Below are 219,314 nucleotides of genomic sequence, written 5' to 3' on the forward strand. Positions count from 1 at the left end.
AACCTTGGGAGAAACCAGACTCAGTCGGGGGGCCAGATCTCCTCTGGCCAACGAAGGAACAGTGCATGATTCGGGCAGCATTACAAGTCAGATTGGATCGGAACATTTAGAGTATTTTTTGGAAGTCCAAGTAATCACGCCGGTCTTAAGACGAGTTGTTGAGGATCAGTGCCGTCCACCATAGAGAGTCCATATCGTCCGCGTTGAGTCGTCAATTCATATTAGAATCAATTAATCAGTTCGTCCAACGAAATCTTTTGATTATTAATTTATTCTAAGAAAAGGGTATCTTCCATGGCCACAGAAGAATAATTATTTCTTAGCATGTACAGCACTTTGAGCAAGTAGCAAATACCGCGATCATAAAAGTGACTTTGTATTGCAAACAAAACAGAACCAAATACATATTATGTACAAGTTTTATTAACTAAACATAGATATTTATATGAATATAAATAAACTAAACAACATACACACATGAATACATAAATAGGTGAGTGATAGAACGAAACCGAAAACGGAACTATTGAGAAGTTCCATGTAACTATATGAGAAGAACATCAGCATTTCATTTTCAAAGCATCAAATCAAAAGTATGCTTGCATGCCTGGGTAGCGTACACTATTATCAAAGTTGTTGAAAACTGAAGTTGTTGATGATTCTGCGAGTGTCAGATGTTGAAGTCTCAGTCATTTTCTTCTTTGTTGGATGAAGATATGATGAACTTGCATGGTGGGTTAGAGTCCTTGTTACAAACTCCTGAGATTGTCCTTGGTTCTTTGTGAGAGAGTGTCCTCTCTCTTCCATGAGGCCGGATCTGGTTGGGATCCAGGCCTGCTGGGAGGCCTCTGGGCCCCCATGGAGGGGGTTTCCCCCGTATCACCCGGCAGGATGAAAACTACCAAGAGTAGGCGGTCACTGTTGCCTGCCTCTGATATAGCCTGAGAAAGAACAAACCCCTAAGGTTTGAATGGACCAATGAGTAAGGTGACATGTCCGAGAGGGGAAGCGGCTCTTAGTTGATTTATGGTCTTTGTCCCCAGCGTGCTTAGACTGTTTATTCAAGCTCAAATAGACATAACAAATTCACATTGCATTCTAAGAGATGGTGATGTACATCAAAGTCTGTGTCATTAAATGAGGATTAATTAGGTAGGAAGCATGATACAGGTGAGGTTATATTGACCGTTGGGTGGTTGTGCAACCACATACACCCCAATCAAACATACCATGTTGTTATAATAGTACACGAGACAGTAAATCATCACAGTTTCTGTGAGGCATGTTCCTTCATAGATCAGAGTAATACCGCAAAGTTTATTTAATTAGTCCACACGGACACGGGTATTTTTATAACCGTGACTTTTTTTACGCGGTTCGACCGTTCGTCCACATGAAAACGCACTGAAACCGAACATTTTTGAAAACCCCTGCCAGGGTGAGGATTTTCAGAAACGCCGGTTACAGTGTTGTCGTGTAGACAGTGAAACCGGGGTTTTTGCCTTGCGACGTCAGAGTGTGCGCCGTTATCCGCTGTGTTTGACGTCAGATTTGCGCTTCTGATTGGCCAACGTGGCTTTACGGTTAAGGTTTATATCGCCGCCTGCTGGCGTGGCATGCTCTTGACCGCGCTTGATACGTGTTTTTGCGTTTTTATGTAGACGTAAATAACGTTATTTATGTAACACAATGTAGACATTGCATGTGTGGACGTTTTTTTTTAAAACGCTGTAGGAAAAACTCCGGTTATAAAAATACCCGTGTCCGTGTGGACAAGGCCAAAGATTGTCTCTCTCTCTTAAACATGTGGCGCATGTGGCCACATTCCTTTGAGGTCGTAAAAGTCTGTTATCAGTCTTAAAGTGTTCTGTAACCGGACACCCGGCTGACAAAGTAACTTCATTTGTGAGGTTAGTTTTGGGGGAGAGTTTCATAGACCTTTATATTCATTAAATATAATGAATATGAATAATTAGTGTGTCTCTGATTGGTCCATACCCTACAACATGAATGAAGCCATTGCCTTATTCGTTTTTAATGCATGTTTTAGTACAGTATTGTACAGTAGATATTTTTGTCGTCCTTGCTTTTTTCTGTTAATGTCTTTAGGTTTTACATCAGAATTGTGTGTGTGTGTGTGTGTGTGTCAAATGAAGCTAACAAATAACATATAATTATAATATAATAAAGTGTTCATGGCTAAAAGCTACATTCTTTTTTTCTTTTCTTTTTTTATGCAAATGTATATGTCACGTGTATGATCTGTTTTGATTCAGTTTTCATTGTGTTCTGTTTCTGTTTGCAGTTAGTTTGTTAATTAGTTCATGTTAACCTCTTTAGTTTTTTGTGTATATAAGTCCTCTGTTTCAGTTCGTTGCATTGTTTGATGTTAATGTGTTCGTGGTTGTGGTTGTGTTTACTCCAAGTTATTCCCCCTGTTTATTGTTTTGATTAAAGACTATTTGAGTTCCCTTTCGTTGTCACTCCGAGTTCCGTCGGATGACGACGAATGGGGTTTCGCTTAGAAAGCCAATCGACTTCGAGTACTACAAAACGAGCCAATGGCAAAGAAATGCCATGGGTCTGCGGAATTTGCATTGCGTAACTCCGCCTCACCTCGTGGGTATTTAAGGAGAACGCTGGCAGCAAATAGGCATGTTTTCGCTTCGGAGCCAAGTTGATCCTTCGTTCCACAAGCCATTCCTGTACTGTCAGTTCTTCAAGACGAGCGAGATTCTCTGGTGTTGGTGTGACGGCGATCTCCGGCGAGCGCGCACTTCCTGCTTATCTGTCTGTGGTTTGACAGCGAGTGTGTTTCTCCCCGGGCGCTTCAACACAGTCAGAGTTTCTTTCCTCTCACAAAAGAGCTTGCACGCGGCACGTCTTTTTAAAGATGCCTCACCCGTGCACTTCTGGTTGCGGTAGACTCGTTGCCGACTCTGATGGGTACGAGCGTTGCATAGTGTGTTTGGGCATTGATCACGCTAGAGCAGCGCTCGTGGATGACTCATGTTCTCTCTGCGGGAACATGACCATCGCAACACTACGATCGAGACTCAGTGATCTCGCAAGAGTGAGAGTCCCCTCATCCACACCCCGATCTACTGACTCTAGAAATAGAGCTAGTACTTCGGCTGGTGGCCAGGGTGATCTGAGGGTGACGGTTTGGAACAAAGCGCCGACTATCAGTCCGTGCCCAGCCGCACCCTCTCCAGTGTTGCAACCCGTGAGTGCTCAGGGGATTTCTGCGGGATCATCTTCGGGTGTCCCGCGGGTTTCCTTTGGCGCTCCAGAGGAGGACGCGATGTCTATTGCAGCATCACAAGGTGGGTCTGAATCTTCTGGAAGTGAAGACTCATCACAGCTGCCACCTTCGGGTGTGAGTACAGTTGTGCCAGAGTCTGATCCGGAGATGACGGCCATGCTTTCCCGGGCCGCCGCGAGCATCGGGTTAGAGTGGACCCCTCCGCCCTGTCCCGAGTGCTCGCGGCTGGATGACTGGTACTTGGGTAAGGCCGCGGACCCCCGTCCGCGTCAAACCCCAATACCTTTCTTCCCGGACGTGCATGATGAGATCTCGAAGTCCTGGAAGACCCCCATGTCTTCCCGTGACCGCTCCTGATTTCATCCGCCTTTCCTCCCCTCGATGAGGTGGCTGCCTGTGGGTACACTGGGCTCCCCCCGGTTGAACGCTCTGTTGCGATGCAACTGTGTCCTCAGAGCGCTTCTTCTCGTGGTGAGCCTAAGCACCCATCCAAAGCCTGTAGGTATTCGTCTACGTTAGTGGCGAAGTCTTACAGAGCGGCGGGACAGGCGGCCACCTCTTTGCATGCCATGGCCATTCTGCAGGTCTACCAGGCCCAGATGCTCAGGGACATGCACGAGGGTAGGACAGACCCAGGGCTCTTCGATGAGCTGCGCGCCGCCACAGACCTTGCTCTCCGAGCGACGAAGGTGACCGCACGCTCCCTGGGTTTGGTGATGTCCACAGCCGTGGTCCAGGAGAGACACCTCTGGCTGAACCTTGCTGATATGCGGGATGCCGAGCGGTCTCGGCTGCTCGACACCCCCATATCACAAGACGGCCTTTCCGGCGGGGCAGTCGAGGATTTTGCCCAACAGTTCTCGACTGCTCAGAAACAGACTGAGGCTATCAAGCACATTCTGCCCCGACGGCCCGCTGCTGCCTCCACCCAGCCGACCGGGCAGAATACTCAGTCTGTTCGCTGCCGAGGGCGCCCTCCTACGGCTCCCGCCCCTCCCGCCCGGCCCAAGCAGCAGCCTCCACCCGGGCCCGGTCGCGGAGGAAGCCGTGGGAGGCCGGGGGAGAATCTTTTGTTCTCCACTCCCCGCTGCTCACCCTCGGGTGGGCAGCACCCTTATGTGGTTAAAGAAAGAAGTGACACATTCATCCCTGAGCACACAGAGTTCTCGGACGACACGGTGAGCCGCCCCCGGGCCGTGCACCCCTCGTCCTCCTCTGTCCCAGAGCCGGATGACAGTGCGCGCCGTCCCCGGACCGTGCCACTCTCATCCTCCTCTGTCGCCAGACCCCTGGCAGAGCAGACCCCCGTGGAACATTCGTCCTTCCCTGGTCTCCTCTGTCAGGACACGGTCTATGACTGTACCCCCACACCGGGCCGCTATGCCGTCCACGTCTGGGTCAGCCATACCGCCTCGCTGCTCCACCGACGGGAAGTCAGTGGTTCGCATGACCCCGCTGGTACAGTCCTTGGGAGCCTGGCTAGAGCTTCCCAACCTGTCCCGCTGGGTCGCGCGAACGGTCAGGCTCGGCTACGCGATTCAGTTCGCGCGGTCTCCTCCCCGCTTCAGGGGAGTCCGCTCCACTATGGTCGGTGGCAATGCCCCTATCATGAGAGCGGAGGTTGCCGCCCTGCTTGCGAAGGGTGCGATCGAGACTGTCCCTCCAGCCGAAATGAGGACCGGCTTCTACAGCCCGTACTTCATTGTCCCGAAGAAAACCGGTGGGTTACGGCCAATCCTGGACCTGCGCGTTCTGAACCGCTCCCTTCACAGGCTGCCGTTCAAGATGCTCACCGCCAAACGCGTTTTCGAATGTGTGCGGCACCAGGATTGGCTTGCAGCGATCGACCTGAAGGACGCCTACTTTCATGTCTCCATCCTCCCTCGACACAGACCGTTCCTGCGGTTCACTGCTGACTTGCCTGAGACAGTTCGAGGGCAAGAGTGCGGTTCCACTGAAACTTTTTCAGAGGCTCCTGGGGCATATGGCATCTGCAGCCGCGGCAACGCCGCTCGGATTGCTTCATATGAGACCGCTTCAGCTTTGGCTTCGCGACCGAGTCCCGAGGTGGGCATGGCAACACGGCACTCTCCGAGTACCAGTTACTTCGACTTGCCGTCAGACCTTCACCCCGTGGTCGAACCTCAGTTTTCTACGGGCCGGTGTGCCCCTGGAACGAGCTTCCCGGCATGTTGTTGTAACGACAGATGCCTCTGCCACGGGCTGGGGTGCCATGTGCAATGGACGTGTTGCCGCGGGCTCCTGGACAGGACCCCACCACCTATGGCACGTCAATTGCCTCGAGTTGCTGGCTGTACAGCTCGCCCTGCGCCGCTTCCGAGCCGTGCTCAGGGGCCAGCATGTACTAGTCCGTTCAGACAATACCGCGACCGTAGCGTACATCAACCGTCAAGGTGGTCTGCGCTCCCGCCGTATGTCGCAACTCGCCCGCCACCTCCTCTTATGGAGTCAGAAGCATCTGAGGTCGCTTCGTGCCATTTATATCCCCGGAGCCCTGAACTGTGCAGCCGACGAGCTCTCACGGCTTCAGCCCCTCCCGGGAGATTGGCGACTCCATCCCCAGTCGGTTCAGCTGATTTGGGATCAGTTCGAGGACGCACAGATAGATCTGTTTACCTCTTACGACTCGACCCATTGCACCCTGTATTATTCCCTGACTGAGGGCACGCTCGGCACGGATGCACTGGCGCACAGCTGGCCGCGGGGCCACAAATATGCGTTCCCCCCAGTGAGCCTTCTTGCGCAGACCCTGCCCAAGGTCAGGGAGGACGAGGAGCAGGTCATTCTGGTCGCGCCGTACTGGCCCACCCGGACCTGGTTCTCCGAACTCATACTCCTCGCGACAGCACCTCCTTGGCCGATTCCCCTGAGGAAGGACCTCCTCTCTCAGGGACGGGGCACCCTATGGCACCCTCGTCCCGATCTTTGGAACCTCCACGTGTGGCTCCTGGACGAGACGAGGCAGGTTTGAGTACCCTACCACCAGCGGTGGTGGCTACCATCACTTCCGCTAGAGCGTCGTCCACGAGACACATCTACGCGTTGAAGTGGAACCTCTTCGTCAACTGGTGCTCTTCTCACCGAGAATACCCCCGGAGATGTTCGATCAGTGTCGTGCTTTCCTTTCTTCAAGAAGGGTTGGAGCGAAGGCTGTCTCCCTCCACCCTCAAGGTCTATGTCGCCGCCATTGCCGCACATCATGACCCAATAGAAGGTAAGTCTGTGGGGAAGCACGACCTGATCGTCAGGTTCCTGAAAGGAGCGAGGAGACTGAATCCTCCTCGCCCTCCTCTCGTACCCTCTTGGGACCTCGTAGTGGTCTTAACTGCCCTGCACAGCGCTCCCTTTGAGCCTTTGCAGTTGGTCGAGCTTAACTTCCTGTCAATGAAGACAGCGCTTCTGACTGCTGTAGCCACATTGAGATGTGCCTTAATTAGCTCAAATTATGCATAGGGAATTTTAATAATTAATCATGAATATGATTAATATATTGCATATTACAGTTAAATTATCGAAATTGAAAATAGATCGATTGTATATATGAATGGTAAATCATAACGAATTATAATTCCTCATTCATATATCAATGGTCTCATTACAGATCGATTATATGAGACAACGTTAAGGGAATCAATTTAGTTTATCAAACAATCGGTTTGTCCAGCAAACAGCCGTAAGGTTAACTAACCAACTTCTCAACAGGGTTGTCCCTTTTTATAAACTCCGAGAAAGCTCAATGTTCCGGCCGTGAACATTAATTTTCTCGTGTTTATAAAATTTACGTTACTGATATAGTAACAACTTGTAAAGCTTTTATAGCTAAGGATCGCATTTCATTGACTTGTAAAAATATGAGCATTCAAAACAATCAAGAATATAATGGTTTTAATAAAATGAAACTACGGATACAGAATTCTACATTTACACACGGGATACATGTATGTACAGTAAACAGTAAAACTAATGAGACAGACGAACAACAAACAGGAGTGAGAGAGAGAGATTGCGAGAGCGCAAGATTGAGTGAGAGGGAGAGAGAGAGAGAGAGAAAGATGAGAGATCTTCTTGGCACAATTCATCACAGACACAGAACCTTTTGAATTAGAACAAGACTCAACAGATCTTAAATAAGCATAGTGAGACGAATACTTGCACAGGTAAAGCTCTTTTGGTGGGGCTGATCTGAAAAAGGCGTGTGGGTGTATCTCTGTCATGTGGATGCCGAGCGTTCGAGTTCGTCCAGCGAGCGCGGCGTGTTTGAATGTCCTTGTAGGTGAAGCTTGCCAGTCTGGTTGTGTTCATTTTCTTCGCGAGAAGACGTGAACAGAGGAGACTTCGAAAAAGATAAAATAAACTTGAAGAAAACAAAAGAGAAACGATGGATCATCACACAAAGGCGATGTCCAGACGCACGAGGGGTCACATGATGAAGCCACGAAGAGCAGGAAGAGCCAGGGAGTTTAGGCAGAGAGTTTTCAGGAAACTTTCCGAAGGGTTTCAGCAGACAGCCAAGGGAGGCTCGGCGCGTCTCTTTAAGGACACTTAGGTTCACGCCCCTTCTGGCATGAAGGCACCAATCAGCTGGGAGAAAAGTGCCGCGGAAGATTCCTCTTTGTCTTGTCAGGATCATTTATGATGGTATAACATTTTGTCATTCCTACCCAGAAAGATTGTACAGACCGGACAATAGATTTTACAGTAATATCCTATCTATGACTGGTTCAGTCACGACAAGGCGGTCAAACAGCCACCAGACATGGCAGGTAAAAGTAGAAGAACATAGGGTTACATTCATATGCAGAATTACAAGCATTTTAAGTTGGTTAACACACAATAAAATTGTCAGTACTTCCAGTACGGCATGTGACGACATCAAAGCACAAAATGAATACATTTAAAGCATTTAGAGGTACTTTCCTCTGAAAAGTTCCATGGCTGGTGTTTGTGTGTGTGTGGAATGCGTAATTGTCTGTCAGCACTCAGGCAGCATTGTGAATTGGCTTACTCATTGCATAATGCTCTATTGTTCGGTGGTCAGACCCAGGAAGCCCCTAAGGGGTCGCGTGGTCTTGGCCGGACTCGAGATGGACTCGTGACCTCATCTCGAGTCACATATCCAGGGCTGATTCAACTCGTAAGCAAAGCATTCCGTTGTTCATTCATTAGAGAAAAATGCTGCATGTGCGAGTCATAGTCGATGATTTAATCAATTCAGAACACTACCCCCTTTGTTTCACGAATGGAAGTTAAGGGGAACTTAACTAAATTAGAATCTAGTTAATTCACTCCCCATACCAGAGCTGGCTCGATTACCTATCTGATTATCACTACACTGCATTGGCCTCCATCAAGAGGGTAGGGGACCTGCACGCATTCTCCGTTGACGAAGCGTGCTTGGAATTCGGGCCGGCTTACTCTCACGTGATCCTGAGACCCCGGCCTGGATATGTGCCCAAGGTTCCTACCACTCCCTTCCGGGACCAGGTGGTGAACCTGCAAGCGCTGCCCCCGGAGGAGGCAGACCCAGCCTTGGCACTGCTCTGTCCAGTACGTGCTCTTCGCATCTATGTTGACAGAACGCAGTGTTTCAGGACCTCAGACCAGCTCTTTGTCTGTTATGGTGGGAAGCTGAAGGGAAAGGCTCTCTCCAAGCAAAGGTTGTCTCACTGGATAGTGGACGCCATTGCTTTGGCATACCAGCAGCAAGGTCGACCGTGGCCCCTTGGTGTGACCGCCCACTCCACCCGGAGTGTGGCATCCTCTTGGGCTCTAGCGCATGGCGCCTCGCTAACAGACATCTGCAGAGCTGCAGGCTGGGCGACACCTAACATATTCGCCAGATTTTACAATCTCCGAGTGGAGCCAGTGTCCTCTCATGTACTCGCTTCAACCAGCTAGTGCTGGACCCGCTCAGGTGTCTTCGCTTGCTCGCCATTCTACTCCCCGGACTGGATACGTGCGATATTCTCCTCAGGTGAGCTTCCCCGAAAGCCCTGAGTTCCTCCAGCACTGCTGACGCTGGCGCCAGTGTCTATTGCCTGCGCGTCGGCTAGGTGCCTTCCGTGTGCATGGTACCTCCTCTGAGCTACCCCCACATGTGTATTTCCACTGTAAGCCTCTCTGAGCATGTGTCTTTCCCTTGGCAAGCCACCTTGCCACCCCTGGGGTTGAAAGCCATGCTTCTCAAGTAACCCACAAGAAGGAAACCACTGGAAACCTAACTGGACATCCAAAGGCCATCAACCAAGGCATCCAAAAGCACTCCATGTGGGTACTCAACAACGAAACCCACCTTGGCACCACTCAGTTAAACACAGCACTGAGTATGCCCAAGAACCAGACAGTTTACCCTCAGAAGACATGGAGCAACTAATGAGGCAACTGAAAGTGTTCATCGGAAATGAGGTAGACATGGATGACGAACAGGATGGCGGCGATGGAACGGAAGACCACCGTTTCATCTGATACACCTTCATAACGAACTTGACGACCACTTGTTCTACAACAACACAGAACAAAGTGGCCTCTCACAGTCAACCACTGACAAACATCCAGAGGTACCAGAAAACACCATCCTGGCTACCCATCACTCATAAAGTAACCACCAAACGAGCTCCAAACTCAAGAACCACGTGTGTGCTACAGCAACAACAGTAAGCACAGAAGGTCAGAAAGTCTGTCACAACCAGAAGGCACCATCGGAGGAATGCAACAACGGAGACTGGAGTAACGGAGAAAAGTTTCGCACTACATCTTCACACATCCGTGCCAAACTACCTCCCAATGTCTGCCAGAGAACTTCCTGCCTTACTGGATTGACCCCCAGCAGATCACAGAAGATCCCTTTTCCAAGGCAAAGATGCAACAAGCTCATCAAAGCTAAGCCATCAAGCAAAAGGGGGGAGCAAAACAGACTGAGACAGATCTGACCATACATACATACATACATGCACTACACGACACCCCTAACATACCCACTTACATACAGAAGTTAACCACCTCTACCGTTCAAAACATTCAACAAATATGTTTTCCCCCACAGGTAGAAACTAACTTCAGAAACTAGCTTAACAACTTAGCTACACTTACCATAGGAAACATGGTAACTACCCATCCAACAAGTACAGCTGAGAACACCTCTCACTACATCATGATATCCGACACCTTAGCTGCGCAACCGTAGTTATAAATCATATCAGGAACATTCAACTGCTTTGTTTTGTTTTACTTCTTCCTTCCTTCCTTTCCTTCTTCTTTTATTAGGTAAAATGCCTGTCCACCCCACAAGGGTCAAGGTCACAATAATAGGATTGACACACCACTCCTATATTTGTAAGTCACCTTAAAACGAATGTGAGCCAGAGAACTCCCTGCATCATTCGTATCACAAATTGAAAGGTAAATTGGTCTAAACCTAGAACAATTTAGAAGAGAATAAAACAAACAAATCAAATTTAGTCACAAAGTTGATCAATCACCGTACCAAAACAAAATAGAATAACGGTCCTAAAATTGAACTAAACTTTATTCAACGTGATTGACTATATTGAGAGAGTGAACCTGTTTAGGCCTAGGTAATCTAATGCCCTGCACCAGTAAAGTGACCAGTCATGGAGGTGTTGTCTTGTTGTTTGCTGTGTGTGTTTGCTTCCTCTACCCGTTTCTCCAGCGTTCACTGATGTCTTCTCCTCAACCCATCATCGAACGAAGGGGGGATATGTAGCGACAACGAGAATGCAACCCACACGAGTGAAGCGTTCGTACATAATCAAACACAAGGGGCTGCATATTCCAATCACCCGAGGCTATGAGCCAAGAAGACCTTTTGTTGTTTAACTAAAGGAAGGACGTTGTCAATGTTTTATAATTTGGCAAGAACAGATCTGTTCAGAAATGGTGAAACAAGAGGCCCTAACAAGAAGTCACCTGACCCCTGCGACTAAACAGACTAGCCTTTCTTTAAGAACCAAGGTCTCATGATATGTTGAACAAGAACAGACTTCAGCAGGAACTATCATTACCTCAGACTGGAATGTCTTTCTTAAACCCCAGAAACTTTACACACACACATAAGGACTTTCCTCCAATTCTCCAATACCAATAAAACTCATCCCAGAACAATTCTTGACTGACCCAGAATCAAAATCATGTAACATAACAATTATATATTGTGTTTACAACCCCTGTATGTGTCTATTCTGCTTAGATCACATCTAAGTCATGTAATTGTTTTGAATATTAGAGATACTGGAATGAAAGTGTCGTGTTTCCTATCATTATGCTCGTATGTTTTTAATTCAAAAGATGGCTCGATTGAAATCTGTGTAAAAATGTTTATGTTCTTAAAATGGAAATTATGTCTAAACTGAATCCTCTGTTTCGAGCTGATGAGTAAGCAGACCACAGAGAACACATGATTCGTGATGAGAGAAGGGGGGGGGGGGGGGGGGGGGGGGGGGGGGGTAGAAAAGACCCCCCTCTCAAATAACCATATAGTATCTTATTGTCCGAATTCCAAATTCCTCCAGGAGGCGGGACAAACATTTTGAGTTTAAAATCTTAGACCCGAACACAGAATCTCTCTTGCCCTCTGCTCTCTTGTGATGCGCTCTTGTGATGCTCTCTTGCCCTCTGCTCTCTTGTGATGCTCTCTTTCGGCAGAACAAGCCGGGTGGAGCCGACGATGGTTATAGTAACCATGTAGACGCAGACACAAATGACCCAAATCAAGATATGGGTTAAAACAGATTTAATCCAAGCCATCTCGTCACACTTTTCTTTCTTTTCTTAGTTTGTTTCTTTTCCGTTAAAAGTCTCGGTTCTAAGTTAAGTTTTGCTGCAAAGTTTCGTTTTAACGTTTCAACTGCAAAACCAGCTTTCAACTTCAAAGACTTTCATTCATCTGCGCCAACACACCACGTGACTGGCTGTCCAAGATCTATCCAGGCACACGAGAAGATCAGCCAAGCAACGGACCGGGGAACCCCCTTTACGACAAAAGGGAACCCCAAAGCAAGGACAAGCAAGTACCTCCAGACTTTTAACTGAACTGGTGATTTTAATATCAAATTGAATTACCCGCCTAAGAAACGATAAAAGGATGAAATTAATTATTGATGGTTCGTTCAGGTCATGTCTTTTAAGTGAATATAGAAACTTGGGATCTCACCATCTAACTCCTAAAACTCATTCTTCCTCACTCTCTGTCTTTCTTCAACTTGTATGAATGCGTGTGCGTGTGTTTGTGTTATATTAGTTTTATGTGTGTTAGTCATAGGCTTATAATCAATAAAGTATTGTTTGTATTTGAAAAGAGAAGCATTACTTGTGTTATGTGCTTACAGATTTATTGTCTTGAACTTCGATCTAAGTTACCTATGCTTTGACCCTTGATTTATTTCTTAATTTAGCTGTTAGCTGGGAATTAGTCTTTCTTGGCCAAGAAGATATTATATTTCCTAGAATTAATGATTGTTTATGCTTTCTGTTCATTGGATGAACTGATAAACTGATCATACTATTGATTTTGCTACAGTAAATTCTGAAAATAATTCAATTATTAATTATTGATCATAATCCGTTATGAATAATAATTAATTATATTTATACGTGCGTATAATCGCTACAACATGTAGACTGGATGGGCATACTCCCAAGCCCACTCCAGGATCCTTGTGAGAGTAAAGAGCTGGTCCGTTGTTCCACGGCCGGGACGAAAACCGCATTGTTCCTCTTCAATCCGAGGTTCGACTATCGGCCGAACCCTCCTTTCCAGCACCTTGGAGTAGACTTAACCAGGGAGGCTGAGAAGTGTGATACCCCTTTAATTGGCACACACTCTCTGGTCCCCCTTTTTGAACAGGGGAACCACCACCCCAGTCTGCCACTCCTTGGGCACTGTACCCGACTTCCACGCAATGTTAAAGAGACGTGTCATCCAAGACAGCCCCTCCACATCCAAAACTTTTAGCATTTCTGGGCGGATCTCATCAATCCCTGGGGCTTTGCCACTGTGTAGTTGTTTGACTACCACAGTGACCTCCACCAGGGAAATTGATGAGAATCCCCCATCCGCTTCCAGCTCTGCCTCTACTAGAGAGGGCGTGTCAGTCGGATTTAGGAGTTCCTCAAAGTGTTCTTTCCACCGCCCAATTACCTCCTCAGTTGAGGTCAACAGAGTCCCATCCTTACTGTACACAGCTTGGATGGTTCCCCGCTTCCCCCTCTTGAGGTGGCGGACAGTTCTCCAGAAGCACTTTGGTGCCGACCGAAAGTCCTTCTCCATGTCTTCTCCGAACTTCTCCCACACCCGCTGCTTTGCTTCTGCCACAGCAGAGGCTGCAGCCCTTCGGGCCTGTCGGTACCTTGCAACCGCCTCCGGAGTCTTCCGGGACAACAAATCCCAGAAGGCCTCCTTCTTCAGTCGGACGGCTTCCCTGACCACCGGTGTCCACCACGGTGTTCGAGGGTTACCACCCCTTGAGGCACCTAAGACCTTGAGACCACAAGCTCCCGCTGCAGCTTCCACAATAGAAGCTTTGAACATTGCCCACTCAGGTTCAATGTCCCCAACCTCCACAGGGATGCCAGAAAAGCTCTGCCGGAGGTGTGAGTTGAAAATCTCGCGGACAGGGGTCTCCTCCAGACGTTCCCAGTTCACCCGCACTGCCCGTTTGGGCTTACCGGGTCTGTCTAGATTCTTCCCCCACCCCCTGACCCAACTCACTACCAGGTGGTGATCAGTTGACAGCTCCGCCCCTCTCTTCACCCGAGTGTCCGACACATGCGGCCTCAAATCAGATGAAACGATTACAAAATCGATCATCGATCTTCGGCCTAGGGTACTTTGGTACCACGTACACTTATGAGCATCCTTATGTTCGAACATGGTGTTCGTTATAGACAATCCATGACTAGCACAGAAGTCTAACAACAAACACCCACTCGAGTTCAGATCAGGGGGGCCGTTCCTCCCAATCACGCCTCTCCAGGTATCTCCATCATTGCCCACGTGCGCATTGAAGTCTCCCAGTAGAACTATGGAGTCCCCTACTGGAGCCCCATACAGAACTCCATTCAGGGTCTCCAAGAAGGCCGAATACTCTGAACTGCTATTTGGTGCATATGCACAAACAACAGTCAGAGTTTCCCCCCCCACAATCCGAAGGCGTAGGGAGGCGACCCTCTCGTTCACCGGGGTAAACTCCAATGTAGTGGCGCTCAGCCGGGGGCTTGTGAGTATCCCCACACCCGCCCGGCGCCTCACACCCTGGGCAACTCCAGAGAAGAATAGGGTCCATCCATTATCCAGGAGTACGGTTCCAGAACCGAGACTGTGCGTGGAGGTCAGCCCCACCAGATCTAACTGGTAGCGCTCCATCTCCCGCATAAGTTCCGGCTCCTTCCCCCACAGAGAGGTGACGTTCCACGTCCCCAGAGCCAGCCTCTGCTGCCCGGGTCTGGTCCGTCGAGGCCCCTGACCTTCACCGCCACCCATGTGGCAGCGCACCCGACCCCTATGGATCTTCCCATGGATGGTGGGTCCAAAGGATGGAGTGGGGGGTGTCACGTTACTGTTTCGGGCTGTGCCCGGCCGGGCTCCGTGGCAAACCCGGCCACCAGGCGCTCGCCGGCGAGCCCTCCCTCTGGGCCTGGCTCCAGACGGGGGCCCCGGGCTTCCTCCGGGCAGGGTCTCTTCTCCTCTTCCTCGTTTCTTCATAAGGGTCTTTGTGAACCATTCTAAGTCTGGCCCCTCACCTGGAACCACTTTGCCTTGGGAGACCCTACCAGGAGCACTAGGCTCCAGACAACACAGCCTCCAGGCTCACAGGGGCACCCAAACCTCTCCACCACGGTAAGGTGATGGTTCCCGGAGAGGGAAAAGAATTGTCTTCTATTTTAATATATTTTAAAATAATATTAGTAATTTATTCCTGTGATGGCAAATCTACATTTTCAGCATTATTTATCCAGTCTTTAGTGTCACATGATCCTTCAGAAATCTTTCTAATATCCCAACACGATCTCATGAAACTGCGTATATATACCACGAATTAAATTTCTCGTGCTATTCACATGTCAGAAATGTTTTTTGCGTGCATATGCTACGCACTGTAAATCTCTTGGGTAGGATTAGGGGTGTTGAGTGCGTGCATATTACACGCCAAAAAGTGCGTATCATATACACGCAGCATATTTTTGGCGTATAAATGGCTGATTTGGTGCTCAGGTAACATTTTTTATTATCATTATAAAAAACAGTTGTGCTGCTTAACATTTTTGTGGAAATGGTGATACTTTTCCAGGATTCTATGATAATTAGAAAGTTAAACGAACAACATTTATTTGCATTATATATATATATGTATATATATATATATAATTACATTGATTAAATGATTGTTTCTAAACAAGTATTGCCATGACATTCCCATATCAGTTCCTCCTCCGTAGGCCTGCATAACGTAATGCCTTTTATTGTACATCACAATTTCCCTGAGATCAGCAAAGGTCACTGATTTTGCTGATCATAAGCTGATACACATCAAACACATCCTCCATTAATGTGCATGAAGAATAACTCCACAGATGAAGGAAGATGAAAGTCAAGAGACTAATAAAAGGAGCACATGTGTCAGTTTGTTGCACATATCCCAATAAATGCTGACACCTTCTAACAGAAAAGTGCTGATTTTATGGTAATAACATTCAGTGCATGTTTAAACTGTTAACAGAGTGAGAGATTTGAGAAGGTTTTTATAGGTGGCACATTACACATTTTGTTCCGGTTCTGAAGATATATATTGATGAATGAGAACAGATCTAGAACCTCAATGGAAGAGATGTTTATTTTGTGCTACTTTTTTGCATAGCGTCAGAATATACATCAGTCTCATTTTAGGGGGCTTTCAATCTGTTAATGAAGCCCCCACAGCCCTGGATATTTTGGATGTTTCCCTTATTTACCATCTCTGATCAGGTTCACCATAAATGATAATCATTATTTTCACCATACCTCAAACTGTAATGTGTATGCTTTTGGTTAATTTAGTTTTGGTTCTGTTCTCCCTGTTCCTGTTTGCACATCAGTAATCGTAAGTCGACCAAGTGTGTCCCATTTTGTTTCCTTAGTTACTGTCATGAATTTCAGGGAATGAACCCAAACGCAGACAATTTGCTGACACTAAACGTTTATTCTGACACAAACAGAAAACAAAAACCCACGAGGGGGCAAAACAGGACTGGAGCAGAGTACAACTTAACTAGGACACAATGACAAACAAGATACTGACTTGACAAGAAGCAAACTCACAATTAATTGAACAGGCTTTCAGGTTATATACTCACAGTTAGTATGAGTATGTATATATGTATATGTACATATATACTATGTTAGTATGTATATATGAGTATGTACTAGTATGTATATGAAGAGTTCAGATGCAAAAGCCTCTAAATGCCATCTGAAATTTTCTTCTAAAATGATCATTTTTATCAAGCTCGTATATTTAAATTCAGTAATTTCACTTAAATGACAATAAATGGGTAATTTTTCTTGCCATTTAAGTGAAATTATTTAACTTAAATATACGAGCTTGATAAAAATGATCATTTTAGAAGAAAATTTCAGATGGCATTTAGAGGGCATTTAGAGGCTTTTGCATCTGAACTCTTCATATATCCATACACGCAAAGTTAGACAATGTACCGACACAGGACAGCAAACACAAGGGGATTAAATAGGGAGACACTAATGACAAAGACAGGTGAAGCTGACTAGACAAGGACAGGTGAAACTGACTAGACAATAATGACGAGACGAGGATAACAAGGGGGCGGGGTAACGTAACGAGACAACACAAGCACATGGCCAAACAATTGGCCATGCGCTTGTACACAAAACATTGGTTCTGTCATGATCCTGCCACAAGACTAGGAATAATCAATAACATGATGGCAGAATCATGACAGAACCCCCACTTTAAGGAGCGGCTACCAGACGCTCCTCAAAGGGACACTAAGCACAAGACAAGACTGAACGAGACATGGACAAGAACCAACAAAACATGGTGAACATCAACAAAGGGATATATGAATAAACAATAACAGGGTTCGGGTGAAACATCAAGAACAACATGCAAGGCAGAGGGGGTGGAGGAAACACAAAGTTCATGGGGGGAGGTCCAGGGTGGATGGGAGGACTGGGGGTCTTGGGTCCACGGGATGAGGGCTGAGGACGAGGACTCTGGGCAGGTTTAGACGGAGACACACGAGGAGAGGTCTTAGGGGAAACAGTCCGGGGCTTAGTGGAGACAGGGAAAACAGTCCGGGAACTATTGGTGACAGGGACAAACGGGGAAACAGTCCGGGGACTAGTGGTAACAGGGACAAACGGGGAAACAGTCCGGGGGCTGGTGGAGACAGGGACGAACGGAGAAACAGTCCGGGAATTAGTGGAGACAGGGGAGACCGGGAGAACAGACTGGGATACTGCTTCAGTGGTAGCAGCAACAGATTCAGAGACAGAGGGTGAGGAAACGGGACTCCTGACGGGGGACATAGCAGCTGAAGGGGCAGGACTGGGTGCAGCGCTCACAGCGGCAGGCTCGGGGGCTGGGGACAAGACAGGACAGACAGGGACTTCGAGGATCTTAGCTAGACAAGACAAATAATCAGAGAGGGTCTTGGCAGCAAGGAAGATGGGCATCTCCTGACGAGCAGAAACCGATTTCAGAACCTCTTTTGCGGCTAGATCGGCCGCAAGTCTCTCAGTAGATTCTGGGACGGCGCTTGCTGGAGCGGGCTCATGGACGGCGCTTGCTGGAGCGGGCTCATGGACGGCGCTTGAAGTTGCGGGCTCATGGACGGCGCTTGAAGTTGCGGGCTCATTGACTGCAGCGGGCTCTGTGACTGCAGCGGGCGAAGAACGGGAGGCTCCCCTCTTCCTCCTCTTTCTCCTAGGTCGCGAAGCAGAGACCATCGCCGGAGCTGAGACGGGATGGGGAAGCTCAGCGGAAACCACCGCAGGTACAGCAGACTCAGCGGAGGAGGACTCTGACGCCGACTCCCACGACAGCCGTCTTCCTCGTTTTCCACGAAGACTGAAGGGGGTAGATGAAGTGCCAGGAGTCGTGAGGGAGCCAGCCTGGTCCCCAAGCGTCGCGACGCCTATAACACGACCCTCCGGGATCACCGGCAGACTAGCAGAGGGTGGAGAGCCCGTGGAAGAGGCCTGCAGATCCTCCCGGGAAAAGAGATCCCATAGACCGGCATAATCCCTCATGATCTGCTCACTCTGGGACGGGATAGGGCAAATGACCCGTTCACCGTTGGTTGGTGCGGACGACCAGCATCGCTTCCGGAACTCCGATTGGAAGGACATACTGTCTACTGGGTTTTGTTTTGGTCGGTACATTCTGTCATGAATTTCAGGGAACGAACCCAAACGCAGACAATTTGCTGACACTAAACGTTTATTCTGACACAAACAGAAAACAAAAACCCACGAGGGGGCAAAACAGGACTGGAGCCGAGTACAACTAAACTAGGACACAATGACAAACAAGATACTGACAAGATACTACACGCAAAGTTAGACAATGTACCAACACAGGACAGCAAACACAAGGGGATTAAATAGGGAGACACTAATGACAAAGACAGGTGAAGCTGACTAGACAAGGACAGGTGAAACTGACTAGACAATAATGACGAGACGAGGATAACAAGGGGGCGGGGTAACGTAGCGAGACAACACAAGCACATGGCCAAACAATTGGCCATGCACTTGTACACAAAACATTGGTTCTGTCATGATCCTGCCACAAGACTAGGAATAATCAATAACATGATGGCAGAATCATGACAGTTACTGATTATGTTCACCTATTGTTCATTTAGCTACCTTGTTTACCTTTTTGTATTTAAGTCCTCAGTTTCCGTTGTTCAGTTGTCCGTTGTCCGTTCTCTGTTGCGTTATGTTGAGTTGTTCTGTTTTTGTGTTTCTTGAGTTCTATGTTAAATAAATCTTTAATGCTGCTTATAGATCCTGCTTTCAACTTTATTTGCAACCCATCAGTGACACAAACAGCTTAAACTCAAAATATGAGGCACACTAATCAGGCAGTAGTTGGATCCAGTGAAATCTGCTTGCTTCTCTTTAAGTAAAGATTTGTTCCGAAGCCTTGGCCAAGCCTCACTACAGGACATCTAAAATACATTTAATTAAAATATAACACAGGTGTTGTTAACACATAACACATAGCATGCCTATCTGCTATTTAAAACTTAATTTAACAATAAACTCTGAGATGTTTGTCATCTTGTATGGGAAACAACATTTTCACTGTGTCCTGGTCCACTAAATCTCATGTAAAACACATTATTTGTCCCTCGTAGAATCACCAAAAGGATTATTAGGAACACCTGTTCAATTTCTCATTAATGCAATTATCTAATCAACCAATCACAAGGCAGTTGCTTCAATGCATTTAGGGGTGAGGTCCTGGTCAAGACAATCTCCTGAACTCCAAACTGAATGTCAGAATGGGAAAGAAAGGTGATTTAAGCAATTTTGAGCGTGGCATGGTTGTTGGTGCCAGACGGGCCGGTCTGAGTATTTCACAACCATTTCTAGGGTTTACAAAGAATGGTGTAAAAAAGGGAAAAACATCCAGCATGCGGCAGTCCTGTGGGCGAAAATGCCTTGTTGATGCTAGAGGTCAGAGGAGAATGGGCCGACTGATTCAAGCTGATAGAAGAGCAACTTTGACTGAAATAACCACTCGTTACAACCGAGGTATGCAGCAAAGCATTTGTGAAGCCACAACACACACAACCTTGAGGCGGATGGGCTACAACAGCAGAAGACCCCACCGGGTACCACTCATCTCCACTACAAATAGGAAAAAGAGGCTACAATTTGCAAGAGCTCACCAAAATTGGACAGTTGAAGACTGGAAAAATGTTGCCTGGTCTGATGAGTCTCGATTTCTGTTGAGACATTCAGATGGTAGAGTCAGAATTTGGCGTAAACAGAATGAGAACATGGATCCATCATGCCTTGTTACCACTGTGCAGGCTGGTGGTGGTGGTGGTGTAATGGTGTGGGGGATGTTTTCTTGGCACACTTTAGGCCCCTTAGTGCCAATTGGACATCGTTTAAATGCCACGGCCTACCTGAGCATTGTTTCTGACCATGTCCATCCCTTTATGGCCACCATGTACCCATCCTCTGATGGCTACTTCCAGCAGGATAATTAACCATGTCACAAAGCTCGAATCATTTCAAATTGGTTTCTTGAACATGACAATGAGTTCACTGTACTAAAATGGCCCCCAGAGTCACCAGATCTCAACCCAATAGAGCATCTTTGGGATGTGGTGGAACGGGAGGTTCGTGCCCTGGATGTGCATCCCACAAATCTCTCCATCAACTGCAAGATGCTATCCTATCAATATGGGCCAACATTTCTGAAGAATGCTTTCAGCACCTGTGTGTGTGTGTGTGTGTGTGTGTGTCTCTCTCTGTGTGTGTGTGTGTGTGTGTGTGTGTGTGTGTGTAAACATTCCCTTTCTTTCATGTAATTTAACTTTCATTATATTTTTTCTCAATTAAATCATTCAAATTTGCACCACTTGTGAGCCCAGCAGTATCTGATCAATACAATGACGTACTGACACCTGTTATTAAAGTTAATGGGTTAACTTCAGTATTAACTAATTATTATTCAAATCACCATGTAAAATACTTCCTTATTTTCAAAATACAATATATAAGTTCAAATCTTTAATTCCTATAATCTTTTTTTTTAAATGAAAACTGAATGGGAATTTTTGCCTATCAATCAATCAATCAATCAATCAATCAATCAATCAATAAATCAATCTGTCTATTGAAATTTAGAAATGTCATTTTCCTAAAAAATATATATTTTCCTATAGTTTATTATTATATTTTATGCATATTAACAAATTCAGCATTCACAAAAATCACAGAGGGTGCTTCTCATTTCTTATTTGGGCATCCTCGTTTCCTTTCCTTGTTTCCTTTCCTCGCGTCTCAGCTCCACCCCCTGTAGGATGCGAGGGAAGGCTGCAAGGAAAGAAAATGAGGACGGAGGAATCGAATGGAAGCTTTTTTATACATTGAAATACTTGCACTCGAGCATCACTTCATCACTTGTTGAAGTTTGGTCATTTAAGAAATTCATAACAAATAATAATAAAGCAAGATACCCTGTTGAAATATGTGAGATGTGTGGTTTAATTAAACTGCAAGGGTAAAGTATAAATTTAAATTATTGTGACAGATGTGAAGGGGGAGGAGAATTTGAACTTGCGTCACGTTTAGTCGATAAAACACTTCTGCAAAGGATACACATGGGGTGCTTCTCAATATCCCTCCTCGTCTCCTCGATCCTCCGTCCTCCATCCTATGACCCGGAAACCGATCGAGCTCAGCCATCTTGAAGGACATCTCAATTCTCGAATTGCACCGCGAGGAGGCGATGATCGAGGAGTGAGGAGGCTTCCAGAGGAGCAATGAGCGAGGATGCACAGTTGTATGCTTTGCGGAAGTGTTTTTTTTCGACTAAATGTGACGCATGTATAAGTTCTCCTCCCCCTTCACATCGGTCACTATCATTTTATTTTATACTTTACCTTTGCAGTTTATATAAACCACACATCTCACATATTTCAACAGGGTATCTTGCTTTATTATTATTTATTACTAATTTCTTAAATAACCAAACTTCAACAACATAAGGGCAGATCCTTTGAGCGCTGCTGATGACGCAGTGAAGTGACGTTCGAGTGATCAAGTATTCCAAAGTATAAAAAAACTTTCATTTGATTCCTCTGTCCCAAGCGGCAACCTCCCTGTCTCTCTCTTGAAACCAACACGGAAGTGAATTAAACTGTAATTCATCTACTGGCCGCTTGAGGCAGGCTGCAGAAGTGAGTCAAATCTGCATCTCCCCCATGTTAAAATGCCCAACTTTACAGCAGAAAAAAACATGTTTACAGCCTGGAGAAAAAAGTGGTTTTGGTCTTTATAGCTTATTTTGCCCTTCATGACAACTGTGAGGGGGGTGAATTTTTTTGGAACTCATCCGTTTAAATTATATTAAGCCTGCATAATTAAGGGCGTGGCCACTTGAGTGACAGGTGGATTGCAGCCGTTTGTCTGCTGTCTGTTAACGTCACTCTCAGCTAATCCCAACAGCTGTAGCCAACTTGCCATCTCTGCCGTGTAGGGTTGCCAACTTCCGAAAAGAAAAATGCGGGACATATTACTATATTTTGGCGATTTCGGGTTTGTTGGGGGGGATCTTGCCGGCAAGGTCTCTAGCTCTCTCCCTCTCTCTCCGCGCTACACTGTTTGGCGCTGACGCACATACAGTAGGCTGTAGGCCCTTGTTCTGTCTCGCATGCGCAGCTCTAGATTCTAGGAGATTTGAACTAATTTACGTGTCGTGTTGCTGTTGTATCAGTCAGATCAGCGCAGCACTCAATAATCGGGACAAGAGAGGTCCCGATCGGGACAAATAAATTAGGCCCAAAAATCGGTACGTCCCGGCTAATTCGGGACAGTTGGCAACCCTACTGCCGTGTTTGTGCTTTTTTCGGGATTATTTTTGTGCAGAGTATGGAGAGAACAACCAGCGCATTTCCAGTTGTTTTCCTCACATGCACTAACGTTAATGGATGTCTGCCAATTTCCTTGCTAAAAAAGTCTATAAATATAGAGACCACACTCGTTATGCGGTAGCTACTGTTTCTCTCACGGAACAGATATACTTATTTAACTTTTTAGTGTTAAAGGTCCCGTTCATCATGATCCCATGTTTCAAACTTTAGTTAGTGTGTGTTGTTGTTAGAGTATAAATAATATCTGTAAAATTATAAAGCTCAAAGTTCAATGCCAAGCGAGATATTTTATTTAGCAGAATGTCGCCTACATCGAACGGCCCGTTTGGACTATATCCCTCTACTTCCTTCTTTAATGACGTCAGTAGAACAGTTTTTTGACTAACATACGCCCACAGGAATGCTCCCTCAACTCCCTCAACTTGCGCACTTCTTATAACTTACTGTGTTTACTCAGCTCTTACGGTGATTTTCTGAAGTAGGCTAAAACTGACGCTTCATCTTTTGTGTGATGTACAATAAACTTTATTAAACTCATCAGTATATGTTTGATCATCATTCGGACCTGGTCCGAAACAGCAGACTTGTAGGCTATTAATAGCCTAAATAATGGATACATACACTCACCGGCCACTTTATTAGGTACACCTGTCCAACTGCTCGTTAACACTTAATTTCTAAGCAGCCAATCACATGGCGGCAACTCAGTGCATTTAGGCATGTAGACATGGTCAAGACAATCTCCTGCAGTTCAAACCGAGCATCAGTATGGGGAAGAAAGTTGATTTGAGTGACTTTGAACGTGGCATGATTGTTGGTGCCAGAAGGGCTGGTCTGAGTATTTCAGAAACTGCTAATCTACTGGGATTTTCACGCACAACCATCTCTAGGGTTTACAGAGAATGGTCCGAAAAAGAAAAAACATCCAGTGAGCGGCAGTTCTGTGGGCGAAATGCCTTGTTGATGCCAGAGGTCAGAGGAGAATGGCCAGACTGGTTCGAGCTGATAGAAGGGCAACAGTGACTGAAATAACCACTCGTTACAACCGAGGTATGCAGCAAAGCATTTGTGAAGCCACAACACGCACAACCTTGAGGCGGATGGGCTACAACAGCAGAAGACTCCACCGGGTACCACTCATCTCCACTACAAATAGGAAAAAGAGGCTACAATTTGCAAGAGCTCACCAAAATTGAACAGTTGAAGACTGGAAAAATGTTGCCTGGTCTGATGAGTCTCGATTTCTGTTGAGACATTCAGATGTTAGAGTCAGAATTTGGCGTAAACAGAATGAGAACATGGAACCATCATGCCTTGTTACCACTGTGCAGGCTGGTGGTGGTGGTGTAATGGTGTGGGGGATGTTTTCCTGGCACACTTTAGGCCCCTTAGTGCCAATTGGGCATCGTTTAAATGCCACGGCCTACCTGAGCATTGTTTCTGACCATGTCCATCCCTTTATGGCCACCATGTACCCATCCTCTGATGGCTACTTCCACCATGTCACAAAGCTCTAATCATTTCAAATTGGTTTCTTGAACATAACAATGAGTTCACTGTACTAAAATGGCCTCCACAGTCACCAGATCTCAACCCAATAGAGCATCTTTGGGATGTGGTGGAACGGGAGATTCGCATCATGGATGTGCAGCCGACAAATCTGCGGCAACTGTGTGATGCCATCATGTCAATATGGACCAAACTCCCTGAGGAATGCTTCCAGCACCTTGTTGAATCTATGCCACGAAGAATTGAGGCAGTTCTGAAGGCAAAAGGGGGTCCAACCCGTTACTAGCATGGGGTACCTAATAAAGTGGCCGGTGAGTGTACAAGCAGATGACAAATAGGTCTACGTTATAATAACCGTAATTAAACTACTAAACTATACCATCTCTATACAGCACTCTGACTCTGTAGGCATTATTGTCCGACTCGAAATGAACACCGTAATGCCGAGTTCAGACTGCACGATTTTCAAAATAATCGGGTCACAGTTGTTTTCACACTGCATGACTATCTGGGGTAACATTCAGTTGCTGCTGTGTTCACAGTGCACGATGGATCGGCGACAGGAGGTTTCACACTGCATGACTTTACAAAAGAAAGAATCGCCGACAACTTCTGCCTGGTCCGCAAACTACGTTTCACAACCAAACAAACGTGAGAAGTGATAGGAAATAACGGAAGACCACGCGTGCCGTGCGTGGGGAGTTCTCGCACCACTGAATTTGTTATTAAAAATGATAGCCTACAAATTGTCTGTGCACTGATTTGTTGCGAAAATGAAAAAAAATAATAAACAGTTTATGCAGGAAATGGTTGGGAAGACGAGGGGAGCAAGGACTGTGTTTTGCAAAGAGAGGTGGGGTAAATAAATAATTTTGCAAATGTCCTGCTGTTGCTGCTGGTCATGCAAATGTTTGTGCTTTTGTTTCTGTTTGATATAATTGTAAATATAGGCCTATCTATTAAAATACTGATATTCTGGTCTATAACTCCTCCTCCTCCTCCTCCTCCTCCTCCCTGTATCTTGCTCTCTCATTGGCTGTCGGTCATCGCCGATGTAGTTTTCAGTCAGAACACATTCACACAGCATGATTGTGAATCGCCGACAGGTCCAGATATTTAGCATGCCAAATATCTCACGGGCGTCGGCGACTCGTCGGCGATTCTCTCAGATCGCGTCTTTGCTCATTCACACTGCGTGATTGTCACTCGCGTGAACGAGCACCGATTTGCCTGTGATTTCGGGCATTTGTCGGCGATTTCTCAAAACCTGTCGGCGAGCCAAAATCGGGGCTAAAATCGTGCAGTCTGAACTCGGCATTACTGAGAGTTTCTGATATTATCATCATTCCGTGAGATGAAATTAGGCTTGTTTGAGATGAGCAAAATCTGCGCAGAACCGATCACCGGTGATCAGCGCGAGATGCATGCCTGTTAGAAATGTGTCCGAGTGCGGTCCGAAACTCTCGCGACCGCAAGGCGCACATGTCGGATTCACTTAAATTATACATCCAGTTTATTATCAACACCTGCACGGGCGTGAATCCCGTGAATCCCGCGATATCAGTCTTTGATCTCACAGGTGTCAGATCCACTGCAAGAAGAGAGATCTGTCCGGCTTGCCTGCGCTTTTTTCACTCCTCCTCTCACTGCAGCCGCCTACTCTCGACTACATTTCAGGCGAGGCAAGGCGCGTCTCAAACAAGCCTATTGTGTCCGAGTGCGGTCAGCCTTGCTCTGATGTCATGCCGACGTATGTCAAAAAACTCTCGCGACCGCAAGGCGCACGTGTCGGATTCTGCAGTCGCGCGCAGTTGCTCTCCACCGACTGCGCTGATCAAAAGCATGATGGGAAACGACTTTGCTGACGACACAGCTTAATGCTCATTGGTTTTTACAGTCTACGGTTTAAACAACATTGATGTATTGTTCTCTTTTAAAATGTTTGATTTTAAAACTCTGATATCATGTTTTATGTGTATAAATTTTGGAAATATCCACACATAATTTAATAAATTATGTGTGGATATTCCCAAACTCTCTGACAGTGCGATCTCTATGGGTTATGTGATGCATTTTTTGTTTTATTTTTTTATAAAAACACATGTCTGTATTAAAGAAAAAAATATTGATAAACACTTAGGCCTATTTAAAATGGAGTTAAATAAGTAATTTGGGTGTCTTGTTCATTACATTTATTTTCACATAAAAGCAACAGAACTTTTTATTAGCAGTTTATTAGCAACACCATGCACAAGCATTAATCCCGCGAATCCCACGATATCCGCCTTTGATCTCGCAGGTGTCAGATCCACTTCGAGAAGAGAGATCTGAAGAGAGATCCACTTTGTAGAGATCTGAGAAGAGAGATCTTGTCTGCGCTTTTTTCACTCCTCCCCTCACTGCAGCCGCCTACTCAGACATCCCAAGTCTCCCGGAAGTTCCGGGAGTCTCCCGCATATTGCTAGCGTCTCCCTGATGCCCGCAAATTAGTTCAAATCTCCCGGAATCTAGAGCGAGATAGAACATACTGCGCACAGAGCGTTGAAAAACTCATATTTAACGGCTCTGACTGCGCGCATAACATACATAGCGCGCGGCACGTGCAAGGCAGAGAGGGAGAGAGCGAGAGACCTTGCGAGTGTGCCTCACGAAAGCTAGTCAACCCCAGCTAGTCATTTTTTTACAGTCTATGCTCTGTCCTCATTTTCTTTCCTTGCAGCCTTCCCTCGCATCCTGCAGGGGGTGGAGCTGAGACGCGAGGAAAGGAAACGAGGATGCACAAATAAGAATTGAGAAGCACCCATGGGGTGCTTCTCAATATCCCATCTCAATTCTCTAATTGCACCGCGACGAGGCGAGGATCGAGGAGTGAGGAGGCTTCCAGAGGAGCTATGAGCGAGGATGCACAGTTGTATGCTTTGCGGAAGTGTTTTATCGACTAAACGCGAGGCACGTATAAATTCTCCTACCCCTTCACATCAGTCACAATCATTTTAATTTATAGGCTACTTTACCTATGCAGTTTAAATAAACCACACATCTCACATATTTCAACAGGGTATCTTGCTTTATTATTATTTATTACTAATATCTTAAATAACCAAACTTCAACAACATAAAGGCAGATCCTTTGAGCGCTGCTGATGACGCTGTGAAGTGACGCTCGAGTGATCAAGTATTTCAAAGTATAAAAAACTTTCATTCGATTCCTCCGTCCTCATTTTCTTTCCTTGCAGCATTCCCTCGCATCCTACAGGGGTGCAGCTAAGACGCGAGGAAAGGAAACGAGGATGCACAAATAAGAATTGAGAAGCACCCCCGTATCCTCGCTCATAACTCCTCAGGAAGCCTCCTCACTCCTCGATCCTCGCCTTCTTGCGGTGCAATTAGAGAATTGAGATGTCCTTCAAGATGGCTGAGCTCGATCAGTTTCCGGGTCATAGGATGGAGGACGGAGGAGCGGGGAAACAAGGAGGGACATTGAGGAGCACCCAGAGTGTCTTCATTTTAGGGGAAAATCGGGTTCATCGGAGATGTCCGATAGATTTTTTAGGCGCGCCGAAAGAACACCACAGACACAGTGATCACCATAGGTAGTGATGGCAAAATGAGGGTTCCTGAACCACTGAGACCTCGCAGTCCATTGCTTCACCCAAAGGTTCATTACTCGAAGCTTCATTCAGCGTTGCTCACTAGTGACACCTAGCTACTGTACAAAGAAGTAACAGACAAATTAATTAATTCTGAACCAATGACCTGAGCAGACTTATGATGTCCGTATACCCCCCAACCATTCTGTTGTATTTATTTATTTATGTTCTTCTCATTGTTAATGTCTGTTACCTTTCATTTGCAATAATAAAAAGACCTGAGCAAACATTTGTCCATTGCCTGGGTATAAAATAAAATATGTCATTTCCTCTGTCTGAATTTTCTTGTGCAGAGACAACTGTCACATACACAGTTCATTAATTATTCATAAATTGTTTGGATAGTGACAGTATGACACTGTGTTGAGTGCAGTGCTTGGAGGGAGTTTAATAAAGCAAACTGCACAGAATAGTCTGGGGTGGGAAAAGTTAAGAATTGTTTCTGGTGTGTTTTGTGCAGTGAACTGTTACTAGTTTGAGTGCAGTGTTGTGCTTATGGGACTGGGGATATAGAGGAGCAAACTGCAACACTGCAGTTTGGGGTGGGAGAAGGATTTTTACAATAGATTTTTATTGAGAAACAAAAAAATTTTCAAGTGTGTTGGGGTTTAGACGAATCCTCTTTTTGTACAAAACCTCTCCAGCCTTGGAAAAGATCCTTTCACAAGGAACAGAGGATGCAGGGAAATATAAAAATGCCAGTGCCAGTTGGTATAAACGAAGATAGCCTACTGATGCTTCTGTTGAGGCCAGACGGGGGAGGATCTCCTCTGTCTTGCTGGCTCCATTACCAGGAAAAAGGAAGAGTCGCAAAAAGCAAACAAATCCAAAAGAGCAATCTAAAACAAAAAGCAGTCCAGTCCAGATCCAAAAATCCAAAGCAATCCAAATAATGTTATCTAATTAATATAACAATTAGATACTATAATTATTAATATCAATATAGGCCTACTATAAGTATTCTAACCTGACATTATAATATACAGCCCTAACACATGACACAATAACGACAATGCCAATGAGAGTTCTCTAACTCTCTGACTCAGACACTACTACAAGTTAACTGCTTCTACTACTCCTGCAACACCCAGAAGGTGGCGCGAGTTTCGAATCCCCTTTATCCGGAAGCGACACTCAGGCTATGTTTACACGGAAACGATCTGAAGAGAAAACGCAAAAGTGGCGTTGCGTTATCACTTTTTATTCTGCGTTTAGACGAGCGTTATGGTTGGGAAATCTGCGTGCACATGGTGACGCAAACGTGTGTGAAATTCGATGTAGTATGCACTCCAGGTGGCTAGGTGGCAATGTGAAGCACTGCCACACAACAACACCAATATCTTAGAATATTTTGTACAACTGCTGAAAAGACTCTTGGATGTTTTTCAGAGCTGCTAGGGCAACTTGAAGGTCCGACGTATGGAAATAATCTGACATGTTGGTTGTTATTTTCCTGTACTGGCGCATGCATGTGATGTAAACGCGTACGCGACGAGAGCCACCGTGAGCAGATTTGCATTTTTACCATTTAGACGGGAACGCGACGATGGAGCGTTTTTAAGATTTCCAATCTGGAGGGTGGTTTCACTTTTTTGCGTTTTTAAGCCCCCAAAACGCCGTTGCCGTGTAAACGAAAGGCACATCCGATAAAATTTTTTACGTTTTCACCCGGAATCATTCTCGTGTAAACGGGGCCTCAGACTGAACGGATGACGATCTGTTTCGAACCTCACTCTGACCGTCACTACGGTCTAATAGGATGATAACCTTCGTTCCGCCTTCTCTCGAGACCTTATGTAAACAAAGTCATGCCCATGACCCGGGAAGCGGAACGTCCCGCACTTTAAAAGGCGAGTTAAACTTCCGGCTCGTTCTCTTTACCTTTTTCGCCTATAGAGACCCGGTACAGGTAGGAAACCAAATTAATATTTTTATTCACCATTCAATTCATCACCCAAATGGTGCAGGTGCCTTGTGCCCCTGTGAATTGTGGTGTTTTATTTTTGTATTATCTGCAATCACTTATTTCTTGCTGTATGTGCTTGAATTGTGATTTGTTTATTATTGATATTTGAGGCTAGTTTCTACATACTAGCCATTCAATGTTTCAATGCAAGCACTCAATTCATGCTATACCCTATGTGCTAATGAATTGAGAATTATTTTATTGTACCATTCAGATATTCTGACTGAGACTAGTTTCTAAACATACTAGCCATTCAATATTATGGGTTATTTCTGTGTTTTTTTTCAGAGTATCCATCAATAACCTAAGTGAATATACTTCATTACAAAAGTTTGGTGAGTATTATTGCCTTTGGAGCCCTATAACACTGTTCGCAGCTGTTGGGGTTTGATATAGGCCTGCTAAATACGTTTGCATACTAGTGCAGGCCTTTTTTGCTTTGAGTGGGCTTGATATATCCTTCACTACTGTGCGCAGTCAGTGGGATTGTGTGTGGCATGGCCTCTCATTGCTGCCGATATTGCCAATCACAATTGGACCCTCGTGATGGGCATAGGGAATGCCCTTCATGCCTGGGGATGGCTCATTTAAGAGAGGATGTGGATAATCCCTGCAGTGCGGCTTGTGACCTGCCCAGAGGGGAGCAACTTCACCGCGCTAATAGAGTACGCAGTTCTGTACCTGAGCGTGGTAGGGAGAGGGAACGCTCATCGGACAGGCATAGTCATAAGCGTTCTCGCAAGCACTCACGGGATGGCCATGAACCACACGGATCAAGCCATGAGAAGGTGGTGGAAGTGGCTAAACCCCCAACTCCTGCTCCACCAGCGGAGGGTGGCAACACAGACACTCAACTACAGATCCTGGCTGGTATTCAAAGTTTAGCACAGAGGATAGACAGAGTTGAAGCCCGTCACTCATTTTCACCATCACTACCTCCTGGTCAGGAAGGCGTTCCTCCACCTGCACAGCAGGGTAATCCTGACACTGGCACAGAAGATGCTGATGTATTATCTCTTCGTGCTCCCCACATGCTAGTTGATAATGCGCAGCAAGCAGAAGGAGGGGGCCAAGGAGAGGAACCCCATTCAGATTCTGCCGAAGTGGATGGCGAATCAACAGAGAGGGATGATTTTCCAGCAAATTCTCTTGTTGCTAGAGTATTCAGTGCAGCAAAAATTATTTGTTTGCAGCCTTCTGTGCCTGACCCAGCTCCTGTCTGGGGTGTCTGGGAAGGCATACCTCAGACTAATTCTCCATCTTGCATTCCAGTGGCAGATGATTATACCTCAATGTTGAGGACAACATGGAAGAAACCATCTCAGAAGCCTCAATTCAATGCAGGCTGCAGACGGTTGGCCAATGCCCGTTACCCAAAAGAAACTGGACTGGGGGACATGCCACCAGTAGAACAAGAAATAGCATCATGGACAACTCTGGGACCAGCTTATGCATCTGCTAACCCTCGCTGTCCCAAGAAGGAGTGTGCAAAAACTGACCGTCTGATCTCAAGATCCTTTAATGCCACTGCACGTGCAGCTCGTACAGGCAATGCTTTGGCTATCCTTACGGAAAACAGTAAGTGCAGATGACCAGGATTCTAGGAACCTTGTTGATTCTGCTCTGGCAGCCCACTCACAATTGACCCGTGATGTGGGGGACGCTATGTCTTCAGCTGTTTTATGTCGTAGACAGATATGGCTGGCACAAACCTCTTTGCCAGAGACCATACGAAGCGAACTAATGAATTTGCCAGTAATTCCCGGTCAAGTTTTTAATTCAAATACTCAGGAGGTGCTGGATAAGGCGGAGCGCTCCATTGCAACGAGAGAAGCTGTTCAGCGGGCTTGTCATAAACCAGCTCCAGTCTTCAGACCAAGGGCTCGAAAAACACAAAGGCCGCAGCAACCTGCCTGGTCTAGACACATGAGTGGCAATCTTGTTAGTGTTCAAGGGCAGAGCTTTCGTGCCCAAAGACTAAATCCTGCCACTTATCCCCAGAGGAGATTTCAGTCCCGTGGGGAGCCCAACAGAGAGGTTCACGAAAGGGTACAGGACGTGATGGCGGACCTGCATAGGGGTCAGGGGCTGGCCGTCGACTGTTCCTCTCAACTTTCACGGGCCAGTTGGGAGAGAGTGATCTCAGACCAGTGGGTTTTATCCACAATAACTCACGGGTATCGGCTACAGTTTCGACGGTTCACGTCCCTGGATTTAAAGGACGCATATTTCCATGTTCCAATTTGTCCAGAGCACAGGCCTTTTCTCCGCTTTGCTTTTCAAGGCCAGGCCTTTCAGTTCCAGGTTCTACCGTTCGGCCTGTCTTTGGCACCGAGAGTTTTTACTCGGGTGATCTCAGCCGCCCATACCTCCCCTTCAGCTGCGCGGTATCAAAATCCTGCCATATCTGGACGATTGGTTAATTTGTGCTACCTCTCAAGAGCAGGTACCTCTCAAGAGCCGATGCCCATCTTTATGCAAATGAATCCGTCAAACGCGACGCGTCTATCCAATAGAAGTAGAGCATATGGAGACGGGGGGAAGTCTCTCGCAGGTCCTCTGTTCTAGACTGGCTGCTGGCTCAAAACCACGCCCATAGCGGTAAACTTGAGGAACGCCCATCAATGTACAAATGTGGGGAGGCGTCGCGACAACACGCGACTGTCGTGTCGCAAAAGTGGATCTCTACCGATAGCGAGGGCGAATCAGGGACTCTTTTCCGGTTCCTCACGCGGTCAGATTCTCTTTTCCTTTTCCTAATCTCTTCTGACCGCGTTTTCTTTCCTTTTTTCATCGTCGAGTATCACGTCTGAAATGCGCGCAAGTGTCTTCGTGCTTCATATGTTGTTGTTGATGTGTGTGACGTTGTTGCCGTAAAGCATGTCGTGATTCTCGCGAGATTTGTCGGGGGCGCTCCTCTCAAACTTGCATTGCTGGTTTTTCCAGCAGCGTCCCCCCCAAGCTTTACTACCAGGATGATTCGCCCTACTATGAGTTTGTTTACCACCGAAATGACTTTGAAGCTGTTATATTAAGGTACAATTCTTGCATAGTGTGACTTTAATGAGCTTTTATTTTGCAGAAATGAATACATAATGTTAGCTAACTACTCAATTCTTATAGAATGCTACATTTCTGACATTTGGAAATTACTTGGATACAGCCATAACACATTAGCCTACTCTAAATTGTAGAAACATGCAATTTTTTTTGTAAATCTGCTTTGAAACTATATGTATTGTGAAAAGCACTGTACAAATAAATGAACGTTGAATTGAATTGACTGAGATGTGTTTACTGTTTGCAAAATAGAGAACAAGTGAGTGAGAGTGGAGAGAGATTTTTATATGAATTAGTCTGAAAATTGCATCTGGCCATTATAGTCACAAGAACTGAGTATTTATCACACGGCACAATGAGTGTTTACCATGCACAGACTATTGGTTTAAATCAGGTTTACTTTGAGGACAGCTAGTGGAAATGTTTATGACAATCTGTCCTTAAAACAAATTCAATTCCTCATTCTTTCTCTCAGCATGACAAGGCAGCTGGAAACAATGGGGGTCTGCTGTCCAGCTAAGAAAATGTTTTCCCTAGCTGGATAAAAATATCAAATACATATGCAAATTGTTATTTCCCTTAGGGGAAGCCAAAGAAACACTGATGCTCACTCGTGACCATAGTTTGACTTTTGGTAGTCCTTGCAGTTCAGTCAAACAAGACAATCACAGTTTCACAATGAAATTTAAAAAGGCCAAATGAGGCAATGAAAAGACCTGGGAACCAAAAAGAAATATAATTTGGGCATGCATGGGGAAAAAACAATAAGGACTATCATTAGGAATAAAACTGAGAGGCATGCATTATTTATCACAATTTAATATTATATAATTAACCCACTAATTACTGAGATGAGGTGAAGGAATAGTTAATCTTTCTTGTTCCACCTAAAAAAAAAAAAAAAAGGCTTACTCCCACCAGAACTTTATAAATTTGTGGTCTCATTGGGTTACTCCTCATATCGTTCATGAATTTGATCCAGACCAGTGCATCAAATTGAATACAAACAAAGACTTGTGATTTAAAACTGTCATTTCAAACAAACAAAAAACATTTGACTCTTTTCTGCTGAATTTGCACGGCCACACTGCTCAAATCTGTTTTGTACTTTTAACATATACTGGCATCCACCATAATAATAACAACAACACTATTGATAAAGAAAAAAGCCACTTGATGAATCAAAGTTCATCACAAGTTACTTTTCCACAAGCTGAGGAATAGCATGAAGCTGCACAGTGTCATGCACACAAATACAAAACGGCATCATGATAACACACACGACTCTAAAATAATGCAATAAACATTAATTTAATAACATAAGATGTAGGCCTAACACAAAACCCTAATGTACTTAACTGATAAGAAATGCTAATAATTACGCTATTGAAATAAAAATAAGTTTTTAGTTAGTGAGTTAAAGTTTTAATTATTATATATTATATGTATTATTTTAGTGTCACTGTAAAATGACAAATAAGATCTATTACAATTTTTCTCCGTATGTTTTACGATGACTTATACCAATGAACAGGTTTTTACTGTCGCATTTTTACAGTCTTTTACAGATAAAATTACTTTTTTTTTACAGTGTAAAGTTTTTTTTATCTTTTACACTGCATGAAGGAAATTTCCAGTAGTAACAATAAATATGATATTTTGTTTTATGATAATATGATTAAGCATATAAATTTGAAATATGATAGTTTCATTATAAATATGGTGATTATCTCTATAAGGTGGATTCCCAACTTAATAAATTATATCTATTACTCATATACCAACAAATGAAAATGTCAGCCAACTATTTTAATCACATAAATTGCTGTGAAAAGTAATGGTTCTTTTTACCCAAAATATCATACTTTTATACTTTACTGAAAAACTGTTGATTTTTAATTACATTTACAAGACCCTTGCCTTGTCTCAAAACATATTCTCAAAACCTGTATCGATTTGATAGATAAGTCTACTATAGCATTAAACATTTAGAATAGTCTATTATAATTAGCGCACAGCTGTGCGCTAATTATAATAGACTATTCTAAATACTATAGACCTTATGTAGCCCCGCCCCTTTTCAGCGCTGCGCTCGTTGTCTTTTGACTTCCGGTCTGTATTTTCACAGCGATCTTGCATAGGTGTGAATGAACGGCTTGTAAAAGAATTCCCGGTCGACATATGTTAAGACATCTGCTTCAATGATTATGATAAACATTACAATGCTCATGATAACTTTTGTTAACTCTACAATAAGTAAATCCACTTCACCAGCTAATTACTCCTCGACAGCGATGCCATAGAAATATACAGAGTGACCGCCAAAACGGAAGTTCAAAGACAATATTCTAAAGATGACGCCGCGCTTGTTTCTCTGGTGTATAGGCTAAGGTCTATATATGGGTGATTCTTTAACTATGGTACTTTTCTTGTCCCTGGATGAAATAATAAAATCTAAAAAACATTTCTTCTTTTTTGTTTTTGGCACATTTACTTCACCCTAAGGGGAACTTATAAAAAATGTATCATGGCTCAATCATTCTTTTTATTATATATTATGAGGCCTTTTATGCATGATTTTTACTGTTTTGCCTCTGTCCCTAAGCCAGACTTTGTACCTTCAACCTTGCTTAATTCTAAATTAAATATTTAAATGATGTAGATTTTAAGTACAAATGATAAAATAATATCTATTTCAATTATACATATTATATATTGCAATATTTATTAACATTTTCCTATATTTTTCATAAGTAGAACCCCTGTCCCTTGGGTTCACTGTCATTTCCACCACACAGTACAAAATAGAATCCTGGGATCATTGTTTTAGGTTTGTTTACTTAGTAACCATAGCAACAGAAACTCCACAGTGGAACACATGGCTGGGTGAAAGGGTGACCTCTTTAGGGGGTAATGTAAAGAAGAAAAATCAAGGTAAATATGAGTAAAACTGAGAGTATGTTTATTGGTCGTCATTTCCAAACGGCTCATATTTCACATGGACGTAAAAATAACTGGATAAATTTAATTTAATGATGTGTAATTTGTGTATATTTAATGCTAACTCTAAAATGAATATTAGCAGGCTAACATAGCATGATATTTTAGAGGGAAAGGGAGGAAATGTCATTTCCACCACAGTCATTTCCACCACGGTGTTCATTGTGATGGTAAAAGACAGGTTGTGGTGGAAATGACATTGTTCATGCTAAACAGCAAATTATTTTGGGCTATAATACTAAAATTTAAATGCAAAAAAACATTTAATTAAGTTAAGGTAGTAAGGAAATATTTTATTATTTTTTATAAAAATATATTGGTATTAAATGCATTTTCTGAGAATTTATATTTCAAGTTTTGACTGCAAATGTCACGTCCATAACGCTGAAATTGCCCAATTTTAATTGATCCTCAATAGTTTTGTGGTGTAGGTCTACATATTTTATAATGTTAAGTTCAAATAATACTAATAGTAATTTAAAGATGTGGTAGCATTGGATCTACTGACAAGACCCACACAATTTGCCGTAAGTGTTTTAAGAAGCTTCCTCAAATGACCGGCAACACGTCCAACATGCAGATGCATATCTTACGGCACCATCCCGAAATCAATTTAGTTGAAGCACAGAAAGCAAACCCAAAATCAGCAGCCTACACTGCTTAGTTTAGTATAATAATTTGCATAGTTAATATTGTTCTTTGGTGTTAAGTTTACACAGGGTTTTCAGATGTTATTTAATAAAAATATATTTTCTTTCTCTCAAAATCTTTTTTTTTCACCCCTAAGCCCCGCCCCCGTTATAGAATCGTGATACTAACCAAATCGTGGGTCAAAAATCGTGATACGAACCGAATCGTGGGTTTGGTGTATCGTTATAGCCCTAACAAATAGTCACTGTCATCTAATCCTGTTTTCTTTCAGTTTTTCTTTTCCAATAGCAAATGTATTTAAAAAACACTGTTACCACTGCCAAAGAAAAACTAATGTTCAAAAGTGAAGGGTCAAGAGCCCAACTAAACCAAACACTGATCACCATCATGGTAACATCAAATGAAAATAAAATTACATCTAAACCTCTGTCACCTTTTAATAAGAACTTCTGTAGACGTCAGACATAAAGTCAAACTGGATAGTAATAAGTAAAGCTGGTAATGCTGTTTGTGGAGTTGTTTAATCCTCCTCTGCTGAGATCTTCACAGATTTAATGTCTTTTATCTTCAGTTGATTTAATCTTTTTTCTGTTCTTCTTGTTCCTCTTTCCTTCAGTGATTTTGCTTGTTAACAGCAGGTGTTCATCAGTGTCTGAATTAACTCACTTGTTTTAATCACTCAGTCAAATGACTATATTAGTGAACTAATGTAGGGAATAGTGAATAAGGGTATAGGGTGTGATTTGGAACACAGTCTCTGAGTATTGACTTTGAGCGCTCGTGAGCTTAGAATTATAAGGTTCTATCTCCACTTTTGGTCGAAATTGAGTTTTTGACATAATCTTATCCATTAGGTGTTTATTAATGCCTGTGTGGTGTTATTTTTGTAAAAAAATATATTTTGTTAGTAGTTATTAATAAAATAAAAAGGTTCCATCTCACAAACCAGCAGGGATGTAAAAACTTTGATGCTCAATATCTCAGAACTTCCCTAAACGGAGAAAGAACCTTATAATTCTAAGCACACGCTCTGTTAATTCACAGTATATTCCTGTAGGCTACTTTCTCGAAAACTACATATATCACCCAGAATGCATTTTTTCTACAGTATATTGCTGTTTTAATGGAAACTAGCATGTTACTGTCAAAGTTTTGCCCTTTTATTACAGCAATTTTTGACAGTGTGAGGGACTGATTGGAAGTTGGTGTGTGGTACGGTATGATAGGGATCCTTACCCTGGCATTATACAGGATGTGGACCCTGAGGGTTGTGTATTGTGTCTTGTGTATATTAAGGTTATATTAAGGTAATGATGTCATAAAGGGTTTGCTCTAATTTGAACTAGTTTGTCCAAGTTCAGCATGTAGAAAGCAGTGAATAAATGATTTGCTGATTTTTAACACATATTCATGTTTTTTTTTTTCATTTTTGGATTGTTTTTCATTTAAAAATATTGATATGTTTTTGTTTACTAATGCTGTTGCTTATTGGTTTGCTCTGGTTCACCACATAGAGCAGTAGAAAAAGAGTTTTTAATTGGAAGTTGCCTATCTATGTCATTTCCGCCACACACTGTCTCTTCCGCCACGCCATGTCATTTCCACCACAACACATATTTTAAAGTAAAACATATAAAAAACATACAATCAAACCAACTATATTCAGTGGTGTTGATAATTGTGCAGTTAGGGGTAAGATATGTGTATACACTTTAAGAAATACATGATTTTGAGCTATATTAAGTAAATGAAATGTTCCAGGCATCTAGTTTTAGGTGTTTTTAGTGTAAACATTGTAAAATCTTTACAGTTACATTTCTGAAAAATAAATCAATTACAAATTTGATCAGAGATGTGTGTGCTATTTAATCAAATATATTTATTACAGAAGATATTTAATTATTTTCTCTTCAAAACACAAGTTTTGCTATGTGATGGAAATGACCGTTTTCTTGGACTGTCAGATAAAAATGGCAAAATATATATATTATTCAATACAAATCAGCACAGCCAACTTAAGGGAAGGTTTCTAGACAGATTGAGAAACCAAATGATACTAAAAAACTGTTTGTAGAAATGTTTTTATTTTCTGAAACTGTCTAGCTCAAAGAGTACCATAGTTGAAGAATCACCCATATAGGCTATAGCTATGGCTGCACGGGACAGCATCAAGAATCGCCCAAATTTCAACGTTCAAATTGACGTTCAAACGCAAATGTTTAGGAAAGTGCTGCGATGACTTTTTGTGCCACCCAGTGGTTAATAGGAGAATAATCAAATGTGCATTTTACGTCGGTGTGCATTTACCCCGTTTTACCGGGTATAATAATATACTATAGGCCTGCTATAGGCCTAGGCCTACTACCGTTAACTTACCCAGCTTATCTGACACGTCTCTCAGGTTGTCAGAATGTCAGTGTAAACGTTTGTAAACTTTTATTTTTAATATAATTATGTAAGAGAGTAACATGACATCAACACCAGTTTACTTTTATAATGTACTTACTAAATTATACTTGTATAATGCACTTACCAATTAGCAAAGACGGTGCAGCCTGCAGTCTTCCACTCTTGTCAGCGGTTTTATGCGGGGTGGGGCCCGCGCCCGGTCTGCGCAGCTTGCGTGGATCCGGGTTGGGTTGCACCAGCCGTTCGTAACTTCTTTCTTAAATTGTAACGTAAAGTCCACACTAGAGGCTTAGTAACTACTAGCTAGTTTGTAACTAACTCTGTACTTTATTCCGTTGCACCATTTGTTCGTGAGGTAGAACTTAGCTAGTAGGTCGTAAACTCTCCGTAAAGTAATGCGTAGTCGCATAATATGACGTTTAGCCTCGATGAACCAATAGCAGCCTTCAAATACGTGAGCAGAAGTTGTGTTGAAATGCCGTGAATTTCAGTTTATCCTTCATTCTAACTTCTTTTGCCTCACGTTACTAACGGTAAAAATAAGTTTCCATTTAATACGATACTTGATCATAAATAACATAAGTGTTTTTATATATAAATAACATTCAGAAACTGTATTTGAAATGAAATTAATAAGGATCAATAAATAAATATTCATACAAAAAAACAAGAAATTACGTTTATTGATTATGACTGATATTTGACATGCACAACATGGACCGATGCACACAGCGGCGCTGTTTACCTATTTTTTACAGTCTATGTTTAGGACGGGTTCGTGTTAAAGAGCTGCTAACAAAGTAATCTTTTCACATAATGTTCTCTCTCTTAAAATGTATGCGAGTGTAAATGTCAGCATTATCATATATGTCTAAAGAATTGAAGTCTGTCAGGTAAAAGAAGAGCTTATTGATGCAGTTCAGTCTGTCTGATATTTTATTCCAACCGTTACTCCTGATCGGAGCTGCCGTAAATATTTAGTTGGAACGTAGAGTTACGTTTAAACTAAGTTTAATGGTGCAACGGAAAAATATTTAGTAGTGCGTAAGTTGTAACTTAGTGCCCATTTACGTCAAAACTAGGCTAAGTTGTAACTTACGCACAGCTGGTGCAACCGGCCCCCGGTCCACACCCGCCGGGCGGACTCAATTTAGTTGTGGCGCGTATGGTCTGCGCAGCTGTCCCGGATCGGCGACGCACCCGCCGGACGGGCTGTCACAGTCCAAGCTACAGACAAGTCTGGCGCAGAGTTGGTGCAGATCTGCATATTGAGTGCGACTGCTGCGCGAATCTACTGATTCGAAAACGGACCTGGCACAGATGTAAATGCTGTCTGGGTATTGTAGTATTTTTAGTAGCTAGTAATAAAATACCTGTAGAACATCGATAAATTGCATAATTGTCTAGGTAGGTAATACATTTAACAATATAATTAATAATAGTTTACTCCATTTTATTGTAGCCTATTTGAGGAAGAATAATTTTAATTGGATGACGGGATGAATACCTGCTAAGGTAACGTTAACCATTGGTCTACGCTTGGTGTCTTTTTCTCTCGCGACTAGTTTGGCTAGTTTATGGTTGAAAACCTTTTGTTTTATGTCAAACAGTTTTTAAAATAACCACTGGAAATCATAATGTAGCCTATCTAATGGGTGAAGTCAGGCACACCATGCCTTCATTTCGCCACGCGCGCCACTCTCCAGCTCAGTTTGTGCTGGGAACTCACAGCGACAGGTTGTTTACGGGCTGTTATGAGGAAGACACATGGTTCAATTACAAATATTGCGAGCTTTATAAGACATAGGACTGAGCGTTTGAGCTGAACGACAACGCACAGTATGGTTGAAGACATCGAGAGTTCTGTAAAACATCCAGAGATTTAACAGAGGCTTCTGCGTAATCTGGTTAGACAGTAACAAACTTCATTCTTTTCCATTATACCGGAGTCCTAATCATGTTTCTCTTCAGAACTTGGTCAACCGTAAGACTGGTCGCCGTTTTACTGAGTTTGGGGATTCACCAGAGCATCTGGGAAACAGTGAGTTATCTCCGTGGATCATTTGCTTTGTATATCAAATATTGTAATGTTTTATTAATATTCTATATTGTTACTGTGCACATTATATACATTGTGCTTTTTAAATTGAGATTCCAGAGTTCCAAAATCTTGGTATTCTGTGAATTGTCGTGATTAGACTGGGTGCTTTTGAAATCAAGAAGTCATTGCAATTTGATTAACAATACGTGGCCAGTGGATTGTTGTTGGGCTATATAGCATAAAAAAAAAGAATATTTGCAAATATCAGAAATCATTTCATTTCTGATATTTGGAAATATTCTTTTTTATGCTGTAGATGTTTAAAATGTGTTATATGTCCTGGACATTGAAATGTATATTGCTAGTTGCATAACATGTCCATGGACCTTTTGTTTAATCAACCTTATTGTTGATTAACATATATATAGGGCATAATGTTATACGTTTTTCACCATCTTTAATCACCTTTTGTGTGACAAATTAATTTAAATTAATATGAGGTAATTAATGCTCCATGCATAGCTATAAAATAATTAACACATGTTTAATAGTATGACAAACCCAATCATGTTGAATTTCCTAAAGTATTTCATTGCAAATTTTAGCATTTGCCTCCAGATTCAGGTGAGATTTTCTTGAGAGATATTTGCATATTTATTTTCCACTGATGTAGACAAAGTATAGTCTATGCTGTTTGAATGATACGTCATACAAGTTAAAAGTGTTTTATACTGTCCCTGATATCAAAGTTTATTAACATTTGCCTCCAGATTCATGTGAGATTTTCTTTTGAGAGAGATTTTCATATTTATATTAAAAGGCATGACACTGCACCACTGAATTAGAGAAAGTATGTTGAATGTATGTTTGAGTTGCACGTTATAAAAGGTAAATGTGTTTATAGTACCCCTGCTTCCAGATTTATGTGAGATTTTTTTGAGAAATATAAATAGATATACACAAATATACATTTATTTTAAAAAGGCATCATACTGAGCTAATGATGCAGATGAAGTGTAATCCATGCCGTTTGATTTTCACTATTTTCTCTAGGGATCAGTCCAGTCAGTGCTATATTTAATGTGCTGATGTGTCACAGATGTTGATTTGATTAGCTGTACTGACCTGAGATCCCGGTCTCCTTTTAATGATGTTTTGATGACCATTTCCAGTACAGGAACACTGACATATTTTAACTCGAGTGGCCAATTTAGGTTCCTGTCATGAAAATTAAGCATGCAATTTATGTGACTTACTGGCCTTAAAACAACAACAACAAAAAAAAAAAGAAAAAAAAAAAAAGAATGATGTTCTGCTAATTCAAAGGTAGATTACCATTCCAGTTTCTGTCAGAGGAGCACAGGCCACAAAGAAGAGCGCAAATCAGTGTTGTAATTAAATGTAGTTGTTGTTTGGTACTCCCTCTAATGATATGGCTTTCCTTCCCTGAATGGATGTTCATTTCCTATAATAATGATTCCATGTGTTCAAGAGCCTCTTCCTCGGGGCCGCTGGATGCTATTTGACTGATAACAGGATCCTTATCGGTCAGTTATTTTTCTTCTTTATTTGTCCTCTCAACATGTTTAACATTTCTGATCAGGTCACCAGAGCATTTTAGTGCAGAGGTTAAAGGTGATTGAAGACAACAGGTGTCTATTTACTTAAGATATTTAGATATGCAGCCATAAAGACAGTGAGAACAAAAAGGGGTTTTTAGCTCCTTGTTGCATGATATACATTTGATCAGTACATTGTAATGTCAATTTGTGGGGAGACATGGAGGCGGCCTTGAACACCCTTTATCAGCAGATGTGTCATAATTGTTTTTTGGCAAGATAGGAGACTTTACTTTTTGGAGACCTTTAGAGCCACATGGATGTAGTCAAAAGTCCTGTGAATAGTAGTTTCATTGAAATAAAGTGCCTTACTGCCCAGGTGTGTCACCAGTGCTTCTCTCTCACCCATCCTGACAAACAAATTAAATTTGTTGTAGTGATGCATATAGGTCTTTCATTGTTATTATTTCCCTCACAGTTTCTGCATGTCCAAGATGAGCCTTGGCCTTAGCTTTAGAAAATGCCAGGGAGATTTGTAGTGTCTGCTTGGGTTTAATGTAGATTACATGCAATTCTTATACAAGTATAAGAAAAAAGGTTATTATGCATTCAGTGGCGTAACAATGTCACTAACTGCAGCAGTTTATCTTGCTAAATTTTCCCACGCAAATCTCCATCAGTCTTTTGAATATTCACTCTCTTTTTATAGATATTATATGACACTATATTAATCTTTTTTTTCCCTAACCATTGCTTTTAGATGTTTTCTTTTTAACAAAAACATATACAGTGCTGGTCAGAATTATTTGCCCCCTTGGTAAATATGATCAACGATGGCTGTAAAAAATAAATCTGCATTGTTAATCCTTTTGATATTTTATAAAAAAAAAAAGCAAAAATCTAACCTTTCATTGGATTGAAAGTGGGGGGAAAATCACATTATGAAATAAATGTTTTTCTCCAAAACACGTTGGGAACAATTATTTGCCCCCTTTTATTAAATACTTTTTGCCAAGATAACAGCTCTGAGTCTTCTCCTATAATGCCTGATAATTTTGGAGAACACCTGACAATAGATCAGAAACCATTCCTCTATACAGAATCTCTCCAGATCCTTCAGATTCCCAGATCCATGTTGGCGCTTTTTCTCTTCAGTTCAGCCCACTCATTTTCTATAGGGTTCAGGTCTGGGGACTGGGATGGCCATTGCAGATGCTTGGTTTCCTTTCAAGGGAACTCGAGCTGCGTCAAGACACTGTAGGAATGCCCCTGCGTGATTGCGTCGTGAAGCACGTGTATAATCAGTCCAATGGAGAGACGAGACGTCATAGGCGGGTGACGTCATCGACCAGGAAACTATAAAGCACACCTGAAAACAGACCGCACTAGCCTCTGTGCCTTCAGCAAGCGTTCTCTGTATTCTGTCCCTGTTTATTTATTGTTGTCTGTCATTGCAGGCACAATATTTCACAGAAAGATATATATATATATATATATATATATATATATATATATATATATATATATATATATATATATATATATATCAGTGCTGTCAAACGATTAAAATATTTAATCGCGATTAATCACATTAATGCCATAGTTAACTTGCGATTAATCGCACATTTTTATCTATTCTAAATGTCTCTTGATTTCTTTTTGTCCCATTCTTTTTTCTCATTTTAATGCTCTTATCAACATGGAAAAGTGGATCGGCTTGCTTTGTGCAAATGTTTTTTATTGAAAACAACATTGACAATGCTGTGTTCAATTTCACACTAACATTCTCACTTGGAGCAAATAATCTCTCATACAATGTAACACTGTCCATCAATAAAAGGGTGAAAGAAATACTGACGAGGTCCTGATATTGACGAGGGGGTGGAGAATTCGCATCAGCTGTGTGTGTGCTTGGTCATCATCAAGTGGTTTTTCAGACTGGACGTGCTGCGATGATGATAGTTCAGTTCACAAAGACAAAACACACATATCACTTTGGTCTTGTCAATGGAACCATTTGGCAACTTTTTAAAAGTAAACTTTCTATTCAGAATCTTATTGGCATCCATTTTGGCGTCTCGAGCTCATCATCCACTCAAAACGTAATGTTAACCTACTATTTGGCCGGCTCGGCTCGCAAGCCTAAACAAGTGTGTGCGGCGTGCCTGTTGTTCTGTTTCCGGTCTAGCTAGATCCGCTTGCGCTTTCAAAACGTCCTCGTGCGGCGCAAGCCATTGAAATTAATGGGTTTCATAGCGCAGCGCCGCGCATGCCGCGTCCTTTTGCAAAAGCATGTGAAAAAAACGACAAAGTTTGCTAGGTCAAAAAGACCGTTAAATTAACGCCGTTAAAATGGGTTTGCGTTAACGTCGTTAATAACGCGTTTAACTGACAGCCCTAATATATATATATAATGGCTAGCAAGCAAGATTTTAAGCGGTGTGTTGTTCCCTGCCCTCGCTTTATCACGGGTGGGGACACAGATCAGCTTTGTGTTGCTTGTTTGGAGTGGAGTATGCCCAGTCAGTTTTCGAGGGGGCTGACTGTGAACATTGTGAAAAGCTGTCCGTGAGGATGCTCCACTCCCGCCGGGCGTTCTTCGAGGAGGACGGTTCGGTGCGCGCTCCCCAGGGTGCAGGTGGCGATGCACATCTTGTGGTTTGCAAATCGATCTGACAGCGGGGTTAGAGATGGGCCCAGCCCTATCTCAGCCTTCACCTGCCAGATCCAGTGCCTTATCTCAGGGAGAAGCACGCGCTGCGGTTTCTTCTCCCCGGGATGAGGCACCAATGCTGCGATTATCCAGTTCTGAGGAATTGGACGTCTAGATGAAAGATACCTACCATCTAGATCACAGGATTCTCGTCGGGGTTTGCCATTTTTCCCGACCACCACATTGAGGTGTCGAGGTCGTGGAATAAACCAGTCTCATATCGTGTTTTTAATCCGAATTATGGCAATGTTATTGGTATTAAAGATGTAGGTTATGTGACGATGCCTCAGGCTGAAGAGATGCTCACGAGCTATCTCTCTCCCGAGTCAGCATCGTCAATAAAAGCCCCGACGTTACCCACCAAGCCACTAAAATCTACTTCAGCACTGGTGAGCAGCGGGTCAGGCTGTGGCATGTCAATTTTGCAGGCATACCAGGCTTATCTGCTTAGGGACATAGATTTCAGCAGGTGAAGAAGCAATCAGCGGCGTTACAGAAGTTTCTTCCTCGCTGATCTAATGTTCCCGAGACTGCTGGGCGGGAGCAGTCTCGGCCGTCTGCAAGCTCCTTGCAGCTCGGAGTGCAGCAAAAACAAAGCGTCGGCACTCGGGCTCCTTCATAATCAGGGGGGCCTGGGTGGTGGTTGCAGTCGAAGCCAGTTAGAGGCAAGTAAGATCTGAGGACTGTCATCGTCTCAAAAAAGGCTTCGACAAAGAAGTCCTGATGCCGAGGTTATCAGACTTCTGAGGGTGGTCCCCTCCGGGTAGAGACGGGTTCCCGTTTCTCCTCGGTGCCCTCTGGGGGGCAACTCTCTGAGGAGGGTCGCATCGCTGCCAGCTATGTTGTTCCCTGCCGGTTCGCCGCTTCAGGGCACCGAGATGTCAGCGTCCCCAAGCGATCCTCCGAGGAGGGTCGTAGAACAGTCAGTTCGGTTGTTCCTTGCCAGTTCGCCGCTTCAGGGCACCGAAGTGACTGTTCGACCAAATCCAGAGGCCAGTCTCGAGATACTGGTTCCCTTAGTAGATTTTCTGGCAGCGTGGAAGCTACTGCCAAACATATCTCATTGGGTCCTGTATAAAATAGAAAAGGGTTACAGAATTAAGTTCGTCCGCCCAGATTTTGAGGGGGCCCTCCCTACGGTGGTGGACCCTGAGCAGGCTCTGGTTATGGAGCAGGAAGAACAGACTCTTCTACGAAAGGGGGCTATAGAAAGGGTTCCTCCTCCCAGCAGGGAGTCAGGGTTTTACAACCGGTACTTTATTGTTCCAAAAAAAGATGGGGGGTTGCGTCCTATTCTAGATCTGCGCCAACTAAACCGCAAGGTTCAGAAACTCAAGTTCAAGATGCTTACACTCAAACAGATCGTGTCACAGATTCAGTCCGAGGACTGGTTTGTCACGATAGACTTGAAGGAGGCTTACTTTCATTGCCATGATAGATCGACGGAAGCAAGTGCAGATAAACTCTTTTTTTGAAGTAGTAACAATGAGGAAGTCCAACACAGACAAACAGGTAAGTGGCGCAGGGACTCCGATGGTCAGATGATAAGAGTGCAGAAACAGTGGTGCGGTGATGAGAGTCCAATGACGAATTGATATCCAGAGAATCCAGGACTGAATCCGGGACTGGCGGATTAATGCAAGCAAAAAATATGGGCTTCATTTTGGAAACATGAAATACGGGATGAATCCTCCTGTGCACTGGAGGAAGGTTGAGGCGGACTGTCACCGGACTAATGATTTTAGTGACAGAGAACGGGCCAATGAATTTTGGTGCGAGCTTATTCGAAACGGAGTGGAGAGGAATGTCCTTGGTAGAAAGCCACACTTTGGAACCGACGACGTATACGGTTGGGTTCCGCCGGTGGCGATCGGCTTTGGCCTTGGTGCGCACCCCCACTTGGAGTAAAGTCTCACGGGCTCTAGTCCAAGTGCGGTGACACCTCTGGATGAAGGCGTGGGCGGAGGGGACCGCAACTTCGGACTCCAGGCTAGGAAAAATAGGTGGCTGGTAACCTACACTACACTCAAACGGTGATAGGCCCGTAGATGACACTGGCAACGTGTTATGGGCGTACTCCACCATAGACAGTTGCTGACTCCAAGAGGAAGGATTCTTGGACACTAAACATCGCAACGTTCGCTCCAAATCCTGGTTGGCTCGCTCAGTTTGTCCATTGCTCTGGGGATGAAACCCAGAGGACAGACTGACAGTCGCACCCAGAAATTTACAAAACTCTCGCCAACATTTGGACACAAATTGGGGTCCTCTGTCAGAAACCACGTCTGTCGGGAGGGCATGAAGCCGAAAGACGTGGTTAACGACAATCAATGCTGTCTCCTTGGCTGAAGGTAATTTGGGCAAGGGAATGAAATGGGCCGCCTTCGAGAACCGGTCCACCATGGTCAAAACTACCGTGTGACCCTGGGCGGGTGGGAGGGTGGTGATAAAATCTAGCGCGATATGGGACCAGGGTCTCAAAGGCACCGGCAGCGGTTGAAGTAACCCATCTGGAGGTTGATTGGAAGTCTTACCCGTGGCGCAAACTGAGCAGGCCAATACAAAATTGTGAACATCACGAGCCATGAGAGGCCACCAGAATCGTTGTTTAGCTAAAAATTTAGTTCGATTGACTCCAGGATGACAAGCCACATTGGAACAGTGTCTCCACTGAATAACGCTGGACCGTAAACCCTCCGGCACAAATAAACGATTCGGTGGACAACGAGTCGGAGGCGTTACCCCTTCTAAGGCCTTCTTGACCTTCGATTGGACCTCCCATGTGAGTGTAGAGTTGAATAGGGTCTCTGGTAAAATGCACTCGGGAGTAGACGGGCGTTCGGAACGGTCAAAAATGCGTGATAAAGAGTCGGGTTTGATATTCTTGGAACCCGGGCAGTACGAGAGAGTAAAGTCAAAACGACCAAAAAAAAGAGCCCACGAGCCTGCCTGGAGTTAAGTCTTTTAGCAGCACGAATGTATTCCAAATTCTTGTGATCGGTCCAGACGATAAAGGGTACCCCCGACCCCTCTAACCAGTGGCGCCACTCCTCCAATGCTAATTTGACCGCCAACAACTCTCTGTTCCCAATGTCATAATTGCGTTCGGCAGGGGATAAACGATGAGAAAAGTCGTCTGTCGTCTGAAGGAGAGCGCTGGGATAACACTGCCCCTACCCCCACCACAAACTGACGTGATGAATCAGGGGTTATCAGGATGGGGGCTGAAACAAAGCAACCCTTAAGTTTGGCAAACGCAGCTTCGGCTGCATCTGACCACCTGAACGTCGTTCTGGGGGAGGTCAAAGCGGTCAGAGGCGCGGCTAGTCGGCTGAAATTGCGAATAAAACGCCGGTAAAAATTGGCGAACCCCAGAGACCTCAGTAGGGCCTTACGGGAATCTGGACTTGGCCAATTCACCACAGCCTTAACTTTCTCATGATCCATGCGCATTCCCTCAACCGAGATGATGTGTCCTAGGAAAGGAACAGACTGCGCATGAAAAGCGCATTTCTCCGCCTTGACAAAAAGCCCATTCTCTAGCAACCTCTGAAGCACTTGTCGGACGTGTTGCACGTGTTCCTGGAGAGACGATGAAAAAATCAATATATCATCCAGGTAGACATATATGAACCGATCGACCATGTCTCGCAAAACGTCATTGACAAGTGCTTGGAAGACCGCTGGGGAGTTGGAAAGGCCGAACGGCATGACCAAATATTCAAAGTGCCCCCTTGTGGTGTTAAATGCGGTCTTCCACTCATCCCCCTCCCTGATGCGGACCAAATGATAAGCATTCCGTAAATCCAATTTCGTGAAGATGGATGCTCGCAACCTCTTGAAAGCTGAAGACATCAACGGCAAAGGATAAGTTTTCTTTACCGTGATGTTGTTCAACCCCCGGTAATCAATACAAGGTCGCAACGATCCATCCTTCTTCCCCACAAAAAAGAACCCCGCCCCCGCTGGAGAAGAGGAAGGACGGATGAACCCCGTTGCTAGAGAATCAGAAATGTATTTCTCCATGACCTCTCTCTCTGGGACAGAGAGTGAATATAATTTGCCTTTAGGCGGAGACGTACCTGGCAGTAACTCTATGGCACAGTCATAGGGATGATGCGGAGGAAGAGAATCAGCCCGAGACTTACTGAACACCTCTTTCTGGTCCTGATACTCCGTGGGCACGTTTGATAAATCCACTGTCTCCTCCTGAAACATAGGAACAGAAACAGACGGACAGGCAGACACAAGACAGGACTTATGACAAAAACTGCTCCACGCTGCCACCGACTTGAGCTGCCAGTCTATTTTGGGGTTGTGACGGTTGAGCCATGGGTGACCAAGAACGATGGGTGCCAGTGGAGTGTCCAGAATGTAAAAGGAGGTGGTTTCAGTATGATTGCCAGACGTGATGAGAGTGATGTCTTCAGTGATCAGTGAAATGGTGGGGAGTCATTGACCATTGAGTGCGTGTACCTCAATCTGGTGTGACAGGTGTCAGAGGGGAACTTAAAATCTTAGTGCAAATGAGTGATCCATGAAATTACCTTCCGCCCCTGAATCCAGTAGTGCCCGACAGTCGTGGAGGTGAGTTGACCATCGGAGTCTTACCGGGAGGAAGGTAGATGTAGATGAGGACTTCTCGGCAGAGATCCCACCCGACAGTAGCCTCATACTTACTGTCGGGCTGGGCCTTTTAACGGACAATTGTACGCGAAATGTCCAGCTCCACCGCAGTACAGGCAAAGGCCCAGGGATCTCCGCCTCTCCTTCTCCTCCCGGGAAAGCCGGGCTCGACCCACCTGCATGGGCTCGTGATCTTAGACGGGGCTGACCCCGCCTCCCGAACGCTGTCCCTCGATCCCTCTAGAAAGACGGTCCGGTTGAAATCGCCTGCTGCCTCGTGATAGACGTGCGTCCACTCTCAGAGCCAGCGCGATCAGATCATTAAGTCTGGTGGGCAGGTCCATGGCGTAGATCTCTTTTTGGACGCGGTCAGCCAGCCCATGCAGGAACATGTTCCACTGCGCCTCCTCGTTCCATTGGCTCTCAGCTGCAAGGGTGCGAAATTCGATCGAAAAGTCTGATACGGACCTCTCTCCTTGTCGTAATTCAGCCAGCATCCTGGCAGCTTCTCTTCCCGTCGCGGTCCGGTCAAAGACCCGCCGCATCTCGTCAGAGAGCCGCCGGAACGAGGAACAGCATTCGTCTTGGTTTTCCCACACCGCCGTTCCCCATAGCGCCGCTTTCCCCGTCAGAAGTGTCAGTACAAACGCGACCTTGGTCTGCTCCTCTTGAAACGTTCTGGGTTGGAGAGAGAAATGCATATCACATCTGGTTAAGAACGCACGACAGTAGTTAGGTTCATCTGAGTACGATTCAGGGACCGGTAGACGAGGCTCTGACGGGGATGGATCCGCTGGTGGAGGTAGGGAAATCGGCGGTGCGGGTGGCGCAGTGGGAACACGAAGCTGTTGAATCTGTTGGGTGAGCCCGGACACCTGCGCCACTAAAGCCTGAACAGCACAAGCCGTATCATTGAGATTCTTTTCTTGAGTGTCCATTCTCTTTATGCTGTTACTCACGAATGCCTCCAATGAGGTTGAAGAGTCTCCCGCTGCTTCCATGCTTTGAAGGTCAGATCGTTCTGTCGTGATAGATCGACAGAAGCAAGTGCAGATTAACTCTTTATTTGAAGTAGTAACAATGAGGAAGTCCAACACAGACAAACAGGTAAGTGGCGCAAGGACTCCGATGGTCAGATGATAAGAGTGCAGAAACAGTTGTGCGTTGATGAGAGTCCAATGACGAATTGATATCCAGAGAATCCACAGAAACAAGAACCGGAACAGGATGGGCATGAGACTCGAACGCTACTGGAACACAGACACACCGGGGAAACCACATACAACGATCTGACAAGGAAGATGAGAAGGTGATGAGTAGAAATACACATAATCAGATAAGCTGCAGCTGGTGATGGGATAATGAGTGGATGGCTGATGAGCGCTGATGAGCGGCCACGCCCATCTAATCAGCGCACCCACATACAGCAACAGAAACACGAGACAAGAAGAAGCCATAGGATTTACCAACCGTGACATTCATACACTCACCTAAAGGATTATTAGGAACACCTGTTCAATTTCTCATTAATGCAATTATTTAATCAACCAATCACATGGCAGTTGCTTCAATGCATTTAGGGGTGTGGTCCTGGTCAAGACAATCTCCTGAACTCCAAACTGAATGTCAGAATGGGAAAGAAAGGTGATTTAACCAATTTTGAGCGTGGCATGGTTGTTGGTGCCAGACGGGCCGGTCTGAGTTTTTCACAATCTGCTCAGTTACTGGGATTTTCACGCACAACCATTTCTCGGGTTTACAAAGAATGGTGTGAAAAGGGAAAAACATCCAGTATGCGGCGGTCCTGTGGGCGAAAATGCCTTGTTGATGCTAGAGGTCAGAGGAGAATGGGCCGACTGATTCAAGCTGATAGAAGAGCAACTTTGACTGAAATAACCACTCATTACAACTGAGGTATGCAGCAAAGCATTTGTGAAGCCACAACACGCACAACCTTGAGGCGGATGGGCTACAACAGCAGAAGACCCCACCGGGTACCACTCATCTCCACTACAAATGGGAAAAAGAGGCTACAATTTGCAAGACCTCACCAAAATTGGACAGTTGAAGACTGGAAAAATGTTGCCTGGTCTGATGAGTCTCGATTTTTGTTGAGACATTCAGATGGTAGAGTCAGAATTTGGCGTAAACAGAATGAGAACATGGATCCATCATGTCTTGTTACCACTGTGCAGGCTGGTGGTAGTGGTGGAATGGTGTGGGGGATGTTTTCTTGGCACACTTTAGGCCCCTTAGTGTCAATTGGGCATCGTTTAAATGCCACGGCCTACCTGAGCATTGTTTCTGACCATGTCCATCCCTTTATGACCACCATGTACCCATCCTCTGATGGCTACTTCCAGCAGGATAATGCACCATGTCACAAAGCTCGAATCATTTCAAATTGGTTTCTTGAACATGACAATGAGTTCACTGTACTAAAATGGCCCCCACAGTCACCAGATCTCAAACCAATAGAGCATCTTTGGGATGTGGTGGAACGGGAGCTTCGTGCCCTGGATGTGCATCCCACAAATCTCCATCAACTGCAAGATGCTATCCTATCAATATGGGCCAACATTTCTAAAGAATACTTTCAGCACCTTGTTGAATCAATGCCACGTAGAATTAAGGCAGTTCTGAAGGCGAAAGGGGGGTCAAACACAGTATTAGTATGGTGTTCCTAATAATCCTTTAGGTGAGTGTATATCCATCCATCCTCATCACAGGAAGTTCCTGAGGTTCGCTTTCGGGGGCGACGCGTACCAATATCGGGTTCTTCTGTTCGGCCTAGGTTTATCACCCCGCACCTTCACAAAATGCGTGGATGCAGCTCTGGCTCCCCTGAGACTCCAGGGCATCCGCGTGTTGAGTTACATCGATTAGTTGATTTTTAGCTCAGTCCGAGCAGATGGCGGTTCGACATCGAGATGACGTTCTGTCCCACATAAAGATGCTGGGGTTGAGGCTCAACACCAAGAAGAGTGTTCTCCTCCCGTCTCAGAGGACCACTTTTCTAGGTGTGGTATAGTATTCGACAACAATGCGGGCACAATTGTCACCTGCACGTATTACGTTGATTCTCTCAGCCGTAAATGGGGCAAAACTAAGCCAGTCACTCACTGTGAAACAGTTTCAGAGATTGTTGGGTCTCATGGCAGCTGCTTCCAACGTAATAACTTTTGGCCTCCTGTACATGAGACCCCTGCAGTGGTGGCTCAGGACAAAGGGGTTTTCTCCAAGAGGAAATCCGTTTCGCATGATCAAGGTCAAGCGGCGATGCCTATGTGCCTTAGTCATGTGGAACAAACCTTGGCTCCTCGCCCAAGGCCCAGTGCTGGGGGCTTCTTGTCGACGCATAATGCTATCGACGGATGCTTGCCTCACAAGTTGGGGGGCGGTCATGAGTGGTCGCTCGGCGAAATCTCTATGGCAGGACTATCTACTTTCTCGGCACATAAATCGGCTAGAAATGGTGTTTTGAGCTCTCAAGCACCTGTCTCTCAGGGCAGTATATATTCTGGAGCATCTAAATCAGGTAGCGGATATCCTGTCAAGGCAGGGGCTGAGGCCTGGGGAATTGAGCCTTCACCCCGAGGTGGATTAAGCTCCTTTGGGAGAATTTTGGTCAAGCTCAAGTCGACCTTTTCGCATCGTCATATACAACGCATTGTCCCATGTGGTTCTCTCTCACCCACCCAGCTCCTCTCGGGCTGGATGCGATGGTTCAGGTGTGGCCGAGGCTACACTTGTACGCTTTTCCTCCAATATCCAGGCTTCCGGGAGTTCTGGAGAGGGTTCGCCGGGAAGGGGCCCGTCTGGTATTAGTAGCCCCGTACTGGCCGGCCCGAGTTTGGTTCTCGGACCTGATGTCCCTTCTAGATGGCTTTCCGATGGAGATTCTGATCAGGATGGACCTACTGTCCCAAGCAGGGGGCACGATTTATCACCCTCGCCCGGAGTTTTGGAAACTGTGGGCTTGGCCCCTGAGGGGGCCCAGCTCACAGAATCAGGTCTCTCGACCGAGGTCGTGGAGACCATACTCCAATCTAGAGCTTCCTCCACGAGAAGACTGTATGCACTGAAAGGGAAACTGTTCTCTGCTTGGTGCGGAGAACACCAACTGAATCCTGTTTACTGCCCTGTTGGTACAGTGCTTGATTATCTGCAAGAACGTTTCCCTGCGGGGTTATCTTCTTCCACCTTGAAGGATTATATGGCGGCTATATCTGCTTACTTCACTCCTCTGGGTGGTGCATCATTGTTGAGAGATCCTCTCATTACTCGTTTTCTTTGTGGCACCCTGAGGCTGAGGCCTACACTGCGCACTAGAGCACCGGCTTGGGATTTGGCCGTTGTCCTGGAAGGCCTGGCTTTGGCTCCCTTCGAGCCCATTGAAGAGGTTTCAGAAAAGTTCCTTACACTAAAAACTTTATTTCTTATTGCTATTTCTTCTATCAAGAGAATTGGAGATATCGCAAACATGGTCAGTTGCTCCTTCATGGCTAGAATTTGCACCTGGTATGGTGAAAGCCTTTCTTCACCCTAGGCCGGGTTATATTCCTAAGGTCCTTACTAATGTTGCGGGCCCAATTGTGCTGCAGGCCTTCTCTCCTCCACCCTTAAATACACCAGATCAGGAAAAACTTAACCTGCTGTGCCCTGTGCGGGCTTTGGATGCTTACGTACACAGAGCTGCCCTGTGGCGTAAATCGGATAAAATATTCGTCTATTTCGGGTCACCCAGAAAAGGTTACCCTGCATCCAAGCAGAGGATGAGCAAGTGGGTAGTCGAGGCTATCTCACTTGCTTATGAAGCGACTGGTCATCCTTCATCTTTGGCTGTCCGGGCCCATTCTACCAGGAGTATGGCTGCCTCAAAGGCTTTATTATCGGGGGTTTCCCTTCATGACATCTGTGATGCGGCATGCTGGTCCTCACCGCATACATTTGTTAGATTTTATTACTTGGATCTAGGCTCCACTCCGGGGTCTAGGGTGCTTGCTTCTTAGTGTGCCCAACTACACACAGAACAGGCATTTGCTAGGATGGCGTCATGGGTATAGTGTTCCCACAGCGTCTCTCTTTTTTATCTGTTGGTATTTGATTGAGAATCTATGATGCCATGTATCCGAAAAAGATGTCCAGGACCTCTGGCAGAAAATTAGGCCCACAGCATTAAAGATACAGCAGAGCATTTAATTTTACACATGGGGTACTTTTTTATCCCCGTGTGCACCAAATCCATTTTAAGTGTTTGCTGCCTTTTTTTAAATTATTTTTTTATCTGACCTTAGAACCCATCCCATTTGAAGTTCCAGTAGTGTCAGTTACTTTTCAAACGTTCTATGGACAGATGAAACAAACAAAAAAAAGGAGCTTTTTGGCAGCCAACACTTATAAGATGGGATCTAGGAATCTGAAGGATCTGGAGAGATTCTGTATGGAGGAATGGTCTCTGATCTATTGTCAGGTGTTTTCCAAACTTATCAGGCATTATAGGAGAAGACTCAGAGCTGTTATCTTGGAAAAAGGAGATTGCAAAAAGTATTTAACGAAAGGGGGCAAATTATGTGACCCCCCCCACCCCCCCCCCCCCCCCCCCACACACACACTTTTTGAATTATTTTACTTCAATAAACTGTACAGACAACCAGTCTCATTTTAAAATAAAATACAAATTTTGTAGAGATTTGAGAATTGATCAATATTAATGTGTAACTTTACTGTGTGGTGTTTCAATGCAAAAACTTGCATTCTATTTCCATTCTAACAGCCAAAAGTCCAACTTTACCAAGTACTCCTTTATTTTAATTTATACAAATTATATTTTTATAGAATGCAAATGTAAAAAACAAAGATAAATTGTATACATTTAAAATGAAAATTTTCTGTTTTATATCTGAGCAGCAAATCTCAATCTAGCTTTTTTTATCCTAAAAAAACATCCCATACCAAAATGTTACTCCAGTGCCGTATGCTAATTTCAGAGTAATCGATTTGTTTACTCACGGATACACTTTTTGGGGGTTTATCATTAGCCAAGAAAAACTTTTAGGGTTTATCATTTACTCACCCTCCTGTTGGTTTAAACCCTGTCCTCCATGATACACAAAAGGATCTAAAATGACAAAGCAGTCCATTCTAATATGCACTACATTTCAAGAATTCCGAAGTCATATGATAGGTTTGTGAGGAACAAGATGTTAATTCTTGAAAATGTTTTTTTCTGACACAGCATATAAATCTCATTCACGTTTAAAAACTGTTGCTAGGTTTGATGTTAATGACATCAAATTTCTTTGACACTCATGTCATGTATCTTGTGACCAACAGCGACACTCTTGAATTGTCTTCAAATGATTGAAATAGGGAGTGGAATGGACTACTTTTACTTTGCTTTTTTAATCATTTTGTTGTTTTAAATGATTGACTTTATACTGTACAATAATCTGCATAGACAATTCATTCAGAAGTTGAGTTCTTTTAAAGTGTCAGCCAATAATATTCTTGAAATTATGGTGTGTACACAGCACTAAAATGCATCATGTTATTATTATTTAAATAATTGTTCTGCCTTATAAGATGGGTATTTTAGGCTAGTCAGTTTTCTGTCCTGAAGATTCAGATTGACCTTGAGATATGTGAGACTTGTCTGTGAGAGTCTTTTCTTTTGTTTTACAAATGCACTGTAACTAAACCAGTGAAAACTTCCCGAACTCATCCACAATCCCTTCTCTCTTATCTCGCCTACCAGCAGGCGACAGAGGTCAATGAAACCAACAGCGCAACCATCTGCTCTGGTTTTGAATTCGGAGAGAACATAAGCACTAACAAGCACTCGCAGACAAATAGACAAGCAAACATGCAGACTTTTCTAAAGACAAACAGCAATAAACACACTCACACTAGCGCTCTCACTCAATGCATCAACTTGTGTCCTGAAAACATCCATTTCTGCCTATTAGCCCAGTGAAAGGGACATGCCCAATGTCAACCACTGGATAAATAATAGTCAACATAGCTGGGACATTTACTTTGATTTCCATACTGACGTCATACTATTGATTTGATTCACACGTAGAGGATGACTGCTATGACACACAGACCCCTGAGGCGTCCCTCTAGAATAAATACAACCATTCACTTTTTCTGGTATTGTTATGATTCACCATCTCTATTTTCCTTTGGAGATATGTAGGTCTGTTTCAGGAACTTCTGAATCTGTTTCTACTGCTCATTCCACTGTAACCTCAGGCTTAATCGGATCATTAGCATTCACCCACCTCTGACTCTCTCTCATTCCTCTCAGGAATAAGTGGGTGGCCATTACAGGTCTTTTTATGCAGCAAAGAGGTGAAACAGAAACAACTTTTCCTTTTTATGTTGTCGAAAATAACATCCCACACATCTTGTTATATAGTCATTCCCTCTTTATTTCTCTGCATCTCTAATGCATTTAATTGTAGTAAATGATGGCAAGAGATTGATGAAATGGGTTCAATGGCTGCTTCAGAGATAATGAGATTTTACAGACTAATATTGGTGTGTGGCTGGGGCTTATTGATGAGATATTTCAGTCTGAAGTCTCAGTCTGATAAATACTTAGATCCCATAAATAGATATGCAATGTATTTTCAATCTGTTCAACGCAAAAAATAACTATTCTCCTTTTGTCAAACGATGGGGATCTTTCTTCTGTGGAACACAAATGGAGTTAAACATATGTCCAAGCTGTTAGCAATTAATGTTTTAAATTGAATGATTTTCCCTGATTTTATTGTCAATTTGACTTAATGGCAAGTGACTACAATTCTGAAATTGCTCACCATCTTTCTGTAATGGGCTCAGCATGTTTATGCGGTTTCTTAATATGTGCTGCATTTTGTAAATTGATTTGCCTCACACAATTTTTGTTTTTCATCATCATTCACAGGTGGAAACGATTCATCCAGCATGTGCTCTGGTGGCTGAGCATATGAAGGCTCAAGAGCAATGCATTCACACACAAAGACAAGAGGCCCACAACAGCAACAATATCACTGGTGAGCTCTCCCATCTGAACTACTTCAATCCTTACTACTTTGCATCTCCTTTATGTCCTTAATGTCTACCCATTTGCTGATTGGTAATAAGACACTTTTCGAGGTGAACATGATTTAAAAGATTGAAAACTAGGTTTACAATTTTAAGCATTACACTTTCCTATATAGGTCAGGTCAGGCAAGGTAATTATAGGATGCAATCAAGTGTTGAGATTTAGGAGATTAAAGGCAGTTTCTCAAACAGCAGCTGTTCGATTCTGGCTGCTGATGAAGAGTGCGGATCATCAGATGGGATCAATACAACTCATTTCATTGTACTTTCATTGTCAGTGATCAAAGGCTAATCAATCATATTTTAAGCATGATTCCGTTTACTAAGGTTTTGAGATCATATGTAATATTTGTAGACAGAAGCTTACTTTTTTTTCCAGGGGTGTTTTTGTCTTTTCCTAACAGCCTAGTCAAGTTGGTGATTTGTAAGGCACTTCATGGATAAGCATCCTCTTTTGTTTTGTCATTTTAATAAAGAGTTTATCAGATTAACATAGAAGTTTTGTTTCTGATTTAGCCTATTTTATTATTATTGTAGTAATAAAAAAAAAAAAGTTATATTCTAAATGTATTATACATTGAATAATCAAATGTAAAATAACACTATTTACTGTAAAAAATTTAATATAATGAATTAATACAATTTATCTTTGTTAAAACCACAAAGGTGATTTTGTCTTTCTCTTTTGTTGTTTGATTAGCATTGCTGCTGGTATATTAGGCTGCTGTCAAGACTAATGCACAGATCCAATATAATGATATGCAATAACGCAACCATTTTCTTTCTCTGTTTACAACACATAGCCGACTGCGTTTCCCTGAGAAGGGCATTTTGTTTTCCGTGCATATGTCCGGTCAGGCACAAATAGACGAGAAAGAGAAAATAATTCGGTGCTGTCAGAGTGGCTCTGTGTGCGCACACAGAAAACCAGCGTGTGAGTTCCAGTCTTGCGCATGATGTTTAAACTGACAGATCTTAAAAACATATGAAACTGATAATCTTTCACTCTATGATGTGACTCTAACATGCGTTCCGAACCGGGGTGTAGCTGGCCCGTACGATTCACGGATCAACTACGATTCCTATACTTGAAATCGCACATCCTGCGATGTGACTATCGTGGATGCATATATATTGTGCAGCGGCCCATACCTCCCATTGTTGGACAAAACTGAATATTTATTTTATTAGAAGACATTTTCACCACTTAGTTTATATTTAAGTTATTCGATATAGACTTCCATGAGACTTCCCCAGAGAAGCATATTGTTCCCTTTCGAGGGAAGTCGCGATGTGTCGATGAAGCTTTGGGAATGCCCCTGCGTGAATGCGTCTGAAGCACTTCAACTACTCCAAAGGAGAGAGTGAGCGTCACGGGCGGGTGACGTCACGACCAGGAAAGGATAAAAGCACATCCGGGTTAGAACCGCGCTAGCTTCTGTGCCTCAGCAAGCGCTCTGTGTTACATACTGTCTGTCTTATTTATTGTTATACAGTCACAAGCATATATATTATGGCGAACAAACAACCTTAGATCGTGTGTTCCTCCCTGCCCTCTTTCTTTACGGGTGGGGATACACACGATGGATGTGTTGTTTGTTTAGAACAGAGCATGATCTGTCAGCGCTCGAGGGTGCTGACTACGAGCATTGCGAGTTACTATCGCTTTACTCGCTCCATTCCCGCCTGTCACTCTTTGAGGAGGGTGTTCGGGCTCCGCCTTTTCTCCGCCTTTACCCGGGGGATCCAGCGCTCTATCTCTGGGATCGGAAGCCTGCGCCGCGGCTTCTTCCGCCCTGGTAGAGAGCCCGGTGTTTCAGTCTATCTCTGAGGAGGTAGAGTTGCGGAGCATAGATGCAGGGGAATACAAACTCACCACCCTCATCTATGAAGAGCATGTTCGAAGAAAAATTATGTAGCTCTATATAAAAATTAAAATTAGTGGGCGGGCTATGTTTATTTAAAAAAGACTGCAATAAGAATTGAGTGGTTATGCAAATGCAATGCATAGATTAAAGAGATACATAGTGTATTGCAAGGTATGAATTTATGATTCTTTTTTTTTTGTATGTTGAAACTATTTTTTATATATAAGCCTACATATATTCAGCCTTTCATCCAGACTATGTTGTCCTGTCTGGTTGATCTTTTGCTGTTTGATTCTGAGGAATTAAATAAGTGGGCTGCATTTAATTTTGAGGAATTAAATGATGAATGCTTATCTGACTTTCATTAGTTAGATTCATGTATAAGTTCAGCCTTTCATCCAGACCGTTTTTTTTACTTGTCTGGTTGATCTTTTACTGCATTTAATTGAGTAATTAAATGAGTTGGCTACATTTAATTTTGAGGAATTAAATGGTATAATACGGTGCTGCAGCTGTCCACCTCCGAGGAGATGGATGTGCTGAGCATCGAGTTAAGGGAATTGAAGATTCTCCATCTCAATCCCATGTGTACAATGAGTTTTGGAGTTTATAACCTCCGTGTCAGGGCCTTCCAGTTTTTCTGGAAGCCACTGGTGTCAGACCTCTGAGGGCAGCCCCGACCGGGGTGGAGCGGTGTACACCTCAGTATACTGTGCCTGACCCACCTCGGTGCCCTCGGGAGGTTTTGCGAACCTCGGGGCGCAGCGGTCTCCAGCGAGCACATGGCTTAGTGTCACCACAACGCTGTGTCAAACTCGCACCCTCTGAGGGGGGTTCAAAAACAGTCAGTTCAGTTGTTTCCTGCCAGTATACTTCAGGTCACCGAAGTGACTGTTTCAATTACACCAGAGGCCAGTCTCGAGAGACTGGTACCCTTAGTAGATTATCTGACAGAATGGAAGAATCTGCCAAATATATCTCAGTGTGTCCTCCACATAGTGTAAGGCTACAGAATCCAGTTTGGTTCTCGTCAGCCACACTACAACGGGGTGTTGCTCACATTAGTGCACCCCGATCAGGCTCTGGTAATGGAGCAAGAAGTAAAAACTCTGTTAGCTGAGGAAGCTATAGAGCAGGTGTATTCACTCGACAGAGAATCGGGTTTTTACAGCCGTTACTTCATTGTTCCGAAAAAGGATGGGGGGTTGCATCCTGTACAGTATTAGATCTCAGTTGAATCTTGCAGTCAAGAAGTTCAAGTTTAAAATGCTGACATTCAAACAGATTGTGACTCAAATCAGATCCGAGGACTGGTTTGTCACAACAGATCTAAACGACGCATACTTCCATGTATCCATCCTCCCACAGCCCAGGAAGTTCCTGAGGTTTTCTTTCAGGTGCAAAGAATACCAATATCGGGTGCTTCCATTCGGTCTAGCTCTTATCACCCCGCATGTTCACCAAATGCGTAGATGCAGCTCTGGCCCCGCTCAGGCTGCAGGGCATACGCATTTTGAACTACATAGACCAATGGCTTATTCTAGTGGAGTCAGAGCAGTTGGCGGTTCGGCATCGAGATGTCGTCCTCGCACACATGCAGAATTTGGGGTTGAGACTCAATGCCAAGAATGGTGTGCTTTCTCCAATACAGTGAACCATTTTCCTTGGTGTGGTTTGGGATTCAGTCACGATGCGAGTCGTTCTTCGCCCACTCGTGTAGCTGCTATCCTCAGCCATGAAAGAGTTAAAGCTAGGCCAGTCATGCACTGTGAAACAGTTTCAGAGACTGTTAGGCCTCATGGCAGTGCCGTCCAATGTGATACCCTTTGGCCTGCTGCACATGAGACCTTTGCAGTCGTGGCTCAGGACCAAAGGGTTCTCTTTGAGGGGAAACCCACTTCGTATGATCAAGATCACGCGGCGGTGTCTCCACGCCTTAGTTATATGGAGGAAACCTTGGTTCCTATCCCAGGGTCCAGTGTTAGGAGCTCTTTGCCATCGAGTTGTGCTCTCAACAGATGCTTCCTTCACTGGCTGGGGAGCGGTAATGGAAGGCCGCTCAGCTCAGGGTCTCTGGAGGAGTCATCATCTTTCGTGGCACATAAATTGCCTGGAGATGATAGCAGTCTTCAATGCGTTGAGACATTTCCTCCCAAACCTGTGGGGCCATCATGTGCTTGTCCGGTCAGACAACACATCGGTGGTCATCAAGGGGATCTGCGTTCACGTCCACTATGCAAACTGGCGCACCAAATTCTCTTGTGGTCCCTAGGGAAGCTGCTCTCCCTGGGAGCAGTTTATTTTCCAGGGCATCAGAATGTAGGAGCAGACATCCTGTTGAGGCAGGGGCTGAGGCCCGGGGAATGGAGGCCCGGGACATTTGGGGGGTTTATGGCCAGGCACAATTAGATTGGTTCTCGTCTCAGGTTACAACACACTGTCCACTTTGGTTCTCCCTCACACACCCAGCTCCCTAGGGGCTGGACGTTTTGGTATAGACGTGGCCGAGGCTACCTTCGGTCGTTTCCTCCATGGTGCTTTTAGACCAGGACAGGAGTATGGCGGCTTAAAAGCCTTATTATATAAGTAGATATCCCTGTAGGATGTGGTATGCGGCAGGCTGGTCCTCTCCGCTCACATTCGTAAGGTTTTACAAATTCCACCTGGGCACTACCTCAGGTTCACATGTGCTTTTGTCTTAGTTGTGCTTTCAGTATTCACACAGACAGGCTCTGGTTCGTATGGCGTATTGGGCATTCTCGTTCCCAAAGCGTCATCGACGCATCGCGAGTTCCCTCGAAAGGGAACATCTCAGGTTATGACTGTAACCCTATTTCCCTGAGTAGGGAACGAGACAATGCATTACTTTGCCATACTTCCTACATCCCTGTGATCGACTTGCTTCGGCCTTTTTCGAAGCTAGCGCGGTTCTAAACCGGATGTGCTTTTATCCTTTCCTGGTCGTGATGTCACCCGCCCGTGACGCTCACTCTCGCCATTGGACTAGTTGACACAAGTGCTTCAGACGCAATCATGCAGGGGCGTTCCCAAAGCGTCATCGACACATCGTCTCGTTCCCTACTCAGGGAACTAGGGTTACAGTCGTAACCTGAGACGTTTTCAATGAAGACCTGTCATCTGTACCACCCTTAGTAAACTAATGAAATTATTTCTGTAGACTAGTGTGGACGCTCAAATTCTCTTAAGGCGAGACACGGCAGGCAAAAACATCGTTTTTTTTTCACTGGTCAATTTTGAGATTTTGGGCTATTTGTCTTCAATAACATGTCTTCTTTCAGACTTGTGGTGAAAAAATGTCCAAAATACACATTTAGGTCTTTATTTAACTACACTTTGTCTGTTTGCGTCTGTAGATTTCTCCTAAATTCAACAAAAAGTTGTCGTTCTAAATCAACATGCTGATCGCGATCTGCACCCTGTCATCACATACACCGTTGGAAAGCTCTCTCTCTCTTGCACATTGTTGTCGGATCCAAATATGGTCATTTCCTTTTTATCAGCCACCAATCGTGAAAGTACAATGGGCATTTAACTCTAAAACCGAAATCTCATTGGCTGATGTCAATTTCTGACAACGTGATTCGTTCAGATGCATCACGTGACGTGCTCTGACATTTAGATGTGTGTTTTTGACACTTTTTCTGTTCAGTTGAAGGCCATAAATGCTGTGTTATAAGTTGTAATGTGATTTAGGTGGTTTGTACTGTTGTTGCTAATGATTTGATAAGATATTGTGTCTGTAAATAGTTGTTTCCACTAAAAAAAGTGTGAATTTTTACATTACAAATCTTTAAATGCTGTTTTCTCAAAATGAGTTTTTTGTCATTCTCCAGTAGAAACATCTCAGCCTGTGTAGCACCTATGTACACCAAACTTTCCAGTTATACACTTAGCAGTATTCTGAAGATATTTTCAGAGGGATTTGTTTATAAATCATTCCTGGCCTGATTTATGTGACATTTTAATAAAAAAAATATGGCGAGAATTGATTTTTTAAGGCTATGGACAGTATATTTTGATTTCCTAGGTAATGAAAGCATATATCCTGAAATCCCTCTGAAATTATTTTTTCATCTTGTGTGTAAACAAAATGAAAAAATAATTTTGCACCTGGCTTTATCATATGTTCAGATCTATCTACCGAAAATATATACAACATTATGCATATTTAATGAGATAATGCATAATTTGCATAATTAAACATACAAATTTCAAAAACTTGTAATACATTTTTTTTATATACTTGTGTAAATAATCAACTAAGAAAGTTTCATGGTGATATCTATTATTTAAAATTTTTACCCTATTCACCTGTAGTGTCTCGCCTTAACTACTAAACATAACACAACCGCGGGAAAGCTCAAGCACATAAATATTCTATGGCGCTATATATTTACATTTGTTTATTTAATATATACACTGTAAACCCATTGGACACAGCCTTCTATTGTATGTAAATAAAACTCTTTCCAGCTGAGTGGCTCCAAAGTCTGAAAGTATTTGAGACCAGTACTGCTGCTGGCCATTTTGGTGCCCTAAGCATAATTCCTTTATGATATATATATATATATATATATATGATATATATATTTTTGCCAGTTTAACTTTAATTTTTTAACGCGCAATCCAACGGACCACTGAGGCAGCGGCGGCACCATCGTTACTTTCTAGAGCAATTAAATTATCTTGTTCCGCCTGTTTTGTTATTTACATCCCTAAAAAGTGCCTAATAATATTTCTATACTGAAAAAATATCGGCATTATAATTATTATAACTATGATATGATGATTGATTTTTCATTAGGCTATTTTTGGTGCCCCCTCAGCACTTGGTGCCCTTCGCACAGCGCGTGATGTGCATGGTGGGAGCGGCGGCGCTGTTTGAGACTATCATTAACGTATTGTGCTAAACAATTATAAATCCTAATATTAGCTGCATGCTGCATTTGTATGCTCTGAGTAATTGTGTAGACTTCAAGTAGAATTTCATTATCATTTGTCTCTGTTGGCATTTAAACCATATTTAGCATAGATAGTCTCATATAAGAGATTCTGATTTGCTCTGAAAACTGATGGGCCTGCATAGGGAATGTCTTTCCAGTAATTTTTATTGCCACAAACTGTCTATAAAGACATTTTAATTCCATTTTAATGCAACAAAATGATTTTTCCAAATATTAAACTGTGTATCTTCCAGTTTCTCAAGAGACTCAATTTGGCAGAGTATGCCTGCAAATAAAAGTGAACAAATGAGAATGCAGCCTCTGTAGAAATGACAAATGTCGATGAGACAAATTCCTTTCTTAATTTAAATATAAACAATTAAAATGGAAATCATTATGAGTTTCCTAGATAATACCCTGTCAAGAAAAAAAAAATGAATATTTGAAGTTGAAGTTGAACTACATTTTTACCTAAAAACTCTTTAAACTACATTCTGTGACACAACAACAGTAGTATTTCTAAAATTATTGTGTGTTTTTCTCCTCGCCATGACACTTGCCGTGAGAAATTCTGCAAGCAGAGTGATACAAATGGTGAAACGGTTCCTGTGTTGATACTGGTAGAATATTGCATGGCTGGAAAGACCTCTGAGTCGATCATTGAAGTCAATCATTGAAGACCAGAAGTAACTGTTGTAAGTGTGTGTGTGTGTGTGTTTGTATTCTAAAGAAATAAACATTTATATAACATTTCATTTTATACATTTTATATAATATTAATATTACTTTTTATATTGTTTTATAAGTACCAATTTATATTTGCAGGACTCTTAAAAGTGTAAAATGGACTTATATTTTCCCTGTCTCCTGCCAGACTGTGCACTTTCTTGTGGTAGTATCAGCCAATTAGCGTTGTGATTACATAATTTTCTGCAGTGGAGTAATTAATCAAATATATCTCTCAGGCGATTGGCTCAAAACATGCTGGGGGATGAGAAAACATCAGGATGAGATGAATGTGAATACTAATGGATAGCTTTCTCCAGGTATTATGCCTCCCTGGGCTGATATGCCAGTATGGGCGACTTGTTTCCATCTTGACGGAGTTTGTAGAGCATTGGCGAGTGTGGTTCAGACATATTAAGAGGTTTTTAAGTCAGTGCCGGAATCAGTGCAGGTGAAAGTGCTGTCCTTGAGTTCTTAATAGGAACCCACGTTGCTCTGCTTCCTGCCCCACATAGACTTTAATTAACATTGAGCTTATAGAGGGGAGGAGGGCAGGCGCCATGTCCCTCTTATGATGTATTACAGAGTGGACTGGGCTTGACACTAAGTTAGAGAAGAAAGAGACCGGTCAGGACTCAATGACGACTTCTTAAAGGTCAGGTGGGTGTTCAGTACAATCTGTTCCCCTGTATGAAATTACTGTCTATAGAAAATAAGACAGAAGAAAATAATAGAAAAAAAATATATACCAAGAAAATGTTTGAGAAACTGATTTAGCACTGTAAAAAAATTCAGACCTGTCTAACTAATTTTTCTACACTCTAAGAAGAAAAGGTTCTATAAAGAACCTTAAAGGGTTCTGTCAGGTGCTTCAAGGAGAACTCCGGTCAATTTTAACATTGAGCTCATTTTTTTGTACATCTGGAGTGCTGTAGATGTATAGATGTGTAATAGATGTGCAAGATATTAATAAAAATGATGTTAATTCAGCCAGCTCACATACCTGTATTTACTTCCTGTTTTCGTTCGAAGTCCACAGTAGTCGATTGTCGAGTTCGCGCGCGCGATCATTAGTTATATTAGTTACCAATGATCGCGCGCGCGACCTCAACAATCGACTACTGTGGACTTCGAACGAAAACAGGAAGTAAATACAGGTAAGTTATGTGAGCTGGCTGAATTAACATTTTTATTAATATCTTTCACATCTATTGCAGTCAGATTGACCGTGGTCACTCTTAATAACACCACTCACATGGCTGTGCACTTGTAATGACACATTAAGGTTGTTAAGAGGCTAAAAGCAGGTTTAGAACCTGCCCCATTGAAGTCAACAGGGTGCGAATTTTAAAAAGAGGATAACACGGTGTAGGCAACACCGATTTTTGTCGTTTTTGTCTGTACTGACAGCACTCCAGATGTACAAAAAAATGAGCTCAATGTTAAAATTGACCGGAGTTCTCCTTTCAGTTCAGATAGAACCTTTTAGGGGTTCCCATCATGGGATAATTTTATGGATTTAGTTCCCTTTCAAAGTAGAATTTTAATGCTGAGTCATGGAGTTGATGCTATGGGGAACAGCATCAGCAAGACCGGTGTCTGAAGCACGTGTAACCTCACGGCAGGCTTGTGCAAAATTCAGAATTTCAGAATTGGCCTCCATTCAATTCATGAATTTGAATTTGAATTGGAATGACAGGAAGTGGAATTAAATTCATGGCAATTCAAAGAAATTCCACACAGTCACACAACAGAAAGAATGTGTTGAATCTCACATACATTCAGTGTTAGGAAGGTTACTTTGGAAATGTAATTGCTTACTGTTATACAGTATTCTGTAAAGCTTCATTGTTAAACACTTAACACTTAAACATGTATATGAATTTCTTTGATTTTTTATTGAATTGCAATTCTGCTTCCTTTAATTCAAATTCAAACTGTAATTCTAGATCCTGTTTTTGACATCAATTCAAATTCAATTCAAATTCAAGAATTGAATTGGAATTCAGGAGTCATTCTGAATTCAATTCTTAATTGTGCACAAGCCTGCTTTTCAAACATGAGAAGCATTTAAGAACTTTTTGTCCAACAAAAGACAAAAATCAATCAAAGCATTTCAATCTTCAGCTACATTGATAGTATGATACCCATTGGGATTTCCTGGAATGACGTGTGTTGTCTACTTTGCGGCAGGGAATATTTGTAGTTTCTGCACAAAAGCACCCTCTGGCTTTCAGATGGAGCAGCATTTAATACAGATCACCGAGCCGTACTTAACTGACTAGCTGCGCATAAAATAATCGCATCCTTTGCCAAATCGTGTGCTGTTTCAATACAATTAATCGTGCAGCCCTAGTGCAGTTACATGTGCTTCATACATGGGTTAAGCTAATGGCGTTCCCCATAGCACCAACTCCCCCTTTCTCAGGGAACCGGGTTGCATACGCAACATGAGACGTACATTTTATGAATTAAACATACTTTATCACTAGAACATTTTTAAATAAACCGTTAAACATGACAGTATTATGCAATCGTTTAAGACATTTATCTTATATATAACCCTTTTGTTATGAAGGATTCTTTAAATTTGAGTCAAGAACCAAGGACGTCTAAATACATTAGAACCCCATTGAACCTTTTTCTTAGAGTTTTGTGAGTTTTTGACCTAATTGAATTTCTGAACTGACTTATATCAATTGTGGCAACAGCCTGTTGATGTTGGCTCAATCAGAAATTATATTTTGAGCCAATGGAAAAAAACTGTTGGTGCAATTGAATATTTTGAATTGTAGTAGCAATAATTTATTTTTCACTGTCACAATGTCATGAATTGCGTGGAAGCAAAGGCGGTAGTCGGATCTAAATGCAGCAGCAGACTTTAATAATTCAGACTAAACTCAGAACAGACAAGACACTCGTGGTACGTAAATACATTCATACAATAACTGACAAAGACAGGGCAGAAACACAGGGCTTAAATAATCAGAGACAAACGAGCAGACAGGATAACAAGGGGGCGTGGATAACAAGAAAACACCTGGGACAACTAATGACAAGACACTAATGACACTAAACATGACAGGACACAAGACCCACATTATGACACACAAAAGATAAAATGTAATAAACAGAAATACATTACACAAAATACAGACCACGTTGAGTTGCCATTTTATTAACACAGCAACTCCAACACTGGATATTTGGTGAAAATATCTTATTTAAATAAAGAAAAACACTGAATACATTCGAGAAGTTTTCTGAATCTAGAGAGAACTCATTCAGAGAGACGTAAAATTTTTGTACTTGGCATGTAGAATGTTCATTGCAAATATCATTCTTTCAAGCTCTTAAAGACAATTGAGAATACTTGTTGGTTTGAGTGATTATTTTGTGTATACTAATTTCAAAATGATCATATCAAAATACAGGTCCTTCTCAAAAAATTAGCATATTGTGATAAAGTTAATTATTTTCCTTAATGTAATGATAAAAATTAAACTTTCATATATTTTAGATTCATTGCACACCAACTGAAATATTTCAGGTCTTTTATTGTTTTAATACTGATGATTTTGGCATACAGCTCATGAAAACCCAAAATTCCTGTCTCAAAAAATTAGCATATTTCATCCGACCAATAAAATAAGTGTTTTTAATACAAAAAAAAAAAGTCAACCTTCAAATAATTATGTTCAGTTATGCACTCAATAGTCAATACTTGGTCGGGAATCCTTTTGCAGAAATGACTGCTTCAATGCGGCGTGGCATGGAGGCAATCAGCCTGTGGCACTGCTGAGGTGTTATGGAGGCCCAGGATGCCTCGATAGCGGCCTTAAGCTCATCCAGAGTGTTGGGTCTTGCGTCTCTCAACTTTCTCTTCACAATATCCCACAGATTCTCTATGGGGTTCAGGTCAGGAGAGTTGGCAGGCCAATTGAGCACAGTAATACCATGGTCAGTAAACCATTTACCAGTGGTTTTGGCACTGTGAGCAGGTGCCAGGTCGTGCTGAAAAATGAAATCTTCATCTCCATAAAGCTTTTCAGCAGATGGAAGCATAAAGTGCTCCAAAATCTCCTGATAGCTAGCTGCATTGACCCTGCCCTTGATAAAACACAGTGCACCAACACCAGCAGCTGACATGGCACCCCAGACCATCACTGACTGTGGGTACTTGACACTGGACTTCAGGCATTTTGGCATTTCCTTCTCCCCAGTCTTCCTCCAGACTCTGGCACCTTGATTTCCGAATGACATGCAAAACTGAGCAACATTCCAGTGCTGCTTCTCTGTAGCCCAGGTCAGGCGCTTCTGCCGCTGTTTCTGGTTCAAAAGTGGCTTGACCTGGGGAATGCGGCACCTGTAGCCCATTTCCTGCACACGCCTGTGCACGGTGGCTCTGGATGTTTCTACTCCAGACTCAGTCCACTGCTTCCGCAGGTCCCCCAAGGTCTGGAATCGGTCCTTCTCCACAATCTTCCTCAGGGTCCGGTCACCTCTTCTCATTGTGCAGCGTTTTCTGACACACTTTTTCCTTCCCACAGACTTCCCACTGAGGTGCCTTGATACAGCACTCTGGGAACAGCCTATTTGTTCAGAAATTTCTTTGTGTCTTACCCACTTGCTTGAGGGTGTCAATGATGGCCTTCTGGACAGCAGTCAGGTCGGCAGTCTTACCCATGATTGCGGTTTTGAGTAATGAAACAGGCTGGGAGTTTTTAAAAGCCTCAGGAATCTTTTGCAGGTGTTTAGAGTTAATTAGTTGATTCAGATGATTAGGTAAATAGCTTGTTTAGAGACCCTTTTCATGATATGCTAATTTTTTGAGACAGGAATTTTGGGTTTTCATGAGCTGTATGCCAAAATCATCCGTATTAAAACAATAAAAGACCTGAAATATTTCATTTGGTGTGCAATGAATCTAAAATATATGAAAGTTTAATTTTTAACATTACATTATGGAAAACAATGAACTTTATCACAATATGCTAATTTTTTGAGAAGGACCTGTATATCTGCAACTGGCAGTGAACCAGAATTATTAAAGCATACCAGAATTATTAGAATACTTTTAATGTCCTTTTGTTCAATCTGTTAAAGACATACTGTAAAAAAAAAAATATGGAAAGATTTCTGGTAAATTGCTAATGAATTACGTTAAAGGTAATATGAGATTTCAGCGAAAATGGCATATTACATATAAGGATCAATGCAATGCAGATTTAAAGTCTATGCCAGTGAACTGAATGAATACACACATTTATCCCTCAGATTATGCTGATTTGTAATTCTGCTACACAGCTACGTTCGATTGAGTTCCAATAATGACAGCTGACATTAATGATATTAATGTATCCAATATGTACCATGTTGGAGCTTCAGATATACAGTATATATACCCAGAACCTTCTGTAACATCAGAATCTATTTTAAAGAATGTACTTTTTATACTTCTATAAAGAAGGTCTTCATAATTAATCATCTTACAACTAATACTCAAAAAGTCTATGTAAAATTGTCATATTTCATGAGTCATATTTGATAAATCTCTACTGTCGTGTCATAGACAACACAGGCAGTCAGATGGACTGCCCATAAAAAATAAATGTGTAGCTTTTTTCCAGTGGTGCATTGATAGTACTTACATTTAATGAGGTGGCATCAGGCCTTCAAAGTCTTTCTCATTTCTGTGGGGACCAGCCCAAGATTCCATAAATGTCTGAGTTTGCCAGAGAGTTTCACACTCATTCACCTATACTTTCCCAGCTCTCACTAAGATGTTCAGACTCTCTTTCTCAAATATTTCTCCATTACTGCAAAGGCAGTTGTTGGCTGATTGATGTCAGTGCCAGGTGTTGTTGTGGACTGATTGCAATCCTTCTTCTTAAAGGTGATCAATAAATAAATTCATAAATAATTTTTAATAATATTCTTCAGAATTTTTTACTCTGTATCAGTTTTCCAGATTAATTTAGATTTTCAATGAGCTTGACTCTGCTCTCCAATTAAATGCATTAAATGTTTGTCAGCGGGTGTACAGTAGGTCAGTGTTATTTTAGTATTATTTATATACTATTATAGAATTTATTAATATTTAAATTACCTTTTATTTGTATATCTTCAGTTTAAGTTTTAATAATTTTATGTGATTTTGTCTTTTATTATTCTTTTTTTAATATCTCTATTTTAGATTTATTTTATTTTTTTCAGTTTTGGTGATTTTAATGTTTGTTTCATTCCTATTCACGATTTTTATTGATTTTTATTTCCAGTTTTGGTTTTAGTTAACAATAACAACACTGGTGTATGTGTATACTGAGTATATAGCAGTAGTAGAAATAGAAATTTCTACCGAGCAGTAGAAATTAGATCCAAGGCTTAGATGTGGCAGCCATATTTATGACCAAATATGATCCCTGTGGCTCTCATTATGCTCAAAGTCTTCGTCATTCATTCAGCTTCGGTTTCCACTGTTCTCTTGGATTCCTCAGACAGATGCTTACCCATTAACAGTGGAGATGCTTATCTAACCCTTTTTATTCTATGCGAGAGAGTGTTGCCCTGTCTGTCCGACTGTCTAACAGAGAATATTCTCAGAATTCTGGAAAGGTTATTTATACATTATTCATGGGACTTTTTTCTTAAAACATTTGAGTTGGACCATTCATTTAACGTTTTAAAAAATGAGATTTTAAGTGTTACTTACTGCTTGTTTCAGAATGTTCAGAGAACATTTAAATGTAACGGTCCCAATGTCATGTTTAGTTTATAGACTTTTGTTTCAAGGACTCGATGTACTAAAAAGAGAAAAATGTTTTCTTTGCATCCCTGTTCACACAGATCCACGGAAATTATTAATAAACGCTGTATTTACCTGAATACTTGGCAAGATGGGCATTTTGACCTAATTTTGTATGTATTTGACCGTTTAAGTGCAATTTGGTACTTGCGAGCTGTTTGAGCAACTGTCTTATGAGAGCGCCACTGATCTATATCTGATCTCTCAAAAGACCGCCTCTCAAACAGCTCGCGATCAGCATAATTGTCAAAATTAGTTATTAAAGTGACAGCAGCCTAATAAACTGGCTGCTCCCTGTCTAATTAATCAAAGAACAAAATACAAAGAGGAAATCACTCGCTTATCTTGTTTTGTAACTTTAGTTGTGGTGTAGCAACTTAGAAGCATATTGAAGCTGAAACCATAAGTCTGCTCATGCTTCATTTTAAATCTGAGGATGTTATCTCTAAAAATATGAATTTTATGAAATATTTTCTACGATTATTTCATGTGTGTTTTTAGAGAAGGCTAATAAATTAAGTTTTATGAAACAAAGTTCAGGAGGAGCACGTTCAGGTAATCAGCCAATCAGCACATGAGGAAGCCAGTGTAAATATAGCCTTCCCTGACCTCTGTCCCATGACAGTTTCACAGCATCCTTCCACCACCCCATCACCTCATTCTCGGCTGGTTTCTATCCCAGTAAAGGAGGGAGTACTCTGGATTCGGGCCAAATTTCGAGCTCGGAGCCCTCTCCCGGACAGCATGCCAAATACGCATAAATTACTATATCTGATTTCATGTTCGTGTGAACTCGTGAAAAGGCTTATACAAATATTTATTGCAGTCCATTGTCTATGTCTGGTGTGATGAACTCAACTACCCCATTCATGTTTTTATTGTTCTCACTCGATAACCCTTTCACACCTCTGCTGGGTATAAGACCTATAGGCTAATCTTCATTATTCTTTTGTTTTTATTTAGAAGCTATTAGCCTTTATTTTGGGATTATGGTTTTCCCATTCACATCACTTTGATCCCATATACATGTATCCACCTTTATAGAAAAACAAAACAAAACTTACTATGAACTTACATGAAATTCTTTTGACAAAATATAAACATTTCTCTGGGTTTCTTATGTACGGAAGTAATGGAACTGACCATGGAAGTGTAATGGAAGTTCATTATCAGAAGAGACAGGGCGGGTTATGAATGCGTAATATGAGTGTCATATGTGTAGCGAATGATCTTCCTCTGAGTCATAACAGCGATCGCAGAAGTGAAAACAGGAAGACAGTGCTGGAAGCCGCAAATGCTCATCAGATCGTGTAAATCAGTGGAAAATTATTAGAAAGGATGATTCTGTCTATAAAAAACAATGCAGTAACCATGTGTAATTATATAAATATTTCCAGATATGAGCACCCTTGGTGTCATGATTATTGTCTGTGTTCCCCTAATCCCCTGTCTTGTCCCATGTTTAGCAGTTCCCCTTTATGTTTAATGTCTAGGCCTATTAGTCTCCCCAGGTGTCTCTGATTAACCACGGCCCATTGTTATCTTGTTTAGCTTGTTTCCCTCTGTGTCTAGTTCAGTCTTTGTGAATTCTTGATGTTGTATGTTGGTTGTTCTGTTCCCGAGTCTGCGTCTGTATTTGGCAAGTTTTGAGTTTATTAATTAAAAGACTACTGCTGCACGTGGATCCTGCTTTCTCCTATGTTTCAACTGCAGCGTTATACTTGGACTAAAAGCCCTAATAAACACTGTTCAGCGAAGCTATAGTGAACACAAATAAACTGGAAGAGACGTGACTGAATATGAATATGTGTTGTTCAAAATAATTACAGATACATTTTTTGCAGTCCTGACATAAATTAAGAAATGAATGTCACTGAAACCAAGTTTTATCATAAATAGTGGTCAATTATCGAAGCTGGAGTCTTAAATCTTTCTAATAATACTCAGTTTGTCCATATCAAGTAAGAGTGTGATGTTTTAAAGTCCCCGTGAACCGGAAGTTGCGGTTAGTGGGCGTGGCTTTTTTTCCAACTAGCACCTGATTGGATCTAGAAAAGTAGGTGTTTTCATTCAGCCTGTCTACTGTCAGTTGGAGGGGCATGATTGCGGATGTTAAGCAGACACCCAAACCGTCATCAGGGAAGGTCCTCCAATGCAGAGGGGAGGGGAAATTTCATATTTTGATTAAAGATTACGAAGCCAAACATTTTTTTTGTGTGGATTGACTTGCATGGATGAATTGTTCACCACAAAACGATCAATTTAGGCAAACAAAGTAAGTATGGTCAATTTTGAATTCATGGGGACTTTAACGTGCAGTGAATGTTCAAAGGAGTGTTTGCGTTTAAATGAGTTATATAGATCAATGGTGTGCACGCTTTTAGTGCAAGCATGAAACCTGCGGGAATGAGCAAAAATTATGGAGAGGCTGCTCACTGCAGAGTCATGGATGGAGCGTGAAGTCTAGCTCCCCCTCTCTAATGCACAACTAACAACAACTAATGCGCATGATGTCATCGTTTTCACAAATTCGCGTTTTTGTGGTTTACACAGAGACGATAACGGGATCATTTTCAAAAACTTGCACTTTTGAAACCCATTTTCAGACATTTTCAGTCCCCCAAAATAGGTCTGCACGATTAATCGCAATTTCCATGTAATCGCACTTTAAACCAATTTGGCTTATCGCGATTTTGAAATCGCAAAGGCTGCGATTGTTTTTTATGCGCATATTGTCATTGATGCAGGGCTCGAATTTCGGCGTGGGTCTTGCGCATAATTCGAATAATTCCCGCAGGTGTCCCATTTATAATGCGTGAAATTCCCGCAATCATAATCCACACAGATAATATAATCAAATCATTCTTTTAACAACTATCTTCCAGACGCAATTTCACAAACAGCGTGAGTGTTCAGCGGTTCTTCTATCTCTTCTCTCATAATGTGTTGTGCAAGGCAGGCATCAAGCGCTGCGGCGATAATACACACTCGCGTTTTGGAGTCGGGACCATAGACTGTAAGGTCGGGACATGACGGAATATTCACTTGCACAATCGGGCCAGCAGTGCATCATGACTGAAGTCTTTTTTAAGTCTTACCAGTTTAAACATTCAAGCGATTTTAAACTAATCAGTGCTCGCGCGCTCTCTGAGAGATTATTTTCTAAGCGCACATTCATAGAAAATCCGCCCCAAAAACAGCTGGCCAGTAACTATTTTTCGCGGATTATATTGCTTTAACACCCAAAATTCTCAAATTCGGTCTTTGCGAGTAGGCTATACTCTAAACATAGTCGGTTTTGTCTTTAATAGGCCTAAGCATAAAATGCATGCCAGTATAATGAACACAGGATCTGTGCACTAGCTCTTAAAGTGACGGCAGCCATATGTGTCTGTCATTAATTTTGTTGTCAAAACAAAAGATAGCTAAGTTAAAGGAATCAGGATTAATAGCCTATGTATTTAATTTATTCAGGACTAAAATACTACCCAGTGTTATTTTCCATTTCATTACTTTATTCAGTTTCTGTATATGAATACTAGTGTTAGACCTACTCAAAACTTTTCTCTTTAATTGTCTTTATTTGTATCTTTATTCTATTGTATTTATTTGTGCTACTTTTTTCAATTTAATTAAACAATTTAAATCAAGCTTCCTTGTGATGTGTAAATTCTTAACAACAATATTACCCCATTGTAAAAATGCAATGAGCGCAAACATTTAGGCAAGATAAATGTAATAATTTTGTTTGGAAAAAATGCACACAGCGTTTACACAGTTGATTTCAACGGAGAGAGTTGAAGCCCAACATGGGCACTCACTTCCTGATAGCCAAGCGTTCTGCGCAGGCTCAAACTGAGCTTGACGACGTAGTTGTCACGTGAGCAACCGTTCTGACCTTCTAGTAGCTGTGCCGGGACAAATCTGAATTGGAATCTGAAACAAATCTGTTGTTGAAATATTTTGTCCCGTTGCTTTTATGAACTCTCTATCTTTGGGCTTCTCCCTTGACTTTATGCCTCCATGTCCCCCCGATTGCCTCATAGACAGTAAACGATTGCCTACGAGCTTCTCCTTCTGTCTATACGGTAATTTCTCTACTGTGCGACAGAGCGTCCCGTGGTTATGACGCAATCGTTAGCCTATTTTTACAAGAATGGCTTCTACGGGGCCATAACGTAAGATACAAAGTAATGGAGCCTTTTATCCATTGTCCCGTTTCTTGAGAAATAAATAATGGACAAATGGAGTCTTTGGACGCCTCAGATGTAAAGTTATTCGCTGTCAAAGTGACGCCAAAATGAATGGGAGTCAATGGGATGCTAACAGCAGGTGATAGCCAGCTACAATGGCGGCCCCCGGAGGCAGCTTCAACTTCCGGCTGATGGATTACCCCCTTGTGGTGCCCGATAGGGATTTCCTGGAATGATGCGTGTTATTGTACTTCTGTAGCGGGGCATATTTGGCGTGTCTGCGTGAGAGCGCCCTCTGGCGTTCAGATGAAGCAGCATTTACTACCGATCAGCCCTACTGCACTGACAAGCTGCGCATAAAAAAAAACGCAAATCGCGTTGCGGTTTTGTTGCAATTAATTGTGCAGCCCTACCCCAAAACACCGTTTTCGTGTAAATGAACAGCCAAAATGCATAAAAAGTTTTCAGTTTAAGTTGAAAATTGTGTCGTATAAATGCCCCTGAGTTTCTGTTTTGAGATTTACGTGGTCATTTGTTGCTATAGTTACCGTTTAGTTCACCTGTGTCTTGTTTAGTTGCTTGTTTTTACCTGTGTATATGTGCCCTCTTTTTGTTCTTGGAGTTGTCAATTGTTGTCTATGCGCTATAGCTGTTTCATTTACTTTGACCTTTTGGATTATCTTCTTCTGCAAATTGCATCCACTTCTTCATCTTCCTTTTACTGCAACATGACACCCTTATTGTTAGTAAAATGATCAAATGGGATGTTCTCTTAATGTTTGTGTAACCATTAACCAAGAAAAAACTAGACATTTTGAATATTCAGAGAATATTCAGACATAACTGTTTCTACATATGGCAAAAATATCTCCCAGAACACAATTTTGAGATTACTCTTTTGACAAATATGTTATGTGTCTGCTTATTACTTATCTATTTTTGTGTATCTCAGGGTGTCATACCAACTGGGATGATATTTGGTGCTGGTACAGAGCAGAAGTTGGACAGGTAGTCAATGTCTCTTGTTCCGAAGTGTCTCAGCTGTTTGCAACCAATCATGGTAAGCTACTCTTATCCCAGGCAGCCTTTTTATTATTATTTTTTATTATGGCTGTTATCAAATATCAATGAGAAAGACATTTTAGATGAACAAAGCTCATTTTTAAGACTGAATGTATTGGTTGAATCAAATGTCGAGGATTAGGTGAATTGCAGGAGCTTTTTATCTGTGCATTATTATGAGTACCTTACGAAGTCTGACTAATACATAGACAGCTATGTCATTTCATACCACTGCCAAGAAGCTTGCACGGTTCATGCCAGATCATATCCTTTGGTTGGTCTCTTGCATGCACTCAAGCACGACAAACAGTCTTTACTGACACACCAACCCAGGGCAATAAAAGTGACAAGGCAAACATACACAGCGAAACATCATGAGTGTTCTATAAATTCATAGCTAGAGCTCTGAATATCCGGATATCATAAACTTTGTTAATAGTTGCTTAGGGACACTGAGTGTATTTGTTTTCACGGGTTGAGTAGATTACAGTTATTTCTCAATGTGTCTTAGCAACATGTGAGCAAGCAAATTGTACTCATGATGGACTTTAAGTGTTGTCTACAGGAAATTGGTACCAATTTTTTACACATTACAATTCAAAACTTATGATTCATGCCAGAGGTCCTAATCAGTAACAAGATTACTTTTTTTTTTTTTTTCATCCTGAACATAAAATGTTACACAATCACCACCTTGATGGTTAATGTAAGTTATGAGAAGAGGGATTTTAGGTCAATAAGATTTCATGGTGGGCAGGGCTACCCAGAGGAAAATAAAGTTAACTTTTTTAACCCTCTGGGGTCCTTCGGCCCAAATGGACCCGAAGCATTTAAATATTTTTTTTTTTTAAATCATTGCTTTATCGGAATGGTCCGAAATTTGGTGACTTTGTTGGTACTTGGCATATGAACACCCCAAAAAATTGGGGACAGGATTTGAATAGTCTAAGTGGTTGTAAAAAAAATAGTCACACTCAGGACCTTCGGGTCCAAATGGACCCGCATAGGAAATGAATGGGAAATTGGCAAAAATGTGAAAATACAGAGTTATTTTGTGCGTACAAACTACAAATCAGCCACGATCCAGAAAAAAAGCACACAACAGTGAAGGGGTGAATCTATAAAACATCAAGAGTGCAAAACAGACACATCCACACACACACAAACACACACACACACACACACACACACACACAAACACACTTTTATACACATACACACTAATAAATTCAGATTACATATGGGTTTTGAATTTTTAAAATGCTCAGTTTGTCCACCAGATGGCATCCATCTCATTTCAAAAATTGCTTTCATGAGGCCTAGGCTTGACTCTAAAATGAAATACAGCTTTAAAAAAAAAGAAAAGAAAAAAAAAAAGAAAAAAAAAAAAGATATATTTTTTAAATTTCTATTATATTCAATGGGGAAAAAATGGGTCATAATTATTGCATTAATATTAATTATAAATCATTTTTATTTTTGAAATGATCTCAAAACACCAAAAAAGAAAAGAAAAAATATTATAAAAAACAAGTAAAAAAAAAAAAAGATGATTTTTTTTTAATAAATATTAATCCCACCCTTCCGGCCCATTTGGACCCGAAGGTCCTGAGTGTGACTCTGAAATGAAGGACCCCAGAGGGTTAATCTTAATGTTGTTGCGTCTGTAATGACACATTTATTATGATCTAATTGAAAATCAGGGTTACTTGTTTAAAATTGTTTTGTTCAGTTTGACTAAAAGCAAATGACACTCCCAATTGAAAATAAAAATAAAAGAAACAAAGAAACTTCACAATACTTTTAAGGTTGTCTTTATAGTAAACTAAATTAAACATTCATATTACAGTTAATTTAGCTTTTGTTTATGGTGAAATTAAGTTGTAAAAAGCAGAAATATATATATATATATATTTAGTAACGGTTTGGCTTATGTCTAAAGACAATATATTTAAAATGACCACCACTGAACTGTTTTGTTGTGTTTTTGAGGAAGATGAGAAAAGTGGGAGAATTGATAGTCTTCAGTGTTCAGTTATGCTGGGATTTAGAACACCGCTTCAACTACACTGGATACATAAAGTATATGTCTTTGATGCTTTCCTTAAGGACTTAGCATTTAGCATTCTAATATGTGCCATTGCTCGCTAACAGTTTATACCACCTTACATTTAAATTTTGTGCATGCATTGTGCGGATGCATTGCATGCATTGCTTTGGTTGTGCTTCAGTTATGCACGACTTTGCGGAAGCATATGGTTATCCTACTGTTTAGGATATAAAAATTTAGATGTATCATCCAGTTTAGATTTAAAAGAACCTCAAGCTGACCTGAAGGCGTTACTGTAGCTATAGTAACGTATTCAGCTAGTCAGCTTGATATATATATATATATATATATATATATATATATATATATATATTATATATATACACAGTGTATACCCATTAGACATTGTACTTTCTTGAAAATAAATTATAGCACAGAGCTACAACAACCATAATGAAATGACCCCTTACAATAGCTAATGCTTTACCATGAACTCTGTTAGAGAGCTACATATGTCTTTTATTTATCTGTTCAATAAAATACCTTACTCACCTGTGGAGTTAAAAAAAACGCCATCTCTGTGTCACTTTTACAACATTTCAAATCCCTCAGTTCTCGTCATCTAAGAAAAGCCAAGCCAATGTTGATTCTTATTTTATTACGAGCTCTGTCACGTTCTCTTTTTGCAAGCAGATCTCTCCTCTGTTCTGCATTTTTCAAAGTAGCTGAAACAACTTTTCTCTATTTACGTTTAATATGATGAGACACACACGGGCGAGTGATGCATGTACGCAATTTCCTGTGAAAACCTATTCTGACAGGTCTAAAATATAAACACTTATAATAGGGTATCAACACATTTTGTTTTGTTAATTTTTAACTAAAAAAACATTGCATAGTCTACCTATAAAAAAAATTAAGGTTTAAACTAGGGATGCACCGAAATTTCAGCCGCCGAAAATTATCGTCCGAAAATGGTATTTTCTGTTTTTGGCTGAAAGAGAAAAAAAGGCCAAAATAAATGATGCCCCACCTCTCTGTGTTCAGTTTTTAGCTGTCTTTTTTTCTTTTCTTTTTTTGTTACTTTGCGAGTGGCTCTGCTTCCGTTCAGTCAGCCCAAGCAAACGCTCCACTCATGTACTGCTACGCTCCCCGGAAAAGCAAAGTCTGCACAAATAACGTGCCAACATGAAATTTCTCTGTAATAGACTTGTTTCTGTTTGCAATAGCCACACTGTGCTAACATGGTGTGGTATAGCCGTGCAGGGTAATGCTGGTAAAATGACGCTACATTCTCGTTCACTGCTCTGCTTCCCTGTCTGCTCGCATGCACTGGTTATAGCTTTGTAGGACTCAACATTATTTTGATAATTGGTCAAAAGATAAATCTGATAAATCTGATTATTTTGCACACTGTAAAAAATGAATCATGGGTCTTGTAATTTTCATTTAAAAATTAAGGTGATAATTAAAAATATTGTGTATATTTTATTAAGAAAATTGTGGTTCAGTGTTGTATAGAAAATATTGAGAACATTCACTAATAAAACCAAGAGATACATTTTCCCATTTTTTTAAGGAAACATACACAATTTTGAGGCTTGAATTGAGGAACCGATTAAGCTGATAAAATGAAGGAAAAGGGGCTACCAATTTATTTTAAGAGAATTAGCTCAATTATGCGGTTTTATTTAGAGACACCATTGTTAGTTCCCTGCATGCTTTGCACATGGCTAGTCATGAAGTTTTGATCGATACCATTGTGCAGAAGAGTAGGGCTTGTATAGTAAGGTTGTGAATAACTGCATGTATTGATACTTTGAAGCATTTTGCTTTGATCGTTGAGCAAAAACTTTGTTATAATGCTAGTGCAGTAACAAGTTTGATTATGTGCTGTGCTAGCAGCATACAGTCTTTTAATAATGCAATATAACTCAGTCAAATATAAAGTCAAATATAGTCAAATAAAAGGTTATTTCCATTTACTCTAATTCACACACTTTTGAGCGTCAACTTAAAATAAAAAAAGCATATTTCACTAAAAATATTAAATTCATTGTATCATAAGCCCCTTTCACACAGCGCTTTGAACCCGGCAAATTGCCAGAGTGCCTTCTGTGTGAACGCAAACACGACCCGGGATTGATGCCGGGATCGATGCCGGGTTGGGGACCTAGTAACATTGCCGTGTTCAGACCCGGAACGCGCGCTGTGTGAACAAAAGCCAGAACCAATGCCGTATAAGGGGTGTGTCGTAGTGATGATTCACGAGCCTTTGCAATGACGTAGTTATCGTGCGGCTCAGTTACTCTAGAAGAAAGTTTGTGTTTGTCATCGATACAAGAAAGAACGAAAAATTGTCTGCAAACTGGACTGAAGTAGAGACCCGTCACATCCAATGTCACGCGTCTTTCCGGAACATACACGGGTTGTGTGTGAACGCGCTCTCTGATTCCGGCAAATCACTGGCAGTGTGAATGAAGCAAAATCAAACGAACCCGGGTCAAATCCCGGGTCACTTTATCCGTGTATTTTCCGGAATCTCTGTGTGAAAGGGGCTATAGACTAAATAATTACGGGGATTTTACATGATTTATTCAGGTAGATTCCATGAAAGAAATCAAGCCTATTATCAATATCAAATATTTTTTTTCATTAAATAGCAGTAACATTTTTTACAGTGCATAGAACTAAACGAAGAATATTGATATTTAATATTGTTTTTATATTTTTTTCTGTCCAGTTTTGGTCTTACTTTAAATACAAGTGTGGTTATTTTATTGTATTGGCTTGTATTTTGTCCTTTCAGATTCAACAAAGTGATTGATTTTAATGAAAAACTCTAATATCAATTCAGTTATACAAAAAAAAAAATTTAAAAATAAGAAATTCAAATTTATTTTTTATCGTTTTCGGTTTTCGGCCAAGTGCATCAAGAATTTTAGGTTTTCGACACAGAATTTTCATTTCTGTGCACCTCTTGTTTAAACCAAACCATACGGAAAAACTAATACATTTGTTTTAAAAAAAAATGTGTATCTCCTATTTCCTATGGTGGACTGAAAAATAAAGTTACACACATTGGCATTGAAAAACATTTAAAAATCACGAACCTAGCAAAACTACTCCAGGGCTTTTGAGAAATCAATGTGGAGGCTAAGAAAAATCAACACACTCATGACACAACGGCTATCTGCATCATGCTGTTTTTCCATCCCCCCACACACCTCTATGAATACATAAGTACACAATGGACCTGAAGATATCTACATTGATCTGCTCCAAATCTTGCTGAAAATGTGCCAAGGAAATAATAAAAATATTAAAAATCAAAGAGGGTTAAAGCAGGCATAATAGCAGGGGCTGTTAGCGCTGGTTGTTCAATCTCTTCAGTCCCCCTAGGCCAGTGCCTGACATCTCCACCACAGAAAACAGCAGCGGTCAGGTCCTCAGTACTCTCGTCTTCCCCCACTGTGGCTTCTGGGAGATATACTTGCAGCACATGATGAACTCTGTTTTATGGTAATGCTAGAAACAGCGGGTGAAAAGAAATCCCATTGGCAAGCTAGCACTGAACCACCCACTTAGCAGGCCTTCAGAATGGCCGAGACAAGTGTAGGTGAGGAGACAGAAGGTCATAGGTTAGCTGTAATGTCAAGTCTTACAGAGTTAACTGAGGCTTAGTCTAAATGAAGTACATCATGTAAATGCATACAGATATATGAGCTTATTTGTAGGCTATTTTATTCATTTTCTATCTTCAATCCTCTTGAAACCTTGTTTTTAATTCTTGCAAACATTTTTAAAGGGACAGTTCACCCAAAAAAAAAAAAAATTCTCTCATCTTTTACTCACCCTCATCCCATCTGTGGTGTATATGATTTTCTTTCTTCAGATAAATACAAACAAAGGTTTTATCTGTGAGTCTATATAATGCCTTTGAATGTTAAATGGTTTAATGTCGGTTGATGTTTGAAAAACCACAGACAGCGATTGTGACAGTAATCCATACAAACCCAGTGGATGAATCAATGTCTTCTGAAGCGTTACGATAGCTGTGTGTAAGAAAGCGTTCATGAGAGGGATGTTGCAAGCTCTCTTGAGAAGTGGTGGTCCTCTGCGTTTCTTCTTGCACAAACTTTTTAACGCGCTTACGTCATGTGTCACAACGTCCTTCTCATGAATGCTTACCGGTATATGACAGACAGTTTAGAAGTGTTTATTTCTTCAAAATGAGAGAAATCTCTTACAGGGCAGGTGGTCCATTTCATATTAGTGTCATATCCTTAATTTAGGATATTTGAAAGCATAGTTCACAAAACAAATAAATGCAAATATATAATGCAAAACAACTAATTAAATTACTTGCAGGCAAGTTTTAGGTCAAATGTTTCCTGAAAAATGTGTTTCGATTATTCCTGCTCTCTTCTACTATGTAAAATAACAATGTGTCAATACAAATAACAATTATTTTCAAATGTACCCTGAGTCCAAATTTGATGTGCACTGTTTGATTTAACCTTTTGGGCAACAGCTAATCAATATTGCATGCAATGCATTTGTTTGACATTTTTCTTACCTACTGTAGGCATGATACATGGAGATGATTAAATTATAACAGAATATTCATTTTTAGGTTATTTAAAGGTGCACTCAGTAATTTCTTACTCATTAAAAAGTCTTGTTTTCAAATAAATAAATAGCAATTTTGAAAAATATGTTGAAAATCCTTTATGCTCATAAGTTATTAATCACCTCGTGTTTGCTGGTGAGTTGAGATTGCATGACCAGCCTAATACTTTATTTCACTTCTCTCATTAACCTCTCTGTAATTGGACACTGCGCTCACTGAAGAAATGAATCATGGATGACTGGCATTTCTACAACTTAAACAATGACATAACCTCGTTGTTCACACAGACTCAATGGAATCAGATTTATATGGTTGACCAGCTTTTTACAGTATGTGTCTCCTAGTGGCAGGTTGCCTCACTACTAAGTTCTGTTTTAATACTGGGAACACTGGTTGACAATCCAATCAAAAGTCCAAAAGAACTCCTCATGCTAGTTTATTTTCCAACCAGAGAGGGAACATCTGATTCTCAGTAATGCTCAATGCTCAAATGGACCATTTTGCTGAAATTGACCATCTTCTACCGAAAAATGATATAACAAAAGAGAGCATTTGTCTTTAGAGCACATGATTAACTCCCTCAGCACACAGTGTATTAGGGTTTGAGTGGGCTTTAGAACCCAGAAGCTGTAATGTGCTATCACAAGGTTCTCAAGAGAAAGAGGTCTTTGATGAACTGCTTGCATTGAACCATTGAACCCTTTTTTTTTTGTGAGCAAATAAATTCTAGTGCTCCCTAACCAATTCGGGTTTAAGCGCTTTGGTCAAAGAGAGTGCTGTTTTTCAGAGATGATATTCAGTCAGACATTATTATATGATATTATATGACATACAGTAAACCCCATGCAATTAAGCTGTTATAATCAAACCAGTCAGGTTTATACAAAATTATTTTATCTTTCTGAGCTCTCAATCCACACATCTACATATCATGAAATACAACAAAAGGTATAAGCAGACTAATAAAAACATAATCGCTTTATTGTCAAATGCTACAGAGAGGAAGGACATGTGGATTACTGTAGCAGAGACAGTGTCATCCTGGTATTTAATGTTATTTGAGTTGAGTTTATACAGTAGCTTCATCGAACATTTCATAATGAGGGAAAAATCTAGGACAAATAAAACATCTGTTTTGTTTTTGTGGATAATTCCACAGAAAAGTACTAGGTGTATCTGTCTAACACAGGCAATGTAATGAGCAGCTGTTGGTGTTTGGAGTTTTATAAGTTTCTTTTTGCCAAATGATGTATCAAGATGTTGCCTGTACAATGTTGCAAGCTGATAATTATGTTTAACATTATTTTAATGCAGGTTTCATACTTAGGAATTGCACCAAGAATGGCTGGACGAAAATCTACCCATCCTATGAGAATGCTTGTGAGATTGTGGAGGACGTGGAATCGGAAACTGAGGTGAAAACTACTATCAATTTCTGAGTGAAAATTATTTCTATACCAACTTTAATTTTTAAGTGTTAGACATCCTCAAAGAATCTTCCCCATAACCATTCTGTATTTGTATTTGTACTTTTCTCTTTCTTTCTTTTTTTTTGTAGAAATAAAACACAAATGCTGTGATCTTTTTCCAAAACGTTCAAAATTAGATGAAGCCTCATGGGTTTTGGTTTGCTTAAGGTCTCCATCAAATATAGTTATATACAGTATGTAGTTATTTTTACCCTAATTTCAGTTTGTGTTCACTGGCACAGAAGCAAGCAGGGGCGTTGTTACGTTTCCAAGATTCTGACCTGGATTTTTTGCCTCGTTTTTGCATAATGTTGAGAGTTTCTTAGCTTTTAAAACATTGTCTAAAGGGACTTTGTACTGTCACGGCTTCCTCTGCTCTGCTGTCAGGCCCACATTCTGTTACTCGAGCATTTATGCAGATGTAATAGAGAATGAATTGAAAACGCCCGCTCACCTCGATCGTGCCACACATGTTAAGCTCTTTACCACTTTTTCGAAAACATCTCACTTTACTCTCTGGGTTAAGAACTTGAAAGATCACTTTGGTTTTGTTAATAGTTGATGGGAGCGAATTAAAAATTATTTACTCACCTCAAAGCATAAATATCTTCTCTTCTGCCTGACAATTTCTTTATATTTATCTTTTTTTTGTGCCAGAAGACCACAGTGAAATGGTAATGAGAATAGAGACAATACTTTGAATAAAATAGATGAGAGTGTTCCTGTTGTGAACTAACCAATTAACAGTAGTTGAATCAGACAGACAAGAACATAATACTCATCTCTCTCTCTCTCTCTCTCTCTCTCTCTCTCTCTCTCTCTCTCTCTCTCTCTCTCTCTCTCTCTCTCTCTCTCTCTCTCTCTCTCTCTCTCTCTCTCTCTCTCTCTCTCTCTCTCTCTGTGTGATGCATTTTTATAATAACTCATAATGACTTTCAGCTGTGTCTGCATCAGGGGAAGTAGCAATGTGGTTATAGATGCACATGAAGTATAGTTAGTTGCATATGCTGTAATCCCAGAACAAGCTGACCTGCTTTTAATGTTGGCTTTGTCTCAAGACTTAAAAATGCAGGATGCAGAGGTAGGAATGTTTGCATCTCATCGGTTCGGTTAAGATGCCTTTATCTGTTTTAGAATTTTGAAGACAGCATTGTTAGCATTCCCACAGCTGACAAAATTATGTTCTAAGAACATTTAGCTGTATTACTGTATTTATGAATGCTCTTAACATTTAAAAACATCCAGTTTTTTAAATGTAAAATTTGCAAACATTATAGGAATGTAACTATTGAATGTTCTCTGAATGTTCTGAAACAAGTAGTAACATTTAAAAAACTTTAGATGAACATCAAACTAAAACGTTTTTTTTTTTTTTTTTTTTTTGCTAATGTTTTGAGAACATTAGGCTATATAAGACCAGATAACTCTGAACGAAGGTTCTATTAATGTTCCTGGAAGAATGTTTGCTCATAACTTTGAGAGAACCTTGCCAGAACGTTAGCCAAAGTTATATTTTTTGTTAGCTGGGCGTTTTCTGCCTACGATATCCCTCAATCCTCTGTGTGCAGTTCACAGGTTGGTAGCAAGAATAAAAATGGCCTCTGATAGAGCATTACATTTATTCATACGTTTCCATTTTTCCATGAACATGTTTAAATAATTGAAAATAATAACGAATTTGACTTTTTTATATACTTTTTTTAACATGACTTTATATTTGCTTGGCAGCTGCATTGAGGTTGTGGCATAAATAACAAACGACTGAATGAAGAAATGTTATTATTTTATCATTCATTTTTAATGCATTTTGCTGCACTCTATCATTGGTTGAATATAACATATATTTTAACATCCATTTTTCAGACCTTATAGTGAGACTCTTTTGTTCTTTTCTCCATCCAGCCTCATACCCTCCATGATTCATGACATGTTTAGAATTATTCAAATTGAATCTACAATCTACACAGAAATTTGTTCTACATCTGTGTCAAGAATAAGGCCCAATAACAACAGAAATGTGAAACATAAAGGTTGAAGTGCACCAATCGAATTGAAAAGACATTATTTTCTAAAAATAATTGTCTTTTTATGTTTTATTTTTCCCCTCTATTCCAGACCACATATTACTCCACTTTCAGGCAGGTGTACACTGCGGGCTACGCTACCTCTCTGATTTCCCTCATCTCTGCCATCTTTGTGTTTACAGCCTTCAGGTACTGCAAGAATCCTCACTAAGCTCATGTAACCTCACAAAGATCAGTAGAAATTTTAATCTGTGAGAGTTGTGTGACAATTTGTTGAATAATCTGCGAATCAATTTTACTCTGCTCAAAACAGGAAGTTCCACTGCACCAGAAACTACATTCACATCAATCTGTTCGCATCCTTCATCCTGAGAGCCAGTGCAATCTTCATCAAAGATGCAGTTCTCTTTGCCGACGAGAATCTGGACCACTGTTTCATGTCAACAGTGAGACTCGCCAACTGTCACACGCTCATGCAGAATTTTTTTTGTTTGTTTTATAAACGTCATTCAAAATAATGAGCTACATAACATATTAGGTCACAATGCATGATGCTGCAGCATTCATCTGGAACAGTAGAGCACTTTCAAAGCTTTACACCAGTTTCTGTCTGCATAGTGACACTAACTTCACATGTTTGCATCCATTTCTTTGCCCCTGTCAGTATCAGCCAACTCATCTGTGCCTTTAAGGCACACTTTTCAAGATCTGCCTCCGCTAGAACTGAAACACCTTCTTTGAAGTATAAAAAACACTTCTTCATAGCTAACACTCCCCCCCCCCTCTCCATCCCCCCTCCTCTGCGATGGTATGTGTGCTGTTTCTTATTAGCACTACTTAATTCTCATCTCTAACATTATGCTGTGCTAATGTCTGAGCACTGCAATAATTTCATACTTTAATTTGCAATGCAGAAGTCTTGAAATTTGCTACAGGCTGTGGCAAATTTCTATGGTCTTGTATCTTCAGTGGAAAGATATGTATTCTAAGAATACATACATCTTGATGGAACACTTACAATCTCTAATACTGTCTTCCTCTTCAGACCTCTTGCAAGGCAGCGGTGGCTTTCTTCCAGTTCAGTATCCTGGCAAACTATTTTTGGCTGCTGGTAGAGGGGATGTATCTACAGACTCTTCTAGCTCTAACCTTTGTCTCACAGAAGAAGTATTTCTGGTGGTACATTCTTATTGGCTGGGGTAAGTGGGTACTATAGCAGACTTGAGAACATATTGTTATATGATATGATTAAATATTACTACACTACTGGTCAAAAGTCTGGAAAAATTAAAAAAAATTCTGTATTTGAAAGAGGTTTTGGGTAAGTAAGATTTAAAAAATAATAATAATACTTGTATTAATAGTAGTGTGATGCATCTATTCAAAATAATGCACGTGAGACAGCATTTCTGTCTTTTAGCCACAGCTTTACTCTGTATTTCTGCAATCTACGTAAACGTGCACCCCTGAACATTTCCCAACACTATAGTTACGCAATCTCAATTGTCTCAAATGCAAAACTTTTAAGCATTCAATTCATCACAGGTAGGTTAGGCAATTTTTGGAGAGGCTAGCAATATCAAGCTAGTTTTTAGAAGCATAAGATCCCACCCTTCCTTCAGAGCATCTCCAAAGACTCGCCTCTTTCAAAACACATGAACGCACACAGCAGGGAGCAAATAAGTTTCATGACAATTCAAAATAGAAAAGTTATTTTAAATTGTAATATTTCACGAACCACTGTTTTTACTGTATTCTAATTAAATACAGCCTTGGTCTGTCACACTTACATGTCACTGTCACAGCTTGTTAAAAAATAAAGATGAATGAAAAGGATCTAAATGCAGCAGCTAGACTTTATTTACACAAGAACTAAAAGAAACACTACGCAGGAACAGAATCAACTAAGGTAAAATTAATGAAAACAGACCAAGATATAGCCCCTAAAGGGACCTTTGCAAAAATAAAATATACAGACTTTCACTTGCTCATGAGAAACGCATCTCGTGCGCACGAGAAAACTATTGAGAGATACGTTACTCGTGAGCACGCGAAAGCCTGTATATTTTTATTTTTACAAAGGTTTAAATGAACACAGAGCTTAAATGCGGTGAAACAAACCAATGAACTAAATGAACATCAGGTGAAAACGAATCGATTACCTAACGTAACCTCGGTTCCCTTTCGAGGGAACTCGCGATGCGTCATCGACGCTTTGGGAACACCCCCAGCGTGAATGCGTCTGAGCATCAATGTCAACTAGTCCAATGGAAAGAATGAGCGTCACGGGCGGGTGACGTCATGACCAGGAAGGCATAAGAGCACATCCGGTGAAACGCGGCATTAGCTTCTGTGTCTCAGCAAGAGATCTGTGTCATTTTGTCTCTGTCTATTTACTGTTGTCTGTTGCGGAAAAGCTATGGAAACGAAACAAGTGTACAAACAGTGTGCTTCTCCCTGCCCGCGTTATTTAACGGGTGGGGACACACACGAGCTTTGTGTCATTTGTTTGGGAATGGAGCATGCGGTCTCTGCCTTTGAGGGGGCTGAGTGTCAACACTGTGAAATGTTACCGCTTCGCATGCTCCGCTCTCGCCTGTCACTCTTTGATACTGAGAGTGGGCAGGCTCGCGATCCTCAGGGATCAGTACCCGCGTCTGCCGAGGCAGCGCAGAGAATGCATTCCTGGGGATCGCAAAAGGATCTTTCGGAGGGGTTGGAGACGGGTCCGAGGGCCTTTTCTCCTTCCTTACCCGAGAGATCCAGCGCTCCCCCCCCCCCCCCCCCGGTGTCGGAAGCACACTCTGCGGTTTCTTCCGCCCGGGGAGAGAGCCCTCCATTACTTCATTGCTCTTCCTCTGAGGAGGTCGATGCTATGAGTTTGGAGAGTGAAAGCACACACATGGGGGAAAGAGATTCACTATTTATTTCCCCAGCATATGATGAGCTGGTGGATGTTATGTCGCGGGCTGTAGAAAAATTAAAGATTGAATGGCCATCTGATAAGAGGGGCGCTCGTCCTAAAAGTAAATTAGATGAGCGCTTTTTATCTTCTACTGCTTCATCTCCACCACGAGGGCTTCCATTTTTTCCTGATCTTCACAATGAGATTTCTAAATCATGGAATAAACCATACTCGTCACGACTTTTCAGCCCTCAAGTTAATATTTATTCGAGAATTAGAGGGCTGAAAGAGTATGGTTATGAGGCGATGCCCCAGGCGGAACAGAATTTAGCCAGCTATCTTTCCCCTGGTCCCGCATCATCTCTGAAAGCCTCGGCTTTGCCCACTAGACCGCTCAAAGCCACTTCGGTGTTAGTGGGTAAAGCTTATACGGCAGCAGGTCAAGCTGGAGCATGTCTGCATACTATGGCAGTGCTTCAGGCTTATCGAGCTGACCTGCTGGGGGATCTGGATAGTAGTGAGGGAGTCAGTCATGACGATATTCGAGAACTTCGTCGGGCTATCGATCTTTCTCTCAGGGCTACTAAGGAGACCGCCAGAGCAATTGGGCGGTCTATGGCAGCTTTGGTAGCTACTGAGAGACATTTATGGTTAAATCTTTCTGAGATTAAAGAAAAAGATCGTGCTTTTTTGTTAGATGCTCCGCTTGAACCTTCTGGTCTCTTTGGTGACGCAGTCCACGTGGTCGTCGAGAGATTTCAGGAGTCAAAAAAGCAAGCTGACGCTTTCAAAAAGTTTATCCCTCGCCGTGTCCAGCCCCCTGGGGCTGCTGGGCGTGAGCAGCCCCAGCCATCAAGCTCATCATATTGCGTGCATCAGAAAGAGAGTGTTGCGTTCTCGTGCACCTCCACGTGGAAACTGGAGACAGACGCAACCCTCTCAACCAAAGTCTTCTAAGTCGAAGCCGGATCTGAGGACCGTTCTTCAGGCGAAGAAGACTTCGGCTCAAAAAAAAAAAGGTCCTGATGTTCATGCATCAGGCCTGTGAGGACAGCCCCGACCGAAATAGAGTGGTGTACACCTCATTATACGGTGCCCGTTCCATTTCGGGGTCCTCACGAGACCGTTCTGCCAACCCTGCCACCCTCGGTGCTTCAGGGCGCAGCGGTCTCCAGCGAGTCGCTGACACTATGCTGCGGCACAGCATCGGTTTCGCGCCCTCTGAGGGGGGCTTTAGAGCAGCCAGTTCAGGTAGTTCCTGCCATTATGTTTCAGGCTCCGGAATTAGCTGTCTCGATAACACCAGAGACCTGCCTCGAGAGGGTGGTTCCCTTAGTAAATTTTCTGGCAGCGTGGAAGCTTCTGCCGAATATTTCTCGTTGGGTCCTGCAGATTGTAGAGGAAGGATACAGAATCCAGTTTGGTTCTCGTCCTCCTCGTTACAACGGGGTGCTGCCCACAGTGGTGCATCCCGAGCAGGCTCTGGTAATGGAGCAAGAGGTAAAGGCCCTGTTAGCAAAGGAAGCTATAGAACAGGTGTACTCACCCGACAGAGAGTCGGGTTTTTACAGCCGTTATTTCATTGTTCCAAAAAAGGATGGGGGGTTGCGTCCCATTTTAGATCTTCGTCTGTTAAATCGTTCAGTACAGAAACTCAAGTTCAAGATGCTGACACTCAAACAGATCGTGACTCAAATCAGATCCGAGGACTGGTTTGTCACGATAGATCTGAAGGACGCTTACTTCCATATCTCCATCCTCCCTCAGCACAAGAAGTTCCTAAGGTTTTCTTTCGGGGGCAAAGAATACCAATATCGGGTTCTTCCTTTCGGTCTAGCTTTATCACCCCGCACGTTCACGAAAAGCGTGGATGCAGCTCTAGCCCCTCTCAGGCTTCAGGGCATACGTATTCTGAACTACATCGACGACTGGCTGATTCTAGCGGAATCAGAGCAGTTGGCGGTTCGGCACCGAGGTGTCGTTCTCGCTCATATGCAGATGTTGGGGTTAAGGCTCAATGCCAAGAAGAGTGTGCTTTCTCCAGTACAGAGAACCACTTTCCTTGGTGTGGTATGGGATTCAGTGACGATGCGGGCCACTCTATCGCCCGTTCGTGTAGCTGCTATCCTGACAGCCACCAAAGAGCTAAAGCTAGGCCAGTCACGCACTGTAAAACAGTTCGAGAGACTGTTGGGTCTTTTGGCAGCAGCGTCCAACGTGATACCTTTTGGCCTGCTGTACATGAGACCTTTACAGTGGTGGCTAAGGACCAGAGGGTTCTCCCCGAGGGGAAACCCACTTCGTATGATCAAGGTCACACGGCGGTGCCTTAATTATATGGAGGAAACATTGGTTCTTAACCCAGGGTCCAGTATTGGGAGCTCTTTGCCATCGTGTTACTATTTCGACAGATGCTTCCCTGACCGGCTGGGGAGCGGTAATGGAAGGCCGCTCGGTTCAGGGTCTGTGGAAAAGTCATCATCTTTCGTGGCACATCAATTGCCTGGAGATGATGGCTGTCTTCAATGCGTTGAGACAGTTCCTCCCAGACCTGAGGGGCCATCATGTGCTTGTACGAATAGACAACACATCAGTGGTCTCTTATCTGAACCGTCAGGGGGGTCTGCGGTCGCGTCCGCTTTGCAAACTGGCGCACCAGATCCTCCTGTGGTCTCTGGGGAAGGTACTCTCCCTGAGGGCAGTGTATATTCCTGGGGACCAGAATATTGGGGCAGACATCCTGTCGAGGCAGGAGCTGAGGCCAGGGGACTGGAGACTCCACCCCGAGGCGGTGGAGAAAATTTGGGAGTTTTACGGCCAATCAGAGGTGGATCTGTTTGCGTCTCAGCATACGACGCACTGTCCACTTTGGTTCTCCCTTACTCACCCAGCCCCCCTGGGGCTGGATGCTATGGTGCAGACGTGGCCGAGGCTACGTCTGTACGCATTTCCCCCTGTTGCTCTGCTCCCAGGAGTTCTGGAACGAGTCCGCCAGTACGGAATAAGCCTACTGCTTGTAGCACCACGCTGGCCGAGTCGGATCTGGTTTGCGGACCTGATCCATCTCTTAGACGGTCCTCCCTTGGAGATCCCGATCAGGAGAGACCTTCTGTCTCAGGCCGGGGGCACAATATTTCACCCTCGACCAGAGATTTGGAACCTGTGGGTTTGGCCTCTGAGGGGGCCCAACTCATAGAGAGTGGTCTCTCAGCTGAGGCTGCTGAGACCATCCTAAGCTCCAGAGCTCCAGCTACTAGGAAACTTTATACGCTTAAATGGATAATTTTTTCTGTATGGGGTCACCGACATCAGTGGGATCCAGTTAACTGTTCTGTGAACACAGTTCTAGAGTTCCTGCAGGAGCGCTTTACGTCAGGTCTATGTCCTTCCACGCTCAAGGTCTACGTGGCGGCCATTGCGGCTTACCACCCCCTGGTGGGGGGTACATCGTTGGGTCGAGACCCCCTGATTACACGTTTCCTTCGTGGCACATTGAGGCTGAGGCCTGCAACTCGCATTAAGGTGCCAGCTTGGGATCTTGCTATAGTACTAGAAGGCCTGTCTAGTAGAGGCCTGCATTTCAGCCCGAGCCCGACGGGCCCCGACTTATTTACGCTTCTAGGGCCGGGCTTCGGGCCAATTTTCACGTCATAGTTCACACGCGGGCCGGGCCTCGGGCCTGTTTTAGGCTTATCTTTTTTTATAGCCTATTTTAGACATTAATTAAAATAAAATATGAGAAGATGACGATTGAAAAGCAAACATAGAAAGACGTTTTATAACCTATCACACTGACATGACTGACACATGACAGTCTGCTCACGCACACGCACAGGTTTCCCGGCGGCGCGATCTGAGATTCGTGCGACCGGCTCGTTCTGTGTTTAGTGTCCCGGTGGCGAGCGTGACTTCAGCGCAGCTGGAAAAAGTACGACTGGATTAAAACCTTCCACTGTGGATGCTGTGCTTTTTCTTCACGATGCTCTGAGACTGTTCTTAGCCATGTTAGGAGGTTGTTTTTTGTTTGATTGGACTTTATTTTCATGAGTCTGTTGAAAACTATTGGAAATAAGAATGGCCATGTTCTGTAGTGAAGACTTGATTTTTGAGGTAAGATAACCTGCATGTTTGTTTTTAATGTAATTTATTTGATTTGTTTAGATTGCATTCTCTGTATTGTATTGTAAACTCATTTAGTTTGCGAGCGCTGTTGCGACTGAGCAGCAGAGCAGTTTGCCTCAGCTTTTCAAAAATGACAATAAACGTTTAAACAAACGTTAACTGTCTGTGTGATATGCTTAAGTTGTTTTATATATATGGATTGTATTGTACCCAAGTAAAGTGTTGATTTGAGAGGCTATAAATGGATCAAGCATGTTTAACTCACTGTCGGCTGCTTGGTCGTCTTAAAAAAAAAAAAACCATTTTTCTAAATTAACTTTATAAAGAAATGAAAATAAACTTACTGGTAAATACTTTGCCATTGAGAACAAAAAATATCTGTTTTACTGACTGCAACATAGGGCAGGCTGTGAATATTTTTTTTTTTTTTATTTTTTTTTTTTTTTTTACGGGCTCGGGTCGGACTCGGGCTGATCATTCTAATGAGCTGTCGGACACGGGCCGGGCTAGGGCCTGAGCGTCTCGGGCCAGGGCCGGGCTAGGGCCTAGATTTGAGGCCCGTGCAGGGCTCTACTGTCTAGGGCTCCGTTCGAGCCCTTAGATTCGGTTTCAGAGAAATTTCTTACCCTCAAGACTATCTTTCTGCTAGCTATTTCTTCCCTTAAGAGAGTTGGAGACCTGCAGGCCCTTTCGGTTTCCCCCACCTGCCTTGAGTTTGCACCGGGGATGGTCAAGGCATTCTTATATCTGAAACAGGGATACGTCCCTAAGGTGCCGACCTTGATTCCGAGGCCTATTGTGCTGCAGGCTTTCTGTCCTCCTCCTTTTACATCTGCGGACCAGGAAAGGCTGAACCTCTTGTGTCCAGTGCGAGCACTGGATACTTATGTTCATCGGACATCTTCAATGAGGAAGTCCGACCAGTTATTTATTTGCTTTGGATCACCTAAGAAGGGTCTTCCTGCTTCTAAACAGACGGTTAGTAAGTGGATAGTCGAGGCTATTTCACTTGCATACGAGTACTCTGACCATCCGTGTCCCTTGGTGGTCAGAGCTCACTCTACGAGGGGTATGGCGGCCTCTAAAGCCTTGTTATTTGGGGTTTCTCTCCAAGACGTTTGTGATGCGGCAGGCTGGTCCTCACCGCTCACATTCGTCAGGTTTTACAGTTTGGACCTGGATGCTGCCCCAGGTTCTCAGGTGCTTAGTGTTTAGCTACGACAGTCTGACACTCAGGTACTTGGAATTCTGGCGTTTTGGGTATTCTCGTTCCCAAAGCGTCGATGACGCATCGCGAGTTCCCTCGAAAGGGAACGTCTCAGGTTACGACTGTAACCATAGTTCCCTGAGATAGGGAACGAGACGATGCGTCACCCTGCCATACTTCCTGCATCCCTGTGATCGGCTTGCTTCGACTTTTTGAAGCTAATGCCACGTTTCACCGGATGTGCTCTTATGCCTTCCTGGTCATGACGTCACCCGCCCGTGACGCTCATTCTTTCCATTGGACTAGTTGACATTGATGCTCAGACGCATTCACGCTGGGGGCGTTCCCAAAGCGTCGATGACGCATCGTCTCGTTCCCTATCTCAGGGAACTATGGTTACAGTCGTAACCTGAGACGTTCTCTCTAGATGAGGGAACGAGTATTGCGTAAGCTAGCTTACGCTACGGGAAAGATTCATCTTTTCTGAGAAATTGAAGCCAAAAAATTATCCTATAATTTTGTATCCATTGTCAACGCAGTTCAGCTGCAGCAGACCATGAGCGGGCTAGCTAGCAGCTCATTGGTTCGCTCACAGAGAACTGCTTAAGCCTATGAGGAGACGCGAATGAACTCTCGGCCAATGAAAATCTGACATGCTCTCATTGCGTCAGAGCCGCTGAAATGGGCGTGGTCAGAGAGTATAAATATTGGCGTCCTAGGCTGTAAACTCTGGTTTTCATAGAATGAAGCGAGAACGCTAGCAGCATAAGCACGGCCAGGAACGCAATACTCGTTCCCTCATCTAGAGAGAACCGAGGTTACGTTAGGTAACCGATTCGTTCTCTTACGAGAGGTTCTCTCGTATTGCGTAAGCTAGCTTACGCTACGGGAACACCTGGTCAATGCCGTGCCTGCTAAGCATCCACTATGAGTCCCAGGGGAGACCCCAGGGAACCCTTATGAGTGGGAATAAATATATGTACATGTGACAAAGGCCAGCAGAGCGGGCCGGAGATTGTGTAGTACATAAGCACATGATAGAGAGGGACAGAGCGAAACCGGTATGTGTGAAAAACTCCCTATAGTGCAGCTCAACCAGAAGAGCTGTAACATACTAGACTGCTAGTAGTTTAGCCTGCAAGGCGGGAACTTCCAGATTGTAAAATCTGACAAAGGTGGAGGGGGAAGCCCATCCCGCTGCCACACAAATGTCATGAATGGAAATTCCGCTGGACCATGCCCACGATGAGGCCATGCCTCTATGCCCAGAGGGTATGGCAGGTCTTTTGATGCGTATGCGGCTACAATGGCATCAACTATCCATCTGGATAGAGTCTGTTTCGAGGCGGCCAACCCTTTGGTGCGCCCACCGAACGAAACAAAAAGCTGCTCGGATCGTCTGACCGGAGCAGTGCGAGTAATGTATAATCTCAGGGCCCTGACAGGACACAGGAGATTAGAGTCAGACTCGCTATCGGATGCAGGCAGAGCCGATAGGGAAATAACTTGTGCCCTGAACGGGGTACCAATCGCTTTTGGGACATAACCATGTCTAGGTTTGAGAACGACTGAGGAGTCATTGGGCCCAAACTCGAGACAGGAAGCGCTAATGGACAGCGCGTGAAGGTCTCCCACACGTTTTACTGACACGAGCGCGAGCAGAAAAACGGTTTTGAGCGAAAGGTATTTGTGGTCCACGGTGTTTAGCGGTTCGAATGGGGGGGCTTTCATAGCTTCGAGAACTATGGAAAGGTCCCAAATCGGCACCGAAGGGGGGCGTGGGGGGTTCATCCTTCTAGCTCCCCTGAGGAAGCGGATGACCAAGCCATCTTTGCCCAGTGACTGGCCGCGCCGGGGTTCAACGAACGCTGCGACGGCTGCCACATACACCTTGAGAGTGGACGGGGACCTGCCCTTGTCCAACATCTCTTGGAGAAAAACTAGCAAGGAAGAAACCTCGCATGACCGTGGGTCCAAATTTCTGTCGGTGCACCATTTAGAGAACACAGACCATTTAGACGCATAGAGCCTTCTAGTAGAAGCCGCTCTAGCCTGCATGATCGTGTTTAACACTCCCTCTGGCAAAGCAACGGGTAGTTGTTGATCACCCACGCATGTAGCGCCCAGCGCTCTGGGTGGGGATGCCAGATCGTGCCGCGAGCTTGGGAGAGGAGATCTGCTCTGACTGGAATGGGCCCGGGGCTGTCTGTGACAGCTGAGTGAGCTCCGGAAACCAAGTCTGACCCTCCCAACACCGAGTGGCGTGTTTCCCTGATTCTCTGAAGCACCTGTGGTAGCAGAGAAACCGGAGGGAATGCATAAAGCGGGCGGCTGGGCCAGGTCTGGGCTAGCGCGTCCTCGCTCTTTGAGAAAAATATTGGGCAGTGGGTGTTCTCTTCTGAGGCGAAGAGGTCCACCTCTGCTCTGCCGAATATTCGCCACAGCTTTTGGACTGTAAGAGTGTGCAGGGACCATTCCCCGGGGGGAATGGGGTTCCTGGACAGACTGTCTGGACCGTCGTTCAGATGGCCCGGCACGTGCGTCGCTCTGAGCGAGAGCAGGTGACACTGAGACCAAACTAAGATGCGTTCTGTCAGCCGGAAGAGATTCCTGGATCTGACTCCACCCTGACGGTTTAGATAGGAGACCACGGCTATATTGTCCGAACGGATCAGCACTCGACCGCCAGCATCTCCAAACAGTTTATGTGGAGGAGGCTCTCCTGAGCTGACCAGGGGCCGAAGGCCGGTGAGCCCTCGCAGACCGCACCCCAACCCGTGTTGGATGCGTCTGTCGAGATGACTTTTCGGCGAGAAAGGGTCCCCATGGAAACGCCCCGCTGAAACCATTCTGCCACAGTCCATGGCTGCAGAGCTGTGATACAGGTCTGCGCTACTTTTATCAGCTGGCGGCCCGTGGTCCACGCACGGTGAGACACACGGCTCTTCAACCAGAGCTGAAGCGGGCGCATGCGCAGTAACCCCAGCTGGAGCACCGCGGAGGCTGAGGCCATGTAACCCAACGCCTTCTGAAAAGTTTTCAGAGGTGTGAGTCTGTTCATCTGAAAAGTTGCGGCGAGATGCTGAACACGGCGCGCGCGCTGTGTTGACAGACGAGCCGTCATCGTGACCGAGTCTAGCTCTATACCCAAGAAGGAGATAGTCTGACTGGGTTGTAGTGCGCTCTTTGTCCAGTTGACAGAGAGGCCCAAAGCTTTCAGATGGTCGAGGAGAACTGTACGATGAGACAGTAGCTCTCTCTGTGATTGTGCCAAAATCAGCCAGTCGTCCAAAAAGTTCAGTATTCGCAGCCCCTGACTCCGCAGGGGGGCGAGCGCCGCATCCATGCACTTCGTGAACGTACGGGGTGCTAAGGATAGGCCGAACGGAAGGACGGTGTATTGATAAACCTGGCCTTCGAAGGCGAAACGTAAGAATGGCCTGTGAAGGGGATTTATCTGAATCTGAAAGTAAGCATCTTTCAGATCTAGTGAAATGAACCAGTCCCCCTGGCGCACATGCGCGAGGAGTTTTCTGATAGTGAGCATTTTGAACGGTCTCTTTATGAGAACTTTGTTCAGAAATCTGAGGTCTAAGATTGGTCTGAGGCCGCCGTCTTTCTTGGGAACCAGAAAATAACGGCTGTAAAACCCCGACTCGCTCATAGACAGAGGAACTCTCTCTATAGCCCTTTTGCACAATAGCTTTGCTATCTCTGAACGGAGCAGCGTCACTGCTTCTGGGTTCACAATAGTTTCTAGCCGCGCTCGAAAACGTGGAGGGCGGCGGTGAAACTGTAAGCGATAGCCTAGCCTTATTGTGTTTAGCACCCACTGGGAAATTCCCGGAATAGCTTCCCACGCTTTGAAGCGTAACGCTAGAGGGTGAATGGCTACATGGTCCCCGTCGCTGCACATAGCGGGCTGCGTGAGCGCGCTCATAGTGTTTATGACAGCGGGACTTACACTCAGAGAGGAGTTTATGGGCCGTGTAACAGAGTGAGCAGAGGTGGAACGCGCACACGGGCTCGTGGGGGCGCTTATGCACTCTGAAACTCGAGCGGGTTGGAACCGCTTTATGAGAGTGGACTCTGTGTGAAACACGGGAACTGAAGTGCTTTTGTGTATGAGTGAACACAGTGTTGTGGGCACATTTTCTGCACAGGAGGCTTTTATGCTCTTTATGAGATTTCTCTGGGTCGCCGTGAAAACGGCATTTGCGCTCATGCAAGCGGGAAGGGAGACCGGCTTGGTAATGGCGGAGTACACCGCTGTAGTAGCCGCGTGAGCGGGGACTAACAGAGGGCGAAACTTTGACGGCGGTCCGGCTGTCAGAGCGAGAACGAGGGCGGCCGCCCTGGCGTCGCTGAGAAGTCTGACTGTGCTGAGCTGGGCGCTGGAGTGGGGCTCGTGCAGGAGGCAGGTCACGTGAGCGGCCTGCAGAGGAGCTAGCGCGACGAGGCAGAAAGAGATTCATGGCCTGGGAGGCTTTCTGCACTTCGGAAAATCGGTCGACGATACCCGTGACAGCAGATCCGAAGAGGCCGGATGGAGAGAGCGGGGCGTTGAGAAAGGCGGCGCGCTTAGAATCTCCCATGTCGGCGAGTGTGAGCCACAAATGTCTCTCAGACACACAAATGGCGGCCATGCATTTCCCCAGGGCTTGAGCAGCAGATTTTGTAGCGCGAAGGGCAATGTCCGTGGCGCTCCTCAAATCCGCGACTGGAGGGGGATTTTTCCGCTCTCGTCCCATTCACGAAGTATGTCACCCTGTAGTATCTGAAGGACGGACATGGAGTGAAGTGCAGAGGCTGCTTGGCCGGCGGCTGAGTTAGCGCGGGCGTGAAATCTTGAAGTCGCTCTGCAGGCTTTAGAGGGAAGCACAGGTGATGAGCGCCATCTCGCGGAGGGCGGGCATAGATGTGCGGCGACCAGGTCCTCTACAGGGGGAATGGAGAGATAGCCCTTCTCTGCGGCTCCGTCCACAACGCGAAGCGGGGTGGAAGAGTCAGAGCGAGTTCTAGCAGAGAGCGGGGCATTCCAGGACTTCGTGAGTTCCGTGTGCAGTTCAGGCAGGAAGGGCACGGCCCGTTTAGTGGCGGGAGTCGAGCGCTGGCGGAAGTAGCTGCCGTCCATACGGTTGATTGTCTGCTGGGGGGGAGGGGACCAATCGAGCCCGAGGCGTTCGATGGCCTGTGAGAGGAGGCGCACTAATTCCTCCTCGATTCCAGCACGGGTCCCGGTGGATTCTCGGGCCGAGGAGGGGTGAGAACCAGACCATTCCTCACTGTCTGAGGCGAGAAGTGAACATGTCTCCTTGATGTCCGTGGCGTCATCGGAGGCGACAGAGCGGCCACTCGGCAGCATCTGTATGTCCGGAAGCGGCGGAGAAGGAGAGCGGGAGGCGACAGGCTCCGGCGGGATGAACGCTCCTGGCTGGGGTTCCGGTGGCCTCTGAGAGCGGCGTTTCTTCTTCCGCGGTGAAGTCAGAGGCGGCGCGGAAGCAACTTTAGTGGCCTGAAGTCGACAACGGCACGTCTTCGCAGAGATCGCAGCCGCCATCGGCGAGGGCGAGCTCGGCGTGCTCCAATCTGAGGCAGAGAGCGCAGATGACGTGGCGGTCTCCATCCTCGAGGGGAGCGCGGCAAGAACCGCAGGAAGGTTTACGAGACATCTTGAAAAAGACGCTCGGCTCTTTTAGATACAAAATGTACAGGAAGCTTTTTGTAAAAAGGATACAAATCCGTCGGATGGCGCTAGCTCGCAGGACGGCTGAAGGTGGCGAAGACGGCCGGCTTCCTCAGTCTCCCAGATGCTCGCTAGAGTTGCCTTTTCGACGACGACGGCTTCTCTCAGGATCAGCAGATGCGTGTAGCCTCGCTGAAGAGATGAAAATCAGAGTTTACAGTCTAGGACGCCAATATTTATACTCTCTGACTAGAGGTCTGCACGGGCTTTAAACTGAAGCCCGAACCCGGCCCGTACCCGCGATCATTTAACCCGACCCGACCCGACAATTACATTTACATATTAAGCCCGAACCCGACCCGAACCCGAGGTCCATTCTGTTTCTCACAGCAAATACCATTTTTGCAATATGCTATGTTTTATTTAATGATTGCTTGACACATTAAACAAATACATGTAGGCGCAGCGGCCCTATCAGCAGGCAGCACAGCAGTAAGAGAAAAAAACTTACCAATTACGTAACTTTGCTGTGGTCGAACAGGTGTAACAGTCACAAATTTCTCTGGAACTCAAACTTTAAACTTTAAAAAGTTCACGCACTGTTGCAAAACTATTTACACAAACATCCTTCTCAGTATGAGTTATGAAGGAAGAGAACGGCATCGACAGTTGATGGTTTCAGCGCCGTCCTCCTCTGATTGAAAGTTAGTCCAGCTGCACTGAAGTTCCTCTCGCTGCTGCTGCTACTTGCAGGGATGCTGAGGATACTACGGGCCAGTTTTGACAGTAAGGGGAAAACACCGCTGTTGTTTTTCCACCAACCCAAGAGATCCCGCTCTTCTTCCATGTCGTGGTTGCGGCTGGAGTATTGCGTAACTTCATCTGCGGTTTCACCGAGGGGCACGTTCACCCACTCCTCAAACTCTGCCACTATCTTGCTTCTTTTAGTGACCGGTTCAGCCACGCGTTCAGCTGGCTCGTTGCCTGTGGTAAAGCTGGCTATCCGAAGCCTGGCTTCTTGCTGGATATCCTCTCTGTCAGGGAGAGACAGCATGCGGAGCTGACAGAACTTTGGCCAAAGGAATATGGCAAGCTTATGTAGTGTCTGGATTTTGATTTTACGGTTCAGCCATTCAAGATGCCGCTCACGAATGATGGCCTGATGAGGACTGTCTGATGCCACAGGTCTGCAGTGGCGCTTAAGCCTCTCGTGCCACAAAACAACCAGGTTAAGTGTGGGGTACTGGTCACCCTCTAGTTCCCTCTGAGCCTCGTAAAATGGGCGAAGAAATTCCAGCAGGAACTCCAAGACATCTGGAGATATTTCGTCGATTTTTCGGCTTTCCCCTCGGCTTTCAAGTTTTTCTCGAAGCTCAGCGTACACCTGCTTAATTGAATCCAAGGTAAGGAACACCGTGCTAAACCTGGTTTCTGACATTTGCCTGACAGTTGTTGATAACTGACTTATTATACCCGTTTGCTTGACATATCGCACAAGCGCCTTTGCTGCCAGTAAAGTCTGTGTGACCTCTGGTGCGCGGTCTCGTAGTTCGGCAGAATCAAGCGCGTGTTTGAGAACTGTGTTATAAACATGGTCCTGACAATCCAGTCGATGATACGGCGCGAGTGCAGCAATCATGTTTGATCCCTGGTCAGTGACCCAGACGACTTTGTTCATAACACAAGCATCAAATCCTAGTAGAGATACGAGCAGTCTCTGTAATTCTCTCCGTATGTTGTCACCAGTTTTCGCTTCTTCAGGAGGGAACATCGCTGTTGTAAGGACTCTGCTTCGAAGCAAAAAATCAGGTGTGATGTAGTGGCAAGTGATAGCTAAGAAACTGATCTTGCGATAGTCGTCAGTCCACATGTCAGTGGTCATCCCAACACTAATATCAGACATGATCTCCGATATTTCTTTGACCAGCGCCTGTCTTTTGGAGGCCGTGGTTTCCTTGCATCTCCGAGAGATGGTTGTGGGATCAGGTAACACACTGTCCACTGAGACACGGCCATATGTAGCCCCCACATTTATTAGGTCTTGCACTAGGTTAATAAAACCTCGTCCAGCAACCGTATGAAACGATCTAATATCCCGACAGCAAAACTCCACACATTTTTCTGTTACATTAGATTTTACAGAAGCTGGTACTGACTTGGCTGTTGGAGATAGATAGTCCGAAAGAGATGACTGTCTGTTGTTACTAGCGGCTAGGCCTGCTGTTGGACGAGTGCATCCACGGTCAGTGTGTCGCTGTAAAGAAGATGTACCTGTCTTTTTGCTGTCATACGCCAAGACAGCTTTGCAAGCTCTACACTGCACGTAACCACTGGGCTCTTTACTGGTTGAAACGACAAGATCATAATGCTTCCAGATTGCAGCTTTTCCTGCATCATTTGGAACTGTCATAAGTTTTCCCTCAGTAATTTTTTGCTTTATCAGACTCATGGTTTGCTTGTTGTCGTCTGCTGTCTGTCTGTATTGTGACTGAAATAGCGCGCGAGAGCGGTAGCACATGCGCAAAACAGCTTGTGATATAAATAAAACAAATAATTAAAAAAATGTATTTATATAAAATTATTTATATATATATATATATATATTTATATATTTATATATCATTATCATTATATTTGAGAGAGAGCCTGTGTGTCTGACTGTGTGTATGCACATATTGCACATCTGCGGCTGCGCACGTATGTACTTTCTCTCTCTCGCGTGCCGGTCACCACAACACAGCAAGCAGGCAAAGCACACGGCACGCAAACTATATATAGCATATTTAGTTTTTCTTAGTTAAACCCGAACCCGACCCGAACCCGAGGCTGTTCATTAAACATTAACCCGAACCCGACCCGAAACCCGCACATTTTTCGGGACCCGTCGGGCTCGGGTCGGGTAGCAGACCTCTATCTCTGACCACGCCCGTTTCGGCGGGCTCTGACGCAATGAGAGCATGTCAGACTCTCGTTGGCCGAGAGTTCATTCGCGTCTCCTCATAGGCTTAAGCAGTTCTCTGTGAGCGAACCAATGAGCTGCTAGCTAGCCCGCTCATGGTCTGCTGCAGCTGAACTGCGTTGACAATGGATACAAAATTATAGGATAATTTTTTGGCTTCAATTTCTCAGAAAAGATGAATCTTTCCCGTAGCGTAAGCTAGCTTACGCAATACGAGAGAACCTCTCGTAAGAGAACACTAATTAACCCATCAGTAACTAATGACTAACTAGTAACTAATGAACACAAAGGAAACTGATCTAGAAAACGTGAAAACTACAAGTCAAGCAAACACAAACACATATAACGAGACATAATCCTGACATGGTTGAGCATAAGCTTCTTCTTTCAAAAACATAAAAAAATCGTAATGATTCTAAACTTTTGACTGGAAGTGTATATTATTATATAATATTTATTTCTCAAGGATTTGTAGTGTAGTTGCATGATAGTGTGGCCTTGTGTATTATGTTCCATTGGTGACACCTGTAGGCATCAGATGGAAAAAAGACCTCTACATTTCGATATTATGAATATACACAAAATTATTGCACTTACAGAAGATATCAAACCTATTCTCGATAACGTTTTAGCAGAGTAACAAACATGTTTTACAATTTGATGACATTTTTTTGTTTATTGAATTCTTCTGTCTGTATCCTCCTGTAGGTCTACCAACACTAATACTGATCATCTGGGTTCTAGCAAGGAATTTTTTTGATAACAGAGGGTAAGTCCAGATTGATCTAAGCTCGTATAGATAAACTTTACGTTTCTCATCTGATTTGATTTGATTTGCTTCTACATTTGATTTGTAATATTTTTGCGCTGCATACATTTCTGCGCTTATTGCGAAAGTGCAGATTCTATGCAGGTGTACTCATATAATCATTGCAGGTGCTGGGATGACACAGATGTTGCTTACTTTTGGTGGATTATCAAAGGACCAATCACAATATCTCTCCTGGTATGATTCACAGAAAAACACAGCTGATTTGATTTTATATATATAAAGGCCACATCTGGAATACAGTGGAAGCTGTTGGTTGCAATAGTATTTTTCAAAATATATATTATTAATGTATTTTTCATGTGCCATTATTGGGCACTACAATACAATTACGTATATATTTGAACACACAGTCTGTTGATGTGTACAGTATATGAGCTTTTTCCTTTATCTTTTATACAGAGATGCATTCTTTTTTTTTTTTTTTATCTAGATCAATTTCTTCATCTTCATAAATGTGATCCGGATTCTTGTGCAGAAGCTGAAGTCTCGAGGAATGGGTGGCAATGATACCAACCACTTCATGTAGGCCTGAAATGCACACTCAAAGCAAAGATGTGTCAATGTTTGATTCACAGACAATTTAACATACTTGTGTATCAGCTGCACACATGCTACTGAAGTAGTGCGTTATTGTCTTGTTGAAATTCACAAGATGCAAGTATCACAGTAGCCTGTTTTCAGTCTGCTTTTATTTACAGCCATCACAGTTGCTCATTACTCTCTCATGATAAATTCCCCTCCAAAACGTAATTTGTTGTTTGTTATTAATCTGAAATAATGCTGATCTTTATGTATACTTGTAGGAGACTGGCCAAGTCTACTCTTTTCCTGATTCCTCTGTTTGGCATGCACTACATGGTATTTGCCTTCCTGCCAGAGAACACTGGAGAAAATGCTCGCCACTTTCTTGAGCTTGGCCTGGGCCCGTTTCAGGTGTGTACAATCAACCATATGTGAAATTCACAGAATACTAATGCTAGGGTGACCAGATTTATCATGGAGAAATACAGGACGGCATGGTCAGCAAAAAAGAACTGATTTCGGGATTGCGCGCTGTCTGAGAGAGAGTGCTTCTGGTCCGTGTCATTCAGCGTGATACCACAATGAGTTATTTTTTCACAACTTACTGCACATAATAACTTGATAAAGTCTTTTTGAAGATCCTCATTAAATGTACACACACACACACTTCTTTGACATCTTCGCATCTGACTTGATCTTCTAACTTCAGGTTAATCGATAACGAATTGTGATTGGATGGATGGTAATTTTGTTCTCCAAAATATACTATGACGACATTGTCTGCCTTTCCAATCTCGTCATAGTATATTTATGAGAACAAATTTACCATCCCTCAAATCACATTAGGCTATTCTCGCGTGACAGAAAACTACTACTCGCTTTTATGATCACCTAGCAAAGACAATTAAGGAAAGAAATATGAAAGAAAACATGATTTTTTTCATAATAAGTCAGGAAAGGACCTAAATACAGGATTGTACCAAGGAAAAAAGGACTTCTGGCCACCCTAACTAGTGCTCATCAATTTTGGAATTGTCTGATGTACAATATGATGTGGTTACATTATATACGTTATTTGTATATAAAAAGTGCACCTATAATGCTATTTTTAAAGATTCCTAATTTTGTTTTGGAGGTCTCCTACAATAGGTTTACATGCACCCAAGGTAAAAAAACACTTACATTTTCTCACAGTGTCTGAAACGGTTCAATAAAGCAGAGGTTTCCAACCCTAGTCCTGGAGGACCCCCAACACTGCACATTGTGGATGTCTCTCTTGTTTGACACATCCATCTGAGGTCTTTACCAACAAGCTGATAAGTTGAATCAGGTGTGTTTGATTATGGAGACATTTAAATTGTGCAGTGCTGGGGGTTCCCCGGACTTGGGTTGAGAACCAGTGTGATGTAGGATTTAGTCTTTAGCTGGGACTCACTCGAAGGCTGCGTCTTTTCAAGAGGTTGCATTTGTCGGCCGCTTACCTCATTGAGGCTGCCTCATTTCAGAAAAGTAACCGTTATAAATTTGACCATTATTCCTTCTGAAGTATATAAACAGTTGTAATTTCTTTATGACTTTGAAATATAATGGTTACTTTACTGAAATGAGGCAGCCTCAATAGCCGCGTTTCCACTGCCGGGCTAGGGCCGGGCCAGGGCTAACAGCGAGCCGAGCTGAGCCAGTGGCCTCGGGCCTCAAGCACCGGGCTTGCGTTTCCACTGCCGGGCCAGTAGCCCCGCAGCGCTGCCCTAAACCCCGCCCCTAACACGCCTTTCTGGATCAAACGTCATACAACCCAACCCATTTCAGCGGGTATTATAAATTTATTTATTTTTTAAGTCAGGAAGATAGCGTGTATATTAACTCACCGACCAGGCTGCAATAGTGTCCCGATTGTCTCGCGAGTCGCCTCTAACAGAGGGACGCAGCACACAGTTAAATCCCTTCTCTGAGCTCTGCTTTGTTCATTGTGCGTTTGAATCGCCTTGTACAATACTGCGCCCGCAATTTTTTTTCTTTTTTTCCTGAACTTGAAGCGTTGCTCGCTGAATGCTTAGCTTAGAAAGTTCAGCATCAATGTATTTTATAACTTCCTCGTTTCTTCACACGCCGTCAAATTGACGTTGTACCCTTTCTTCTGCCCAAATGCTCAGAAGAGCTTTGGTTTCTTCGACAGACCAGTACAGGCGATTCTCCATTTCCAGCAGCGATTATTTTGCGCGATATAAAAAAGTGAAATGTGCATCTTGCTTCAGATCATAACGTTCCATAACACTGATAAACTCCGCCTTTTACCTTGAGCACGCCTCTAGCCCGAGCTGGCCCGCTTTGGCCCAAGGTATTCGACGGGCCAGAAATCCTGGCCGTTGGCCCCGAGTAAGCCCCGATCAAGCCCCGGAAGTGACAGTGAAAACGCGACTGGCCCTGGCACGCACTAGCACGGCTCGGCCCTGGCCCGGCAGTGGAAATGCGGCTAATGAGATATGAGGCCGGAATGAGACACAGCTTCTCTTTCCAAAAGCCTAATCTGCTCTGATTGGTCAGATGGTCCAGTCTGTTGTGATTGGTCTACTGCTTTCATTGTGTGTTGGAAACGAAATGTCCATTACCGTATCTTAATTTCAGCTCTGGAAGCTTCCTCAGCACTTGTAGACGCAGTGATAAAGAACACTAATGATGGCGATGGTTTTACTGTATCAATTTCGAGCCTTAATCCTCATTCTTTGGAAGTGCATGCAAAGTGGATTTGCTTTGGCAGCAAACAGAAAACAGTGTCTTCTTAAAGTATCACAGTGCGATTTTTGCTGTTCTATGAGCTCGCTGATGATCGCATGGAAATCGGTGATGCTCGCGGTCGCGGCTCGCAGCGTGTGAGAGGAAATACGAGCCGAGCATGCTACGAGCACCTCCCGACCTCCCGATCATTTTTAAACATGTTTTAAAAATTCGGGGAGTCGGCCCGATTTTCACCAGCGTATAGGCTGTCCCCTATTGCCAAATCACACACAACCATGTCACAGGCTAGATCGATGGGACTAGAGCTCAATGGCAGCAACCATACAGCGTGCGCATACACTGTCACACACACACACACACCTCTCTCTCTCTCTCTCTCTATTTATGTTGTTTATGTTGAAAGGAATGGCTACTGTTCTCTGCTTTTCAACAAATCATTTGCACACACATTTCTGTCATTTTTCTATCTGAAGCTATAGTTGCTTGCAACATTGAAAGCTGTATCTGTGTTTAGCGCGAAAGCTCACTTGATTGCCGCCGGCTCGGGATAAAATTCGGACAGTCGTGCCGTGCACCAGCTGCTTTGACGCGATTATCAAGTTAACTGACTCGTAACGTGTGCAATATCTCACGACCTCCCGAGTGTCCGAACTCGCACCGTGTGCACCCGCCTTAACATGTCGACAACACGACCCAAACACTTCTAGGCCTCAGCTACAACTACAGTGTTCGACGGCGGGTCAAAGTAGACGTTGTTCGCTTACAGCCAGTGAAGACAATAGACGAGCATTACGCAAAGTTGTTAAAGACCTACAGTACGTAGATTTGAACTGAAAGTAAGGCTGGAATTACTGATGACTTGTTTCAGGCAGTTCAGAATCAGTTCTTTCTTTTGGGAGACAATAACTCATGATATAATCAATAACTCACGATAACATTTATCGTGCACTTTGTTCTTTGAAATTGCTGACTTTTTTACTTTTTATATGCATGGTAATATCCGAAAAAGCATAATAGGGTCACTTTAACATAATATTATATCATAAATTATATATGGTAAATAATAAAAAAATGGGATAAATAAATATATATATATATATATAAATTACTTACTGACTGACTGTAATATTGTGTTTCTGTACATCTCAGGGTTTTGTTGTGGCTCTGTTATACTGTTTTCTCAACGGAGAGGTAAGCCACAATTTTTCCCTAATTGTAAATGTGTAAAACAGGAAACACATACTGCTTTCAAAAATACACATTCATATTTTTGCATTTCAGGTACAAGCAGAACTAAAGAAGAGAATGTGGAAGTGGCAGACACAAAATTATTTGAGATACAGTAAGAGAAGACGAACCCTCTTTACTGAGAGCAGCACAGTCACACAAATCTCAGTTTTAGAGAAGTCCAGCCCTAAGGAGCAGCCCTTAACGGAGTCCCACAACAGTGTGTCGACTGTCTGAAACCAATTCTTTACAGTTCATCTCATTCCCTTTTTCTCTTTCATGAAACCTCTTAACCAGGGTTCTTCTACCCTGGTCTTTGAGGTTAACTGTCCGGCCAGGTTTAGTTTTCAAACCTGATCAAACTCACCTGCCTGTAATTTTCCATTAATCCTGAATATCTTTATTAGCATGTTCAGGTGTGTTTGATTAGGGTTGGAGCTAAAGGACAGGAGGGCCAGATTTGAAGAATCCTGCACTATGCCATAAGACACAAGGCACAATTGAAAAACTTTCAAATTCATGCAAATTCAAGCATTGTGTTAAGGATATAAAATGGTTGCTAAAACAATCCAAAGATATACTTCTGTTTTCTACACATCACATCACTGAAACAATTCAACTCTTTACTGATAAAAATACTATTTATTCATAACCCAAAAGCCCAAATCATATTGTTCAGTTTCCCCTACTGCTGGTTTAAATTAGATGGTTGGCACTGACTATTTACAGAACAAATTCCAATACAGGACAGTTCACAGAAAAACTGTCATTTACTCATTTTGTAATCCCCATCAACTTTTATATATGGAAAAGAGCAGCTTAAATGATGATCGTGATTTAACTTTGTTAAACGTGTTGCTCTGTAAATTGTATTTATCACTCCGTTGTTTGTCACTTGAGACTTATGGTCTGCCTGCCTTGAAAGTTGAGAGTGCATAATGTATAGATGTTGAATACAGCTAATTGCCTTACAGTAAACAGACCTTATTTTGGATCATTCACAAAATAATAGCTATCAATTAAAAAAAGAAAGAAAGAAGGTATTTTTATATTCACAAAGGCATTCTTATTCTTAATCTTAAATTTTGTAAATTGCATTTCAAGGCACTATATTGCACAGTGCACTGGCCCTGTATGTGTAAAGAATTATAACATTTCTACAGGGCTTACAAAGTATTTTTTCTTAAATAGCAGGTATTTTCAAAATATTGTATTCATTTTGAATCAAATTGATTTGCTTTAATTAAATCATTAGGAGTTATTGAAAATAAAAAATAATAAAACACTAATCCGTCTCTGTACAAAGAGACCTTACAAAGTAGATACAAATTTTAAAGATGATTAATAGTCATGATATGAGTATTTATAAGTATTATAATGAATAATACTGTTTTGAAAATGGCCTATTTAAGAAACCTTTGCAGTGCACACATCTGGAGCACTAGACTGTAAAGTTTCTTGTTTGGTAGAAATGTTATCTGGTTTCAACAGGTTTTGAAGTTGCTAAATGTATTTGTAAATATCCTTGCTGTATGTACAGTAGTAGATTTTATGTGATGTGTACTATGTTTTACTGACATTTGCGCTCAGTTATTTGGTGGTTTGATTATAAACAGTTTCATTAATATTAGTGTTCATTTTCATTAATAATAATGGTAACACATCACTAGTTCTATTCATTTCAATCACACACATTTATTTTGCAATATGAGTTTATGTGAAAGTCAATGTTCATTTTCAGTCTTTTGTGAACCTGGATACTTGTCATAATTGAACATACTGTATGTCGGATACTGTATAAGCTGTATAAAGTTTGAATATATAGTTATGTCAGTGCCATAGAAATGTGCAATAGTGTTAACTCAGAACAACCCAAATGCGTTTTTCTTTTCTATCACAGCATTTATTGTTGCTCAAACAATGATTTCAGACAAGAACACATTACAGGGATCATGAATTCAAAACCATTCAATTACAAAAAGGACTGTGAATCAGGAATAAGCCTGTCACTTTCTGACATTATGGTTATATGCTATGCTAAAATGTATTTATTCTCTGATTGTTTTTTTAATATTGTGTTGTATATTGTCTTTTTCTGGTTGTCAAAATGTTGCAGATTCCCATTCCGATGACTTCTGTTGTCTTAAATGTAAGCGTTGTTGCTACATTCACCAACCTGCCTTAACATATTCAGTTATCAGATGTGTATTGTTAAATGTGTGGAGTAAATATCTTTATTTTGTGCTTTGTGACATTGTATTGTTATATGTAAATGGACTCCAATTACCATAGGCAATGGTCATGGAACTTTGATTTGAAAATAAGGGTACGTTCACGCAACAACGATGTACTAAAAACGGAAAAGTTTTTCCTCTTCGAGGACAATGTTGTCAAAAAATGTTGTTGCATTTTTGTAGTTTACACAGAGACAATAACGATCTTGTTTTTATCTCGCACCTGTTTTTTTTAATAGTTTGTATTTTCAGCCCCCCAAAACGTTGTTGTAAATGAATGGCCAAAATGCATTAAAAAAAATCTGCTTTAGTTGAAAAGATTATTGTGTAAAAACGCCTCCTTAAAGTCCCCGTGAACCGGAAGTTGCAAACGACTTTTCTCCAGTGTTGTGACGTATTTCCGAGTGAAACGGAATACTAAATGAGGCAAAATAGTGGGCGTGGCTTTTTTTCCAACTAGCACCTGATTGGATCTAGAAAAGTAGGTGTTTTATTCAGCCTGTCTACTGTCAGTTGGAGGGGCGTGGTTACGGATGTTAAGCAGACACCCAAACCATCAAACCTACGTCATCAGGGAAGGTCCTCCAATGCAGAGGGGAGGGGAAATTTCAGATTTTGATTAAAGATTACGAAGCCAAAAATTTTTTTTTGTGTGGATTGACTTGCATGGATGAATTGTTCACCACAAAACGATCAATTTAGGCAAACAAAGTATGGTCAATTTTGAATTCATGGGGACTTTAAAGCTGCTGTCGGCAACATTTTTTTTATCATATTCAGTGAAATCAACACTATAATCCGACAGAACAACATAAATAAAGTGGTTTTAGAAAAAAAAACGGAGCTTTTAACCCCACCTGGAGCGTGTTATTTGATTTGCAAAAATCCACAGCTCCCGGATCATCGGGTCCAATCAGCGCAGGGGGGTGTGAGATCTGACTGTCAATCACAGATCGGGCACACGCCACCCCTCGCGCACGTTACAATCACATGCACACGCCTGAAGTTCGCGGAATTTCGCGCAGGAAAATCAAGTAAACTCATTTAGACTAGAGTATATATGACGTTAGCAATTACAATCTATCGGTAGATTAGCCAGGACAGCATACCTCCAAATAATCCATGGTGTTGATGGATGCTGATGAGACGGGCGCGTTCACTGAAAATCTGGTGCACACGCACTGACGAGCATGAACTCGGTGGGAGGGTATTCGTTGATAGTGGGGGAGGGCCATGAGAGTAAACATTCAAAATTTTGCCTAAATCCACTCAATCTGCCAGACTTGCCGACTCCAGCTTTAAATTGCAACATTTTTGCAGCTTTTCTACTATAATTGATCAAAGCAGACCTGTGCACTTGTTACTGTATTTTTCCACATTGGTGACAAAGACACATTAATACATTTTTAACATCTACATTTACTGCCTTCAAGATATTTACTGGTGTCTTTATGGTTCGGGATTATTAATTGCAACGGGACCTTTACTTGTCAAAAACATTTAATGATGTTTCAAAATCAATAGTCTATAATATACCAAAAATTTACCAAACATACATCCAATAACATACATCCAATATGACATAAAATATGCACAATGAAAAAGGAAAAACATAAAAAGCCAGCAACTCTCAATAAAAAAAAAGTTTAGCTGCATTTAACATAATCTAGAACATTCAAATGAATCTACTGTCATTACAAGTCTCCCAAAACACTTTAATATTAGTATTCTAAATACTCTATTCTTTTATACTGTGTGAAGTGACATTATATATCCATCCATTAAAAATCAAATATCTTAAAACATTTTATATATTACATCTAAATCCATAGCTTATTCTACGTAGAGTATTAGTTATCATACATTTTCACACAATTTAAATTTACAAGAAAGAAAAAAGTAAAATGTCATTTCTGTGTAAAACCCCACACACTTTTATCTCTATACCCGTGTAACGCTGACAGTTTACTTAATTTCTCATCAGCCCGTTTTTATGTATATTCTGGTAGTGGAGATCAGGAGTGGTAATTGCAGGCACGTATGCTGAAAGGTCAATATATTCTGTTGAATGTTGTAAAGAGGTATAAATTGTGCTGATTTTCTAGTTCTGGGTAAGTTAGAATCTGTGCCAGCACTGCAATCCCACTACTTTGAACGAGAGGTATTAGAGAGCTCTTAGAGTAAAGTATGTCATTTAAAATGGTCTTAATTTATAATACAAAAATCACTGTAATAATTAACAGGATATATTAAAAATAGTCATGATGTGTTTTCAAGAAAGTGCACATGCTTGTTGGCCCTAGGTACAAAAGACTCACTTATTTTTTGTCATTGTGGTATTTTTTCTTGAAACAACAATATTGCGGTACATCATACTTTGTATGCTTTAGCAGCCACTAGATCACAGGAAATGCATGCATCGTTTAAGAGGAATACGCAGCGATGCTGGGAACTACACATTTAAACAACATGATCAGCTCTTCACAATTCAACTGAAAAAATCTAAATGCAAAATTATCAATTTTTAAATAAAACTTCTGCATATGTTCTGTGAAATGACAGGTACGCGCTGTTTAGTTTTTGTTATTTCGACATTTACACTAAAAAGTATTGCAAATTATTTCTCTGCTTTAAAGTGTCCACAATGTACAGTATTGCTAAAGCTTGTTTACTCAGTGTGACACAGAACAGAGTGTAATGTTAGCACACACTGATCACGTCACTGAATGAAAGGTACACTATGTAACTTTTTAGTAAACATAATCAATCCTTCTTCGAAAACGTGTTTCGTCTGACCCTGATTCACTATGGTAAACCTATTATAAGTGCTTATATTTTATCATCGCTGACAGGCTGTCGGGGATGGATCTCACTGGAAATTGCGTACATACATCACTCGCTCGTGCGAGTCTCGTCACATCCGTAAATTGAGAAAAGTTGCTCCAGCTGCTTTGATGCATTTATGGTGAGGGAGTGGCATAGGTTAGTTGTCACAACGAGTCTAGAAAGGTTGATGTGGAGCACGCTAACCTTGAAACATCCGGGGAATAACCCAACGCTGAACAGAGGAGAGTCTGTCGGCTAAAAGAGAATGCGACAGAGCTCTAATAAAACAAGAATCAACACTGGCTTGGCTGTTCAGAGATAGTACAAAACTGGGGGATTTGAAAGGTTGTAAAACTGACTGGTAATTTGTAAAGCATTATCTGTTATGAAGGGTCATATTCATCCGCACAGTCACGCAGAGCCAGAGCACAACCAAAACAATGTTCTTCCGCAAAATGCATGCAGTTTTGTTCAAAGTTACATAGTGTACATTTAAAGAGACAGTGTTTAAACATTATACAGTGTTTAAAGTGAATATAAAGAATATTCATAATATTTAGAATTATTAGTAGGCTAAGCCGTTTATTATTGGCTACTCTCAATACTTTGTCAAATGCTAAAATTACATTTATTGGAATCAATCCATCTTGGAAAAAGTTGGATACATGATCTCAATAACTGATCCTAGATCTAAATTACGTCAGTTTAAATTTCAACCTATCACATTTAAAAAATAATAATAATTGTAAACACTGAAATTTCCACTTAAAGTCAAATTCAAATGCTCAATTATATAATTAGGCTATATATATAAATACATATTGATCATATAAAATATGACATTATTTTTGACCTTGTGTGCATTTTTTTGTTTTGTTGTTATCATTTGAAAAACAGGGCATTTGTTTTGTGATAGATCTGTTTAAACGCTAATATAAATGCTTCACAAAGGGAGAATATATAAATGTAAACCGTTTCTTAAATTGGGGAGAAAAACTGTAATGTATCATGATCATGTATGCAAGATGTTTGTTGCTTTCCCTAAATCAGCTTTTCTCAGTTTTTGGAATTGGTTTTTCATATCAAATTACTTTTATTTTTTAGCATTACAAAAAGAAAATTGAAGGCCCATAGAAAGTTATGCCAAAGGGGGGGAAAGAAACTATAGCTTAAAATCTCTAAAGGCCTCTTGGTTTGCTGAAGCATAATAAACACACTTTCACATGATGCAGTTATGTGTTGCAGTTTGTTGTTGCAAAACCAAACAATTGTCTCTTTTGTGCAAAAAAGGCACTTTGAAGAAAAAAATATCTTCATATGCAGTGACATCAGTTGCAAAGAATTGCAAACTAGTACGGCAAATGACGTCTTAAGGGGTCAAATATCCCAAAATTAATCTTTGGAATCTTAAAAGTGCTCTATTTGTAAATGTGTTAATGACATTAAATTACAATTACAAAATGAGCAAAATATAAAAAATTATGAGTAAGAAAAGCTATAAGACAGTTATCAACTTTCAAACAGTGAAGTAATTTAGCGTAGTTCAAATTAATTCATTCAATGAAATGAGCATAAAGGTTCATAATTCTTTGCTGCTCATGCCAAACATTGTGGCACGAGCTTTTTTGCACTGTTATATTCCAATTGACATTTTCTGTATAGCGGCTGTTTAAAAAAAAATAGAAGCACATTAAGTACTAGAGGAATATACTCATGAAAACAAGTTACTGTTTTAAGACAGTTTTGAATGCTAGTTCTGCTTTGCGAACGTTAGTTTAGGAAATGTGTCACATGACTGTAAAAAATATATCAACACTGGCATCCACAATGCATGTCCACCAAATAATGCGTGTCATTGTTTGTCTTTAAACTTGATTTTCCTGCAGTCCTTCATTCTACAATTACAACTTATGAAAATATTTACATATTAAATTAATCATTTATTGATTAAGCTCCCGTGGGAAATATGTGGTTTCTTCCCCTTCCAAAATGACTTTTTTCATGTCGCACATCCCGATGATGACGCCGGGCCGGACACTGTCGTCATCCTGTTCAACTGCTTTATTTTTTGATGATGAAATATTGAGAATCTCAAACTGTCACGAATCTTCACAGACAGAGAAAAGAAAGCATGAGAGACTCCTGTAACGTTGATATGTACAAATATATCCACCTTGTTCAAGACCTTCAGCTTGCTGGATGGAAACACTCCTAAACACTGGATTGCTAGGGATTCTTTACCTCCTCTTGGCCTGCAACTCCTTTCAGTTCAGATCAAATCCAATACGTCCACATCAAAAGTATCCATGTTTGCTTGGCTCACAATAGATCATTGGTTAGAGTACCATAGCAAAAGCCTGTCATCTATGGACGGTTGGCAGATATTACAGCTTCAACCGACACAACACAGACTTTAAAGAAGATGAAACGGGACTTGGATGTTGACAGATTATTGATAGCTCTAGTTTTGAGGAGTTTGGTCTTCAGTCTGTTCCTCTGAGCGCTCATGTGGCTGGTGTTTCCGCCTGCAGGCTGGACATGCGTATCTGTGAGCTGCTCTTGCTGAGGATTGAGAGCTGCGTGCCTCCATTCACACCACTGCTGGCCAGGGACGGGTGCCTGTGCTTCATATCCACGGCGAAATACCGGTTCACCGTCCAGCTGCGCCATTTTCGCTTGATTTCTGACTGCACCTTTGGGGAGAAACTTCACTGGGTTATTAAACTGATTGGATCCTACAGGAGGACATCAGCAGATCTCTTTCCATGCTGGTCATGGACAAGCCTGAATTTTAAATCATCTGGTTAATAATTTACACGTAATGCTGGTATAATGAGCACTCCAATGTGCAAGGGCCTTTAGAGACATTTCTTTATGCAAACAGAATCTTTATTAAAAGTTACAACAAAATCTAATTTTATAAAAAAAAAAAAAAAATGTATGTGTGTGTACTGTGTATAATTATTTTGTATATATAAATACACACACATGCATGTATATATTTCAGAAAAATGTGTTATTTATATATAAAATATTTATATATAGTATAAATTATGTATAAATATATATGCAGTATACATGCAAATATTTCTTAAATATATATGCTACATGCATAAGTGTGTATTTATACAAAATAATTATACACGGTACACACACATATATTATGTAAACACAAACTTTTATTTTGGATGCGATTCATCGTGATTAATCATTGCATAGCCCCAAATAAAATATTTTAATTCACTCTAAAAACGCTGCGTTGTTTCAACCGATGTTTGGGTCAAATATGGACAAACCCAACCTTTGGGTTTAAATATGTAAGTGAAAAAAATTACAACCCAGCATTTTTTAAGAGTATGCTATTAAAATATACATTTCACAGATGCTTTTATGCAAAGAAGCTTACAACAGAGGACAATATTGTACTTATTTTTGTAATCTGTTTATTTTACATTTCTCACTTACCATACTTAAACATTTTGGAGTGTTTTCTAATCTATTGGAAATATATCAATTTTTTTTCAATAGGAATCCATTAGTAATTGTGGTAACTGGAATTTCCCCCCATGCTAAATCAGAATGAAATGTTGCTAACAGTATCAGTTCATACTTAGTGTGTGAATAACAAGTATTTATTTTTCAGTATAGCATTTGTAAAGGACTTACCTCTCCATTGAGAAAGCAGTAAAGAACAGCTACAACAAAGCCCTGAAAAGAAAAGTTGTTTATCCTAAGTAAGGAATAATTGCTGACGTGCCGTTTAATTATCAGAAAAATAAAGTACTATTAAAAAAGCAACTTAAAACATAGTAAAATTTTAGTTGGGCAAAAGTTGCAATTATTATAATCTTGTTTAATCTAATAATATATCATCAGATAAAATAAAGTGGACAAATTAATACTTTTTTTAGTTCATACTTACTGTTAACCAACACTACACTACAGTGCAGACTGTAGTGTACAACACTACAGTGTGCAGAATATACATGAAATCAAAAAATAAAATGTTTTCGGTCACTGCAAGTATTTAAAATGTCATATCTGAGAGAGCAAAAGGGGAGGGGGCGTATACCTGAAAAGAACCAAGACCAAGTTCAAACACGAGTCTTTCTTTCTTGCTGACATCTTCTGGTGTGAGCGCAAATATGGTATAGTGGATTCCAAATAGAGGAATGAGGAGAAGAGTGGAGCGGGCCAGACGCCTGTCAATCACACAACACACTAATCATGAGACTCCACAACTCAATAGAATGGTGCTAAACTTAGGGATGTAAATATATAAAAACAATATGTATATTACTAACAGATAAATGCTGGACTCATTCCCTCCAATATCTGGAGACTGAAGCTTCTGCACCAGGATTATAATGATGCCAATAAAGAGTATAAAGTTGATCTGAGGGTAAAAAAAAAAAGACAAGAGATATAGTGTATATTTAGTTCTGTCCTGCTGAATCAATACAATAATGCAGTAGCTTAATATTATAGTAAAAATTCTTTTGAGAGGGAATATTTTAGCCGTACCATGATGGAGGCGAGAACAGGACCCTTGATCACCCACCAGATGGCAGCATTGTCATTAATATCCCAGCAACTGCAGGCAACGTCAGATATTTAGCCAATTTGATCAGTTTCCCCTCATTGATGTATTTATTAAATAACATTATTATAGATATGATAAATAAATCCTTCATCTTACCCAATGTTATCAAAATGAGCTCTTAAGACAGCCCAGACAGCCACACATATTGTTGGAGTACCTGAGAAAACATGGGCAAACGGAAAAAAAAATTATTTCACTTACAAACACTTGTTTGTATGTGTTAAAATGTGTAATTTTGGGTCGTACCCCATCCAATAATGGTGTACCAGTAGAAGTATCTTTTCTCTGGAAAGAATGTCTCAACGAGCAGAGTAAAGAGATACAATCCCTCGATGAACAGCCAGAAGTAGTTTGACAAAACACAATAATGAAAAAATACCATCACCGCCTTACACTCCACCTACAGAAAGAAAAACTTGGAGTGAATACCGCATCATGAAAATGAATTTATATTTATTACATACTCTCACTGGATATCCACGCCATTGACGAAATTTCCGTCATTTGTGAGAAAACGCTTCCTTGCCATTGGCGGGATCTTCCGGCTTTCCATGTTTTCACTGTTATACGGTAGAGGGCGCTATTACACATCTTCTGTTCTGATGAGTACCAGAGCCCGTCTAACGGAGAGCCTTGGCACTTCCTATTAGCCCCATTGTGTATCATATTGGTTGCAGTTCCATTAGAATTCCACTGGAGGTGATCGCGGGCGAGTGCAGAATGAATGAGAGTCTATGGAGCTAAACGGCTAAATGTATCTCTTTCTCCTGCTTGTCGTTGAATCAACATAGATTTTATTGTTGATTCCGCAAGTTCAATATAGATTATAGCAGGGGCGTAGAATTTAGCAGGGACGCTAGGGACGTGTCCCTACCAATATCCAGTGACACTGATATATCCCTAGCAATATTTTCGATCAAAACTTTAAATATATTAAATATTGATGTCCCCGTCCCCACTAGTCTCGCGTAGCCAGACCTTCAGACTGACGGCTGAAGGTCTGGAATTCATAGCAGCTTTCTTTGGCCAAGGCCCGCCCATAAGAACGTTTGACCGACATGTAAAACAACCAATTACATATCGTTTCGTTCAGCGTCACGTTTCGGGGCGTGGAAATGTCCCCACAACAACAGACCGGCGTGCCACAAGTCAGTCAGCATAGAAAATCAAAGAAGGAGAAGAAAACAAGCAGTAAGTCATTGATCTGTTCGTGCACGTATAACAACAATGGCGTGCACTTCATCAACAGCCATACCGATGAGACGCTCGCGGTAAACATCTGTTTGAAGCATATCTCTCCACTTTTTAACACCCACAAGCAATTCTGGAGAACCGAACACAATACTGAATCGGCCAGCTGCGATGTCAGCGTCTGTTGTTTCATGTTTGCCCGCAAACACGGCTGATATCCCCTTCGCAGTTAGGTACTTCACTTTATCTTCCATAATAGATAGGAGGGGACACACTCACAACTTGTAAAATTGGATCTGCTGGGAATCCTTCTAAATGCTGACAAAGGGTCGGCCAGGCTTGGAAAATAATACTCTTCCCAAATCCTGCAAACAGGCTAAAATATCTCTTATTGTCTCCACTAAGTGCCTCAAAACAAAACCTTCTGGACATCTCTTAAAGAGTCTATGCCGTGAACCTCGCATACTTTTGAGAATCCTACGTTTAGCTGATCTTGATAAATGCTCATTGTCACTCATGTAAACACAACAGTTTTTCTTCCGCAATCACACGTCTGCGCTTTGTTTCCCGGCGGACCGAAAATAAACGCGACACTCGCGCTCCCCGGAAATCCGATAAAATTCAACCAATCAGATGACGACTTCGACATTCCTGAAGTGTTTCCAGTTAAGTGTACCATATGCATCAGACGTTTAGCCAACGTTCCGTGGGCGTGACGTCTGAGGCTGAGACTACGTCCCCACCAATTTCAAAATCAAACCTACGCCACTGGATTATAGGCCAAAAGTCGAATGAACGAGTACTTATGTCCTTTCGATTTCTTACAGGTTAGGCCGTTGTTGGCCGGAACACGCTAGCATTCTGCTATTACGTGACGTCATCACATTTTTGAACGGATTTTTAGAACAGATATGTGAACTTAAAAATGCAATTTTCAGCTGAGTGTATTATCTTAGCCCTCCCTTTTGAATGCAACTTTCAAATTACTTGACAAAAAAATACATCCTGAGAAAAGTGGATTTCTGGGGGTGAAACCCCATAGACTCCCATTCATTCTGCACTCGCCTGCGAGCGCCCCCGCATGGACAGAGACGTGTTACTGCAGCCAGTCCAGAAACCGGAAGTAACCAGACAGTGCCAATTCTCTTCAATTAGACTTTCTCTGTGAGTACTGAATTTCCTGAAGATGCAGAAACGAGCGATATCACGTGTAATCAAATGAAAAATAACTCAATCACCTACATTAAAGGTGCTCTAAGCGATGTCACGCGTTTTTTAGGCCAAAACATTTTTTGTCAGCAAACATCTCCTCACTATCCGCTAGCTGCCTGTCCCCTGAACACACTGCAACAAACGCGGTCTCTGTAGACAGCCCAGGCGCCACAAACTGCAACAAAAACCAACTGGGGCAACCCGCTTCATGAAACAAAACAGTGTGCAGCCAATAACCGAGAAGAAGGGTGTGGGGGTGGGGTTAGTGTGCGTACACATGAGGGGGGGTGTGGAGGAGAGAGAAGCGTGAAGAGGGAAGCTAGAATTATATTCTCTTTAAGTTTGATATGGCCGACACACGACCAAAGAGACAACGTTCCGATGAACAGATTGCAAAAATACAAAGAAGAGGGAAAAGGAGAAGGAACGCGCGAAGTCCGAATTGGAAAAGCATTTGAAAGGTGGCAAGATCTCCGCTGGCAGAAGGGCTTCCAGTCCGACATTCAGGTAGCTCTGTTTTTAATGGACAGGTGGGTAAATCCAGTTCGGTTTTTCTAAATGGACTTTCATGTTCGCCTAACAAACATAAGGATATATTTAGCTAGAACAATGCAGTCAGCGCTAACTTTGGTGAATTAGACTTGTAGTCGAGACCGCCTAAACCGAGACCAAGACACTACCAAGACCAGATGGTATCGAGACCAAGACAAGACCAAGACCAAGACCAAGACAGACCAAGTCGAGACCAAGACCAAGTCGAGACTAAGACCGAGACCAAGTCGAGACCGGAGGGGAAAAAAACATTAGTGTTGAAGCTAAGCAATAACTTGTCAAATGTTGTTTTGCATTTGCCTGCCTATCTCTGCTGATTTCGAAGTCTCCAAATGAATCCATTCTGCAACTTTTAAATACATAATTATATTTTTAAAAATGAAATTATAGGCTTAAAGTAACAACAGGTAACTTTTCAACCTTCATAATATATTTCCAAGTCTCTTGTGATGGTACATCGACTTACAATAGGTTGAATGACACGTCTGCCATAGCCTGACGGGGTCTGTAGCGTTTTTAATCGTACTTTTAAACTTCGGGTTTCGGGTAGTAACCGGCGAACAAAGAGAACTACAAAATTCGACTGCTTTACGGCATATACGTCACTTCCACCACCACCCCCACTTCCTTAAAATCGGACTTGCGAGCCAAATGTTATAGTCACGGCCGAAGCAGCACAGAAAAACAAGAAAGCAAAGGTTTTATCGGAGCAAAGCAAAAAGAGAAAAAGAGAAAGTGATCGCGTTAAAGGCAGAACGAGGATCAACATTGCAGAGCTGCCAACTCTCACGCATTGGCCGTGAGACACCCGCATTTGATTGGTTTCACACGCTCACACGTACGCCACACCCCCGGTTTCTCACGCTAAATTGTCAACCCGGTCGGTCAAATCCCTGAAAGATGAGTTCATCTATAGATCTACCTGTTGAGCCACTCGTGATCGACAAGTTATACCGCAAATTAGTTCAAATCTCCCGGAATCTAGAGCGAGCGCGCACGCGAGACAGAGACTGTGCTCCAACGCGCGCGGACGGCAGAGAGAGAAAGCGAGCGAGAGACCTTGCGTGTGCAGGGAGCATCAAACCCCCCATCGACAAAAGAATGCCTCTCTCTAACCTCTCTAATTCGCTAGAGTAGTAGCGAATTATCAATCTGGTAGCTAGTAAACGATATTCTAGTTTTTGATGGTTAGCTATCGCTAGTATTCTCGTTCTGATTTGAACTTTGCAATCGATGAAATGCAAATAGCAAATGTTTGACCTAAAAAGTGTAGTCTACTCAACATGTACAAAGAAAGGAGGAAGATTATTAATAAAATCATATTTTAGGATACCTAACATGTCTGTGATATTTGTTTATTTGTCTTGCCTCAAGCTATAATGCAAATCGATTTGTAAAATTTGCAGATTCATTTATGGTAGCTTGATATTATAATATTGACGATATATGGTTATTATCAACCACTCAAACATTGCATTGAAGTATCATATAGATCCAGTAAAACGGTAACCAATAGACTAGGCTACTATAATGACGCTGGCTTGTAAACGCGATCATTTGTCGTTAGAAAAAAAATAAAACCCATGAAATTATATTCATATGACATGCTGAAATATATGCCACTGTACCTGGGATGAAAACATTTCACACGCGACGCAAGCAGAACACCTGCATGTGACCTCCTCCTACAGTGTTCAGGGCTATCCTGGTTGTCAACAATTGCACGTGCATGTAGGATGACAGAGTTTACGACAGTAGTAGAGGACAATACTGTTTCCCAACTGTAGGGGGAGCCCGAGAGCAAAAAACTACCTGTTGTTACTTTAAGTGCAGGATCCGAAAGTTGGTCGTTTTTGTCGCTATGGTTACACACACACACACACACACCGTTGGCGGTGCGCTCAAAGTCATCTGTCAGTTGTGCAGTTACCCAAAATCTCCTGAATGAAGGTAAAACCCATCATGTCACTGATATGTGTTTTACTAAATATTAATATATCAAAAACTGTACATGATATGTGTTTTTTAAATCAAGTGATCAAAGTGCTCGTTGCCGCTGCGATCAGTGGCGCGGATACAGTGTTTTCTCGCGTGGCTCGCGCGCACCGCACTGTCTTCACTCGGACGCGCGCTTCAATCCGTTGCGGATATCGTCGTGGATATTGTAGTATTGTATTGCTCAATCCCCTGACCACTATGTCGGTCTGAGACAGCGAGACCTAGACAAGACCGAGAAGTCCGAGACCAAGACAAGACCGAGACCAAAGACCGTCAAGGCCGTGACAAGACCGAGACCTCGAGACCGGTCTCGAGACATACATCACTATGGTGAATACAACATATGTTTCTAGCAGCTAGCTATCGATCTCTATTGTAAATGATCAAGCAAACTCACAATAGGGCGACAGTTTGTGTGAATGATTGTTTTCAACAACTGTTTGTTATGAATTTGAATGTTCATTCATAGCCTATTGACAACTTTGACTAAATTTGTTTACGACGGAGCCGTTGTTTATTATGTTCACTGGGAAACGTGAAGCTAACGTTATCTTGCTATTATTGTGTCCTTGTGGGAGCTAAAGATATAACCTCAGGTGGCGAAACGTTTTATCGTGTTTTTCTGGTAATGTTTCTCTTTTTCTGCATTCTGTTCTGCATTATATGAAAGCATTTATCTAAATTGGCGACATTACACCTTGAATGAAGTATCAGTAAAACTAGGGGGAGGGGACGGGATGAGGAGGAGGAGGAGGGAGGGTCTAGCTAGCCTCCGTTTTGTTTGACAATACTTCGAGCATCAACAAGAAGTGACGTCATCCGACATCGCTTAAACAGCATATAAATCAAAACTGTCTAATGAATGAATGAAAGTGAATGAAATGTTGACCCAGGACAAGATAGGACTGTGCAAGCAGTATGGGTGTTGATGAACTCAATCTACTCCATCTGTGTTTTGATCATCGTTCTGAATCCGATCTGGATAGTCTTTGACAAAAACGTGATTTTTTCATGAATATGAGAAATGTTGCTTTTTTATGAAACCTACCCACATTCAAGTGTTGATTAAAAAAAGAATGCAGGAAGCTATAATATATATTAAAGCAGATCTTTGTTCTTTCTTTTGATATATTGCATATTCAGATATTCAACAAAGTAGCCTATTCTGGGGGCAAAACACAAAAGTATTTTTGTGAAAATGGTAAAAAATCCTGGCGGGGAAAGAGTTAAAGAATTGGGGTGCGTAAATTAATTTTGACAATTAATGACAACGCAGCACGGTGAATAGCTGTTATTACGACAGAAATGTCTTATTATTGCTGTTAACATAACTGTTGCAAATAAATATACATTTTATACAAAAACAGTTTTTAAAATATGCATCTCTGTGTGAGTGTCTCAACTTTAAAACTTGCCATCTCATCTGCATTACCTAACATTTCTTATGAAACGTATTTAAACATAACATAACATGACAAAATGTGTGTAACTGATGTAAAGATTAATATCTTACCCTCATGTTCTTTTTCTCTATCTTTTTTAGTTTTTGTTTATTTTTAGTTTTCAGCTCATTGTTAACTCTTCTTTTCTCATTTGTATTCTGATGACATTGAACATATTGTAGGCTATACAAAGTTAAATGTCATCTCTGTATGTTTTGCAAAAAAAAAAAAAGAAAAGTATGCTGCGTCCCAATTCGCATACTATCCGTCCTAAATAGTATTAGAAAATAGAACTAGTACGTCCCAAAAAGTAGTATGTTGAAATGAGTGTTCCAAAGAGACCCGGATGGTCTACTATTTCCGGTCAGAATCCGAAGTGCAGATCGATGCGCACTTTAACGGCTAATATTGCCCACAACCCATCGCGCGTTGGACGAGGATTCGGTTAGAACTACAAACACGAGTGAAAAGTGTTAAACTACAGACATGGAGGACGCGCGAGTCTGGCGGTTATGTAGAGAGGTTTAGATTTAGAAGTGGTTTGAGTGATTAATTATCTAACCTGACGAAAATTGATTTATTCAATGTAATTGATTTAATCAGTGGTTCCCAACCTTTTTTTGTCTGAGACCCCCTTTTTCCCATGAAAATATTTTAGGGCCCCCCTTCACATTTAATGATATTATCGCTCTTGTAAGCTTGCAGCAAGGATGACAAAATATGTTTTTTTCAAACAAACGGTATGTTTATGCACAAATAATTGCCTATAATATTGAAAATACAATAACAAAAACATCAGTAGGCCCTTTGTAATTTAAAAAAGTAAGCCTAGGAGAAGCCTATAAATTGGCCCTATTTGAAATCCAAAAACAAAAATATTCACAGTGGTGTGTAGATAAAAAAAAGAAAGAATATAGGCTATTACTAAATGGCTGCTGTCTGGGGCCTCAATACTTGCATGTTATTTGTGAGGCTTTATCAATGTGAGGCTTTATTTTTTACGCTTTTGGCGCTATAGCGAGCGATAATAAACGTGCGTTTATTAACAGAATAATGCGTCTTTCGGAAGAACATTGTAGCCGGAACTACTTCTCTCTGTGTACGTCTATGACGAGTCACGCAGGCACTGGGCTACTCCGCAGCGGCAGCGATCCGAACCAGTGTAAAATAGTCCCAATGTAAACACTTATTATAGGTGTACCATAGTGGTTCAGGATAAGACAAAAACACGGATTGGAAAATGGATTCATGATGAACTCGCTCATTATATACATTTTGTAAATTTTGAACAGAAAAAAGTTAAGGACTTTTATTTAATGCTCATTGCTCAAACCTTTCAAAATATGACGCGACCCCCCACAGAGCTCGCTGAGGCCCCCTTGTGGGCCGCGACCCCCCTGTTGGGAACCGACGGTCTACATTATATTGCATCTGCAGCAGCTTTGTGAACTTTTGTAAAGATACGTTTAGCCATTAACTTTTAAATGCATCATTATATTCATATTGCAAACACATGAGGAGAGTCTCCGCATGAAAGACCCACGACTGGCAGGTGGACGTGCAACAACATTTCTCTCCGAAACAGTAAGAAATTAAATTACATTGAATGGAGGATTTTAACTGTGACAAGATGATTGACAGGGCAGTTTACGGTGACAGGATGCACGCGACAGATCTGTCCGTTAAAGATGACGTAGTAGTATGTCCCAAAGCTTGCCTACTCTTTTGCTACACACTCAAAAGTATGTAGTTTTTCTTCACAAAAAAAGTACTTTTAGGGCATAGTATAAGTAGGCGAATTGGGACGCAGCCGTAGACTGAGCTATAAGCACATCCCAGCCGGGTTCGTCACTTATTGGGGTCTCCTGGAAACATTTCCAATGTGTTCTGTTCTATTCGCAGCGCGTTTCTGTATTTGGTTGTGTTGTGAACTTTTGCGGCGTGTTTCTGTATTTGGTTGTGTTGTGAGTATTTGGAACACCCATGTGTTGTAAAACTGATGAAGAGGTTTTCTTAATTTGCGGGTGTTCTTCAGTTGCAGCGCTTTGAGCTCTTTCGGCCACCGTAACTATCCCTTTAAAAACAGAAGAGCTGTTGCACAGGGAAAAAATCCCTGGGAACATTCAAAGCAACTTTGAGGTGACTACAGAGACCTCATTATCTGAAGCAAATTAAAGCACATAACAGCAACACAAACGTGTCATTCTGAGACTAATTCCTTCCACAAAGAAATGACATGGGCAACCCGGGATGTTAATGGGCCCATCACCATGACTGCTTGGGCATTTGTGTGCGATGTAAAGGGGAGAGAGACTGAGACTCACGGTGTGTGTAAAGCAATGGCTGCTGTCCTCCTCTGCATATAAAATGCCGTCTTTAATGAAGACTGAGACGGCCCTCAGGATGAAGGACACAAACAAGTTCATATGAATGAAATTCCTGGTGCAATGTAGCTTCCTGTTGGTAAAATCCAAATAAATAAATATTACATTAAAATGTAATAAACCCCATCCTATATGTACACTGCCATTTATAATTGTGTATCAAAATGCCTGTTAGTGAAACCACTCTATTACTGAGATGCAAGTGTTTTTCTAAACACGTCACCGATACGCATGTTCTCTAGTTTCCTCTGAAGCTTGAGAATAGAACGGAAGCTCATGACCTCTTTCTGACCTCTCACCTGAACCTGCAGAGAATGACCATGGCAGTGGTGAGAGACACCAGTGAAGTGCTGTAGCCCACAGTGTACAGAGCCTTTACAGACACATAGTACATGTCCTGCAACAAAGAGAAAAAAATACAGTCAGCTAATTCAAACATGATACAGTAAATGATAAAGCCCACCTCTAATGAATACTTTACACTAAATACAGAAATAATTCTTTAGAGATTTCTTTAGAGGCTAAGCGGGTTAGGAATCTTCTGAGGGGATACAGAAGAAGAAGTAGAAAGCAGGAAAGGTGAAGGGTGCTTACTGGAGTTGTTCCATTTTCATTAAAAGGGCAAACATCAACGTAGTGAGGGAACATCTCCGACCAGCCATACTCGGTGCAGTTACGACTCACTTTTCCAAACTCTACAAAAGGTGCAAAAAAAATCCAATACATTTCTTTGAGAAAATGAGACCAAACAATAATAAATCCAATAAACATAAACAAGAAGCAGTGTTGTTATGGTTAACTAAAATGATTATATATGAATAAATAAATATATGAAAAACTTAAACGCAAATTAGTAATGTTGCCCTCGGTGTTAAACCAAATAAGTTAGAAAAACAAAACAAAAAATTGAGGTAATCAGTTACATAAAAAGATAAAGTTTTTAAAATTAAGAATAATTTTATTTTGTACTCATACATTTTAATTGCTTATAATTTTAAATATATGAGTAAGCGAATGCATACCGTTAATCTCAATTTAAATATTTTTATAAATATTTCCAAAGTGTGACTATGTGGTTGCTAAAGTATGCCTATTCTGACTGGTAGTGCATTATGGAGTTGCCAGGGTGTTTTTGGGTGGTTCCTAACTAAGTCAAAAGAGGCTAACCCCCCGTCTTCATGATAATCCGGCTCTCTAGATAAGGCCTGATTCCCTTCCCTCCATTTTATTTTCCAACAGGCAAGTATATAGTATAAAGTATTTTTAAGTATATATTACTTAAAAGCACAACTCTTCTCAATAAGCCCAACAATTTGAGGTTTCATTCAAGCTCACCGTCATTTTCTTCATTCATGACTTCAAATAGCTCGGGACAGGACATCCAGACCACTTGTCCAATTTTTGCTGGCTGCCAACAAGTAAGGTTGTCCCACATCCATCGGCAGCCTATAGAGGATTAAAAAAGAAGACATGGAGTATCATAACTAGTTGAAATCTCTGGTAACTCTGCTTCTGAACTAGTTTTTATTGGGGTATTTACGGGACCTGAGAATAGAACAGCCTAGTTTAAGATATATTTAGGTGTGCTACTTGACAGCCATTCTTAAGAAAATCAGCGCAAATGACAAGCAACAAAAATAGACTTTCATCTGCTCCAGTAAGGAAATAGATTGTAGGAATTCAATCAAAACAATACCACAGCATTTTAGCATACATGCAATAAAAATATGGTGTATTTAAGGTCTATTATGTTGAAGAAAATGCTCAAATTCAGTAAATATATAAAAATAGAGTTGTTTTTCGATACTTAAATTAATATATATATATATTCTAATTAAATGTTAGAATAATTAGAAACTTTAGCCATGTTTGATCTTTGTTATTTTTCTTTCTTTCTCTCTTTCTTTACGCAGGTAAAGGTCTCAGAATCGCTCTGTGATGCATTTTTTTTTGTGTGTGTTTGTGTATATGAGCACGCAGAACATCTTATCTTATTTATTTATCCCTTTATCTATTTTCTATTTTCAATAAATCCCTCTTCATTGAGGGGAGAAAAAGAGTTTTGCAGTGAACTAACCATGTGATGCTAAAGCATCTTATCGTCTCCATCAAGGATTAAGGACCCAAAGAGAAATAGTAAAGAGAGCGTGTGCGTGTGTGTGGACTGCTGATCTTGATTTGCATGGACAGGACAGCATCTGCCAGCTGTGTTTTTCCTCTGCTGCAAATATTAGAATGTTTTCACAGTGCTTTCAAAATATTACCCTGTCATTCTTGCAAAGACTTCATTAAAATCTAGTCACTTTACAGTTATTTACAGTATTGGAAATGTTCTGTTTCCATTCCATTTGCATCCATACATTCTTATTAGTAAAGCTTACACACAACAGCCGTCACTGCAGCCTAATAAACTGCCCAAGTGTTTACTCTAAATTACATGCATAAATTCAAACAACGTGAGCTTGACATTTGCTTCTTGGTGGTCTGCGTAAATGTCAAACATTTATAATAACAAAAGGCCAAGCAAGTGTTTTAAACACTCTGCTTCTCAAGCCAAGCACTCAAACATTTTGTTTCATGAATTATAACAGTCTGCAACAAAGGTACCCGACAATACTGACGACACTCACAGAATCAGTTGTTGAGTTTATTTCTTCGAGTTTAAAGGAAAATTCTAGAAAATGTCAAGGATGGAATTTTCTATTGCAAAGCCTTTAGCGTTCCTTTCATTTAAAACACGGGTCTTCAATCTTTTTCAAGCATACGACCTTTTGTTGCAGCGGCTCTCAACCTTACTGACTCCGAGGGCCTTCGTTGTAAAAGATGATATTTGAAGGCCCCTCAAGATATTTCTGATATTTCTGCTGAAATAATAAACTCACTCAACCTTTGATTTACAATATTTAAATATGTATATAAAAGTTATATAATATATTTATAATACTTATATTTAGTATTGAAAACTTTCTTAATTCCGGAGGTTTCAACTGAATGTTTTTCGAGGTTTATTACCAATGAATTTACATGACTTTTCTAGTAATTTGTGATTATATATATTTTTTAACTTTTCCTCACAAATAGCAATTTCTACCTGATAATATTCTTTAGAGTTTAACATAACTTGAAAAATGATATTCATTATAAAAATATATTTGACCTTTTAACATTTTCTTAATTAACTTTTTTTTAATTAATATTTTCCAGGTCTAGAAATTACAGGTTGTTGAGGGAATTAATTAAAATGATAAATATATGAGAAACACTAGAATGTTTCAACTTCACTCAGCATGTCAACTTTCCGACACACAAACACGGACATGTATTAGATCTGGTTTGCACTTCTGGAGTAGGCCTACTTATTGATCATCTTGAGTGTACTGATGTATGTATAAGTGATCACAAGCTCCTCACGTTCAATCTAACTCCTCCATCTTTACAGACAGTGAAAGAACGTGTTATCTGTTTTAGGAAAATCAGTGATATTGATCTTGATCGTCTTAGTCAATCTATGGGTGATTTACCTGTTGCGGCCTCTGTTGACCAGTACAATGCTGCTTTTACATCTATTCTGGATGAGTTTGCCCCTCTAAAAGAACGTGTTGTTTCTTTTAAGAGGTCATCTCCCTGGTATACATCTGAGTTGCGCAAGTTGAAGGCGATAGGCAGGCAGTTGGAACGGAAATATAAAAAATCAGGCCTCACAGTTCATAGACTAATGTTTGATCAGCATCAGATTGAGTATCATAATGCTCTCAAAGCTGCAAAAGGGGCATATTATTCTACAATTATTAGTAGTAACATCTTAAATCCCAGAGTTGTTTAGAACTGTCAATAATCCAATTAAATCTCCCAGTAACTTTAACTGTCTGTCACGATGTGGGTTCATGTCTTGTTCCTGTCTGTCTTGTGTTCCCCCCATTATTGTGTATTTGGTTTAGTCCTTTCTAGTTTTCCCGCTCCTCGTTTGTGTTCATGTTTTCCACCTGTGTTCTTAGTTAATTGCCCAGCTGTGTCTTGTTTCACTCACCCGGTCCTCTGTATTTAAGCCCTGTGTTTTAGTTCAGTCCTTGTGAGTTCTTAATGTTGTAATGGTTGCTTTTTTCTGTGTTCCTGGTCTGAGTTTCTTTTGTTTGTTTTATTATTAAATGTGCTTGCAATTGGATTCATCTCTCCGCTTCATTCCTGCCTGCTTCGTTACAGAAGAACTCACCAACACTGAATCCAGCAGCATGTTCGCCAGTGTCTCTTCTCCAGCCACCGAGCGGAGGAGAGGCCACTCTTTTGAGGGGACCCGGTTGGTCAAGTTTCGTGGTACACGTGGAGGCCTCAGTAGAGGAGGTGGTCGAGAGGAGCCCCGACACCACTCTCCACGCTGGCCACTCTTCGACCCTGGGTTGGTGATGTCTAGCCCAGGGCCCCATTCGCCGCTGGTTCCGTCCAGCCCAGAGCTTCACGTCAGCCACGTCCAGCCAGAGCTTCACGTCAGCCACGTCCAGCCAGAGCTTCACGTCAGCCGCGTCCAGCCAGAGCTTCACGTCAGCCACGTCCAGCCAGAGCTTCACGACAGCCACGTCCAGCCAGAGCTTCACGACAGCCACGTCCAGCCAGAGCTTCACGTCAGCCACGTCCAGTCAGAGCTTCACGACAGCCACGTCCAGCCAGAGCTTCACGTCAGCCACGTCCAGCCAGAGCTTCACGTCACGTCTGCCCAGCCAGAGACTGTTCACGTCACGTCTTCCCAGCCAGAGACTGTTCACGTCACGTCTTCCCAGCCAGAGACTGTTCACGTCACGACTGCCCAGCCAGAGACTGTTCACGTCACGTCTTCCCAGCCAGAGACTGTTCACGTCACGTCTTCCCAGCCAGAGACTGTTCACGTCACGACTGCCCAGCCAGAGACTGTTCACGTCACGACTGCCCAGCCAGAGACTGTTCACGTCACGACTGCCCAGCCAGAGACTGTTCACGTCACGTCTTCCCAGTCAGAGACCGTTCATGCCACGTATGTGACCGCAACACTGGCCATTATGGCCACAGCCATGTGGTGTGGGTGGGCTGCGCACACACTGGAGCCAGAGCCCGCTGGTCCTGCGCCAGAGCCCGCTGGTCCTGCGCCAGAGCCCGCTGGTCCTGCGCCAGAGCCCGCTGGTCCTGCGCCAGAGCCCGCTGGTCCTGCGCCAGAGCCCGCTGGTCCTGCGCCAGAGCCCGCTGGTCCTGCGCCAGAGCCCGCTGATGCGCCAGAGGCCGCTGATCCTGCGCCGGTGTCTGTTCCTGTTTATGACCCCATGGCTGCCCCTAAGAAAATTTTGGGGGGGTGCAGTAGGACCCTGGATGGGACCGTGAAGGCCGCACCGCCATGGCCGCCCGAAGGGTCTACTCCGCCGTGGCCGCCCAAAGGGTCTTCACCACCCTGGCCGCCCGAAGGGTCTTCTCCACCGTGGCCGCCCGAGGGGTCTTCACCGCCCTGGCCGCCCGAGGGGTCTTCACCGCCCTGGCCGCCCGAAGGGTCTTCACCGCCGTGGCCGCCCGAGGGGTCTTCACCGCCGTGGCCGCCCGAGGGGTCTTCACCGCCGTGGCCGCCCGAGGGGTCTTCACCGCCGTGGCCGCCCGAGGGGCCTTCACCGCCGTGGCCGCCCGAGGGGTCTTCACCGCCGTGGCCGCCCGAGGGGTCTTCACCGCCGTGGCCGCCCGAGGGGTCTTCACCGCCGTGGCCGCCCGAGGGGTCTTCACCGCCGTGGCCGCCCGAGGGGTCTTCACCGCCCTGGCCGCCCGAAGGGTCTTCTCCACCGTGGCCGCCTGAACTGCCTGCTCCACCCTGGTCGCCTGCACAGCCTGGTCTGCCCACACTCCATGGCCCAGGTCCACCATGACTATGTCCTGGTCCCGTTCCCCTGTGCGGGCCTGGCCATCCATCCCACCTCCGCGTCACCACCCTCCTGAACTATTTTTTTTTTGTTTTGATGGGCGTCGGGAGCCGCCCATAGGGGGGGGGCTATGTCACGATGTGGGTTCATGTCTTGTTCCTGTCTGTCTTGTGTTCCCCCCATTATTGTGTATTTGGTTTAGTCCTTTCTAGTTTTCCCGCTCCTCGTTTGTGTTCATGTTTTCCACCTGTGTTCTTAGTTAATTGCCCAGCTGTGTCTTGTTTCACTCACCCGGTCCTCTGTATTTAAGCCCTGTGTTTTAGTTCAGTCCTTGTGAGTTCTTAATGTTGTAATGGTTGCTTTTTTCTGTGTTCCTGGTCTGAGTTTCTTTTGTTTGTTTTATTATTAAATGTGCTTGCAATTGGATTCATCTCTCCGCTTCATTCCTGCCTGCTTCGTTACACTGTCCTTCCACTGAGCAGTGTAATGCATTTCTCAATTATTTTTCATCTAAGATTGAGAATATCTATAACGCTATTGCCTGTGAGGATGCTTTTGAGTTTGTTGAGGTGCATCCTCCTAATCTCTCTGGTCTGTCTTTTTCAAGTTTCAGTACTGTTGATTTTGATTTTATTTCTAAACTTGTTTTGTCAATGAATTCTACTACTTGCATACTTGATCCACTACCTACGACTGTTTTGAAAAACTGTCTGCCTGTCATTGTGCCCCACATCACTGCTATTGTCAATACCTCACTCATCACAGGGAATGTCTCTTCTGCTTTAAAAATTGCTGCAGTTACACCAGTTCTTAAAAAGCCTGGGAGTGATATCACCGATATGTCAAATTACCGACCCATCTCCAATTTACCTTTCCTGGCAAAAGTACTTGAGCGTGTGGTTGTTGGGCAACTCCATACTTATCTTTCTACGTATAGCATACTAGAAACTTTTCAATCCGGGTTTAGATCTGGCCACAGTACAGAGACCGCTCTAGTCAGGGTCCTGAATGACCTCCTCGTTATAGCTGACTCTGGGACTTGTGGCATTTTGGTTTTATTAGACCTTAATGCTGCATTTGATACCATATGTCACTGCATATTATTGGACAGATTGCATACGTGGACCGGTCTGTCTGGAACTGTGTTAAACTGGTTTAAATCCTACCTCTCAAATCGTTCCCAATTTGTCTACCTGGGTTCTAACAGATCTCAGACTGTGCCTCTATGTCAGGGTGTCCCTCAGGGGTCAGTTTTGGGTCCTGTTTTATTTAGTATTTATATGCTACCTCTTGGGCAGATCATTCGGAGGTATGGCCTGAGCTTCCACTGTTATGTGGACGACACCCAGATTTATATCAGCTCTCAGCCTGATCTTAATTGTTCCTCTTCAAAACTTTCTGACTGTTTGTTGGAAATTAAAGCATGGATGAAACTAAACTTTCTAAAATTAAACTGCTCCAAAACTGAAATCTTATAAATTGGCACTCCAATTAATGTCAGTAAATGTAAGGATTTTAAACTTTCAGTTGACAATACCCAATTGTCCCCTTCTGACCAGGTGCGTAACCTGGGTGTGATTTTTGATGCCCAGTTAACTTTTAATTCACATTTTAAAAACATAACGAAAGTTGCTTTTTTCCATCTGAGGAACATTGCACGTGTTAGACCATTTCTCTCTAGGCCTGATGCAGAGAGGCTTATCCATGCCTTCATCACATCGAGGCTTGATTACTGTAACTCTCTCTTTGCGGGTTTACCAGCAAATTCTATTAGGAGGCTGCAATATAAACAAAACTCGGCCGCACGTGTCTTGACTCATACATCCTCACGCCAACACATTACACCTGTGCTCCAGCAACTGCATTGGCTTCCAGTTCAGCTACGTATTGATTTTAAAACTCTGATTTTAACCTATAGAGCAGTACATGGGTTGGCTCCAGATTACATCTGTGATTTAGTTTCTCCATCCATTCCAGCTCGCTCTCTCCGTTCTGCTGGCTCTCTTTCTCTGTGGCAGCCTCGTTGTAAATTAAAAACCATGGGGGGAAGGGCCTTTTCCTACAACGCACCAAAATTATGGAACACATTACCTACAACTATTAGGGATGCTGATTCTCTGGATTGTTTTTAGAAACTTCTTAAGACACATCTTTTTAGTCAAGCTTTCAATTTATAATTGTATTACTTTGTTGTACTTTTTTTTTTACTATTTATTTATTTATTTTATCCTCATGTTTGATTGTTTTGTTCTGTACTGTAGCGCTTTGAGTCTGAGAAAGGCGCATTACAAATAAAATATATTATTATTATTATTATTATTATTATTATTATTATTATAAATATGACATACACTTAAATCTTAGCTTTTAGCTTGTTTTAAAGCATGTTTAGTCTTATTTTAAATAATTTTAACCTATCTTGGGACCACCTTGGAACTGCTGAGTACCAGTGGGTCTCGGCCCTATGGTTGAGAATCACTAATGGATAGAAAGATCAACCCCTGTGAGATATTATATAAAACTGGGTTGCACTGTAATCCAGATGCATAATAACATGTGCCTCCTATCATATTGTATTTCTTTACTTTGTCGTGATATTTACATTGCATAGGTATTTATACAGTATCAATCTCATTTTCTTTGTAGCAGTGCCAAACACAGACCAAAACGAGGAGCTTACTTGAGCAAGCTTTAGAAACTGGATGAAGCCCATATAAAATGGCTGAATGAAGGAAATCGATGAAAAATGGCCCAAAATTATATTCCAATGTCTTGTTTATTTAGTTGGCCATAAGCATGGCTATAGCACAGTCCAAAGACAGTATGCAAAATGTGAAGAGTTTGATGTAAGATAGCTACTGCTGGGAGATTATCCACCAAATTTGTTATTATTATTATTATAGTTTAAGAAATTAAACATATCCATGAGAACTTAAACAAGCAAAGTTGAATTCTTTGGGGGATGCAAGGAGGACATTTTTCTTCCAGGAGAATATTGCAACGCTCACACAAAATGACAAATCATGATTCCTCTCCTGAGGGCAGCCTTAATTACTTGTGTAAATTAGACACAGATGCATGATTAGATAAAAGACAGGGCTGTTTGTCTCTGTTCTCCAGAATCTTCCAGAAACACAACACATTGCAGGCATTCCATATTGAAGGAGAATTGTTGGCTACTTGAAATGATTGATTGAATGATTGAAATGATTCAAAGAGCCAATGGTCCAATCATTGCTTAATTTAAGCAGCTTAAAATAAATAAAGTAAATGACTAAGTTAAGGGCAAAATAATTGGATAAAGATGAAGCGATGTAAATAAGCTTGTAGCCCATACAATCCACTGACAGTTGCAAATAGTCTTGTGTATTGTGTGCTTTCTGTATTTATTTGCTGGGCATCTCAGCACTCCGTTCAGCTTATAGCCTAAAACTGTGAGCAGCTCTAGTTACATATTAACGCATGAGTCTATTCCCTAAGGACAGCTCCTTGTCAAATCAAAATGTCAGTATCTCATTACTGTCTGTGATTGTGACTGCCCAAAGGATTATGATCAATGCCACATGCAGACAGCACTGGAGGGGTGTCAGAATCAGTTCAGGAAGAGCTCTGAGCTTATGATCTTCCCCCCATTTCCCTCCGAACCGACCATCACAGTGTCTTAAATTCTTCAGCTTATAGTCTGACAGAATTGGGTTTAATTCCGTCACCCGTTTATTTCAGATCACTTGTGAAATACCTAATCTAAACTGAAAATCATTTTAAAACGTTTCTTATTATAGCTATGAATAACTGCAAGTATTCTTAGATGACTAAAACAGCAGTTTCAGGTATGTCTATTGCTTCCATTTACAGCTAAACACTAATAGCTTTGCACTGCATATAACAGAATGCAACATTTATGTGTGGCTCTTAAATTGAAAAATGTCTGGATCGAAATATACACAGTCTGACAAATAAGTACCACCTCCACATAACCAAGGCACACACAGACTCACATATTTGTTTGTTGAGGATTGTTGGTGACTGGGTGAGTTCCTGTCTTTAGCCTGAACTATTGCTAAGTAAAAGCACATACACAGACTGTACACTTACCTAATTCAGGTTCACTGCTGGGGTCATCCATGGCCATCCTTTCCATGCACTTCTCTTTCTCTAACTGAATGACACAGTCTGGATGCATGCAGTAGATCTGAAAGATGTTTCAAACACAAGTGAAATGTGAGTGAGTGAGTGAATGTAAGACACAATAGCTGTTCAGTGCGCACTTTTTAATGGTCCCATAAGTACTTATTAAAAAAAAAGAGAGTAAAAATAGTCGGAGAGTAAGCAATTTCAGATGTAGTTTTACAGTATGGTTCCGTTCTCACATGGACTGCCGAGAAATACTGTTGTGATTGTGAGTCCGAAAAATGTATGAGTTTGCTTATAGAATGGGATTGTAATGAGAACATAAAGGTTGGCACTCAAATACAGGACTGACAACTGTATTCTGCTGCTGCGGTGTTTAGGCTCTTCGAGAGCATAAATGTACAATTTGTAGCAAGGCTACTAAAGATGATCTACATCCTAAACAGTCTCAGTGTTATTCAAAAACTGTTAAATGCACATTTAAATGATAATTCTGCCTGGCAATCGCTCACTTTCCCTTGTCAAATGAACAGATAAAGCTTAAGGATTCTGACAGTGTTGGATTGTTGTTTGATGAGCTCTAAATTAGACTTGACAGCCATGAATACGAGGCATTTCGACAACATTACACCTCTATTAAGTCGTGAGAGAGTTGTGACTTAGAAACTTGTAACACTTAAAACTATGAGATTTTATAATATATCATTTAAATTTGTGTAAAAAACAAAAACAAAAAAAAGTATATAGAGTATGTATATACAAATAACCTGCTGCCCACTCAGTTCTTGCTTATCTTAAAATTAAAATAGAGACAATAGTACACACACCCACACACAGCACACAAGACATTAAATATCTTAAGCCCAGGGTCGAATGAAATTCTGAACCAATCCAAACGTGTGTTCCTTCGTATCTTTCCCACTCAGTGTAAGCTTTAAGAAATCTCTCCTTCCTTCTTGCATCATGTATCTACCAGGCCATTCATCTTATATCTTTGTAGAAAAACAAAATTGAGTAATGTTCCATAGTAGGCTACATAGTTTTCTTCTCACAGGAGGTAGTGTTCTCCATCCAGTTGAATATTTGCAACATATACAAATTAATTTTGACTATATACTTTCAGTTAGAGTGCATCTTACGCACACATGTATCCAAACTTTGCTGATATGTGTGCAGCGTTGTTTGCTGTTGTCAACTAGGGTTACAATTGTATGTTTACACTCGTAGTTAAGGCCTATGTGTTTAGAATTGTTTCTGTATTAGAGGTATTGTTTGACAATCCTTTAAGCAAACTTTGGGTCACACTTTAGTTTAGGGTCTAATTCTCACTATTAACTAACTATTAACTATGACTTTTGGCTCAATAATTTGCCTCCTAATTACTGTTTATTAATAGTTAGTAAGGCAGTAGTTAACTTTAGGTATTGGGTAGGATTAAGGGATGTAGAATATGGTCATGCAGAATAAGGCAATAATATGTGCTTTATAAACAGTCAATATCCTAGGAATATGCATGCTAATAATCAACTAGTTAATAGTGAGAACTGGACCCTAAACTAAAGTGTTACCAAACTTTGAGATAACATTGAAGGGGACATTTAAGCAAAAATCAGAGGTGGGGACTCTAGTTATGAGTTCAGACTCCACGACTTTAAACGTTGGCAGATCGCTGTTCTGTTCAGACTGCATGACTGGCTGTCTGTAATCTGGAGTCCTTGAAGTCACACTACACGACACTACGTAAATTATCCGCAACAGGGTCAACTCTGTCACTCAACGACTCTATCCGGTCCCCAAATTTTGTCACGAAAACACAAGCGAGAACTGGAACGGGAAATGGTGCGAAACAGGAGTTGTTTATTTGAAAATGGATGTCGGGAAGACATTTGCGCTGCAAGCTGTTTGCGCGATGACCTGTTCTGAAAAATCCAGAAAAAAAGAAGAAAAAAAAGAAAGGAATATAGATGAAAGAATGGATCAGCAGGGGTTGTCTGTACTACAGAGAGAGTTGGAGGTGAGTATAACATGTTTATAATGAAAAAGTAGCTGCCTGCTCGTGTTGTGGTTTGGCATGTTGCTGCTGCTGTTTTTCTTCTGGTGACCTCAACCCATGCCTTGCTCTCTCATTGGCTGTAGCTCGTTGCAACACTTAACACCACGGGATGTCAAGTCGGCTGACAGCTGCAGATATTTAACATGCTAGGTATTTGTCTGAGAGAGCCTATTTGATGCATCGTTGAGTAGTTCACACACAAAGATTGGCAAACGCTGATCCCCAGATGATTTGCCCCCGATCACAGCCTGACCTGTCGCCGAGCTCGTTGACTTGCAAATCGGGCTTAAAATCCTTTAGTGTGAATTTAGCACAACATGACTTGACTCAAGTCTGACTCGAGTCACACATTTAAATACTTGTGACTTGCTTGACTAAATGAAGAAAATGTCTTCACTTGAAATTGACTTGAGACTCTACTTGGACTTTATAACAGCTGTAATTAAATTATTATTATTTTAACAAAATTAGTTAATCATAATTTAATTCATAAAATAATCCAATGATGGGAATCCCTAAAAGTTTCTATATATGAAGCGCCTAACAGAACCCTTTAAGGTTCTATATAGAACTTTTTCTTCTTAGAGTGAGATCGTTTCTTTTTTATATAAACTGTCAGGGTGTGTGAACCGAGGACTCAAATGCAGAGAGTTTGTGAACAGAGTTTATTACAACACTTTTGGAAAACAACCTCCAAAGTGAAGTGACACACGTGGAAAAAAATATTAAGGATAGCATGGGAGCTGCAGAGATGTCCGTACAACCACCAGTGGACACACAGACTGTGGAGACCACCCAAGATGCAGTCTCCAATGGGATGGGGAACGAGACGAGACAGAGAACCGAGAGAGAGAGCAACCTGCTGAGTTACTCCTCGTCTAAGCGTCCCGGGCACAGTAGCAAATAAAGGTAAGACACAAATCACACACGGAACAGTCAAACACATACGACGAATCACAAATTACCTACTGACAACAAGGGCAGACACAGTAGGGAATATAAGGGAAAAGCGAACAAGCACCCGCTCTGCTAAGTCAGCGCTGACTGCCCAGGCCACGAGCTCCAGAAAATGACAGGACACAGACAACAGGGGAAGCCGATAATGCACCCTGAACATTGACAATTAAACACTTCAACATTTATCATACAATCTCCAACGTAAATTATTCCAAACAAAGCAAAAATATCTCCGAGCAACACACAGTGGTGTTTCGTTACTGAACGAATCAGGGGTTTTGAACGGTTTAGTGATTCAATGACCCATTCATGTGAGAAGAGTATGTCCAAATTCACAGTACTTGTAAATACTGATACTTGTTTAGTGTAATGCTGTCAACCTACTTAGAGTGTATACGATTTCGTATGCAGCCACAATCACTTGTTACATTCCTAAAAGAGTCAGTCACTTACAAGAATCAGCTGATTAAATGGTTCTATGACTTGCAGCCACATACGGTCATTTAATTTTTCATGTTTCTAAATTCAAATTGTGATATTTAAATCTCTAATCTCATTGTAATCTTACCTGCAGAACGGTTGCTAACTGGAGAAATACGTGGAGGTATTCCTGGAGATAAACCACGAGGCACACTGGGATGATGAAACTTTGAAACGGCTCTTCTGTAGTGGGATGGATGACATCATCGGACAGATGCCACTGTTGAGAGAGGATCACCTTCCTGCACATTTTGTCTCTCTTATCTGACACACTCACGTCTCTCCTAATGAAGTGATGATCTGATTCAGGAACATTAAAAGGAAAACACACAACATGTGCAGAGCAGTGCGCCCCCAGTACTGGAGTTGAGAACCACTGCTTTAGATGACCTTGTCCCACCCGACGCTCTCCCCAACCTGTTGTTCCCGTCCTCTCTGCTGGCTCCGTCCATGTCCCTGGCTCTGCTTGCTCCTTTGGTTCCTTGCAGCTCCTCGGCTCTGCCTTCGCCGCTGACTCCGTACAGCTCTTTTGCTCCATCTCGGGCCCCTTCACCACCAGCATGGATCCCCTGGCTTCATCTCGGGCCTCAAGACCCATTGCTCTACCTCAGCCTTTCAGTCCTTGAGCTCTGCCTTGACCCTGCACTCCCTCAGCTCCACGGTGGTCCGCCATTACTCTGGCTCCACCGAGCTTCCTCATCCCTTCGGCTCCACCATGCTCTCTCATCATCCTGGATTCGCAGCAGACTTCCGGGCCTCCGGCTGCGCCTTTGTTTGCTTTTCTGTATATATACACTCCCTCCCTGTTTTGTTCAGTTCTTTGACGATCATCATCTGAATTGGTTGTGTTTGTGGTTCCCTGTTATTCTCTTGAGTATTCTACTGGTTGATTTAAAGACTGTTTATTGATATTGCCTGTGACTTGATCTTTAGAAGGACCAAGAGACCAAGGTTTCCTCCATATAACCAAGGCGCGGAGACACCGCCTTGTGATCTTGATCATACGAAGTAGGGTTCCACTCGGGGAGAACCCGTTGGTCCTGAGCCACCACTGCAAAGGTCTCATGTACAGCAGGCCAAAGGGTATCACATTGGACGCCACTGCCATGAGGCCTAACAGTCTCTGAAACTGTTTCACAGTGCGTGACTGGCCTAGCTTTAACTCTTTCATGGCCGTGAGGATAGCAGCTACATGAGCGACTCGCATCGTGACTGAATCCCAAACCACACCAAGGAAAGTGGTTCTCTGTAGTGGAGAAAGCACACTCTTCTTGGCATTGAGTCTCAACCCCAATTTCTGCATGTTTGCGAGGACGACATCTCGATGTCCGTCTCTAACCCCTCCGCGAGATCCATTTGCGAACCCCACAATACCAGCTTCCGTTCTGCCTCGGCAACAACGGGCCGGTACTGCGAGGAACGCGAGCCTGAACACCCTTTTCTCAAAGAGTGACAGGCGGGAACGGAGCGTGCAAAGCGATAGTAACTCATAGTCAGCGCCCTCGAGCGCTGACAGATCATGCTCCGTTCCAAACAAACAACACATAACGATTACGTTACAATCTAACGTTTGTTTGTTCGCCATAATATCTATGCTTGTGACTGATATAGTGACAGACAACAATAAATAAGACAGACAGTATGAACACAGAGCGCTTGCTGAGGCACAGAAGCTAACGCCGGTCAGACCAGATGTGCTTTTATCCTTTCCTGGTCGTGACGTCATCCGCCCGGGAAGCTCACTCTCACCATTGGACTAGTTGACACAAGTGCTTCAGACGCAATCACGCAGGGGCGTTTCCAAAGCGTCATCGACGCAACTCGAGTTCCCTCGAAAGGAAACTAATCACTGTTGGAACCCTCCCTATTACTGCTGATTTAAACCCCTGAGATTGTAGTTAGTGTGATAACTGGTCTCAGAGCACCATGCTCCTTGTGTGTTGCCTTGAAAACATGAGCAACATTTAATACACTTGAGCACCTGCATTAATATTCATGAGGACTGTGTAAGTTCTCACCCTGGCTGCAACACAGAGCTGATTTCCATCATAAAGAGACTACGTAATTCACTCCTACATCATGACAGCAACATAAAAAAATCACACACACAAAAAAAGCAAATCCTTAGAACTAGTTTATTCCCAGTATGTTTCTTTCTTTCTTTTTTCCTCCTGCTCTTTTTGCTGTCAATCTATATTTTTTCTTTCCCTTTTTGTCCCCTCTATCCTTCACTAAAATGATGAACACATTCATTTATGGAACTGAAATGTGTTTTTGATTTGGCAGTGACTTGAGTGTGCAATGACCTTATTTTTCGGTGTGTGTGTTCTTTAGTGTGGCTATCACTGCCTGGGAATGTCACATAGCATTTACACTCAGTTAAAAGACAAACAAACAAACAATAAATAAAAAAATATTTTCTATAGTTTATAGTTTTATTTATAGTTGTTTCTGCATTTTAAGGGATAGACGGTGATAGGAGGTGTTTTAACACACATAGTTCAGCTTTAATGAAACAGCACATGTCGTTTTATGCTGAAAACATATAGAGGGAAATAGGAGAAAAGAGGAGATACTCAATGCAAATTTTATTTGTTTTTCTCCTATAACAATAATCCCATAAATTGTATCACTTCAGTAATCCCCAGATTAACTGGAATTGGAAGGACTGTATTGTATGATTAGTTTAGTCTGTAGGGAAACTCTTTTCTTTTAAACCTAGATTACCATGAGTATTAACATAAACAAGGGAATCAAAATCAAACCCATCTAAATCTGTATTTTAGAATTTTGTGGGATGAAAAATTATATGTATTATGTTATTAAGTTGTTAAGTGTTATTAATTCACAGGCCTATACCAATTATAAATTACTTTCTATTATAAAATAATAAATACTTTATATATGAATATGTAATGGCCTAGATTTTGCTATATATAAAATCACATTCATATTAATGTCTTGGATACTATATCCCTATTGTGGATAGTTTCTTATATTTTTAGTAATTTCAATGTGTTGTATATGGTATTGCGCTCCACCTAATTGCTCAATTGTCGTTTATAGCATTTTCTATTATTTTGTCTTTACACATTTGTTAATGATAATGAAGGTTAATGTTGCCTTTAGTTTTTGCATGTTTTTGACTTTCTTTCATAAAAAGTCACAGGCAGATATTTTTAAGCAGTTTTGTCAACAGAAGTAACATTTTTTTTATCCTGTAATGGTCATATTTAAAACTGTTATCTGAGACAGAACAGGTGTATAACCTTTTGTAAATGTTCCATTGCAATGCCACCGCCAGTTTGTAGTGTTAACATAAAGTGAAATAAAACAGCATGGCCTTTGTTGCTTGAAGTACTCACTGTACCATAGCTGTTTTGGCTCTTGGACAGTTTACATTTGGCATGTCTGGTGCCAATGATCATTGGATGCCAGGAAGCATCTAAGTGCCAGTGTGTATGTGACGTAAATTGCCCTTGGACGTTTGTTTCTCCTCAGCTGGAGGCACAGACAGTAGACCAAAGAGAGAATGGTTCTTCATGTAAACCAAGATGGCAATTCTCCCCTCAGTTACAAGAGGATACCATGTGTATGAAACGAGCAGTCATCCAGGAAACAATAAAGGCAGCTAGATTTGACAGATTGCATGTGGATTATTTACAGAAAGCAATAACAAGAGAAAGAGGACGAAAAAGGATGTGCAGGGGTCTCTTTTTCTACCCCAGACCCCACCCTGCCATACATTTCTCTCACGCTCAGTCTCTCTCTTCCTCCTTCTCCCACACAGTCTCTATTCTGCTCTTCAGAATATTTCTTCTCTGAAGCCTTGTATATCTCTTAGGCTAGTCAGTCTTTATTTTACAATTAGGAATGTTTTGTGCTTTTCAATTCCATCATGTTTACTTTCATGCAATTCAGATCTATTAATTTAATGGATCTGCCTTGTTTATATATAATAAAATAGGCACATATCTTACCAAAGGGATAAGGATGAGTGCTAAAAACAGGTGCAGACATTTTCTCACTGTGGAAGCCATTTTGTCTGGAGCACTGATGCTATAATATCCGCAGATCAGCAGCAGCAGAGGGGGACAACTAAGTGCTGGATGGTAAACAGGTTCACTGGAAAACTGCTGCAGTTCTTCAAATCATCATCAGATCTGTAAAAAAAAGAAAAAGTTTTTAGATGCAAGTGAGAATTTAGTTTCTGCTTAATCCAGTTGAGGCGTTCATTCAAACTGTGACAAAATGTCAAACATCAAGAGCTCTGTAACCTTGCGAGGACCTCACTTTTCCTCATAGTGAAAGTGAGTTCAGACTCTGCTAACCAAGAAACGGGTGAAGAAATGCCATCAAGCTAAAAAGTAAGAGCAGCTTTGGGTGTTTCTTCGACAACATACATTTTAATGTCCCAGGGACTAACAGATTTCAACTTGAAGGAAATTAAAATTGTTTAAGAAACTTTTTTCCATGCCATTTAGTCTCATTTATTGCTATTTACTGTATATATAGGCTATTGTTTTACTATACCTGTATTTTCAGACACAAACTTTCAAAAGGTCATGATAATCAATCATAAAAGTAATACATAAAAAAAACCCGATAATGCTAACATCCAGTAAAACAATTCTACAAAATTTCACTATTTCAGTTAATATCCATTCACAAAAAAAGTAAAACTGTCCTTCAGTTACATCATTTACATCACAATCAACAGTTTTGCAAATAATATGACCAAATTACAAAGGAGACAAAAGTATTAGTGAAGTACCTGGTGTGCAAACGCTGCCTGAAAAGTCATTGCCTAACTGAGCATCAAAACAACAAGTCACCTGCCTAAGCTTTTGGACGCAGCCTTTGTACTATACCTTTTCGTACCATCTGCTTACGCCCCATTGATGGTTAGGTTTAGGGACGGGTTGGACCTTCGTGCTTATTTTTTATATGTTTAGATATGAATAGCATTATATGAATTCACACTAAATCACCACCTTGTGAAATAGTTATGTTTTCTCATGAGATTGGGTTGGTTTCAACAACTAGTCTATAGATATATTTCACCATACTTGCGATATATATATGCAGACTGTGGAGCGGAAAAGATAGGGCATGTGATTGTTGTTAAGTTGTTTATCCAAAAGGCCTGTATCATAAAGTACAGCCTTATGACGCAACTCAGACAACTACACGGTATTGCTTAGGGATAATTGCTTATTCAATTCTGTTCAGCACAGCACCAAACACATGAAGGTAGGAGGAGGAAGGAGCTGTAGGAGAGACATTGGTACACTCAGATGGGAGAATGAAAGAGATAAAGAGCATAAGTGTGATGGATGGATGGATACGTATAGCTGAATGGAGGGCTGGAGGGAGATAGGGAGGAACAGCTGCTCTGGAAACTGCTCTTGCTGTAATTAGTGGGTATAATGAAGCTGACTGGCTGAGAACTCCCCCAGCGATGCCTCAAGATCACACTGAGACATTCTAGACTAGGAGGTTTGCAAAAACAAACATGCAAGCATGCACAAAAAAAGTGACATTTACAGTACGTTCACGATAACAGAACACTTTATTATGCTCGCAAAAAAAGAAAAACTTGGGTTTTCTTACCCCATTCATATGAAGTTATAACAAAAATCCAACTTAAAGTCAAAACATCCGAAGAAATATAAGTGGGGTAAAAAAAATGTTTTACAATAAATGTCATCTAGGAATGTGTGTATGTGAAAGTGTATTTCTGTGCTTGTGTTTCCACTGCCTTTGAAGTGTGACTATGGGACTCAGTGGGTGATGGCAGTATTTGCACGTGTGTGAGTGTCAACATTCCAGAATGTGTGTTCAAGCTATCAGAGGCCACAGAAAGGCTGCATGTCTAAACCCTATCCCTTTGCACACTCCCGAGGGCACATTTACCACAGCAATTCTTCTCCACAAAAGGGCATGCCTTCACAATTAGATACAATTAATTTTACTGACAGGACAACATATGGGAGGTGGGCCATCCAGTTGGGCCATCCTATATATCTATCTCTATCTATCTATCTATCTATCTATCTATCTATCTATCTATCTATCTATCTATCTATCTATATTCAGTTGCATTGCAATTTTTTTTCTTTTTGACGAAATATTATTGTGTTGCTGTTTAGAGGTCAAACACTGCTACTGACAGCTTGGCTAGCTGAAGGACATACTTCAGGGACAGGTGGTACTTCATAGCCTAGAGTTTGTGACAGATTTAGAGCCATGCCTCAAGCATTTTTTTCCTGGCTTTCAGGTCTATGACATCCAATGCAATTTCATTCAGTTCTGGGTCAAAATGTAATTTATTTTCACATACCATTGCATAAGTAAAGACAATTGGTTGTGTATATGTGTTAATAATCTTGACATCTGATTTGAAATTATTTTGAATATGTTGAATGAATGCATCATATCATTCAATACAATACCATGAAAAAAAATGGGGTTTTATTTATTTATTTATTTATTTTTATTATTTATATGAAAGAGGTCTCTTATGCTAACAAAGGCTGGATTAATGTGATCAAAAATACTGTAAAACAGTAATATTGTGAATTTTATTTGAATGTTATTTGTTTTCAGCATCATTACTCCAGTCTTCAGTGTCACATGATCCTTTAAAAAAAAATCTAATATGCTGATTTGTTTCTCAAAAAACTTTTATTATTATTATCAATGTTACTATTATCAATATTATTAACAATGCTGTTTAATAATTATGTAGAAACCATGATACATTCATTTCAGAATTTTTGCGATGAATAGGCTATTTTTTCCCCTTTATTTGACATTTTAAATATTTTGTAACAATACAAAAGTATTTGAAGATCTCCGATGCAAAAGCCTCAAAAGCCACCTATGTCAAAAATGAGATAATAATATTGAGTGAATGCTCTCCGCACATAGTATACGCTCATCAAATTTCACTTCAAATTCACTAAATCCCAGCCTCAGCCCATTCAGAAATGCCAGTACTTGGGTAGAAACCTATAGGAGCCTGATTAAAAATGTTAATATTAAACAAAGACTTTAGACAGACTTTTAGAGGCTTTTGCATCTGAAGTCTTCATTTACTGTCACTTTTGGTCAAATGATGTGAAGATCTATCTATCTATCTATCTATCTCTCTCTCTATATATATATATATATATATATATACAGTATACACAATGAGTACAGAATTATTGTGCTAAATATCATGCCGGTGTAAACAAAAACAAGTCAATCCAGCTCTCCCCAAGCACCTGTGGCCAGTGGTCCAGCTATTACCACTCCAAATGACTTTGCAGAGTAATAAGGCATGTCAGTCTGACCAGCTGACAACCCTGGTTTTTAACTCCCCACAATAATATCTATCAAACGCACACACAGTGCGAAGACACCACAATGTTGCAATGTTCCAATATTGCTGTATAGCTGTATTAAATCTGCCCTGCTCCACTTGCTAGTGGTCATTGGAAGCTAAAATTATTTATCACCCTATACCCTATGAAAGAAAGAAAGAAAGAAAGAAAGAAAGAAAGAAAGAAAGAAAGAAAGAAAGAAAGAAAGAAAGAAAGAAAGAAAGAAAGAAAGAAAGAAAGAAAAAGAAAGAATATGAAAGAAAGGGGATATGCAATGGATATATTCATTTTCATCCATGGATTAAATCTGTCGCACATGCATAAGATGGATCTCTGGCCTCGTTTCTGCACATCATATTCCTCATAAATCTTATTAGAGTGTGTTAATGCCACATTAGGCTGACCAATCGGGAACTGACAGTAAAGTCTGCGCAGCTATATTTAGATTGTCAATTGTTGTTTGAAAAGGAACCATTAGCATATTTATTTCTTTAAAACATTGAGCGAATACATGGCACAAATCAGGAATTAAAGAATTTGGAGTTTCTTTTTCTTCCTTTATCCTTTTTTTCTCAGTACTAATCAGAAGGGATTGCATGGGGTGACTTCAATTACTGTGTCATGAGCCCCCAGGAACAGAGTGATTTGTTATTATCAAAGCAGCACTGTAGTGCAAGTGTGTATGTGCACAAATCATTTAAACAGAGTGTCAGCTGCTGACAACCGGCTAGCAAAATGTGAATGTAGAATTTATGCCCAATGTCAAAAAATGCTGAACACACAGAAAAAAGAGAGGTCAACAAATCTGGCCTGTCACAAAGGAGAGTGAATAAAAATGTGTGTGTTCAAGTACATTTATGCCCAGTTATGCTTGTGTGTGGCAGTATATGAGATTCACACAATACAATACACACTAATGGCAAATCAGAAGAGATTAATCAATACTGATGTCTGACGCTGGATTGTGCAGGGTTGATTCAGTGACCTGACCTCATCCACACATGCATTTTCATATTTACATATGTTTGTTCAGGATGTACATACTTTTTTGAGCTGCACATTTTTATGATGAACATGCACAAAGAAGCACTGATAAAAAAACTAATGCATGCAGTGTTTCATAAAGTAATAGGACCTTTTTTTTATTGAGGCTTACTTTATGCAGAACATATAGACCAATCTTTTATGTAGTATAAAAGTGATGCCATAATCGATTAAAATTTCAATTTGTCTTAAATGTCACATTAACTGCAGCTCAGAAAGGCCTGCTGTGCTAATATCCTGCCTCTTTTTGGGACGTGTTGAACTGAATTCTCACTATCAAACACATATAAACATGTTCATCTTCAATTCTTATATCATTAGAGGTGAGTGGTTGTAACTGAACACCATGGTGTAATTTTTAATGGTGCACTAGCAGACAGCACACAGAACTACACCATGTGTAAAATTGTAAAACAGTTCATTTGCACATACACATGCAACGTAATAACTTTGGGGGTTCTGCTTCAGAAGACATCCAAGACAAACAAGACTGGAAATGAATCCCTATGTAACGGTTACAGAGGCTCTGCAGTGGATATTTTATACTGTCCAACACAAACAGGGAGAGGAAAGAGGAAGGGAGGAGAGAGACTAATTCTATTCACATATTCACTCCAGTCAATTAAAGGTTTGTTTATGATGAGTTAATTAAAAAATCAGATCAACATGTAATACTAACATTATTTTAACTGCAAAGGACTTAGAAAAAAAAGGAAAAAAGTTGATTTAAAGGTGGTGTCCATGCATGTGTAAAAGGTGACTTCACACAATGGAAAATTAATTCTGACACAAAAAAGATAAAGTACACAATAATAATAAAATATAATTACAATAATGTGGAAGATGATTAAGGGAAAATATATTTTTACATATTTAGCCTAAATATATTATAAACAGGGAATAAGCAATGGAGTAAGAACAATAAACACAAGACACATCTTAATTAAATGTTGTTTTAAATATGTTTAGATATTTTACTGGAAAAATGCAAAAATACTGTTTGTTTTTTTTGCAGTGAGTAAGCAGTATAAATTAAAAATGCATAAATATAAAGGCACAATACATAAATTCAACACATTGAATGCAATATTTCAAGTGTTATCTACATTAGGCTATATGAGATGGACATAAAATAATATATGCCAACCTACATATATTACGCTATAAATTGGTACCGTTTTATGGCATAATCATCGCACTGTAGTTTGGGTGTGGCGTGGGTATAGTAAGGTTTCAACATTTATAATTCATGTAGAATGAATGTAATCAAAGTCTTGGAAGGCATTGACTATAAATGCAGCAATAACGTGAAAAAGAAATCATCACAATACGGTGGACGCATTCTGTGTTGAACTTTACATTAAAAGCATGTATTGGCTATAATGACGCTTTAAGTTGTGACATGCATAAGCTCTCTTGCTATTACTAACGTGTTTAAATAACAACATGTGCAGCAGCTCTATGACAGTGATGTGTCCTTAAACGGTGCTGTGTTGGAAGCTGATTTTTATTTTTATTGTTGTGCTTTCAACGCTTTTTTCCTTTATCATAAAGAATGCACATTGCACTAAAATGGTAATTAAATCTTCCTATTAACAATTCGTGCAAACCACAGAACTCCCAGCTGGCTACTTGAAACATACACTAAACCGCAGACCGTCTTCAAGCCACTCTAACCAGCCCCATTAAATAGGATTTCGACCACCAATTCCATATTAAAATACATAATATAAAAACTGACATATGAAATGGCTGTAGCATATTTCCTCCATTATTCTTCCATTCCAGAGCTAATTGATCCGTGTAGCCGACATTCTATTTCATTAGCCAGACAACCAGAAAAGGAATGGAATGCATTTCAATAGAAAATTTACTAAACGGACACTGCAGGAATGGGTAGCAGCAGGCTATACAATGAATCATGAATCTTACCGTTCCAGTAGGCAGGAGGTCTCGCAAAAGGACGTAACACGATGCAGAATGCAGAGTGTCTCGCGCTGTCAGTTACAGGCGTTCTAACTGCTGCGTCGCGCGTTGGTGCACAAACATTCCCAGACGCCCCGAAAAACTTCTGCGGACAAGTAGTATCGCTCTCTATCTCTCTCTCTCTCTCTCTCTCTCTCTCTCTCTCTCTCTCTCTCTCTCTCTCTCTCTCTCTCTCTCTCTCTCTCTCTCTAGCATAAACGAGTAGGGAACAGTTGCCTCTCTTACAGACGTCTAATTATGCAACGAATGAAAAAGAAAGCACATGCAATAGAAAAGCATAGAAAAGCCAAGGTTTGAAGTAAGGGATGTTGTCTGGATAACTCGCTGTATTGTGTTGTAACATTGCCGAGCGGTTATCCGCGCAGACTCACAATGATCCCTGATATGCGCTGCGCATTTTGATGAACCCCCTCAAACACCCCAACTCTCTCTCTCTCTCTCTCTCTCTCTCTCTCTCTCTCTCTCTCTCTCTCTCTCTCTCTCTCTCTCTCTCTCTCTCTCTCTCTCTCTCTCTCTCTCTCTCTCTCTCTCTCGTGTTTTAAGGCTGTCCACGTAGTCCACGTAGCGTCGTGAAAATCGAGGTCAAAGGAAGTCAAAGGTGTGAGTATAATATCTTGAGTATTATTTTTTTACACGCACATACAGCCTTAGCCAGGCTATAGTTCAACAAGTCAGAAGATGAGAACAGTTCGAAGACTTGAACGCTTTCTTTTGCATCAGGCGGTGGTTTTTTATGTTTTTTTCTGATTATTTATCAGTTTATTAAAAGTAAACCTCTTAAAATTTCAAATACATTACAAAAGGTTTGGTGTAGAGTATTTTAAAAATGTTATTATTTAGTATTTTGTTTAAAAATAACAATACCGCATTAACCTTTGTTCTGTGCACACTGAGGATTTCACTATTCAGCTCATGCTTGACCCATATCCGGAGACAGCTGCGCTGCAGTGGGCACAGCTCCTCCAGAAAACGCATCAGGACCCTGGACAGCGGCCGGCGAAACATTTCATCGATCATGTTACGTCACCCACAGCGTTGGAGGAATCAGTGGTTAATAACATTTCCAACATTTCAACAAAGTATGGTGCAAGTTACTGTCCAAGACTTCCGGATTCAGCGCAAACGAGATTCAGCTAAAACACACACACACACACACACACACACACACACACACACACACACACACACACACACACACACACACACACAGACACACACATAATGTAAAGACCAAACTTAAAAATAGTATAGGGTTCTTCCAAAAAAATATATATTAATGCAGATTTGAAATATAAATAGTCTAGCCTTTTCTATTAAAAAAGAAAATCAAGGTTACAAATAAACTTCTTTTCGGTTATTGTGGAGTTGGATGTAAGTTACAGTAATAAACAGTTTTTTCAATTGCTAAGCGTTTGCCAATTCTTAAAATACTTTTTCTAAACTCTTAACACAGCAACACACCTACATCACACAATTAGCCAGATAGTAAATTTTCTGCCCCAAACCACATTTTCTTAAATAAATACAAAAGGCATTCTAGATTTCTACATTCTAGAAACATGTTAATTGACTGCATTCTGTGTGAAAACAACATGAATTGTGTTAGTGGTATGGTCACAACAGACAGATGTTGTGCTAATTGTGTTTAGCGTTTTGAAAATGTGATTACAGATTGGACAAAAGGATGTTAGCAATTGAAAAAAAAACTGTAAATGCAATTTGAGAAAGATTTTCACAGTGCAACCAGCGTCTGGAAGTCTACATTTAAATAATCAGATTTACTTTAAGAAGGAAAGAGAAGGGAAAAACAGTCATAGGCAGTAGGACACAAAAATGACAGTAAAAAAAAAAAAAAAAAAAACTCAGCCGGAAAGACTGGTTATTTGCACTTGGATTTGACACCATTCTCTAGCCTATGTATCCATCTCTATTTTTCACGAGTGTCCCCTTCTGTCTTGTCCTCCTACACAGCCAACTAGTGATGAGTCAGTCTCCTGCAGTTGCTTTAGCACATATATGAGTCAAGTCATGGCACATGACAAAAAAGAAATGGACTCCTCTTTTAAAGCTCTTTTCTGTCTCTCAGAGTGACATATGGATGCCCGGCCTGCTCTGAGAGGGTGAATGTCTGAACAGAACCAACAAAGCAGCCGCCAATTCCTGTGAAGCTGTCTCTGCCTCTCAGAGTGACATAGCTGCTCAGTTTGGAGAGTGCAACATTTTCTGTCACCCTCTAACATCTTATATTGTTCATCTTAATTGATCAACATTAGCCATTAGCCAGCATGACTCATTAAGTGCCCTCATCTAAAATTGTTTTTGCTAAAATTAGCTTCATATTTTCAACCCATGACACAAGTCACTGTAAAACTAATCACCTGTAAAAAGTGATAACCTGCAATTGTTCATTCTTAAGGAGCAACTTTATCTGATCTAACCATTTTAGTTATTTTTTATTGGTGTAACCAATAAACCAATTGGTGTAACCAATAACCATTCTTTTAGCATTTATTTATGTATGTATGTGTAGCAGACTTCAGATGGTCACTTCCCGGACATCGCGGACACACCACCACACAACGAATGGGATGATGAATGCAATGGAATTTATTCCCTTTAACAGAATAGTGAGGCAAAATTAGTTAACTGACATCAGGGGCCTACTCTCACACTCCTCTCCTTCTCTGTTCGCATACACTATGCGTCTGCGCGCGAACGCTTAAAGGAGAAGCGATATAATTTCCTTCGGTGTCCCACTAATTAAGGCCCCACACACAACAATTGATAGGAACTCCCGATCGGAACTATTGAAAATAGTAAATTGAACACAAGTTTTGCTGAAGTTAACAGTTTAAACAACATTTCTCTTTGTACATAAAAATATATATAAAATTAAACTCAAGTGTCTAAATCGACCGGCTACATACTTCCCCCTTAACTTCACAAAACTTGAGCTTACACTTTTGTCAGTTGAATAAGGGAGCAAATAAGGCAATTCATTTGTCACTGACAACACCATTGTCATACAACATGTTACCTGACACTCACAGGAAAAAGAACAAAAGAAAGTTGATCAGGCTCTCAGATATTCTCTTGCTAAAGAGGTGCCTTATCCACCACTCAATATGACTTAAATTACTTTTTTTTTGTTGCCTCACATTCTTATGACTAGGCCCATATAACTTAAAGGAGAACTCCGGTGCAAAATGAACCTCGGGTGTAATAACACATTGGTACAGACTAAATCGTTCCCTGAGATTTGCTTTCATGATAATCGAATGTAAAGAGTTTTATCTCTAAAAACAGTTTAGCTTATAACGCTAGTATATTGGGCATCGAGCAAGCAAAAAGAGATCGCTAGTTAATACCCTTAACAAGGCTCAAATTAGCCCCACACTAACACGGCAGCATAATGAGTGTCCTTACATGCAAATCGAAGCATTGAGAACTTTGTAAGTGTATAGACAGTTTAATAAGAAGATACTTTACACAGACAGTACAGTTAGCGCATACAGACAGGACCCATCTTGGAAAACAGTCTCGATCAGTCAAACCACGAACACGGTGATACGTGAGCTGAACTGTGACTTGGAATCTCATATGGTCCGTTGTTTCCGGAAGAAAGCACTGAGCGCATAAGAGAAGCACTGAACGCAACAGAGAAAATAAAAAAATAAATATAATTTATCTTATCTTCAATATCTACACGTACTGTTCGCTCACCTTCGTGGTTCGATTGATCGAGACTGTTTTCCAAGATGGGTCCTGTCTGTATGCGCTAACTGTACTGTCTGTGTAAAGTATCTTCTTATTAAACTGTCTATACACTTACAAAGTTCTCAATGCTTCGGTTTGCATGTAAGGACACTCATTATGCTAACGTGTTAGTGTGGGGCTAATTTCAGCCTTGTTAATGGTATTAACTAGCGATCTCTTTTTGCTTACTCGATGCCCAATATACTAGCGTTATAAGCTAAACTGTTTTTAGAGATAGAACTCTTTATATTCGATTATCATGAAAACAAATCTCAGGGAACGATTTAGTCTGTACCAATGTGTTATTACACCCGAGGTTCATTTTGCGCCGGAGTTCTCCTTTAAAACCGCTTAACATAAAAGGGACTCTTTGACTGCGTTGTGACTTGCTCTCTGAGTCATATTCTGAATCAGTCTGTTCACAGGTCTAACTAACCTACCAACCCGTGTTCGTACCTGGGTCACTATTTCAGACACATTGGGGGGTGCACTGGAAATGGACAATGTGCTGTTGGATCTCAACTGCTCTTTAGCACCGGGAATTGTATCAGCCGTACATACTCTGTCCTTAGAGTCTTTTGGACTTGATGGGATGACTCGTGAGTTGTACTGAAGGCAATCAATTTCAGATCCTGCATCCAGGTCGTCTGATTTACTCTCAGGCTTTCCAGGATCCATTACACTCTCCTGTTCTCCTGCATCTAATTGCCCATCCACCGAATCATCTGTGTCAGGTAATGAAGCCACCCACTCAGCAGTACGCTCTGAGGTCTCTCCCCAGTGCAGAATTCGGTGTCAAAACTTCATCTGACTGCTCCTGGCTGGTTAGTGAGTCATCGTGGAAAGACTCATTTTCATTCTCTCCTTCCTCAAGAGGCAGAAAGTTGGCTTGCAACATAAGGTTTCGGTGTACTACCTTCTCCTGACCCGTACTGATTTTCTTAACACGATAAATGTGGCATCTGGGGTCTTTAGAAACCACCACATAAGGTTCAGATTCCCACTTATCAGCCAGTTTTCTCCGTCCTCTTTCACCCTTGTTGGCTAACAGCACTCTCTCTCCTTCCTCAACGTCGCATCCCTTTACTCTCCTATTGTAGAATTCAGCCTGTCGTTGCTGACTTGCACTAGCATTAGCCTGAGCAAGGTTAAGAGCCTCCTTGAGATCATCTCTCATTTTTGCAACGTAGCTGCCATAATCTGTGATGTCGTCATCTCTTCCAACACTATGGAACATGACATCTATTGGCAGACGAGGGATCCTTCCATACATCAGATAAAATGGTGCGCAACCCGTTGATTCATGAGCAGTGCAGTTATAGGTGAACGTCAGCGTTTGTAACATCTGAGGCCACTTTTGCTTAACTCTTGGGGTTAAGGCTCGTATCATACTGCCTAGTGTGCGATTAAACCTCTCAGTGTGGCCATTCCCCATAGGATGGTAAGCCGTCGTCCTTGATCTCTTGACACCTGCAATCTGCATCAACTTCTGGATCAGTTCACTCTCGAAGTTTGCACCCTGATCCGAATGGATCCTCTTTGGGAAGCCATAGATGCAGAAATATCTGTCCCACAGTTGGCGAGCTACTTGCTTGGCTGATTGGTTCCTGCATGCAAAGGCGTGTGCCATCTTAGTGAAATGGTCTGTAATCACCAACCCATCAACACTTCCACCTCTGCAATCCTCTGCAGACCAAAAGTCTATACACACCAGCTCTAGAGGCCTGGTTGTCTTAACACTCTCGAGCGGGGCTCTTGCTTCTGGCTCAGGTGTCTTACTCACTATGCAGCGCTTACAGCACCTGACATGCTCTCTGACATCTCGCTCCATGCCTACCCAAAAAAATCTTTCCCTGGTCAAGTGAAGTGTTCTGGCCTGGCCCTGATGACCAGCATCGTCATGTACTCCCTGCAGGACTTGTTGGGTGAGTGAAGCTGGGACAACGTACAGCCAACGCTTCTTCCCTGTTAGCTGGTCTTTACACACACGATACAAAACCCCATCCAACATTTTCAATCTCTCCCACTGTTTAAGAGTCTTCAGGATCTTTAACGAATATTTTGTCCTCTCACGTCTTGATGGCCTCTTGCCACGGGAGACATAGGAAAGAACTCGAGCCAAAACAGGATCTTCTGATTGTTTATCCTGAAGCTCTTTCAGTGTAAATATAGCCAGCACACTTTGACCAGCTGGAACCAAATTGTGTACATCCTGAGCCAGCCAATAATGCACTATTCCCTTTGCCCTGCATTCCACTCTACTTGGTTCATCAGTATGGCCGACACTTCATCTGAGGAGAACGAGAAACCATTTTGCCCTTGCTCAGAGAATGGAGGTTCGACACTCTGACACTTGAGCACTGATTCTGAAAGCGTACTGTACTACATCTTCTTTGAAGTGATTGGCCTCCTCTAACAGTCTCGCGTAAGGTTCCGTTACCAACCTCCGACTTGCACGTCCTTGGACAAAAGGTTGTCGACTCATGGCATCTGCCACCACGTTCTTTTTCCCGGGGATGTACTGGATACTAAAGTCATATGGTGCCAACTTGGCGACCCACCTCTGCTAACACGCATCGAGCTTTGGCTTCGTCAAGATGTAAGTTAACGGATTATTATCTGTCCAGACGGCGAATGAATGGCCTTTCAGCCAGTGGCTGAATTTGTCACAGACAGACCACTTTAAAGCCAGGAACTCCAAACGGTGAGCAGGGTAATTTCTTTGGGCACGTGAAAGGGCCTTACTAGCGAAAGCGACAGGACGTGCTCTAGTTTCGCCTTCCGGGACTTGAGAAAGTACAGCACCCAATCCATCCAAAGAGGCGTCTGTTGACAGGATGAATGGGCGGTTGAAGTCTGGGTGTGCAAGCACAACAAACTCCAAAAGGGCTGACTTAAGCTGATTGAAGGAGTCCAATCGCTTGGGTTCAGCTTCCTGAAGGCAGATGGCTTTGTTCCTTTATTATTTTGTCCCCTCGGTGCAGCAGTCAGTGCAAACAAGGGTTTAGCTATGCTAGAGCAGTTCTGTATGAATCGCTGATAAAACATGACCATACCTAGGAACGACTTTATCTTTTTTTGAGACGGTGTAACCCCATCTTCCATCATAAGGTCCGTTTCGGTTATCACTGTAATGGCTTGTACTTTGTCAGGGTCAGCCATTGCCCCTCTCTCATAAATCACATGACCTAGGAACCGTGCACTCCAACGTAACAGGTGGCACTTTTTCAGGGCAAGTTTTAGACCATGGGTTCTCAGGCGGCTTAACACCAGCTCAAGTCTCTCCATCATCACACTCTCATTCGGTGCAAATACTAGAAGGTCGTCTAGGTAACAGAGTATGGTAAGAAAGTTCTGGTCCCCAAATATGCCCATCATGAGACGCATAAAACTTGCAGGACTGTTGCACAAACCTTGAGGGAGGCGATTGAACTCGTAGAGTCCCATTGGTGTTGTAAACGCAGTGAATGTTTTATCTTCCTCCGCCATCTCTATATTGTAGAATCCTGAGGTAAGATCCATAGCACTGAATATGGCATTGCCGCCAAGCGCAGCTAGACAATCTGCCTGGTGTGGCAAAGGATGGGCATTTTTAGTGGTGCGGGCATTCAGCCATCGGTAGTCGACGCAAATGCGTAGATCTCCACTTTTCTTCCAGACGAGCACCAGCGGGGAGGCCCACTCACTAGAGGATTTACGAATTATCTCAAGCTCCTCCATTTCTGAAAGAACATGTCTGAGCTTGTGGTAATGTGCTGGTGGCACACGTCTGTAAGCCAGTCTAAATGGTCTACTATCTGCAAGATGTATTCGGTGAGAGAAATCCTTCGCTTTGCCACAGCCTAGTTTACTCTTTGAGAAGACATCCTCATATTTGCATATCAACTGCACAAGTTGTTCCTTCCAATGCGGTGACACCTCGCAAGACTCAACATCAAGATCACTTAGACCGAGTTTACTCAGTCTATTGCAAGGACTTGAATCAGAGAGCCTGCTGTCAGCGACTGAAACACCGGTAGTTTGGTTCATAACTTTCAGCTCATAACTGGCTAAATGCTCAGGACCGATGTCCAAATCCTCCAAAGCAACACAAGGGAATACATCAGCCAACTTGGTGTTCCTTCGCAATCTTATGGGCTTGTCTGTAGCATTCAGGACCTTGACTGGCACCCATCTGTCATCACTCATGGATGCTACCACCCGCCCAATGACAATGTTCTTATGTGGCGGAGACTTTGCAGGTTCAACAAGGACAGCACTTCCCTCAGAAACAGGTGCGGTAGCAGGTAGCGGTCCCCAGACGAGGTGTTCTTGCTGAGGACACAGCACTACGGCTTGGGTGAGCTTAGCCGTTCCTATCTTGCTGGGCATTTCAGTGCCTTTCCACCTGTGGAGCCCAGACAACATGTCCAAAAACTGCATAATATCTTCATTTCCTGAACTCTCAGGTCGATTTAGGACACGCCAATACCCGTGTGTACTCTTCATCTGGCCGAGGATGTACTTGATAACATTAGTGCCCAAGATCATTTCGTCTCGCTGACCAGGAACGACAAGAGTGGGAACACTAACTGCATGTCCATACACTTCCATTTCAAGCTGGTAAATACTCTCAGGCTGAATGCTGACACCACCGCAACCAACAAGGACAATATCGGGACACATTTCACTGGGTGCAAGCACAACTCCTGCACTCTTCAACTTGCGTTCGGCCTCCACATTCATGGTACAGGCCATGGACCCACTGTCAAGCAGTGCACGTAATGTAACTTGGGCCCCTGAAACAACAACATCGGTAGGGTTGGGAACCGAGAACCTTATGCAGAACCGGTAGTGTTTTTTCAAAAATACCGGAACCGTGCGAAATTCCTGAGTTTCGGTTCCGAAAACGGTTCTGATGCGATGTGTGGACGAAGTGCTGGGAGCTTATCCTTTAATAGCGACGTCTCACCACATGAATATTAAAATTATAATGAATGCACTGTCCCTTGCGCTATTCGTATAACAAGTTACTTTTTTTATTTGCGTCAGATATCAACGCAGAGAGAGAGAATAAAGACAGTAGAGCTGCACCATTAATCTTTAAACGATCTCGATTCAAACACCCACGCGATCTTATTCCTAAATGACAAAAACTTCACACCGGGACATTCAAATCTGTTTGCGCTGTCGCTGACCCAGAGAGAGCAGTTCTACATGAAACAGCTAGCTTTACTTTCAGTCTTTTCAACAACACAGTATCGATATTTCTGTGTTCAAAATATTCAAATGATCACAGAAGTACTGAGATAAAAGTTTATAGTTCGAGAAAAAACACTGATGTCTACTGTAGCAACCAAAACAGTTAATCACCTTTGGAAAGTCGCTTCAAATAACGAAAATTCTCTTCAGAATTTACAAAATGTATATAATGAGCGATTACATCATGAATGCCTTTTTTCAAAACGTGTTTTTGTCTTATCCTGAATCACAACGGTAAGGCTGTAATAAGCTTTTAGACTCGGACTACTTTACACTGGTCGGTTCAGCACTGCTGCGGAGTAGCCCAGTGCCTGCGTGACTCACCCGCGTCATAGACATAAACATAGAGAAGTAGCTCCGGCTACAATGTTCTTCCGCAAGACGCATGCATTTCTGTTTATTAACTGCTAGAGCACTTTAATCCAGTAAGGAAACAAGTGAAGTTTTTATAAATCAATCATTCAAACTGATTTTAAAAATATTATGTTTCACCTGTCTGGATCTTACATGTGTGTTCAAGCATATTCTACCCCTTCTGAGAGGGTATTCCACTGCTGGAGATACAATAAGATATAGGAGAGGTCCCAAATTATCCTTGAGAATGCAACATTTTTTATTTTCCTTCAAAAAAAATTATTGCTAAACAATATGTTGCATTTGTTGACATTGTCAGTCTGTTAAACTCTTTTGACAAGTATCAGAAATAAAACACAAAAAGGATTGTGTATTTTCCCCGTACTACTATTTGTATTAGTTGTTTTAATAATTTTTATTGAATGGGAACCGGAACCGGAACCGTTTGGCGGAACCGGAATCGTAATCTGAACCGAAAAATTTCTGACGATTCCCAACCCTAAACATCGGTGTAAAAAAGTCTGTCAGCTCTTTCCAGCTTCATCACATTTTGATATAGGACACTTTTATCAGGAATTGCTTTGCAGCTTTCTTCGTACATCAAAAGATCATCTTTGCTGCTGAGAGTTTCTCTTTTCCCACTCACATAGTCCCCTCCCCAATGCGAGCATGATAGTTTTCCTGAGTGTGAGACGCCATATTCGGCTGGGAAGCTGGTTCTGTAACGTTAGGACAGTCTTTATGCTGGTGTCCAACCCTCATGCAGATAAGGCACCGCCTCTCTCGCATGCAGTGTGAGCGAGTGGAGTGAGCTGTGTGTGTCCCCACAGATGCGACAAGGTGGAATGCGAGCTCCATGTGTTTGTAAGGGCCTTGAAGGGCTATGTGCCGGCCCACTAGTCCGTTCAAGCACTCTCTCTAACATGCTGAGGACACGTTCTAATGCATCAGGATTGACTGCATCACCTGTCTTGGGATGGCTACTTTGAGTGCATGCTGCGGCATTGATAGCAGTGATTTCACTTTCCACAACCTCAACGCTAGGGACTGCGGTAGCGGTCGACTCTTGAAGGGTGCGAGGCATAACTGTACTGGGAACTCTGCAAGACTGGCTTTCCCTCTGATGTTCATCAATAGCCTCCTGTATCTCTTCGACTGACCATTTGCTCATAGGCTTGCATTTAAACACACTGGACAGTTCTGGGTCAGGGCAGTTTCGTATGAACATCATGGCCACTTCTGCACTCATGTTCTCCATGCTACCACCACTACGTTCTAAGTGACCATTGGCTCGTTCAGCTGCGGAGTTCAATCTCACCCAATAGTCTACGGGGCTTTCCTTAGCTTTAGGCTGTGTTGCATAGAAATCTGCCAATGGCAAAAGTGACACAGGGTGATCACTAAAGTAGTGTCTCAACATGTCATTAATTTTCTCAACACTAGCCGGACTAGAAGATGCTGTGCTTTTTAGTCCCACTTTGATTATATTTTTAGCCCTTCCTAGGAGGTTACTCGTGACGGTGTCGGCTTTCTCCGCTTCGGGGCAACTGCTTTTCTGCAAGTACAGTTCCATAACATCTATCCACTCTTGGACTGTATACTTGTCACTCTTGTCTCATTTGAACATGGGTGGTTCTTTGATGTCAGACCTCACTATAAAGTTGACTTTGGGGGATTCAGGTTGGAGCACATTATTGGTTAGCTCTGCTGGACTGGTGGGTAACGGGTTGACTACACTCTGACTGGCTAGCAAATGGCTGATTATGGACTCCCCAATCTGACTACCCAGCTCTCCTATTAACTCTCGTAGCTGCTGTGTGACGTTGGGGCTGGGATCAGACGGAGTGGAACATGTTGGCTGTGCTAACTCTATAACTCTAATAACAGTTTTGGTAGGGCCCCTGTATTCTCTCTTACACTATACAGACCTCTACCCCTCCCAGCTAATGGAGTGAATATATCAGAAGTGTCTCGACCTCTTCCGGCCATTTTGAATGGCAAGACAAAATTGAAAACAAATGAATAAACACAAACTTGTGAAATGTGTAAATATACAGTGGTTACCAATATGCGAAACGCTCAATGAATTTTTTTTTTTTTTTCAAAATAAATAAATAAAACTCACTGTCTTCAAAGGGATGTGAATGTGAACGTCAACGTCCAATGTGTGCAAATGTCTAATATGCGTATACATGTGAAGTGTATGACACAATATTAAATTATGTGAAACTTCACGGTGGGACGTGTTGAGCGCGTGTGTGTGCAAATGTCCGAGTGATGTCACTTGAATATCCGCTGCGAATATCCTTTGGCCACGCTGAACAGCATATACACGTCACAGCACACTGCTTGACCCTGGCGATCGGCTGCGGCTGACCAAGTGGATCCGGGTCACGGCACCAGTTTTATGTAGCAGACTTCAGATGGTCACTTCCCGGACATCGCAGACACACCACCACACAACGAATGGGATGATGAATGCAATGTAATTTATTCCCTTTAACAGAATAGTGAGGCAAAATTAGTTAACTGACATCAGGGGCCTACTCTCACACTCCTCTGCTTCTCTGTTTGCATACACTATGCGTCTGCGTGCGAACGCTTAAAGGAGAAGTGATATAATTTCCTTCGGTGTCCCACTAATTAAGGCCCCACATACAACAATTGATAGGAACTCCCGATCGGAACTATTGAAAATAGTAAATTGAACACAAGTTTTGCTGAAGTTAACAGTTTAAACAACATTTCTCTTTGCACATAAAAATATATATAAAATTAAACTCAAGTGTCTAAATCGACCGGCTGCATGCATGTATCCATCTACGTAACCCCGCCCGAAATACAGCCTGACACTGTATTTTATTGAACTACCATTGATGTTATTCATCACTTGTGTATTTGTTTTATTATTATTATTTACTGCCTATGTAACATTTTTACACCTCATAAAATCCATTCAGCAAAAATCGTAACATATCTTACTATTAGTTAGTGCCTTTTAATATGACATTTCATAACTTAATTTTTCCAAGAATATTCTCAATCCTCAGCTATTTATGTGCATTTGCTATTTTTATGCTCACCTTAAATTTCTTCAATTGTATATTTGTTCCCCTCTCTCTCTCTTTTCCTTCACTCAATGTCTCTCATAATGAGCTGCAGGGATGCTTTCTGAAAATTTATATCTGCAATGTGGATGTCTCTCTATGATGCCTAATTGAAAGGTGTGAAATATTATGGTACCATGTGTGGTTACCACGGTAACAGGCATTTTGGATTTGAAGAAGCAGCAATAGCTGAGGAGTGTGGGAAAAGAAAAGGAGAGGGGCTGAGAGACAAGCAGTGTGTGTGTGTGTGTGTGTGTGTGTGTTTGAATGCGAGTGTGTGAAATCTTTGAGTGTATGAAAGCAATGGCAGTAATCAAAAGAGAGCACTGATGGGTTCACAGAAAGCATGTTTAAGTATTTTGCCTTCATGACCCTAAAAAGAAGAAGAGGTCCTCTAGATGATAACACATTATGTTACATTACTGAACTTCATGGCTGTTCTTTTTAATGTGTGATGCTGTCATGCAGCAGCTGTTTGAGCAGAAGTCTCTTCTAGTTTGATAGCTGGTGTCTAGAGTTCATTCAGGCCCTGTTTCTTGGCCCTTAAACAGCCTTTGATTCCTCCAGTAAGGCCCCTCAGGCTTTGAAGTTCATTCAAGATCCAAATAGATTTGAAGTGGACACTTCTTCAGCAGGGCAATCTCAAAGAGTGGCAGTGGCCAAATGGCCTCTAGCTGTCTTATTGGTACTTTGTATCTCTTGCTCTCTCTTTATAATGTCACAGTTGAGCACTGTTGTGTTTGAATTTTGTTTTTTAAAGACGATTTATGGTTGTGAACGCTAAGGTTTAAACACATATTGCTCAAGGTTTTGTTTCATAAACTTAGACTTATATTTCAGTGAATGCCAGTAAATGGTGCAAGTAAATGTCCACTAGCATTGCTATAGGTTTTCTGAAATTTATAAACAGAACAAATGAAATCATTATATCATCAATTATATTGTCATATTCACATCACCACACATAAATAAACACCGGTGAAGGAGCAAAGGCCTCCTTTTCAGGTAAATGTGTGCACTGAGGGGTATAAAGATGCATTTACTGGACCTCAACAATAAAATTCAATGCATTTCATTATACAGCTGCAGTCATAAATTTGCATACAAAATCTGCAAAATTTTAACAATTTTATAACAATTTTAAAATAATTATTATGTTTAATTATTATTATTATTAATTATTTTGTTTAAATTAATAATAGATAGTAGATTCTGCAAGCTGAATGTAGCCTAAACATATCACCACAACCACAATTATAATTATATTTTATTGTTATGATTATTACAATAAATATGTTAAAATATAATTTTTTGGCTGAGCAGAGCAGATGTTTACAATAATTTTCAATTGAAGTGACCGTTATCTTACTAAATTAAATTGTTTTTATTTCTATAAAGAAAGCAAAACGACACCCTTACGCTGTCATGAGATATCACGAGACAGCTTTTCACCTCGACGAGAAATCTCGTCACATTTTAATCCGCGAGATCTCATGAGTGATTCATTTATGCCAAAACAAAAGATAACATGTATGCCTTCATCTCCGAAAATATAATTATTGTCTTACATTTCATATTGAATGTAAGACAAAACGTCATAAAGCGCCGCCAAATGACGTCTCAATTTAAAGGATCCTTGGAAAGCAGTCTTCATTTCACATCCTTCATTCTTTGAAAGATGCATCAAGTATATCCTTCGTATCCTTCAATCAGACCACAGACGGAAATACTCCTCTATCTTCACTAGTTTCTGTAGATAGAGGTAACTCAGGGAGAAAACCATATGTAGCAGACAGAGACTGATTCTGTTTAAACTGATTCTGTTTAAACATGCAAAAATAATTATCTTAGTTCCCAGAGACTATTGGCGTTGTCATGGAAACAGATTCCAACTTTAAAGGGATAGTTCTACTAAAATAATTAGCTTCAAACAGACGGCCATACTCAAGTCGACTTACGCCAAAAGAGTAACCCTTGAACTTGACGCACAACGTAATGACAAACGCGGTTGCCCAGCCCTGTTTGTTTGAACCGAGAGAGGCGTCAAAGTTTACGGTACTCCTACATCCATCGTCACATATCGTCAAGGGTTACTCTTTTGGCGTAAGTCGACTTGTGCACGGTCGTTTGACGGAAGCTAGTTATTTTTGTAAATAAAATTTTACATATGGATATTTTTCTTACACAAACGCATCGCTTTGCTTCAGGAGGCCTTTATTAACCCACGCAGAGCCGTTTCGAGCACTTTTATCAGGGATGGATGTGATTTGATAGACTTCCCAAAAGATATACCCATTGACTCTCACTATAAAGCTTGGAAGACCCAGGACATTTTTTAATATAACTCCGATTATATTCGTCTGAAAGAAGAATGTCATATATACCAAGGATGGCTGCAGGGTGAGTAAATCATGGGCTAATTTTCATTTTTGGTTGAACTATCCCTTTAAAGCCGGGTTGTGGAGAGTGAGGAGAAAAAAAATGGTGGAAATCTGATTTTGCCAAGAGTGGTTTATATAGAATTGATGAGACACAATACAGTACAGGGATAAGGAAGAGAAAGTAAAGAGGTATTTTTATGGTTTAATGGACATCATATTGTTACAACTGGTTGTTGTAGTAAGCACAGGAAGAAGAAGAGCAGGTTCAAAAGTATTTAATAATCCACACTGAAGATAATCCAAACAAGGCAGGAAAACTAAACACAACTGTAACATACTGTAGATGTGACTAATAAACACTGAAAAAACTGCAACTTGAAAATTAGACTGCTGGCTAACACTGGCACATTTACAGAAATGTCAATTAATGTGCACTGTCCTTAAATAAATAAATGAAATGAAATAAATAGTAAGGCAAATGAGGGTAATCAATGACACAGCTGAACAGAATGAATAATCATAATCAGTAACCATAGAGACTGAAGAGTGGCGGGAAACTAGAACAAAGGAAACATGTGACTGAAGATAAACAAACTAAGGGGCTGTTTACACAACACCGTTTATTTTATTTTATTTTATTTTCCGTTTTGGCCGTTTACACGACAACAGCGTTTTGGGTGACTGAATACACAAACCTATGAAAACAGGTTTCAAAGTGCAAGTTTTTGAAACCGGTTTCCGTGCAAACAACAAAAAATACATGCGTATTAAGTGTTCAGTCTATCTAATGGACTGGCAGCAGAATACAGCATTTTAAGTGGTTTCCGCGGATCCGTGTGAACTGGGATCGTTTTTGACAATGTCTGTATGCGAAAAAACTCAAAGAAAAAACGTATCCGTTTTAAGCATTTAATTGTCTTGTAAACGTCTTGTAAAAGTCCAAACATAACAGAACCGTGGTACATATAGAAATGCAACTTAAGACGCTTTTCCACTGCGTGGTACGACTCGGCTTGGCTCCCTTTACTTTGGTTCGGTTTGCTTTTAGTTCCGCTTCAAGGTGGGTGGGATAAAGACTGATCATTATAGTTGCTCCGCCTCTACTGCCGCTCCTTGTCTACCATCGGGAGCCAATAGGGTGTTTTAAAAAATATCTGTATTGATTGTTACTGAAACCATCAGTTATTTTAGGAGAAGGTTGAATTGTGCATGCACACATGACCTGATATGACCATGGTGAATTGTGTATTAAATTATTAACTGATGTGATATTTATTGAGTGATACAAATTATTCCTGCTCTCTCGTGCTGTTTATTTAGGGGGGTTCTAGGTGCAGTAGATCGTAAAAGGATTATCATTTACCCATCCTCATGTTATTCCAAACCTGTATGCATTTTTGTTAGCATGACCATGTAAAGGGGGAAACATTTCAGCATAAACATAAATGGTTACACTTCATTTGGTAACAGTTTATTTTAAGGTGACATAGTTACATGTTATTACATGTACTTACTGTTGTAATAACAGTAAATATTACTACAGTAAGTACATGCAAGTAAGTAACTAACCCTAAACCAATCCCTAGTATAGTATACAGTATAGTTATTTAATACTCAGTATGTCATCTTATAATAGTACGTCCTATTATGGCCTTTTAAGTAAATTGTAAGTTGATTTTGTTTTTGGGGTGTTCTAGAATTAGTTTTCATGTTTGATTTTTCCAAAAAAAACACAACTTATGTAGCGATTTTTAGCTCAAATAAAGGGAATATAATTTTAATAACTGGTCATGAATATGTCCAGTAATCGCATACATACTGTAGATTAAAATTACCCGTAAAGGGAATAAGTTGCCAATGGTCTGTATGGACAACTGAATACAACGAATTATAATCAGTTCTCCATATAGGTAGGCAAAATTAGATCAATTGTACTATCAATAATCAATCACAACGATTTGATTTCCATTACACGAGAGTAGATGTTAAAACTTCATGCTGATTTGTACTCGGCTTTCGCCAAGATAAGCAAAACTAAGACGTAGCTTTACAGTAAGCTATGCTTCTCCATCCATTTACGCTTCTTTCCATAAGGTGGTGTGACTCCCCTTCTGTCCGCCGTTAACGGCTGCAGTGTACTTGGCGCGTCAGCGCACGCAACGGCTGCAACTACAGGACCAGCACGACAACCGTCTGGATTGAACCGAGTAGGGGACATCTCTAGGGTCTTCAAGTGGGCACCTTCCGTCCTCAGTGTTTCGTCGACTAGCCCACGACACCTAAAGAGGGCTCGACAGTGACTCTGGCGTCCCAGAGTCACCCCCCTCCGTCCCCCACTCAACTCAGCCCAGCTTACTGACCTCTACATCCCTCCTGCTGCTGAGACCTAACCACAATCTCACAATCTCTCCGCAACCCAACCATACGCCCCAACCCGTTTGACTAAGGCTGTCGAACCCCACTGGTGCGTTAATATGCAGTTTCAGTGGAGAACGGTTCCGTATGGCATACCTCCTACCGCAAAACACAATATCTGCCCAACCACCCGTCATTCACGCAATATCCACAGGAACGTATACAAATAAACCAACAGACTCTTCAAGTTTTCAAGAATTCTACGAAACCGTAGCGTGGCGGCCTTTACACAGCCAGCTAGAATCTTTCCGTCTCAACCACAGCCAGTTGCTGCTCCTTTCTGCTGCTTCAGATAAGTTCTTTACTGTGCGACGCAACTCTTGGCCGCCGAATCCGATGTCTCTGAGGAACCGGGTTGTAGAGTGTGCCACAAAACCTCGACAACCCACTTCCACTGGATTAACCTGGACTCTCCATCCTCGCTGTTCTGCTTCAGTGGCCAGATGAGCATACCGCAGTTTCTTCCTCTCATATGCCTCATCTACCGCATCCTCCCATGGCACTGTTAACTCTATCAGTTGAACAATGCGTGCTGAATCTCAAGTGGAAAAATAAGCCGTTGATCAAGATCAGCCAGCATCTTCCAGTCCCTAGCAGCTTCCAGTTGTCCTGGGCGAGAATTGGTGTTAACACCTTTTCTTGGTGGTTGCTCGCCTGGGCGGAGGAATATTGTCTTCTGCGTTTAATGTTTTGCTAGAACAGGTGGCAACTTATTGGTCATGTTACGCTTGCCTTCTAATGCTAAAGCCAAACATCGCAGTACTTGGTCATGGCGCCAAGTAAACCGACCTTGGCTATTAGCCACCTTACATCCTGTCAAAATGTGCCTTAATGTGGCAGGTGATGAACACAAAGGACAAGAGGGATCCTCTCCTACCCAGAGGTTTAGGTTCTGCGGTGATGGGAGAACATCATATGTTGACCTAATAAGGAAACTGATCCTACTCTCTTCCATTGACCAAAGGTCTTGCCAGCCCATCTTACGTTGTTCCACACTCTCCCATCTCATCCACTCTCCCTGCTTGGCCTGGGAAATGGCCTTTATACACCTCATCCTCTCCTCCTGCTTTCGCACCTCGTTGACTACCAGCTTCCTCCTTTGAGCTGGGCCTGCCTTGTGCCATTTAGGAGGAGCTAAACGAATTATAATTAAACATTAATATGTCAATTGTCTAAAATAGATCGATTGTCAGGATAACCTTTCATGGGGTCAATTTATTATCGAATAATCTGCTTTGTCCAGCAAAACTGATCGTCCGATCTTCATCAAACCTCATGAAAGTTATCATAGACGTTCAAGAGAAGCTATTCCTCTGGCCATGAGGATTAACTTTCCCATTCTATAAAAATACTATTTAAGTATCGACAAATTTGTAAAGCTTGTAGCTTGATCGAACATTTAAGGGACTTCGTAATATGAGCAACAGAGTCAATCAAATGAATATAATGTATTTAATAAAGGAAACTTCGTATACCGGTGACTACAATTACATGAAATAAAATGTATATACATTTATATTACATTTAAAGATAGAGATCTACTGTAAATTAGAAAAATGTTGGGGATGACTGAAAGTTTATGTGGGGTGTAAATATACTCATCTAATTTGCATATTATGAAATTCAAGAGGGCCGCCCCCTTATGGCGTCATAATATGCAAATTAGATGAGTATATTTACACCCCACATAAACTTTCAGTCATCCCCAACATTTTTCTAATTTGCATATTATGACGCCATAAGGGGGCGGCCCTCTTGAATTTCATAATATTCAGGAAATAGTAGATATTGAACTGATGTTTGAACTTATTTGCATGTTTTATTTTTTTTATCCAAATGATGAGAAAAGAGGAAACCAACAATAACAGGAGAAAGTACTAAATTATTGCAACTATACTATAGTAAAACGCATATGAACAGTAGCCTACTTTTTGATCAGTTCATCAGTAATATTCAGGAAATAGTAGATATTGAATTGATGTTGGAATTTATTTACATGCTTTTTTTTCTTTTCTTTTTTATCCTCATTCCAAATGTTTGAAATTATTATTACTATATTACAATACATTAGTAGTAAAACACATGTGAACAGTAGCCTAATTTTTTATCAGTTCATCAGTAATATTCAGGAAAAGATCACGTCCACCCCTGCCACCCCTATCCCTGTTGGGCAAATGGTCAAAATGATCTGTTTGTGCTTCGTGAACACTCTCGCCTTGCACGGCAAAGATGTACCGCGGGAAGCGCGCGCGGCACCATTGCGCGTCAAATATGTACCGGGAGAAGCGCGCGGCACCATTGCGCGTCAAAGATGTACCGAGAGAAGCGCGCGCGGCACCATTGCGCGTCAAAGATGTACCAGGAGAAGCGCGCGCGGCAAAGTTGTACCGGGAGAGGCGCGGGCGGCACCATTGCACGGCAAAGATGTACCGGGAGAAGCGCGATCATTAGACGGCCGATCGTCATTTACAAAAGGCAAATATTCCCCTTCAGAGTCAGAATCGGCGAATAACATTTGCAACACATCCTCACGGTACAAGTTTTTATTAGCCATTTGACGATTTTCTCTCACAAATATCACAATTTATTCAGACGCTCTGAACTGAACTGCTTCCGCATCAATGACACGATCGCTCACTTGCTCTGCTGTTTCCTCCAACACTTTGAATAGGAACACGACGTCATTTTGATCTTGAATCGAAGTATTACATGTCTGCCATCTAGTGGTAGGGAATACAAATTAGATATTACACCATATTAGGATCTACAGCCTGTTTTATTAAGTATGACGTCTTGTCGCAATTTTGCGACTTTGGCGCTTAAAGGGTTAATAGCGGAGAAATGTGAATGCTTCTCACTAGATCTCGAAAGCGATGTTATTACTTCAGTGGCAAATTCAAATGTTTTCTTTACTGGATCTTAGCGCTGTGTTGTAACAGTGTCACTTGATCGAGATCGGCTCGCGCGGCACAGATGTTGCTGGTCCGAACTGATAAACGATCCGTGAAGCACATAATGAGTAGCGCAGTTTCGTTTCGCTTTCATTACGCTTGCCATTTGATGTTGCGCAACGTTGTAGTGGTCGCGCCAGCGCGAATTTTGTCGGCAGGAAAAATGGTCCAAGGAATCGTTCGGTTTGTATGCGTACCGAACCGGAAGCCTTAAACCGAAACGGTTCAATACGAATACATGTACCGTTACACCCCTAGTGTGTGTGTGTGTGTGTGTGTCTGTGACATGCAGAGGTCTGTATCCTCCTAGGAGAGCCGATCAAGATCTCTTTGAAGCTTGGGACCCAGAGCTGGGGGAAGGTGTGGGATGTTCTGGTATTGCTCTGAGGACCCATAAAAAGTGTCAAAAAGGCAATCTGCTCCAGACTTTCTGGCGTTGAGCTGGTGAATTATTAGACACCAGTCAATGGTTAGAACGATTCCCAGTGTTGGAATGCATGATTCACCCTGACGCTACATTTTTTAGCGTCCGACGCCCAGATACGCTACATTTTTCACATATTTTACATTGTTATAGCGCGAACACGCAGATTTCGATGAAGCCCTTTCCTTCCGAAATACGAAATGTGCTGTAATTGGCACCGCTTCGAGAAATGTTCTAGAAATGTCATGTCCCTCCATAAGTGCGAGTTCTTCTCTAATGTTAAGGTTATTTCAAACCAATTCATACCAATGTTAGCCTTAGACGTCAGCCTTAGGAATGTCAATTCAATGAGTTTTAGAAATGTTGTGGAAAAACGGCGTCTCTTTGACATAGCGACAGCACTGTCTTCTCTAATGCAGCTCAACCAGGCCTCGCACCTTTTTTTGTGTATTCTGCGGGCGGGTATTAATTAAATGAGTAACATTGTGACTACAGAAAAATCATTTTGTAGTCCAAACAAGCCGTTCGTATAGTTCTTGAAAAGGGGATTCTGTTAAATAAAATATCTCCCCTTGGAGTGGACTTTGAGCTTTGTAACATTCCAGATCTTTTTTATGCTCAAACAGAAACATCTCGGTTACTATATCCCTCATTCCCTGAAGGAGGGAACAGGAGACGTTACGTCGGCGTGACGACGTAATTGGGATCACTTGAGGGAGCACTATCATCTTCGAGTGTCTACAGAACGAGCCAATGAACGTTGGCGTGCGTGAATCGCGTCACACACCCCGCAGCGTGGTTATAAACAAGAAGCAGGTGCACGCACTCATTGTTTTTCGCTGAGCCGAGATCGTGATGGCCGTTACAGCAATGGTCAGCAAACGTGGCGACGGGACATAACGTCTCCTGTTCCCTCCTTCAGGGAACGAGGGTTACATTAGTAATCAAGACGTTCCCTAACAGTCGCTCACGTTCGACATTACATCAACGTGATGACGTAATTAGGATCCCTATGGAAAACGCCACAGTTGCTGCCACATCCAGCGCCCTACGCAAGAATCTCAGACCCCCAACTGACTGGGGAGGAAGGCATACGTAGAGGGAATTCAAACTGCTGTTCCGTTATACACCACACAGTGGAACTCTTGGATAACACTAGGAAAGCATGCCTTTCCAGGTGAGAGGGACGCTGCGGAAGCCACATCCTGCCCAAAGTGAGGTACCATGTGGAGAATACACATATGGACTGGCCGGTTAGGGGCAGTACAACATATGGAATGTCAATCGTGTGGCTCCAGCCTGAAAAGGGGGAGGCTACACCAGACAGTGATGGCAGAGAGGACTCTGCCAAGGGAAAGACACGGGCTCAACGCAGGGAGCTGGTCGTGGAAGAATACGCATATGAGATTGCCGCAGGGATCACCACATATGCAATCCAGCCTAGCACAAGTTATACAAGTATACGAACACTAAGCCTGGCATCGGACGATCCGCAACGTCTGACTGCCGAAGGGGTGAGGAGGAACTCTACAGGGTTCGCCAAAGTGGGGAACTTGACTGGAGCAAAAAGCGCACGTATCCATTCCATGTGGAGGGGAGTGGCGCAGCAAGCCGACACTAGAGCGGGAACTTCTGTGTTACTGGCTGGTTGAAGCGAGCACACAGGAAGAAACCGGCTCATCACGTAGACTATAAAACCTAGCGAACGTGTTAGGTGTCGCCCAGCCCGCAGCTCTACAGATATCTGTCAGCAAGGCGCCGTGTGCCAGCGCCCAGGAAGAAGCGACACTCCTAGTGAAGTGGGCTCTCAACCCCGGCGGGCAGGGCAAGCCTTGGGCTTTGTAAGCCAAGGCGATGGCATCCACTTTCCAGTGGGCCATCCTCTGCTTGGAGACAGCCTTTCCCTTCTGCTGGCCTCCGTAACAGACGAAGAGCTGATCTGAGGTCCTGAGGCTTTGCGTATATCCATGTATAGGCGCAGAGCGCAAACGGGACAGAGAAAAGCTAGGGCTGGGTCTGCCTCCTCCGAAGGCAGCGCTTGCAGGTTCACCACCTGGTCCCGGAAGGGAATGGTAGGAACCTTGGGCACGTATCCGGGCCGGGGTCTCAGGATCACGTGCGAGTTAGCCGGGCTGAATTCTAGGCAAGATTCGTCGACCGAAAATGCATGCAGGTCCCCTACCCTCTTAATGGAGGCCAATCCAACCAGGAGTACTGTTTTACAGGACAGAATTTTTAACTCAGCTGATTGCAAAGGCTCAAAGAGTAGTCTCTGAAGTGCCGAAAGGACCAGAGATAAATCCCAAGAGGGTATAGAGAGTGGGCGAGGCAGATTTAGATTTAGTCTCCTTGCCCCCCTCAGGAACCTGACGATCAGGTCGTGCTTTCCCAGCGACTTACCCTCAACTGCATGATGATGTGCGGCGATAGCGGCAACATACACTTTAAGGATGGAGGGAGACAGCCTTCGCTCCAACCCATCTTGCAGGAAGGAAAGCACAGCACTGATCGAGCAAGTTGGGGGATTCTCCTGGTTAGAAGAACACCACTCAACGAACAGGTTCCACTTTCTTTGTCTAGGGCCGGCGATTGCTATAGGCGAACTAGGCGGTTGCCTAGGGCGACAAATGTGTTGGGGGCGCGGGCGCCCTCTACTGTCGCCCTTGGCCTACTTCCCATTAATCATAGAATTACAATGACAAGCTAAACAAAAACATGTTTATTAAACATGATCATCCTAAGGCGCCCCTCAGCCATACGTTTAATTACTTGTCAACCTGATTATTAGTTTGAATGGATGATAATTGTCGATCATTTCCTAAAGGGGGGGTGGGGGTTAGTTGCGTTACGTTACGTTCTATGGTTACGTTAGGCAAGTGCTCGGCTGCTGCGCGCGCTGATCGAAAATGAAGCGGTCTAAACCCTCTGGTGCACAGGGACGAAAACGGAGAAAGCAACAAGATAAAAAGAAAGCCCAGTATAGAGGTAAGTCTTCTCATCTCAGCCATTAAGGTGTCAAATGTTCTGGCCATCGGGTCAACCGGAAGATTCCCGCGGGCCCGACGTGCTTTTTGGGCCGATACATCTCATACTTTTATTTTTCTATTTTTGTCTTAACGGCCCATAAAACTCGTACATCGGTGGCCCATTCGTTTTGTTTTGTTTTGCTTAATTGACGGCGCTGGGTTACTTCCAAATATATAACTTACTTTCAAGTATAGAAATTTGTACAATACTCATGAAAGTTTCCTTTATTTTTCAGTGCATTTGTTTTACAATATAGCCTATGGCAATTACTGTCATGGGATTAATATTATATCTATTATTATGTAGTAGTGTAATGTAGACAGACACTGTAATTAAAAGAGGTTTGAATTTTTCTTTGTTAAATTTGCACACTGAATATGGGTTGGAGCTTTTAGTTTTGAACTCTCAAAGTGCACCAGATTGATGAATTTAACATTAAAATGCAAAAAATGTTCTTACGGGGAAATACCCCTTAAACCCCCTTAACCTTGTAGCAGCCAATAGATTGTAATAATAGTAGGCCTAGTGGTGGTAGTAGTTGTAATTTATCTACTAAAAGTTATTTATGGTCAGATAAAATATAGTTGTACAATGCAACTATGATATAAATATCCTTGAACGTTCTTTTGTATGCATTTGTATGAACAATTTATTGTTTAAGTTTTTGAGTAACTATAAGAGCATGTTTAGTTGAATAAATGGCGCAAAACTCAATATCGCCTACGGCAACCAAAGGGTTAGAGCCGGCCCTGCCCTAATCAAACACACCTGATTCAACTCATCAGCTCATTAACCCATGTGATAATGAGCTGATGGTGTTGAATCAGGTGTGTTTGGTTGGGGGTCCTCCAGGACAGGTTTGAGAGCCACTGACCTAGGGTGCCAAAGGGTTCCCCGTCTCTAAGAGAGCAGGTCCTCTCTCAGAGGAATGGGCCAGGGAGGGGCTGTCGCGAGGAGCACCAGTTCCGGGAACCAGGTCCGGTTGGGCCAATACGGCGCAACAAGCAAGACCTGCTCCTCGTCCTCCCTGACTTTGCACAGGGTCTGTGCAAGAAGGCTCACTGGGGGAAACGCATACTTGCGTAGGTCCCGGGGCCAGCTGTGTGCCAGTGCGTCCGTGGCGAGGGTGCCCTCGGTCAGGGAGAAGAACAGCTGGCAGTGGGATGTGTCCGGGGCGGCAAACAGATCTACCTGTGCGGTCCCGAAGCACCTCCATATCAGCTGGACCACCAGGGGATGGAGTCGCCATTCTCCCGGTAGCACCTGTTGCTGTGAGAGCTCGTCGGCTGCACGGTTGCGCAGGCCCGGAATATAAATGGCACGAAGCGACCTCAGATGCTTCTGACTCCAAAGGAGGAGATGGCGGGCGAGTTGTGACATGCAGCGGGAGCGTAGACCACCCTGACGGTTGATGTACGCAACGGTCGTAGTGCTGTCCGCACGGACCAGTAGATGCTTGCCTAGTAGCGGTGTTTTGAAGCGGCCCAGCGCAAGATGTACTGCTTATAACTCGAGGCAGTTGATGTGCCAATGCAGTTGAGGCCCCGTCCACAGACCTGAAGCTGCATGCCAGTTGTACGTGGCCCCCCAGCCGGTAGCAGAGGCATCCGTGTTTACCACAGAATGCCTGGACACTTGTTCTAGGGGAACACCTACCCGCAAGAACGAAGGGTCCGATCACAAGCTAAGAGTTTGGCGACATTACGGGGTAACATGGACCCGGCACGAGCCACTCTACCACGCCCATCTTGGGACTCGATCGTGGAGCCAGTGTTGGAGCGGCCTCATATGAAGCAATCCGAGCGGCGTTACCACGGCTGCTGATGCCATATGCCCCAGGAGCTGATGCCATATGCCCCAGGAAAAAGGCTTTCGTGAAGACACGGGGCGACAGGGCCAGCCCGAAGGGTAAGACTTTTGTACTGATATGCCGTCCCTCAAACGCAAAGTGAAGAAACGAGGGTCTGTGTCGAGGGAGAATCGAGACATGAAAGTACGCGTCCTTCAGATCGATCGCTGCAAACCAATCTTGGGGACGGATGCACTTGAAAATGCGTTTCTGCGTAAGCATCTTGAATGGCAGCCTGTGAAGTGACCGGTTCAGGACATGCAGGTCCAAGATTGGTCGTAACCCACTGCCTTTATTGGGTACAATGAAGTACCTGCTGTAGAAGACGGTCTTCATATCAGCTGGAGGGACCGGCACTATCGCGTCCTTCGCCAGTAGGACTGCGATCTCTGCCCTGAGCACAGGGGCATTGTCCGGCAGAACACGAGTGAATTGAATGCCCCTGAAGGCTGGGGGACGCCGGGCGAACTGAATCGCATAGCCGAGTCTGATAGTACGGATGAGCCAGCAAGACGGGCTGGGAAGCGCTAACCAGGCTCCCAGACAGCGTGCAAACGGGACCAACAGCACCACAGACGTACCCGTGGTGGGGCAGCGTGGTGGAATGCAGGGACACAACTCGGACGGCATAGCGGCCCGAAGTGGGGTTTGAATGTGTGGTGCAACACGTACCTGCTTTCGTACAAGAGCAGAGTGAGTGTGTGGAGGCGTCAATGCGTCCGAAACACAGCCACTGCTGCTCGCTGGCGATATAAGAGGGGCTTGAGGGTGACAAGGCATAGCGTCGTCGACCGCCAAGCGCGCCCTCTTGGGACCCAGGGGTTTCAGAAACTGCTCTTTTATTGAAATTGTGGGGGCCAGTGGCGGAAACAAAAAGAAAAGGAAACAAAAGATTCTCCGCCTGGCCCTCCACCGGGAGAAGGAGCGGCGCGTTCACCATCTCCTCTGGGTCGCCCGTCTCAGGGTCGTTTGCACCTCCGCTTGCCTCCAGGTTTGGCAGCGGCCTGGACGGGCAAGGCTGACTTCCTACGGCTTGCTCCACGCTGAGGCCTGGGTGATGGCTGCTGTGGTGGCTTAGCGGGAGTGGAGGACGCCACAGGAGGTCGACCTCGGCGACGAGCAGACGGAGGGTCTGCGGTTGGCGGACGGGTGGAGGCAGCAGTGATAACCCTCAGATCACCCTGGCTAAGTGTGACGATCACAAAAGTATTGTAATTGTACATTAAGTATAGTCAAAATTATTGGTTTTATTTTGAATATGTTATTGTGTTATTTTGGAAAAAGAAACATTCAGAAGGCTTTTATTCTAATGGGATTCCTTTTAAAAGAAAAAGAGAGAAGTGTGCAATGCTACTCCTGACCGTTAGGGGCAGAGTCGAGCGATGGGTGTTAAGCTGTGCCAGTCGTGAGTTTTTCATTACTCCAGAGAGCTTGAACTTGAACACTGTCTCCTCGTTTCTCTCCTGTGTTACAGGTGGGTAAATGTATAAAAACACTTTAAAGTTGAATTTAACCATGCTGAAATGTGTTTAGAATATAAGTGAATTGTTTTAGAGAAGTGAAGCTCGTCAGAGGTTGTTTTTGAGGTTGATTTAAGCGAGAGAGAAAAGCTCTTTAAATTTAAAACTCGCGATTGAGCAGTGAACTGATGTGAATGTGCTCTATATTGTTAGGGGAGCGGACAGCCTCAGTGGCCTCTAACTCCATTTATAAAGTTTTTCACCATTGCTATTTTCCGGATTTTTTGGGCGGGGCTAAAACAGGGCTCGATGACGCACTGGAGCCCCTGAGCTCCTGGACATGCCCTTACTTGATGACGCACTGAGGCCACTGAGGCTTTCCACTCCCCTAACAATATAGAGCACATTCACATCAGTTCACTGCTCAATCGCGAGTTGCTGTCAGTATTATTAGTTACTACAGCCTACAGTTTTCTACCTAGCTATGCCTTCGACACGGAAATGTGTAGGCTACTACCTGGATCCGATCATGTAGTACAAAACAGATCGGTGTCTTTATTTAAATTTCCTGAAAACGATCACATCAAGAAGAGGTGGATTAATTTTGTGAAGAGCCAACCTTGATGGAGAGCTGAGGATCACCGCCAACACCCGCCTCTGTAGTGATCATTTTACACGGATAGTTTTATAAACTTTCGTCGGAGACAACTGGGATTCACTGATAATCCGCTGTTATGGTGAATGGGGCCGAACCGACTATCTCCCGCCTCGGCCTTCATCTCCCCGTCCCGAAAGCAGTATCAGCTAATATCAGCGTCGGCTGCTTTCCCGCAAGTGGGCGTGGTTTCAGCGCAGCCAGCGGACACGCCCCCAGCGTTTGAGAGCAGAGAATACTGCTCATTTTTTCAAGATTTTGATAGCTTATTTCATGTACTTGCCGGCTTTTTTTATCATTCAAATTTGGCTGGGTGGCTAATAACACATTTTTCTGTTGTGTGACAACCTCAGAACACATTCTTAATTTGGACTTTACAGGGACTTTAAGTATACGGAAACTCGTTTTCCCTCCTCTGCGGCTGTCAATCATTCTCCATTCATATTCAAACAGCGCGCGCGCCTCTTGGATGCACGGTAAAACTCTCTCCAATATGATATATTCACATTATAATGCATGATCTGTAGATAAAAGGCTGTATATTTGCATAAAATTACTTTATTTTGTTGGAGTTTGTTGTTGTTTTTAAACGACTCACTACGTGCTTGCTAGATCATCACACACATCACAAGGACTATGAATCGGCATCAAACGCGCAATAACTGGAATATAAAACTGAAACAAAGGAACAAATCGCACTAGGATTTGTGCGCTCGACATTTCTTCGCTTTGTGACGTGAACTTTTAAATACGCACTTATGCAGCGCAGCACACATAGAGTCACCATGTTGCTTTGAGCACGTCATTCTGCACCCGCGATGCGCATACACGCTGTGTGCGCTCTGTTTTTCATGTTATCATGGGTTTGCGCTCTGAAATATTATTAAAAGCCAAAATATTTTTTTATACCTAGCCTGCTCAATACATTTAAAATAAGCATAATTTAATTGTATATTATTTCTATATGCACTTCTGAATTCTTGATATTAATATATAAATATAAAATTGTGAAATGTATGATTGCCTGATTGAATTTTATAAGAGAACTAATAGTAATTTGTTTTTATTAACATATTTAGATTTTATAAAATTACTGTGCAGATTTTTTCAAGAATTACTTTTTGCTGCTGATTTATACACTCATTAAGTTTATTAAAAATTCATAGTACATTTATGTAATATTTAAAGGTGTTAACTGTAATCTTACACTGCAAAATAATAACTTAAAAAGGATTAAATTCATCACAATTATGTAAGTATCTGGAAATTTGCTGCGGGGCGAGGGCCCTTATATATATCATATATATATATAATATATATCATTATGTATAATATAATATATATTAGTAGGGCCCTACTAATATCATTAGTAAGCTAACATTAAATATAACACAATAAACCAAAGTATATCAGTAGGAGTTTCCTTAAGTCTTTCTGATAGTTTTCTACAGGCCGGTTTACTACAACAGTAGAATAAAATTCTGAAATTATGGTTTATAGTTTTGGTGTGCCACCCCAAGATTTTAAGTGGCCCAATCTGGCCACCCCTATGAAAAATTTCTGGAGGCGCCACTGTCGATTGGTAATAGTTAATGTGTTAAATAAGGTTTAAAGTTATATTTGAAGTATATTAATAATTCCGAGAGTGATTTGCAGCATTGTATTAATGTGATACTGGTAAAATATTGTGAATAGAAATGATTAATCATTTAAGAGAAGTAATTGAAGTATTTTGCTATGGTTTTTGTATTTCTTTTTTGATGAATAGTGTGATATATAAAAATACAGAGTCAGTGAACATGAATGAGAAATTGAGAAGTTTATTTTATTTCAGATTGTGAATTGACATGAACACTGAAAGTCATTATAATGTTAAGAAGACATTGAAAATGTGTTATGTGAAGCATAATGTAACTCTGAGAAACAGAGATTTCTTTAATGAACATATTGTGAATAAATTACTCCAGAGAGCTTGAACTTGAACACTGTCTCCTCGTTTCTCTCCTGTGTTACAGGAGAATAATCTGTCCCTCACAGATTATTACAGATTTTTGGTGGCCAGTACGGGGAATGACAGTAGATGAGCAGGCTACAAGCACGACCAGAATCAGCAGTTGACATGCTCCAGGAACTGACTTCTATTCAGGCTTGAAGTGAGAGGAAGATTGGGTGATGCGTGGATCCTGCTTTCACCAGAACGAGTGCCGGTGAGATGACGATTGTGCTGCACATGTGGAACCAGACCAGCAGAGGCGAGTGAAAGCGTGACCAGGACGAGCAACCGACGGAAGGGAAGAAAGAAAAGCAGTCATGGCGGATGGTGAGAGAAAAGGCTTGGTGTGGAGCATCAAGAAAAGTCTACTCATGCTGACGGCCGATGAACTTTTCCAACTAGCCCAGAGAGTTGGTCCGGTGCCAGGGAAGGACTCATCCACACTTCAGGTTGGCGAAGAAGAGAATTGCTTTTGGCGCTTTTCCACTGCTGGTACGGCTCGGTTCGGCTCGGTACGGTTCAACTCGGCGCGGAACGTTTCGGCTCGCTTCGCTTTTCCACTGCGTGGTACGACTCGACTCGGTACGGTTTTCCGATCCGCTCCTCGGCAACCAACGAGAGAACGTCTGCACCTCGTCCACTGACCACGATTCAGCTATTTATTTTTAAAGTTTAAAAAACAGATGCTACCGCGTTGGCTGTTGTCTACTGGTTATTTAAATCTAGCGGGTTTAGTGTCTTGTGTCGCAAATCCAATGACGCTGGTAGTGACGATTCTGTCTGACCAATCAGTGATCTGCAGTGTTTTTACGTCACATTTTAGTACCGGTACGGTACGCTTGGAACCTCAACAGACCAGGTACCATTTAAAGCGAGGCGAAGCGAGCCGCACCGTACAGTACCATGCAGTGGAAAAGCACCACAAGTGAGCCGTACCGAACCGAACCGTACCGTACTATGCAGTGGAAAAGCGCCAAAGCGTGCCGTACCGAACCGAACCGTACCGTACTATGCAGTGGAAAAGCGCCATTTGAGTACATTCTAACTTTTATGAACAGTGACATGTTGGTGGAATCTGAGAATTCAGGTATGGCAGTGCTGTTAGAGCTTAATGATACTGTAAATAATGTCATTCAGATTCGTTATGCTCAACCTAAATTAGTTGTTGTGGAGAATGTGAACGAGATAACGCCAATTCCAGTACTGAGTGAGAACAGGACAGTAGGCCAACTAGCGACAGATACGGATAACTTGACAACCGTTAACGTGACAGCCAGTGGTTCGAATATTACTCACACAGCTGCAGTTAGCGTGAACAACTCCCCACTCACACCTACTGAAGTCAAAAGCACACAGAACGCTGACACAGAGTTACAGAGAGTGCTTTCTAGTTACGCTGAGCTTAGCAATAAAGTCATGCAATGCATAAACAGCCCCACATCCTCACTCACACCCACACCTCCACCATTACAACCTACTCAACAATATGATAACACTCCCACACCAGAACAGCAGCCACATGGAAGACATGACCGAATAATTCCCCTTCGAGACCTTTCACTGCTTCGTCGCGAGTTCAAGATCCAAGGTGGACAGATCGGTGACCAGGGCTCAGATTTAAGCTACAATAGCATATGCAGACAAATCGATGAGGGTGTTAAAGAGCGATTCAGCGAGACTGAAATATTGAGAGGCGTTCTCTGAGCCATTAGACCGGGAAACTTTAAAGACATGCTAATACACAAAGACGATTTGACGATAGATGAGCTGAAAGGCTTTCTGCAATCCCATTTAGGTGGGCGAAGCAACACAGAACTTTTCCAAGAGCTCATGATGGCGAGACTCCACAACAATTCTTGTATCGAGTGATAGGCCTCAAACAAAAGATCCTGTTTGCTTCAAAATACGCTGACACAGAAGTGAAGTATAATGCGAACACAGTTCAAGACGTTTTCCTTCACGCTGTGTATCAGGGTCTCAGCCATAAGCATAACAACATACGTCGAGAACTGAAACCATTTCTCTTTGATAGCAGCGTGTCTGACGAGACGATCTTAAAGCAAATGATGAAGATAACAAACATTGAGAATGAGAGGCAGAGACGTTTGGGGTCAGTTGTGAAGCAGAAACAAATAAGTGTGAATAGCACAGAGCTTGAAGCGGCAGCAGTACAAGGCAGTAGTACAAAGAAAGATGTTCCAGACAAACAGTCAAATGCTGATGTACTCCAGCAGTTAACTGAGAACGTAGAGGAGTTAATGAATAAAGTTGAACTACTGCAAAGACCCCAGCAGATTCAAAACCCAGAATGTTGCCATCATTGCCAAGTCAAAGTGGATCAAAGGAAACCCAGACCAAATAGCTGTGCTAATTGCCTCGAACAGAACCGCCCAGGTTGCACTCATTGTTTCTACTGTGGTGAGGACGGTCACAGAGCGGTAGGCTGTTTGAAAAAACCCAAGCGTCCGGAAAACTGGAGCCGGTTTCTGCCACGGGACAAGCAGTGACCGGGCTTCACGTTCAGTCCCACAGTGCTGAGGGTAGCGTACGGAGCTTTGAGAGTCGTACAGAGACAAGTTCAGTTAATCAGAGACCAAAAGAAAACAATGAACAAGTCAATAACCAACTTTCTCTCTCTTTACCCACTCAAACCAGTAGACGTCTGGCCAAGTTCATAGGAGCCAAAGCCCTTGCACGATGTGACCTCAATGGGTTGACAGTCAATGCCTTACTGGACACTGGAGCCCAGGTGAGCATGATAGATAGAAGCTGGAAAGAGAAGTATCTATCAAACACACCCATTAGGCCGCTTAGTGAAATCTTTGATAAGAGAGAAGAGCTGGAAGTGCACGCGGTGAATGGAGAAATCATCCCTTTTGATGGCTGGGTCCTTATTGCCGTCAGTTTCAATGGAAATGGTGCGCTTAGCCAGTCAATCATGGTGCCTTTTCTCATCTGTAGCATTCCGCTTGCACAGCCACTACTTGGGTTTAATGTCCTAGAGGAAGTAATTCAGAATCGAACAAAATAACTTGTTCCAGCACTTACCACGCTTCTATCTGATGCAATATCGGTTCCTGCTGAGAAAGTTGAGCTGCTGATGAACTTCATTCAGACTGACAAACCCTCCATGTATCAGAGATTGATAAGAACTGGTAATTATGAGACTACAGTCCCAGCCGGACAAGTAGCCTGGGTGAAGTGTCAGGTCCCATCTGCTGTAGACCAGTCTGACCCTCTTCTCTTGTTTGAACCTAACGTGAACAGTGGCAATCTCACCAAGCTTGAGATTGAGGAGGGCTTACTAGAACTACAGACCGCAAAGAGACCTTATGTCATAATACCAGTAAGAAATAACACGAAGCATCGTGTTACAATACCAAGGAAGACAGTCCTTGGTAGCGTCCAGACGGTGGCTAGAGTGATTGAGAACAATCCATTAGAGCGCCCCAGGCCCAGAGTAGCAGTCGTTAAAGCAGCAACAGCCCCAGTTAAACAGAGTGATGAAAGCGTAGCGTAAGTTCCGCCAGGAAGACTCAATTGTTACGTCATGTATTACCTTCTCATCTATCCAATCGCGTTCTAATACGTGAAGTATAAAAGATCCTTACTTACACTCGTCTGAGTTCGCAGATGCTGACGCTTTCACTTTCCACCATCCTCCCCACCTCCACCAAGACGGTCTTCGCTCCATCCTTTCCACCACCACCAGGTCGGTCCCTTCCAAAACCCCAAGGGGGGGTCGGCTGCGCCCCTGCCTTCATCTTCAGGCAGGATATGCAGAATCCGTACCCTCGGATCGCGAGTTATGGACGGGGCCTACGCCAAAGAACTTTATTGCATATATGGCTTGCTGGGCTGTTAATAAAATGCATTATTGTACAGTATCTTATCTCCCGAGTCTTTCTGGTAGAATTCCAGCGTTATGGCAGCCTCGTGTGGACCTCAGCCACCTTGGTGATGAGGAACAAGAGAAAGTCAAGAAAATGCTGTGGGAAGAATCGGCTGCTTTAGCACAAGACAGTCATGATATTGGATGTATTCCTAGTCTACAGATGTCTATCTCACTCAAAGATGGGATTCCAGTGCAGACAGCTTACTCTTCGGTGCCCAAACCACTGTTCAAAGAGGTGAAGGAGTATGTACAAGATCTGCTCATGAGAGGTTGGATTGTGAAGTCAAAGTCCTCTTATGCTGCTCCAGTGGTCTGCGTCCGAAAGAAAGACGGTACACTCCGCCTCTGTATCGATTATCGTCTCTTGAATCAGAAGACCGTCCCTGATCGACATCCCCTACCTAGTATACAAGACCTGACTGATAGCCTCAGTGGTTATTCCTGGTTCAGCATCCTCGACCAAGGAAAGGCTTATCATCAGGGCTTTATCGCCAAGGACTCCCAGCACCTCACTGCTTTCATTACCCCCTGGGGGCTATATGAATGGGTGCGTATCCCTTTTGGCCTCTCCAACACCCCAGCAGCTTTCCAGAGGAGCATGGACGAGATGTTGAGTTCCTTGAGAGATGATTGCTGTCTTCCGTACCTTGACGACGTGCTCTGCTACGCAAAAACCTTTGACGAGCACGTGGAAGGGGTCCGTGAAGTACTCCAAGCTCTTCAGCGACATGGAGTGAAACTGAGACCTGAAAAATGTGAGTTATTCCGACGAGAAGTAAGATATGTGGGTCGTCTTGTGTCAGCTCAGGGAGTGAGAATTGATCCCAAAGACCTGGATGCAGTGCGGTCGTTAGCCAGCAGGACACCACAGACAGTGGGAGATATAAGAAAGCTCACCGGGTTCCTGGGCTATTACCGTTCCTACAATCAGGACTTCTCAAGGATAGCAAAGCCCATCTATGAGCTGTTACAAGTCAAGCCAGGACAAGCCGCTGTAGCACGTGGAAGAAGTAAAGGTCCACAACTACCATCCAGAACCCCTGTGGAGTGGGCCATCGAGCATCAGGAAGCCCTCGACCGACTTGTATCTCTCCTTGTTAGCCCCCCGTGCTAGCATACCCCAACTTCGACTTACCCTTTGTATTACATACCGATGCTTCAGACCAGGGGCTCGGCGCGATTCTTTATCAACATCAGGACTAGGACTTTGACTGCGGCTGAGCGAAACTACCACTTGCATAGTGGAAAGCTAGATTTCCTCGCCTTGAAATGGGCCGTGTGTGAAAAGTTTAGGGATTATTTATTCTACGCACCCCATTTCACAATATTCACAGACAACAATCCCCTGACCTACGTCATGACTACAGACAAGCTAAATGCAGTAGGCCATTGGTGGGTAGGAGAACTCTCCGATTTCAGATTTGACATAAAGTACAGACCAGGAAAGGCTAACATCGATGCCGATACGCTGTCGCGTCTTCCTTTAAACATTGAGGCCTATGCTGAGTCCTGTACCAAAGAGTGTACCGGAGACGTGGTTCGTGCGATATGGGATGGAAGTAAAGTAGCCAAACTGAAAGATGTACCGTGGGTGGCGGCTCTCAACATCTCTTCCCAAGCCGACTCATCCCCCTCATTTGATCACTTGACCGCAATCAGTCACGATGAGCTTGTGGAGGCACAACATGCAGATGAAGCCAACGGTGAAATGATCAAGTTAAAAGAGGCGGGTACACCTTTAACTGACGAGATACGGAAAGCGGCTAGTGGAGCCACTAGGAGACTATTTCACGAATGGGGAAAGTTAGTTTTGGAGAATGGTCTCTTGTACAGGTGTGCTAATGAAAGAAGGCAGTTGGTGCTCCCTGCTAAGTACAAAGACATTGTCTTGAAGAAACTCCATAATGAAATGGCCCATGTCGGTACGGAAAGAGTCCTCAATCTTGCCAGAGAGAGATTTTATTGGCCCTTCATGGCTAGAGAGATCGAAGAACATATCACGAGGAAATGTCCATGCATAAAATCGAAGAAGCCAGTTACTCATGTTCGCGCGCCAATGGGTAGTATCACATCAAGCTCGCCACTGGAGTCGGTGTGTATTGACTATCTACACCTAGAGACCAGTCGTGGGGGTTACGAATATATCCTTGTGGTCGTCGATCACTTTACGAGATTCGCCCAAGCTTATCCGACAAAGAACAAGAGTGGGAAAACGGCAGCTGAGCGAATCTTTAATGATTTCGTCCTCCGCTTCGGATATCCATCAAAGTTACACCACGACCAAGGCCGTGAATTTGAGAACGAGCTCTTTCGGACGTTGCAACAGTTGTCAGGTATTCGTCATTCGAGAACATCACCATACCATCCCCAGGGGAACCCGGCGGAACGGTTTAATCGGACGATACTCCAGATGCTAAGAACGTTGCCAGAGAAAGAAAAGGAACGATGGAAAGATCAAATCCCACAAGTCATTCATGCGTACAATTGTACGCGGCACGAGTCGACAGGCTACTCACCTTTCTTCCTTCTTTATGGTCGTCATCCTCGCCTCCCAGTTGACTTACTGTTTGGGTTGGTTGAAGAAACAGAGCCTGACTCGCCAAAGGGATATGCGAAGAAGTGGGCAAAGCAGATGTCAGAGGCTTATTGAATTGCTAACGAGAGTAGTAAACAGGCCAGTGCCAAAGGCAAAGTGCTTTACGATAAGAAAGCAAGGGGAGTGGTACTACAGCCTGGCGATAGAGTCTTGGTCAGGAACCTTGGTGAGTGTGGTGGACCAGGAAAACTGCGGTCATATTGGGAGAAATCGATTTACGTTGTAAAAGAACAGTTCGCGGATAACCCAGTATACGTAGTCTACCCTGAGTTTGGAGACAAGAGAAAGACAAGGACATTACACCGTAATCTGTTGTTATTAGCAAATGACCTTCCGGTGGAAGCCCTTCCATGCCAAGATGCCCCTGAAAAGAGAACACAGAAAAGGAAACATCAGACTCGACGCACCAATGTCTCAGAACGTGCAAGTCTACAGGAACTATCAGGTTCAGACTCAGATTCTGGAGAAGACTCAGATGGTCCTCGTTATTGGTTGAGGGTACCAGTAGAAAAGATAAAGATACCTGTGGTAGCCCCACCACAACGACCAGTAACCTCTCTGAGCCAGCCAACTCCAATACCTGCTGAAGAAGAGGAGGAATGTAGGATGCACCACTTACCTGAAACGGATTTGTTACCTGAGGGAAACGTAGAGATAGAGGAACCCGGAGAAGATGAAGATCAGTTTGTTGTTGCGGGACCTGAGGAACAAGATGGATATGATGAGGATCCAGAGTTCAGTCAAGAGGAACAGTTTCCAGTCAGTGCAGTGCCAGATAACCAGACCCAGGTCAGAAGGTCAAGTCGGGAGCGACGACCTAAACAGATTTTCACATATGAGAACCTTGGTCAGCCTACACAGACAACACAGGCTACAGTTAATGTGACAAACACACACTTACAATCACCTGTTTACCCTTTACATCAGACTACTCAACCTTTGCACCCATTTATGCCTTATTCAACCCCAATATGTCCACTTAACCCTTATTCTACCCTTTACCCCCTATTTACATACATGCCTTATACGGTACCAGCAACATCATATATATTGCCAGTTCCGGTTGCTTGTTAAAAGAGACTTTGAGTTAGATAAGTTAGAGAAGAAAATGGTGGGACCCATTTCTTTTTGCTGGGAAGTGTGTGACGATCACAAAAGTATTGTAATTGTACATTAAGTATAGTCAAAATTATTGGTTTTATTTTGAATATGTTATTGTGTTGTTTTGGAAAAAGAAACATTTAGAAGGCTTTTATTCTAATGGGATTCCTTTTAAAAGAAAAAGAGAGAAGTGTGCAATGCTACTCCTGATTGTTAGGGGCAGAGTCGAGCGATGGGTGTTAAGCTGTGCGAGTCGTGACTTTTTCATTACTCCAGAGAGCTTGAACTTGAACACTGTCTCCTCGTTTCTCTCCTGTGTTACAGGTGGGTAAATGTATAAAAACACTTTAAAGTTGAATTTAACCATGCTGAAATGTGTTTAGAATATAAGTGAATTGTTTTAGAGAAGTGATGCTCGTCAGAGGTTGTTTTTGAGGTTGATTTAAGCGAGAGAGAAAAGCTCGACCGATTAGCGGCCTACTGAAAAAGCACATGTAACGTTTGTGAGCGCGTCAGTTACAAATATACATTTTTCCTTATACAAATGCACATGAAGGTATTTTATAAGCTTTAAAGGTTAATAAGTATTGTTTAACGTACTATATATGTGTTTTGAAGATCGATTGGTAATAGTTAATGTGTTAAATAAGGTTTAAAGTTATATTTGAAGTATATTAATAATTCTGAGAGTGATTTGCAGCATCGTATTAATGTGATACTGGTAAAATATTGTGAATAGAAATGATTAATCATTTAAGAGAAGTAATTGAAGTATTTTGCTATGGTTTTTGTATTTCTTTTTTGATGAATAGTGTGAAATATAAAAATACAGAGTCAGTGAACATGAATGAGAAATTGAGAAGTTTATTTTATTTCAGATTGTGAATTGACATGAACACTGAAAGTCATTATAATGTTAAGAAGACATTGAAAATGTGTTATGTGAAGCATAATGTAACTCTGAGAAACAGAGATTTCTTTAATGAACATATTGTGAATAAATTACTCCAGAGAGCTTGAACTTGAACACTGTCTCCTCGTTTCTCTCCTGTGTTACAGGAGAATAATCTGTCCCTCACGGGTGCCGACGCCACGGTACCCGTTACATAAGCACCGAAGTAGGCCTATTCTAAGGTCCAGAATAAGCACTAGATTGGGGCATAGGCGAGGGGACTGCACCTCCCTTGAGGTAAGCGAGTCTCGATCTTAACCCTGCCATAGTCATATTCCCGCAATGGGAACATGAGCTTTTCACAAAGGCTGCTTCAGCATGCTGAATGCCCAAACACGAGATGCAGCTATTGTGGCCGCCTGCTGGCGCCAGGGAACAACTGCATCCAGAAACGCACAAGCGGAATGACATACTGAAAAGGACTCAGGGTCACGCTTGTGTTGCTCTTTCAGTTAGAAAATAAAAAAAGAGAAAATAAAAAAACTATTTCCATGCTGAGGCAGCCAGCGATAGCCGCAGTGTAATGTATACACACTCAGGGGAATGCTGTGAGTTTAATGCTGTGAAAGCAGCAGTTTATGAGCTGTAATGCTTGTGGTCACCGCTGATCGCGCCTTCACATCAACACGGGAACAGAGTTCTGTATCTTGAATTTCCAACAGCAGAGTCTCTTCCTGCAGTACTCGTGAAGTCATGAAACTTCCTCGGCTCCGAAGTGAAAGACAATGAGTGCGTGCGCCCGCTTCCTGTTTAAACCCGCTCTGCGGGAAGGGGCGCGTGACGCGATTCACGCACGCCAACGTTCATTGGCTCCCTGAAGTGATCCCAATTACGTCGTCACGTAGCGTCGAACGTGAGCGACTGATAGGGAACACTACACACTAACTAAAGTTGAAAAAGCATAATAGGACTCTGGACTCCGCTTTTAAGCTGTCCTTTTTACAGTGTAATACTATAGCGTTAAGATCAGGGTTTGGTTCCGGGTTAGTTGCATGTAATTATGCATAATTTACTATTATTACCAAGTAAGTACAGTACATGTAACATTTGTAACAAGGATGCTGTAAAATAGTTACAAAAAAGTAAAAGTGTTACCACATAGCCTATACAATATAAGAAAAATGAAACTTAACTAGATAAATGTATCGTATCCATATTGCAATTTACAAAAAGCTATGAAGTTATTTTATTGGTAAATATATTGCTCAAACTTCTGATGAAGAGAATTGTTTGTATTGACTATGGTTAATTGATCCTTAAACTGATGCAATTTCTCATTCTCTTGAAGTCCAACCAATCTAGCCATACACACAAATTGTTATGAGGATAGCAGATGAACCCAAGTGCAGACGGTATGCAATCACACAACGTTTATTAATAACAGAAAACAGGGGAAACCAAAACCCACGAGGGGGCAAAACAAAGGCAAGACAAACGAGGGATGACTAAACTAAACTACACTTGACAAAGACTAGACTTTAAACAGACAGCAAATACAAGATCAAAAACTATACAAGACTATTTACTAGACAGCGTACTAACAGGTAGTATCTCACAATGAATGACACTGAACCAGCACAGGACAGCAAACACAAGGGGATTAAATAGGGAGATGCAGACATTGACAGCAGGTGACACAGATGAAGCAATAATGACAAAACGAGGATAACAAGGGGGCGGGGCAAGAGAGCGAGACACCTCAAGCACACAGCCCAAACACACGACCATGTGCCTGCACACATAACATGGGTCTGTCATGATCCTGCCCCATGAGTAGAGAAAGATAAGAGGGCAGAATCATGACACACATTCTGTACACTTACACCCAATTACATTAGTGAGGCCACTGTGACCTTCTCACATACATACATACAAGTAATTGCTTCTTTAGAGTAAGACAGAAATATTTCCATCTGTATCTCTTCCTGTTTTTCTTCCCTCTCTGCCACCTCATTTTGATTCAAATTAAGCCTCCCATAGAAACTCAGCTTTACAAATACAGACAATATCTTATTTCATTTGTCCCTGGAAAAAAATGATCAGGGGGTGATGATCTTGGAGGAATGCCAGGGCATGTTTTGAATCTGAGAGATTGAACAATGCTACTCTGACCCACCAGACCTCAGCTTGTCACAGCAAAGGCTGTTTAGAACGAGTGAGCTTCCATCCTAATGTCTGCGTGACAGTCTGATGAACTGTGATGCAGAAATGAACAGTGAGCAAAAATAAAGTAGAAAACTGAACAAAGGAAGAAGGGCAGGAGATGGCAGCATTTTTTTTTTTATATGAACCAGACTCATTTAGTGAGAAATGGTCTATTTAGAAAGGTGTCTGGTTGAATGCACTTACTGTGTTTTGACAGCAAAGTTCCAAATGAGGGTGAAAGAAAGGACAATTGCGTAATGCCATTGAGACTGGAAAAAGAGGAACAAATACTGCTTCTTGCATATTGATGACTAACAAATCATCATATTTTCATTTCTTCTGTATTTTTATGGTATCTTGTAGTTATTAATACACATTTTATCTGAAACTAGATACAATGGTTGGTTGAATAGCTGCCCTGGAGCACGTCACCATAAGGCAGCTGGCTCAAGGGCACAAATTGGACGTAAAGGTCAGAAGTGGGATCAGTAATAATAAGCTCCTGAGGATGTGTGAAGTAGGGCTCAATATCTCCTTCAGTCCCTGAGAACATGCTATGCGTTAGACCAGAACCTATAAGGCTATCCATATTAAAATATTAGATATGGTATATGCTTGTAGTACAGGGATAGTTAAGTATTTATTTCTTCTGCAGAACACACACAAATATATATTTTAGAATAAAGTTCCAACACTTTTTTGTCTGTACAATGAAAGTGAGGGTACGTTTACACGACAACGATATGCTCAAAATGGAGAAGTTTTTCCTTTGATTTTTTCGCTGCCAGGCCACTAGATGGCGATGAAACACTGTAGAGTGAACACGTATTACGCATGTGCATGACGTCATCGTCTTCAGAGATTCGCATTTGTCGTTTACACGGAAACCGTTTTCAAAAACTTTTATTTCGAGACCCATTTTCAAAAGCGCCGTTGTCGTGTAATTGAACGGCCAAAACGCATTAAAGGTTTTCCGTTTTTAGTTAAACGGTGTTGTGTAAACAGCCCCTCATTGGGGACCAAAACAACACTGGTGTTAGCAAGGTTGCAGATGAAGATCAGGATAAAGTTCAAATGCAGGGTTTAATAATGATCCAAGCAATATAACAGAAGATAGTAGCAACACATTCACAAAGGAGACCGGACAAACACTGAGTGAAGATGAGGAACTTAAATACACATGGTGATGAACTAAATGACGAACAGCTGTGATGAAGATTAGTGGCGGGAAACTCAAATAAAGGAACACGTGACTAATGAATACAAAATGCACAGTGTCAGTATTCAATATTCATTTTCATTATGCAGTGCATTATGTGTGTAATGTAGAACTGTGTTTTGTGTAGAAATCTCAGGTGAAATCCCAGCCTTTATCAGAGAATAATCACTGTAATTGTGTCTTAATTGTATACTGTCAGACTGAGAAATGTGTACAGTGCTATTTTGAATAACAAAGGTATTTTTCTCCTCAGGTCCAAATGCCACAGCACTGTTATTGCACATTAAACAAAATAAAACATTACATTTACATTTGGTTGCATCTGCACATACATACTCCGGTAAAATTGTTTTTCAAATTGCCATTAACATGCACTGGAGAAGACAGGAAAATATTCCATTGCTAATAAGTATACACTTGAGATTTTCAGAGGCCACTTTTATTTCCTAATTTGGATTTTCCAGTAGTGAAAGCACTGCAGCTGTGTCCAATTATTGGTACATTTGTGCTTACAGGAGGTTGTTTATTGTCCTGTACAGTGTTAGGGTCACATACGGGTAATAAAAACAATGTATTTATTAAGAAGTTCATGGGGAGAGACAAAGGATTGTTCGGAAGCTTGTAAGCAGTGTTCTATTTGAAATGCACATTTTTGTTGCTTTACTTCTGCTGTGCTTTATTGTGAGGCTGTTGTGGTCTCATTATCCAGTACTTTGAACACAACACAAATAAAAATCAATTTTCTCTCCGGGATTTTGGAGAACTCATTCATGGGTCTCCCTTATACAAACAAAAAAGGTCAAACATGAAGAAAGCATATTTGGGGAAAATGGGTAATAGATTAGAGTGTGTAGTAGATCACAGATGTTGCAGATCATTCAGTGACCTAAAATACAGAGAAACGCTCATCCAATCAAAGGGACATTAGGATGTAATTTCCCTGTGCGCTGAAGATCAACTCTATGAGATTTGCCAAGCGTATACAAGAGGAAATGATAATCAATTTCTCTGTTAAAATATAAATGATTATATGGGGATTTCAAAAGCTAAAGCAGCAAGCACCTAATAGCATTAAGATGAATAATAAGATGTTGAGGATCAGAAGATTCTGCATAGTGAATGCTCAAGATTTTTCCATGTTGTTGCCATGGAGATGTTCCTTGAACACAGTTCTTAGACTGTATTGATTAATTGCCCTATTGATGCTCTTGTCGCAATGTAAATAGGAAGTTTTTTCTTGCACCATTCTATAATTATTGGTGCATAATTCAATATTAAAGAATATTGTGGCATATAATCATGGTTTTACGAATACTATACTAAATTAATCTTTAAGACAGCTGGCTGACTGTCAGTGTTGTTTTGGCAAGCTCAGGGCAGCAGAGAGAAATGCGCTTCTAGATTAAAAAATATCAGAACATGAGGAGGGCAGTAATTATTTTGTCTTCGTTGTGGTGACTGACTGTTGATTGTATCCTGCATTTCTGTATTCCCATTTATTCTGTAGATAAATAGGATAGAAATACACAGTAAGTGGCATACGGAACATGTTTGCGTTTATAAACATGAGGGCACACACACAGGGCAGTAGAATTGAAAAAAAAAAATGCAAGGACTTGAGAGCACTTTTTTTTTAAGTTGAACTTCTTTTAACTTTTAACAATGCCAAGCAAGATGCTGCAAAACCTGCACAACGGTCATGTCCGTAGGCTATAGCACATTGACTTTAAAAATCAATGGCAAAGTAGATGCGAGCAGTGGGGTGAAAGAAATGAAAGGTCTCGAGATGCGGTTTTATTTGAGTAAATCTGAATTTCTTTTAACTTGATCACTGCGTTTTTAGAATGCAGTGTCATGCGCGAGATGCTGAAAATCACGAGATGTGAGCGCAACCATAGATATCATATAATAAAGGCTAGATGTCTTACGGCGGAGTCACTTCCAGCATCACCGTTCGGCCATCTTGTCACAGGCAGGCTCTGATGTTAGTGATCAGCATGAACACAAATCCTCTTATCTCGCTGAAATCTTGACGGATTTACAAACGGTTTGGTTTCTTACAAACGTTATTAACATGGCTATAATTCTGAATGCTTGAACATATATGTTATAATTATTCATATGTATGCAGTGTCATAACTACATCTCTGACATGTATAACAAACCAAACCGTTTGAAAATTGGTAGAAAATTGAGCAAGTTATGGTTATTTAAAAGTACATGCACCATTAAAACACAATGTTACGAGTGAGCGAGCTGCCTGTGACAAGATGGCCGCCACGTGCGGATGTCGACCTCCATTGGCCAGCAGTGCGGACGAGACATCTAGCCTTTATTATATGATTTCTATGAGCGCAACAGTCTAACATATCTGTATCTAGTGCATGCTTACATAGAAAAACAATGAAAAAGGAGCACAGTTCCATGTAAAATAAGCGATACACAAGCAGTGAAACGGAAAACAACTTAACTGAGCAAGTTGAGTAAAGTTGGCAATAAATTCACAGATTCTTGAGTTTATCGTGTTCTGTGTGAACGTCCCATGAAGGCCCGTTCACACCAAGGTAACTATAAAATATAGCCATAACGATAAAGATATAGCCTATCTTTAAAAACGTTCTAAATTCAACCCTTAAATGCATGAATGTTTCGCCAACAATTAAATATTCGGGTCTTTATCGACCCGGATCTAGCCTATAGCCTATCTGACAATGGATACCTGTCCAGATAATAAAGGCTATGAAACTCTCCTGATATTAGAGTAACAATTACAGAAGAATAAAATGCAGCATATTTTGTTACCTTTTGAAGACTGGAAGGGTTACGTTGGAGCAGATGTTTTATACCATCACTGTAGCTATACATTTGTAAGATTTTTGCTAAATCGTAATTACGAGTTGCCCAATTCATATGAATTCGTCCGAATGACCTACCCCTGACCCCGCCCCTAAACCTACCCATCACTGGGGTTTAGGAATTCGTACAAATTAGCCACCTTTAACTCGCTCGTACGAATTCGTACGAATTCGTACGAATTGGTCGTGAGAGCGTTGTCAGAGCTCAAATTCAGCATACCTGGCTCATTTCATCCACTATTAGCCTAAGTGACAGCGACTATGTGATTGCGTTTAGTAGGCTACTTGCTCTGCAGTAAATCGCTGAGCCATTGATGATACTTCCTATTCTTTTGTTTTCTGCCTTCTGTAACTAGTGAAACGTGAAAAGTGAAACGTCACTTCATCATTGTGAATCAGACATTGCCACCTTGTGGAATAAAGGTGAATTGCACTTATTCAGTCATCAAAGATTAAATTATTGTTGTGCAGAAAAAATATACTTACACTGTTACACAACTCGGGTTATAAGCGATCCTGTACAATTTTTACAAAAATAAATGGGAACAGGCATTCTTTTATAATTTTATTATTTTTTTTCTTGTGAAATTGTTTATAATTAAGGTTATCTAACTTAATATCATTTTGACATCAGAAAACTTGAATGATTTTTTTTTTCAAGCTGATGAACAATAAAAACCATGACAGCCAAACAGAATCCATCCTGTTTCAAAGAGCTTGTGCATTTAAGCGGCAGATGACAAAACTGCTGAACGCTTAAATAGAACAATTTTGTGCACTGGTGTGGAAGCTATTATTGTTATTGTTATATTTATCTTTATAGTTATCATTCTTGGTGTGAATAATTCACTAAAATCCTACTAAAAAAAAGTGTTTTCCACACTTTTCGTGCCTTCAAACTCTGCTCTCGGATATTCCAGAGATCATATTAACTGTGAAGATCATTTTGTGAACACTTTTGATTCCGTGTGACACAGTCCATTTACTAATTAGCCAGTAATTGACCTTAGTCTTACAATAGTGCCCCCATTACTTGGGCCCCACATCAGGGACAGGGGGGTGTTAAGGGTTACAGAGGAGATCTGCACTGGCAGAGGAGGCACTGGCATTTGGATAATTGCTGTCAAGTCTAATTAAAGTTTCTGGTTTAGATGATGTAGAACCACACAAAGGAACTAGGAACTACTTCAGCTCTTTTGCCCGCTTAAACACTTTTCTCTTACACTTACAAGCAAAGTAGGTTTGTTTGTGTGGTCCATTCTTTGAATTTCTTTGATCAGAGGAAAGAGTTGAGGAAAATGCATTGCATTGGGGTGAATCTATAATGGACAAGAAAAATAGTAGGTCCACTGAAGGGCTGAATCCAGCTATCACTATCCATTTGAATAAGAGAATGCATGTGATTACTATGTGCATTAGAGTTTCCTTGCAGAGAAGCTTAGAATTTATTTAGATGCATGGACCCTTGACTTGACAACACTGACTGAAAGTCTCACAAAAGAAGAAGAAAAAAAATCTGGGAATTTGATATTCTGAAAAGGTCAGGAAATGAATTTTGATTGACTGAAAGGGTAGCAACTCTCTGGTTGTCTATTTACATAGTACAATCAGGTTAACAACTACAGACAGCTGTCTCTGTGTACGCTTAACAATAATATTAATATTGCAGGAATTTCCATTCACCTGAAATGTATAATGACGTAATTAGTAGGTAGAATTATGAGACTCAGACAATGATTTCTGTGTAATTGTGTGAAGCATTTAGAAAGGTTAAAGCACAATTGTGTCAGTGAGACTAATAGAAACACTGTAGCTCTCTATTATAGAAATTAACTCCTCTTGTTAATGACTGTTTTAATCTTTTTTTTATGTGAAAGAGGAAGAGCCATTTGTGAAATACTAGACAAATAATCATTTATATTTTTAACTGTACCAGTCTAAACATTCACATTTACATGTTTTCCATGAAGTCAAAAGGAGTGGGGTGTATATTATTTTAATAGAAACCAATGACCAGGAATGTGGTAATTGAGAAACTGATGAGTGTGTGACAGAGCCACGAAGACAAAAATAAAGCGTCTAACAACACGATGTGTCATCTGTATCACGTACTGCATGTTCCTGTGGACACAGACATGACCTCTTGCCATCAGAAAATTGTTGCCATTAACAATGTGTTGCCCTGAGCAACACAGGCAAGTGAACTCGGCCCATTCATCTAGTCTCCTGAGACAATGCAGCAATGAGATGTGTTAAGTCGTGTGTTACAAGAGCGAGGACATGGTAAGTTTCTCTGTTACAGAATCAAGGGTGAATATAGAGAGACATTTACATTTTAGACATTAATATTATACTAGAAAACAAACAGACATGTTTGTTCAAATTCAAGAGTTAATGTCTAGAAATGAAGACGTTTAATATTAGGGATGTCCCGATCAGGTTTTTTTGCCCTAGAGTCCGAGTCAGAGTCATTTGATTTTGAGTATCTACCGATACCGAGTCCCGATCCGATACTTATATAATGCATAAAAAAAGAATAAAGAAGAGAGAAAAAACAGATCCAGGATGTTCCTTATTTTTTATTTAATTCACCTTATTTTAACATTCAACTAGCTACTCTGTTAACAAACAGCACTTCTGTGAGGTAGCTTGAACAATCAAGTAATAAATAACATAAAATCTTCACTTTTGGACTTTAGTGCAGTACATATAGAAAAAGTCTAATATAAAAACAAATAGCACCTCAACTTAAAATACCCGGCAGGCATGTAAACAAAAAATAAAAATGTTTTAAAAGTGTATAAAAAAATAATGAGAATATATATATACATTAGGGGTGTAACAGTTCACAAAATTTGCAGTTCGGTTTGATACGATACAGCAAAAAGAAAGAAATGCCAGAGAATTTTTTTTTAAATAAGTTTGAGTTTTCCTACATCTTGAAACTTTCAAGTTTATAAATGGGGGTAATCTTTGAAGGATGAACAAATAATGTTTTGGTAATCACATTAAAAATAACATTTAAATATATATTTATATAATATTGTAGTTTTGCAGTGCAACATTAAATCCATGTTCATTCACGGCACAATGTTTCTCCTGGTGTCCACGTCAGCGCTGTTTGATCTAATAGAGATCTACGGTTAATAACGGAGAAATTTGAATGCTTCTCACTTGATCTCACAGCAATGTTATTACTTCAGTGGCGAATTCAAATGTTTTCTTCACTGGACCTCTTAGCACAGTCGCTTGATCTCGCGCTGCACAGATGTTGCTGGTCCGAACTGATAAATGGTCCGTTAAGCATATTATAAGTTTCAATCCGCTTTCATTACGTTTGCCATTTGATGTTGCGCTCTAACCACTACACTAAACTAACCCTAAACTAAACAACGTGAAAACCCGTCACCAAAACCCACCAGCTCTTAATATAACTTAAAAACTGAAAACACAATTCCGTCCCATACCGGGAACGTGCTTGTCAAACAAAAACCATTAAATCAGCACAAAAACCTCAACAAAGAACATAACGAGCCATGCCAGCAAGACGCCACGGAGCTGTGCTCCGTCTGCCGATAAGAACGGATGGGAAGTGAGAGCGAGCGAGAGAGACCGGACGTGAAACAAGGCGTCTTTATAGAGGTTCCCCCAGAGTCAATTCATATAAAGTTTTTTAATATAAAGTATTTTTTAAATTATAATTGTAATAGTACTTTTGTGCCGTGACCGTGGGGGCGGAAACATTTATGACACAGCCGTGCACTTACAAGACCGTCTCATTCTAGCGTTTAATGCTGAGGTGGACTCTAGCCTATACAAGCCCCCGAAGAACTGGACTAGGAAGGACTCAGCTTCACTAGGATGCAACCTTCCGTTTGAGAAGTACTCATTTTATGTTTTATCTGTTTCATCCTTTTGCTGTGGATCATTCATGATATTCAGTGCAACAGTCATCGAATGACATTTGGGATGGAAATAGACCAATATGAGTATGAGGCCCATGTTAACATGAATATTGTCATATATATTTCATACAAACAGATACAACAGCTACATGACATAAGACAAAAAGTCAACAAAGCAACAAAAAGTCCCAAACTTGTTTAAAATGGCAGGAAAGAGAATAAGTAGTTGTATTTTGAGTCCTTATGTCAAGCTTAAATATATAGTATGTTTTGTCAAAAATAAACTAATCAACTCTTATAGTATTTGTTCCAATGCAAGCTAGACTATATCAGAATAATGAATCCTTAACTTTGAAATATGTATAATAAAATGTATTGGCCTACTTTAAAAAATAATACTTTATAAGAGATTTATGGAAAAAGACAATTTTCTTTTCAAGATGTTTCCAACTCTAACTTTGAACCAATTCTATAGAATGGCCCATATAACCTATTTGAACAGGATTTGTTTCCAGGTATGACTAAAAATGTGCTTTTGACTTTCATTTATATTTTGATTATATATACAGTATATATATATATATATATATATATATATATATATATATATATATATATGTGTGTGTGTGTGTGTGTGTGTGTGTGTATATGTATATACACACCTGAATGAAAGGCTCATTATTATGCGGGTCTTTGTCTTCTCAGGTGAGAACCACCTAATTATAAATGAGGGGGTTGGGCCGTTCACGCCTCAACGCATATTGCCTTTCCAAACAACTTTTTTTTTTTTCACAATTTAAATCAATCTATTGTTTTATGTGAATGATTAGGCAAGATGATTTTCAGATCATTTTGAAGCAAAAACTCTAGGCGACAACATCCATTAGTCAAAAGTCTTGTGGACACATATTTAGTATGTGTTTTGTGGCCTTATTTCAGAAACTTTAATTTTTAGTTTTTTCAATAACCATGCATAAACAATATTCTCTCAAAAATACAAACATGTACATACATGTTGCTCACATATTATGGTAGCCCTGTTTGTGCTAAATATAGTGAAATTTCACCTGTGCCATTAATATGTTTATAAGCAACTGAAAAAAACCCACAAATGTCAGGGCATGTCAATCTCAAGGACCCCCTAAAACCCCTTAGACCCCAGAGGGTTACATCTTAAAATGCTGCTTATACTCAAGATTACCACAGAATTAAAAGAAAAAATGGAGCGTCAAAAGTAACACTAGAGAGGTGTGAAGAGAATGGGATGGAAACATATAAAGTGATGAAAAAAACAACTTGTGAGGGAAAGAAAGTTAAAGGGTAGACACACACAGTGTGACAGTGATGTGAAGTTATTGCTCAGTCTCATTGTGAATTGTATTGGTCAAGCCTCATAACTCACTTCGGCCTGTCTAAAGCCCAGCAGAGTCAGAGGCAACTTAATAGATGCTGGGCAGCAGGGAAGGCATCATTCATCTTCACAGATTACCAACGAGAACATTGCACATACACGTCCTCTTCCTTCTCAGCACTGCTCAACAAATGGAAGTATTTTCTTACAGTATAATAGGCATACTAATAACAACAGAGCAATGGAAATGTTGACTGCACCAAACACAAGTATTCTGTAAAAAGTAAAAAGATAAGTAAACATTAAATTACTGTATTTTATTTAATTTTTAATTTTATTATAGTGTTTTGGGAAACACTTTTGTCAGGTTTGGGGGTGATGAAAAGAGCTTTTATTAGTTATAAAAATAAAACAAAATACAAACAAAAACTACCCCGAGGGGGAAAACATGACTAGCGACTTGACTTGACTTGAGGAGACGTTCAACTGGTAAATATGCGACGATGATCTAGCACAGGACTGCAAACACAAGGAGAATAAATAAGTAGCAAACAAAGCAGGTAACTTGGGAGGACAGGTGGGGCAAATGTTACACATAAGTTACCATTGGTTCATTGACCCCCTGGAGGTATGACCTCTCCAGAAGCTAAAAGGCCACTATCACAGTACCCATATTACAAGAAGTTATAATGAATTATTCATATTTCCCATTTGAGCTGATTTGCTAAATGAGAATTGGACCGTAAACTAAAGTGTGACTGTAAAGTGTGTATTGTTTCTGTTTTTGTTTAAAATAAGTGATGTGTTCTGACGCCATGAGCCAATTCACATGGCAGGGAAAATAAGAAGATTCTTCTGAAACATGTCACGGTATCCATGAAATCTGGTCGCTATTACTGAGCTGTCAACACTCAGTTCAGCTCCGGTGTTTATAAAACACTGTCTAAATATTTTAGCTGGTGTGAGAGGAGGCTTATGGTTGCCAGGGAGAAATCTATGTGGGTTTACATTGGACATTTTATCTTAATTGCTCTACAGAAAGCTCAAATCAATCTCACTATTTGTGTATGTTTTTGCTACTTCTGTGACACTTTGTTCACACTGTAAACTGGAGGTCATTAGGTCAATGTACTGTTGGTTGCTGAACATAATTGGTGGACTGTATAACTGGACATAGCTTTTACACAAAGGAGATGTATTCAAATAGCAGCAGAGCATAATGCATCATATTAATGCTGACCATTACTAATATTAATTGCCATTTCTATTTTATTGCTGTATGTGGACAAACATATAATACTGCATAGAACAGCGTAATCACATATATTATCTGTATATAAATAAATAATATCGTCTCATAAATATTATCATCTCTGTTTTGTCTACATTCAACTTCACAATACCAGAGCTACAAGGATTTTACTTGCCTAATTGAGGCGGACATTTGCATAAAGTTGAACTTTTCTCAAATTTCTAGTGTTGCTGAACATGCATGCCTACATTGTGTCTTATGTCAGAAACAGCCACCTCTTATTTAAAATTAATGACTTCCTATTGCTTTGTCAGTGCTAATTGTTGTCATTGTGAACACCCCTTTGTTTATTAGGTAGTGTGCAGTATATAAGGTAATCTAGTAAAAACAAACATTTTGCTGTATCTTGGGATGTCACCAGTCCTCCAAGACCTCTGTTAATTGAGAGTCTGATGTTTAATACTTATTTTTATACATTTCACAAATTACTTATGGAGGAAGTTTGGTAATTACCACAATTGGATTTAATGTAACATTGCAGAAAGAAGATAATCTCACAGCATCAGAATATGTTTATGTTTAATAAGGAATCTACCAGCGGCTTCCAATAGAGCATTAAACCCTCAGTTTCAGTCTAACAATGAATTTTCTCTCTTTTCTAGAAAGCATATTTTTTTTCAGCCCATAATTGTGCCTCTTCGCTCTCTCTTTATCTCTTTGTTCCTCTTCCCATGCCCTTGAAACCACTCATAATGCTGCAATTGACCACGCATAATCAGGGGAGCAGTAGTCCCTCATATACACAGCACATTAACTCCACTGAAAAGATTATTGGAAGGAGAAGAAAAAGGATGATTAGAAAGATTCTACTGGATGGGCAGAAATAAGGGGAGGAATAAACATCTAATAAACACACACAAACACAGTCTAATGAGGCAGTATCCGATGCGTGCCGGTTGGTTATGGGTCAACATCAGTTTGCATACATTCCACCAGTCTACACACTACATGAGTGCCCAAAAAGGCCAGAAATGAATAGCTCCATTTACAGTAAGACAAAGACACGAAGGACAACACTTATATCCCTTTTCTACCAGGGGCCCAATGTTGTTTAGAGTAATCGTTTATTTTCATGCTACAATTAACGCCTCTCATTTGCTGCCTAAACTTTATGGTGAGTTTCTAGAATAATGGATATCAATGTTATTTACTAGGTACAAAGTAAAGAGATTTAGGCAGTAATTTGTGGATAGAGTAATGCTCATATAAACAAATGCAGATGAAGGTGTCAGATAAGTTTTTTGTGCACATACTCCAATGTGTCAAGAGAGATAGTATACAGTATACAGTCCATAAATAAAGTGGTATTGAGGATAAACAGTAGGGGAACCTTGCCATTAAAAATGAAAATACATATTTTGTTTGAAACATTGTGATTAGATATAACGCGGGATGTTTCAGAAATGAGGGAGAGTCGGATGCAAACGCAAATAAAAGACATTTTGTTAAAAAAAAACATAAAAGTAAATCCAGGCACAAGGACACTTAGGCAAAAACAGAGTAAATCCAGACACAGGGCAAGCAAAACAAGGGAAACACTGGGGTATATAAATACACAGGATAACCAAAGGAACAGGTGTGGGAAATAAATCGCTATGGAAACTAATGCTGCGTCCCAATTCGCCTTCTCATACTACGCCCTAAAAGTATGTACTCTTTTTGTGAAGAAAAAGTACATACTTTTGAGTGTGTAGCAAAAGAGTAGGCAAGCTTTGGGACATACTACTTCGCCATCCTTAACGGACAGATCTGTCGCGTGCATTTTGTCACCGTAAACTGCCCTGTCAATCATCTTGTCACAGTTAAAATACTCCATTCAATCTAATTTAATTTCCTACCGTTTCGGAGAGAAATGTAGTAGCACGTTGATCTGCCAGAGTCGTGGGTCTTTCATGCGGAGACTCTCCTCATGTCTTTGCAATTTGAATGTAATGATGCATTTAAAAGTTAATGGCTAAACGTATCTTTACAAAAGTTCACAAAGCTGCTGCAGATGCAATATAATGTAGACAACATTGAATAAATACATTTTTGTCAGGTTAGATACTGATAATTAAATCACTATCTAAACCTCTCTACATAACCGCCAGACTCGCACGTCCTCCATGTCTGTAGTTCCCCTTCAGTCGCTCACGTTCGACGTGACGTCGACGTGACGACGTTAGGGGATCACTTCAGGGAGCCCTATCAACTTCGAGTATCTAAGAACAAGCCAATGAACGTTGGCGTGCGTGAACGCGTCACGCGCCCCCGCCCCGCAGCGCGGGTATAAAACAGTACAAAACCTATAAAACCTTACAAGGCCTGTGGACAGGCTGCTTCCGCTCTTCATGCCATGGCGCTCTTGCAGGTCCACCAGGCCCAGGCGCTCATGGACATGAACGAGGGTGGTTCTGACCCAGAGCTCCTCCGGGAGCTCCGTGTGGCAACCGACCTCGCCCTCCGGGCGACGAAGGAAACCGCACGTTCAGTCGGTCAGGCGATGTCCACCTTGGTGGTCCAGGAGCGCCACCTTTGGCTCAACCTGGCGGACATGAGGGACACCGATAAGTACCGGTTCCTGGATGCCCCTCTCTCCCAGGTTGGGTTGTTCGGCGACGTGGTCGAGAGCTTTGCCCAGCAGTTCTCAGCCGCACAGAAGCAGACGGAGGCCATCCGACACATCCTGCCCCGGCGGACCGCTGCTGCTCCCACCCGCCCGCCGGCTGCAGCTCCTCCGTCTACTCGTCGCCGAGGTCGGCCTCCTGCGGCGTCCTCCGCTCCCGCTGAGCCCCAGCAGCAGCCATCATCCAGGCCTCGGCGTGGAGCAAGCCGCAGGAAGTCGACCCCGCCCATCCAGGCCGCTGTCAAGCCAGGAGGCAAGCGCCGGTGCAAACGTCCCTGAGACGGGCGGCCCAGAGGTGGATCAAGTTGCTCTTCAGGAGATGGCGGACGTGCCACTCCTTCCCCCGGTGGAGGGCCGGGTGGAGAATCCTTTGTTTCCTTTTCTTTTTGTTCCGCCCACCTTTTCAAAGAAAGAGCAATTTCTGAAACCTCTGGGCCCCAAGAGGGCGCGCTTGGCAGTCGACGACGCTATGCCTTGTCACTCCCGAGCCCCTCTTCCATCGCCAGCCGGCAGCAGTGGCTGTGTCCTGGACGCACTGTCGCCTCTGCACACTCACTCTGCCCTCCGGCGGAAGCAGGTACGTCTTGCACCACACGTTCAGACCCCACTCCGGGCTGCTATGCCGCCCGAGTCGGGTCCCTGCATTCCGTCACGCTGCCCCACTCCGGGTACGTCTGTGGTGCCGTTGGTCCCGCTTGCTCGGTCTCTGGGAGCTTGGCTAACGCTTCCCAGTCCGTCTCGCTGGCTCATCCGTACTGTCAGACTCGGCTATGCGATTCAGTTCGCCCGGCGCCCCCCTGTTTTCAGGGGCATCCTGTTCACCCGTGTTCTGGCGGACAGTGCCCCTGTTCTCAGAGCGGAGATTGCAGTCCTACTGGCGAAGGACGCAATCGAGCCGGTCCCTCCAGCCGATATGAAGACCGGCTTCTACAGCCCGTACTTCATTGTACCCAAGAAAGGAGGTGGGTTACGGCCAATCTTGGACCTGCGCGTCCTGAATCGGTCCCTTCACAGGCTACCATTCAAGATGCTTACGCAGAAACGCATTTTCAAATGCATCCGTCCCCAAGATTGGTTTGCAGCGATCGACCTGAAGGACGCGTACTTTCATGTCTCGATTCTCCCTCGACACAGACCGTTTCTTCGCTTTGCGTTCGAGGGACGGGCATATCAGTACAAAGTCTTACCCTTCGGGCTGGCCCTGTCACCCCGCGTCTTCACGAAAGTTGCGGAGGCGGCCATTGCTCCCATGTGCGAGCGTGGTGTTATGCCGTGGTGTCTCGATCAACATGACAGCGCGTCTCACCGAGGCCCGCGTCCAGTCAGTGTTGAACTGCGTGAGTACGCTCAGACGCAGAACAGCGGCACCACTGAAACTGTTTCAGAGGCTCCTGGGGCATATGGCATCTGCAGCCGCGGTAACGCCGCTCGGATTGCTTCATATGAGACCGCTCCAACACTGGCTTCACGATCGAGTCCGAGATGGGCGTGGCAGAGCGGCTCGTGCCGGGTTCCAGTAACCCCGCACTGTCGCCAAACTCTCAGCTTGTGGTCGGACCCTTCGTTCCTGCGGGCAGGTGTTCCCCTAGAACAAGTGTCCAGGCACTCTGTGGTCTCCACGGATGCCTCTATCACCGGCTGGGGGGCCACGTACAACTGGCATGCAGCTTCAGGTCTGTGGACGGGGCCTCAACTGCATTGGCACATCAACTGCCTCGAGTTGTTAGCAGTACATCTTGCGCTGGGCCACTTCAAAACGTCGTTACTAGGCAAGCATGTACTGGTCCGTACGGACAACACTGCGACCGTTGCGTACATCAACCGTCAGGGTGGTCTACGCTCCCGCCGCATGTCACAACTCGCCCGCCATCTCCTCCTTTGGAGTCAGAAGCATCTGAGGTCGCTTCCTGCCGTTTACATTCCGGGCCTGCTCAACCGTGCAGCCGACGAGCTCTCACGGCAGCAGGTGCTACCGGGAGAATGGCGACTCCATCCCCAGGTGGTCCAGCTGATTTTCAGGCGCTTCGGGACCGCACAGATAGATCTGTTTGCCGCCCCGGACACGTCTCACTGCCAGTTGTTCTATTCCCTAACCGAGGGGACCCTCGGCACGGATGCTCTGGCACACAGCTGGCCCCGGGGTCTTCGCAAGTATGCGTTTCCCCCAGTGAGCCTTCTGGCACAGACCTTGTGCAAAGTCAGGGAGGACGAGGAGCAGGTCTTGTTAGTTGCGCCGTATTGGCCCAACCGGACCTAGTTTCCGGAACTAGTGCTCCTCGCGACAGCCCCTCCCTGGCCCATCCCTCTGAGAGAGGACCTGCTCTCTCAGAGACGGGGCACCCTGTGGCACCCGCGTCCAGACCTCTGGAAGCTCCATGTCTGGTCCCTGGACGGGACGCGGAGGTTCTAGGTGACCTACCCCCAGCGGTAGTTGACACCATCACTTCCGCTAGAGCCCCCTCTACGAGGCGCCTCTATGCATTGAAGTGGAACCTATTCGTTGAATGGTGTTCTTCTCACGAGGAGAACCCCCGATCATGCTCGATCAGAGCCGTGCTTTCCTTCCTGCAAGATGGGTTGGAGCGAAGGCTGTCTCCCTCCACCCTTAAAGTGTATGTTGCCGCTATTGCCGCACATCACGATGCTGTTGATGGTAAGTCCTTGGGGAAGCACGACCTGATTGTTAGGTTCCTGAGGGGAGCGAGGAGACTGAATCCTCCTCGCCCACTCTCTATACCCTCTTGGGATTTGTCTCTGGTCCTTTCGGCACTTCAGGGACCACCCTTTGAGCCTCTGCAATCAGCTGAGTTAAAAATCTTGTCCTGTAAGACAGTTCTCCTGGTTGCATTGGCCTCTATCAAGAGGGTAGGGGACCTACATGCATTTTCGGTCGACGAATCGTGCCTGGAATTCGGCCCGGATAACTCTCACGTGATCCTGAGACCCCGGCCCGGATACGTGCCCAAGGTTCCTACCACTCCCTTCCGGGACCAGGTGGTGAACTTGCAAGCGCTGCCTTTGGAGGAGGCAGACCCAGCCCTGGCTTTTCTCTGTCCCGTCCACGCTCTGCGTTTGTACGTGGACAGAACGCAAAGCCTCAGGACCTCAGACTAGCTCTTCGTCTGTTACGGAGGCCAGCAGAAGGGAAAGGCTGTCTCCAAGCAGAGGGTGGCCCACTGGATAGTGGATGCCATCGCCTTGGCTTACGAAGCCCAAGGCGTGCCTTGCCCGCCCGGGTTGAGAGCCCACTCCACTAGGAGTGTCGCTTCTTCTTGGGCGCTAGCACACGGCGCCTCGCTGACAGATATCTGTAGAGCTGCGGGTTGGGCGACACCTAACACGTTCGCTAGGTTCTATAGCCTACGTGTTGAGCCGGTTTCTTCCTGTGTGCTCGCTTCAACCAGCCGGTAACACCGAAGTTCCCGCTCTAGTGTCGGCTTGCTTGCTCGGCTTGCTTGCTCCGGATACGTGCGCTCTTTTGCTCCAGTCGAGTTCCCCACCCAGGTGAACCCTGTGAGTTCCTCCACACCCCTTCGGCAGTTGGACGTTGCGGAGCGTCCGACGCCAGGCCTAGTGCTCGTATGCTTGTGTAACTTGTGCTAGGCTGGGTTCCGTATGTGTGATCCCTGCGGCGATCCCATATGAGTATTTTTCCACGATCAGCTCCCTGCGGTGAGCCCGTGTCTTTCCCTTGGCAGAGCTCGCTCTGCTGTCACTGTCTGGTGTAGCCTCCCCCTCCTTAGGTGGAGCCACCGCAGTGACATTCCATATGTTGCTCTGCCCCAACCGGCCAGTCCATATGTGTATTCTCCACATGGTCCCTTCCTTTCGGGCAGGATGTGGCTCCGCAGCGTCCCTCTCCCCTGGAGAGGCACGCTTCCCAGTTTTATTCAAGAGTTCACTGCGTGGGTATGTGGAACAGCAGGTTCTCCCTCTACGCAGGTCATCCGCCCCAGCTTTGGGGGTCTCAGAGTCTTGCGTAGGGCACTGGATGTGGCAGCAACCGGTGGCGTTTTCCATGGGATCCCCTAACGTCGTCACGTCGACGTCACGTTGAACGTGAGCGACTGAAGGGGAACGTCTCGGTTACTGATGTAACCCTCGTTCCCCGAAGGAGGGAACGGGAGACGTGACGTCCCGCCGCCACAGTTGCTGACCATCGCTGTACGGCCGTCATTAAACTCGGCTCCTCAGTGAAAAACGGTGGGTGCTCGCGCCCGCTTCCTGTTTTATACCCGCGCTGCGGGGCGGGGGCGCGTGACGCGTTCACGCACGCCAACGTTCATTGGCTTGTTCTTAGATACTCGAAGTTGATAGGGCTCCCTGAAGTGATCCCCTAACGTCGTCACGTCGACGTCACGTCTCCCGTTCCCTCCTTCGGGGAACAAGGGTTACATCAGTAACCGAGACGTTTTTTAACACTTTTCACTCGTGTTTGTAGTTCTAACTGAATCCTTGTCCAACGCGCGATGGGTTGTGGGCAATATCAGCCGTTAAAGTGCACATCGATCTGCACTTCGGATTCTGAATAGCAGACTATCCGGGTATCTTTGGAACACTCATTTCATCATACTACAATTTGGGACGTACTAATTCTATTTTCGAATACTATTTAGGACAGATAGTATGCGAATTGGGACGCACCGTAACTGTCACAAACACAGGAGGAGACGATCTCAGGTGAGTAGATTGGTAAGGAGTCTGACATAAAGCAGTGTACACCAGACACAATGAGACCAGACAAGGAGTGAAAGGTGAACGGGTGCAGTGTGCAGCGAGTCAGTACTCTGGTTATTGTGCACGAGTGGGCAGGTCCTGGTGATTGAGTGATGATTGGGGCTATGACGTGTGGCTGATCTGGCCCCGTTTACACGTACATGGTTATTATGAGAAACTGAGACATTTCGCTTCGTTTGTGCCCTTCGTTTACCCGCAAACGGAGAATTCGCCTCTGAAAACGATTTTTTTTTTTAAAAACTCCGGCCAGAGTGGAGATTTTTGAAAACTTTGTTTGCACATTTGCATGTAAACTAAGACAAACTGAGTTTTAGGCAGCCGACGTCACAGTATTGCTACAGAACTTGCACCTGCGTCAAAAGTGCGACCTATGTTTACATTTTCATTTGGCTATGGTGATCATGGATGCATTCAGAGTAGCAGTCGCATTTATGTTGGTGCAAACCCTTTTCGTCTGTTTGCATTTGCAAATACAGCTGCTTAATAATGTTGAGGAGCAGAGACGAATGAGTGCTCGGAGGTCAGCTGTTGTTGCTATTTTCGGGATTCTGATTGGCTAACCTGGGCTTGAGCTTCTCGTTACACTGCTATCTACAGGTTTGGCATGCTCTTGACGGCATATATACATGGGTTTGTGTAAACAAACACTTTTCTGAAATCTGACAGGTGTGCACGATGTTATTTTTGAAAACGGAGAGGGTGAAATGTGCGTTTATGAAAATAGCCGGCCACGTTTCAAACGTAGCCTCTGTGACACTAAGAAGAGTTACTATGGAAACAAACAAGGCAGCTAAGGAAACAAACTAAACAAAGGAAGTTAACACCGGGAACAATATGAATAAAAAATACAAAGAAACATTTGCCCTTGAGCACAAAACAAAGGGGAACGGACACAGATTGCATTATTTGTCCATCATCCACATTTATCACAACCTAACTGTTATAGAGGGAGCATATTGCTACCACCTCTAAACTGCCGACACTCGGAAATAACAGACAAAATGAGGCGCTGGACACAAGCAGCGTAATTTCTCATCTTTTCTCCTCCTGCCCATATGAAATATGAAGGTTAGTGAAACTGCCTCTGTACTTCCTCCAGATCCTCTAATTATGTACCACCAGGGAGGCACATCAATACCAACTTAATACTCCTAGAACTAGCCAGACGACAAATGATAATGTGATGTGCGGTTTGCCAAATACACCTCATAATCATATTGTCCTCCTGCCCTAGGAAGGGCATCAGGTAGAAGCCGTGTTAGAGCCCAGTTTTACACCTGCAACTCCCAATGCACCACAGAGTACCATATCATCTCCATAGTACAAACTTTCTGAAGACAATAAGGGAGTGACTATTATATTCCCTCTACCTCATTTACAACAGTCTAGCTCACTGCTAAGAAGACTTACAGAAGCCTCAAAATATTCAAGGACACAACAGACAAAGGGTTGGCACACTAACAGCAAAATCCCGCTCCCTATCTTTGTGGCACCTTTCCCCAAATAGGACACACTCCGTAACTCAAAGTGGGTCACAAAAGTGAGCACACCAACTTTACTAAAACTTTATTAAAAGTACTAAAAGTGAGTGTGATTACGGGTAGTGATACCCCTGTCTCCAACTGAGGCCAGGAACAGGGTCAGAAGAGGAAGATGTAGGACCACAACTGCGTCGGAGGATATATAGCTCAAATGCCACTGACTTAACCTTTGCCTCTTTGAACTTCTGGACCACTGCCTCGAAAGCAGTGCCCAAAAAGCCCAGTATGCATCACCGTGCCATCCAGGAGAAAAGCTTTATCTTTCTCCTTGAGCCCTCAGAGGTTAAGCCAAATATTTCTCTTCGTAGCAACCATGGTAGCAAGTGAGCGGCCGATGGAACGGGCCGACTGCTTGGTGGCACGGAAGGCAAGATAGGTGGTGCGGCAGAGCTCCAAGACTGTGTCTGAAGATAATCCCTCACCACAATCGAGGTCCTTTAATAAGTCAGCTTGCTAGGCTTGCAATACCGCCATGGTGTGCAAAGCCACACCAGCCTGGCCCGCCGTAATATAATTCGATGACTGGCTGGATCCTTCTATGAGGATGCCGCTGTGGGAATAAGATAGTTTGCAAGCAACTTCTCAACCCGGGTCATCTTCACATATCCGTGTGCCCCTTAATGTTGGCATAACTGTTCATCACAGGGGCATAAACATGGGTCGAAAACGGCTTCTCCCACAATCTCGCCACCTCAGTGGGGAGATCGGGGAGGAAAGAAAGGCTCACTGGAGTGGGACGCTTATGACCCACGAGGAATCGCTCATTCAACCTGCTTGGGCCAGATTCAGTGTCCTATCTAATTTCAGCTTGGTTGTGGCTCAGGTAATTTTGTTGATCAGCTCCTCATGTGTGGGGGTAAGGGAGGAGACATACTCACTCAAAACATTCACCTCAACTCACATCACATCTAGTTCCTCAGAATTAGATCAGGCCAATAACATGCTCTCCGCCATATCGGAAGAAGCTGCTAAGCAGGGCTCAGCCTGAGAGCTGAAGATCTAGCGGGCAAAGCATGAGAAAGGGTTAAAGCTGTCTCAAGTTCATCCGCTAGCTCTATCTGCGACCCCCAACGATTGCAGTCGCTGGGCTGCCTTAGCAGCAGCAGGATCCGATCCACGTGGTCCAGATGCCTGCCTCCCATCCCATTTAAAAAGAGCAAGGAAGGAGTGAAGCTTCCTCTGTCACGTGCGGTGAAGATGAGATTCCAAAAGGCTTAAAGCAGGTAAAACAGTCTTTTAATGGAAACAAGGCAAAGCCGCCACGGCCGTTTAACAAAGGAATGTAGCGATTATACGCACGTATAAATATAATTAATTATTATTCATAACGTATTATGATCAATAATTAATAATTGAATTATTTTCAGAATTTACTGTAGCAAAATCAATAGTATGATCAGTTTATCAGTTCATCCAATGAACGAAAAGCATAAACAATTATTAATTCTAGGAAATATAATATCTTCTTGGCCAAGAAAGACTAATTCCCAGCTAACAGCTAAATTATGAAATAAATCAAGGGTCAAAGCATAGGTAACTTAGATCGAAGTTCAAGACAATAAATCTGTAAGCACATAACACAAGTAATGCTTCTCTTTTCAAATACAAACAATACTTTATTGATTATAAGCCTATGACTAACACACATAAAACTAATATAACACAAACACACGCACACGCATTCATACAAGTTGAAGAAAGACAGAGAGTGAGGAAGAATGAGTTTTAGGAGTTAGATGGTGAGATTCCAAGTTTCTATATGCACTTAAAAGACCAGCGCAGTCTCATCCCAAGACGTCATATAACTGACGTCTTGGGACGTCTTTTGACCATACGTCAATATCCGCCTTTTTAGGGTACCCTTAAACGTCGGTTAGATGACGTTATCGGATCCTAACTCTAACCCAGACCTAAACCTACCCCTAAACCTACCCCGTCACCTAACTGACGTTAAAGGTAAAGCGTCAGTTGTATGACGTCCCAGGATCGTCATAAACCGACGTTTAAGGGTACCCTAAAAAGGCGGATATTGACGTATGGTCAAAAGACGTCCCAAGACGTCAGTTATATGACTTCTTGGGATGAGACTGTGTTGAAAAGACATGACCTGAACGAACCATCAATAATTAATTTCACCCTTGTATCGTTTCTTAGGCGGGTAATTCAATTTGATATTAAAATGCACCTGCAGTTTCAGCAAAAAGTCTGGAGGTACTTGCTTGTCCTTGCGTTGCTTTTGGGGATTCCCTTTTGTCGGTGTGAAGGTGTTCCCCGGGTCCGTGGTTTTGCTGATCTTCTCGTGTGCCTAGATAGATCTTGGGCAGCCAGTCACGTGGTGTGCTGGCGCGGATGAATGAAAGTCTTCGAAGTTGGAAGCTGGTTTTGCAGTTGAAACGTTAAAACGAAACTTTGCAGCAAAACTTAACTTAGAACCGAGACTTTTAATGGAAAAGAAAACAAACTAAGAAAAGAAAGAAAAGTGTGACGAGATGGCTTGAATTAAATCTGTTTTAACCCATATCTTGATTTGGGTCATTTGTCTCTGCGTCTACATGGTTACTATAACCATCGTCGGCTCCACCCGGCTCGTTCTGCCGAAAGAGAGCATCACAAGAGAGCAGAGGGCAAGAGCATCACAAGAGCATCACAAGAGCATCACAAGAGAGCAGAGGGCAAGAGAGAGATTCTGTGTCCGGGTCTAAGATTTTAAACTCAAAATGTTTGTCCCGCCTCCTGGAGGAATTTGGAATTCGGACAATAAGATACTATATGGTTATTTGAGAAGGGGGTCTTTTCTATCCCCCCCCCCCCCCCCCTTTCTCTCATCGCGAATCATGTGTTATCTGTGGTCTGCTTATTCATCAGATTGAACATAGGATTCAGTTTAGACATAATTTCCATTTTAAGAACATAAACATTTTTACACAGATTTCAATCAAGCCACCTTCTGAATTAATAATATATGACCATAATGATAGGAAACACGACACGTTCATTCCAGTATCTCTAATATTTAAAACAATTACATGACTTAGATGTGATCTAAGCAGAATAGACACATACAGGGGTTGTAAACACAATATATATATAATTATGTTATGTTACATAATTTTGATTATGGGTCAGTCAAGAATTGTTCTGGGATGAGTTTTATGGATTTTGATATGGAGGAAAGTCCTTATGTGTGTGTGTGTGTGTGTGTGTATCCTTATGGTCAGCATTTGTCACATCCGTGGTGTGTACCACGTGAGGGTTTAGTTCGCAAATGGTTGTCTTCAAGACAAAGGGTAGTTTTGTATGGACACAAGGAGACGTACTAATTGATGAGGGGAAAACTAGCTCGGGACCCTGAATGGTTCAGTCTGTTTAGTCGCAGGGGTCAGGTGACTTCTTGTTAGGGCCTCTTGTTTCACCATTTCTGAACAGATCTGTTCTTGCCAAATTATAAAACATTGACAACGTCCTTCCTTTAGTTAAACAACAAAAGGTCTTCTTGGCTAATAGCCTAGGGTGATCTGGAATATGCAGCCCCTTGTGTTTGATTATGTACGAACGCTTCACTCGTGTGGGGTTCATTCTCGTTTTCACTACATATCCCCCCTTCGTTCGATGATGGGTTGAGAAGAAGACATCAGTGAACGCTGGAGAAACGGGTAGAGGAAGCAAACACACACAGCAAACAACAAGACAACACCTCCATGACTGGTCACCTCACTGGTGCAGGGCATTAGATTATCTAGGCCTAAACAGGTTCACTCTCTCAATATAGTCAATCACATTGAATAAAGTTTAATTCAATTTTAGGACCGTTATTTTAGTTTGTTTTGGTACGGTGATTGATCAACTTTGTGACTAGATTTGATTTGTTTGTTTTATCCTCTTCTAAATTGTTCTAGGTTTAGACCAATTTACCTTTCAATTTGTGATACGAATGATGCAGGGAGTTCTCTGGCTCACATTCATTTTAAGGTGACTTACAAATATAGGAGTGGTGTGTCAATCCTATTATTGTGATCTTGACCCTTATGGGGTGGACAGGCATTTTACCTAATAAAAGAAGGAAAGGAAGGAAGAAGTAAAACAAAACAAAGCAGTTGAGTGTTCCTGATATGATTTCTAACTAAGGTTGCGCAGCTAAGGTGTCAGGTATCATGATGTAGTGAGAGGTGTTCTCAGGTGTACTTGTTGGATGGGTAGTTACCATGTTTCCTATGGTAAGTGTAGCTAAGTTGTTAAGCTAGTTTCTGAAGTTAGTTTCTACCTGTGGGGGAAAACATATTTGTTGAATGTTTTGCACGGTAGAGGTGGTTAACTTCTGTATGTAATTGAGTATGTTAGGGTGTCGTGTAGTGCATGTATGTATGTATGGTCAGATCTGTTTCAGTCTGTTTTGCTCCCCCCTTTTTCTTGATGGCTTAGCTTTGATGAGCTTGTTGCATCTTTGCCTTGGAAAAGGGCTCTTCTGTGAGCTGCTGGGGGTCAATCCAGTAAGGCAGGAAGTTCTCTGGCAGACATTGGGAGGTAGTTTGGCACGGATGTGTGAAGATGTAGTGCGAAACTTGGTCTCCGTTGTTGCATTCCTCCGATGATGCCTTCTGGTTGTGACAGACTTTCTGACCTTCTGTGCATACTGTTGATGTCCACACAACATCAACAGCATGTCCACAATGTCCACACTATCACTACACGTCATTTCCGGTTGTGAGAACGCTTGGCGAGGTTGTGCTGCCGCTTCACGCTGGTACCTGTCTGTCTGCTGCTGTTACGTTCGTGTCTTTTCTTGGATATGTTTTTCTCTGTTTCAACCCTCCTGGATTATTCGCTGGACTATTCTCATACCCTCTAAATTTTTTTTTTGAATTCGCTGGACTATTCTCAAAACTTTTGGATAACTGGATAACTGACCTGGGTGTCCCTGTGATCCTTCACACAGATCGGCTGCGAGTCCTCTCCGTCAATATCCTGTCATCCCTCTCGACACCTGATACTGTGAGTCTCCACTCTCTTTGTCATTTGTCTTTTGCGATGTAAATCCTTAGTATGGTTGGGTTGCCGTCCCTTCTGAGGATTGTTGATTCCGACGCGGTTCTGGCTAACGCAGTGAAACCGATAAACTGTTGTGTTAGGTCGAACGGGTCATCACTCGTCATGTCGTCACATATACACTGGCAGTTTCTGTTTTTGTTTTTTGGTGGTCTTATCTGGATCTTCCTGTCTGTTGATGAGACGAATCACAGTTTTTTCCCCAAGATGGCTTTGCAATATTCCGTTGCTCATCTCAGATCATTAAAAGGAGTTTCCCGCTTGGCTCCTGATACTTATAAACGCTGTGAACAGCTCGAGGTTTTACGCCGACCTCGCTACATTCACCGGTCGCGGAAAAAACTCCGGAATTATAATTGCTCGCCCCCCAATAATATTCCGGTTGTCTCTACCATCACCCGTGTTCTGGATACAACACAACTGGATAAAAGACATAGACATATCAACTATGGAAATTCAAGATCGCTGCGTCCTGATCCTGACCTCGGAATCTGCAGACGTGCATCACCTGACCTGCGATGTGCGCTGCTAAACACCCGCTCTCTAACTGATAAAGCATCACTATTGAATGACATAATCATTGACACTGACCTGGACATGCTATTTCTAACGGAAACCTGGCAGGTGCCAAATGACTATTTGAGCTTAAACCTCTTAACGCCGCCTGGATACATCTTTTTTTCTCAACCACGTCTTCATCGCAGAGGTGGAGGGCTGGTTGTAGTTTGCCGTGAGACTATTAAAATATCCAAGATTGAGTTACACGATGTTACAACATTTGAATATTTAGCGCTGAAAATGACGGGCCAAACGTCACTGGTGGTAATCTTAATTTACCGACCACCAAAAAGTCCCTCTGACTTTTTTTCTGATATTAGTGAGATACTTACTCTTGTCTGTGCTTGTCATTCATCTGTTATTTTGCTTGGTGATTTTAACATACATGAAAACACTGCACAATGCAAAGAGTTGATGTCAGTATTGGACTGTTTCAACTTGATTCAAAATGTAACTTTTGCCACTCACTCCAGAGGCCACATACTGGATCTCATATGTACATCTGGCTTGAATAATATTCTTGTTAACGGCTCTGATTTTGCACTTTCAGACCACAAACTTATAAATTTCAGTTGTAGTTTTCCAATATCTATGTCTCCTCAGAAGAAAATGCTGACCTATCGTAAAATTAACTCTGTTAATTCAACTTCTTTTTCTGCTTCTATAAGGGCTTCTACTTTATCAGAATGTCTACTGTCTAACCATCCATCAGAAATCTGCTGTACTTACAATAATGCTCTGTCTCAAATCCTTGATATGCATGCCCCTGTTAAAACTAGACTGGTTCCATCTACTCGTGCCTCACCCTGGTTCATTCCTGAACTTCGGATGATGAAAACTGAGGGTCGCCGTCTAGAAAGACTATACAGGAAAACTGGACTCATTGTGCACTCTTTAGCTTTTAAAGAACACCTGCTCAACTACCGGACCGTCCTTAACAATGCAAGATCCACTTATTTCTCCTCCACTATTAGGAATTCCTCGTGCAGACCCAAATCACTCTTTGCTATGGTTAACAAACTAACAAATCCACCACAACATGTTATGTCAGGCTCTGTGGAGCTTGTAAATAGCTTCTCTAAATTCTTTTCAGACAAATTGATGTCTATCACTTCCATCACCAAAAACACGCATACAAGTGACTCATACTTAATGATAACTGGACCAGCCCACTTGTCAAACCCTCTCTCTACTTTTACTCTGACTACTCCTGTTGCCATAAGTGACCTAATTGTGAAGTCAAATTCTATATCCTGCCGGCTCGATCCTACACCTACTGTTCTACTTAAGAAGTGCGTCCTCGAGGTCGCACCATTCATAACTCACATGATAAACTGTAGTTTAGCTCG

The 219,314-nt window shown here is 42.3% G+C and overlaps 2 protein-coding genes across 2 annotated transcripts; one reads left to right on the plus strand and one right to left on the minus strand.

Annotated features, from left to right (window-relative positions):
• Positions 1-40,768: 40,768 nt before the first annotated feature.
• On the plus strand, positions 40,769-111,125 carry ghrhrb (growth hormone releasing hormone receptor b). The gene is made up of 13 exons (XM_056259139.1): positions 40,769-41,225; positions 58,060-58,168; positions 77,729-77,836; positions 85,836-85,936; positions 88,106-88,203; positions 88,328-88,460; positions 89,060-89,213; positions 105,602-105,662; positions 105,830-105,899; positions 106,156-106,247; positions 106,529-106,658; positions 110,133-110,174; positions 110,265-111,125. Exons 1-13 carry the CDS (start codon positions 41,142-41,144, stop codon positions 110,445-110,447), a joined length of 1,365 nt encoding a protein of 454 aa, XP_056115114.1. The 5' UTR covers positions 40,769-41,141; the 3' UTR covers positions 110,448-111,125.
• Positions 111,126-117,313: 6,188 nt separating this feature from the next.
• On the minus strand, positions 117,314-152,655 carry adcyap1r1b (adenylate cyclase activating polypeptide 1b (pituitary) receptor type I). The gene is made up of 14 exons (XM_056259150.1): positions 152,484-152,655; positions 146,118-146,300; positions 138,612-138,708; positions 129,988-130,098; positions 129,247-129,347; positions 128,952-129,049; positions 128,593-128,725; positions 120,120-120,273; positions 119,970-120,030; positions 119,795-119,864; positions 119,575-119,666; positions 119,343-119,472; positions 118,937-118,978; positions 117,314-117,963 (listed from the first exon to the last, which is right to left on the minus strand). The coding sequence occupies exons 2-14, from the start codon at positions 146,175-146,177 to the stop codon at positions 117,775-117,777; spliced, it is 1,338 nt and encodes a 445-aa protein (XP_056115125.1). The 5' UTR covers positions 146,178-146,300; positions 152,484-152,655; the 3' UTR covers positions 117,314-117,774.
• Between the last annotated feature and the right edge of the window lie 66,659 nt (positions 152,656-219,314).

This window comes from Rhinichthys klamathensis, unplaced genomic scaffold (assembly GCF_029890125.1).
Source record: "Rhinichthys klamathensis goyatoka isolate OS25496 unplaced genomic scaffold, OSU_Roscu_1.1 h1tg000007l_1, whole genome shotgun sequence".
NCBI lineage: Eukaryota > Metazoa > Chordata > Actinopteri > Cypriniformes > Leuciscidae > Rhinichthys > Rhinichthys klamathensis.

Bases quoted from the DNA above. Each gene is read 5' to 3' on its own strand.
- ghrhrb (XM_056259139.1), top strand. From the start codon at position 41,142: ATGTTTCTCTTCAGAACTTGGTCAACCGTAAGACTGGTCGCCGTTTTA. The intron at 58,169-77,728 runs GTGAGCTCTCCC...TGTGTATCTCAG, and splicing joins CAACAGCAACAATATCACTG to GGTGTCATACCAACTGGGAT. The intron at 106,659-110,132 runs GTGTGTACAATC...TGTACATCTCAG, and splicing joins TTGGCCTGGGCCCGTTTCAG to GGTTTTGTTGTGGCTCTGTT.
- adcyap1r1b (XM_056259150.1), bottom strand. From the start codon at position 146,177: ATGGCTTCCACAGTGAGAAAATGTCTGCACCTGTTTTTAGCACTCATC. The intron at 138,709-146,117 runs GTAAGATATGTG...AACATCTTTCAG, and splicing joins CACTCATCCTTATCCCTTTG to ATCTACTGCATGCATCCAGA. The intron at 120,274-128,592 runs GTGAGTCTCAGT...TTCTTTCTGTAG, and splicing joins GCCATTGCTTTACACACACC to GTGGAGTGTAAGGCGGTGAT.